This window comes from Gopherus evgoodei, chromosome 7 (genome assembly GCF_007399415.2).
Source record: "Gopherus evgoodei ecotype Sinaloan lineage chromosome 7, rGopEvg1_v1.p, whole genome shotgun sequence".
Classification (NCBI taxonomy): Eukaryota; Metazoa; Chordata; order Testudines; family Testudinidae; genus Gopherus; species Gopherus evgoodei.
Window position 1 is genome coordinate 77,027,672 of NC_044328.1, and position 261,847 is coordinate 77,289,518.

The 261,847-nt window shown below is 45.6% G+C and overlaps 5 protein-coding genes across 5 annotated transcripts; 1 reads left to right on the forward strand and 4 right to left on the reverse strand.

Moving 5' to 3' along the window:
* Positions 1-14,106: 14,106 nt before the first annotated feature.
* On the reverse strand, positions 14,107-16,316 carry LOC115655300 (probable protein BRICK1). Its single transcript, XM_030570592.1, has 3 exons — positions 16,158-16,316; positions 15,759-15,841; positions 14,107-15,204 (listed from the first exon to the last, which is right to left on the reverse strand). The coding sequence occupies exons 1-3, from the start codon at positions 16,273-16,275 to the stop codon at positions 15,178-15,180; spliced, it is 228 nt and encodes a 75-aa protein (XP_030426452.1). The 5' UTR covers positions 16,276-16,316; the 3' UTR covers positions 14,107-15,177.
* Positions 16,317-16,881: 565 nt separating this feature from the next.
* FANCD2 (FA complementation group D2) lies at positions 16,882-163,276 on the reverse strand. The gene is given in 43 exon segments (XM_030570879.1): positions 16,882-17,631; positions 21,802-21,885; positions 24,070-24,157; positions 24,159-24,214; positions 31,087-31,160; positions 33,212-33,287; positions 34,054-34,092; positions 48,520-48,591; positions 51,111-51,204; positions 66,369-66,491; positions 68,670-68,769; positions 71,466-71,593; positions 79,392-79,505; positions 81,714-81,832; positions 81,970-82,101; positions 92,358-92,474; positions 93,584-93,730; positions 94,838-94,959; positions 102,418-102,519; positions 105,091-105,199; positions 105,915-106,030; positions 106,405-106,505; positions 108,478-108,624; positions 108,729-108,802; positions 111,791-111,916; positions 112,446-112,506; positions 116,665-116,774; positions 123,461-123,568; positions 127,061-127,192; positions 130,566-130,700; positions 131,604-131,648; positions 131,650-131,748; positions 140,651-140,686; positions 142,296-142,338; positions 142,340-142,402; positions 143,020-143,119; positions 145,430-145,535; positions 148,276-148,363; positions 152,307-152,431; positions 156,950-157,028; positions 158,621-158,673; positions 160,701-160,767; positions 163,197-163,276. Coding segments are annotated over 39 exon segments (3,774 nt in total). The 5' UTR covers positions 152,423-152,431; positions 156,950-157,028; positions 158,621-158,673; positions 160,701-160,767; positions 163,197-163,276; the 3' UTR covers positions 16,882-17,559.
* Positions 163,135-166,354, reverse strand: LOC115655436 (Fanconi anemia group D2 protein-like). Its single transcript, XM_030570880.1, has 3 exons — positions 166,252-166,354; positions 164,833-164,900; positions 163,135-163,300 (listed from the first exon to the last, which is right to left on the reverse strand). The coding sequence occupies exons 1-3, from the start codon at positions 166,340-166,342 to the stop codon at positions 163,163-163,165; spliced, it is 297 nt and encodes a 98-aa protein (XP_030426740.1). The 5' UTR covers positions 166,343-166,354; the 3' UTR covers positions 163,135-163,162.
* Positions 166,355-179,112: 12,758 nt separating this feature from the next.
* EMC3 (ER membrane protein complex subunit 3) lies at positions 179,113-205,656 on the forward strand. Its single transcript, XM_030569490.1, is given in 13 exon segments — positions 179,113-179,186; positions 182,154-182,322; positions 183,926-183,938; positions 183,940-183,981; positions 185,902-185,998; positions 189,000-189,104; positions 195,035-195,116; positions 195,303-195,340; positions 195,343-195,381; positions 199,635-199,649; positions 199,652-199,685; positions 199,687-199,714; positions 205,403-205,656. Coding segments are annotated over 12 exon segments (777 nt in total). The 5' UTR covers positions 179,113-179,186; positions 182,154-182,167; the 3' UTR covers positions 205,532-205,656.
* A 33,234-nt stretch (positions 205,657-238,890) lies between these two features.
* On the reverse strand, positions 238,891-247,308 carry C7H3orf62 (chromosome 7 C3orf62 homolog). The gene is given in 5 exon segments (XM_030570147.1): positions 238,891-239,157; positions 239,159-239,279; positions 239,282-239,338; positions 244,026-244,117; positions 246,875-247,308. Coding segments are annotated over 5 exon segments (765 nt in total). The 5' UTR covers positions 247,300-247,308; the 3' UTR covers positions 238,891-239,087.
* Positions 247,309-261,847: the final 14,539 nt, after the last annotated feature.

The following is a 261,847-nucleotide window of genomic DNA, read 5'->3' on the forward strand; positions in this document are numbered from 1 at the left end:
GAGCCCCGCACAGACTACGGACTGGTCCAGCCACCACCGAAGGGAGTCCAGTACCCTTTGGGGAACGGTGACAACTGTGTCCAACGAATGTCTGGCCGGCCAGTACTGCGCGATGAGCCAAGATTGAAGAGGCCTCATGCGGAGTCGGGCATACGCTGTCACGAACGTACAGGCCGCCATATGTCCCAGGAGGGCCAGACATGTTCTTAGAGAGGTCAACGGGGCCGCCTGCAAGCGCAGAATGATGGCCGACAGCGACTGGAACCTGGGCAAGGGTAGCAAGGCCCTGGCTAGGGTAGAGTCCAGAACGGCCCCGATGAACTCTATCCTCTGCCTGGGGAGCAGAGTAGACTTGTCCATGTTGATCACGAGGCCTAGGGCAGCAAAGAGGCTGCTGATCCTGCGGACGTGGTCGCGGACCTGCAGCTCCGATGTGCTCCGGATCAGCCAGTCGTCGAGGTAGGGGAACACGTGAATGCGGCCGCGCCAAAGGTATGCGACAATGACTGCCATGCATTTCGTGAACACCCTCGGGGCCGTAGAGAGGCCAAACGGGAGGACCGCAAATTGATAATGTTGGCGGTTGACCACAAAGCGGAGGAAACACCTGTGCTGGGGGGATAGGGTGATATGGAAGTAAGCGTCCTGCATGTCGAGGGCGGCATACCAGTCTCCGGGATCCAGGGATGGGATGATGGTTCCAAGGGATACCATACGGAACTTCAACTTTACCATATACTTGTTGAGTTCCCGCAGGTCGAGGATAGGCCTGAGGCCCCCCTTGGACTTGGGGATTAGAAAGTAGCGGGAATAAAACCCCTTGCCCTTCTCGCTCTCTGGAACCTCCTCTATGGCTCCCTTGACGAGAAGCGTCTGCACCTCCTGACGGAGGAATTGCTCGTGAGAGGGGTCCCTGAAGAGGGATGAGGGTGGTGGGTGGGGGGACGATGAAAACTGCAGGCGATAACCGGCCTGCACAGTGCGCAAGACCCAGCGGTCCAATGTTATTTGGGTCCACGCTGGGAGGAAAAATGAAAGACGGTTGGAAAACCGCGGGGAAGGATCCGGAGGGGAAACTGATACTGCGCCCTCGGGCACACCTTCAAAATGAAGGCTTGGGTCCAGGAGGGGCCTTGGCAGAGCCTTGGTTTTGCCCCGTTTGGCCACCCGACTGTCTGCGTCGGTTGTTCCTGCCGCGGACGGAACTGAGGATACGGCCGACGCTGCTGTTGTTGGTTCTGCTGCCAGAATGGCCTGCGCTGTGTCGCAGGCGTATGCATCCCCAGAGACCGTATTATGACCCTATTGTCTTTAAGGTCCTTTAGTCTGGGGTCTGTCTTAGCAGAAAACAGGCCCTGGCCTTCGAAGGGGAGGTCCTGGATAGTATGCTGGAGCTCTGGTGAAAGGCCAGAGACCTGAAGCCAGGAAATGTGGCGCATCGTAAGCCCCGAGGCAAGGGTCTGAGCGGCCGAGTCCGCAGCATCTAAGGAGGCTTGTAGCAAGGTCCTCGCTACCTTTTTGCCCTCATCCAGAATGGTGGTAAACTCCTGATGGGCATCCTGCGGTAACAGCTCTGCAAATTTTCCCGCCACTACCCAAGAGTTAAAGGAGTAGCGGCTAAGGAGGGCCTGCTGGTTCGAGACCCTGAGCTGTAGCGCCCCCGCTGAATAGACCTTGTGGCCCAGGAGGTCCATCCGCCTCACCTCCTTAGACTTGGGCGCCGGGGCCTCTTGACCATGGCGGTCCCTGTCGTTCACCGACTGGACCACAAGGGAGCACGGTGTCGGGTGAACGTGCAGGTATTCATAGCCCTTCGAGGGGGCCATGTACTTCCTTTCCACTCCGTGAGCGGTCGGAGGGATGGAGGCCGGTGACTGCCAGATAGTAGCGGCGTTGGCCTGAATAGTCTTGATGAAAGTCAGGGCCACTCTGGTGGGCGCATCGGCAGAAAGGATGCTCACCACAGGGTCCTCGATTTCAGAGACCTCCTCTGCTTGAATGTCCAGGTTTTGTGCCACGCATCGGAGGAGGTCCTGGTGTGCCCTAAGATCTAGAGGGGGAGGGCTGGAGGACGAGGTACCTGCCACTGCCTCATCAGGGGAAGACGACGAGGAAACCCCTGGCAACAGAGCGTCCACGGGGGGTTCTGTCTGGGGCTGCACCTCCGTCACTGGAGGGAGCTCTGGGTCCTGGTGGCTGGACCTGTCTTCTGCTTCCGGGGAGGGAGGGGGTCTAGACACCGTTGCCTCTGGTGGCCTGCGTTCCGCCACAGGGCGGGGAGTGATATGTTGCGGACCCTGGGCTTGGCGGTACGCCCATGGGGTCCAAAACCCTCACTGTTGAGGCCCTCGTTCCTGAGGTGGAGGTTCCTGAAACAGGGCCGAGTGTCTGTCCTGGCCCAGCGTATAGGCGCTCGCTGCCTGAGAGGACACGGATGGTTCCCTTGAAGGCCACGGAGGCGCTGAGCCAGTTTGATAGACTTCTCTATATGCCGACGCCGACGATCTCCTCGGTGCCGAGGATCGGTACCGCGGGCCGTACCGGTGCCGGGATCGGGACCGGGAACGGCGTTGTAGTCGATGCCGGGATCCGGATCCGGATCTGCCTTGAGGTCGGTGCCGAGAGCGGGACCGCGATCTTCGTTCAGCGTGGTGCCGGGATGGCAGTGGGGACCGGGACCTGCCACCGACGCGGTGCCGGGAGGTCGACCAGGATCGGGACCTACCACCGGCTCGGTGCCGGGAGGTCGACCAAGGAGCTGAACGCCGAGGTGAACGGCTCCTAGAGTCTCGGTGCCGGTGGTAAGAGGAGCCAGACCGGGACCGTGCAGATGCTGATCGGCGCCGCGAGTGCGACCGGTACCGCCGAGGAGAACGGTGCCGGGACTGCGAGCGGCGCCCCTAGCGCGAGCGTTCACGTCTCCGGGGCGATCGGTGCCTGGACTCCGGAGACAGCGCTCTCAGCATCGGTTTGCCTCTGGAGGTTACCCATCCCGGGGGTGCCGTGGTTTGAGGCTGCGATGGCTCCGTGAGTGCTATCAAGTCCCGTGCCGAGGCAAAGGTCTCCGGCGTAGATGGGACTAACAGCTCGACCCCTGATCTCAAGGGGGAGCTAGGAGGGGCTGGACTCGACGGACCTTCCGGACCCGGAGTCAACAGCAGCCCTGCAGGCGGTGCCGCAGCCAAGGTAGGTGCCGGGCGTTCCACTTGAGCCTGCCTAGATGGTGTTGCAGACGTCGAGGGTCTTGGATCTGCTCCCGGTGCCAGGGATGGACGGTGCCGGGGAGTCTTGCCGGTGCCGGCGCGGTCCGGTGCTGGAGTAGAAGTGGCCAGTTGCACCGCCGGTACCGGAGTCAGTGCCGCTTCCATTAGGAGAGCGCGGAGTCTTTGATCCCTCTCCTTCTTTGTGCGAGGCTTAAAGGCCTTGCATATACGACACTTCTCAATGATGTGCGATTCCCCCATGCACTTGAGGCACGCGTCGTGGGGCTCGCTAGTCGGCATCGGCTTCTTGCATGCCGAGCACTGCTTGAAGGCCGGCGAACCAGGTATGAGCCCGGTGCCGGGCGCCGGGAAGGGCAATGGCCCACCCGCGAACAAGTTATACAACTATATACAATAAACAACTAACTAATATACTACTTTAAACTGTCTGTAGAACTATTTACAACTACGACTACGAACAGTGTACAAGAGAGCTAGGTACGTGGAGGACAGGAAGCCGCACTCCACAGTTCCAGCAACCGACACGGCGGTAAGAAGGAACTGAGGAGCGGGCGGGCCGGCAGGGGTATATATCAAGTGCCATAGTGGCGCCACTCTAGGGGGCGACCTGCCGGCCCACTGGAGTTGCTAGGGTAAAAAAGTTTCCGGCAAACGTGCACGCACGGCGCGCACACCTACCTGGAATGGATATGAGCAATCACTCGAAGAAGAAGTGATGGCTCCATGTTCAGGCTGCAGGATACCCAAATGCTGAGTCCTAATTCTCTGTTTTTGTCTCAGTTTTGCACTGGACTTACAGCACTAGTTTGCATCACGTCTCCTTCACCTCCTACTTTGAAAGACTAAAAAGTCTAAAAATAGACTACAGTGACTTTTTCTTGTGATGCAAACCTTCCCACTGAGTATGAGATCCCCTTCCACCAATACTTATGGCTGAAGAGCCAGAGACCAATAAACTCACAGTAGTGGAAGGCACCTATGTTGTTGTACACCAGGGCTCATTTGGTGGAAATAGGGATTAAAAGAAAACTAACATGTATGATAAGATTTTGTGATTTTTGTAAATGTTATTGTTACCAGTGAAAATGAAATTAAACAGGAATTTAATTATTGGTTAAAGACTACGACTAATTATGTAATTACCCAAATTATATTGGTAAACTGAAGGTTATATTGTTTTTCTTTTTGTTAGTATTATCGAAAATGGTGGCTAATCGTGAATTTATTTGATGTAATTTACCCCTTCAGACCAAGGAGTTCTGAAATAACGCCTTGCTCCAAAAGCTGGAGTGGGGGAATCTGTGATAGGAACAATGTATACAAGACTACAGCTCCAGTACAGGATTAAGTTAGTTCCAATTCAAATGGAAATTATTTCGCTACACTTAGCAGTAAATTTTCTGTTCAGAGGAAAACTACATAAGGAGATAAGTGATGTAACGTTTTACCCAGTGAGGCTGTAAGGGTCACTGAGAGCTCCGCTTCTCTTGTTTGCAAGGGAAAGAGCTGACATCTATCATGAGATGTACACAATTGTTTTAAGAAGGGTAATTGGTGCATGATGCTCTCAGTAGTTTTTCTGTTAAGAACATTTCCCACCAGTTATTTTATGGGTACTTTTCCTTCTGAGGAGGCCAGATGTTAGAGCAACACCCATTGAACCCTCAAGCCAGGCTCTGGAAACTGCCACCGAAATGGCCTCATCTTCCTTTCATTTTCGATATCGTTGGTGTTTGAATATTTACACTGTGTATAGTTTGCAACAACAGATAAAGAACATTGTGGGGTTAAGGGAGATTTTTGTAGATTGGCATGAGCCCAAAGTCTGCTTTACTCCAGTTGGATCTGGTCATGTCTATCCAAGCGCTATTCCACACCTGATTTTCCCAGAGACCTCTGAGGGATCCTGTAATGTGGGATGAGCTGGAATCATAAACCATAAAGAAAAAGGAAAAGGATGAAGTCCTTTGCCTTTCAAGTCAACAAGCTCTCTCAGAAAGACTGACATTCCAGGCCCCCAAGATTGATACCCACTAGGGAAGAAAGTTTTTACATCAACATCAGGTGCCAGCAAGCTTGGTGAGTTTCCCTGTATCTAAAAAGGCCTCTAACTCGAAGGACTTGGCAACTACACCATTGCTTGATTCCTAAGCTCCTACTGTGTGCGAGTCCAAAGCCTGAGATAGCTGCAGAATCTGTTATGGGGGTAACATTTAAAATATGTTATTTTCCCCTTTTCTATTTTTAGTTTTGTGTTTATTAACTGAGACACAACTGGCCTTTTTATTATATTAGGGTGTGAAAGGGTGGCTCACTGCATGAAAATCTACACAGGGAAGGCATCAGAATAGGTCACCAAATCTAAATAGCTCTAAAACTCTGCCCTATGAAATCATTGGATATGTGCTGCTTTTTCTGTGACATGGTCGAAGAGACTAAGATGTCAGCTATAAATGGCTAAGCCAGAACTGTTAAACTTCTGCTTGTGAAAGTCTCTGTAAGGTATGTATCTGCGCTGAGGGGCGTGGAAGGATTAGCGGAGGCAATAATGAAATCTGAGGAAACTTTAAGGTTATAAATTTAAACATGAACAGTTAGTTGGTTTCTATATTGAATAATTCAACTAGTTCAGTGTGGATTGCACTGCTTGGGTGAAATTCTCTGGGGTTCAGAACTAAATGGTCAGCCAGCTCCTTGGATTCCAGTTTCAGGACTTTAAGAGCTGATTATCTGCTGTCTTAATCTGATGATTTAACTAATTGATTACTTGAGTCTAATGCAGTATCCTTAACTCCTTGATTTTGTGATTTGATCTTAACTTGATAACTGTGTTGTTTAACTCTTAGTTTAGTACTGTTTATAGTAGCTCAGCCTTAATGATATTTTGTTTGTTTGCCAACCCTATAGATGCCTATTCAAGCATCTGCTTTGGTTAATTGTTAGCAATCCCGGCTTAATTGGTCTAGAAAGAGCTACTTGGTAAAGGGCATCAAATCACCAAGTGAATTAGAACAGAAAATAGCTCTGTATGCTGAAGATATCTTGTTATATTTGCAAGCAGCCTCATTAAAAATTCTAGAACAATTGATTTGGGGGATTTAGACAAGTATCAGGCTTCAAAATAAACTGTGATAAGTCTGAAATATTAAGAATGACTATTCCCCAAAGGTCCAAACAAACTTGTCAGCTACATACATTTAAATGAGTAATGGAATCTTTTAAATGTTTAGGAATAGTGTGGCAAAATCTTTTTAAGGTAAATTACTCGGCAGGGTGGAATCAAATAATAGAAGACATGGAGAATAAAATTAATGCAAATTTTCTCGGCTAGGGTAGGATAGCTTTGGGAAAGATGAATGTCCTCCCAAAGCTATTGGTTTTGTTTAAAAAACAACAAGGAGTCCAGTGGCTCCTTAAAGACTAACAGATTTATTTGGGCATAAGCTTTTGTGGGTAAAAAACCCACTTCTTCAGATGCAGGGAGACACCTTTGTTAGTATCCCTGACATTAAAAACATGGCAATATGTACTATTAAAATTCATATGGAAACATAAAAGACAAATATTGATTTTTAAAGTTCTGCATAAACCTACAAACTGGAATGGACTACATTTCTCTAATTGGGCCTACTAATATTATGCATCATAATTAACAGATGTGATCAAGTGGGCTAAACTCAAACAAGACTGGAGACCAGATATAGCAATTCATATAATTGTGTTAAAAAGAAATGTAGGTCACCAAAAAAAAAGTTTTTGTCCAGTCAGCTAGACCACCTGTATAGCTTTGGAGAATCTGTTTAAACTCCTGTTGCCCAGGCAGCGGAGGTGCCAGGCACCAGTTCACCAAGTGCTTCCCTGGGGTGGCAAGGGGTGGGAGGGTGCCCTACTGGTCGCTGTGAGGGCAGCAGTCAGGGTGCCTTTGGCGGCATGCCTGTGGGAGGTCTGCCATTCCTGTGGCTTCAGCAGCCCTCCCACAGGCATGCTGCCAAAGGCAGCCTGACTGCCGTGCTTGGGGTGGCAAAAAAGCTAGAGTCGCCCCTGTGCCCAGGCCCTCTCCCTTAGCTACTTTCATTAATAATCAGGAATGTATCCCTAGAAAATAGCAAAGTGACTATTAGTTGTAAGAGCTGACGTTAATCAATTCCAAGAGCTGTTCCTGGGCCCTGGTCTGAAATCATAGCCAAATCTATGTAAAAATATAAAGCTCCAATATTTTCAGTATTTACAAGTCCAACATTTTATTGTGAAATCTGGATACAAGATGCTTCTGTTTAGACCGTTTAACCATGTTTGAAGAGTTGACTAAAGAGCAAGTTGGAAGAAAAGGCTTAATTTCTAAGATGGAGACAATTTTGATGGAAAAAGAGGGTTTGGGACAAAAATTTATCTGGCTGAGTGGTTCTCTGTAGCAAAGGCCAGGGATTGTGCATCTTCAGTTTATGTAGTTCATAAATACATTTTTTATAAATGACTGTGTAGCTGGCATTTAGATCTAAACGCAGTTAAGATACATCATATTTCTGTTACATGGAGGTGCTGTCTTGGAGGAGTTGTGGGGAAAAAGTTAAAAAGAACTGTAGTTATGTCCAAATGTGAGATGGTTTTGGGTGGAAATTATTAAACCCATACAGCCGTGGGTAGGAGAATGGACATAAGGAGGAAGGGTAGTGTAGATACCAGTCTAATTGGTGATTCTGGTGGTAGAATATCCGTGCCTAATCGGGTAAAGAATGTCAGTGAAGCAAAATGACAAAAATTAAGATGTTTGTACACTAATGCAAGGAGCCTAGGTAACAAAATGGAGGAACTAGAGCTACTGGTGCAGGAAGTGAAACCAGATATTATAGGGATAACAGAAACATGGTAGAATAGTAATCATGACTGGAGTACAAGTATTGAAGGCTATGTGCTGTTTAGGAAAGACAGAAATAAAGGCAAAGGTGGTGGAGTAGCCTTGTATATCAATGATGTGGTAGACTGTAAAGAAATAAGAAGGGATGGAATGGATAAGACAGAGTCTGTCTGGGCAAAATCACATTGGGAAAGAATTCAGAGTAGCAGCCTTGTTAGTCTGTATCCACAAAAAAAACAGAAGTACTTGTGTCTTTAAACCATGATTTGAGGACTTCAGTGGCTCAGACACAGGTTTGATACAGGAGTAGGTGGGTAAGATTCTGTAGCCTGCATTGTACAGGAGGTCAGACTAGATGATCATAATGGCTCCATATTGAACAGAATTAGAAAAAATGTGATTCCCTCCTTCTGTGGAAATGGGTATATAAAAATATGGATTATTCTTGTCATGGAAAACATTCACATCAACTAAAGCAGTGCCAAAAATGGATAGGTATGTAGAAATCTGGTCACAGATTTTATCAGCCTCTGAGCAGGACAACTCCCGCCGCCAGAAGCCAGAATCTCTAGCCGTGGTCTTGGAATATTAGCCTGACCTTGACTACATGATGTACAATGTAGAATGTTAACATTTTACTGTAACTTTGCCAGAATAAAAAATTTTTGAAAAACAAATAAAAGGGCTATCGAGTCATGTCATTTTCAATATAGAACATGGGTCAGAACTATTGTGACACTGAGTGGCGATTGGCCAGTTCACCTCAAGAGCCTAGTCAACTCTAACTTAACCTTTTGGTTCTCACAAGGGAGCAGCTATGGGGGACACTGATCTCGGCTCCTGTTGCATGCAGGGGGGGCTCAGAGCATTTTAAGGGAAAATGAGCTTCCTGCACCCAGGCTTTCAGGAGTAGGGACTGGTGGGGCAGTGTGGCTGAGTAAGGAGGGGGTGGTGCCTCTGAGTAGAAGTGTGTGGGAGGGCGGGAGATTTCACTGCAGTCACTGGCGTGGCCGAGCCCAGCCTAGGCCCCCATCTTGTATGCCCTGGGAGTTGTGCCTGGTGAGGCCCAGCTGACCCTGGGGGGCTGGTTCAAAGGCTTTTAAATGGAGATGAAGAGCTTGAGTACTTCAGTCACTGTGCTGTTGACAGAGCAAACTTGGGGTATGTAGTAGGACCAGTACTGGGACCAGTAATGGCACCAGTATGAGGGGAGGTCTTAATGAGACCAGTACTAGGGTATGTGCTGGGACCAATATGCAGGTGTGCCTGTGACCCGTGCTAGAGTTTGCACTTGTGATTATATCTGCAGTCACTAGTCTTGGGCTGCCTCTGTTCTTAGAGGCTCCACGTTTGAGAAAAGCACCAGAGGTAATTATCACGCTGTTGAGCTTGAACCTGCAGCAACAGGAGCTGAACCCATTAAATACAAACCTACCAAATTCAATTTAAACAGCAAAAAAGGCTACAAAACAGCCCTGGAAGGAGGCATCAACCCCTATAACTGAAGACACTGTTGCAACTGTCACCATTTTGCAGTGGAACAAAGGACAGATCCCCCCAGTGCACATAAGAGGCTGTGTGCTAGAACAGAGGCAGGGTCTCATCCTGTTTCTTCCTTAGGCTCCTCTAATATACTAGAAACCCTCCAGGGCCTAGTAAGGTGGGGGGGCCTCAGGACACCTGGCTTCAACCTCCCCAGGGTGGGGAGGGCTCAAGGCTCCCTGCAGTTCTGCTCCCAGTTTCAGCCCCTAGCCCCTCTGAAACCAGCTTACCTTCCCCCAGGGGGGCAGCAGACCTCTGGTTGAGAACTGCTGTCCTAGGGGGGGCCCCAGGAAGGGAAAATGAGGAGTTTTTTTTTGTTTAAGACAATGGGCGATTGTATAGGGAGGCTCCTATGGGAAAAACCAAAAGCCCTGGGCAGCCCTATAAGCAGTTGGATGTACCCACCCAGCAGCATGGGGAATTAACAGTGTTAGCACATGATTGTCCTTTTGCTTGTCACTTGTGCCAATCTGACATCTCTGGAAAGCATTGATATCTGCAGTGCATTAATAACAGGTGAAAGGGCAGAGGTGTTCTGCAAAAATACAATCTGTTTTCTAACAAACCAGGGAAGACACACTTGCTGACTCATAAAATCATTACAGAAGAACCACGGCCACTGCCCAGCAGACCCTACAGGGCCACTGGCAAGGTGCAGGAATGAATTTGTATAGAAATACAAAGCATGTTCGACCTAAGAGTAATTAAAGTGTCTGACAGCTCTTGGGCATCACATGGCCCTAAGATAACACGGTGAGCTTCCGTGTTGATTACAGAAAACTCAGTGCTATCACTGTCACATGTGTAGCCCATGCCTAGAACTGATGATATGCTGGGCTTTTAAATCATAGGGCTGGAAGGGACCTCGAGAGGACTCCAGAAGCAAGCATGGGTCCTGCCGGAAGAGAAGTCCTAATCCATTACAGAGAGATTTTACTGTTGAAACAGCACCATTTTAACTAGAATTTTATTTATATGGTTATTAGTCAACAAATATATGCAGCCATATGCTCAGTATTACATCACAGGCAACGGAAGAGCAAGTGAGGGCTGGGAGATCAAGCTCACAATTTATACTGGCTACTGACCTTCTCCAGAAAGATCAGTAGTAAATAGCTCATGGAGCACATTTTGATAGGAAAATTTTTCAGTCCAAAACTTTAGACCAGTTCTAATCACTTAACACACCTTAAACATCCATAAGGCCATACTGTCATTTGCAATAAAGCTCTTTTACACCACTCTGCAATGCTCCTGGAAGAATTCACAAAGAACAGTGGAAACAATTCACTATGCAGGCAGGCAGCTAAAGTCTACTCTGCTTGAGCGGACAGAGCCTGCCCCACACCTACCTCCTCAGAAATATCCCGAAGCCCTGCCCTTCCACACCAGGCATCCCACAACAGCAAGTGAGAGGGACAGAGTCTCTCTTGTTTGTGCACACCCTGAGCAGTGATTGATGTCTCCCCACACACATCTAGACCCGGGGCCAGCTCTAGGCACTTTCCAAGGGGCAGCACGCGAGCTCCCCCGTTCCTTTTTTTTTTTTGCTTGGGGCACAAAAAGCTGGGATCCCGCCCTGTCAGCTGAGGTTTTCAGGCTGAGCTGGAACTGACACTGCAGTTCTGGCTTCAGTCGCGAGATGGCGTTCACAGCAGCCTGAGTTGCACAGGCTGGACTGCAGTTCAGGCTGCCCTGCCGCTGGAGAGCCACAGCACCATCCCCTGGAGCTGAGCCCCAGCTGTGGCGGCTGAGAGGGTCTCAGCTCCAGAGAATGATGCTCTGGCTCGCCAGAGGCAGGGCAGCCTGAACTGCAGTCCAGCCTGTGTGTGAGGAGCTGTGGAGGGAGGGAAGTGGGGCTGGGATGCAGGGAGGGGGAGGGGTTCTGCTGCTGCTGCTGCCTCCCCCCAGAGCAGCACGGCATTTCCCCACCTAAGTGGGCTGTGCAGGGGGCACAGATCCCAGCTCATGCGCTGATGGGGCAAGTGGCTGGGCAGCCCAAGCTGCCAGAGAACTGCCACCCCCTCCTGCCCCCAGATCCAGCGTCCCGCACACCTCCCCCGCCTCAGTCCCGCGCTGCCTGCTGTAGGCAGCGAGAGGCAGAGCCTGGCTCCGAGCGGAGCAGCAGATACTGCCCCGCCAGGGGATCCCCGCGCCTCAGGCACCTGGGGGTCAGTGTCTATCCTCTCGGCTCTGCCTGCACAGGGCTGGGGAAGCAGCTGTCAGTGCCTGCCCCTCTCAGCCCTTGCACCCCCATCCCACTCGCAGCCCCTCCACTTGTACCTCCCCCCATCGCTCCTTCGCTGCACCCTTTCCCCTTGTACTCTCCCTTCACCCGCATCTCTCCTCTTGTACCCTCCTCCAGCCCTCTTCTCCCACACTTCCCCCTTCCCCTGCACCCCTCCTGATACCCTCTCCTCCTCCACCCTCCTCCATGAGTACATCACACTCTGCTTCTCTGCCAGTGTAGAGCCCCCAAGCATCCCCACACCCACTCCTCTGCCTGAACCCTCTTTACTAGAGCCCCATCCCTTTCCAGGTACAAGGTTTGAGGGTTAGTCCCTATGCCTTCCATGTGCATTTGGAGCACTAAGATGAGTGAGTGCATTTGGAGCACTAAGATGAGGTTGCGAGGGACGGGTGAGATTTATACTAAAGTGAAATAAAAATAGGAGAAACAGTTTGATCCCCACTGCAAGCGTAAACAGGGATTGCTGTGGTGAACGAGGTCCTGTATTTTTTTTTTGGGGGGGGGGGAGGAAGCCCAGGGCTGGGGTGGTAAGGGAGGGCATTGGTGGCGGTGGGAGAGACCAGGGCTGGGGTGGGAGGCAGCCAAAAAATTTTTTTGCCTGGGGCAAAAAACCTAGAGCTGGCCCTGCCTAGACCTGTGATATACTTCGCTGCTGGCTGCTCTGGGCACCTGAAACAACAAGCCTGCATTGCTGGGGAGTGGCTTGTGACAGCTCTTGCAGCTTCCCTTTACTTCCCTGTCAGAAATAATTTTTCTGACAGGGAAGCAAAGAAATCTGCGGGAAACGTGAATTCTGTGCCTGTGCAGTGGCACAGAATCCCCCCAGGAGGACAAGGACAAGGGCCTGGAGTTTTTATGAAGCATTTTAAAAGTTTCCAATAGTTCTGGGGCCTTTGGCAGTCTTAGGGCATCTGGCCAAATTGATGTTAGCAGCTGCCTTAGCTGAAAATACTGCCACTCTGCTGAGGCTGGCAGGTCATAGCATTTCCTTAGCATTAGAAAATGAACAAAGCCCTCATAGTCTAACTGGGAAAATCCATATGATGCCCCACGTTTGCCCCCACAACTTCTATTGGGAGGCTGTTCAGAATCTCATCCCTCTGACATTTAGAAACATTGTTCTAATTTCCAACCTGAATTTGTACAATACCAGATCATATCTCTTTGTTCTTGTGTCAACATTTAGCTTAAAGAGCCTTTCCTCACTTAGTGTTTGCTGCTATAAATATAGTAAGGGGTAATCCCCTTCTCAACTTTCTTTGTTAGACTAAAGAAGAGAACAGCATATTAGAAACACTTTTCTGAAGGCTGCCAAGACAGTAGGATAGCAAGAAAGACTTGGGCCTACCAGAGCAGCTAGACTCTTCCTTCCACTCCCCCTTATGAGCACTCATTCCTCTCCTTCCACCGCTATGGCTCAAGGCCCACGTCCAGACTAACCCACAGCATCGGCGAGTTAAAATCAATTGCTCGGGGATCGATATATCACGTCTAGTCTGGACGCGATGTATCGATCCCCGAGAGCGCTTACATCGATTCCGGAACTCCATCAACCCGAACGGAGTTCCGGAATCGACACGGAGAGCAGCGGACATCGATGCCGCGCCGTCCAGACGGGTGAGTACCTCGATTTTAGAAATTCGACTTCAGCTACGTTATTTACGTAGCTGAAGTTGCGTATCTAAAATCGATTTTAATACCCTAGTCTGGATGTGGCCAAGGTGACAGACACAACCATCAACCCTGAATGGCCCAGCTCCTGGAGTTTTGGGATTAGGGGATAATTCAGCTTTCATTTAAAACCCATCAGTTTCTAGCTGTTTGTTGATGTGACCAGTCAGCCCCAAGAAACCAGGAGGCCAAAGATACCCATGAGCTCACCAAAAATCTCATGACTTTCAGCTAGGACCCACAGCACCACTGCAGTGCTGGCTACTTCTGTCTGCAGAGAGCCCAACAGTGACTCAGTGGGGTGAGCATCCCTGTTAACAGGACTGGAGTGTTAGCACTCCAACTTAGTGCACTGGCACCATTAACTATTCCATCACTAAACATTTTAGGGGGTAGGAGCGAAGCCCACTGGGGCAGGAATTGGTGGAGGAGGGAAGGAAGAGAAAAATAGCAAAAGGCAACTACAGCTGTTACAGTAACAGGCCATTGTCACTTCTCTTGGCCAGCTGCACTCCATGGCCATGCTCCTGCCCCGGCATCCCAGACAGACAACGCACTCCAGCTATAGATCAGCTCAGACCCCATCAGTAGAGGCAGTTTATTGTTGAAACACAAAGGGAAGACACCCCCACGTGACACTACTGAATACAAAAGACACAGAAAACTCCGAAACCCACCCAGCCCAGAGAGTTTAATCTTGGCACATAACCAATTCCCCTGACTCCTCTCCCCTGCCCAAACACACACTGCACATCTACTGCTCTGTTTGCAGACTGGAACGATGGATATACTTGACATTTTTGCTAAGAGATTTAAGTTGCAGTGTTTGCTAAAGCAGGGGTTCTTAACTTTTTTTTCTAAGCCCCCCTCCACCCCCCCACACACAATAAAAACTCCACAGCCCACTTGTGGCACAACTTGTTTTCTGCATATAAAAGCCAGGGCCAGTGTTACGGGGTAGAAACAGCACATTTGCCTGGGGCCCCATGCCACAGACATTCCACTGAAGCTACATGGCTCAGGCTTTGGCTTCAGCCCCTGGTGGCAGGGTTCAGGGCCCCAAGCTTCAGCCCCATGCAGTGTGGCTTTGGCTTTCTGCCCTGGGCCCAAGTGAGTCTAACTGGCTCTGTTGGAGGACCCCCTGAAACCTGCTTGCAGCCCCCATGGGGTCCCCAGACCCCTGGTTGAGAACCACTTTGCTAAAGGAATGGAAACCACCAGTGCAGTGGCCCACTAACAGCACGGACACTCACTTCGTCAGCTGGTCAGCTCCCAAGAGAAGTTTTCTTCCCACAAAGTGACCTTTGGCCAGAGAGATTCTGTAGCTACAAAGTGTTGTGAGTTCTACATGCTCAGCTGGGAATTACAGAGAGATTAAGGGGTGCAGGAGTATTTGATAGCTGCATGAATCTGTCTGTACAAAAATCACTGAATTCAACATGCTCATTTGCATTTTATCAATTTCCTCTGGATTCACTCTGGAGCCATGCACTGAAGGCAGGGATACTGCATCGCAGAAACAAGCTGAAGTCCTGTCACCAATAAGAAGTAATGAAGAAATCAGATGCCTGACAGTCAACTCTGGCACAGCCACACAATCTTCTCCAGGTCAGCTCCCCACCAGCCTTCTGCAGTTAGGTCAGAGTTTCGCCCTTTGTTACCTGCCACAAGAGAGCATAGCCTGCAGTCACCAAGGGCTAGCCAGTCCGCCCACTCAGGTAACGTTAATGAGCAACCTACACTGGGAACTGGGTAAAAGTCATCCCTCACAACGAGGCTGGGAAGGGCAGGAGTCCTCTCCAGGCTAGTGTCATCAATTCACCAAGATCTCAGTTCTCCCTCCACGCCCTTTTAGCCAAAACCAATGCCCCAATGTAAGTACTGCTCAGATGCCCACCAGCATGCAGAGGGCAAGAGCTCCAGGACTATTGTTCAGGAGAAAGGCCTGCAACACCACCCCTCGGTAACAACTAGCACAGTAGGGCTCTCTGTAGGAGTCCCACCCATCCCCCCCTGTGTAAAGAGAAAATTAGCTGGAGGTTGGTGCTGGGCACAGTGTTACTGCCTAGCTGGGCGGTTTGGGCGGGAGAGCAGGGCAATACTGTCCCTGAGCTGCTAAGCATGGGCTGAGCCCGCACCCAGCTACTCGCAAGGCAACCCCTCCTCCCACTCCAGGCCTATCCCCTAGTGTTACCTCCCCTGCTCTACCCCTCACCCTGGCCTCGATGTACTCGATCCGTCGCTCCAGCGCGGTCAGCTTCTCGTTGAGGGTGGCGAGCCGGGAGCGGCAGGACATGTCTGCGGGAGAAGGGTCGGATCAGGGGCTGCACCGGCCTCAGGCTCCGCAGTACCCGGCCACTAGGACAGGTGCGCCCCCCGCTCCGCCTACCGGGGAGCCCCGACCCCAGAACCCGCCCGAAGAGAGCGCGGCGGCCGGCGGGGCCCGGGTGGGGTGGAGCCAGGCCTGGGAGGATAGAGTCGAACTGGGGTGGGGGCGAAGGTCGAGCCGGCCCAGACCTCACTAGGAGGGATGGGGGCTGGAGTCGAGGGGTGAAGGCGGAGCCGGCCGGGGGAACCGGCGGGAGGAGCCCGACCGAGCCGAGCGCGCACGCACCGAAGGAGTTGAGGAAATCCGCGATCTTCTTGATGGAGCTGGTGATCACTTCGATGTACTCGCGGTTGGCCCAGTCCTGGTGGATCTCGCGCTGCACCGGGTCCTCTTGCAGCGACATGGCCGCCGCCACCCCACACCCAGCCCCGCCCCCTGCGGCGCCGCCTAGCCCCCTGCCGCATTGCGCATGTGCGGGACACGGATCGCCAAGGGACATAGCTGGAGCCCCGCTCTTCGCGAGCGCGAGACGGGAGGAGCCTGCCGGAAACCCGAATCCGCCCGCCCCAGCGGAGACCCGCCTAGTTCCTGCCCCGAGCCGGGGGTGGACAGCCCGCCTCGGGCACCCCGCCCTGGGAAGAGCCCAGGAGGGCGAGGTTAGCTACGGTCTCTACCACCCTGCGGCCACGCCCTCTGGCCCCAGTCCCCCTGACTCCGAGGCAACCCCGTCTACAGCCACCTCTAGCCACCCCCAACACCCGCTACTCTTCTTATAGCCACTGCTACCCCACCCCATATAGGCACCCCTCTGACCCTCCTTATAGCCAGGACCCCCCCCATAGCCACGCCCCTCTGTAACCATCACAGCCATGGCTGCCCCACCCGCCCATCCAGGCCAAGCTCTGTAAAAGGCATGTTAGGCGGAGCTGTTACACAGCCAGGGAGCTTTTCCCACAAGGAGAGCTTTATGCTGTGCCCATACATGTCCAGGGCAGGGACTTCAGTTTATTCAATGAGTTAGTAAACAAGGCTTTGGAATTAGTTGTAAATTACAAAAAACAGCCTATGACAAGCCTTTCTCTCACCATTAATGAGCACTTTATTGGGACAGAAAAATCAATGGGAGAGCAATCCAAATGCCTTCGTTAGTGGGAACATAAAGGGCCAATGCAAGAAGGTAATTCTTACAAGGGCTCAAGGGCTGGACTGTTGAGGAAGGTGGGTTCTGTGCAAATATTTCATTGATACTGTACAAGAACAGGATAAGTTCTTTCAGTAAATATCACTTCTCTCACTTTGGCAACTAATCCAAACTTTCAGTGCATTTCTAGACAGAAAGCCACAGAGTTTCCCCTTGAAATCCATTCCCTAGAGCAGCAGAGAAGGAAAGGAATTTATATGGAAAAGAGTTTGTTAGGGAGCATCTGGAGGCAAGAACAAATAAAAATGGTTCTAGGTTTTCCTTTTTTCAATATGTCTGGGTGCAAAACTCCCAACCAATGTAGACTGCACAGCGAACACTAAGTGGGGACTAAATCCCATCTATAAAGACCTGACTACAAGTGGAACCTTCTTTACTGTTGCACAGTATTAAATTCTCCAAGCCTATTCAGCTGTGACAGGTGTGGATTGTTTTGGATAATACCAAGCTTCTATGCCATGGTGAGCTAACAGAAGGCTGCAAGGTCTACTCAGAGCTCTCTTCATCATCATCATTGTGCTCGGATCCACCCTCGCTCCCTGAAATGTCACCTTCCTCCTGGAAAAGAGAAAAAATGTTTATAGAACCAAGGACTGCATACAAGTCCTCATAAGTGATCGTTGGCAGGCCAGAAATGTCAGTATTCAAACAAAAAAGGGCCCAATATTTCTCTCGTGTAGGTGTTGTCTGCACTAGAGCTGCATGATTTGTACTTCATCAGCCATCTTGTACATTTGTTCCACCAACCACTCAGTGCATCTATGCTGCATAGCTTTAAGAAGCCCTGAAATTTCACCCCATATCCAGTCTGCTAGCATTCCATTAGTACTCTGCTGCACTGATCTGAGCCACAAGGTCCTCTGGGACTGTATCTCTTTACTGCACCCCATCAGTCCATTCTCAAACATTTTTTGCCAGGCATTATAGGATTCCTCTGGTTTTGGAGAATTGTGAGAGCAGAGGTCAAACTCTCATGATTCCTTGTATCTTATAACTCACCAGCTTGCACAGCATTTCCAAGCTGTTTTAGCAACACAGTTATCATAACTTTAGTCCCAGATCTGGACCTTAGTGTCCAAAATATGGGGGTTAGCATGAAAACCTCCAAGCTTAGTTACCAGCTTGGACCTGGTACTTGCTGCCACCACCCAAAAAATTAGAGTGTTTTGGGGCACTCTGGTCCCCCTGAAAACCTTCCCTGGGGACCCCCCAAGACCCAAATCCCTTGAGTCTCACAACAAAGGGAAATAATCCTTTTTCCCTTCCCCCCTCCAGGTGCTCCTGGAGAGATACACAGACACAAGCTCTGTGAAACTACACAGAGTGACTCCCCCTCTCTGTTCCCAATCCTGGAAACAAAAAGAACTTTCCTATTCCCCAGAGGGAATGCAAAATCAGGCTAGCAAATCCAACGCACACAGATTTCCCCTGATTTCTTCCTCCCACCAATTCCCTGGTGAGTACAGACTCAATTTCCCTGAAGTAAAGAAAAACTCCAACAGGTCTTAAAAGAAAGCTTTATATTAAAAAAAAAGAAAGAAAAAATACATACAAATGTTCTCTCTGTATTAAGGTGACACAATACAGGGCAATTGCTTAAAAGAATATTGAATAAACAGCCTTATTCAAAAAGAATACAAATCAAAGCACTCCAGCACTATATTCATGCAAATACCAAAGAAAGAAACCATATAACTTACTATCTGATCTCTTTGTCCTTACACTTAGAAACAGAAGACTAGAAAGTAGAAACTACTCCTCAAAGCTCAGAGAAAGCAGGCAGCCAGAAAACAAAGACCTCGGCCACAAATTCCCTCCACCCAAAGTTGAAAAAATCCGGTTTTCTGATTGGTCCTCTGGTCAGGTGCTTCAGGTGAAAGAGACATTAACCCTTAGCTATCTGTTTATGACAACAGTGGATACCAACGAGTGCTGAAGTGGCTGCATAGGGCTGAGAGGTGTGTGAGTGGGTGGTGTACTGACCCAAGGAGGAGAACTGGATGTGGAAGGGAGAGTGCAGAGAATCCTGAGGGAAGTGTCTTGAGGGGAAAGAGAGCAGAATCTCCTGCCTGATCCTCTAAACCTGCCTATTGTGTAGCTCTATACTGCTGTCTCTGATCCTGGAGGACTAGGCACTGCCACACCGACTGGAATAGGGAAGTTAGCTGGCAGAGGAAGAGGTGCTGGGTGGCAACAAGAATCATTAAAGGATTAGAAACATGCCTTATAGTGACAGACTCAAGGAAACTCATTTGAGTTAGCTTAATGAAGAGAAAGTTAAGGGTGACTTGATCACAATCTATTAGTACCTACATGGGGAACAAATATTAATAATGGGCTCTTCAATCTAGGAGAGAAAAGCATAACACGCTCCAATGGCTGGAAGTTGAAGCTAGGCAATTCAGACTAGAAATAAGGTGTACATTTTTAACAGCACAGTATTCTTGCCGGCAAGTTAAGAAGTATGGGCTGGATGAATGGACAGAAGCTTGCTAGATCATCGGACTCAACAGGTAGTGATCAATGGCGCCATGTCTAGTGGGCAGCCAGTTTCAAGCGGAGTGCCCCAAGGGTCAGTCCTGGGACCGGTTTTGTTCAATATCTTCATTAATGATCTGGAGGATGGCATGGACTGCACCCTCAGCAAGTTTGCAAATGACACTAAATTGGGAGGAGTGGTAGATACACTGGAGGATAGGGATAGGATACAGAGGGACCTAGACAAATTAGAGGATTGGGCCAAAAGAAACCTGATGAGGTTCAACAAGGACAAGTGCAGAGTCCTGCACTTAGGACGCAAGAATCCCATTCAGTGTTACAGACTAGGGACCGAATGGCTAAGAAGCAGTTCTGCAGAAAAGGACGTAGGGGTTACAGTGGATGAGCAGCTGGATATGAGTCAACAGTATGCCTGTTGCAAAGAAGGCTAATGGCATTTTGGGCTGTATAAGTAGGGGCACTGCCAGGAGATTGAGGGATGTGATCATTCCCCTCCATTTGACATTGGTGAGGCCTCATCTGGAGTACTGTGTCCAGTTTGGGGCCCCACACTACAAGAAGGATGTGGAAAAATTGGAAAGAGTCCGCGGAGGGCAACAAAAATGATTAGGGGGCTGGAGCACATGACTTATGAGGAGAGGCTTGAGAGAACTGGGTTTGTTTAGTCTGGAGAAGAGAAGAATGAGGGGGGATTTGATAGCTGCTTTCAACTACTGAAGGGGGTTCAAAAGACGAATGGATCTAGACTGTTTCAGTGGTAGCAGATGACAGAACAAGGAGTAATGGTCTCAAGTTGCAGCGGGGGAGGTTTAGGTTGGATATTAGGAAAAACTTTTTCACTAAGAGGGATGATGAAGCACTGGAATGGGTTACCTAGGGAGGTGGTGGAATCTCCTTCCTTAGAGGTTTTTAAAGGTCAGGCTGACAAAGCCCTGGCTGCGATAATTAGTGGGGATGGTCCTGCTTTGAGCAGGTGCTTGGACTAGATGACCTCCTGAGGTTCCTTTCAATCCTGATATTCCATGAATAGTGAGTAATTCATTGTAATTGGAGTCATTCTCCATCAGTGACAATTTAACTCAAGATTGGCTGTTTTTTTCTAAATATCTGCTGTAGGAATTATTGTGGGCAGTTTACCTCTATTTTTCAGGAAGTCAGAAAGATGATCACACTGGCCATGGAATCTATGTTTGTCAACAAGGTTGTTGGAGCTCATGCTTGCAGCTTGAGGGACTGCTTGAGAGCCGCTGCTGGGGAGAGCCACTACGCAGGACACCAGCAAAGGCGCAGGCCTCTCTCTTCCAGGAGTGGGAAAGAGACAGAGAAACCACTGTCCTAAGCAGCAGGTTCACTCAGGCCGAAGGTGGGGAACAGGCAGAGAAAAAAAGAGTGTGTATGTGTAAGAAAATAGCCACAAGCAGCTGGTGACTGGGAAAGGGCCTTAAGAGGGGCTGGTGGGAGTCTGCACCTGCCTACAGAAGCACGTGGGTGGAGCTACCCATTAAGCTGCTCGGGAATAGTGTGCTGTAGGGAAACAATCCTGCCCTTACCCAGCGCAGTAGGAAGAGGGATAAAATGGGGCCTAATAAGGCGTTTTCAGCTTTCACTTCAATGACTGCCAGCGGGACACCAGTATTCCTCCCATTCCAACAGACACAAGAGGGAGCTGGAGTGTCTTTGCTTCCTAGTAGCCAGAAAAGGAAATAGGCTGGTTGATTTGGGGTCCCAGTTTTGGTTCATCTGGACTTTCTTTAGCTTAACTTAAGTCCAGGATGTACCCCCAGCCTCTGTCCAGCTCATCTGAAGAAAAGCAAAGCACTCCCTATTGATTTACCTACTGTGGCACAGGGCCTTCTAACCATACCAAGGGGCCATGCCTCATCTTGAAATCAATGCAGCAAATGTTTAAGAAAAAACTGCATTTGGTGAGAATAGCAACAAGACTGATTGTGCTTGCAGCGTTCAGGTTATTAATTCAGTCAAGAAAACCCAAGGGCTTTGCTGTCTGCATTTTTTTAAGATAGATTTTTTTCAGTAGGCAGCAGGACTCTAATATGGTGAGGAGAACATGCTGTCATGGAGCTGAACAAGTGAGAGAGATGGTCTCTGCTCCTGCCCTGCAGAGAGAGCAGACACAAAGATCACCACAAGTGTAACTCAACTGAAATACCACCAGGAATGCTCAGGAACCATAAAAGCAATAGGCACTGCTGCCGTGTACAGAAATACCTCAGCAGGATCTTCTCTGGGGAGTTTGGAAACTCCCTCCCCTGGGTCATTCTCTTCAGAATCCTGAGACAGGATCTCTTCTCCCTAAAGTAAATGTGGTAAATACTTTATGAGGCAAATTCATGCCTGGAGCAGCAATAGCAACCCCTACTGGAACAGAAATGCACTGCATTTGATTGCAAATAAGATTTCTCTACAGAGATGAGCTGCCACCCCCCCCGTCCTGCTTCACTGCAGTGGGGGTGGGGAAAGAAAATGGTCAGGCTTGACCTATTTTTTTTTTTTTTTTAAATATGAAATGAGGTTTGGCAGTTTTGGGGCCCCCAACTGGCCCTTGTCCTTTTTGCAAGTCGAAGTGCCAGCCATCAGAAAGAAGGGAAAAGGTAAGGGCAGTCAGGGCCCCCTAAATGTCAAATATTGCAAAAATAAAAACTGTCCATTTGTTCTTGTCTCTGGATAGCATTTCTCGGTGCATACGGCCCCAAACAAGCCTATGTACCAGTTATTCCCCATCCCAGCCTGCAGAGCAGCAGTGAAGTGGTGCACAAGGACCTCTGAATTTCATCCAAGTGAGGATCAGTAAAAAACGTATGCTCTCTTAACTTAAAGAACTCGTGCAAAAATATACAGCATCAATTCACTAAAAATGCAGACACCCACTGATATTTCTCTGAACAAGCATGCTTGTAGTGCAGGCAGTTAAACCAAAAGTAACTCTTCTTAGTTTTTAAAATGAATAGGGCCTTACGTGACTCTGGGTTCTTTCTAGTTACGCTACTGTTGGTGAAGACCAGTTGCAAGGGGAAAGGCTTGTGAGAGCAGTGTCTTTCTGTCACTGACTTCAATACAAAAAACTGGCAGGAGAATATTAATGTTATAGTGAAGCACTCAGAAGTCAGTAAATACCAAAAAGTTAAGACTTTCTGTACAATCTTAACTCAAAAACACGAGGGGCATCACAGTGTCTGAATGACTTGGTCATATACTACAGTTCTGCAAGACCGCTGTCTCATTCAGTGCACAGCCAAGAGGGCAGGAGTAAATAGTGAATGATACAGGGGTCTACAGAACTCCTGCTTCATTCGGGGTCAAATTCTATATGCTGACATTATTGGAATTACTCTGGATTTACCCTGGTGAAACTCAGATCAGAATCTGGCCCTGACTACATAAGCTAGTTGGTGTTCAGTGAACGAAGCGGAGGCATGCTTACTGAACGATGAGAATAAACCGATTAATATAATACACTTACAAATAATTCATTTTATTGATTGAAAACATTTACACTTCGAATTTATATTTTAGTTTTTAAGTGTATTTAAGGTGCAGTTTTACTCTGAAAAGCGACCATGCAAGAATGATTCCTTCCTATCTGCAAACTATATGAAAGGCCGATCTGCTGACTTTGATGACTAGAGTAAATGTATACTTCATCTTACTGATGATTATGATGATGTACAAGATGTAACTTGAGTCACAGTTTCCAGGCTGAATTGCAGGGCTGGACATTAGGAAACAAAACATTGTTTTCTTTGTAATCTGAGCATACGGTATTCGATCTGGAGTCAAGAGACACTCAATAAATACCTAATCATACCATTAGGTTTTTTAGAGTCACTTTTCCAAGCAAAGTAATGCTTTTGTTTAATTTAATACTAACAATTATTTTTAGATGGCCAATAGCAATTTTATTGTGGGCACATCTACTCTGTTTCTGTCCTGGTAGGTCATTATTTATCAGTAAATGTCAGACTCTTACCAGAAATCATCCCAACCTCAACAAGGATTTGGCATCAAAGTCAGCAGATCGGCCTCTCGTACGGTTTGCAGATACGAAGGAATGTTTCCTAATGCATGTAGGTTCTTTTATTGTTTTTAATGTTTTCTCTGTAACGCTTTCTCCTTAGGAATAAACATGTTTGCTTGGAAAGAGCTGTATGGTAACTTCACTGTGGGAAATTACACTGTTTATAACCTCTGAGGAGAAGGCAACGCAGGCATATTTAGCCAGTCTGCCTTGCTGGGGAACTCACAGTGTAGGCACAGGAGTGTGTGGCCTGGAAATATCTTGGTCAAGTGGGAGAGAGATGTGAATCTTCAGCCAAGAGAGGCGATGGCTGGGGAGCTGGAAGCCTGAGAGTGGGTGCCCATGCTGGACCATGGAGAGGGAATACAGGTGCAATTTCCCTGAGCTGTGACAGAATCTAAAGCAAAAAAAATAAAGGGGGGGAAATCACTTCACAGGACTGGCAGTGCTGTGATCCTTACCTGCAGGTCCCTATTTTTGAGGATGCCCACCCAGAATGCTTCCTGACAGTGGTTGAAGGCCAACATGGCTTTTACTCGGTATACAAATGCTCCAGGACTTTTTCAATAAAGGCACGTGGTTGGTCAATCCTAAGTCTTGGTGAATCTAAATATGGGACACAAACACAGTGAAATTACACCTAATTCTTGCTTAGCTTCTCCTGTTATTTAAAATCTATGCAGTGAGGCATCTTGGTGTAAAGAAGAGATGCAAAAGCAACCAGGGATCTTGTGTGGCTAGAATAATCCGAGGAGAATGCTGCCATCTCTAGCCCCAAACACGTTTAAGCCTGATTTATATAAAAAAAGATTAAAAATCTTTGCAACCTTATTTTAGCCTTTTGCGCAAGAGGAGACAAAATTACTCCCCTGAGCAACCCAAAATTCCTATCCAATATGGAGAAAGGCCAAGTGAGCCCAAATGTCCCTGTCCAGCCGATAACTCCACACACAAATCCAACTCATTCCCCTTAATCTGTTCAGTTCTATGGAGGGCCCAGTTTCTCCTGGAACCCATCTACTCAGCCAGGGGCCTGTAGCAGTGATATAAAACTCTTCTGAGTAGATCACATCCTATTGTCTTTGCTCAAGGCTAGTCCTTGTTTTGCCAGTCTCCTCTCAGAAGGCATCAGAGTCAGCCAGTGTCTACCATACACACATTTCCCCTCACTAAAATGTACCAGCCACCAGGTGGAGTGATGGAAGCTGCATACTCTGCACATAGTGCTTTAGAAAGAGGGAGCACAAGATCCTAGAATTTATCTAAAAGGCTATAAATTCCTGCTCGTTGGCAGTGCCCTTCCTCCCTGTCTCAATGGCCTCTCCCGTCAGACTTCCAAAGAGTCCCTACACAGCACACAGGCTCCCCTGGGATTCCTGGCTCCAAGCATTCTCACATGGGTTAAAAACCTAAGGAAATTTCCTGGTAAACATTTCACTAGGCTGGAGTTAAGTTTGTAACGGTCAGGTATCGAAGAGGAAAAAACTGAAGAGAGAATGCTGATGCTGTATTAGTTTCCTCAAAAGAGATGCAAACATGGTCTTTAAGGTACAGTTAGGGCCATCCACTCTGCTGTTACTCTTCTTACTCTGCTAAAATAGACCTCTCCAGGCACCAGGCCTTCAAGCAGAATCTGCCAGGGGCCATGGGACAGCCAGAGGAATGGGCAATGGGATTTTTCTGGGACAGGAACATCAGTGTACCAGATCCTGGGCAGTCAGTCAGTCTGAGGCAACGGAACCTTCTCTGCTCCTCTGCCAGCACTGGGATAGGCAGAGGAGCTCTGCGTGGGGTAGAAGTCAAGACATGGATTCTTTGAAGAGATAGAAGTCTCTTTGATGTGTAATGAGGTGGAGCGGCCTCCCTCCCCACTCGAGAGCAATGGACCACTATGGATGGGAAAATTGTCCTCTGCCCTACCTTCACCTCTCTGTGATGGCTGCAGAACTGATTCAGCTGAAAGCCAAGCTCTACAATGAACAGAGGGCTGGGACACCTCCCACTGAACAAATCAGGTGAATTACTTGCTTGAAGTGGAAGCATTCCCTGCAGGAGATCCTGCTGGTTGAGCTAATCCGTCTCCTAAGCAAGATGCCAAGCAGGTGAGATTCTGCCCAGAGGAAGAGGTTTTTTTTGTCTCCTTGGCTGGAGATCTGCTTCTTGTGTCTCATCTTGTTAATGTAGGCTAGAGCTGACATCGTGATTTCTGTTCGCAATCCCTGGCCCAAATGAGACAGGAAGGCTGCTCCTCATACTTTTCCACTAGTATCTACAGAGATAACCATGTGCTGGGATCTCTTGGGTCGCTCCTCTCCATCGGGGAAGGAGTGGGGGGCATGCCACCATCTCAGGGAAACATGAGGCGGCATCCAAACCAATTCTGTTCCTGTAGTCACCTTCCTGCAGGCTCCGTTGAGAGAACAGATATATCAGAAGAATAAATACCAGGGAGAGAGAGGAATTATTTAAACTCAGTACCAATGTGGACACAAGAACAAATGGATATAAACTGGCTATCAGGAAGTTTAGACTTGAAATTAGAAGAAGGTTTCTAACCATCAGAGGAGTGAAGTTCTGGAACAGCCTTCCAAGGGGAGTAGTGGGGGCAAAAGACATACCTGGCTTCAAGACTAAGCTTGATAAGTTTATGGGGGGGGGGGGGTGGTATAATGAGATTGGTCTTTGACTATTAGCGGTAAATATGGCCAATGGCTTGTGATGGATGTAGATGGGGTGGGATCTGAGTTACTACAGAGAATCATTCCTGGGTGTCTGGCTGGTGAGTTTTGCCCACATGCTCAGGGGTTTAGCTGATGCCATATTTGGGGTTGGGAAGGAATTTTCCTCCAGGACAGATTGGCAGAGGCCCTGGGGGGGTTTCACCTTCTCTGGCAGCATGGGGCACGGAGTCACTTGCAGAAATATTCTCTGCATCTTGACAACTTTAAACCATGATTTGAGGACTTCAATGGCTCAGACACAGGTTTGATACAGAAGTGGGTGGGTGAGATTCTGTAGCCTGCGTTGTGCATGAGGTCAGACCAGATGATCATAATGGTCCCTTCTGACTTTAAAGTCTATGATTCTATGAACAGGGAGAGCATAGAGGTCAAGCATGCTCCTATGCCCAGGGTCCTATAATGGAAACCATAATTCCCAGTGGCTGCAGGACCTCTGAGCTTAGTCCTCCTCACGTCCTCAGCCTTTGACAGATGATGCTTTTGCAGGAGAGCACAATCACTTCCGCCCTACTAAAGGAAACCAGATGTGCCAGTTGCTGCGATGGGTCCAGCAACTCTGCTCTCTCACTGGTGACAAAGCCTGAGGAGGGAAGGCATTTGTGCTACAGCATGGAGTCTTTTGTGCTGCTGATGTGCAGCTGATCAATAGCTGAGTTAGGGAGTGATCTGGATCTTTCAATGCTTGAGGGTGGCTGCTGTTCACAATCAGCAACTTGGAGGATACCTAGGAGGCTGTGCATAATGAATAAGCCTACAGTGGGAAGGAGTGGGAGAAGTGGCTAGCCTAGGTCCTGGAGTCCCAGTGCAAAGCCTCATGGTGGTAGGTAATATAGTCTGCAAGCTTAATATAATAAAATCTCTGTCTAAGGGAAGTTAGTGATAGAAAGGTAAGGGAAGTGTCACCTGATTCATAAAGATCTACAGAATCATAATTTCAATAGTGACATCCTCTGTGGCGTGGCATGGCATGGGGAACTTACTGCCCCATCCACCTGGCTCCCAGCTCCAGGTCCTCCAGTTGGTTGAAATTTTGATAATACAACGTTGTTGGAAATGGGTCGAGTTGGGTATCATTGAAAGCTCCTTCTCCCATGAACATGAAAGCTCCTTCTCCCATAATACTAAACATGACAAACCTAGAACAATGCTGTAGATAGATATTGGAAAAAATGTTTAAAAATCAACATTTTATGAAAGCATAGTTGAACAGGCATGCCAAACATGCAGCCCTCGCAAGTTAAGCTGTGTTCCTTGGCTGTTAGTCTGTTTTATCAGTTAATGCTCAGAACAGGACACCTGATTAGTTTTTTAATGTTACAGATTTCTATAAATGGAAGGAGTGCTTCAAGCTGATTTGCTATCATCGGCAAAAAAGCGGTCCAGTGATATTGATTATCAGCTTTGTTTATTATGCCAAAAGTGGTGATGAGGCACTGGTTAAGACATCAGTACTGGGCCAAAAATTACTGGAATCCATCCCCAAACAGTAGGCACACAGCTACATAACATACATTACATAACATAATTAATTACATTCCCAGACTAATTTATTACAAAATCCTTGTTTTTACTTTGGTCTTAATCATTTTTAGGCATCATTGGGGAGACAAAGAATACTGACTAGCAGTTGAATCTTTGGAGAATACCACTGCAGTGGACCTGGCTAAACACAACATTTGGTGGCACCTTATGTGCTATAAGAAGTGGGCCCATAACATGAATTTGGAAGGCTGGTGAGGAAGCACATTGAGCATCAGAAAAAAGTTGAAGGTGCTGGGACAAGTGCCAGCTCTGGTATGCATTTCAAGAAGAACGAGCATCAGAAAAAAGTTGAAGGTGCTGGGACAAGTGCCAGCTCTGGTATGCATTTCAAGAAGAAATCTGCTTCTCTTCAGTAAGCCAGAAGCCTCCCCTTAAGCACAGTTTCAACACTTGAGAGAGGTGTGAAACTCTATGAAGCAGTCACTCTTAGAGAGAACATTAAATACTGGATATCATCACACTGAGTGCTACACAAGAATGCATGTAATATATTGTGTCAAAAGATAAACACAACATAACCAAATATTGATTGTACTTCTACAAACTGAAGACTCAGCTGGAGTTCATTGCTTCACAGAGCTCTAGTGCAGTGATTCTCAAAGGCGTTCCGTTGCTTTTTGAGGGAAAATTCCAGGTGGGCTGGGCTGGTTTGTTTACCTGCCGTGTCCGCAGGTTCGGCCGATCGCAACTCCCACTGGCCACAGTTCGCCGCTCCAGGCCAATGGGGGCTGCGGGAAGCGGTGTGGGCTGAGGGATGTGCTGGCCGCCCTTCCTGCAGCCCCCATTGGCTTGGAGCGGTGAACCACAGCCAGTGAGAGCCGCGATCGGTCGAACCTGCGGACGCGGCAGGTAAATAAACTGGCCCTGCCTGCTGGGGGCTTTCCCTGAACAAGCAGCGGAATGGTTTTGAGAACCACTGCTCCAGTGGATGGGAAAGTGGTGATGATATCCAAAACAGAGGCTATGAGCAGAGAAATATGTGCTTTGAATGGGATTGAAGAGGAGCAAATGCTTAGCAGAAAGGCTCTTAAAGCACTTACTGAAGATGAAACACAGGATATGGATGTCGTTCTTGGCAATCCTATCCACTGAAATGAATCACAGAGCATATTCTTAAAAGCTGCAAAAGAAGTGGCACTATCAAAAGTGGAAGAAAGCACTAATCTCAACAGTAATATGAAGAGACTGTTTGCAGCTGCTAAATTTTTACAGAAAAGCATTTTGTTCTGCAGTATCTGAGCATTTCAGGGATCCATAGCTGATGCCAAACCTGAAAAAAATAACAGTGTGTGACCTATAGTACTACTACTTTAAGTGGTGCTTTGGTGGTTGTAGTGACTTCAGCAGCAGCAAGTATGACAGTAAGAAAGCAGAGCACAAGGCTGCTATTTTACTACAAAGCCTCATGTATGAGTGCTTGAATGAAACAGGTCTCCAACACATACACAACAATCATGAGGCATATGTATAATCTACCACTACAAGCGGTTGTTGGTTTAACAATTCATTCCAAAACATTCAGCAAATTCCTCCAGCAGCTTTTGCACAGCAGCTTCGATGGCTCCACTTACAACTAGAGTCCTTTGCCTTGACACTGCCGCTGCAAACAGTGTTCTTTGCCTCTTGGAGCTGAATGAACATTCCCCCAAACCTCATCAAGCGTAGGTGTATATTTTGTGCTGTGGATAACTTAAACTTCCCTGAAGATACAGGAGATAGCAAAGGTACCCTTCATGCTGCTGTGATGGTCTGCTATCAGGGCTGTATTAATAGGGAGGCAGTCCCAGCCGTCAGGTCAGAAATGTTTTCCTATCACTCAGATCATTAATGCCACTGCACTGCCAAGTTTCCAAGCCCTTTCAGATGTGACCCACTGGTAAGGTTGGCTGGAAAGGCCAAATCATCATATTGGAAGGCACTGGATTCAGCCTCCATAGACTCTCTCCTCACTCTGAAGGTGCTCAGAATGGCTGAGGCAGTCACTGATTTGGTCATAAATGCACTGGAGGCATTGATATGCCAAGTTTACCAACATTACAAACACTTGCAGAGGCTACGTTAGTGCTATGTTTGCCAAGAAGCAGACACAGGAGAAAAATTGCCACCAAAAAGGGGTGCATTTATACCTGCTATTAGAGGGTAAATTACAAGCAATGAAATGCTCTAGGATAATCGAGGTGCATCCAAAACTACCCTTCCTTGTCAGGAATGGGTTAGTCTTGGAGAATGGACTGATCACACTTTGTGTGTGAAATACTATGTGCTCCCGAATCAATCCTTCAGCTAATCAAATGCTTGTGTGCAAAGACCAGATGCTCACCTTCTGCAAATGTTTGGTCAGCAGCCTGCCATGTACTGAGATGTGCGAATGTGGCACTGACAAGGTCAGTGTGACCTGTGTCTAGCAGTGGTGCTCTAGATGGAGGACAACGCTGATGAAGACTTTGGTGAATAAATGTTTTCAGCTCCTAAATGCCAAGTCTAACTTCCCTAGCATACCAAAGAGCAGTGTCTTTTTTATGTACAGCATGCATCCCTGTGTTACAGTATAATTAACAACCGCTGATTTTAAAACCTTTTCTGAATATGTATCTATAGAATGTTCTAGTTTCTCATGTTTGGTACTATTGTGTTTGTGGGAGAAAGTGGTTTTTGAGTGATACCCACTCAGCCCATTTCTGACGACATTGTATAACATTTCTACCAACTGGAGGACCGGAGCTGGGGAGGGCTGTTGGGGAGAATGAGTCCCATTTGCCAGGCCACAGAGGATGAGACCACTGAATTTATGATTCTGTAGATTTTTATAAATCAAATGACTCTCCCCTACCTTTATATCATTAACTTGTCCATGGAACTGCATACTTTCCCGGACTAATGGGCCTTGACAACAGAGGAGACCGAGCAGATAAGTAAACCTGGGAAGCATATTCTCTGGGACAGCTATAAGGGAGTGCAGAACAATTTGTAGGCGTCCACCTGTGCTTATTGAACTCAGAGCAGTACTGATGTTGGGACACTTCAACCATGACAGGACCTTTATCTTGGTCACATTCCTGTGAAGAGGAGTCCTGTGTGGGACCCCTGGAGACACCATGTGAGGAGACAGTGGTGACAGACACACACAGAAATCAACACAGATTAGTAAGGCCTTGCAAATACAAGAACTAGTGTAGACTCTAGAGTTTCCCTTACCTTTGAATGGCCACACATGTGATGAAGTTGTCTGGTGCTCAGCTGTATAAGTTTTCAGCAACTCTGCACGTCTTTCCTGTAATGAGAGGACCCTGAGTCTCTGGTACTGAATTTTCAAATCTATAAGAATTTACTACCCATCACAAAGGATAACTTGGAAGCAAGAATATCAGCTCTCCTATTCATCCTACCAGTGCTGCAGAGATAATAAAGACATACACTCTGTCCACTCCATAGAAAATACCCAACAAGTTAAGACAGGGCAGCCATAAGGGAGCTGAATTCTGTGCATAGTCTCATCAGATGTATCATGGGCACCACTCTGTTCCACAGCTCTGCAAAACAGCCAAGTAAAGCCAGAAATTTTGAGCTGAATCTGTTCTCTATTCTCTAGCAGAGAACCCAGCACCTATAGGATCAGTGTGCCTTGGGGGCGGAGAAATCACTTTTCACAAGCAGCTTTGCCCACTGGCTGAAATGCCATTGCAGTCACAGAGCAGCCAGCCCCACATTGCATCCCAGGCAGCAATAACATGTAGTCTGTAATGCCCCCACCAAGCTCAGAGACTGAGACCAACATCTTCAAAAGTTTGGGTAGCCACAAGTAGCAATTTGGGGCCTGTCTAGAGATTCTAGTGGGGACTGTGCACCCTAAAGATCTTCAAAGCTGGCATCTGAGCACACTCACACTGTCCAAGTGCTCTGGGGCTTGAGCTCTTCAAAGGAGTGGGGTGGTCTCAGATATGGCTGCCTAGGAGAGAGCAAAGAGAGAGCACACTCCTGCCTCCAGAAGCAAGGGAGCAGAGCTTCTTAGTTCTCTGCAGCCTGGGGAGGACACTCCAGGAGAAGCGTTTAATCAGGCACAGACCAGCTGATATCAGATGAGTCTGGTTCATTAGCACTTACCACAAACCTGCTCCCTCCAGAGACTGCTCAGAGACTGGCAACTGAGACACCACATCCAGCATGGCCACAGAAGCCCCTGGAAATGTCAATTTTTTGGTGCCCAAATGATTTTTTTATATGCATCTGGGTTTCATCTCAGCCCTAGTCATGATATCTTGAAAGCCTCAAATTCTAGGCAACTATGGAACTGTCAACATACTTTCTCCAGTGGGCCAGACAGTCATGGTGCAGACCGCAGCATGTGAACGAGTCATTTTCAGCCAAACTTTCAACTACTCTGAGGCACTCTCCTAGTTCAGCAAGAATTTCCAGCAAGGGGTGGCCAACCCTCTGTCATGCTGGGTACGACTCAATGGTCTTAGGGCATCAGCACACCACTAAACCCCAGTGTCATAGTCTGGGGATGGAGGCAAGAGAGAGGAGCAGCAGCAGGCAGGAGGTCTGCTGCCAGCACCCTAAGGCCGGTGGCCTAATGATCTTCCCCAGCAGAGCTGCTTAGTGATGCTGCTTGATGTGGTACAGAAGGAGCCAACCAGAACTGACTGAGGAAGTGCTGGTTGTGGCTTTGCTGTTAGGTTGCTTTGGTGCCAAAACACTGCAAGCTCCAGCTCTTCCTGTGCTCTGCGCATGTGGTGTCCCAGCAATCAGTTTCCAGGCCAGAGGATTCTGTGTGTGTGAAAAAAGGTCTGGCGTGGAGATTACTTTCCACACTAGCAGACATAGGCCAAGCGACAGAGGTCCATGCCATGAAATTTGTGACCTCCAGCTTCTAATAACTCCACCTGGCACAGACCAAAAAAAGCCACCTATTGACCTACCAACAGCACTCTGCTACCGTATCAGCCTGCATGCATGTCTCCTAGCCCATCGTTTGATTTAATGGGCTGGAGGACATGACATAGGTCACCTCAAAACTGCCTATTGAGTGTGTAAATCCATCACTTGTAACCAAATTTCACAAATGAGGGGCTTGCTTTAACCCCAGTTGTATTTAGATGACTACACAGCTGAAGTGATGAAGATGGCTCTTCTCAAGTCTGCACTGGCCAGGAGGCTGCAAACATTATTTTCAGATGTAGACTATGTAAGTATGATCCATGCTTTTGTCCTCTCAAGACTGGACTACTGCAATGCACTCAAGAAGCTGGCTGCTGCATTCTGCTCTTACTTCAGCTTCCAAATGGATTTCAGGCAAGTCTCTGTGCCTCTGAAATTCTTACCCTGTGCTTTTTAAAGCTATAATCCAAGAGAGGCATGGCAAGCTTCAGGAAGGCTTCCACAAAGAGGCGGCCGTACTGTGAATGCAGAAAGATGATAAATAAATACATCACACACTTTTTCTTACTGAATTTGGCTATTCCACCAACCAAACTTTAAATTCCTCTTGGAATGAGCCAAGGGCAATTCCACATTAGCAAGGAGTTCAGGTAAACAGGAAATGGTTCCTCTCTTTTAGGGCAATCTCTTCTAAAGGTCCATTACAGCTCTCTCCTACTTAAGGACTAGATTTGGATCTCCATTTCCTGTGAGTAGTCGCACTGAAATCCAACTGCAAACAAATCTGGTAGCTTTAGAGGCAGGGACATTTCCTTTTGCTAGCGATTAAAGTTCCTGTCATGCACAGGGCTATATCATATTATTAGGAATACAAAATGAAACAATAAGTAGTACACAGCAATGAAGCAGCCAGTCTATGAGGTCCCAGCTGGAAAGAGGAGGGCAATGGAGGGACACATACTGCTGCCTTCCGGGCTCGGTGTGAAAACTGCCTGCGGCTGCTCTATGAGCCTCTGGTTTAGTTGTTATCTGTGTGGGATTCTACAGGCAGCAGAGGCCGGGGAAGTACTAGCAGTGGAGCTCCAATGGAGTCATGCTGTTAGGCAGTCTGGACACGAATGAGGGCAGAGAGCCAGTGGATTTGGGCATGAGATACAGGCAGATCTGCTGCCTGACCTAATAGAGAAGAGGAGCTCTGTAACTGCTCCCCACCCCACCGAGGGAACAATTCCTGAAGGACCACAATCAGGCTGCCATTCTCTGCAAACTTGAGTTCTCACTTACCTTCAGGCAAACGCTGAGCACGGGCCTGCTGTCAAACACCTGCTCGGAGAGAATGAGAGAGCCAGGTTAGCCCCCACCAGGATGGGGGAAGGAACAGTGGGAACAAGAGCCAGCAGATAAGAACTAGCACTTAGATGATGGTACCCCCAGTGTTAGGGGTAGCAGTGGGAAGCCAGGCTCAGCTGGAACCATTCCCCAATCTAAGTGGTGGGGGAGGGGAGATCTTGTGTGAATGGTGCGGGGAGCTGGATGCATATCCAGGTGGATAGGAAAGAGTGGGGTGTATAAGGTACTGTGGATGTGTAGGGGGTACATCAGTGTGGCAGAAAAGAGGAAGAGAGTATGATATTGTAACCGAACCTAAATAAACTAAATCATCATTGGATGAAAAGTGCTGTCCAAGGATCAGAAACTGGCTTGGAAATGAAGAGTTTCAGTGGTCAGTTTTCATCATGGTGAAAAGGTTAACGTCAGGAGTCCCAAGGTATGGTGCTGAGAAGGACATTTAATAATCTACAAAGGTAGGGGAGTAGGGAGGTGGTGACCTTGGCAGATGCCTAAATAATTATGTCAAGTCTGCAGTTCCTCACAGTTTTCTCCAGTCCTGAGACACCTAACCCAGCTAGGGGACTGGGAAACAGAACATACAAAATTCAGTATCGACAAGTGCGAAGAAATGCACTTTGGAAGGAATAATTTTAAACTACTCATATACCTTGCAGGATTCTAAATTAACCGCATCCATTCTGCTCAATGTGCAACTGCAATCAAAAATCAAACAAAATGTTGGGGTGCATAAGGAATGGGCCAGAGAATGACTGGTAAGCTTGCAAAGGTTGTAAACTCAACAGCATTTCTGTGTCTGTCTATAACACAATAACTTCTGAATGATGCATTGGCTCAAAATTCCAGGGAACGTTTTAGGAGTCAATGACCAGAACCCTACTGATTTGGGGGAAAACTATAAGGGGAAAAATGGAGGAACACACCACACCCCTGGCAACTGTTTAGTACAGCCACAGCTTCAATTCTCCATCAAACAACTAGTTGATGGTACGCACTAACACCAATACCTTTACTCACCCTCCCAATACAGTTCAACATGTTGATACACTGACAATTTTATCTCCCAGGCAAGTAACAGTATTGGTGAGGAAGGGGACATGAGGGGACTGGGAGCGTGCACACACAGCGCCTGGCATGCGGGAGAGAATAGAGGATCCTCATATGGGGGAGACAGAATAGGAGCAGACAGAATCTCTGGCAGAGAGGGAGACTGGGGAACCCTGGTATGGGATAATGGGGGAACACAGAATGCCTGCCATGGGCGGGCAAGGAGGAAATGGAGGACATGGAGGGAATGGGGGAATGCGCGTGCACATAGGGCATCTGGCATGAGGAAGAATGGGGGACTGTTGAAGAAGGGAATGGGGAGCAACAAACCTCTGGCATGGGATGAGTGGGAAATATGGGATGCACAGAACTCTTGGCAGGAGGGAAATTAGGGGGAGTTGCAGATAATGTCTGTAATAGAAGGGATGGGATGGGAGGTTGGCACACTGGAGCCTGTGGAGGGGAATGGAGGAAAACAAGGAGGCCCTGGGGTGTGCAATGCGCTCGGCTCACACTACAAAGTGAGCGAACACTCACACAGAAAATATAACACCACAATTCTATAAACCAATGGTATATCCTCCTCTAGGATGCTAGTTCTGGTCACCCCATCTCAGAACAGTGATAGCAGAATGGGGTTCACAGATAGGCAACAAGAATGATTGTGCAGTATGGAAAGAATTCTCATATGCAGAGAGACTAAAAAGGTATATTGACTGAGTACATGTCACCTCAGGACAGGATACAGAGGTAAAGTTTCTAGACACCATGAATCACATGACATCTGCTAAGTACATCAGAAGCAGGAAGCCGTCCAAACAGTCAGTGAGGCGATCGAGGTGGTAAAGGAGCACTCAAGGAAGATAAGGCCATTGCAGTAAAGCTACCTGAATTCTTTGCATCAGTCTTCACTGCAGAGGATGAGAGGGAGGTTCCTATACCAGAGCCATTCTTTTTTAGGTGACAAATCTGAGGAATTGCAGAACTAATAAGTATGCTATGTAACCTATCACTTAAATCAGCTTCTGTACCAGATGACTGAAGGGTAGCTAATGAGACACCAATTTTTTGAAAAGGCTCTGGAGGTCATCCTGGCAATTACAGGCCCGTAAGACTAATTTAAGTACCAGGCAAATTCGTTGAAAATATAGTAAAGAACAGAATTATGAGACATAGATTGGTGAGGCATGATTTCCCTTTACAAAAGCTGTGTTGACTCTTCCCCAACAAATTGTGTTAATCTATCAGAACACTTTGGGGGGGGAGGGGGTCAACAAAGAAGTAGACAAGGGTGATCCAGTGGATACAGTTGTACTTGGACTTTCAGAAATCCTTTGACAAGGTCTTCCACCAAAGTCTCTTAAGCAAAGTAAATAGTCATGGAATAAGACAGAAAGTGTCTCATGGATCAGTAACTGGTTAAAAGACAGGAAACAAAGGATAGGATTAAATTATCAGTTTTCAGAATGGAAAGAGGTAAATAATCGTGTCCCCCAAAGATCTGTACTGGGGCCAGTGGTGTTCAGTATATTCATAAATGATCTGGAAAATGGGTAAATAATGACATGCCAAAATTTGAAGACAATACAAAATTGCTCAAGATAGTTAAGTCCAAAGCAGACTGTAAAGAGTTACAAAGGGATCTCCAAAAACCTAGGTGACTGGGAAACAAAATGGCAGATGAAATTCAATGCTGATAAATGCAAAGCAATACACTTTGGAAAACATAATTCCAACTATACATGGAATCATAAAAGATTAGGATTGGAAGAGACTTCAGGAGGTCATCTAGTCCAGTGATTCTCAAACTTTTGTACTGGTGACCCCTTTCACAGAGCAAGTCTCTGAGTGCGACCACTCCATATAAATTAAAAACACTTTTAAATATATTTAACACCATTATTAATGCTGGAGGCAAAGCAGGGTTTGGTGTGAAGGATGACAGCTCGTGACCCCCCACATAATAACCTCACGACCCCCTGGGGGGTCCCCACTCCCAGTTTGAGAACCCCTGATCTAGTCCAACCCTCTGCTCAAAGCATCTAAATCATCCCCAACTAAATCACCCCAGACAGGGCTTTGTCAAGCCAGGCTTTAAAAAACCTCTAAAAATGCCGATTCCACCACCTCCCCAGGTAACCTATTCCAGTACTTCATCACCCTCCTAATGAAATAATTTTTCCTAATATCCAACCTAAACCTCCTCGACTGCAATTGAGACCATTGCTCCTTGTTCTATTATCTGCCACCACTTAGAACAGCCTGGCTCCATCCTCCTTGGAACCCGCCTTCACATAGTTAAAAGGCTGCTATCAAATCCCCCCATACTCTTTTCTGCAGACTAAATAAGCCCAGCTCCCTCAGCCTCATCTCATAAGTCATGTGCCTCAGCCCCCTAATCATTTTTGTTGCCCTCCACTGTACTCCCTCCAATTTGTCCACGTCCTTTCTGTACCGAGGGGCCCAAAACTGGACGCAGTACTCCAGATGTGGCCTCACCAGTGCCAAATAGAGGTGAATAATCACTTCCCTAGATTTCCTGGCAATGCTCCTACTAATGCAGCACAATATGCCGTTAACCTTCTTGGCAACAAGGGCACACTGTTGACTCATATCCAGCTTCTCATCCACTGTAATCCTAAAGTCCTTTTCTGCAGAACTGTTGCTTAGCCAGTCAGCCCCCAGCCTGCAGCAGTTCATGGGATTCTCCTGTCCTAATTGCAGGATTCTGCACTTGTCCTTGTTGAACCTCATCAGATTTCTTTCAGCTCAATCCTCCAATTTGTCTACCCTCCAGCGTACCTACCTCTCCCCCCAGCTTAGTGTGATCCATGAACTTGCTGAGGGTGCAAACCATCCCATCATCCAGATCATGAATTAAGATGTTGAACAGAACTGACCCCAGGACAGACCCCTGAGACATTTCACTGGATACCAGCTGCCAACTAGACATCGAGCGGTTGATTACTACCCATTGAGCCTGATGATCTAGCCAACTTTCTATCCACTTTATAGTTCAATATATCCAATCCATGCTTTTTTAACTTGCTGGCAACAATACTGTGGGAGACTGTATCAAAAGCTTTGCTAAAGTCAAGATATATCACATCCACCACTTTCCCCATATCCACAGAGCCAGTTATCTCATCACAGAAGGCAATCAGGGTTGGTCAGACATGACTTGCCCTTGGTGAATCCATGTTGATTGTTCCTGATCACCTTCCTCTCCTACAAGTGCTTCAGAATGGATTCCTTGAGGACCTGCTCCATGATTTTTCCAGGGACTGAGGTGAGTTCCCCAGATTCTTTCTTCCCTTTTTTAAAGATGGGCATCATTTGCTTTTTTCCAATTGTCTGGGACCTCCCCCGACCAACATGAGTTTTCAAAGATAATGGCCAATGGCTCTACAATCACATCAGCCAATTCCCTCAGCACCCTCGGATGCATTAGATCTGGCCCCATGGACATATGCACGTCCAGCTTTTCTACATAGTCCTTAACTTGCTCTTTCTTCACCGAGGGCTGCTCACCTCCTCCCCATACTGTGTTGCCCAGTGCAGCAGTCTGGGTGCTGACTGTGTCTGTGAAGACCAAGGCAAAAAAATAATTGAGTACTTCAACTTTTTCCACATCATCTGTCACTAGGTTGTCTCCCTCATTCAGTAAGGATCTGACACTTTCCCTGATCATCTTCTTGTTGCTAACATACCTGTAGAAATCCTTCTTGTTACCCTTCACATCACTTGCTAGCTGCAACTCCAATTGTGCTTTGGCCTTCCCGATTACAACCCTGCATGCTCGAGCAGTATTTTTATACTCCTCCCTAGTCATCTGTTCAAGTTTCCACTTTTTGTAAACTTCCTTTTAGTGTTTAAGCTCAAAGATTTCTCTGTTAAGCCAAACTGGTTGCCTGACATATTTGCTATTCTTTCTGCACATGGTTTGTTCCTGCAACCTCAATCAGGCTTCTTTAAAATACAGCCAACTCTCCTGGACTCCTTTCCCCCTCATATTAGCTTCCCAGGGGATCCCATTCATCAGTTCCCTAGGGGAGTCAAAGTCTGCTTTTCTGAAGTTCAGAGTCCGTATTCTGCTGCTCTCCTTTCTTCCTTTTGTCAGGATCTTGAACTCAACCATCTCATGGTCACTGCTGCCCAGGTTGCCACCCACATCTACTTCCCCTAACAATTCTTCTCTGTTTGTGAGCAGCAGATCAAGAGGAGCAGGGGCCCTAGTTGGTTCCTCCAGCATTTGCACCAGGAAGTTGTCCCCAGCACTCTCCAAAAACTTCCTGGATTGTCTGTGCACTGCTGTATTGCTCTCCCAGCAGATGTCAGGGTGATTGAGGTCCCCCCATGAGAATCAGGGTCTGTGATCTGGAAACGTCCGTTAGTTGTCCAAAGAAAGCCTCATCTACCTCATCCTCCTGGTCTGGTGGTCTAAAGTAGTTGCCCCCCACAACATCGCCTTTGTTGCTCTCACCTCAAAACTTAACCCAAAGACTCTCAACAGGCATTTCTCCAGTTTCATACTGGAGCTCTGAGTAATCATACTGCTCTCTTACATACAGTGCAACTCCTCCATCTTTTCTCCCCCGCTTGTCCTTCCTGAACAGTTTATAGCCATCCATCGCAGTGTTCCAGTCATGTGAGTTACCCCACCAAGTCTCTTTTATTCCAATCACATTATAGTTTCTTGTATGTGCCAGGACTTACAGTTCTTCCGGTTTGTTTCCCAGGCTTCTTGCGTTCGTGTACAGGCACTGAAGATAACCAGCTGATTGTCTTACTTTCTCAGTATGAATCAGGATGCCTCCCCGGTTGCACCATCCTCCTTGTGTTTCCTCCCGGTATCCCACTTCCCCACGTACCTCAGGGCTTAGATTTCCATTCCCTGGTGAACCTAGTTTAAAGCTCTCCTCACTAGGTTAGCAAGTCTGTCTGCAAAGATGCTCTTCCCTCTCTTTGTTAGGTGGATCCCATCTCTCTCTAGCAATCCTTTTTCCTGGGACAACTTCCCATAGTCGAAGAATCCAAAGCCCTCTCTCTGACACCACCTGTTACACCTGTAACACTTTTGACTGACATTTAGCTCTAACATACAAAATGATTGGATCTAAATTAGCTGTTACTGCTCAGTGGAATCATTGAATAGTTCTTTGAAAACACACGCTCAATGTGCAGTTGCAAGCAAAAGACCTAACAGAATGTTAGGAACCATCAGGAAAGGATAGATAGTAAGAAAGAAAATATTATAATTCTATTATATATCCATGGTAACCCCACATGGTACGCCCAAATCTTGAATACTGTGCACTGTTCTGGTCACCCTATCTCAAAGAAGATATATTAGAATTGGAAAAGGTACAGAGAAGGCAACAAAAATTATTAGGGGGCTAGAACATACCTTCTGTATGAGGAGAGATTAAAAAGACTGGGACTTTTCAGCTTGGAAAAGTGTTGACTAAGAGGATATGATAGAAGTCTATAAAATCATGAATGGTGTGGAGAAAGTGAATAAGGAAGTGTTATTTACTCTTTCACATAACCTAAGAATCAAAGGTCACCCCACAAAATTAATAAGCAGTAGGTTTAAAATAAACAAAAGGAAGTACTTCTTTGCACAATGCACAGTCAATCTATGGAACCTTCTGCCAGAGGAGGTTGTGAAGATCAAAACTATAACAGATTCAAAAAGAATTTGATAAGTTCCTGCAGGATAGGTCCATCAAAGGCTATTAACCAAGATAGTATGGGATGCAACCACCTGCTCTGGGTGTTCCTAGCTCTGACTGTCAGAAGTTGGGAGTGGACGACAGAGGATGGATCACTCAAAAATTGCCTGTTCTATTCATTCTCTCTGAAGCACCTGGCATTGGCCACTGTTAAAAGACAGGATAGTAGGTAGATGAACCATTGGTATGACCCAATAAAGCAGTTCTTATGTTACTCAAGCCAAGAGCTCATAGGGTTTAAAGAAGGATTGAACATTTCTGTGGATAACAAAAACAGAGTTAAAGTAGGAAGTACTAAAAAACAAGAGTTTTGGAAGGAACTAAACCACTTGTTTCATGCACCAGCCTCTATCTAAGAAGGTTAGTGTGACAGCTATGGCAATTTCCTGCACTATCTTTGGGAGATCTTACTGTATTAAGTTTGTGTGTCATTGTGGGCCACAGATTGTATGTAATTCCTTGGGGGAGAGTTAGCACAGTCCTTCAGGAATTAAGAACAGTGGTGTGCGATAAGGCAAATTCACTCAGGTTGTACCACCACCAGAGAGGTATGACCACATGTAGACGCTCACATATACTGGTTCAAACTGGATTCCCCAGAGACCCACAGACAAGGAAAGGACTTTTGGATAAATAGCGTTAGTTTAAACTGATTCAGGATCTTCCTTCTGATCTAACAAACAGACAAGACCGTCTGTCCCAGTGGGCCCCAATCCCTTCTGGAAAGATGTGACCCTAAGAATCCCTCAAATCCAACTGTCAAAGAGTTCACTCTTCTGTCAGCAACTCCTAGCAAGCCTGACAAACTCACTACCCATTACACACTACTGTCATAGTATTTATCTATAAAGGATGTCATGTGACGTATCAAATGAAAATCAGTGACGCACTGGTCAATAATACCATTGCTAAGTATACGCACTAATACTATATTTGGCATTATGTATATCTACTGATGTTGTGCTTTGAAGTCTGTAATCAAAGAAGTGGAAAAACAGATTTCTTCCAGACACAAGAGAAGGTAATTATCTCTCTGTCATATGTAAATTAAGTAGGGCTGTCAAGCAATCATAAAAATTAATTGTGATTAATCGCACTATTAAACAATATTAGAATATCATTTATTTAAATATTTTTGGATATTTTCTACATTTTCAAATATATTGATTTCAATTACAACACAGAATACAAAGTGTACAGTGCTCACTTTATATTTACATTTGATTACAAGTATTTGCACTGTAAAAAAACCCCAAAAGAAATAGTATTTTTCAATTCACCTCATACAAGTACTGTAATGCAATCTCTTTATCATGAAAGTTGAACTCACAAATGTAGAATTATGTACAATAAAAACTGCATTAAAAATAAAACTGCAAAATTTTAGACCCTGAAAGCCCACTCAGTCCTACTTCTTGCTCAGCCAATTGCTCAGACAAACAAGTTTGTTTACATTTGCAGGAGACAATGCTGCCTGCTTCTTGTTTACAATGTCACCTGAAAGAGAGAACAGGCATTCTCATGGCACTGCTGTAGCTGGTGTCGCAAGATATTTATGTGCCAGATGTGCTAAAGATTCATATGTCCCTTCATGCTTCAACCACCGTTCCAGAGGACATGTGTCCATGCTGATGATGGGTTCTGCTCGATAACAATCTAAAGCAGTGTGGACCGACGCATGTTCATTTTCATTATCTGAGTCAGATGCCAGCAGCAGAAGGCTGATTTTCTTTTTTGGTGGTTTGGATTCTGTAGTTTCCACATCGGAGTGTTGTTCTTTTAAGACTTCTGAAAGCATGCTCCACATCTCGTCCCTCTCAGATTTTGGAAGGCACTTCAGATTCTTAAACCTTGAGGAGTCGAGTGCAGTAGCTATCTTCAGAAATCTCACATTGGAACCTTCTTTGCATTTTGTCAACTCTGTTGTGAAAGTGTTCTTAAAATGAATAACATGTGCTAGGTCATCATCCGAGACTGTTATGACATGAAATACATGGCAGAATGAGGGTAAAACAGAGCAGGGGACATACAATTCTCCCCCCAAGGAATTCAATCACAAATTTAATTAACATTTTTTTTTAAACGAGCATCATCAGCATGGAAGCATGTCCTCTGGAATGGTGGCCGAACTATAAAGGGGCATACAAATGTTTAGCATAACTGGTAGGTATGTAATGCCAGCTGTAGGGCCATGTGAACCCTGTTCTTCACTTCCAAGTGACAATGTAAATAAGAAGCAGGCAGCATTATTGCCTATAAATGTAAACAATTGTATTTGTCTTAGCAATTGGCTGAACAAGAAGTAGGTCTGAGTGGACTTGTAGACTCTGAAGTTTTACATTGGGTTTTTTTGAGTGCTGCAAAATCCTACCTCAGCGCCTCAAAGTGGCACAGCAGTGATCCTGGCTTGTCTGACAGCGAGGACAGTGGAGTGTATTCTTAAGTATGTTCAACCATGCTATTAAGGTATCAGACTACCAATTCAGGGAGAGGACAAATCTCCTCCTTCTTGAGGTTGGGTGCTAGCTAAGTTGAGGAGGTAAACGTGCCACTGACAGCATAGCCAGCAGGTGGATGAAGAAATAGACTCATAGGTCAGAAGGGACCAATCTGATCATCTAGTCTGACCTCCTGCACAAGGCAGGCCACAGAACCCCACCCATCCAATTTTATAACAGCCCCTAACCCAGGACCGAGTTATTGAAATCCTCAAAATTGATTTGAAGACCTCAAGCTGCAGAGAAACCACCAGCAAGCGACCCGTGCCCCACGCTGCGTTAAACAACAGGAATAAATGGGCCCCAACTCCTTGTGCGCTCCTCGATCTGTTCTACAACCGTGGTGGGGAATTCAGTCGATGAGAGGCTATTAAGAATCTCAGGAGCCAGAAAAAGGACTTCCGTCTCAGTGTGCACCTATAACTGCAGGACACTGATGAGAGACGATTCGATCAACCATCTAATGGAAGAGAAGGCAAGCACAGCCTGCAACATCCTTGGTCTCTGCGAAACACGACGAAGAAAGGAGATGGAAGTGAAGTGGAGACATGAAAGTACCATAATGTCGGGAAAAGGAGAAGGTTTGAGAACTGCTGGAGGAATTGGCTTCATCGTCAACAAGAAATGGTCTTCAAAAATCATCTCCTGCAAGTTCAAATCATCATGTATTGGAATGATGCACCTCCAACTGAACAAGAACAGCACCCTCAAGATTATTCAGATCTATGCTCACACAAGCACAAGCAAAGATGACGATATGGAAGAATTCTATCAGGAGCTCAAGGATACCGTGGCTCAAAAATCCAGATATACAATCACTATGGGAGATTTCAATGCCAAAAGTTGGAAGAGGGAAAGAAGGTGAAAAGTTCATTGGAAGGTATGGCTTGGTGAATGGAATCTACAAGAAGAACAACTAACAACTCTGGCGGAAACGAAAGAAATGTTCATTGGTAACACCTGGTTTAAGAAGGCAGCCAAGAGAAGGTGGACATGGATCGCACCCAATCTGAAGAACAAGAGCAAGATTTGCTATATTCTGATCGATAAGTGGTGCATTGTACAAGACTTCTCAGTAGTACCATCATTTAACACCGGTAGTGACCATCGCTTGCTCAGAGCACGGCTCAACTTAAATTAAACGATGGAGAAGATGGCAAATCAGAGACAGCAGCCAAAAATATTCGATGACGCAATCTTGAAAGTGAACATTTCCAAGGAAGATTGGAGTCTTACAGATAACTGCAATGAGGATTATAAAAACTTCACTGATAAATTGAGGCAATGGATGAAATTAGCCAAGAAAGAAAGACCGAAAAGGGCGAAGAGAAGAATCTCAGAGGAAACGCAGAACTTGCTAGAGAAGCAGAGGAATATGAAGCGAAATGATGGTGACAAACTTGAGTACTCCCTGCTCTGCAAGTTGATAAGAGGAAGACTAAAGGAGGACTTCGAGAAGTACCAAAATGAAAGGCTCTTAAAGACGGCTGAAGATCACAGAAGCCTCAAAAAATGCAAAAGGAAATTGACACTGTGCAGGTCGACAATAATGGCACTGAAGAACTGGAAGGAAAACTAGTAATTGACAGAACAGGGATGGAAGCACTCTGCAAAGATTTCTACACCGAACTGTTCTCAGATAAATGTCCCAGTACCAACACTGCAACAGACAAAGAGCATTTACTACCAGTCCTTTGTCAGCGAAGTTCAATATGCAGTTCACCAAATAAAGGAAGGAAAAGCCCCACTGTAAAGATGGAGTGACAATTGAAATGATAAGAGCTGGAGGCCAAGATCTCTGGGAAACCTTTGCTCAGATGTTTAGCCGTTACTTGGGAATGCAGAAGATACCATCTGGCTGGGAGGAGTCCATTCTGCTGTACAAGAAGGGCAACTGTGAAGATCTAAAGAACTATTGTCCAATATGCCAGCTCTCACATGTCTACAAGCAGTTCACCAAAATAATAACGAACTGACTCTCACAGAGTTTGAATGAGCAGCAGCCGAGAGAGCTATTGGACTATAAACCAGCTATCAGAACGCTCAAGGGAATACAAATTCCCTTTATGTATTGCCTTCATTGACTATGAAAAAACTTTAGACAGTGTAGAGATCAATGCAGTGTTTAAAGCTCTTGCAGAACAGGGCAACGACACACACTATTAAAGGAAGCAAATTAGACTGCACTACAGATATAACTTTATTTGATACTCCCCTTCGCATCCCAGTTAAGAAATGTGTGAAACAAAGAGACAGTTTCACCAAAACTCTTCACAGCCTGCCTCAAAATGGTAATGAGGTGGATTAATTGGAAGGGTGGAATCAGCATCAATGGAGAGAAGTTAAACCATGTCAGCTTTGCAGACGATATTGTGTTGATTGCCGAAAATACTGTCAAACTACAGAAAATGCTGTGAGAACTCAACACAAAAAGCAGCCAAGTCAGACTGAAAATTAACCGCTCCAAAAATTTAAGCAGTCTGATAGCTTGCCAAAAGCCCAAATAACAATCAAGGGAGAACAAATAGAAGAAGTTGAGCAATATATCTATTTGGGCCAAGAAATTAATATGCGCCACTATCAGGAAGGTGAACTCTCGCAAAGAAAGAAAGTAGGTTGGTGTACATTCAGTTCTATCAAGGATGTCCTCCAAGGAAAAATCAACAAGGCAACACATGCCAGCCAGCCTCTTCAAGTCAACAGTACTGCCAGCAATGTTGTATGGCAGCAAAACATGGGCACTGATGAAGACAGAGGAGCAGCTACTGTCTGTCACAGAGAGGGCAATGGAAAGAATTCTGGGAATTTCAATCCATGACTTCATCCCCAATGAAGTGATCAGACAGCAGAGTGGAGTGCAGGATATTGTTGTTGAGAGCAGGCATAGTAAAATGCGATGGGCCGAGTATATAGCGAGGCTCACTGACAATCGATGGACAGCAGCTGTCACCAAGTGGCACCCATGAGAACGGAAATGACTACTAGGGTGACCAGACAGCAAGTGTGAAAAATCGGGATGGGGGTGGGGGTAATAGGAGCCTATATAAGAAAAAGATCCCAAAATCAGGACTGTCCCTATAAAATCGGGACATCTGGTCACCCTAACGACTATTCAGCCGACCTCCAAAGAGATGGAAGATTTTATCATGAAAAGACATGGCCACATATGGAAAAGGAAGGCCAGGATACGAGAAGAATGGAAGATGTGTTGTCATTGGCGCAATCTATATGAGGGCTAAAGGACCAATCAATCAAGGTGTGATCAAGGTGATGTAACAACAAAAAAAATCTACAATTGTAAGTTGCACTTTCATGACGAAGAGATTGCACTACAGTACTTGTATGAAAAATACTATTTCTTTTATTATTTTTACAGTGCAAATATGTGTAATTAAAAATAATATACACTTTGATTTCAATTACAACACAGAATACAATCTACCTAAAAATGTAGAAAAACATCCAAAATATTTAATAAATTTCAATTGGTATTCTATTATTTAACAGTGTGATTCATTGCAATTAATTTTTTTTTATTTTTTTTTAGTTAACTGTGATTAATCAACAGCCCTAAAATTAAGCACTGTGTGCAAAAACAATGGGAGCTACATTTTCATGTAAAGTCAACAGGAAAAACAGGTTGTGGAGGGATATGAACTCAAGATGGCTTCACACTGAAGAACAAACTACACAGGAATGCCTTTCAAAAGTCTACTGAACTATAATAGGGGGTGCAAAGACAAGATCCTGTTATCCATTTCACTGCGGACCATCCTTAGAGGAGTGGGGTGATTCATGAAGGAATGGATACTGGATTGACTGAAAACCAGCAAGCTCTGTAGAAAGACTTAGTGGGTGATAAAATGCTTTAGTCAAGGTTGTAACTTGATAAGTTTTAGTCTCCAGAAAGCATGTCATTCTCTTATTTTATTTATAACCATTTCTGTTTCCATTATTCTTAATACTTATTTGAATCTGTTCTTTGTAAATAAATTTATATTTGTTTTCACTATAAATTGATTACAGTGCTCTGTTGCTGTAAAGGACTTGATCCTGAACTGTAACCTTCTAGCTATGTGTTCACTGTCTGTTTGGGGACAAGTTACCTGGTCATTACTGTGAGTGTCCAGTGACTGAGGTTGGATACTACAGAGGGATGCTTCTCAGGAGTTTGGGGACTGGGGTACACTAAGTGTTAGTATAAGGCAAAGTGAGAGCTGGCAAAGTCCTGAGGAATTATCTGGGTGGTGAATTTGCACATCAGCAAGTCTCTCTCTCGCTGAAATAGGGGGGTAGCACAGTGATCTTCACAGTGGACAATCTAAGAAAGTGTCACAGGATTGGAAGGCTTTTGTTTTCTCTCTAATGCTTTTACTTTAAGAATAAATTTGCTTGTTTAGAAAGAACTGGGTAGTAATTTATATCTGCGGGCAATTACACTGTTTATAGCCTCTGAGGAGAAAGCAAAGTGCAGATCTGTCCAGTTTAGGCAGTCTGGTTTGCTGACAAATTCACAGTGTAGGCAGGGATCTACGCAACCTGAAAAGCCCCAGTCAGGATGGAGAGAGATGTGGGTCTCAGCCCAAGAAAGGTGACAGTTGAGGAGCCAGGAGCCTAAAAATGATTGCCCTTGCTGGACCACGGAGGAAGAACACAGGTGCAATTCTCCTGAACTGTGACAATTAGCAGGAAGTGTCCCTGGGGTCAGATTATCCTAGAATTGCCTACTGCAGGTTTCTGGATCTGCCTCTGAAGCAGCTGGCACTGGCCTCTGTTCGAGATAGGAGACTGCACTGACTGGACAAAGAGTCTGATACAGTTGGATAATTCCTGTGTTCCTGTCCTCCAGGGCCTCTCTGCTTCCTCCTGCCTTTGTCTGTATTATTTGTCCATATAAAAAACTATGCTACTAGAATGCTAAGGCTACAAGAGTGAGGATGTGCCAAAGTGAAGGTTGAATGTGCCATCCCTTAAGTACACATTGCAGTTGGCTCTGATTACATGATCACAGACCACTTCTCCAACATAGTGTAAGTTACATTGTTTTCCCTGCATGCTCAGGCATGGATGGGTGGGACTCTGCTGGGAAGGTGAAAGGAAGGAAAGATAAATGTGCTTACCTTGACCAAGTTAACAAGAATATGGAAATCCCGCACAGCCATGTTCCAGTGCAGCAGCTTCTCTAGCTGTACCTGGGGAGTGACAACACAGTAATCCAGTCCCGTTATCCACACAGCCATTGCATTTCCCTTCATATTACTGGTTGCTACTAGAGTACCCACTGTGCCTGCAGAGAGATGGTAAAGAGCCCAGATCCTGCCAGAGCCCAAGGCATCACTGCTGTGCAAAGGGGAAAGGGGAAAGAGGAAAGAAACACAGTGTTTGAGATCCTACATCTTAAAAGACTCCACAAACATTTACCCATGAAAGTCAAAATCATTCAGTAGCAATTCCACCTTTCCTCACCTGCCAGATTTATACTCTCTCCATATGATAAATGTATCTTTCCATTCACCCTAGAAACAGCTGGAGAGAAATCACTTTCCCGCTCACGAATAGTGTCCACAGTCACACATTCAGCCACATGGCCATTCAGACACAAACCACAACCCTCCCTCACGCCATTTGCTAGAACTGCTAGATAAGTTTGTTGCCCATGAAAACACAGAAAACAATGTCTGCAAAGAAGCAAGCTTTGCCCATAAAATCGCTGGGAATTAATCATGTACAATCCACCTACCGGTGCTTGATCATGTCACAAACAGATAGTTAAGGGTTAATGTCTCTTTTACCTGTGAAGGGTTAACAAGCTCAGTGAACCTGGCTGACACCTGACCAGAGGACCAATCGGGGGACAAGATACTTTCAAATCTTGGTGGAGGGAAGTCTTTGTTTGTGCTTTTTGGGTTGTTCTTTGTTTTCTCTTGGGATTCAGAGGAGCCAGACATGCAACCAGGTTTCTCCAATCTTTCTGAAACAGTCTATCATGTTCTAACTAGTAAGTACTAGATAGAAGGTGAATTAGTCTTTATATTTGTTTTCTTGATTTGCAAATGTGTATTTTGCTGGAAGGATATTTTACCTCTGTTTACTGTACTTATACTTGGGCTACGGGGGAGGGAGTCCCTCTGGTCTATGTAAAGCTGAGACCCTGTAAACATTTTCCATCTTGATTTTACAGAGATAATTTTTACTTTTTTCTTCCTTTAATTAAAAGCTTTTCTGTTTAAGAACCTGATTGATTTTGTCCTTGTGTAAGACCCAAGGGGACTGGGTCTGAACTCACCAGGGATTGGTGGGGGGAAAGGAGAAGGGGAGAAGGTGAATTTCTCTCTGTTTTAAGATTCAAGGAGTTTGAATCACAGTAATCTCTCAGGGTAACCCAGGGAGGGGAAAGTCTGGGAGGGGAAAGGTAGGGGAATGATTTATTTCCCCTTGTTTTAAGACCCAAGGGGTTTGGGCCTTGCTCTCCCCAGGGAAGGTTTTGGGGGGACAAGGAGTGCACCAGACACTGAAATCTCTGGTCGGTGGCAGCGCTATAAGATCTAAGATAGGAATTAAGCTTAGAAGGATACAGGCAGGTTCCCACTTTCTGGATGCTAAAGTTCAAAGTGGGAAAGAGACCTTGACATCTGCCCATAAAATCATTGGGAATTAATCATGTACAATCCACCTACTGGTGCTTGATCAGATCAGATGCTCCCTATTCAATAATTCCTTCTTACCCCTAGGTGGGTGCAGGATCTACCTATTCCACTTAATTTTACTAAGTTTAGTCCTGTTTTCTGGCAATACATGTTTTCAAAGATTTCGAGGCCAGAAGGGACACTGTGATTATCCAGTCTGACCTCCTGTATAATACAGGCCAGAGAACTCCCCCAAAATAATTCGTAGAGCAGATATTTCAGAAAAACAGTCAATCTAGATTTAAAAATTATTATATAAGTTCCATGGTTAATTACTCTCACTTAAAAATTTATGCCTTATTTCAAGTCTGAATTTGTCTAGTTTCAACTTCAAGCCATTGAATTGTGTTATATCTTTCTCTGAATGATTGCAGAGCCCATTATTAAATATTTGTTTCCCCATGTACATACTTATGGATTGTAATGCAGATACCCCTTAGCCTTCTCTTTGTTATGCTAAATATATTGAGCTCCTTGAGTCTACCACTATAAGGCAGATTTTCTAACCCTTTAATCATTCTTGTGACTCTTCTCTGAATCCTCTCCAATTTATCAACAACATTATTCAACTGTGGGTAGCAGAACTGGATACTGTATTCCAGCAATGGTTTGCACCAATACCAAAAAGAAAGGTAAAATAACCTCTCTACTCCTACTCACAATTCCCCTATTTCTGCATCCTAGGATTACATTAGCTCACAGTGGATCTCATGTTCAACTGCTTATCTACCACGGCCCCTAAATTCTTTTCAGAGTCACTGCTTCCCAGTATATAGTCCCCTACCCTGTAAGTATGGCCTACATTCTTTGTTGCAGGATTAATGGGGAATTTGGCCAGGGTGCCAGCTAGCTAATGGGCAGTTTGGTAGACTGCCATATTCAAAAGGTTATTTTGGGTGTGAGCGTTTTGGCTGCCTGCCAGCACATTATTATTAAGCTACTACTACTCTAGCATTTTCCTGCAGTTTCCTGGCTTGGGTTTTGTAAATCCCTGTTGGAGATCTCAGATGCATTTGCTGGCATACCTCACTTGAGTCTGATGGTTTCCCAGCAGAAATGCTTCTCACTGAATTCTCCAGATGAGCCATCATCACTTGGAAGAAAACTGGAAATGTCTGCCTGGAGAGAAAAAAAACAAGAACCCATTAAAGACTGATGGGCAGATGTTTGTGCTCTGGTTGGGGTGCTTATCTCCTGAGTAGTCTGAAAACTCAAGAGGCCAGCAGGATTGGACAAACTATTTGTTATGCAACAGCAGTGGGGTAGTCACTTAAGTGCACTGCAAGTGAACCACTGCAATTCATCCAGAGCAGGTCTGAGTCCTGAGTATTGCTAAAAGTTCTTAACAACTTTACTCAACTGAAAGTTGGCAGTGTTTATAATCTGTTTAGCATCTAAACAACTAAATAAGATGGGAGCAAGACCTGGCATAAGACTCACCAGAATAAATATCTACATTCAATGGCAAAATACATTAATGCAGAGTTATGGCTGCTTGGAACGTCGTCCCCCTGCAGAATGGTGAGCTGAGCAAAACAAACTTCTGAAAACCAAGAAATGCAGAGCTAAAGTTGTCCATTCAACCTTAACTCTGCCCTCGTTCAGCTGCATCCCAATATACCTCATTTATGTTCATTTTCAATAAGAACACTGGAAGACTGGAAGAAAGCTAATATTGTGCAATGTTTGAAAAGGGTAAATGAGATGACCCAGGCCAGTAAGTCTCACATTGATCCCAGGACCAATAATGAAGCAGCTGGTATGGGATTTGATTAATAAAGAATTAAAAGAGGGTAATATAATTAATGCTATTCAGTATGGGTTTATGGAAAATGCATTCCTTCAAACTAATTTGAAATTTTTTTTGGTAATTTTAAGTTTAAGGTAATAGTGTTGATGTAATATCCTTAGACTTCTGTAAGGCACTGAGTTGGTACCATATGATATTTTGATTAAAAACCTAAAAATATATAAAATTAACATGGCACACATTAAATGGATTAAAAGCTGCCAAACTGATGTGTCTCAAAATCTAATTGTAAGTGGAGAATAATCACGAAACAGGTGTTTTTCTAGCTGGGTCCTGCAGAGATTGGTTCTTGGCCCTTCTCTATTTAACATTTTTATTTATAACTTTGAAGAAAATGTAAAATCATTACTGACCAAGTTGCAGATGACACAAAAATTGGGGGAGTGGTAAATAATGAAGAGTACAGGCCACTGATACCGAGTGATTTGGATCACTTGGTAAGCTGAGCAAAAGAAAACAATATGTGTTTTAATATAGCAAAATGTAAATGTATACATCTAGGAACAAAGAATGTAGGCTGTACTTACAGAACAGGGAACTGTACTCTGGGAAACAGTGGCTCTGAAAAAGATTTGGGGGGCATGGTGGATAATCAGCTGAGCATGACCTCTCAGTGTGATGCTATTGCCAAAAGGTTATTTGGCACTGGTACTAACGATGATGGAATAATGTATTAAGTTCTGTTGCCCACCATTCAAGAAGAATGTTGATAAATTGGAGAGGAGTCTGAGAAGAACCACAGGAAGCATTAAAAGATTAGAAAACATCGTTATACTGAGAGACTCAAGGAGATCAATCTATTTAGCTTAATGAAGAGAAGGTTAAGGGGTGACTTCACAATTTTTAAATCTAGATTGGCTGTTTTGTCTAGAAGATTTGCTCTAGGAATTATTTTGGGAAGTTCTCTGGTCTGTGTTATACAGGTCAAACTAGATGATCACCATGGTACCTTCTGGCCTTGGAATCTATGAACACACATACCTTTATTCTTCCAAGCTCACAGTTCACCTCCTTTTACAACCCATTCACGCTTACCCACTGGATTCCATCTTACACTATTAAAGGACAAAAAAGCATAGACTCGAACTTACCATAGTCCCCAGAAAGAATATAACATGTACAGATTTAAGAACCACTTCACAACTTCTTAAAATTCCCTTACATTTGCTCACAAGATACCATCTCTACATACATCATCACTAAACTATCATTAAACTGTTGGAATCCTGTCATATTCCACCTTACTGCAGACTGTACCTGTTTTATTGAAAGCCTCATGCCCAGCTATGGACATAGTGTACACAAATTCTCCATAGATATGTGGCATACCACATGTACCTTTTCCCTTTCCTCACATGCATTAAAGGGTGAAAAACATACATCTGATCATATCACAAAGACAGCTCCATCACACACCTCAAACTAATCCACAGATCTCCCAAACACACCTCTACCAAGCAGAGCTAACTACTGCTTCCACCATTCAGAGAGACAAGGTGGGTGAGGTAATATCTTTTATTGGACCAACTTCTGTGAAATAAAAGGTATTACCTTATCCACCTTGTCTCTCTAACATCCTGGGATCAACACAGCTACAAAAACACTGCATCTACCATTTAAGTACAGCTACACTTGACACTGACCACACTCACTTTACCTGGAGTACTTGCAGATAATAAATGCAGACTGCTCTGGTACCTCAGCTTATTACTGACAACAGTCTTTGTAATGAAACCCTGTGCCCTGCTAATTATATCATGTACACAATTCTATAATGCAATGCTGCATAGTAGTACTCCTGGGGGAATTCTGTGTCAAAAATTTAAAAATTTTGCAACAAAAATAACAAATTTTGCACACATTTTAAAATTCTGCAAAATTCTGCATATTTTGTTTGTCAAAATAACACAATATAATCACACCAGTTTCAATTATTTTTGGTCATTTATTTCAAAATACTTGTCAGCACGTATGTCTGTAATAATACAGACAAAAAAGTTTCAGGAAATATTTTTTGACAAATAGATTCCTTAGTAGGCATATGATAGTGGTACATGTAGGTACCAATGACATAAGGAAGGATAGGAGAGAGATCCTGGAGGCCAAATTTAGGCTGTTAGGTAAGAGATTGAAGTCCAGGACCTCCATGGTAGCATTCTCTGAAATGCTCCCAGTTCCACGCGCAGGGCCAGTTAGACAGGCAGAACTGCGGGGTCTCAATGCCTGAATGAGACAATGGTGTAAGGAGGAGAGGTTTAGATTTAATACGAACTGGGGAAACTTTTAGGAAACAGGGAGCCTATACAGGAAGGATGGGCTCCACCTAAACCAAAATGGAACCAGATTGCTGGTACTTAACATTAAAAAGGTCGTAGAGCAGTTTTTAAACTAAGGGCTGAGGGAAAGCCGACAGGTGCAGAGGAGCACATGGTTCAGACATCCCTTAGGGGAAGATCTATTAATAGAGAATCTCTATGTCCTAGTGAGAACCAGAGGATGGAAAATGATAAAATACAGGCAGGGTCTGATCAGAAACAGTCAAATAAAAAAAAAGAGTCCCATTCAATTACATTGTGCAATGGCAGACAGCTAAAAAGAGACAAGTTTTTAAAGTGCTTATATACGAATGCTAGAAGTCTAAATAATAAAATGCATAAACTAGAGTGCCTTGTATTAAATGAGGAAATTAATATAATAGGCATCACAAAAACTTGGTGGAATGAGGATAATCAATGGGATAGGGTACAAAATATATCAGAAGGAAAGAACAGGTTGTGCTGGTGAGGGAGTGGCATTATATGTGAAAGAGTGCAGAATCAAATGAAGTAAAAATCATAAATGAATCAAACTGTACCACAGACTCTCTATGGATAGAAATTCAATGCTCTAATAATAAGAATATAGCAGTAGGGATATATTACCAACCACCTGACCAGGATGGTGATAATGACTGTGAAATGATTAGGGAGATTAGAAAGGCTATTAAAATAAAAAACTTAATAATAATAATGGGTGATTTCAATTATCCCCATATTGACTGGGTGTGACGATATCTCCCATAAGGCTCTATGGAAATATGCTTAGAATGTGTTTTATGCTACATATGCCATGTAACGTATCTCCGTAAAGGTTATGATCTACTGCAGGGGTAGGCAACCTTTCAGAAGCGGTGTGCCGAGTTTTCATTTATTCACTCTAATTTACAGTTTCGTGTGCCAGTAATACATTTTAACATTTTTAGAAGGTCTCTTTCTAGAAGTCTATAATATATAACTAAACTATTGTTGTATGTAAAGTAAATAAGGTTCTTAAAATGTTTAAGAAGCTTCATTTAAATTAACCCTAAATTAAAATGCAGAGCCCTCCGGACCGGTGGCCAGGACCCGGGCAGTGTGAGTGCCACTGAAAATCAGCTCGCATGCCGCTTTCGGCACGCATGCCATAGGTTGCCTACCCCTTATCTACTGAATGTATTAATCCTATTTGCATGCATGTATCATTTTTGTATTCGACGTTATGAATGTTATGAATGTTGGCTGTGTACTGGCTTGATTTCTAAATAACCTCAGTAGAGCATTTGGTCAGTTCCTGGAGAAAGGAATATTGAAATTAAGTACCTAATCAAGAAACACTTAAAGGACAATGGATCTTGGAATGCTCCAATCCACATAAGCAGTCTACTTGAGGACATTCAAGGTAGCATGTTTACAATGGATGCTACCTGTAAAAACTGAGTCATGCATGGGCATGGGACTTGCCCAGGTGACTCAAACTCCATCTTGGAGCTGGACTTTGCATAGGAGTGAGGAGGGGGTCTCCACTCACAAGAGAAAGTCTATTTAAACCCCTGGGAGACCCCTCCATTTTGTCTTCAGCTGGCTAAAGAAAGAGCCTCTCCATCCCCCCAGGATACCTGAAAGAAATTGGAACAAAGGACAATGACTGCAAGGGGTGTGAGTGATTGCTGGACCCAGGCTAAAAGGAGATTAGCCTGTAAAAGGGAGCATTCTGGAACTGGTGAGGATTTTATCTTTATTCAGTTTGATAAGGCCTAGATTTGCGCATTTTATTTTATTTTGCTTGGTGACTTACTTTGTTCTGTCTGTTACTACTTGGAACCACTTAAATCCTACTTTCTGTATTTAATAAAATCACTTTTTACTTATTAGTTAATTCAGAGAATGTATTAACACCTGGCGGAGCAAACAACTGTGCATACCTCTCTATCAGTGTTACAGAGGGTGAACAGTTTATGAGTTTACTCTGTATAAGTTTTATACAGGGTAAAACAGATTTATTTGGATTTAGACCCCATTGGGATTTGGACATCTGAGTGATAAAGACAAGAACGCTTCTGTTAGCTGCTTTCAGGTAAACCTCCAGCTTTGGGGTAAGTAATTCAGACCCTGGATCTCTGTTGGAACAGACGGGTGGGTCTGGCTCAGCAAGATAGGGTGCTAGAGTCTTGAGCTGGCAGGGAAAGCAGGGGTAGTAGTAGTCTTGGCACATCAGGTGGCAGCTCCCAAGAGGGTTTCTGTGATCCAACCCGTCAGACTGGGTACATGTCACCTCAGGATGGAATGCAGAGAGAAAATTTCTTGACACTTTAAATGACTGCTTCTTGGAGAAGCTGGTCCTGCAACCCACCAGAGGAGAGGCAATTCTTGATTTAGTCCTAAGTGGAGCACAGGATCTGGTCCAAGAGGTGACCATAGCTGGACTGCTTGGTAATAGTGACCATAATATAATTAAATTTAATATTCCTGTGGCAGGAAAAACACCACAGGGGCCCAACACTATATCATTTAATTTCAGAAAGGGGAACTACACAAAAATGAGGTTAATTAAACAGAAATGAAAGGGTACAATGCCAAAAGTGAAATCTCTCCAAGTTGCGTGGAAACTTTTTAAAGACACTATAATAGAGGCTCAACTTTTGTGTGTACCTCAAATTAAAAAACATAGTAAGAGAACCAAAAAAGAGCCACAGTGGCTAAACAACAAAGTAAAAGAATCAAAGTAAAAGATGTGAGGGAGATTCCCAAACCTGAGCCATTCTTTTTAGGGGACAGATCTGAGGAACTGTCTCAGATTGAGGTATCATTAGAGGAGGTTTTGGCACAAACTGATAAATTAAACAGCAATAAGTCACCAGGACTAGATGGTATTCACCCAAGAGTTCTGAAGGAACTCAAATGTGAAATTGCAGAACTACTAACTGTAGTCTGTCCTCCACTTTTAAGAACACTTTCACTGTATATTTAACAAAACGCAAAGAAGGTACCTGTCATAAACAGATAGTTAAGGGTTAATGTCTCTTTTACCTGTAAAGGGTTAACAGGGAACCAAACACATGACCAGGGGACCAATCAGGGGACAAGATACTTTCAAATCTTGGTGGAGGGAAGCCCTTGACTGTGTTTTTTGGGTTTTGCTTTGTTCTCTCTGGGCTCTGAGAGTGACCACACGTACCTACAGGCTCTTTAATCTTCTGTTCCAATTTTGTGAGTACAAAAGTAGAAAGGCAGTATAGTCTTTTTATTTGTTTTCCTTTATTTACAAATGTGTAGTTTGCTGGAAGTATTTTAAATTGTATTTTGCTGGGGGGAGGTTTCTTTCTAGTGTCTATAAGCTGACAGACCCTGTAATATTCCATCTTGAATTTACAGTGATTTTCTTTATTCTTTTTTCTTTTATTAAAAGTTTTGCTTTTAAGACCTGTCTGATTTTTCCCCTTGTTGCGGCTCAAGGAAATAGAGTCTGTACTTAACAGGGAAGGAGAAGGGAGGGGGAGAGAAGGGGGGGGAACCCACCTGATTTCTCTGTGTTGTGATTCAAGGAGTTTGAATCATGGTGATCTCCTAGTGTACCCAGGGTGGGAAAGATCTGGGAGGAAGAAAGGAGAAGGGGGAATCCCTTTGTTTAGATTCACGGAGCTTGAATCTGTATCTCTCTCCAGGAGCCCAGGGAGGGAACACCTGGAAGGGAGGAGGGGGAAGGAAAATGGTTTATTCCCCTTTGTTGTGAGACTCAAGGAATTTGGGTCTTGGGGTTCCCCAGGGAAGGTTTTTGGGGAGACCAGAGTTTATCAGGCACTCTACTCTAAGTCCTGATTGGTGGTAGCACTACAGGCTCTAAGCTGGTAATTAAGCTTAGGGGAATTCATGCTAGTACCCATATTTTGGACGCTAAGGTTCAGAATTGGGAATTATACTATGACAGTACCAACGTGAGATTTCTAAAGATAGCTACAGCATTCGACTCAAGGTTTAAGAATCTGAAGTGCCTTCCAAAATCCGAGAGGGACGAGATGTGAAGCATGCTTTCAGAAGTCTTAAAAGAGCAACACTCCGACGTGGAAACTACAGAACCCAAACCACCAAAAAAGAAAATCAACCTTCTGCTGGTGGCAGATGATGAAAATGAGCATGCATCGGTCCGCTCCACTTTTGATCGTTATCAAGCAGAACCTGTCATCATCATGGAAAGTCCCCTGGAATGGTGGTTGAAGATGAAGGGACATATGAATCATTAGCACATCTGGCTCATAAGTATCTTGTGACCCCAGCTACAACATTGCCATGCGAACGCCTGTTCTCGCTTTCAGGTGACACTGTACACAAGAAGCAGGCACCATTATATCTCCTGCAAATTGTAACCAAATTTGTTTGTGGCTGCAGTAGGAGTAATTGGCTGCAGTAGGACTGAGTGGACCTGTAGGATCTAAAGTTTTACATTGTTTTATTTTTTAATGCATTTTTTTTTGTACATAATTATACAGGACTTGTATGAGGTACATTGAAAAATACTATTTGTTTTTTACAGTGCAAATATGTGTAAAATAAACAAATATTAAGTGAGCATGGGATACTGTGTTCTGTGTTGTAACTAAAATCAATATAGTTGAAAATGTAGAAATCAAAACATATTTAAAATAAATGGTATTCTATTATTGTTTAATAGTGCGATTGTGTAGTTAATTGCGATTAATTTTTTTAATCGCTTGACAGCTCTAGTGCAAGCATATTGAAATCCTTCCAGATCGGCAAGGGAAGAAGTGAACATGGTCTTAAATGCCATTCACAATTCGGGTCCCCCAAAGATTTAGTGGATGCCATGCGCTACCCTGGATAAACACCGACAGACTGAGACCATTTTCACTCATAACACAGCAATAGTTTGATCTCTAGCTCTGCAGGGGGAAAAACAGGCTAGGAACTTTTTGAAAAATAGTTATTTTTTTCAGGACTAAGAATTCCAGAAACCCCAGCTCAGATTAAACTAAATATGGTTCAATGTAGCTAGGGGGCATGGCCTCGCTCCTTGACGGATGGATAGAGAGCTATGACTGCCTTACACGTGGTGGAGAATTCGGGCATCACCCGCCCCCTGTGTGCAGCCATGGAGCTCAAGCAATTGATGAAATGGGGGCCAAAATCCAACAGCAATAGCAGCAACTATTTCAGAAGCTGGGGACCCAGCAGCAGCAGCTGCTCCGGGAGTTGGGGGCCCAGCAGCAGGACCAGCAGAGGCAATGTTTTCAACAAGTGTCTGCCCTGCCACCCCACGCTCCCGGCCCTGGACGAGGAGGAGCAGCAGCCCTGGTGGCCCCCACGCTGCCACTACATCTCACAAAAATGGGTCCGGAAGATGACTCTGAAGAGTTTTTGATTACTTTTGAGAGAGTTGCCTTGGCAGCTGGGTGGGCCCTGGAACAATGGGACATGCTCTTGGCCCCATATCTGACAGAAGCTGCCCAGGCTTCCTATCAGAGTCTTCCTTATGAGGAGGTCCGTGACTATAGAGCAGTCAAGATCACTATCTTGGATACTCTGGACATCACCCTCCAAAAACTGTCAGCATAGATTTTGGGGAAAGACATATCTGCCAGGGGCGCAACCTGGCATCGTAGCCCAGGAGCTTATGGATGTCTGCTGGCGATGGGTCCAACCGAATCGGCACACGGACACCGAATTCGCCAAGCAGGTGGCGTTCAAACAATTCATACACATCCTCTCACCCTGAGGGAGGGCATGGGTCCTGTGGCACCGGCTCCTCACCCTGAAGGTGGCCGTCGGCCTCATGGAGGACTCCTTAGCCACCGAGGCCCTCCTGACCGTGAGAAAAACCGACTGCAATCCACAACCCTCCCAGCACTGGGCCAGAAGATGGCCCCCATCGCAATGGTTTATCTGGTTCTACCCTGAAGCCCCATGGTACACTTACTGTGACGGACTCAGACCAGAAGGATATAAGAGGGTAGTGGAAGGCAGGTATATCAGCCTCAGAATGAGCGGGTCCCTGTTCCCTGGATAGCCAAACAAGAGCTTCTCCAGGCCAATCAAGACACCTGATGCCAATTTAACCAGTTAAGGTCATTAGGCTAATGTTGGCACCTGACCTCAATTAACTAATAAAGGATCAGTTAAGGCTGTTAGGCTAATGGAGACAGCTGGAACCAATTAAGGTCCCATTTACACTGCTTTAAAAACTCTCCTTTCCAGTTCTCTCAAGAGGAGCCCAGATGAATGGAGCCAGAGGAGAGGAAGCATTACTGAACTCTGAAGGGTGAAGCTTGGAAAAGGGGACCACGGGGAAGTGGCCCAGGGAATCAAAGCAGCGTCAGTGGAGGAGGGAAGCTGCTCACAGCTGCCATCATTAGGGTCTCTGGGCTGGAACCCGGAGTAGAGGGTGGGCCCGGGTTCCTCCCTTCCCCCCACATGATCTACAGAGATCCCTTTGAAAGGGAAAAACAGACTTTGGTCCAGGCAGGAGACCAAATGGTGCCTACGGAACTCTAAGGAGCAATAGAGACTGTGGGTATTCTACCTTCCCACCTCCCATATCAGCCTGTGATGAAAATAGCTCAATAAGCTGTAACCTTTGCCGCCATACTGGGAAAGGGAGGTCATATTGAGGGCCTTAGCGAGCTTCTGAGGCCACTGTATCTGGCAGGAAGCACAGGACCCACCAATACAGACTCAGAGCTTTGTCACACTACCAACTGTGATGGAGAATGAAGGACCTCATCGAGAACCCCCTGAGCGCCCTCAGAAGAGATGAGACTTTGTGCAGTAACTGAGGTTCTTTGAAATGTAAATCCTTGTGGGTGCGCTCTCCCAGTCTCGCACCTGCTGCAGTGATTAACTAGCACTGTGGGCCCACGCTCCCCAGTTCCTTCTCTACCACAAAGGACTAAATTAGAACTCTGAAGTAGAGGGGAGGAGGATGGGTAGTGGAGCACCTACAGGGTAAGTAAGAGAAAGTTACTCGCCTTGTAGTAACTGAGGTTCTTAGAGACGAGTGTCCCTGTGGGTGCCCCACTCCAGATGATGGTGCGTCCTGGCGCTGTTGATTGGAGATCTTCGGTAGCACTGCCTGGTTGGGACACATGCCCTCAGCTGCTGTCTCGCAGCATAGTTAGGGTCTGCCTGAATGCACACGTCCCACATCCCCCTCAGTTCCTTCTCTACCATGGAGTTATCTGATTAGTACTCCAAAGTAGTTACTATCACATGGGATACCACGGCAGCGTTACACAGTGTGATCATCAGCATCTGGGAGGACGAAAACATACCACAGGACCTCCATGACGCTACTATTGTCTCTCTTTTCAAGAACAAAGGCAGCAAAGCAGAATGTGGAAATTATAGAGGCATATCCCTCCTTTCCGTTGGAGGGGAAATCATCACCCGCATCATCTTGAACTGCCTAATAGCCAATATTTCCAAGGCAAATATACCTGAAAGTCAATGTGGTTTTCGACCTGGCCGGAGCACAGTCGACATGTTGTTTGCTGTCAGACAAATACAAGAGAAGTGCATTGAACAGAACATGCACCTGTATGCTGTCTTCATAGATCTGACAAAGGCGTTTGATACCATCAACAGGGAAGCCCTTTGGACTATTCTAACACGACTTGGCTGCCCAAGAAAATTTGTCCAGATTATATGCCTTTTTCATGACAGCATGATAGGCAAAGTATTGTCTGATGGAGCCACATCTGCCCCCTTCAACATCACCAATGGTGTGAAACAAGGATGTGTTCTCGCTCTTGTCTTATTTAACCTGTTCCTTGCATGCGTCCTCAACCATGCAATGAAAGATCTGGATCGAGGTATATATTTGAAATACCAGCATGATGGTTCATTTTTTGACCTCTGTCACCTGAATGCAAAGACTAAGACAGTGCAGAAACTCTTTCTTGAGGCACTCTTTGCCGACGACTGTGCCCTCATGGCTCACACTGAAAATGATCTTCAGCACATTGTCAATAAGTTTGCCAAGGCCTCACAACTCTTCGGACTAACTATTAGCCTCGGAAAGACAGAAGTTCTCCATCAACCTGTACCTGGATCAAATGCTTCTGTCCCAAGTATCTCCATTGATGGCACTCAGCTTAAAGTAGTGGAGAACTTTAAATACCTGGGCAGTGTCATATCCAGTGATGGATCACTGGATAATGAGATCAACGCATGAATATCCAAAGCAAGCCAGGCACGTGGCTATCTGCATGTCGAAGTTTTAAACCACCACAACATCCAGATGCCAACAAAACTGCTTATGTACAGAGCGGCTATTCTTTCATCTCTTTTGTACTGGTGTGAAACATGGACATTATATAGGAGTCACATTAAGCAGTCGAAGCATTCCATATGCGTTGCCTCTGCAACATCATGAAGATCCGCTGGCAAGACAAAGTGCCCAATCTTGAGGTCCTCGAGAGAGCCCAGATGACAAGCATCGAAAGGATGATCATGAAGTCACAGCTACGTTGGACCGGTCATGTTAGCAGCATGGATGCCAACAGAATCCCCTGCCAGCTTCTCTATGGTGAGCTCTCCCAGGGCATCCGGCATATAGGTCGTCCACGAAAACATTACAAGGACACCATCAAAGCCAATCTGCAGTAAAGCGGTATCAAACCCAGGGACCTTGAGGACGCCGCCAGCGACAGAACACAGTGGCGTGCAACAGTCAGAAATACCTGCATCGCCTTTGAGGAAGTCCGCTGCCGGCGTCTACAAGAGGCATGCGAACAACGTCACAAAGCACCAGCAGCGCACAACCCACTGACTGCGAACTTCCCATACACCATCTGCAGCCAAATATGCACCTCTAGAATTGGCTTGTATAGCCATCAGAGGGCACTCCATGAGACCAACAATAGATGATTTGCTCAGATTTGTCACCATCAGATCGATGGACTACCAAGGAAGGAACTCCAAAGTAGAGGGGAGGAGGGTGGGTAGTGGAGCACCCACAGGGACACACATCTCAAATAACCTCAGTTACTGCAAGGTGAGTAACTTTCTCTTCTTCTTCGAGTGTTGTCCCTGTGGGTGCTCCACTCCAGGTGAATGTGAAGCAGTACCTACTATGATTGGTGGGATTTTGGAGTTGCGGCAGTAATAACGGTAGACAGTACTGTATGGCCCATTATGGCGTCTGCCGTGGTATCCCATGTGATGGCATGTTTGGCGAATGTGTGGTCAGATGTCCACGTGGCCACCTTGCATATGTTTGTAATAGGTATGTTGTGGAGGAAGGCAATTGATGTTGACATTGCTTGAGTAGAATGAGTTCTGACGCTCTCTGGTCGTTGAACATACTGGGTCTGGTAGCAGGATCTGATGCAGTCTGAGATCCACTTGGAGAGTCATTGCTTAGAGATAGCATCATCCTTTGATCTCTCGGTAGTAGAAACAAATAGCCTAGAGGATTTACGAAATGGCTTAGTTCTGTCAAGATAGAATGCAAGAGCCCATTGGACATCGAGCGTATGTAATGCCCGCTTCCCTCTGGGTTGTATGAGGCTTGGGATAGAATACTGGTAAGTGTATTGGCTGGTTAAGGTGGAAGGTAGACACCACTTTGGGGAGGAATTTGGGGTGGGGTCGGATAATAACCTTTGGAGAAAATGTTGTAGGGAGGGTAGGCCATCAGGGCACTTATTTCACCAACCCTTTTCGTTGATGCTGGCTAGATCATAGGGCTCAATGGGTAGTGATCAATGGCTCCATGTCTAGTTGGCAGCCAGTTTCAAGCGGAGTGCCCCAAGGGTCAGTCCTGGGGCCAGTTTTGTTCAATATCTTCATTAATTTGATCTGGAGGATGGTGCGGACTGCACCCTCAGCAAGTTTGCAGATGACACTAAACTGGGAATGGTAGATACTCTGGAGGGTAGGGATAGGATGCAGAGGGACCTAGACAAATTAGAGGATTGGGCCAAAAGAAACCTGATGAGGTTCAACAAGGACAAGTGCAGAGTCCTGCACTTAGGACAGAAGAATCCCATGCACTGCTACAGACTAGGGACCGAGTGGCTAAGCAGCAGTTCTGCAGAAAAGGACCTAAGGGCTACATTGGACGAGAAGCTGGATATGAGTCGACAGTGTGCCCTTGTTGCCAAGAATGCTAACGGCATTTTGGGCTGTATAAGTAGGGGCATTGCCAGCAGATTGAGGGACGTGATCACTCATAAGAACATAAGAATGGCCGTACCGGGTCAGACCAAAGATCCATCTAGCCCAGTATCTGTCTACCGACAGTGGCCAATGCCAGGTGCCCCAGAGGGAGTGAACCTAACAGGCAATGATCAAATGATCTCTCTCTTGCCATCCATCTCCATCCTCTGACAAACAGAGGCTAGGGACACCATTCCTTACTCATTGTGGCTAATAGCCATTTATGGACTTAACCACCATGAGTTTATCCAGTTCTCTTTTAAATGCTATTATAGTCCTAGCCTTCACAACCTCCTCAGGCAAGGAGTTCCACAAGTTCACTGTGCGCTGCGTGACTAACTTCTTCCTTTTGTTTGTTTTAAAACTGCTGCCTATTCATTTCATTTGGTGACCCCTAGTTCTTGTATTATGGGAATAAGTAAATAACTTTTCCTTATCCACTTTCTCCACATCATTCATTATTTTATATATCTCTATCATATCCCCCCTTAGTCTCCTCTTTTCCAAGCTGAAGAGTCCTAGCCTCTTTAATCTTTCCTCATATGATCCAAGGTCACTCATGGCATGCAATCTCTTCATGGAAAGATAGGCTCTTGCTGTAGTGGAATGAAGGATTGCTCCTATTAAGTCTATGGACCTTGTGGGGATCAAAGTGGACTTCTCGTTGTTGACACAGATTCCCGGGGAAGATAGACAGAATAGGAATAGGGTCACTGACTGGACTTCTCTGCTGGATCTGCCTGTCAGGAGCCAGTCGTCATATGGAAAGATAGTACGCCATTTCTTTTCATCCAAGCCACCACCACTGAAAGGACTTTTGTAAAGAGCCTGGGTGCTGTAGCTAGTCCTAATGGGACTGTAGTTGTCAGTGGTCTTGCCCAATGAGGAACTGTCTGCGAGATAGATAAATGTCCATGTGACCATAAGCATCTTACATGTCAAGGGCCAAAAACTATATGCCTTATTCCAGAGAGGGGATTATTGATGCCAGTGTGATGATGCAGAATTCTGATTTTCAGATGAATACATTTAGTTGGTGTAGATCAAGAATTGGTCTCCATCCCCCATTCTTTTGGGGACCAGGAAATACGTGGAGTAGAATCCCTTCCTTTGATGTTGGGATGGCACTGGTTACAAGTATATCCTGATTCTGGTATGTATATCCTGGTTCATCAAAAAATGTCATGTAAGGTATCAAAGGAAAGCCAGTTTCACACAGTTGTGAGTAGCATTGTAAAATTATATACCACTACTATCTCGTGTCTTATGTATCTATATTGGAAGTATGCTCTTGGATAATAAACTTATGATTGTTTTCACTATAAATATACCTCAGTGCTGAGGTTTTGTATAAGGAGCTAATCCTGAGTTGAACCGTTCAAACTGGTGTGTACACAGTTTCCTTGGGGACAGCAGACCTGATATTTCTGTGAATGTTCAGTAGATAAAGGGCTGATCATAACAGGGAAACTCATCAAAGAGGCTCGGGGACTGGGGGTGCATCTATTGTTACCTGCAAGGCAAAGCAGGGGCTGGCATAACCCAGAGGCGATTGTCTAGGTGGCTAACAGACTGGAGACATCAGGGAGCTGACTCCCGGTGAAGCACAAGTCTCCCTCTCACTGGAGGCAGAAGGTAACAAGGTGACTCAGCCTTAGGCACCCTGAGAACCATCACAACCGTACACCACCACAACCTTCCAGACTGGCCATCAGCACCCAAGGATTGACTGCTGTATGTTCATCTATTAGCATTGGTTCAGGGATAATAAACTTAAACCTGCTCCGAAGCCTGGTGGAATTTTGTCATTGGCTAAAGCTGACTTTGTACAGATTTAATGTGCACTGCTAAGAAAATGCCTAGCAGTTCCCAGATGTATCAACATTACTAGCATGAAACCTTAACATAAAACAAGACAGATCAAACAATAAGATATTTGAATGTCGGAAGCCAGTGATTGCTATTGTGCAGCACATGAGATTCAAGGTCTTTGTTGACATTATTACCTGGTCAGCGTGGGGTAAGTAGAAGAATATCCGTCATTAGCAGAATTAATCAGCTCTGGGACCCCAACACTGGAGATGTCTTCCACAGCTTTCAAGATGTTGTCTGTGTGCTCCATATATACACTGAACCCAAACATCAGGATAGCAAGTCAGTACATGTTATGCAGGGGCAGGACAGTAGCTTCCATTACAAAGCCCATTCCTGACATCCCTCTATCTTGTAACTTTGGCATGAAAACTGGTTAGGCCTGAAGATTGCAAGATTTAGTCTGATTGCAGAGAATGTTCCTGTAAAGTCTGAGGAAAATTCATCAAACTGTCCCTGAGTTACATTTCATTGAAAATCATTGACTTGAACTGTACCTTTCTCCCTAGCTCATCAATGGCTAGTTATAGTCTCCCCTGCCACCACCTTCCAGAGAGTTAGAATTCCTTAAACTGACATGGCAGCTACACCTGAAGAAATAGGTTGCAATTAAGCAAAAATATTAACAACTATTTGCTGTGGTTAGTTTTGGGTCAGTCCTGCTCCCGCTGATCTCAATTAGAGCTTTTTACCATTGTCTTTAATAGAAGCAGAATCAGACACTACGCTACAGCCCATTTACACTGCAGAATGCATATATACACATGCATACACATGCACATGCATTTGTGTGTTGGACTGTACTGACAAATTCAGTGTAGAAAAAACAAAAGGCTTGAGGGTCTTTCTATAGCTGAGGTCTAACAGAGTTCTTCCTTTAACTCAAGTGGTAGAGGCCTGTGTTTCTGAAACTATAGGTACAGAGTTCTAGGCCTGGCTCTGCAGATGTATGGTTTAATGCAGAGAGCTGGATGCCTCTCCATAGTTAAGGCTGCAACCGTGGTATCAATATAAGGCTGCTTTTGATCCCCTACTAATTAAAAATAAAATTCTTCATAGTTTCATATTTGTAGGTCCAGTTTCACAGACACCTTGAGAAAGCTTTGATGATATTAACATCCTTTTGAAAGTAAAATATTTTAAAATGGCTGCTTTTGAAACTCCATTTTCCAATAAGCAGTTGCACAAACATCAGTCTCCAGACACAGTTTGCACATGCTGTAGGATTACTGTTTGCTTCCTACCTTATTTGTCTTGGAGGGGGTGGGGGGAGGAAATGTTATGAAAACTGTTCCAATCTGTTTTTCAAGAACTGTTTATATTCTTTACTGTCCCCTCAGGCCTGACAAGGCTTCCTGGAAAAGCATTTCAGCATGTTTCACACTGGATACTCTAAAACAATGGTGGGCAAACTTTGCACCTGAGGGCCACATCTGGGTGAGGAAATTGCATGCAGGGCCATGAACGTATGGCTGGAGCAGGTTGGGGTGTGGGACGAAGCGGGGTATGGGAGGGAGTGCGATGTGCAGGAAGGGGCTCAGAGCAAGGGGTTGGGGCAGAGGAGGGCTGAAGGGTGTATGAAAGGGCTCAGGGAGGAGGTTGGGGTGCAGAAGGGGGTGCAGAGTGCAGGGGGGGCTCAGAGCAGGAGGCTGGGATACAGGAGGGGAGTGAGGTGCAGGAGGGGGCTCCGGGCAGGGGATTGGGGTGCAGGAAGGGTGCAGCAGGGGGTTGGGGTGCAGGTGCAGGAGGGGGCTCAGGGCAGGGGGTTGGGGTGCAGGAAGGGTGCGGGTGCAGCAGAGGATTGTGGTGCAGGCAGCATGCAGCAGGGGGCTCAGAGCAGGGGGTTGAGGTGCCAGGTGCAGGAGGGGGTTGGGGTGCGGGCTCCAGCCCAGCTCCACTTACCTGGAGCGGGTCCAAGGTGGCAGTGGAGCATACCAGGGCCAGGGCAGGCTCTCTGCCTGTCCTGGCCCCGCATCGTTCCCAGAAGCCCCCGGCACCACTTCCTTGCAGGAGGGGGAGGAAAGAGGGCTCCACGTGCTGCCCTCGCCTACGGGTACCTCCCTCGAAGTTCACATTGGCCATGGTTCCCCGTTCCCGGCCAATGGGAGCTGCGGGAGGTGTTGCCTGCAGGCAAGGGCAGCACGTGGAGCCCTCTGCTCACTTTCCGCCCCAGGGGCCGCAGGGACCTGGTGTCAGCCGCTTCCAGGAGTGATGCGGAGCCTGCAGCGCCACAGGAGTGGCGATCCCGTGGGCCGGATCCAAAGCCCTGATGGGCTGGATCCTGCCCACAGGCTGTAGTTTGCCTACCCTGCTCTAAAAGAACACCTTGGTTTGATCTAGCCAGAATATCTGAACAGACATTGAGAGAAAAACTGTTTATGAAGAGAGTTTGCTCTCAGAAACCAAGTTACTGCACAGAAGCAAAGAATGCTTACCAGAGCAGAGTGTGCAGCGCATCACTGAACTGGCTACCCTTCTCTCGCATGCCACTGGGCTGCATCCATGACTGGCAGAGGAACTGTTTAGCAAGTGAAGCTGTCAAAAGATAAGTAATAAGTTGAAGAGGGACCTGGATGTGTTTTGTCTCACTGAGAATACAAGCATCCAAGACAATTTTTTTTTCCCTCATACAAATGCAGGATAGCCAAATGCTTCTGGCTAATTACAATGTAATTCCACTTCAAGCAGATCCTATGTTCTCCATACAGGTGCCTCCCAAAGTGCTAAAGCTGAGGGAGTTGGGAAAGGCATATTCCTTAGAGATCATTACCACACTAATGAGTTTTATACACGTCTAGTGAGCTCTTGGCCTGGCACAGCGATTCTTCTAATTTCTTGAGTTCCTCCTGCTTCCTGTGATAATACAGCATCATCTGTTTTTGCTCTTCATTACTTATCACAGGTTCAAGTGATGGGGCACCTTGTCCTTTTTTCTGTACCTTGACAATGATTTTGTTTTTTTCATTTTTGCCCACAAATCTGAAAGTTTGTTTGTTCTTTTTAACTCCTTTGCTGCCCACCACAATTGTGCTTCAGACAATTTTGGGGGGAGAGATAGTTCAGTGGTTTGAGCATTGGCCTGCTAAACTCAGGGTTGTGAGTTCAATCCTCGAGGGAGCCATTTAGGGATCGGGGCAAAAATCTGTCTGGGGATTGGTCCTGCTTTGAGCAGGGGGTTGGACTAGATGACCTCCTGAGGTCCCTTCCAACCCTGATATTCTATGATGTTATTCTTATCAGAGTCACTCTCTCTTTGTCCATTCATGTCTGACAATGCTACAACAGGTTTCCTTTCCTCCCTCTGGTTTGTGGAGCTAGAGACCAGTTTTTCCCTGCTGCTGGGGCTAAGTGCCACCCCCCTGCGAAACCAAAAATGAAGTTTTCCAATCTGACATACAAGTATTAACTCAAATGTTAGTTTACCAGTGACAGGTGAACTTTCCCTTTGGACACAACCTTTTAATGTTAATTTGAACTGGCAAATTTACAGTTTAGAGTTTTGTAATCAGAAATAATTGTCTTTCTCCAAAGGCTGCATCTGCTTCTCTGACATAAGGAAAGGAAATGATCAGGTAAGAGTAAATTTTTCATTAGGGGACTAGAGCCCAGACACAGGCCACACCCTGAGATGCTCTCGTGTCTCCGGCATGAGCCACCTTTACCCTTTCTGTTTTTAATATTTATCTTTTAGTATGTGTTCACGTTTTCCAGTAGTAAGGGGAGCCATGGTTAGGGCATGTCTGGACATTCTGGGTATGTGCCTGTCACAGGGCGCATGCTTAGCCCTTAATGTATATGAGTGTGTTAAGAGCTTCTCTGTGGTGTGTAATGCACTAGTGACATACTCTAGACCAGGGGTCGGCAACCTTTCAGAAGTGGTGTGCCAAGTCTTCATTTATTAACTCTAATTTAAGGTTTTGTATGTCAGTAATACATTTTAACGTTATTAGAAGGTATCTTTCTATAAATCTATAATATATAACTAAACTATTGTTGCATGTAAAGTAAATAAGGTTTAAAAATGTTTAAGAAGCTTCATTTTAAATTTAATTAAATTAAAATGCAGAGCCCCCGAGACCGGTGACCAGTGTGAGTGCCACTGAAAATCCCATAGGTTGCCTACCCCTGCTCTAGACAGAGAAACAGATTCATCTGACTGCAGCTAGTACGCCTGGCTGGACCACCCAGCAGGGAGTGAGATTTTACTTACTTGCAGCATTGTAGCCTAGGATCATATAGTTAGGTCCTATTGTTATTTTCAATAACTTGTTAAAACCCGTTGGGTCTCTCTCAAACTTGACTGAATTGCTCTAGGGGCAGGGCAGTTTGTAACACTACCCAGGGCAGACAGTTCACCCCTACTTCATCCCAGGGAAAGGATGTAAGTAGGTACAATTCTGAATAGTTTTGTGGATCTGAGACATTGCTAGAATGCAACACTTTACAGCTGAGAGAGGAGCCTGCAAACTTGCACTTTTAACTTTAGCAATATCTGGTGAACATGGAAAATAAGGCCAGCAAGCTTCCTTTCATATTCCTTGGAAGAAGATCTCTCAGCCCATGTGGCTGCTGTCCCCATTAGCAAGTGAACTCTAATCAGCTTGCAAGAGCTGCTCCTCTTGCTTTGTTAGGGCTTGTCTATAGTTTTTCTATCACTTTACTGTATAGTGTCAAGAACAGAAATAGTTAAAGTGGAATAGTTCCAATTGGAATGCAGTTATACCACTATAGTTTATTTTCATTAATTTATGTGAATAAGCTATACTGTTACAAGCACCTTTATAGTGGTACAATTGTGCCAACGCTAGTGATTGTACCAATTTACTTTTATCAGCAAAATTACCCCCCTAACCAAAATAGTTCAGTCAGGACTAAAACGGTATGTAGAACAGGCTTAAGTTAAACTTGTTAAATGCTTCTTCTCAGCCATCTTGCCTTTGAGCCTTCATTTCTCCTGACTGAAGAATGATTAAAAAAAAACAAAAAACAAAAAACCTAATGGAGCTGTAGTCTGTTTTTTTTTTTACATGACTGACATATAACAAAGCAGGTGGTAAAGAGCTTCCAATACATTTAGCATTATTCATGTTAGTGAGTTTTCTAGACGGCCTGGTGACAAGCCAAAGCATTACAGATAAAGGACGGCATGAGAACCTGTCCAGGAAAAGAAGCATTACAGATAAAGGACGGCATGAGAACCTGTCCAGGAAAAGAGGTTCTGCATACATTACCTATTTTATCTTTTTTCCAGCTGGCCACAGGTTTTTCAGCAATGACATTCAGGAGCTGAGTGAGGGTGAGTGCACACTGGAAATTGGGAATGCTGTGCTGGAAATTCAGCAAGTAGTGAAAACTCTCGCTGTGGGTGACAGGAAAGAAAAGGGATGAAGACATTGCAGATATGTCACATATATAGACAGAAAGAGAGGAAGTGCCAGCCCAGATCAGACCCTGAGATCCTGCTAGCCTGGCATCCCATCTTCATTGATGATCAGCACCAGATGCCTCATTACAGTAACTCCTCGCTTAACGTTGTAGTTATATTCCTGAAAAATGCTACTTTAAGCAAACCACTGTTAAGCAAATCCAATTTCACCATAAGAATTAATGTACATGGGGGGGGCTGTCCAGGGAATTTTTTTTGCCAGACGAAAGACTAGATAGATAGATAGATAGATAGAGATAGATATCACTCACACACACACACACACACACACACACACACACACACACACACACACACACACACAGTATAAGTTTTAAACAAACAATTTAATACTGTACACAGCAATGATGATTGTGAAGCTTGGTTTAAGTGTTGAAGTTAGAGAGTGGAAGAGGGTGGGATATTTCCCAGGGAATGCCTTACTGCTAAATGATGATCTACCACTCAGCTGAGCCCTCAAACTCTACAAGGCAGCATGAATGGAAGGAGGGGAGACAGCATGGCAGAGAGAGACAGACACACACACACACCATGTATGTGTGAGAGACACACATTGCCCCTTTAAGTATGCTGATCCCACTCTAAGTACACTGCTTTTTAAGTAGATCAGCAAGCTGAGACAGCAGCTGCTGCCAGCAAGCTATCCTCTGTCCTGAGCCCTGTCGTGTGTCCCCCCGCTCTGTGGAGATATGGTAAAGGAGCAGAAGGCAGGAGCTGTGGGGAGGGAGACCCCCTGACATTAGCACCACTCTTCCGCTCATTGCACAGCAAGCAGGAGGCTCCCAGGAGCAGCTCCAAGGCAGACGACAGGAGCAGCACACGGTGGAGGGGGAGGGACAGCTGAACTGCCTGGCAATTGATAGCCTGCTGGGCAGCTGCTGCACAGGGAACTTAGGGGAGATGATGGGGGGCTGCCAGTCCATTCTGGTTCCAAGCCCCCACAAGCTAGCTCCCTTCTTTGGCAAGAAAGGGAGCAGGGACAAAAATCTACATCTTAGCAAAGAAACAACATGAAGTTTCTTTTCTTCACCAGATTGCCTGTCACCTTGCTCCCAGTTGGAAATGACACCCCCAAGAGACCCTTCTCTCTCTCCTTGTCTCTGGCATTGTCCCTAAGACGACAAAGGAAAACATCTATTGGACTCTGGGAGTGGGTCCTGACAGTTTGGTCAGTATCTGCTAGTGTGTGTGGTAAAAAACTTTGCTTGGATCTAATACGGTTTGTTAAGTTAAGCATTAGTAAATATTTTCTTGGGGGGAGGGGGGGTGGAGGTAACCATTTCTGACTCATTACTTATACTCACTTAAAATCTCTCTCTCTGTATTTAATAAACTTGTTTTACTGTTTTCTCCAATCCAGTGTGTTTCATTTGGAGCGTCTGGGCACCATAAACTTCTGGGGAAAGAGCTGGGTCTGGGGGTGTATTGGGGTCACCCTGCAGCATAACTCGGGCTGGTAAGGGCCCAGTTGTGGCTGGCTGGCTGCAGCACACAGACATGGCTGGGAATGACTTACATGGGGGAGGCTGTTTGTGAGCAGTACAGATTGGAGGCTAAAGCAGTAAGGCACTGCAAAGGGCATCCCATGTTACAGGGCAGTGGTGACACAACTACTCATTAGTCTGGACTGTGCCCTGGTATGTCATGGATGCTAATGAGGATGCTAAGGATCTCATGGAGTGCACCTTGATCCCTTATGGAACAGGAACCTTTGATGATTTGTAGGCTTCCATAATACATAGTCTAATCTACCTAGCAATGGAGGCATTTTAGATGGAAAGACATGAAGAGAGAGCCTGATGTTCTCGAGGATTCTGTAAGCTTTAGATAGATTTTAACGTTCTTCTGACATGTAAGATTGGCCACATCTTTTTTGTTGGATGTTGTGGTTTTGGACAGAACGAAGGAAACATAGCCTCTTGGGAAACATGAAGGGAGAAATTTTTCTTAAGAAGAAGGGATTTTGGTGTCTGAGCACCACCCTAACCACGTGAAATGGACAGTAGGGCTCATGTATGGATAAGGCTGCCAGCTCCAACACTAGCCTAGAAGACATGGCAGCTACTAAGACACAAAGCATAAATAAAAGGCCAACACTGAAGTCAGAGGATCGAAGGGAGTCCTTGGTCCCTGGACCAGATAGAGGAATACAATTTTAGTGTCAGTGCTCTCCTAGATGAGAGCAATTACTTAATGACTCTGGAGGACAGACAGAGACCTTCTAGACCACACCAGGGCCCCCTACTAAACAGGCTGATAATCAATCCCACTCGGGCGTGGTCAATGGGATTCAATTCTGGGCATAGCAGAAACAGGAGCTGATCCTGATTTAGGAATCCATGACATTTTCTGCTAACACCATTGAACTTGCCAGGCAGAGGGAGCTTGGGCTCGCGAGAAGCAGAGAGTGGAGCACAGGGGGTGGCAGCTTGAGCTTGCGGGACTGCATTCTGTGCCGCTAGGATGACAGCCTGGGCCTGCAAGGTCTGTAGGATTCCCACTATCTCCGTCAGAGAGATATTGACCTTTCTAGAATCCATACTCACCATATCAGTTCTCATTGTTTGTGTATTGCTGCTCAAACTGTCACATGGCTGGGATGTGGGCAGTCATGCCTAGTGGTCGGAACAGGAGTTAGTAGACTGGAATCTGAGAGCAGGGTCAGAACCAGAGTCAGAGGCCAGATGTCAGAGCCAAGGGTCAGAACTCAGGAATTGGAGCAGAGAGTCAGAACTGGGTTACCCAGATGAAGCAAGGCGGGGCAAGACTGGGTCCAATGCAGGAAAAAGGCAGGGGCAGGACCGGAACAAGGAGGAGCAAGACTGGGAACAGCTGGCGAAGAAGCTATTGCAGCCATGAGCAAATGCTTTGAGGTGATGCCTGGCAGCTTAGCCGGAAGCCATGGCTCATTCTTGGGGGACTTTCTTCTGGCAACTAGCAGAAGTTACTAGATCGCAGGCTCTGGTTCTCATGGGAGACTTTAATCATCCTGATATCTGCTGGGAGAGCAATACAGCGGTGCACAGACATTCCAGGAAGATTTTGGAGAGTGTTGGGGACAACTTCCTGGTACAAGTGCTAGAGCAACCAACTAGGGGCCGTGCTCCTCTTGACCTGCTGCTTACAAACAGAGAAGAATTGTTAGGGGAAGTAGAAGTGGGTGGTAACCTAGGCAGCAGTGACCACAAGATGGTCAAGTTCAGGATCCTCACAAAGGAAGAAAGGAGAGTAGCAAAATACAGACCCTGGAATTCAGAAAAGCAGACTTTTACTCCCTTAGGGAACTGATGGGCAGGATCCCCTGGGAAGCTAATATGAAGGGGTAAGGAGTCCAGAAGAGCTGGCTGTGTTTTAAAGAAGCCTTACTGACGGCGCAAGAACAAACCATCCTGAAGCGCAGAAAGAATAGCAAATATGGCAAGTGACCAGCCTGGCTTAACAGTGAAGCTCACCAAAGATTTAAACTCAAAAAGGAAGCTTACAAGAAGTGGAAATTTGGACAGATGACTAGGGAGGAGTATAAAAATACACCCCTGCCTGCTCTAGCAATAATTGGGAAGGCCAAAGCACAATTGCAGTTGCAGCTAGCAAGGGATGTGAAGGGTAACAAGAAGCGCTTCTACAGGTATGTTAGCAACAAGAAGGTGGTCAGGGAAAACGTGGGACCCTTACTGAATGGGGGAGGCAACAGAGGGACAGATGATGTGGAAAAAGCTGAAGTACTCACTGCTTTTTTTGCTTCAGTCTTCACAGACAAGGTCAGCTCCCACACTGCTGCACTGGGCAACACAGTATGGGGAGGAGGTGAGCAGCCCTCGGTGAAGAAAGAACAAGTTAAGGACTATTTAGAAAAGCTGGACATGCACATGTCCATGGGGCCAGATCTAATGCATCCAAGGGTGCTGAGGGAGTTGGCTGATGTGATTGCAGAGCCACTGGCCATTATCTTTGAAAATTTGTGGCGATTAGGGGAGGTCCCGGACGATTGGGAAAAGGAAAATATAGTACCCATTTTTTAAAAAGGGAAGAAAGAGAACCTGGGGAACTATAGACCGGTCAGCCTCACTTCAGTCCCCAGCAAAATCATGGAGCAGGTCCTCAAGGAATCCATTTTGAAGGTGATCAAGAACAGTCAACATGGATTCACAAATGGCAAGTCAGGCCTGACCAACCTGATTGCCTTCTGTGATGAGATAACTGGCTCTGTGGATATGGGGAAAGCGGTGGATGTGATATAGCTTGACTTTAGCAAAGCTTTTGATACAGTCTCCCACAGTATTCTTGCCAGCATTTAAAAACATATGGATTGGATGAATGGACTATAAGGTGGATAGAAAGCCGGTTGGATTGTCAGGCTCAACGGGTAGTGATCAACGGCTTGATGTCAATTTGGCAGCCGGAATCAAGTAGAGTACCCCAGGAGTTGGTCCTGGGGCCAGTTTTGTTCAACATCTTGATCAATGATCTGGATGATGGGATGAACTGCACACTCTGCAAATTCGCAAATGACACTAAGCTGGTGGGAGAGATAGATATGCCGGAGGGTAGGGATAGGGTCCAGAGTGACCTAGACAAACTGGAGAATTGACAGAACAAGGAGCAATGGTCTCAAGTTGCAGTGGGGGAGGTCTAGGCTGGATATTAGGAAACACTATTTCATTAGAAGGGTGGTGAAGCACTGGAATGGGTTACCTAGGGAGGTGGCAGACTCTCCATCCTTAGAGATTTTTAAGGCTCTGCTTGACAAAGCCCTGGCTGGGATGATTTAGTTGGCATTGGTGCTCCTTTGAGCAGGGGGTTGGACTAGATGACCTCCTGAGGTCTCTTCCAACCCTAATCTTCTATGATTCTGAGAATCTCATTGTATCTATTGAGGTGTCAGTTACAATCACTGTTGCTAAGGAGATATTCATTAAAATGGAGCCAAAGTCAGGGTGATCTCTCTCCTTACGGGCTTTGTGATCTCCCAATCAGGAGCGATGCTCTTGCAAAGCAGGCAGCTGCTCCCAAGGATGCTCGGAAGGTGGCAAAGGAGGCTTCAAAGTTCTGTTTGAGAATGGTCTTGTCAAGATTCCTCCCCCACTCTGAACTTTAGGGTACAGATGTGGGGACCAGCATGGACACTTCTAAGCTTAATTACTAGCTTAGATCTGGTAACACTGCCACCATCCAGAAGTTAGTGTCTGGAGCACTCCCTGTCCCCCCAAAACTTTCCCCTCCCTGGGTTGCTTTGAGGGACTTCACCAGTTCTCTGGTGAACACAGATCCAAACCCTTTGGATCTTAAAACAAGGGGAAATTAAGCATCCCTCTTCCTTTCCCCCCACCAATCCCTGGTGAGTCCAGATCCAATCCCCTTGGATTTTAAAACAAGGAAAAATCAATCAGGTTCTTAAAAAAGAAAGCTTTTAATTAAAGAAAGAAAAGTAAAAAAATTATCTCTGTAAAATCAGGATGGAAAATATTTTACAGGGTAATCAGATTCACGTAGCCCAGAGGAACCCCCTCTAGCCTTAGGTTCAAAGTTACAGCAAGCATAGGTAAAATCCTCTCAGCAAAAAAGGAACATTTACAAGTTGAGAAAACAAAAATAAAACTAATCCGCCTAGCCTGGCTGTTACTTACAATTTTGAAACATGAGAGACTGATTCAGAAAGATTTGGAGAGCCTGGATTGATGTCTGGTCCCTCTTAGTCCCAAGAACGAACAACACCCAAAACAAAGAGCACAAACAAAGACTTCCCTCCACCAAAATTTGAAAGTATCTTGTCCCCTTATTGGTCCTCTGGTCAGGTGTCAGCCAGGTTTACTGAGCTTCTTAACCCTTTACAGGTAAAAGAGGCATTAACCCTTAACTATCTGTTTATGACAGGCCTCCATCTTCCTATATGTGGGGTCCGTAGGGTAGAAATCCCCTTCTGAGGGGCTAACCATATCCCTGGGTAGAGATGCTAAAGCAGCATCAGCCTTTGGTATTTCAGCAATGGAGCCCTTTGGATCTGGAATGTTATGGAGCCTGAAGTCGCACTTGTTAATGTGCTGGCCCTTACCTAGCTTACCCCGCTCACCCTACTCACCTCCTGGAAGGAAAATGAAGGGGTATTATCGCCACTGGGGAGGTATTTGAGGGAAGAAATTGATTCTGATACTCACTCTCAGGAGCCTGCTGAGGTTGGGTTTGAATTGTGCAGATAACCTTGCTGCACCATGGCTTGACATTTCTCCAGGAGAAAAAGCTTTTGCAGAGTTTTTTCCCCAGCCTGTTTGGACTCAGAGCCAGACAGCTCGCCTTCTGCAGGGGAGCAGAGGGAGGAGTCAGAAGATTTGGATCTCCTGGATTTTTTGTGCCTTTTCTTTCCCCTTTCAGATTTTTTAAATTTATTTTATTTTATTTTTATGCGCACTTTGGGAGCATATAAGCTCTGCTGCGGCTTTGGGGAGGCCGCCTACAGCTTGTCTTCCTTCGGGCCTGGAGCCCTCGAGAAGTCTGGCTCTGAATCCTCCCCCACTGGGTCCCACTCATACTGAGAGGGGAGGGTGAACCCATCAGACCCACCTGGACAGCTTGGAAAGGGCTGATTAGAAGTCCTTCTTCTTTCCCCAGGGCACTCAGGACCCACTTTATGACTTGCTTTGCAAGAGGCACCTGGGACTTATCCCCTTAGTCAAGTGGTCAGGGTTCTCCTCGTTTTTGGAACCTCTCCCTGTTCTGCACTGGGGTTCCTGGTCCATTTCCCCCCCATTTGAGTCATAGCTGTCTTGATGGGTAGGGACCCCACTTGCCTGCCCGACGCATAGTCCCAGGACCTAACAGAATTAGGAATGGAGGGCTGGGTGCAGGCTGAGCACAAGTCATGGTCTGCCAAGCTTGGGAGGCCTGCCTCACAAATCAAGCATTGCTTGGATTTGATCCAGTGCTCTTTTGGCTGCTCAGCCATGCCTGTAAGGGGCAGAGGAGCCAGCAGGGAAACACTGCAGTGGAGGGTCAGGGAGGGTTAAAACTCCAAAGGGTTAATCAACCAGAGACGACGAGGAGAAACATCAAGGAAGGAGAACCCTGCTCTCCACTGCCCAAAAACTGGGCAGAAAAAGTTAAAAAAACAGAAAAGAGTAAGCGCAGGGGCAACAGAAATCACCATTGTCTGCTGCCACAGAGGCAGAGAATCCAGCAGCAAGCGGCAGCAGAGGTGGGGTGGCCAGATCATGTGGCACCAAAACAGCTCCACCTCCACGAAGCTGCAGAGGGAAGAGCAGCCCAGACATCCAGAATTGAGAGAGACCTTGAACTGCACAATTATAATAACTGTCAAAATCATTTTCCAATCCATTCCTTGTACTCCCTCAATTTGTTTTTGACCAACAGTACACACTCAGAAGAGATTCTCTCTCTCTCTCACACACACACACACGCTCGTGTGCTCTAACCAGGGCACCCCTCACTGTCCCTCTCAGAATATTTTACACATACTAGTACCCCCTGCTCTATTTCCAAGTATTTCATAGACCTCAGGTGCCTCCACTTTCCAAGAGCTGCATATATATTTATACTGTTCCTGAGCATCAAGCCCTGTGTTCTAAAAAATCTCAGGAACCCTTAATCGATTTTATCTGTTACATTTGTGCAGAACACCCACAGGAAATATATAATTTTTTAAAATATTATTTCTGTTAAAGTTCTGGGGATGCAGCACTGTTGCCTTCATTTATCCTACCGGATTAGGTCCTCAAGAAGAAGAAACTCTGTCTCTCCAGGCTTTAGTCTGTCTGCAAGGACCTTGAGGGCTGACCTCAGCAAGTCACTATTTTCACGTTGAGAAAATCCATTCCTGGGGAAAAAGAGAAGAGCTGCAGATCATCATCAATATGACAAATTGGAGGATGGGAAGAAATTGATGCCAGCTACACAATGGCTAAGAGTCTTTTAAATCTGTCTTCAAGAAGAAAAATAAAAGAAGTTTGGACAATTAGAACAGCTTTGTCCTCGCTACAGGAAAAGAGGAGATGAGAGAATTCTTGAAAAAAATGAGAATTTGGGTCACATGAAATTGCTTTAGCTTTTCCAGGCCATTAAAAGCATTATGCACACAGAACACAAAACAGATCAGTGAAAGTTCATACCCTTCCTTCAGTGTGTGTGGTAAGTATTCAGTAAGCACTCGTATACTCCTTGCATGACAAAGGGTATTCCCACTGGAGCTTAGCCAAAGAGCTTCAGAGGATGAAATTTCTTAAAAATAAACAACCCCCCCTTGGAAATTTCATTCAAATATTTTAGGGGAATGTTAAGGTTCATCATTAAGCACTTAAACTTTAGTGGATGCCAAAGCTAGGGTTAGCTGTATGCCCTTAATTCTGCCCCCTTCTGTGTACGTATTTAATGACACATACTATTTTTGAAATAATACAATATAACATCACACTTTTCCCCCAACTACCTACGATACATATGTATCATCTTACACCACTGCATATTGCTCTATGTATGCCTGACGAACATAGCCCGTGAAAAATTTACATACAGGATGATCAGCAGAGCCATGTCTTATTCACTGTATTCATTAAAAGATACTAGGCTGCAGAAGAACAGTTTTTATGGTATTATATTGTATTATTTGAGCAACTGTAGAGGCCAAGTTTGGGCTGCGTGTGCAACCATAACTTTGGCATCTACACCTCTGACTTGAGTGCTTAACCATGCAACTGAGTTTTTGTTGTTATCTTAAGGAATATGTATTTCTAATATAGCCATCATTGTAGTATCTGTGGATGAATTTTTCTCTCTCGTTGCCTGAATCCTGAGTTGTGGAGAGAAGGACTTACTGTTTTAGCTAGTCCCTGATGTCTAGACAGACTGGAAAGCACAAAGATAGGTGTCTTACCATATATACTCTTTCATAAGCTGAATTTTTTTAGTAAAAAAGGGAAGCACCAGAAAAGGAGGTGGGCTTATGAACGGGTATAGAGAGGGAGAGGTGGGACACAGCCTCCCCCCTCAACAGAGGAAGCAAGGAGAGCAGCACAGCCAGCACAGCCAGAAGGGAAGGGGCAGGGCCAGAGTCTCTCCGTTTCTGGCCAAGCTGCTCTCCCCCCAGCCTCCAAAACAACTGCAGCCCCAGGGCTGGCAGGCTGCAGTTGTACACTAGGCCCCGACCCCCAGAGCAGGCTATACCCACGCCGCCCGGCCCACTGGAGCACACTGCAGCCGTGCCACCTCGCCCAGCCTGCTGGAACATGGTGCGGCTACGCTGCCTGGTCTGGCTACTGGAGCAGGCTGCGGCCAAGACGGAGACATCCTCCCCTGGCCCTCCCCAGATAAGATGGTAAGAGATGGGATGGGGAGAGTGTGGGGGTCTCGGGCTAGGGGTGGGGTCATGTGGAGGGTGGTCACAGGAGTTACTCCCCTGTCCCCCAGCTTCTCCACCCGAAAAAATTTCCCCACCAGTTGCTGTCCTGGCCCATCAGGGTAAGCAGCTGGCACGCCAGAACACTTTCTTTACTTAGGTTTACCTCCATGCCTGCGGACGCTCGAGGTAAACAAACCATCTCAGCCCATCAGCGGCTTATCCTGATAGCCCAGGAGCCAAAGTTCGCTAATCCCTGAATTATAAAACTGTCTTATGAAAGGGTCATAAAATTTTTCCATTTTTACTTATCCATCGGGGGGAGGGGGGGTGATTGGCTTATAAAGGAACTGGTTTATGGTCGAGTATATACAGTAATTCTGCTGGCTTCAATCCAAGATCACATGATCTATTAAAACCAGGTAATTGCCTTGGACCCCATTTGCAGCATGGAATCTTAAATTACTGTAACCAGGGTTAATATTTAGTTTCAATTCTTTATAGTTTGACTGAATTTACAGCAATTGTAATATAATATATAACATTTTCTTAAAAGCCTGTATCACTACAATTTGATGTTCTGCATGTGCTATTTGCTACATATGAGCCCTTCAGTGAAGAGGAACCCATACAAAAAGCAATAAACAGGCTTTGTTTACATACCCCTATGAACATGCCACTCCTTACACTCACCAAGCAAACAGGAGGTGAAAGGCCTGCAGCAGCTGCTGGTAACAAGACGACATAAGCTGGTGCTCCTGAATGTTCACTCTTGGTCCATCCACCATTCCCTGGTTTTCTGTAATTAGTGCCTTAAACACAGAACAAACTTAATTAAATATTATTTCAAGAATTATCGTATGTCATTGCCCCTCCATTTCCATAAATGAAATGATATAAAACAAAAAACCCTTGGCAATTATTAAGAATCAAGTTGCTGCCTTCTGACCTGGAAGTAATTGTGCATGTTCTCCATGTGATTACACAGCGGTTTCAGCAACTCAACTGCACACTGGGCAACTTCTTGAGAAGATCTCTGACACAGATGGGAGAATCCAATCTTCCTACAGGCTTTCCCCTGCTGTGAACCCAAACATTTAAAATCACTTCTTCATTCTTAATTTATAGGAGCTCAAAGATACAAGCACACCACCTGATGGAAAGAATAAAACTAACTCAGCTTGTGCAGTCCTGTTCAGTTTCACTCATTGGCAGGTACCAAGGATATAAAGCTGGAAGTCCACAAAGTTTAAGATGGCCACAGCCACTGGGAGCCAGAACACTGAGTAGGAAGGAGCCAAAATGGTTGTAACGTTTCTAATGCTTGAAAACTACTGAGCAAGTGAGAATGGGAAACAGATGGAGGTCTTTTGTCAATACACAACATGTATGAGGTTAGAGATCCTGACAAACATGCTAAGCAACAATGAAATGAGGAATTAGTCTGCAGGAGGACAGAGGGTATACATTAGTTATATTAACTATGTACAATGAGATTGCCTAGTTTCTATTAGGAAACAGGGTGGATTTGATTTAAATCATTAGTCAGGAAGACTCAAATTAATCATGGATTTCTACATGGAAGTGCATTCTTGTTGGTTGTTATAACCTTAATACATATTCTTCACAACTCAGAGATAGATGTAGGTTTCATTTTTAGATGGTGCATACTATACATTTTTAAAGTGATTTATTTTGAAAACTTTTCAGATTTGTTTTAACATCTATATCAGAAAATGAATGATTGTTTGGTTATTTCATTTACCAAAGGTAATTGAAGCAGATATTTATGAAGTCACTGGGAGGTGAACTATCTCCAATTCAACAGGTTAATCATTAAAGTTTGGTGGATTTTCTTGCCATGCTGTATTAGAAGGAGAAAATCACAAGACAGATATTTAAATTGTTTTATTTAACTAAAACAAAAATGTTATGTATTCTGGATTTTTTTCTTCAATAGCATAAATATAATATTTTAACAAAACAAGCATATGAATTTTTGAATTTTGTTAAGCATTCAAGTTTTTTAAAATCAGGGTTGTTTTGTTAAAATTGATCTTAACTAAAATAGATAAATGAAATTTTTTTAAAAAAAAAAATTAAATCCATTGTGTCAGCCAGGTCAAAATGAGAAACTTAAAATATTGGCTTCTGCAGCTAACTCAGTCATCTTCACCTTCATTTTCCTGTTTGTTCATAATGTAGAAAAGAAAAACAAGCTTTCCAGCTTTTTCAGGTGCCAAACAATTTCGCAATTTGGAATGAATCAGTCAACATGAAGAAAATATTCTTTCTACACCAGCAGAAGAAGCTACTGCTGTTAAAAGTAAGATTATCACTTCAATAGTCTCTGAATCCAAGCGCTTAAGTGACTTCCACCAGTTCATTGCTGTGACTTTCTTTAAATCATCATCAGCAAACATATTTCTTGAATGGTTCTCCCTTAGCTCTGAAGTTTATTATAGTTGGCATTGTGGAGGGTTGATTGCTGGATGTCCATGTCATAGCCAACTCCTCTTCTTCAGCAGTTAAGGTTTGACTCTGGTACTGAGTATTGAGAATATTTGCAAAAAAATGAGCTGGCGATAGTGCTTGTCCCATTCGTTTTTTTAAATGCTTGTAATTTAACTCTGTCACTGCATATTTCTCTTTTTAAAATCTCATTCAGATCCTTCCAAATTTCAACAGCGTCAGCAATAAAACAGCTATTTCCCTGCATTTTGTTCAAGGCTACAGAAGTAGACTTCAGGGTACTCAGCACGTGTTCAACATTTCTCTTAAGACCAATGTTGAGAACTTTGTCTGTGACAGTGCCATCTATTTTTTCAATATTTTGTTAACAAACTGTCATCAGATTAGGTCAGTTCTTGATATAGTGCTCAAAACAGTCCACTACTGAGTTCCACTGCACATCTTGTCGGAGAGTTAGCTTGGTTCCTCCCACTTTTTTCAGAGCAGCTACTGCAAAGTGGTTGTTATGGAAGTATTTTGCAATTTCAACAACATTAGCCTTTATTTCTGGAGCAATGAAGTCTCTGGCTAGGAGATGCATCAAATGAGCACTGCAACCATATGTTGTTAGCTTGGGACTCTCTTCATGCTCTTCTAAATTTCTTCTCATCTTGGATACATTTGCAGCATTGTCTGTGACCAAGCTGTGTACTAGACATTTGAATTTTTTTTCATAGCTTTTACTGCTACTTCTTGTAAGTATTCTGCAGAGTGTGCATTTCCTGATGTATCAATTGTTTCTGTAAGGAAGACATTCCGTTTTTCTGTTGTCACACAAGCACATACAACAGGATCATTCTGGACACTGCTCCACCCATCAAGACTCAGGTTAAAAATTTCACTCTCTAGACATTTTTCAAACTGCTCAACTTCTCTTTCATACACTTTATCCAGCCATATACCTGTGACATCTGCTCTGTTGGGTGGACTGTATCCTGGTCTTAATGACTGAACCATGTTAATGAAGTGTGAGTTCTCAATCATACGCAAAGGAGAGTTTGTTGCATAAACAAACCAGGCAATTTTTTAATCAATTACCTCTTTTTGTTATCTGCTGGTTCTTATCACAAAAACTTATCTATGGTTGTTTCTGGATGATGGAGATTTTTTTTTTCTTTTTGCTACAGGTGATACTGTGGCTCTGTGACATACATGATGTAACTGAAACACTATCATTGGCAGATAACTCTGAAACTATAGAAAATAATGGTGATCTTGAAGGTACGTAGTCTTTAGAATCCTGTATGTTGAGGATGGAGTCTCCTAAACAAAATAAGTCAATGCAGTTATTTAATTATTATTACCAAACTGCTCATTTAGTATTACTCACTGATACTCAGTACTACTTTCAAGGTGAAATTGTAAAAGGAAGATCTGCCTATTTCAGCTATTTATTTTTTATCACAACTGCATCTAAAATGATAGTACCATAGAGTAACAACTATATATTTTTTGCTCAAACATAAAAATTCAAGGATAGTCCAGAAGGAAGACAGGCAGTCCTTAAGAAAGAAGTATGAAATAAAAAAGTTTACCAACCTGAAGATCCTGCATGTTCAGACATATTCCTTTAATCTTCAACGCAGCTTCCTCCTGAGAAGGAACACTTCTCATGATGTTGTTTCATTCGGGCAAGCAGGCCTTGCATTTCTTTGTTGCACTATTTGCACTACGCATGCATGCCTGTCTTACTCACAGGTAGAGGAACTTCATTAAAATATTCCCAAACTGGGTCTCTTTCACGGCCTGCTGCCATTATAGGTTTTCCCTTCTAGTGAGAGAATGGTGTGGTAGATCTCAAATGAATGAAGGCTAAATTCAGAAAGACCTCAAGACTTCTGGAATATGCTGCTCAAACAGTTTCATTTTTGTTTCTACTGCCTATCCCTCCCTTCTCACATTTATCTCGAGACGTCATCTCCTTTTCCAGATCTATTCTGCCCCCCACAATCTTCTATTCATGGAACTTTTTGAAACTTTGCATTTTTAGAGAGAGGTAAGGGATTGACTCTGTGTACACAAATTTGTCTGCGTACAAAACTTTTCTTAAACATTACATTAATATATCATCTCATACTATAGAATTAGAATTTGTAATCCCTCTTCCATGATGAGATATACTTGAGCTATAATGTATCTTAACTAAAATGATCTTTAGATAGGTTTTTTCCTCAAAAAGCATTTTATAAAAAAAATCCACCAAACAACAACAAATCCAAATCCTTGGATGCTAATTTCCATCTCTATTCTGGGTGATCCATTTGTTTCCAGAAGGGACTGGGTCTATGGACCTTATTACTCAAAGAAAGGAAATTTTCATGTAAGCATGGATAAATTTTCTTCTTCTCCTTTGTTCTAAGATCCACAGATCCATTACAATGGGATTTTAATAGCAGCGTGCTTCCAGACTGAGAAGCAGGATCATCCTTTAAATGAGGCCACGCAAACAATGCAGATTATATATCATAGAAGATTAGGGTTGGAAGAGACCTCAGGAGGTCATCTAGTCCAATCCCCTGCTCAAAGCAGGACCAACCCCAACTAAATCATCCCAGCCAGAGCTTTGTCAAACCGGGCCTTAAATCCTCTAAGGATAAAGATTCCACCACTTCCCTAGGTAACCCAATTCCAGCGCTTCACCACCCTCCTAGTGAAACAGTTTTTCCTAATATCCAACCTAGATCTCCTCCACTGCAACTTGAGACCATTGCTCCTTGTTCTGTTATAGACTCATAGACTTTAAGGTCCGAAGGGACCATTATGATCATCTAGTCTGACCTCCTGCACAATGCAGGCCACACAATCTTACCCATCCACTTCTGTAACAAACCCCTAACCTATGTCTGAGTTATTGAAGTCTTCAAATTGTGGTCTGAAGACCTCAAGTGCAGAGAATCCTCCAGCAAGTGACCCATGCCCCACGCTGCAAAGGAAGACGAAAAACCTCCAGAGCCTCTGCCAATCTGCCCTGGAGGAAAATTCCTTCCCGACCCCAAATATGGCGATCAGTTAAACCCTGAGCATGTGGGCAAGACTCACCAGCCAGCACCCAGGGAAGAATTCTCTGCAGTAACTCAGATCCCATCCCATCCAACATCCCATCACAGATCACTGGGCATACTCACCTGCTGATAATCAAAGATCAATTGCCAAAATTAATTGCCAAAAATTGGGCTATTCCATCATACCATCCCTTCCATAAACTTATCAAGCTAAGCCTTAAAGCCAGATATGTCTTTTGCCCCCACTACTCCCCTTGGAAGGCTGTTCCAGAACTTCACTCCTCTAATGGTTAGAAACCTTCGCCTAATTTCAAGTCTAAACTTCCTAGTGTCCAGTTTATACCCATTTGTTCTTGAGTCCACATTGGTACTAAGCTTAAATAATTCCTCTCCCTCCCTAATATTAATCCCTCTGACATATTTATAAAGAGCAGTCATATCCTCTCTCAACCTTCTTTTGGTTAGGCTAAACAAGCCAAGCTCTTTGAGTCTCCTTTCATAAGACAGGTTTTCCATTCCTCAGATCATCCTAGTAGCCCGTCTCTGAACCTGTTCCAGTTTGAATTCATCCTTCTTAAACATGGGACACCAGAACTGCACACAGTATTCCAGATGAGGTCTCACCAGTGCCTTATATAACGGTACTAACACCTCCTTATCTTTGCTGGAAATACCTCGCCTGATGCCTCTGAAAACTGCATTAGCTTTTTTAACGGCCATATCACATTGGCGGCTCATAGTTATCCTGTGATCAACCAATACTCCGAGGTCCTTCTTCTACTCTGTTACTTCCAACTGATGTGTCCCCAATTTATAACTAAAATTCTTATTAATCCCTAAATGCATGACCTTGCACTTTTCACTATTAAATTTCATCCTATTACTATTACTCCAGTTTACAAGGTAATTCAGATCTTCCTGTATATCCCAGTCCTTCTCTGTGTTAGTAATACCTCCCAGCTTTGTGTCATCCGCAAACTTTATTAGCACATTCCCGCTTTTTGTGCCAAGGCCAGTAAGTTATCTGACACCACTGAGAACAGCCAAGCTCCATCCTCTTTGCAGCTCCCCTTCAGGTAGTTGAAAGCTGCTATCAAATCCCGCTTCACTCTTCTCTTCTGCAGACTAAATAAGCCCAGTTCCCTCAGCCTCTCCTCATAAGTCACATGCCCCAGCCCCCTAAATAACAAGGCCCATCACTAGCAGAGGATGGTTTCAATCCATCGACCTCTGGGTTATGGGCCCAGCACACTTCTGCTGCACCACTCTGCTGGCTCTATAGAAATATCTCCTCCATCTGCCCCAGGCAATAGGTCTGAGAGAAAACTTTTGCTGAGGCATTGGATAAGACTGGATGACAAATATGCAGAACTTGGTGAACTTATATATTAACAGCCATGTGGGCACTCAGCAGCTCTCAATACAGGAGACATCACTACTCTGCCCTGGGATTTTCAGTGCTCCTAAGGCCTGGATTTTGGCACTTAACCAAAGGAGAACTATTTCTTGAATTTACTTGGGGAATGTTATGGCAGGTATGAGAACTATATGTCGGAATTGGGTATGAACAGGGGTATGGAAGGGCTTCCATATGAGGGGAGATTAAGACTGGGACTTTTCACCTTGGAAAAGACGCAACTAAAGGGTGATATGATAGAGGTCTATAAAATCAGGACTGGTGTGAAGAAAGTACATAGCACTTATTTATTCCTTCACGTAACACAAGAATTAGGGGGCATCGCATGAAATTAATAGGCAGTAGGTTTAAAACAAAAAGAGGAAGTATTTTTTCACACAATGCATAGTCAGTCTGTGGAACTCTTTGCCAGAGGATGTTGTGAAGACCAAGACTATAACAGGGTTAAAAAAAAAAAATTAGCTCCATCAATGGTTTTTAGCCAAGATGGGCAGCGATGGTGTCCCTTGCCTGTTTGCCAGAGGCTGGGAATGGGCGACTGGGGATGGATCACTTGATGTTTACCTGTTCTGTTCATTCCCTCTGGGGCACCTGGCACTGGCCACTGTCGGAAGACAGGCTACTGGACTAGATGGACCTTTGGTTTGACCCAGTATGGCCACTCTTATGTACTTATGTTCTTAAATCAGACCTGCGGATGTGATCACTGTTGAGACACAAGGGCCTGTCACCCAGCACCCAATCTGAGAATGGGAGAATTGAGTGATTCCACTGTGACATCCTGTACCCCATGTTCACCCTTTTTATAAGGTTATGATATATTTTGTACAAAGTATGCCTTGTGAGGTATCATTTAAAAACTCAATCTGCTGATTATTATTGTCCTGTTGAAATGTGTGTTGCAGCACCATGTGTAAAATTATACAGCCTGACTGTATGATTGTTACTGAAATATGTTGTAATTCTGGTAATACACACAAACCAATTTCTGAGACACAAAGACACATTAGCATACAGCAACGTGCTAAAGGACCATTACCTGCTTAATCAGCCATTTATCAGCAGGGAAGAGAGGTAAACAAGTAATTTACATTTCATCTCAAAGAGGGTTCAAATCTCACATACACAGGGGACTGTTTGTCTATACCCAGGGGGAGGGGACGGTAATCCTCAAAGAAGGGAGAAGCGTATAAGAATAGGAGACACTGACCTCCACATCGCTCTTCTCTCCATCTCCCTTCTTATGACTAAGGCTATGATTTAGTTACAGAGGTCATGGAAGTCACAGATTCTGTGACTTCCAGAGATGCCTGTGACTTCAGCCTGCAGTGATCAGGAGCTGTGGGTGGCAGGGGACCCTGGAGCTCTGACACTCAATCCGCAGTGGGGGCCCCCAGAGCTCTCATTCGCCACACAACTGGCCCACTGCAGGTGATGTAGGGACCAGCAGATCCCCATTTTGTCACAGATATTTTTAGTAAAAGTCAGGGACAGGCCACGACTCCAGTGAATTTTCCTTTATTGCTCTTGACCTGTCCTTGACTTTTACTAAAAATACCTGTGACAAAATCTTAGCCTTACTCATTTCATCAATGAATACCTGAAGAACACAGAACTAAGGGGTGTGTGTGTGAGAAAGATTCCAGACTAGAAAGAAACATAGCCTGTAAAATGTATTGCAGCGTATGGTGAAACAGATCTTCTTCTGCTTTTAAACCTTCTAGCCTTGATAAGTTTAGGAATTAGTTAGCATTTTTATTTCCTTTGCAACCAATTCTGACTTTTATGCCTTATCACTTGTAATCACTTAAAATCCATCATTCTCTAGTTAATAAACTTGGTTTATTGTTTTATCAAAACCAGTATATGCTTGGATTGAAATGTTGGGGAATCTCTACGTAGGACAACAAGGCTGGTGCATAATCATTAGTCAGTGTTGGAATAACAGGTTACTAAGAGCTTGCACTGTTAAGGAGGATACTGAGCAGTGCAAGACACACATTTCTGGGAAGCAAGGCTGGGACTGGGGAAACAGAGCAAGTGTTGCTCTGTATATAATTCATGAACGGCTGGGCACAGCATTCATGTATTCAGCTGGAGTGATTTTACATGCTAGTGGTTGTGTGTGCACAGCCCCTGGAGAAGTTGCTGTTCACCAGCAAAGCAGTGTAAAAGGCATCCCAGGCTGAAGAGCTAAGGGAGCCAGATTGCACCCTGGGGAATATCACATTCACCCCGGAGAAGTGGTAGCCCAAGACCCTGGAAGGGTTCACTTGGACAGACCAGGCGAGGTCAAAGGTGCAGTCCATTTGGCAACTATGACACCACCAGTTATGAAAACCTTGGCATTATGCCAACAGCTGAGATTGGACTCGCTAAATAAATGGTTGAGAGGAAAAAAAGTCCTCTTCATCCAGATGTCCAGAGTCATGTGCAAATGATGCAGCTTCAGAAGATTGCAACTGGGACTTGTTCAAACTGAGAGGACCCCAGGACAGATCTGGCTCAGTCAGATGGTCATGCAGGAAAGGATAGATATGTACTTCCTACAATGAAGCCTGGCAACATCAGTGCCAGAACCTTTGTGAAGATCTTTAAAGAAGAAGGGCTAGCTGGATTTAGATAAGTAAACACATGCCCTTTAGACAGAGTGAACAGAATAAATTTGCCCTTGCAGAGGGCCTGAAGGACTGGTCAGAGTGGTTTCCATAAGCAAGTACATCCTCCAATTAGTGCTGCTGATTAACTGGAGTTCTAAGATAAGGTTGAATTCCCTACTCCCACTTGCTTCCACTTTATAATGTATCATGAATAGAAATCTTGCCTTGGCTCCAACCAAGAGAATGGGACAATGGTCTGTCTGGCCAGAGCTCTGGGATCTTTGATTCAAGGGCCTATCTTTGTGACAGGGTGGAGGAAAGGGGACAAGTCTACAACCTGGAAGGCCAAGGAGTGGGACCAAAGAATTAATTCAAAAGTGTAAAGTTTTCTTATTATTTCTAGATAATACAAGCCTCTGTGAAGCAGAGATTTCTAGATAATACAAGCCTCTGTGAAGCAGAGATTCCTTCTGCCAAACAGTTCTGAAATAGGAAGGATGGAGGCTGGTCTGGCACTCCTCCAGAAACCATTTACTGGAGAAGAGACTCCAGGAGAGACCTAGGGGAGGACTCACTGCTTGAATCTTCCTTGCTTCCTTACAAAAGGAAATTCTCCTCCAAACAGAAGCTGCTGCTCCAGCAAACAACTTATTATTATTACTTGTTCTATGGTAGCGTCTAGAGGCCCCATCTGAGATGATGGCCCATTGTGCTAGGTGCTATACAAAATTTAGAACCTCTGACCATGTCCCAAAGAGCTGACAAACAGACAAAGGTTGGGAGAAAGGAAGGATTATTATCCCCATGTGACAGATGGAGAGGCGAGTCACAGAGGAATGATGTCCCATGCTGGAGCTAGGAACTGAACCCAGCTCTCCTAAGTCTCAAGCCAGTGCCTGAGTCTCAGCACAAGGCCAGTTTGCCTCTCTAAAGACGGTGCTACAGCTGGTAAACAGAAGAAAGGCACATTGGAGAAGGAGTGTAGTTTTCATTCTAGTCATACTCCAAAACAACTGGACTCAAAACTTCCGATAACAAAATATTCACCCTCAGGCAGACCTGAAAAATATCAGTCCTAAAAGATGCAAGTTTGAGACAGCTATGAGCAAGTGAAAGGGCGGGACTGTAGTGGAAATGCTCAGGCTGACTCGACTCAGTGTCACGAACCCTTCAAGTAACACAGCTCAGCACATCCTGATGGATGGGACCCCCAGGCAGGTGGGCTTGAGCAGCAGGCACCTTCCAGGGAAAAGCCAGCTCCCCACACCAGAGCAACTTTGTAGCCAGCAGAGCAGACACAGAAGCAGCCTCAGCAGGTTTTGCAGCAGGGACCTAGAGACACTGACACTAATGATGCTCCAAGTCCTTTTCACCCCATCCCTCAGTCTCTTCACCTGAGGCTCACTCCAGCTGCCCTTCATCCTTTCCTCCCCTTCCTCTTCTCCTGCACCCCTTCCCATCTATGTCCTCTCTCCATTCTTGCGACTTTCTGTTTAGCAAATCCTGTGCTAAAAAACTTAAATCGTAACATTAAAAACAAAAAACAATTAAAAATGGCAGCACTGCCATGCCCTTTGCTGCCCAGCCCTCAGCTTACACTGCTGGCATGTTCTATCCCTTTGCCCTGCCATGTGTCAGTCTTGCTATTTAGATTGTAAGCTTTTGGGGCAGGGACTGTGCACCACTGGTATCCCCAGCCTCAATCTAGCACAGAAGCCTCCTGCAGGCTCTCTACCTGAGGGTGAATTTCACTCTCCGTGCCTCTAGCTTGTAAACACTTTGCCCCACCTCTCCCTTTTGTACTTACCTTTAAGAAAGGGGCTCTTTTTGCAGCGGGTGGTATCAGAATGTGCTCCAGCTTTTGGCAAAGATCATCCAGAAGGAACGCAAGCTCTGCTGGCCCTAACTGTACAATTTCTCTGGCCTACAATTTCAAGGAAGAAAATAATTCAGTATGTTCATCTCCATTAACCATCCTCAAAAGTAGGCACATAGGATCTTGGGTTATACACAGGATGGATTATGTAAACTTGGCGATTTAGTGTAACGATGATCCCCAAAATTCCCCATTACACATTCAGCTAAGATGGTTTGCATTAGAAGAGTTAATGGAAAACTGTGGAAGGATGGCTGTGAACAGCCTCAGACTTTTCCATGGACTGAGCAATATAAATCCCAGTGACCCAAAATCAACTCTGTATGTCTTTGGTCAGTTTTGTTTGTGTATGTCCTTTTCTATGCCTTCTATTATTTTTCAATCCAAGTTATGGGTGTTGAGCCTATCGAACCTCAAGGTCCTGGTTTCACAGATATTACCATAACACCCTAACTAGTTCAGGACTTGGTTCTGCCTACCCATCTGATGCTGGTTAGTGCACTGTGGCTGAGGGGCAAAACTCCATGCAGCAGTGGGAATGCACCTCCAGTCCAGTCTTTCCCATCTGCCCTCTCATGGACATGAGACATTGCTTGTCCAAGGAAAGAGCCTTCTCTCTTTTTCTTTTCACGTGCCCTGTCTGTGTGTGTCCTGTCTGGTTGGAAAAGTGAATGGAGTGAACATGGTGTTCTGATAGTAACTGAGAACGGTTTGATTGTGACATCAGTAATGTGCCATCACTAAAACATATGTGGTTTGTGACTTGCAATCCCCATTAGCACCAAAGGGTTTAACACGTCCCATGTGGTTAGTAAGAGAGATCAAAGCCTGAGACTGATCAAAGCTGAAAGAGCCCCAAGATGGAGCACCAGCTGGACGTGCATAAGTAACATCTATTTGCCACAGCTATAGTGTTACTATCTGTCCTAGGACCTTCTAAGGCATCTATTTTCTCCTGTGTGTACATGGATAACTTCCCCTGAAGCAGCATACTGAGTTTCTGCAGGTGGGCATGGGCCATGATGAGATTGGATTTCCTCAATTTTAGTTAAGCAGAGGAGGCTAAGTCTTTCAAATCCTCGGTGAGAATGAACCAGTTATAGCTCTGCAGCAACCTTCTAGCCCCTCTTGGTACAACTTTACTCTGTTACACTTACTTCTGTGTGCATCTCCGAGTCCAAAATAGATTTGGTCAGCAGCCCACAGTGCAGGATGGTGAACACCTCAAGGTCTAGCTCTCGGAAGAATGCATGGTAACTCTGTAGCTGTACCAAACGGATCCCTGACTTTTTTTCAGTGGTGTCCTGAAATGAAAATGGCAATGTTAATAGCAGAATAAAGCCAATGGTCACATATGCACTCTGGTAAAGAATACTGCATGTAAAAAATTTTGATCCTACAATAGAGGCCCCTACATTATTTGGTACAGCATGTGAAAAGAGTCAAGGAGCACCAGCTCCCTTGAGTGCACGATTTTCTCCAGCACAAACCCCAATTCCCTTCTGATCCCCCTAAACTATCCCAGCTCAATAAAGACCCTTCTCCCATTTTCCATCTTCCACATTTTTTCCCAGGTTGAGCAACAGGAAAGTCTTCTTGGTAGTCAAGGTGTGGAATTGTCTCCTAAGAAAGTGGTGAAATCATCACCACTTTGGACTGAATAAAGCACTAGAAAATGTGCTCAAGAGACCAATCCTACCTTCACCCCAGGAAGGTTGACAAGATGATCTAAGATAGCTTTGACATCTCCAGCTTCTATGAATCTATGGTCAGAGCAAAACTCACAGTGGACTCGATGAAAGATGACATTGTGTGACAAGTGATGTGAAAGAGGAGGAAGACTGTTTAGGAAATGATTAGGTCTTAGATACAAGTGTCAGATCTGGTCTTCCTCCTCGAATGAACACTACTGGACATCCTATGTATCAAACAAGAAAATTTCACTCTCCAGTGCTGGAATATCTTCCACCAGAACCTGTAGATCTGAGGCAAGACACTCTCTTTGATTAATCAAAGAGATCTGATCTTAACAATAACTAGTCTAAAAGGTAAAAAGACATTTATTTAGGTACGGATCTGAGAGATCCGCAGAGGTTCATGTTCTTTTGCTGCTGTGGTTAGAAGGAATTGAGGTGGCCACAGCCATGCACCCTTCTATAGCCACACCTTTAGAAACTGCTCAAACATTACCAAAAGGTTCCAGTGGTTCAACTGCACTGGTCAGTGCATCGTAAGAGCAGAACTATGCAGAGGACGCTCAAAGAAGAACCAACTTTCCAAGCTCAGATGTGAGGATCACGTCAGAAAGCAACACTGAGCTCTTGAACTGAGATTTCTGTCACTGTTAAGAGTCCCTCTCTTAGCTTTCTGTTTTACACACCCCTTTCTTATCCTGCACAAGCCCCTTTTACCAGTAGCACCTTCTCTAGCTGGGTGGTCTCAGCTTCGAGCTGATTTCCTTCAGGATTCTCTTCCATTTGTGAATGGTCTGCAGAGGAGTCTTTGCTGCTTTCAGAATTTTGGTTTTTTCCTCCTGGAAGAGAGACAGTTTTACAAATATAGGCCATGCCAGAACCCGAGCCTCTGCGAGGGGTCAGCCAGGCTACTGATAGGGGAATGCTCATGCTGTAATCTAGTCAGATATAGGAAAGCATCTGACAAAGCACTACACAAAGGCTATATTGGAGATAGCCAGGGTCACAGCCTGAAATTGCAGGACCCAGGACATTTGGGGTCCCTTCCCTAACCACTCTTTTTTTTTCTTAAACTAGTTTGCTTAATTGGGGCCCCATGTTTTTACTATTATCTATATATAAGTATGTTATAATGTAGTCCTATAAATCAATAGAAATGTCCTCACCTAGAATACTGGGTTCAAAACTAGTCACCCTATCTTAGAAACAATACTGCAGAAGGAAAAAGGGTTTAGAGAAAGTTAATGAGAATAATTAGGAGCTTGGTAAAATTCTCATCTGCACAGAAACAGAAAAGATTGGAAAGGTCACCTTAGAGAGCCCAAGATAAAAGTCTTTTATGTTTGTACAGCACCTAGCACAATGGAGTCCTGGTTCATGAATAGGGCTCCTAGGTGCAATGGTAATACAAATAATAATAATAGTAAGTCCATACAATAATGCATGGTTGTGACATGTTATACCTCAAAGTAGCATCCTGTAACCCCCATATTCATGACTGGTATACGGTTGTGATATTTCAAACAAAGCATGCCTTGCAAGTTATCATATGAAAGCTCATGATCTGCTGAAAACCACTGTTCTGTCAAAATATGTATATTGTTAGTGTGTATGAGATTTGCTATACAGTTATTAAACTACATTGTGAGTTTGGGAGATGCCCACTGCTAGCTCTCCAGTGACTAAAGGGTAGCGACGCATACCCAGGTGGGCGTTAAATGACCATTGATCAGTAGAGGAATTGTAAACAAGGGATTTACAATTCTGCAAGAGATTGTTGTGTAAGCATCACACAATAAGAATTGCTCAACTTTATAACTCAGTTGCACAAGCAGCACACAATGGGAGATTGCTCAACTCTGTGACTCAGCAAGGCCAACCAGGACATGTCTGGGACATGACTTGAGAATATAAAATAAAGGACAGTGGTGTGGCATCATGATTCCACCTCCTGCCCTATCTATAATGAAGGCAACAAGAAAACTAGGAAGACAAAAACTTTGAACTGAGAAGATTGTCCCAAGCAGAGAAGGAAATTCAGCCTGTGTATTAAGAACTATAACCTGCCTCCAACATCCAGTCGGGTTAGAAAAGCTGTTTGATTCAAATCTTACTTAGTCTATAAGTTTAGGATTTAGAATGCGTGTTTACTTTTTGTTTTCATAGGTAACTATCTCTGACCTTTATACCTATCACTTAAAATCTCTCTTTCTGTAGTTGTTAAACTTTTTAATGTTTTATCCTTACCAGTGAGTTTGTCTAAAGTGCATGGGGAATCAGCTCAGGTTACAAAGGCTGGTGCATGTCCACTATCCTTTGATGAAGTAATGAACTAATTAATGAGCTTGCACTGTTCTAGAAAAGGTCTTGAGCAGCGTAAGATGGTATATTCCTGGGGTGTAAGGCTGGGGATATTTGCTGGTGTTTCCCTGTGTATAGTTCATGAGTGCCTTGAAGAGCATTCATGCAAGGTAACAGTGCCTGGAAGGATTTGCTGCTTGTCACTGGCAAAGCACTGAGAGAGAAAATTCAGGCTGCAGAGTAAGGGGAGCACAGCAGCCCCACAATTCTAGGTTGTACCCCAGGGTTCCCATCACAATGGTCTAGAGAGGTTAGATGGGAAGCTTCTATTCTTCGTCTCTTACCACAAAAAGAAGGGGACATTCAATGAAATAAAAAAAGGGGCAAATTCAAAACTAACAAAAGAAAATACTTTTTCACACAATGTTTGATGTGGACTCTGTGATGCTGTATGGAATATGGGAGACACTTTATGATATTGTTGATACCAATATTATAAAATTACAAGGAATCTGACAGATATGCCATGTAAGGTATCTGTGAAAATGTTATGATTTGCCAAATATAATAATCCTGTTTATATATTTGTATCACCTTTGTATTGTGAGTTATAGATATGCATGATATATCTGTGTTTCAAAACTTATTGCTGTGTTTCTGGGTAGCACCCCCAGACAGATTGGCATCACTGCTTAGCCTGTTTGATGGCCCACCAAGGGTCATAAGCTATATAATGAACCCATTGAAAAAGCCAGAGTCTACACTTTATGAGTCAGCAAGCCATGTAGAGGCATACCTATGGACAGAACTCTAAGGCTTTTCAATGCCATGTGCTGTGAAGCTTTTGTTTGCCATGTGGCTTGTACTTCTTGTGTTCCAAAGGATACAAAAAGGCAGCTGCATCATCTTTTTGTTTTCATTCCTGCTTTTAACCTTTGGAGTAACTTTTCTACAAACTGAAGCTCTCAACAAAGGACTGAATGACCCATCCAAGCTGTGGATGTGTTCCAGAGGGATTTTCAAGCCAGCAAACTCACCAATACAGCTAAGAACCTGATACATGGACTTTGAAGTCTCGGTATGTATCTGACTCCTTCACCATTTAACAACTCTCTTCTTATTCTTTCTTTTTTCTTTCTAATAATCCTTAGTTTTAGACTCTATAGGACTGGTTGGCAGTGTGGTATTTTGGGTAGTATCGGAACTAATATTGACTTGGTAATGTGGCTGGCCCTTTGGTGTTAGAAGAACATTTTGTATATGTGAGCACAGTTTTTAAATAACTTCTCCTTTTACTGGACCTAGGTGCTGACTGAGGGCCAAAGAACTGGAATGCAATAAAGGCAGCTATGTGATTTCTTTTTTTTGTTTCTTGATAAACTCTGCTTCTGATCCCCTACACTGGTTGTGACTGTTGGTGAGTTTAACTTCAGTATTAGCCACCACTTTGGGAGAGTCTGCTCTCCCTTTTGCAGTTTGCCCTCACCATGGCATTTTCAGTTTGGGCTACACTAGGCACACAGAGGCACAGATTCCTTGCCCTAGAATGTCACTGTGGATAAGATGAAACATTTCTCTGGGTAATAAGAAGATCCAGAATTATAAAGAGAGGCTATCTAGCAGTAACTTCTTCAAGAGTTGCACTTGTGGGATATGGCACCCCTAATGTCGAGCTACAGAAATTCATTAAAAAGCTTGTCCATCTGGGAGTGCATGAGTGTTCTTGCATGAAGATGATGTCTTCACCCTAATCTGTATCAGGGAGCAGACCTCTCCAATGGCTTTATTTCCTTCTCCTTAGACCACAGAGTCCTGATGCAGAGGGGCAGCTGGATAGGTATTGTGAATGCACAGAGGTGACTTCAAAGGCCTCTGTGCATTCCCATTTATGGAAGATTGGCAAGCAGTGCTCCATCAGGAGGAAGGCGGGTGAGGAGTTCTAGTTAAATACAGACTGCAGCACCACTCTCACAAACTGGATGTGAAAAGATAAAGGTGTGCATGGAACTCCAAGTTGCTGCTTTACAAATCTCCCATAGGGGAATCTGCCTAAGGCGTGCTACTGAAGCCACTGCTGTGGCTCTGGTGAGTTGTGTCTTCAAGCCAAGAGGTACTGGCTTTCTGGCTAAGGTGTAACAATGCCCTATACAGCTCTTAATCCACTGAGAGAGTTTATTAATAGGTTTCCCCTTTAAATCTCTCCCCATTAGCAATGACCAAATCCATGAGAAAACCACCAAACCCATGAGAAAATAAAAAAGAGCATCTTTGCAAACAAGCTGGCTAATCTAGTGAGAAGGGCTTTAAACTAGGTTCACTGGAGGAAGGAGACCAAAGCCCTGAGGTAAGTGGGGAAATGGGATACTGGGAGGAAACACGAGCAGGAGAGTGCAACAGGGGAGGACTCTTGTCTCAGGTTGAGAAAGCGGGACAAATAAGCAAGTTATCTTAAGTGCCTATATACAAATGCAAGAAGCCTGGAAAACAAGCAGGGAGAAATGGAAGTCCTGGCACAGTCAAGGAACTATGATGTGATTGGAACAACAGAGATTTGGTGGGATAACTCACATGACTGGAGTACTGTCATGGATGGATATAAACTGTTCAGGAAGGACAGGCAGGGCAGAAAAGGTGGGGGAGTTGCATTGTATATAAGAGAGGAGTATGACTGCTCAGAACTCCGGTATGAAACTGCAGAAAAACCTGAGTCTCTCTGGATTAAGTTTAGAAGAGTGAGCAACAAGGGTGATGTCGTGGTGGGAGTCTACTATAGAACATCAGAAGAGGAGGATGAGGTGGACGAGGCTTTCTTCTGGCAACTAGCAGAAGTTACTAGATCGTAGGCCCTGGTTCTCATGGGAGACTTTAATCACCCTGATATCTGCTGGGAGAGCAATACAGCGGTGCACAGACAATCCAGGAAATTTTTGGGAAGTGTAGGGGACACTTTCCTGGTGCAAGTGCTGGAGGAACCAACTAGGGGCAGAGCTCTTCTTGACCTACTACTCATAAACAGGGAAGAATTAGTAGAGGAAGCAAAAGTGGATCGGAACCTGGGAGGCAGTGACCATGAGATGGTCGAGTTCAGGATCCTGACACAAGGAAGAAAGGAGAGCAGCAGAATGCGGAACCTGAACTTCAGAAAAGCAGACTTAGACTCTCTCAGGGAACTGATGGGCAGGATCCCCTGGAAGAATAACATAAGGGGGAAAGGAGTCCAGGAGAGCTGGCTGTATTTCAAAGAATCCTTGTTGAGGTTGCAGGAAAAAAACATCCCAATGTGTAGAAAGAATAGTAAATATGGCAAGAGACCAGCTTGGCTTAACAGTGAAATCCTTGCTGATCTTAAACGCAAAAAAGAAGCTTACAAGAAGTGGGAGATTGGACAAATGACCAGGGAAGAGTATAAAAATATTGTTGAGGAATGCAGGAGTGAAATCAGGAAGGCCAAATCACACCTGGAGTTCCAGCTAGCAAGAGATGTTAGAGTAACAAGAAGGGTTTCTTCAAGTATTTTAGCAACAAGAAGAAAGTCAAGGAAAGTGTGGGCCCCTTACTGAATGAGGGAGGCAAGTAACAGAGGATGTGGAAAAAGCTAATGTACTCAATGATTTTTTTGCCTCTGTCTTCACAAACAAGCTCCCAGACTGCTGCACTGGGCAGTACAGTATGGGGAGGAGGTGACCAGTCCTCTGTGGAGAAATAAGTGGTTCGGGACTATTTAGAAAAACTGGACAAGCACAAGTCGATGGAGCCGGATGTGCTGCATCCGAGGGTGCTAAAGGAGTTGGCGGATGTGATTGCAGAGCCATTGGCCATTATCTTTGAAAACTCATAGCAATCGGGGGAGGATCTAGATGACTGGAAAAAGACTACTGTAGTGCCCACCTTTAAAAAAGGGAAGGAGGAAGATCCGGGGAACTACAGGCCAGTCAGCCTCACCTCAGTCCCTGGAAAAATCATGGAGCAGGTCCTCAAGGAATCAATTCTGAAGCACTTAGAGGAGAGGAAAGTGATCAGGAACAGTCAGCATGGATTCACCAAGGGCAAGTCATGCCTGACTAATCTAATTGACTTCTATGAGAAGATAACTGGGTCTGTGGATGTGGGGAAAGCAAAGCTTCTGATATGGTCTCCCACAGTAATCTTGCCAGCAAGTTAAAGTAGTATGGGCTGGATGATTGGACTATAAGGTGGATAGAAAGTTGGCAAGAGAGTTGGGCTCAACAGGTAGTGATCAATGGCTTCATGTCTAGTTAGCAGCCAGTTTCAAGCGGAGTGCCCCAAGGATCGGTCCTGGGGCCAGTTTTGTTCAATATCCTCAGTAATGATCTGGAGGATGGCGTGGACTGCACCCTCAGCAAGTTTGCAGATGACACTAAACTGGGAGGAGTGGTAGATACGCTGGAGGGTAGGGACAGGATACAGAGGGACCTAGAGAAATTAGAGGATTGGGCCAAAAGAAACCTGATGAGGTTCAACAAGGACAAGTGCAGAGTCCTGCACTTAGGACGCAAGAATCCCATTCACTGTTACAGACTAGGAACCGAATAGCTAGGAAGCAGTTCCGCAGAAAAGGACCTAGGGGTTACAGTGGATGAGAAGCTGGATATGAGTCAACAGTGTGCCCTTGTTGCAAAGAAGGTTAATGGCATTTTGGGCTGTGTAAGTAGGGGCATTGCCAGCAGATCGAGGGACGTGATCATTCCCCTCTATTCGGCGTTGGTGAGGCCTCATCTGGAGTACTTTGTCCAGTTTTGGGCCCCACACTACAAGAAGGATGTGGAATTGGAAAAAGTCCAGTGGAGGGCAGCAAAAATGATTAGGGGGCTGAAGCACATGACTTATAAGGAGAGGCTGAGGGAACTGGGATTGTTTAATCTGCGGAAGAGAAGAATGAGGGGGGATTTGATAGCTGCTTTCAACTACCTGAAAAGGGGTTCCAAAGAGGATGGATCTAGACTGTTCTCAGTGGTACCAGACGACAGAACAAGGAGTAATGTTCTCAAGTTGCAGTGGGGGAGGTTTAGGTTGGATATTAGGAAAAACTTTTTCACTAGGAGGGTGGTGAAGCACTGGAATGGGTTACCTAGGGAGGTGGGTGGAATCTTCTTCCTTAGAGGTTTTTAAGGTCAGGCTTGACAAAGACCTGGCTGGGATTATTTAGTTGGGGATTGGTCCTGCTTTGAGCAGGTGGCTGGACTAGATGACCTCCTGATGTCCCTTCTAACCCTGATATTCTATGATTATTTCTCACTTTCAGCTGACATTGTAAATAAGAAACCAGCAGCATTATCTCCCGTAAATGTAAACAAACTTGTTTTTCTTAGTGATTGGCTGAATAAGAAGTAGTCTCTGAAGTTTTACATTGTTTTGTTTTTGAGTGTAGTTATGTAACAAAAAAAAGTCTACATTTATAAATTGCACTTTCACAATAAAGAGATTGCATTACGGTATTTGTATGAGGTGAACTGAAAAATATAATCTTTTGTTTATCATTTTTACAGTGCAAATATATGTAATAAGAGTAATAATATAAAGGGAGCACTGCACATTTTGTATTCTGTATAGTAATTGAAATCACTATATTTGAAAATGTAGAAAACATCCAAAAATAGGTAATACATTTCAATTGGTATTCTATTTTTTAACAGTGTCATTAAAACTGTGATTAAATCACAAATAAATTTTTTAATTTTTTTTAAGTTTCGGAAAGATATAAACTGCAAGGCTTAAACAGACCTCTAACTACTGGGAATTAAGAGGAAACTTCCCCTGGAGGCAGGTTATCCAATAACCACCTACTGCAGCATTTCCTGCACCTTCTCCTGAAGCATCTTGTGCTAGCCACTGTCAGAGACCAGATACTGGGCTGTGCAGACCCTGGGTCTGATCCCTGTTTCTAAGGTAGCACTGATGTGGCTACAGCTGTGCTATTCTGCTGAATCCTTGACTGCTAACTGTTTGCATAAGTATTCTGGGGGAATTTTCTCTACCTGTTTTCTTCTTTTTAACTAGACCAACAGCATTGATAGTTGGTGCTGCTTCCAGGGCTTCACAGTCGAAGATAGCGCGAGGAGGTACATAACCAGGGCTTGCTAAAAGAGCCAGAGGATAGCAAGTCAGTGAGTTCAGTTCTTCACACAATCAATAAAATATGAGCAAGCTAGACTTTCACGGGAGATGCCCCCACTGATCCTGATCACCACCTCCTCTACTCCTATGCTTAGTGCCTTAAGTTGCCTTTGATCCCTCCACAGCATAGTGTGTGGAAGGTAGAGCACCATCAAGGTTGCTCTAACTCAGGGGTTGGCAACCTTTCAGAAGCGGTGTGCCGAGTCTTCATTTATTCACTTTAATTTAAGGTTTTGCGTGCTGGTAATACATTTTAATGTTTTTTAGAAGGTCTCTCTCTATAAGTCTATATATTATATAACTATACTAGTGTTGTATCGTAAAATAAACAAGGTTTTCAAAATGTTTAAGAAGCTTCATTTAAAATTAGATTAAAATGTTGATTTTACGCCGCTGGCCGACTCAGCCAGCTGCTGGTCTGGGGTTCTGTTCACGTAGGCCAGCAGCGGGCTGAGCAGGGCCTGCGGCCGGGAACCCAGCTGGCAAGGGTCCAGTAGCCAGAACCCCAGACCGACAGCGGGCTGTGCGGGGCCGGCAGCCAGGACCCCAGACCGGCAGTGGGCTGAGCCGGCATGGGTCCAGCGGAGAGGGGAAGGTGGGGGAGGGGCCGGCCGCTTGCTACGCTCGACCTGGCAGCGCAGACCTTGCAGCTTGCTGTGCTGGGAGAGTGGGGCCATTTGCCCACTCCTGCATTAGGGTGTTCCTGGGCACAAGCCATGCGCATGCCTATGCTTCTGCCCCTTGCTCCCGCGGGGGGGAGGGAGAGGGAAGCGGAGGGTGGAGAAGAGCGGGCCGGACTGGGCTTTTAATGGCACGCTACTGCCTGCCGGGACTCCGGCAGGCAGCAGCACATGCCGTTTTTAGCACGTGCCATAGGTTGCCGACCCCTGCTCTAACTTATGTTCTGGCGGAAATGGCTCTCTTTCTGCTATGTGCCAAACAAGAATGACCAGGACACAGCGCTCTCTAGCTTCACCTCCTGTATGCCCCTTTACACTGGGAGGACTGATAGCTCAGTGGTTTTAACATTGCCCTGCTAAACCCAGGATTGCGAGTTCAATCCTTGAGGGGGCCATTTAGGGATTGGGGCAAAAAATCTGTCTGGGGATTGGTCTGGCTATGAACAGGGGCTTGGACCTTCTGAGGTCCCTTCCAACTCTGATATTCTATGATTCTATGACTGGGGGCTGGTAGGGAGGCCAGCACAGAGCCATTCCAGCAACTCTAGGCCAGCCAGGGAACAAACATTCTTACTTTAGGGTATTCCCCTGGGGCCGTTGCTGCAGCAGTTTAAAGGGCTAGGGCTTGCTTACTACTCCCCGACCACAGTTTGTCCAAAGATTTAAAAATGGGGCTTATAAGTAGGGCCCTACCAAATTCATGGTCATTAAAAATGCATCACAGACTGTGAAATATGGTCTCCCCCTGTGAAATCTGGTCTTTTGTGTGCTTTTACCCTCTTCTATTCAGATTTCACAGGGGAGACTAGCATTTCTCAAATCGGGGGTCCTGACCCAAAAGAGTTGCAAGGTTAATTTGGGGGGGAGAGGGTGGGGAGAGGTCACGGTTGTGACATTGCACTCCATATGATTTTATAAAAATATGCTAATGACTGTGAATATAATATAACTGAAATATGCTTCATGCAAAAGGTCTCTTATAAGGTATTATTACAAAGTTTATAACCTACTGAGTGTGGTCATCCTATTTGTATAAATATATCATTTCTGAAACTAGAAATATGAAGTATAACTCTGAGGTCCTATTGTAATTCTGCAAAGTGTGGGCTGCATGCAGAGCTGGACGGCCAGAGAGTGGTGACTGCGGACTGAGGGCCCAATTCTGCATGCAGCAGCCTAGAATTAAGGGTGGCAATACCATACCATGCCATCCTTACTTCTGTGCTGCTGCTGGAGGCCGCTCAGCCTTCAGAGCTGGTATGGTACAGTATTGCCACCCTTAGTTCTGTGCTGCCGCTGGCAGGGCGCTGTTCTGTGCAGCCTTCAGAGCTAGGCTCCAGGTCAGCAGCCGCCACTCTCCGGCTGCCCAGCTCTGAAGGCAACACCGCCGCCAGCAGCAGTACCACAACTCCCACTACAATAACCTTGTTACTCACCCCAACGTCTTTTTTGGGTTAGGACCCCTACAATTACAACACTGTGAAATTTCAGATTTAAATAGCTGAAATCATGACATTTACAATTTTTAAAATCCTGTGACTGTAAAATTGACCAAAATGGACTGTGAATTTGGCAGAGTCCTACTTATAATACACAGTTTGTTACAACCTGATCTACTCTGGTGAGACATTGTCTCTTCATGATGCAGCTATTAACGCGCTTAGTGGAGTGTCTGTCACCCTCTACCAGACTCTGTCAATATTTGCTGATGGCTGGTGGAAACAGTGCAGGAGAAGTTCAAAGGAAGACATTATTCAGAGAATAACTATACAAGGCACTTAGCCATGCAGAGTGGTCCCCTCCCAGGAGCGAATGCTCACTTGGACTCTGGATCCTGTATTCTGCACAGCTCACCTGCTAAGCACTTTCCAAGCATGTTCTGTAGCTCAGTGATGTTCTGTAATCTAGTCAAAACTTTCCCTTTCATCTCAAGGTCCTGTTGCTGACAGAAGGCATTCACAACCTATAGATACAAATCATACTCATTAGCAACAAAAGGGGCACTATTCAGTAATTAATTTCTCCTGCCTGAGTAACATCTACTAGTTCTGAACATCTGGGTGACACCATTCACACAGGCAGTTTGTATCTCTGAATCCAGGCTGCACAGAAAAACCCATCTCTTCAGAATCCCATCAGAAAAAAACTACCAAAACAGCAATGCCCATGTCACAGAAGCAACTACTGGACAGCCTTTTAGACATGTTTACAAAGAGGGACTGGTGGACATGTTAATTAGGAGAGAGAAATTAACACAGGATGTATTTGTCTATCCCAAACGACTGGGACAAGTGACAACCAGGAAGCTATCCACCAGGAGGGGAGATCAGTTGTAAACAGCGCTCCCTCTGAAGCCACTTACAGCTTGTCTTCATTACAGAATCCCTGAAATCTGAAAGAGTGCCTAGGGACATGGGGGGTCTGTGCCCACCAACTCCCTTCTGTCCTGGGCGGCGAACAGGTAGGAGATGCAGGGATCTGTGCCCACCCAACTGGCCCCCTTTGCATTGGAGGGGCAAGACAGGCCCATGGGGACCTGGGCCTGCCAACAACCCCACTGTACAGGTGGCATATTATTACAAGCCTGTTAGAAGGTAATTACAATACAAAATTCTGTAGCATAGCGAGGTATGAAGTGAGCACTGGAAGGCCCAGCCGCTTTCTGCAGCTCCACTCACCTCACGGAACCAATTGAGCGCATGGAACAAGAGCGAGCACAGGAATTCCCTTTCCTGCTTGGCTAAGGAGTCCAACTTCCCTTCTACCTCCAAGTCAGTCAGGTGTAGGGGACAGCCTGTCACAGAGCAGGAATAGGGTTTCTTGAACTCTGCTTGCCGGGCTCAGTTAGCATGACACTCAGCTCTGGCACTTGCACTCAGTTGGCTTCCCTGCATGTGGAGAATGCTTTATTCTCATTGCATGCACTGTACCAACCACCACACTGAGCACTGCTGAACTCAGCCTCCCACCTGAGGAAACCAAGCCCAGCCAGCCACCTCCCTCAGTCACAGAACAGCCCACCATATCCGGGGGGGGGGTGTAACACAACACCTCAATCTCTTCTGCACCAGTCCTGGGGGGGCCCTGCCAAGACTGCAGAGATTGTAGGCGGAACTAGGGCAGGGAGATTGTCTCAGACACGTAGAGCTCAATAGCTATTCCCTATACCTAGCAAGGCATCGATCTCCTCCATGCTCCCATTGTGTTGCTCCGTTGTGTAAAGTCTCAGCAATCTGAAAGAGGGAGACAGACACTCTGGAGCCACTATCCTGGGGAAAGAAGAGAGAAGTTGTTTTCTGCATTCTACTACTCACTAGTGAACCTCAAGAAAGAAAAACATTTCCTGTCCCACTGAAGCCACTTTGCCCATTTGTAATATTCTGCCCTTGCGAGTTTGCAGGGCAGAAAAGCACCAATGTCAGTCACAATAAAATGGGGTTCCCCAGGATAAGCAGTTTAGCATTGAAAGTTGCTAGCGCTTGTATATGTAGTGGAGTATATTGTGGGAAGAGTTGAAGGTGTGAGTGTGGAGACAAAGATTTCTTTGCAAGTTGTGAGAGGCTGAAGGGGGAGGAAGGGAGAAGGGAACGGGTAACCTGAAGCTCCAGCTAGGTCCAAAGATAGGATGTTAACTCCAGCCCTAGGCCACAGCACACAACCGACTTTAGGCTGCTTGCCAAGAAAGACGGGAGCCTGGATTCCAACCCCAACCAGTCATAAAAAAGAAACATTCAGCTCAACAGAACTGCAGGGGCTGCAAAAACTAGCAAGGGGAAAAACAACAGTTTCCCATCCCTAAAGCCAGCGTGTTTTAAAAAAGCTAAGAAAGCGACAAAAGGCCAGTTTAAACTGGTACAAAAAAGCACAGGAAACAAAGGTCCCTAAACAAAACGCCCCCAAAAAACTCCAAAACTTAAAACCTTCCTAAAAGCTGACGCAAATAGGAGATCAACAGCAGACCCTGAACAGCCTGTGAATAGGACAGAACTCTCTTCCACTCTTCCCCTTCTTCTTCTAATGTTACACCCAGGTTTGGTTTGGCCAGCCGTGGGTTGTGTGCGTGTGAGTATGAAAGTGGTTTAGGGCACAGGCACTAACGCTTTTTTCCTTCCTCTAAGTAACATGGAAAGCACCAAGCACTCACCACTGTTATTTAATTAATAAAGCCTTAAAATTAGTCACTTGGTGTGCCCCTTCATCTCCTCCCCTAACAATCTTGCAGCCTCAGTCTAATCACCTGACGCCCCAGGCAGATTAGTAACAAAAATCTGTCATACCATGGTTAACTTTTCTCCCTCAGCTTCATTCCCAAATAAAGTCCTTGATCTCAAATCTTTAGGATAAAGTTCCACAGGTAGAAAAGACGCTGTACTTGAACAGATCAGATCAGACCAGGGTCCATCTAATCCAGCATCTGGGCAATACCAAATGAGTCAGAGGAAGGTACGAGAAGCTGTGAAGTGAGCAACTGTAGAGGAGAAATTTCTTCCCAACTTCCTCAGTCATTGATTGCTTTTGCCTTGAGGGAGGAGGGCTCATGGACCTCCTAAATGTGTTTTTCACACTAAAGTAACTCTGGATTTTCTGGTTATTCATGTCAAAATGTCAAATTATCTTTTGAATCCAAAAAAGTTCCTGGCCTCAACGATCTCTTGTGGCAATAAGCTCCCATGCTGAATATATGTCGGTAAAAATTAATTCCTTTTATCAGTATTAACTTTGCTGCCCTTCTGTTTCAGTGGATGTCTTGTTCTTGCATTAGGAGAAGGAATAAAAAAGGAACACTCAATTATATACCTCTATCACACTTCCTCCAGCTCCTCTCTAAACTAAATCTATCTACGGTACTTAATATCAACCCCACTTCTACAGTATCACAATCTTTGATATATTTATTATTACAACATTTCCAGGAGGCAGGAAGTGCTTTCTACCCCATTGTGCAAATGGGAAACTGAGGCAAAGGGAGACTAAGCAACTTGCCAAAGGTAGCACAGGGAGTCTGTGGCAGAGCAGAGAATGGCACCCAGGTTTCCTGAGTCCCAGGCTAGCACTCAAACCATTGTATCATCCTGCCTTTCCCACATCACACAGCCCGAGACATCTTCGACAACAAGAAATGGATAAGAATACAGGCTCCTGCCTAACTTTTCTGTATATTTGATAGGCATTTAGGGAGACAGAGTTGTGACTGCAATTTATTGGACAGTGAAATGATTTTAAAAGGAAGGCATCACTTACTTTTTACCCTGGTTCCTAGTTGCCATTTCATCAACTCTCTTGCCAAGCCAGTTCTGTGACAGCAGTGGCAATAGGTTGATAACAATTGTTCCCTGACTTTCATCTTCATCCAGATTATACAAGGACTTCACTGGGAACAGGTGAACACTGCAGAGAAGCCAGTTATCAGTCGCGGTCAGCACCCTGTTAGTAAATTCAACTATTGACAATAAATACTATTAGCATTAACACTTAGCACTTCTCTAGCATACCCATCAACTGCAGGAGTGAGATCTACCACAAAGTCATTGGAAAAGTCCTCCACCACACTCTTCCCAATCCGCTCCTGGAAGAAAGAGAACCACAGCTTAGCACAGGGGGCTAGTGAAAGGAGCTGCGCTGAGAGTACAGAAAGGAGCAGTGTGATAAATAAAGTGGTGGGTAACTCCCTTTGATGGACAGCCAGCCAGCCAACTGTAAAAATCCTCTTGGTCTGTTCTCTGCTTGCTTTACCTGTAAAGGGTTAAAAGTCCCCCAGGTAAAGAAAAGGAAGTGGGAACCTTATGAAAAGAGCCAATGGGAAGGTAGAACTTTTTAAAATTGGGGAAAAAAACTTTCCCTTTGTCTGTTTTCTGGGCTTCAGGGCACAGAGCAGCAATGCTATAAGCAGAAATGCTGTGTAATGTTTGAACCAGGTATGAAAAAGTATTTTCCATACCTAGAAGAAATAATTTAGATAAGGAATGTTTAGTTAGATGCTATCAGGTTTATTTCTTATTTTGGCTTATGGATTTCCTCTGTGTTAACTCCAGATGCTTTTGTTTCCTTGTAACCTTTAAGCTGAACCCCCCAAAAAGCTATTTTCAGTGCTTAATTTTTGTAATTGTTTCTTTTAAGATATAGCAAAAAGCCTAAGTTCCAGATGTATTTTTTCCCTTTTTGTTTTTAACAAAATTTACCCTATTTAAGAACAGGATTGGATTTTTGGTGTCCTAAGAGGTTTGTGCATGTTGTCTGATTAGCTGATAGCCACAGCTAATTTCCTTTGTTTTCTTTCTCAGCTCTTCCCCAGAGGGGGGGTGAAAGGGCTCGAGGGTACCCAACAGGGAGGAATTCCCAAGTGCTCCTTCCCGGGCTCGAAGAGTTTTTTTTGCATTTGGGTGGTGGCAACGTTTACCAAGCCAAGGTCAGAGAGAAACTGTAACCTTGGGAGTTTAATACAAGCCTGGGGTGGCAAGTATTAATTTTTAAAATCCTTGAGGGCCCTCACTTCCTGCACTCGAGGGACCAGAGTGGTGATTCTGCCTTGACAAGCAGTTACCCATCTTTAGTGTAACTGGAGTTCTTTGAGGTGTGCCCCCCCCCATGGGTGTTCCACTTCAGCTGCACCTGAATCCTATGCCTTGGATGAATGTGATTGGATGAGGGGTAGAGAGCTAATCCAACAGTCTGCAGGGAGTAGGAAAGCTCCAAGAAATTACACATAGGAAACAGCTGAACAAATGCCTAAGGTAGGGGTGGGGATCTTAATTGGTTTCCAGTATCTCTTTCTCCCTGAAAAGGGAAGAACATGCTCTTCCCCCTGCATTTCATACACTTATATGGCCCAGTGGCCAGAGCACTGGACCGGGACTGAAGAGACCTGGGTCCTCTTCCCAGATACACCATGTGACCTTGGACCAATCACTACCCAATCTGTGGCTCAACTTCCCTACCCCTAAAATGCTACTCACTGCCTTTGAAATGAAAAGTGCTATGAAACCACCAGATATTATTGTGATTATTCTCCCATGTCCTTGATTCAGTTTGACTCAGCTACTGTGGAGGGGAAGGTCTCTGCCACATCCAAATACTTTAAGAAGATTATTGCACTATCCAGCTTCCCTGCCTGCTTCTGCCTGTTCCCCACCCCTTTACACAGGCTCATGTGCACCCAGCACCCACAGGTGATTCTAGAGCAAGGATTCTCAACCTTTTTCTTTCTGAGGCTAATCAAACATGCTATAAAAAGCCCTGGGCTCTCTAGCAGTGGGGTTTATCAGGCTGTGGCCACTCAAAGACAGACAGACAGACAGACACCTCCATTCAAGGGGTCCCCATTGACAGATTCTGTGCAGGATGATCATTCCTTTCTCCACGGCAAGCTGTGTTTGATGCACAATTCTGGGTTACTTGGGGCCCCCAGCTCTGAGGCAGCCACTCTGCTGTCACTGCTCACAACATTGGTTTGTTCTTCTTCCATCTCCCAACTACACAGGCCTTGTCTTCAATTGGGTAGGGGATAAAGGGGGAGAGTGGGCTGGGTAAGATAAAATCCCAGTGAAGACAAGGCAATGTGTAGACTTCACATGAACTGGCAGGTTGAATTATAGACTAGGCTCCCCATAGTTTTACCCTGACCTGCTAACATGTGAGAACTCCAAACCATCTCATCTGGGCTAGGATTTTACCTAATATTAGCTGACTCAAGGTAAGAACACAACTTTTTCCTAATGAAGACACAGCCATAGAGGCTTCAAAGCAGAACGCAAGGTCATCTCTGCAACCCTCAGCCAATGGCACTAAATACTCTGGACTTTCAGCACTGGCTAATGAACTATGGTTGCTGTGGTCTTGGTACAGCCAAGTTCCACCCTCCTCCCAATACCAGTCCTGCCTCCTGTGCCCCGACAGCTTAAGACTACCCCTACAATAGCTTCCCCCATGGTCTCATATTCCCCACCAGCCACCCTCCCAACCCTCAATCTGACCTGCTACCTTCCCCAGTAGGTACAGTAGAAGGGAAAGCAGGGTTTGAAAGAGCTCTCAAGTAAGGGGAAAGGCAGGGTCAATCAAGACTCTCTGCAGGCAGAAGTCCCAACTTGCTCCCCCACTAAGCAGCCCAAACAGCCCCATGGTGTCTCCTCCAAACCCTTGGACATTAGAGAGCCCTGCATGTTTAAAAAGGATGACAACTTAAAAAAAAAAAAGTTTAAAGTAGTTTCAGGTTCTATCCCTGCCCCTGATCCCCCCCACTATGTCTGGTACATTTAGAATCACACTTGCTATTTTAAAAAAGGTTTCTCTCTCCACCATGGCTGTGTGAAAGGCGTACACCAACAACAGACCACTCCGGGTATGCAAACAAAAAAGGAAACAAGCTGAAAGACTGGATTTTCCATCTAATCTCAGTCAGTTACAGGACTCCTAGGCGTCACCTGCAGCAATAAACAGGAATAACTTTTTCAGACAGGAATGTGATTCTTACACAGATGCTGTCCCATGATGCATGTTAACCTGCATGTCATCAAAGCGTTAATATCATTGACTGAATACAAACCACTCTATAACATACCAAGATTTGTGAATCCAAATTCCCTTTCTGTTTCTCAATCAAGTTGGCCAGTTCATCATAATACAGAGCCAAAGCCTCAGGACTTCGCTCACAGCAGTAGCTCACCAGATCAAGCAAGATGGAGAGCTGCAAAGAAGGACCAATGACAGGGGAATAATGCATACCCTAACCCCCAGCTTGATCAGACACAGGCAGGATCCACAGCTCCCCCTTCTCCACCTCCCTAACTCTCCCACTGAGAGACAACCCCCACAAACCCCTGCCTAGCCCCTCTCACTGACATACAAACCCCAAAAGCTGCTGCCTTTCCACCTGACCCCTCATATTACGTATTTGTGTTACGGCACTGACTAGCAGCCCCAGTCATGGGCCAGGACTCCATTCTGTTAGGCACTGTTGAACTCCTCAGAGGAAAGTGGTTACAGAACAAGCACAGATCCTATCTTCCCCCAAAGGGCCACTCATTCTCCTCTCTGCAGACACACAAACCTGCCTTACTCCATTCCCGGGCCCTGTACTGACACAAATAGCCCATTCACCCAGTGTGACCCTGACCTCTCCACAGACACACTCCTCTGCCTTTCACTCCCCTTCCCAGCACAACCCCTTGACAGCTGCAGTCTCCCTTCAGCACACACACTGTCCTGGTACTCACCTGTCTGCAGTGCTCTTCACTTTGCTGCATTCTCTCCAATGAACACTGGTCTTCTTTACTTCTGAAATCAACAAACTCTTTTCAGTGCACAGTACACTACAGAGCAAGATGCTCAAACCTGTTTACACTAAGATACAAGGCTCTCTGCCCTGGAGGAATTACTCATGGGAAAGATGGGCCTATCACAAAGGCACATGCCTAACTGCCGTTGCCTGGGTCCAAGCACTTCTTCAGCCCAGTTTTAAGTGCCAGCACAGATAGGAAATGGCAGAGAGTAATAGGGAGATTCTTGGAGCATCATTAAAAAGTGCTCGTTTCCATTGTCAGGATTGTAGGCATAAGACTGTTGATTAACCTAAAGGATGGCTAGGGCTGCACTGTCTATGGAAAGTTCACATGAATCACTGGAGCACATAAGAACGGCCATGCTGGGTCAGACCAAAGGTCAGTCTAGCTCAGTATCCTGTTTTCCGACTGGCCAATCAGGTGCCCCAGAGGGAATGAACAGAACAGGTAATCACCAAGTGATCCATCCCATTGCCCATTCCCAGCTTCTGGCAAACAGAGGCTAGGGACACCATCCCTGCCCATCCTGCCTAATAGCCATTGCACACACAATGCAGTACTTCACAGGGGGTAAGAACTTTCAGCAGCAAAGAAAAACTTTACAGGAAGACATCAGAACCATTGTAAAGTAGCAGTGTATTAATCTGCTCCGCAGATCCCCCAATATACAGTCCCCAACAACATGCCCTGCTAGACTTTCAAGTCTACTTCACAGTGTCATTTTCATTAGGTGCTCTAGAGACAGTGGGTATGTCTACACTACGGGTTTATTCCAATTTTACATAAACTGGTTTTTTAAAACAGATTGTATAAACTCGAGTGCACGCAGCCACATTAAGCACATTAATTCGGCAGTGTGCGTCCATGTACCGAGACTAGTGTCAATTTCCGGAGTGTTGCACTGTGGATAGCTATCCCATAGTTCCCGCAGTCTGCCCCCCCATTGGAATTCTGGGTTGAGATCCGAATGCATGATGGGGCCAAAACAGTGCCGTGGGTTATTCTGGGTAAATGTTGTCACTCAATCCTTCCTCTGTGAAAGCAACAGCAGATAATCATTTCGCATCCTTTTTCCCTGGATTGCCCTGGCAGACGCCATAGCACAGCAACCATGGAACCCGTTTAGCCTTTTGTCACTGTCACCGTATGTGTACTGGATGCTGCTGGCAGACGCGGTACTGCAGTGCTACACAGCAGCATTCATTTGCCTTTGCAAGGTAGAAGAGACGGTTATCAGCTATAGCACTGTCTGCAATTGGAAATTGGCAATAAGATGACGGTTATCAGTCCTTTTCTACCATCTGCAATTGGAAATTGGCGATGACGGTTATCAGTCCTTTTGTACTGTCTGCTGCTCTCATGGGTGCTCCTGGCTGGCCTCACTGAGGTCGGCCGGAGGCGCATGGACAACAATGGGAATGACTCTCCAGGTCATTCCCTTCTTTATGTTTTGTCTAAAAATAGAGTCAGTCCTGCCTAGAATATGGGGCAAGTGTACTAGAGAACCAGAGAGCACAGCCGCTTCAGGTCAGAGCCCCAGAGATCCCGCAGAAATGATGAGCTGCATGCCATTCTTGGGGGGGCGCCCCTGCAACAATCCCACCTGTTGATTCCCTCCTCCCCCACCCCTTCCAGGCTACAGTGGCAGTGTCCCCCCATTTGTGTGATGAAGTAATAAAGAATGCAGGAATAAGAAACACTAACTTTCTAGGGAGAGAAAATGAGGGGGAGGCAGCCTCCTGCTGCTATGATAGTCCAGGCAGTACAGAATCTTCATTAGACATGAAAGGGTGGGGGGGGGGCATTAATGGAGTTCAGTCTCCAGCTGCTATGAGACGGTTTTCAATCCTTTTGCACCGTCTGCCAGGAATGACCAGGAGTCATTCCCATTTTTGCCCAGGCGCCCCCGGCCGACCTCACAAAGGCCAGCCAGGAGCACTCACAGGATGATGAGGACGGTTTTCAATCCTTTTGTACGGTCTGCCATCAGGAAAGGAAGGGGAGGGGAGGGGATGCTGCTGTTCAGCGCTGCAGCACCCCATCTACCAGCAGCATGCAGTAGACATAGGGTGACACTGAAAAAAAGACAAGAAAAAATGTTTTTCCCTTTTCTTTCAGGGGTAGGGGAAAGGGGGTAAATTGACGACATATACCCTGAACCACGTGGGACAATGTTTTTGACCCTTCAGGCATTGGGAGCTCAGCCAAGAATGCACATGCTTTTCGGAGACTGCAGGGACTGTGGGATAGCTGGAGTCCTCAGTCCCTCCTCTCTCCCTCCATGAGCGTCCATTTGATTCTTTGGCTTTCCGTTACGTTTGTCACGCAGCACTGTGCTGAGTCCCTGCTGTAGCCTCTGTCTATCATAGCCTGGAGATTTTTTCCAATGCTTTGGCATTTCGTCTTCTGTAACGGAGCTCTGATAGAACAGATTTGTCTCCCCATACAGCGATAAGAACCCCAGTATCTCCCGTACGGTCCATGCTGGAGCTCTTTTTGGATTTGGGACTGCATCACTACCTGTGCTGATCAGAGCTCCACGCTGGGAAAACAGGAAATTAAATTCAAAAGTTCACGGGGCTTTTCCTGTCTACCTGGCCAGTGCATCTGAGTTCAGATTGCTTTCCAGAACGGTCACAATGGTGCACTGTGGGATACCGCCCGGAGGCCAATACCGTCAAATTGCGGCCACACTAACCCTAATCTGACATAGCAATATCGATTTCAGCGCTACTCCCCTCGTTGGGAAGGAGTACAGAAATCGGTATTAAGAGCCCTTTATATCGATATAAAGGGCTTCGTTGTGTGGACGGGTGCAGGGTTAATTCGGTTTAACACTGCTAAATTCAGTATAAACACATACTGTAGACCAGGCCAGAGTTATGCAGAAGAGCACCTTTGGGAAGTGTGTTGGCTCATGGGCCTGGAGAGACAGCTAGACTGGGCTTTTCTCTCCATGCAATATAACAGAGAGAGCATTTTTTGAAGACAACCAAGTCAGTGAATTGTGTGATCCTTCACTTTATGCTGTGACATCTGAGACCCTCTAGTGAGCCCTGGGGCTTTCAGCAGCTCTGAAAAGTTACATAAGAAGTGTGCTAGATCATCTTAAATGGAACTCAAATAAAAAGCCATTTAAACTAATCCTGAAGCCTCTTGTTCCAGGTATGATCCCTTAACAGCCCCCTGGCTGTGCTCACTGTCCTGCACACTTAGCATATAGTGCTCACATCCCTGCACAAGAAATTCATAGATTATAAAGACTGAAGGAACTATTGTGAACTGTCTAACCTTCCTGAATTAATTCTTGTCTGAATTAATTTTTATTTGAACTAGAACAAAACTTTTAGAAAAACATCCAATTTTGATTTAAAAATTCCAAATGATTGAGAATCCACCACAAACCTTGGTAAATGGGTCATCGTTAGAAAGTAGCACCTTATTTCCAGTCTGAATTTGTCTAACTTCAACTTTCAGCCACTGGCACTTCTTACACGTTTGTCTGTTAGACTTAAGAGCACTCTATTCTCAAACTTCAGTTCCGCACGTAGATATTATAAACTGTGATCAAGTCACCCATTAACCTTTTATTTGATAAACTAAATAGACTGAGTTCCTTGAGTCTCTCATTATAAGGCATGTGTCCCTGTAATCATTCTTGTTCTCTGAACCCTCTCCATTTTATCAAAATCCATTTTGAACTGTGGACACCAGAACAGGACACAGCATTCCTGCAGCAGTAACTCCAGTGACAAATAGAGGTCATATAACCTCTCTACTCCTACTCAAGAATTCATTGTTTTTACATCCAATGACTGTATTAGCCACAGAAGCTCATGTTGCACTGACTGTCTACAACAATCTCAAATCTTTTCCTGACACAACTCCTTCTGATGCTGATCCAGGCATCTCAGAATCAGCATTATCAGGAAAGCAGTAGCAGGACCAGCAGCAGGAGAGCACTTTTTCAAGGGATACACAGGACAATAGTCTGCAAAAAATGTTTTTCAGTGGCTTTGTTCCAGTGAGCCTTAAAGTAACCATCACAAATGATGTGATTGTCCCATTTCTCCTCCCCTCTTACTAGCTCTGGTTATATCAGTCTGGCTAGAGCAGGTTAAATGACAGTTGACAGGTTCTATTCCTTTCCCACCTCTTTGCTGCCATGCTGCCTGCCACGGTAATAGCACCAATAATCCCCATTTGTTTATACTTTGGAACAGTGCTAGACAGCCACTTTCTGATCACCATATGCATATCGTCCTGCAGAGAGAGAGAGAGAGAATGAGGCATTACAAGTAGTCACCATGTATGCATTTGTGTGTGTTAATGGCACTGCTGTGAATATCTCACTTTTCAACGTCTGTCCTCAAAGTTTGCAATAGAGCTCATTTACTTCCCTATTAATTTCCTTCACACAACAGGGCAGCCAGACCGTGGGAAGTACATCCTTGTAAGGGAAAACAGATGTTGCGACTGACTCTAACAGCAACCCAATGCAACAGGGCAGTGAGTTTCAGCTGGCCTGTCCAGTTGAGTGCACCCCAACTCCCGAACGTCATAAATTGCGTCTAAAAGGTGTCAAATAAGATATCAGCAGAAAGCTAATATCCTACTGATCATCAATATCATTGGGTGGTACGTATGGATGACAAATATATATTTGGAATTATGTTATCAAACTGTGCCTGCCAGGCAGGACTGAAGTTACCCCACACTAGACATAGCAATGTGGTTCTGTCACCCTGAAGTTATTTTCCAAGTTACATTAAGAAACAATGGGAATGCAATTTACATAGAAGGTAAACAGGACCAGCAAGCCAATAAGGGGAGGAGATAACCACTCAGCATCATGGCAGGGAGAGGGGCGTGTAGGAACAGATCAATTTGCATTTTAGCAAACACCAGTGAGTGAAAAAAACAGCATGGAACGTCCTTTACCAGGAGACTCCATGTCGCCTACCTCACAGCTTGAATAAACTTTTCTTTGGGGGAAACCCTTCAGAAGAATCCATTTCAAAGGTTCACTGGACTATAAAAGAAGGGCAAGGAATCCCAAGTGGCCTAAGACGACAAAGAAACCGAGCACTTTGGACCTTCTGGGAGATCCTGGTCAGACAGGTGCTCAGCCATCGGCTGGAGGGTAGATTGGCAAGCAAACTATCTTGAACAAAGACTGCAGCTTGCCGAGTTGAGTCTTAGCCACTAGAAAGTATTTTTCACTTTTATTCGCTTGCAACCATTTCTAACACTATACTTGATATCTGAACTCACTTAAAATCCTCTCTCCTTTTATTAATAAACTTGTTTTACTTTTAATCTAAACTGACCCAGTGCTGTGTTTGAGCTGAAGTGATAGTATACTCCAGTTAAAGTGATAAGCTGAGCACGTTTTGTCACTTTAGAGGAGCAAACAAACATTATTTCTCTGAGCATTCCAGGAGAGGACTGGATACTTCAGAGAAGATGTTTTTGGGGAAATTTGGGACAGAGAGTGTGTTGGGGTCACCCCTGCATAAGGTAACTGAGTGACAAAGCATAGAGTGGGGCTGTTGTGTTGTAGATAGGCTACTGGAGTCAGAACTGCTTAACACAGAGACACTCAGAGCGGGCTTCTCTGTAGGTTATCAGTGTCCTGGTGGTGAATCACAGCAGCAGAGCATTGAAAGCACTCAGAATACAGAGCAGGTAGTGACACAGTCCTTCACTGTCTGGGTTGCACTCTGGAATGTGACAGTGACATCCTTTACTATGGGGACACTGGCCACACATCCACAGTTAAAGATGCAACTAATGTTCCAAAATTAGGCTTGTTTTGACCTTTGTTCTAGTTATTTAGTTGAAGGAGCTATTAGTCCAGATTTTTTCTGTTTTTAATGAAAGTGTTGAGAAGGATATTTTTATTTGCAGGCTCTACACTGTTTCTAGGGTCAGGTCTCTCAACTTCCAATTTTAACAATGAAATAAACATACTCAAGATTTTTCAGCTACTTTTGCCTGACCACTGGCTCATTGACGGATATGAAAATTCAGACCTACATATTTGAACATGCTGTTGTTACAGTGTAATTAACTTGTTCCCTGGGATGCTGTATAAGCAGCTGGAAGTCAGTTCAGACATAAAATGGATTTGGTAACACACATTTGTCCTTGAGTTTCAGACATAGACTCATAGACTCTTAGGTCAGAAGGGACCAATCTGATCATCTAGTCTGACCTCCTGCACAAGGCAGGCCACAGAACCCCACCCATCCAATTTTATAACAACCCCTATCCCAGGACCGAGTTATTGAAATCCTCAAAATTGGTTTGAAGACCTCAAGCTGCAGAGAAACCACCAGCAAGCAACCCGTGCCCCACGCTGCAGGGGAAGGCGAAAAACCTCCAGGGCCCCTGCCAATCCGCCCTGGAGGAAAATTCCTTCCCGACCCCAAATATGGCGATCAGCTAAACCCTGAGCATGTGGGCAAGACTCACCAGCCAGCACCCAAGAAGGAATTCTCTGCAGTAACTCAGTTCCCATTCCATCCAACATCTCCCCGCAGACCATTGAGCAGACCTATCTGGTGGTAATCCAAGATCAATTGCCCAAATTAACAATCCTATCATAACATCCCCTCCATATACTTATCAAGCTTCGTCTTAAAGCCAGGAAAGTCTTTTGCCCCCACTACTTCCCTCGGAAGGCTGTTCCAGAACTTCACTCCCCTAATGGTTAGAAACCTTCGTCTAATTTCAAGTCTAAACTTCCTAATATCCAGTTTATACCCATTCGTCCTCGTGCCTACATTAGTACTAAACTTAAATAATTCCTCTCCCTCCCTAACGTTAACCTACCTGATATATTTATATAGAGCAAGCATATCCCCCCGCAGCCTTCTTTTGGCCAGGCTAAACAAGCCAAGCTCTTTGAGTCTCCTTTCATAAGGCAAGTATCAGAGGGTAGCCGTGTTAGTCTGGATCTGTAAAAGCAGCAAAGAATCCTGTGGCACCTTATAGACTAACAGACGTTTTGGAGCATGAGCTTTCGTGGGTGAATACCCGCTTCCTCAGATGCATGTAATGGAAATATCCAGGGGCAGGTATATATATGTGTGCTAGCAAGCAAGCTAGAGATAACGAGGTCAGTTCAATCAGGGAGGATGAGGCCCTGTTCTAGCAGTTGAGGTGTGAAAACCAAGAGAGGAGAAACTGGTTCTGTAATTGGCAAGCCATTCACAGTCTTTGTTCAATCCTGAGCTGATGGTGTCAAATTTGCAGATGAACTGAAGCTCAGCAGTTTCTCTTTGAAGTCTGGTCCTGAAGTTTTTTTGCTGCAGGATGGCCACCTTAAGGTCTGCTATAGTGTGGCCAGGGAGGTTGAAGTGCTCTCCTACAGGTTTTTGTATATTGCCATTCCTAATGTCTGATTTGTGTCCATTTATCCTTTTCCGTAGAGACTGTCCAGTTTGGCCGATGTACATAGCAGAGGGGCATTGCTGGCATATGATGGCGTATATAACATTGGTGGATGTGCAGGTGAAGGAACCAGTGATGGTGTGGCTGATCTGGTTAGGTCCTGTGATGGTGTCGCTGGTGTAGATATGTGGGCAGAGTTGGCATCGAGGTTTGTTGCATGGATTGGTTCCTGAGCTAGAGTTATTATGGTGCGGTGTGCAGTTACTGGTGAGAATATGTTTCAGGTTGGCAGGTTGTCTGTGGGCAAGGATTGGCCTGCCACCCAAGGCCTGTGAAAGTGTGGGATCATTGTCCAGGATGGGTTGTAGATCCTTGATGATGCGTTGGAGGGGTTTTAGCTGGGGGCTGTAAGTGATGGTCACATTAACACCACCCTATATCGAAAACCCACCGACCGCTATGCCTACCTTCATGCCTCCAGCTTCCATCCCGGGCACATCACACGATCCATTGTCTACAGCCAAGCACTGAGGTACAACCGCATCTGCTCTAACCCCTCCGACAGAGACCAACACCTACAAAATCTCCACCAAGCATTCTCAAAACTACAATACCCGCATGAGGAAATAAGGAAACAGATCAACAGAGCCAGACGTGTACCCAGAAGCCTCCTACTGCAAGACAAACCCAAGAGAGAAACCAACAGGACTCCACTGGCCATCACATACAGCCCCCAGCTAAAACCCCTCCAACGCATCATCAAGGATCTACAACCCATCCTGGACAATGATCCCACACTTTCACAGGCCTTGGGTGGCAGGCCAATCCTTGCCCACAGACAACCTGCCAACCTGAAACATATTCTCACCAGTAACTGCACACCGCACCATAATAACTCTAGCTCAGGAACCAATCCATGCAACAAACCTCGATGCCAACTCTGCCCACATATCTACACCAGCGACACCATCACAGGACCTAACCAGATCAGCCACACCATCACTGGTTCCTTCACCTGCACATCCACCAATGTTATATACGCCATCATATGCCAGCAATGCCCCTCTGCTATGTACATCGGCCAAACTGGACAGTCTCTACGGAAAAGGATAAATGGACACAAATCAGACATTAGGAATGGCAATATACAAAAACCTGTAGGAGAGCACTTCAACCTCCCTGGCCACACTATAGCAGACCTTAAGGTGGCCATCCTGCAGCAAAAAAACTTCAGGACCAGACTTCAAAGAGAAACTGCTGAGCTTCAGTTCATCTGCAAATTTGACACCATCAGCTCAGGATTGAACAAAGACTGTGAATGGCTTGCCAATTACAGAACCAGTTTCTCCTCTCTTGGTTTTCACACCTCAACTGCTAGAACAGGGCCTCATCCTCCCTGATTGAACGGACCTCGTTATCTCTAGCTTGCTTGCTAGCACACATATATATACCTGCCCCTGGATATTTCCATTACATGCATCTGAGGAAGTGGGTATTCACCCACGAAAGCTCATGCTCCAAAACGTCTGTTAGTCTATAAGGTGCCACAGGATTCTTTGCTGCTTTCATAAGGCAGTTTTTCCATTCCTCGGATCATCCTTGTAGCCCGTCTCTGAACCTGTTCCAGTTTGAATTCATCCTTCTTGAACATGGGACACCAGAACTGCACACAGTATTCCAGATGGGGTCTCACCAACGCCTTGTATAACGGTACTAACACCTCCTTATCCTTGCAGGAAATACCCCGCCTGATGCATCCCAAAATCGCATTTGCTTTTTTAACAGCCGTATCACATTGGCGACTCATAGTCATCTTGCTATCAACCAGTACCCCAAGGTCCTTCTCCTCCTCCGTCGCTTCCAACTGATGCGCCCCCAACGTATATCCAAAATTCTTATTATTAATTCCTAAATGCATAATCTTGCACTTTTCACTATTGTATTTCATCCTATTTCTATTACTCCAGTTTACAAGGTGGTTCAGATCTTCCTGAATAGTATCCCTGTCTTTCTCCGTGTTAGCAATACCCCCCAGCTTCGTGTCATCCGCAAACTTTATTAGCACATTCCCGCTCTTTGCGCCAAGGTCAGTAATAAAAAGGTTAAATAAGATCGGTCCCAAAACCGATCCTTGAGGGACTCCACTAGTGACCTCCTTCCAGCCTGACAATTCACCTTTCAATACGACCCTCTGAAGTCTCCCCTTTAACCAGTTCCTTATCCACCTTACAACTTTCATATTCATTCCCATCTTTTCCAATTTGACTACCAGTTCCCCGTGCGGAACCGTGTCGAACGCCTTACTGAAATCTAGGTAAATTATATCTACCGCATTTCCTTTATCTAAGTAATCCATCATCTTCTCAAAGAAGGAGATCAGATTGGTTTGACATGATCTACCTTTACTAAATCCGTGTTGCAATTCGTCCCAATTACCATTGACCTCTATGTCCTTAACTACTTTCTCCCTTAAAATTTTTTCCAAGACCTTGCATACTACAGACGTCAAGCTAACAGGCCTATAATTACCCGGATCACTTTTATTCCCTTTCTTAAAAATAGGAACTACATTAGCAATCCTCCAGTCATACGGCACAACCCCCAAGTTTATCGATTGCTTAAAAATTCTCGCTAACGGGCTCGCAATTTCACGCGCCAGTTCCTTTAATATCCTCGGATGGAGATTGTCCGGGCCCTCCGACTTCGTCCCATCGAGCTGTTCAAGTACGGCCTCTACCTCAGTTGCGGTAATATCCACTTCCATATCCACATTCCCGTTTATCATCCCTCCATCATCGCAAGGTTCCTCACTAGTCTTATTAAAAACTGAAGCAAAGTACTTGTTTAGATGTTGGGCCATGCCTAAGTTATCCTTAACCTCCATTCCATCCTCAGTGTATAGCGGCCCCACTTCTTCTTTCTTTGTTTTCTTCTTATTTATGTGGCTGTAGAACCTACTGATAACAAAGCTCTGAAATCTAACACTTCACCACAGCGATGCAGCAGAGAAAATACTCCTTTGAGGAGAGTAACTCTTTAGGGGCAGAGTCTCTTTTGTTTCTGTCTTACAAACCTTAAGTAGCCTTTTGGAGAGAAGCTTCCCACAGCAGACCTACTGAGGATGCAGTAGCTGAGCTATGCTTCCTGAAGGATGCCTAGGGTGTGCAGAAGCCAAGTTCTGCTACTGTGCCCCTCAGAATGTGTGCAGGAAGGGAGTGTCTCTCCAGTGGAGCTAATCAGGTATGCGGTAGCAGCAGGGAGTTCCTTCTGTGTGGAAGACGAATGAGCTCCACAAGAGAAAAGTCTGGAGCAGGAAAGGAGCTCACAACCATCAAACTTGGGGGAGTGGGAGGAGGAAATTTTAAAATTAAAAAAAGGTACTGTGCACCAGAAATCCCTACATGCAAAAGGGCTGTATGGGCTGCACCATCCTGGGCCTGGCTGCTGCTGTCTCCATAACACACAAGCTCTGCAAACTAGCACAGCAAGGGGAGAAAGACCAGGGACTTGCTTCCTTCCTGTCCCCATTGTCTCTCTTCCCCTCGACTCACCTGAATATAGTTGTCTTCCTGCCTCTGGCTGAATGCCAACTCGCCAAGAATGTAGAAGAGTTTCCGAATTTGCTGTGGATTCAGTTTCTCCGTATAGTCTAAAATGTTCTGTAATAGAGAAGTGTTAAAGCAGCCACAATACTCTGACAGGTCCTTCTCACACTCCAAATAGCACACCTGATTGTCAGTAACAAGAATTGCTACCACTGTGAATTCAAATTAAAGAAGCATCCATGCATATGTCACCTTTGGGCTACATTACTGCAAGTCCCCATGACTGAGGCTGAAAGGGATGACATGCAAAATGTAGCTGCCTGCTTCCTCCATGGCTTTGGTCACTAGGAGCTTGTTAAATCTGTGCTCCAATTCTTCTATTGACACCCATTCTGCTTCCCTTGCCACTTTAAGGCTTTGATCCTAGTTTTCAAAGCCAGGTCCCAAGTTCATTAATGATTATGGTGTGATGGAGAATAATACGGAAAATGACATAATGCCATTCTATAAATCAGTGGTGTGGCTTCATCTGAATACTGTGTGCAGCACTTGACACCCCATCTCTGAATGGATATTGTAGAACTAACGGGGGTTCAGAGAAGGGTGACAAGAATGAGCGAGAGCCTGGAGAAATTCTCTTAGGAAGAGAAATTGAAAAGACTCGGGTTGTCACCCTACAGAGTGGACAGACAAAAAGGGACATGACAAAAGTCTATAAAATAGTGAATGATCTAGAGAAGGAAGATTAGGAGGGCTGTTTGCTCCTTGTTCTTGTGATGAGAGGGGGAGTTCAATGACACTGAAAGGTGCCAAACTCAAAACAGATAAAAGGTGATTCAACCATTGGATTTTGACAAAAACTAATATTCTGGTAGTGATGCCTACAGCGAAGGTGGCCTAGCACTTTCCATTACAAGCCTCTGTTTTCAACTGCTCATAACTTTATCAAATTTTAACTGTTTAGATTGGAATTTTCTACACATGGTCTCTGCCTCAGGCTACTTTTTTTCCTTTTATGAAAATGGTTGTTTCCCAGAACAAGGCTAGTTTTTCCACTACTTGGTAATTTTGCTCATGTTAATATTTTTATCCAGCTATTTCTCTGAAAAGCACTAGCAAGTCCATGATTTGGAGCAGGAATTTGGAATTTGCAAGGGATGATCTTGGGGTCAAGGAGGTGCCGTTTGCTGTCGCCATGAAATGTATCAAATTATAAGCCTCTCAAAAGTGAAAATTGCACACACTCAGTAGAGCTTTATGGAGGATTCTTGCTAAAATCTCTGAACATTCTGTGTGTGTTGAGTATGCTCTATCCCCATAGAGATCCCTATGTGCCAAATACACTAAGCATCCTTGACCTCTACAGAAAATTGTTATTTCCCAGAACAAGGCTAGTTTTTCCACTACTTGCACAAAATATGCTCCCCAGACTCCACTGAGCCTCATACAGATGAGGCATAAAGCTAAAGCTCTGGGTCGGTTGCGATGCACTACTGCTGCTATCCCACAGTTTGGCTTAGGGGAGGATATACTGGGTTGGCATTAGGAGGAGACTATGAATTTTAGTTTCAGCTTTTCCACTGACTAGTGTTATGTCTGTGCTCTTCGGGACCCTTATTATTGAGCAAATCCTACCAGCCCTACCTCTAAAGGCAGGAATATATAATTTCCCTCCATTTAATGAGGGGGTAAGCAAGAGGTTGCACAAGGCCACTTGTGGCAGAGCTGAGAATAGAACACAGGTCTCTAATATGGCAGAGCCAAGCCTCACCCATTCAGCCACGCGTGAGGCACAGTGTGCCAAATCTAAGGGCTTTGCTGGCCTGTCTATAACCACTAGACCATACTCCCCTCCAGAGCCAAGAATAGACTGCAGAATTACCAACATTCCCCTGCTGTCTAGTAAATAATTATGTAAGTTACTTGGAAAGGTGCACTGCATTCCCCCTAATGATTGGTCCACAGAGTGTATTAGGCTGTTATCCTCCGACTCTAACAGTTGTTCCTTAGCTGGAATGGTAGAGGTCTCTGCTGTGGATACAAAGGTCCAGCACATGGAAGGGTCAATATGGTTCCTCATGAAGGAATTTCTAACTTTTTTTCCATTTTCCTTTTTAAAAATCCTAGCAAGTTACATAAAAAACCCCTATATTAAAAATAAAGCCAAGTCATTCTCAGTTAGGAAATGCTTGATTTAAGACTCCCTACACAACTTTAATTTGGTCGCCTGTGTGTAGGCCCCATTCAGGGTACAGGATGGGCAGTGGTTCTGTCCCTGTTAGCCAAGCCCATTATAATGCATATGCACAAGGAAAGCGAATTAAGGTCGCATGGGCAACCTTTTTTCTGACACTTTCTAACTTTTGAGGGCTGGACTTTATGACCTTAATGTTCTTTTACCAACTTCTTAAAAAATGCAATTTGTTTTTTGTATTTTTAAACAAACACAAAAAACAGAAAATCCTTCACAAGGAATCATATTGATTCCCCCAACTTGGGTCATCACAGGATTTGGATCTTGAGATCCACAGCACAGACCTCTATCACTTGTGCTAACGAAGTAACTGTTAGCATCAGTAGGTTGTTATCCTCAGTGTGGGTCAGGCACTAGAGAAAGATGAGAGACACACACATGCCAGTGGGTTTCAGAGCTATCTGCCAAAAAGCAGAGGAATCTAGAGACTCAGGACTCTTGGGTTTAATTCCAAGTTGTACTCTAGATCTTTCTGGCCTTGTACTCCCCATGCCACAAGTTTGTCATTGTCTCCCCCACCTACCTCCATTTCCTGCAACCTCTCCATATTGCCTCTCAGGCTCCTACCTCATCCCCACCCCTATTCTTATCCTCCCATTCCCCTATAGTCCCAAGCTCTTATCCCCAACATGAAACAGCAGTAGGTCAAATCATACTAGAGAACTTTTAGTGTGCAGCAGCAGGTCCACACAGTTACTGCATGACACATTGGAGTGCTGTAGATTTACACTTGTAACAGGACGGCTGGGCCCTGTGATTAAAACAGGTCAGTTCCCCTGTGCTAGAGCAGATGCTCCCAGTTGAGCTAATTAGAGGTGCGAAGGCTGCACCTGGCCTATAAAGGGTCAGAGTGTATTCCAGTGAGGGCAGAGCTGGAAGGGGAACCGCAGAGAAAAGCTGCAGGGAGAGAGGGTATCTGCAGTGGTCCCCGAGGACAGGAGTTGGGGCTGGGTAACGAGACCCAGCCGAAAGTTTTGATATTCTTTTTGGGAGAAGGCAAGTCAGGCCTTCCATTTCTTCAAGCTACTCTGAGACAAGGAAGGGATAGTACCTCAGGAAGGAGGGGCTTTGCTCAGCTTAAGGCTGGGTGGAAGATTTTTTTTTTGTGTTTGTTTTTAGTACTTTGTGTTAATAAAAACAGATCCCACAAGGAGGCTGTAATTGGATGAGAATGACAGTGTGGCATTTTGAGGGACCCTGAAAAAGAGAAGAAAACAAAGGGCACTGTAGAGCAACCTCTGGCATGATGGGGTGCCAGGAGGCAGCCTGCCTGTTACAACACCCGCTTCCCACACCTAACTCGTCCTATAGACAAGCCCTAAGTGTGGACCATTCACAAGCAGATACACTACCTTCACAAAGGTGGCATAGCGTATCAGTGAGGAGGTATGCAGAGTCACCAGGTCAGTGAGCACATCCAGAGAAATGTCCACTTCTACATCATTTCCACCGCAAATGTGAGTCACCAATGCACTCACAACCTCCTGAAGGAAAAACCCACAAGAAACCAAGAGTGAAAAGCAAATAGAAAAATATCTGTTCTGTACCAGAAGACCCTTGGGACAACAACAAGTATATGCTACACCATATAGGATGACAACCAAATAACAAGTCATCATAAATTAAAGGAAAGGGCTGGGATCCATAAGCTTAGATGAGAAGTAGTCTCTTTTGCCTAGGGCTCAGTACAGCTTTAATATTGTGATTACTCCATCCTTTGAGACTGCTTCCATAGCTATGCAGTGTATATGGCGTGACACTGCACCCATATTCTTCGCAGTGATACTATTATGATATGATTATGACATAATTATAATGTATTTATGCAAGATAAGTCATGTGAGGTGTCACTAGAAGGTTATGATTTGCCGAACCAGATTATCTTATTGTATGCAGTATCATTTTTGTATCTGAAGTTATGAATATTGACTATATCTGTATTTCAATGCAGTTACACCTGGGTAACACCCAGTAGACAAAATGCTTTCAGTCTAGATAGTGGGTGGGGAAGAACCTATTCAGAGCAATGGCCATTAGGAAAAAACAATGGCCTTAGGAGAAGCTTATCTCCCACCTGGTGAGCCTTCTTGTGAAAGCTCCAAAATACCTGTGTGTGACATGTGATGAGACCTCTCTCTAGACTCCATCTTGGGATATCAGTATTTTTCCGCAGACTGGTCTGGGAACCAAACTTTGAGAACAAAGGGTTCCCACTATATGCAAAAGCTATATAAGACAGGGAGCGACATCATCTAATTTGTTTCGCTCCCCACACAAGAAGCCTCCTGAAAACACCTGAGAAACAAGGACTTAATTGCGGAAAGTGCTGGACCCAGGCTAAAGGGATTTTTAGCCTGTGAATGAAAACTGGGGATTCCAAGCTGTAAAGCAAGTGCAGTTTGCCCCTTAAGAATCTGCAGCCTCCTTGTATCATCTCTTAGGGTGAGATCTGCTATTCATATTGAATCTATTTAGTGTATTAAGCTTAGTTTGTGTTTTTTGTTTATTTCTAGGTAATCTGCTTTGACTCGGTTTTGCGATCACTTATAATCACTTAAAATCTATCTTTTGTAGTTAATAGACTTGGTTTTGCTTATCTATACCAGTGAGTTGGAGTGAAGTGTGGGGAATCATAACTAGGGGAAAAGTCTGTTGCATATTTCTCTCCACATTGAGGGAGGGGGTGAATTTCAAGAGCTTACACTGTACAGTTCCCTTTGCAGCGTAAAACGGTATAATTTTGGGTTTATACTCCAGAGGGGGTGTGTGCCTGAGGAGCTGAGAGTAGCCTTCCTATGCACAGGCTGGTCCAGAAAGCCTGCTTGTAACTGCAGCTGGGTGTGCCCTACCTTATGGCTACTGCCGAAAGTGCAGCTGGAGGGCTTTGCTGCTTGCCATAACAGTACAGCGTGAGAGCTGATTAGTCAGCAGGCTCAGTGGTACCCCAGTTCCAGGTGGCATCCCAGGGGGAACCCATCATATATGATTTCCGTCTGCCATGGTCCCTACTCCATCCCCATCCAGATGCTCTGTCTCTCAAGTGGCCCCATCCACAAGCATACTTGGTTGGCAGTCCTGTATAGAACATTTTTATCTTCAAAGTACTATACAAATGGTAACTAATTCATCCTCCTCAAGTACTACCCACAGAGTTCAGTTCTTAGCCTCTGATTTCATACTAGGCTTTCTCTTTCAATCATCTTAACAAAGCAGCAAAAGAATCCTGTGGCACCTTATAGACTAACAGACGTTTTGGAGCATGAGCTTTCGTGGGTGAATACCCACTCTCAGATGCATGTCATCTTAATCATCTTAACCTGTCCTTTGCAGTACTCCACTGCACATTTCTTTTGACACCTGTATTTCTGCAGTCTTGAACAAGAAATCTGTGGCTTTGTCTCAGATTTGTTCACATAAAGAAATGTTCAAAACCAGAAAGTCATACTGAAATTCAACTGCATCTCTTAACTCCCTCTCAGTTCAGAGCACATCTAATGTCCCCAATCTTGGCCTTATCCTTAGCCTGATACCCAGTCCTTCAAAGCCTTTGGCTCCATAGGTAACTGCCTGTTTCCCTTCTGCGCTCATGCTTGCAGTGCTGGGGCTTCCTGATCACTCTTCCAGGTCTCATCTTTCCAGATTCCAGTACATAACAGAATGCTGCTCCCTGCCTCAAGTGAAGTAGATCACCTCCAATCTCACACACCTTACTGGACTTCTCCATCATTTCCATAAGTAGAGTAGAAGAAGAAGAGAGCGTGAGCCTGGAGCACTGGGCCTGGTGCAACATCTAAGGCCTGAACCAGAGGCTGTGAACCAAAGCCAGGCCATGGCTTAAAGCAGATGTTTACAAGTTCACTGCCCAGTACATGAACTTGACAAAGTTGTTGCTAGTGTACTAGGCACTAGATATGCACATAAATATATTTCAGATAGTACAGATACATCCCAATCTAGTACAAGATAAGATGGTTTGACAAAATAATGAATAGGGAAGTTTTGTCTGAGATATCAGGAATAAGGGGAGGTAATAACAGATGTCATAAAACACGTAAGGTGGTGTTTAAGTTGTTTATCCCAGTTGTTTGTCTCAGTCTATAAATGTCAGGGTATCTCGTCTTAACTCTGTGTGTGGCCTAGTGGACAGATTCCTGCTGCTGACTGACCTACTCCTTGCCCCTGGGGACTCATCTGTTAATGTACCTGTAAAGCCAGTCTCTAGGACTGTGCCTTGAGGGCAATAAACCTGGCCAAGGGCCTTTGTCACTACACGGGGCCTGTGGTCTCTCTTTATGAGTAAAGGTCTGCTGAACTAGCAGGCTGCCTTATCTGCTGCTAGTGCTGATAATATTGGCGCTACAAGGACAGAAGCAGTGGGCAGCCCGAACAGCATTACTGAAGCAATGACATTCCTTCCTTCAGCACTCTTCTCTGTATCAGCTTCTCTGTTTGTTCACTCTACTTAATTTAGCACGGGTCTCCTCTATGTCATTCCTTAAAGCCTGGCACTAGCGCTGACAGTCATTTTCTTTGCAGCTCCTGCCATTGCAAACAGCTCCCTGACTCGCCATCCCAGTTCATGCAAACTGAAAGTCTGGGTGTTCTCCCCTACTCACACTTCAACTTGTTCCTCCATTTATTATTTAACTTTGTATCTGCATTATTGAGTTTATATAGCATTTTCAGAAGCCATTTCAGTGAAAGATATTGTACAAAACAAGGTGGAAATATCTGTAACTCCTATGCAGAGAATTCATTAATTTCCAGGTTTTTTGATGTCCCTGATTTGATCTGCAGCCTGTCAGAACTCATGTTTAACAGAGAAAAAGTATATGCTATTATATATTTCAAATATACCTGCTGACAGTAAGAGTCAAAGGCTGCAAATGCTTGCTTGTACATGCAGCTGCCAAAGGAGACGACACATGGATCAGCAGAGTGCAGAAAGGTCTGAGCCAGTGACAGGATTGATGGGAAGAAGTCTTTGATAACCTGAAAGACAGACAATATGACAGAGACATGAGATTCCCATCATTACTATTTGCTTTCAAAGCTTCCATCCCTCATTTTATGAGTCCCAACTTGAGGAATACTGCTCTTCAATCTCAAGATCCCTAGTTAGTTTAGTAGGTGATTCCCTGGCCCCTAACTCTTCCACCTCACTAGATACAGGCTGACCCATAAACAGATTCCATTTAGATTTGTGATCTCTAGAGGCCTGCTTTGCTTTCAAAACAATGAAGAACTGTCCACACAAGAGCTTTTTTGAGCAACAGAATACAGCTGCACTGGTGCAAAACTATCATGCAGACTGCTGCACCAGTTGTAAAATGGGACTTGAACTGGGTGACTCATGAATGTCAGTTTACAACATTCTACATGCAGGTTTCACTGGTGCAGCTAAACTAGTAACTAAAACCCCTAGGGCAGACAAATGCTCAGTCTTCATGTCCTGCTTTAAGTTGTAGGTAGGCACTGTTTGTCCATATTCATGGTCCCTTCTCCTTGTAACTATAGGCACTCAGGTCAGACACATGTACACATCTAAATGCAGACCATTTATACTTGCAAGAAGGTATGGGTTTAAAAATGTAAAGTCTAAGAAAAATGTGAGCAGAGGCAGCAGTGTCAGGCCTTGGAGGAGAGGGTCACTTGTGTAGGGAGACAGAGAGCAAGAGGGCTTCCTAAGATCTGCAGAAGAACCAGAAGCGTATCCTATGCTGCAGGCAAGGGATGGGCAGTTCTTCTCCAGCAAATCTTGGGAGGTCCACAGAAGGTCAGCAAGGTCCACAAGACAAGCTCTGGAAGTGAGTCTTTGTTTCTAATCCGTAAAGAGCTAAATCACAATCTGCCACATCCCAGTGTGCAGAATCTCAGAGTAGTAGCAGTACTCACCAATGAGTGATTTTGGAAGGCGCTCTGTAGCAGCTGCTCTGGCACACAGGCCCAGTGGAATCTTGTTCCTCAGCACTCTCTCAATTTGCTTCCTGCTCTTGGTGTTTGTAGTATGGATTAGCAACAGAACTATCAGGTCCAGAACCTTTCAGAGGAAATAATCACTAATCATATATTCATTACGCAGTGGAACATAAAATTTCTTGCCAATATTTCCTTTCTGCTAGCAGTGTTTCCCACAGTTCTCAGCTGCTCTCCTCTCTCTGCAGCTCATGAAGGCAGATCAGCATTTGGTGCCACACAATCTGGCCCTGCTCCTTCTGCAACCACTTGGTGCCAAATGAGTTAGTCTCGAACTATAACTGTTGCATAATATCATTAACAAATATTCCAGAGATAACAAAATAAGATTAGATCAAGGAATGCTTTTACGGTAGACAGTCACTGTCCCATTGTAACAAGTCCACTTAACATCTGACCTTTGATTCATGAACCATCTAGAGTGGGTAGAATTGTGGGAATCCCTGCTAGCAGAAAGGAAATTATCATTAAGAAAACTTCCATTCTGCAGTCCTCCATCTCCCACAATTCTGGATGTTTGGGAAGTAACAGATGAACAGATGTAGGGAGTGTTATGAAACAAAACTTCAAGAGGAAAAAAGTACCTGCCTGTAGCGGGGTGGTTACCCGCTCCAGCTCTGACAGGGTTAAAGCCAGTCCTGGGAGAGGACTGGAGGGCTGGGAGAACAGCCCAGGCTGAGTGGGAAGCAGGCTCAGCTGGGGCAAGCCCCAGTTAGAGCACAGCTGGCCCTGTAAAGGCTTGAACCAGGAGCTCAAGCAAACAGTCTCTCTTTGGCTGTAGAGGGAGATGGGTCTGGCTGCAGGGAGCTAGAGACAGGATACCTGAGTGCAGCAGGGCTGGGGAAAGGCAGAGGAGCTGGGGAGCTAGCCTAGCATTGGGCTAATAGGCACTAAGGGTTGCAGAGGGCAGCCCAGGAGTAGGCAAAGGCAGCAGGTCCAAACCCAACCTTCCCAGTGATGAGCAGGCTAATACTGCAGTCTGCCCCAGGGTGCGGGGGCTAGACAATGACTGGCAGTAGCCGTATACTGAGGCGAGGTGGGAATAGTGGGTGGGGGTTCCCCGGGAAGGGGAGACCCTAAGACTGAGGGGTTACTGCCAGGGGACAGCGCCCCAGATAACAGGACACCGGGTCCAGGAGGGACACAGGGGCCAGCAGTAAGGCAGATCACCAGCCTGCAGGGGGCGCTCCAGGATGCTGAAAGAGCTAATTCTCTGAGACAACCAGCAGGGGGCATCGCAGGGGTGACTCCACACGCTTACACTGCCTTTTTGTTAGCTTACTCGAAAGCCTGCAGCACCATCCTGCCAAAAGAGGTGCCTGCAGAAGACAGAAGGTCCACACCATAGTGCTTAAAGAAGAAGATGTTAGCTGTAGACCACTTTGCAAATTTCTGAACTGAACCCACTTGCTTGTTCCACCCATGAGGTTGCTAAGGATCTCATGGAGCGTACCTTAATACCTTCTGGGACAGGAACCACTGATGATTTATAGGCTTCCACAATACATAGTCTAATCCATCTATCAATAAAGGAACTGGAAGCTCTGAGTCCCTGGCATTTTGGGTGGAAGGACACAGATAGAAAGCCCGATTTTGTGGATTCTGTATGTTTGAGAGATTTTCAAAGCTCTTCCAATATCTAAGGTGCGCCATGTCTTCCCAGCTGGATTATAACAGAGCAGCTTGCCCATTAAATGAAACCAAACTCAGATCTCCTGTTCCAGTCCAGGAGCCCCCAATGGGGCCAAGTAAGAGGGCAGCACCTGGAGGCTATAAGAGGCCTGGCGAGAAAGAAACCTGGGGAAGCAAGGCAGACTGGTTCAGTCAGGAAGAGAAGAAGATTAGAGCTGCCAGAGAGGGAAGGTGGTTCCTGAGGAAAGGGCTGAAGGCTGGAAACAGCAAGAGGGGGTTGCTGGCTGGTGTCCCCAAGCCAAAAGAGAGAGGGACACAGGGCAGAAGGAGCAGAGGGAGATGCCTGCTGGCTCTAAGCCAGAGAGCTGGAGTCAAGGGCCGGAGGAAGTGAAGGCAGGGAAAGAAGGGGAGTGCTGACATCTCCTCACCAAAGAGCTGGTCCTCGGAGGAGTCATAAGAGGGCCAGGGAGAGTGAGGGATGCTCCCAGCAGAAAGGCTGGGAAGAGCAGGGTTCAACCCCAGAAGTAAGAGCTAGGGTGACTGTCCAGGCAGAGGAGGACTGACAGGAGTCCAGTGAGAGCAAAGCTTGGTTTTAAAATCTACATGGACTGGAGCGATATGGACTGTGTTTCAGGACTTTTGCCTTCTGGACTTTTGCAATTCGTTGTGTTAATAAACTATGGTTAGGGACTACATGATAAGCTTATATGGTGAGGTGAAGGGTCAATTGCTAAGCTGCCCTTAGGGAAAGAGGAGGCCTCCTGGAGGAGGCTACTCATTCACACGGATGTTGTGGTTTTAGACAGAACAAAGGAAGCACAGCCTCTGGGAAGTGTGGAAGAAAGAATTACCTTAGCAAGAAAGGATGCTGGTGTCCCAAGCCCCACCTGACCTCACAGAACACTCAGTAAGGCTCACATATGGATAAGGCTTACAGCTCCGACATTCCCTCCTGGCAGACATGACAGCTACTACGAACAAGGTCTTAACGAAATAAAGGAAAAGGCCGACACTGGAGTCAGAAGCTCAAGGGATGGCTTGCAGGGCCCTCAAACTAGCATTAGGTCCCATGCAGGGAAGACTGGCCTGAGACTACTAGTCTGGCTAATCAGACTGCTAGAAGGAATCTGGCTACCTGTGGATGGTCTGCAAGGGGGCCAACGATCCTACAAATAGCACAATACTAAGAGCAGACACCTGACATGAAATGATACTCAGCTGAAGGTCTCTGTTTATGTCTTCTTAGAGAAAGTCCAGAACGGCTGGAATTCCAGGATTTCTGGGATTTACATTGTGCTCTTGGTACCAGTTCGGTTCAGCAGAGCTGTGTTGCAATCTACATGTCCATGAATTCCTACCCACCTCTGTTGGTATTGCTTTGGAGTCACCTAATATGAAATGGACATGAGCAAGAAATTCAAAGAAGAAGAAAGAACAGTTAACTTTCCGTAAGCGGTGTTCTTTCGAGATGTGTTGCTCATGTCCATTCCACAACCCACCCTCCTTCCTCCCTTTGTTGGAGTTTTCTGGCAAGGGTGGGGGGAGCTGGCGGTGCTCCTTATACCACACCATGGCGGGCGCCACCCCAGAGAGCGCCAGAGCCGGTCCCCTACAGATACTGCTGAGGGAAAAACTTTTTGGCACCGGTGCATGTTGCAGCACACACACCTAATTATGGAATGGACATGAGCAAGCACTCAAAGAAGAACAAGACCTTTAGTGCTCCCTTCTCAATGGTTAGGCCGTTAGTTGAAGCTGTTTTGGGTCTGGTTGAAGAACAGGACCTTTGAAAGGCTGTCCAGTATCCACAGAACCTGGAGCGGGAGTTCCAGTTTCAGCTCTATCAGGCTGAAAAACCAAGGTTTCCCTGTCCCATGAGGAGTTATAAGAATTACCGTCATCTGCTCCTCATTTTATTTTCTGAACCACCTTTCTCAGTAGCAGAAAAGGTAGAAAAACATCAAGTAGGCCCTCTGTCCAACTGTGTCGCTCAGGCATCTGTGCCCATGGCTCTGGGGTTTGCCTCACTTGTGAAGTATTTGGCTTCTTTGCATTTGTGCGATTCACAAATGTCAGTTGAAGGGACATAGAACGTCTGAATGCTGAGTCCCGATTCAGGCATCACTTGGAGTGTTCACCCTGAGCCTGGTGAGACCATCTGAAGTGGTTCAGGGCCACTTTGATGTGGATCATCCTGAGGAAAAGGCAGAACTGTTACATCTACCTCACTATTTCCATTGCTTCCACATGTAGTGCTGGACGCCTATGTTCTCCACTGGTTGTTTAAATATGCAAAAGTAGTCATATTGTCTGATTGAAGCAGGACATGGTTTCCCCTCTAGAGTGAACTGGAACCTTTGCCAGAGCTAGCTGGACAGCTCTCAGCTCTAGGAGGTTATGTGGTTTTGCCTTTTCCTCCTAGCTCCAGAGGGCCCTGGCTCTTTGGGTCTCCAAGTGAGCTCACCAGACCTCCAGGCTGGCCTTGGTTGCGAGGATTAAAGGATCTTGAAAGGCAGATGGACATGCCCTTGCAGGCATTATCATGGGCTGACCACCAGTGTAAGGAGTTAAATACCTGTGTTGGAACCCATACTTGATCTTTCATATGTTCCCAGGGAATGGTCCACACCTTTCGTATGAAGGCTTGAAGACATCTGATGAGTGATTGTGCCCATGGAGTGACCCATATGCACAGGATCACGAATCCTAGCACAGCACAGTGCTCTGGTAGGCCTGCTGCATCTCTGAAGCAAGATAATACATTTCTGGATTTCCTGAAACCTTTCTAATGATGGGTAGACCTCTGCTATCAAGGTGTCTATTTCTGCTCCCAGGTGGTTATGCTGTTGGATGGAACAGAGAACTTTTCTTGGCATTGATGATGAAGCCATGCACCTGGAGGAGAATCAACATCCAAGATGTGATCCTTTGCATTGCTGGAGTTCTAACTGGGATGTGGTCAAGAATATGGTACAGGTGAGTTCTCTGAAACCTGAGTCTGACTATTACCACCATCTCTGTAAACCCTGGTGGCCAAAGACAGGCCAACCAGGAGCATTCAGTACTCATAATGTTTCCTGCTGTAGGCGAACCTCAGAAGTCTGCGGTGGCACAATCGGATGGGGCTATGGAGATGTGTGTCTGCAAGAGGTACTGAAGTCAAGAAGTCCCTCTGGACAGGGAAGACACCGTACAGGCCAGGGTCTCCATCAGAAACATGTTTTCTTCATCCACTTGTTCAGCCTTTTGAGGTTGAGAATGGCGCTGATACCCACCATATGCTTCTCTACGATGAAGAAGATGGAGTACAACCGGCAAACCTTTTTTCTGAGGGAACAGTCTATCACGCCAATATTCAGAAAATTAGATATTTCAATTGATCCAGAGCATGTTTTACAGAGTCATTGAAACCTGGTGACTGGAATGAAGAATGGATGGAGTGGAGCCCACAGTTCGAGAGAATATACCTGGCTCACTATTGCCCTGATTAACTTCTCTGTGGTTGAAGAAAACCATTTCTCTAGAAAAATGGGAAATTCTGCCTCCTCGCTTCTCTCCTGGGCAGATGCCTACATGATCTTAGTCATAAATTAGATTTTAGGGGAGCTGAGGTCCCTCTGGACTTTCCCCTGGACTTTGACCCTACTGTCTTCCCTTGGGGAACCGATTGTCCCTTCGCAGGTACCTCTGTGAGGACAAGTAGCGAAAGGAGCATCTCTGTCTGAAGATCAGACTACATTCTATAGAGAGAATTTAGTGGGGAAGGAGAGACTGTTTGGATTTTGTTGCATTGACTGAGACCACTTTAGCTGGCTTTTCTCCAAAAAGGACGGAGCCCCAAAACTTGGAGACATAAGACCTGCTTAGAGTAAGTACCCACCTTCCAGGGTCAGAGTTCATAGGTGGTGTCTGGCAGCTTAGCTGGAAGCCATGGCTCAGGCTGAGAATCTCATTGCATCCACTGCAGTGCAGCTACAATCACTATTCATAGAATCATAGACTATCAGGGTGGAAGGGACCTCAGGAGGTCATCTAGTCCAACCCCCTGCTCAAAGCAGGACCAATCCCCAGACAGATTTTTGCCCCAAATTGCCCCCATCACGGATTGAACTTACAACCCTGGGTTTAGCACACCAATGCTCAAACCACTGAGCTATCTCATCCCCTAACGATCAGTCACTCGATCTGCTGGCAATGCTCCTACTTATACAGCCCAAATGCTGTTAGCCTTCTTGGCAACAAGGGCACACTGTTGACGTCATATCCAGCTTACCGTCCATTGTAACCCCTAGGGTCCTTTTCTGCAGAACTGCTGCCCTAGCCACTCGGTCTCTAGTCTGTAGTAGTGCATAGGATTCTTCCCTCCTCAGTGCAGGACTTTGCACTTGTCCTTGCTGAACCCTTATCAGATTTCTTTTGGCCCAATCTTTGGCCCCCCTGCTATCCTATCCCTACCCTCCAATGTATCTATCATTCCTCCCAGTTTAGTGTCATCTGAAAACTTGCTGAGGGGGCAATCCACGCCATACTCCAGATCATTAATTTAGACACTGGACAAAACCCGCCCCACTAGCAAAAACTGTGTTAGACAGTCATTTTAACATGGAGCCAAAGTCAGGGTGATCTCTCTCCTTAAGGGCTTTGTGATCTCGCCAACCAGGAGAGATGCTCTTGCAAAGCAGGCAGCTGCTCCCAGGGACACTTGGTAGGTGACAGAGGAGGCTTCAAAGTCTTGTTTGAGAATGGCCTCCATCTTCCTATCTGTGAAGTGCAGAGGATAGAACTCCCCTTCTGAGGGGCTAATCGTATCCCTGGGGAGGGATGCAACAGCAGTGTCAGCCTTTGGTATCTCAGCAATGGAGCCTTGGTTCTGGAGGTTATGGAGCTGACATCGCTCTAGTTAACCATGCTTGCCATTAATTGAGTTACTCCACTCACCTCCTGGAAGGAGGAATGAAGGAGTATCACCCGCCACTGGGGAGGGTTTTGATGGAAAGAAATTGACTCTGAGGCTCACTCTCAGGAGCCTACTGAGGTTGTGTTGAATCTTGCAGATAATCTTACTGCACATCGCTGACATTCTCCAGGGGAAAAGCTCTTAGCTAACCTTTTCCCCTGGCCTGTTTGGCGTCAGAGCCAGACCAGCTCGCCTTCTGCAGGGGGAGGAGTCAGAGGGACTCAGACCTTCTGGATTTTGTGTGCATTTCTTTCCCCTTCAGATTTTTTTTTTTTTTTTTTTTTTTTTTTAAACTTGGGAGTATAGAAGCTCTACTGTTTGCTTGGGGAGGCCACCTATGACTTGGCTCTCCTAGGGCCTGGAACCCTCTTGAGAGGTCATGGCGTGAACATAGGAGGGGGAACTAGTCAGGGCCCACCCGGACAGATGGGAGGGAGGGGGCTGAGTAGAGGCCCTGCTTCTTTTCCAGGGCTTGCTCAGGACCCTACTTACAACTTTCAGGGAGGCAGAGGACAATTGTGGCCCTTGCAATCCTCCCCTCTTAGTTCTGCAAGAGGCCCCGGGACTTATCCTCTTAGTCAAGTGGTCAGGGTTCTCCTGCTTCTGGAGCCTCTCCCTATTCTGCACTGGGTTCCTGGTCCATTTTCCCCCATTGAAGTCACAGCTGCATTAGTGATAGGGACCTAAGTTCCCTCTAAGCTGTGCGGCCACCCAGCCGTCTATCAAGGGATGCATACTTCAGGTGCCCCTCTCGCCACTGACGCGCTGCTCCCTGCCTGCCACTCTGCCTTGGAGCTGATCCCAGGAGCCTCTTGCTGCTATGCACGTGCAGGGGGAGGGGGAGAGGGGGAGGGCTGATGTCAGGGTGTTCCCCCCCCCGCCCCTCTACCCCCTCTCTGCGAGGATGTGGGGGTGACAGAGTTCATGATGTGGGATGAAGGGAGCTTGCTGGTGGCTGCTGCTCTGTCAAAGGGCAATGTTCTTAAAGGGGCAATGCATGTCTCTCTCACACACAGACACTGTGTGCCTCTCTGTCTGTCTGTCTGTCTCACACACACACACACACACACACACACACACACACACACACACACACACACACACACACAGAGTCTTTCACAGTCGCCTGCCAACACATATTTGTATTATCGTTGCTGTTACTTCTTGATACTTCCTGCAATGCACATATATTCTCTAATTTTATTTTTTCAAAGGGCTGTTATTTGTGTTTCTTGACTGGTCTATGCATTTTATAATTTTTATTTCTCTCTTACACTTACATTTAATTCTTTGAGTAAATGAGTTCTAAAATCCCTAACCTTTCCTGGCTGAAGTAATTATTCCTATGGTAATTTTAAAAAAATATTTATTTATATCTGGTTTTTTTGTTTCTACTTACTGGTGGCGCACATCCACACATTACCTCGAGCATTTGGTGCACGTAACAAAATTCATTCTGCATATGGATGGAAAAAATTAGAGGGAACATTGATAGGGACCCCACTTGCCTCTCCGACTCATAGCCCCAGGACCTAACGAAATCAGGGACAGAAGGCTGTGTGCAATTCATCGTCTGCCAGGCCTGGGAAGACTGCTTCACAAATTGAGCACTGCTTGGATTTGACTCAGTGCTCTCTGGCTGCTTGGCCGTGCCTGTAAGGAGCAGAGGAGCCAGCAGGGTGGGTTTTGCAGCGGAGGCTCAGGGACGGAGAACCTTGCTCCCCACTGCCCAATCAACAAGGCAAAAAAGTTTAAATAGAAGAAGCAAGGCCAGGATGCACAAACGAACAGCCACTGTCTGCTGCCACAGAGGCAGAGAACCGGCAGCAAATCGAAACATGGAGGTGGGGGGGGGGGGGAGTGACCAGAGTGTGTGGTGCCAAAATGCTCATCACATCTGTGCACTGCAGAGAGACGAGAGCAACTGAGATGTCCAGAATTGGGGGAGATTGCTGGCTGCAGAACACTAAAGAAAATAAAGACTAAAAAGAACCATCCATTTTTCATCAGCTCTACAGAGAAAGTTTGGGGTTCAATAAGTCACTTAACTGACTGGTCAAACTCTAGTACCACAGGTGGAGGAGAGAGGTGGATTAAGAGGAACCCGTCTCTCACATGACTTTCAGACTGGCTGGATGCATGTTATTAAGAATGTTCAGGTGTAAATAAAATTCCAGAGTAAACCCAGTAAAACCATGGAGAGAACAAATGCATAGAGACCCACAAGATCTCTTGATCACTGGCAGTCTGATCTCCACAGCAAAACCTCCAATCCTGTGGCTGTGAACAAAGCAAGTGCCCTTGCTAGTGTGTGTCCAAGACAGAAGCTCATAACACATAACAGCTACAGCACAGGAAGAGTCAAAAGAGGCATTACCTTATGGTCAGACACAGAGACAGTGTTCTCAATAGCCTAAGGAGAAAAGAAATAAACAAACAGTTACAATATTGTTCTTAACCTCTGAAGATAGGACAAGAAGCATTGGGCTTAAACTGCAGCAAGGGAGGTTTAGGTTGGACATTAGGAAAGTCTTCCTAACTATCAAAGTGGTTAAGCACTGGAATAAACTGCCTAGGAAGGTTGTGGAATCTCCATCATTGGAGATTTTTAAGAGTAGGTTAGACAAACACCTGTTGGGGGTGGTCTAGATAATACCTAGTCCTGCCATGAGTGCAGGGGACTGAACTAGATGACCTCGAGGTGCCTTTCAGTCCTAGGATTCTATGACTAGTGTAAAGTAATAACGGACTTCAAAACGCACACATCCTACACAATGGAATATGACCAGACTGGCCAGGCAGATAGCAAAAGAAATATTGCACCTGTCAGTTTCTCTTATCTGCAAACCCATTAATCCAGGATACTGGATTGCATTAAATACTGCAGAGTCTGGAGGCAGTTCCTAGAGCTCTCATTAAAAGCTAGCTCCTCCTCCTCCACCTTCCCATATGAAATTTTTCCCGAGTAAGAATAATGTCTTCATTGAGGAACAGAACATTTCCCTTAAAAAAAATACAAAAAAATTCTAGCCACCACACCATGTAAAATTTGATCCAGTGCGGGTGGCTCAGATGGGTGGGCACACTATTTTGGGGAAAAAAACTGCCAGATAAACAGAAAATTCAAACTGCAAGATAGAATGAACGTTTCTCACTTTCTCAAAGCGTGTCTAACACTCTGGTATGGCTGGATGCAGCTGGCAGGAAGTATTCTAGGCACAGGGAAGGGAAAGAAGGCATGCCTGAACTCGCAGCACAGTATATTTTCCTCAAATTTCTTCTCTGATTCCTCAGTTTTTCCCTCATTCTTGCACAGATCCTGAGTAACATCTCCACTTGCATATGAACACCTTACATCACAGGATGTCTGACTTCATCCAGTTATTCTTTTAAGATCTGCTCTCTCTCTCCACTCCTACATCCTCCCACATGAATAAATGTGCAAATTTACAGTTTGACTGAGGATACTCTTAAACAACTTCAACCTTTGAAAAAGGAATTGAAATCCTAAATCAACAAAGAATTGGGAACAAGAAACCAATTCCAGCCTCACGGTTTATACCCCAGCTCATCATTACAAATGGAATTTTGTCCCCTCTGCAGGATCAGTCCCTGCTGGACATTTCAATAGTGCATTACAAACATCAATTACCAAGCTAATCCTTATGAAGAATAGCAATATCATTACCCCCACTTCACAGATGACATGACTGAGGCCCAGATAAGCTAAAGCACAAATTTACCAAAAAGTGCTCATTTTAAAACACGCTCTTGGGCTTCACCAGTGCCTCAGGTCCTCACATTGTAGAACAAGGCTTGTACTGCTTACCCACAGTCTTGGGAGCACTTTGAGATTTACAGCTGAAAAGTGCAAAGCATCAATACCACAGAAAAAGGTTAGTATCAGTACTTTCAGGGATAAAAGTGTAAACACTAGATAGTTTGTGACACTACAATTGCAAGTGGGGAAATCTACAGTTAATGTTCTAAACCAGAGAAAACCCTGGAGAGCACAATCTGACCTTAATCCAAGCTTCAGAAATGCCTTTCTGAAATCTCACAGCCACTTATCACATCAAAAAGGAGCTTGACACAGTTCTGGCTGCTGCTCACTTGGCTTGTGGAGGAACTGCAAACAACCAGAGAGGAACAGAATTGCTCATCTGTTATGTGAATCTTGTCATAAAAGGTACCAGTCAACTCAGCGCTAAGAGGAGCAGCTGCAGCAGCACCTGCTAGAAGGGAGACGACAGTAGGATGGAGTGAAAGCAATGCTGGCTGGAATCACAATAAAGGCAGTGGCAGGTAGGAAGAGATTGTGTGCCGCAGCAGCACCAGCCAGGATCATGTGGTGGCAGAGGGACAGGGATGAGGTGGGCAGTGGTGCTATTCCTGGGTGCAAATGCCAGTCAGGGTGATGAAATCACAGTAGCACAAGCCAGAATGGATGTGCCAGCACAGCTGCCAGGGTGTGGTGCTGGCTGGAAGAGACACTGCAGTGGGACAGTGGAGGGTGCCATCTAGACAGGATATGGCAGCAGACACAGGGATGTGGCTGCAGTGATGCTGGCTGGAAGGGACACTGTCTGAAGCACTGAGGATGCCAGCAGAGACAGCACAATGGGCAAATGATGCTAGTGTATGTAACTAAACCAACTGAGAAGTCTCAGAAATTAGAATTAAAGTCCTTTTGTCCCATCTTTCCCATGCAGAAACCAAGTAGAATCATGCATACAATGCAAATACCTCGTTTGTGGCTGGCTTTTGAGCTTGCTCTGAGAAGACAGCATCTGCAGAGGTAAAATACATGACGACAGATCCAAGTTCTTGCGAAGGGCAGAAATCACCTGCAGAACACAGTCATTTATAACAGATAAGCAAATTTGTTAGAGCATTTTTACAATCAATAGATAGATTTGAGGGATAGAGAAAGGTGGAAGAAAAATAAAGACAATTCTGTAGAATCCCCAGAGAAAATATTACAGACCATAACGAGGTAAACTGATTGTGACACTGCACCCCATATTCATCATAGTGATATGATTATGATATAATTATATGATGCATTTTCTACAAGATGTGTCATGTGAGGTGTTCTTTGGAAAAGCTATAATTTGTTGAATATGATTATCCTATTGTATCCATGTATAATTTTTGTATCTGGAGTTATGAATATTGACTATGTATCTGTATTTCACATGTGGTTACACTGGGTGACACCCACTAGGCAAGATGCTTCCAGTCTAGGGCCTATTCAAGGTAATGGGCCATTAAGAGAAATAATAGGCCTTAGAAGAAGCTTATCCCCACCTGGTGAGCCTTCCTAGGAATGCTACAGACAGCCTATGAATTAATGGCTGCTATGGCTCAGCAAGGCATGCACGGTCATGTGACTAGATCACATGACCTAAATTCCTGTATTTTTCCCAAACTGGTCTGGGAATTTAGCTTGAAATAAAGGGTTCCTGCCATATGGAGAGAATATCTAAAGGTGGGGAGTGACATCATGATTTGTTCTTCACTCCCGCACAACTCAATTCTGAAAGAAGCTCTGGAAGACAAAAGATTGGAACAGGGAAGGGAACCAAGCTGCAAGGCAGATGCAGCTTGTTGCCCTAAGAATATGCTGTATCATCAGTCAGGGTGAAAAGTTGCTCATTCAAACCCCATCTATCTAATATATTAGGTTTAGCTTGCATTTTTGTTTATTGCTAGGTAGTCTGCTTTTGGTCTGTTTGCTATCACTTATAATCACTTAAACTCTATCTTTCTATAGTTAATACCTTTGTTTTATGTTTTATCTTAACCAGTGCAATTTCAGTGAGTATATGGGAAAATCTCCACTTGGTAAACAAAAGCTGTTGAATATCTTTCCCACACTGTGAGAAGAGCGAGTTAATTAATGAGCTTGCATGGTACAGATCCTGTGCAGAGCAAGACGGTATAATTCTGGGTTTATACTCCGGTAGGGGTGCAAGGCTGGGGAACTGGAAGAAGTTGGCTGTTTGCCCCATGTTGGTCCATGAGTGGGCTTAGGTAAAGCACCAGGTAACTCAGTTGGGTGTGTGGTGCCATCTGCTGTTGTGTTGGGTGTAACAGGGCCTGGAGAGGCTAGCTGAGTCACCAGCAGAGCAGTTGTGAGATAGGCCATCCCAATTGAATGTCAGGGGGCACAGCAGTTCCAGCAGCTCCCAGACTGCACCCTGGGAGTGACAACCTCCCCACACTGGTCCTTGAGGAAAAGAGAATTGGGGGAGTGAAAGGGAATAGGGTTTCAAGTTACCCCTTCTAACAGTCTCAGCCAAATGATGATCCTGGGGACAGCAGGGGCAGACATGGGGAAATGGCCCAAGGGAGAAGAGATGACTGTTTCTTTAAGGGCCAAGAGCCAACAGCCTTTCAGCGTAGGGTGGGGCAAGGCTCCACTCCCGATCAATCATCTAAACCAATCGAGACAAACACATTGGGGATGGGGGGGGGAGAGGGGGAGATAGCACTAAAAGTTCCTGTTCTCACAGTGAAAGGGGAAAATAAAGAGGAACTGTTTGCCAGGGACCATCAGCCCCAGGAGGGAAAGGGGTGATTCACAGTCCCTTCCCAAGGCTGTGGAAGAGGGATGGAAAAACAAAAACACACTGGGAGGAAGGACTATTGCTATCAAGGTTTGTGTTGAGATAATTTTATTTTGAAAAGACTTTTGCAGTCAGCCTAGCTGGAGCTGGACCAGGGAAATTTCAAGGACCTGCAGCAAGAGAGACACAAAGAGGGGCGCAGGATGATAAGTCCACCACCACAAGAATTTCATGGAAGGCCCTTTAAGAAGATTCCTGTCACTTTCTGTAAAACATATTTTAAAAAACAAATGATGATAACAAAGGGGCTGAAAAATACCAGAGCACCGGAGGAGCTCTTAATCCTCATGCTTCAGGGCATAAGTGAATCAACAATGGGGGTCAGGAATAATTTCTTATGGTGTTTAGTAACGTGGAGTATTATTAGAGTATTTCACCTTCTCCTGAAAAATCAGGCATTGATTCTCTGCCAGGCTAGACACTGGACTACGTTGCCCATAGGTTTATACCAGCATGCCATTCCTGGGGTTCCCAAAGAATATTCATTTGTACATTTCCTCTCTGTAACAGAGTAAATACAGTACCCTCTACTGCATCCACAGCTTTGATGTTATGTAGAATGATTTGATTACTACAGGCAAATCTTCCAATTTTACAGCAGGCACAATGATCAATAGCAGACTGCCGCACCTAAAGGGAAAGAGCAATAATGTGTCATGGGTAAGACTGGGGTTGCCAGGGAGATGTAAAATTTATTCTAGAGCACTAGCACCCCTTTGGGGACACGTAAATAATTAAAATAGTCTTTAATACACTCAAACAACTAACCTGCATTGTGCTCAGAAGCAACCTGAACATGAGATTTGTACCATTCAGCACGAACATAGGCTCTGGCTGGAAGAAGCCATTGTACCTCACCTCCATTCGACATTTTCACCCTGCTGTACAGTTTATCTTGCAGGTGTTGCCTTGACAATGAGGTGACACTCATAAAATGACTGCCCAGTCAGCAGAGGACATGTACTGATGCTGTATCAGCAGGGATTCATTCTGAGAGGGGGGTTGCAGAATGGTGCCACTTGTGCCTTCTTCAGCAGCAGTTCAGTATTAATAAAAGACAAAATAAAAATACAGATACTAAGCCAGTGCCAAGTCACTGAATCTCCCTCAGCTAATATACAGGAAGAAAGGCTTGCTCTTCATTTCAAGCTCTTCCTCCCAGCCACTTTTCCAAGAAATCATGATCCACAGGGGGTCCCTTTAAACAGCCCAATAGTCAGACAAGCAGCAGATGTCATCAATATAAACTCTCCTCTCTGCTCCTTTGCCTCCATGTGCAGCAGCATCTCTGACAGGCAGCCACACAAGCCTGTTTACAGACTGTAAGCTGGTGCCCATGCCGTAGTGCCACACTTGGTTAGACAGGGAATGGCAGTCGTCTCAGATCGAACGGTTCAATTAGTCTGCCCTTCTTGGTCTGGGTCTCCATAGTTTCTTCTGGAGGCAAGGACATTAATTTCTGTCCCACTGGGGTGTACAGGCTTCCCCTTATGGTTGGCAGGGGTTATCTGGTCCTTTCCTAAAGGGGCCTGGAACCTCCTTTGGCTTTTAAGTCTCTGTTAAGGGGTTGGTAGGGGAACTCAGGCACACCCACTCCACTAGATTCCAGCTCAGGACCCTTAACCCAGGCAAGCCGGCAGAATCAGTCCTTAACAATTTTCCTGCAATACTCTGAGCTCCTTCCTACTTCCATTGGCTCTGTAGGCTTCTGCGGCCCGTGGCGCTGGTCATCCATTCTTTGGGCTGTTGTCACTCTGGGGAGGCTTCTCACCAGCTTGTTGGCAGGACCCTCTTTCTCTGGCCTGCTTTCTCCTCTGGCAGCCACCCCACCCTTCTGCTTCTAAGCTCTTTTTCTCCCCCAGCTGCTGTGAGGCTGCCAATCAGCACTGACAGGCAGTTCTTGCTTTAATTTCTTGGTTATCAGGCCAGCATGGGTTCTATACACCCCCATGACACAGACCTTTCTCTCTTTTTAACTTGAGATGCACAGTGAAATTTCCATAATGGGGAAAGGTGACCAGTGGTTCTGAACAGAGACTGGTGATATTTAATAAAGATCCTCAGAAAAAAGTGGTGAGCTATGAAGTGGCATCATTTGCAAATGAGGAAAAATCATTCCCAATGGCTGGGGAGAATTTACCATCACTGACAATTTTTAAATCAAAATTGGATGATTTGCTAGAAGATCTACTCTAGGAAATATTTTGGAGAAGTTCTCTGGCCTTTGTTATACAGGAGGCCAGATTAGATGATCACTATAGTCCCTTCTGGCCTTGGAATCTATGAATCTATAAAAAAAAATTATTTAGAATAGGCAAGGCTGGAAAAGATAGCGAGGAACTTCTCAGGAAGTAGGGTAACACCATCATGGCAAGGTAAGGGAATGGGCAACATGATTGTCAATGATATTTAGTGCTGACAAGTGCAAAGCAATACACATTGGAAGGGATATTCTGAATACTCATATGTTGCTGGATTCTAATTGACTGAAGCCACTCAAGAAAAGACACCTGAGAATTCTTGTAAACAGCTCAATGAAAACTGCTGATCAATGTCAGTGATGGTCAATAAAACAAACAAGATGTTTGGATGCAAAGCAAGGGGCTAGAGAAGAATATGGAATGTTATATAAATCAGTGGGATGCTCTCACCTAGAATACTAGATTATATTCTGGTCACCACATGTCAAAAACTAAACAGCAGAGATAACAAGGTTTTGGAAATGGGCAACAGAAATGATCAGAAGCTGAAGTGAATTCCATATGAAAACAGCCTGAAAAGACGGAGTGTTTAGTTCAGAAGGGACATCGTAGAGTGACACAAAATAATGAAGATGGTAAGTTGCGTGCTCCTGTTCACCATTTCTCATAATACAAGATCAAGGGGACAGTCAGTCAATTGAATTGAAGGGCAACAAATTTAAGATGGATAATTCTTATTTTTTTTAAATAATCTGTGGAACTAGGTGTCACAATAATATCACTGAGGTCAAGAGTTTAACAGGATTCAAAGGGTTAGGAAATTTACATGTATAATGAGAACATCCATTTACAATAGACAGGGTAAAAACAATAAGGGAAAAAAGCCCTTATGTTTCAGGGCATAAACAGTTGCTAACTGAGAATGGTACATCCTCTGAGAACACTCCGTTGCATTATAGCCAGAAAATCTCATATAAGTCATCCTCAATTCATTGCTTTCTCTCAAGAACAATTTTATATAATAGGCTTATAGATTCAAATGACTTTCCTGCCACCTTTCCCACTTTGGCTGGCACAGAAAGACTCAAAGGAGCTGGTTTTAACACAACACTTGGAATGATCAGAGCAGTTCTAATATTTACACTTCAGTTTAGTAGAGAATCTCTTACCTCAGCCAAAAGTCCTGCGTCAAGATCCAAACTGGAAAGGGCATCCAAGATCGGAACAGTTAGGCGACTGTCCCGTTTTAACAGCTGGCTGATACACAAGAAAAATATTGCAGACAAATAATTAAAAGTTTTTTATTAAGTGGAATTATGCAATTATAAAATGCTAGCAGTTTCTCCACTCACTCTAGAATCTCTGCAACAGTGACAAATATACGCCAGGGGCATTATAGAAAATGATTACACTGGAAAAGATTGCTTCTCTCTGAACACAATCAATTTGGGACCACTATAATTGAAGTGGACATGAAGACGAGTAAAGTTTACTATTTCTCATCGTTAGTTTGGGCAGGACTGGGAGCAATGCCTAGCACTTTCCAGTATAAGCCTCAGTTTTAAGGTGGAGCAAGGACTTGAAATTTGACAAGGACTGGTCCTGGGGTCAGTGAGATGCCTTTTACCACCCCATAAAAATCCACCCAGATTTGGCTAAATTATAAAGCTCTGAAAATCACCCATTTGCCCATGCTCAGTAGAGATTTGTTAGAGGCTTCGTTCTTTACATTTCTGAATGTTCCATGTTACTGAGCATGCTCTGGTCCCACTGACCTTCCACATGGCCCAGTCATGTTCTCAGGCCCAGCCTCCTACATCGCGGACCCAGAGTTAGAGCATCAGGCCTGGCCGACACTTAAAATCAAGGTTGACATAGCTATATCGCTCACAGTTGTGAAAAATCCACACTCCTAAGCAAAATAGGAGTTGACCTAACCCCCACTGTAAACGCTGCTAGGTTGAGCGAACACTTTGAGGAAGTGGTGTTCCTATAGAGACAGAAAAGCCCCTTCTGTCAGTGCAGGCTGCAACTACATTGTGAGGTTATGCATAGCTATGCCAGTATAGGCCCCATAGTGCAGACATGGTCCCAGACAGGACATAAGCACAACAACAGCATCTTTCCCTTTGGCTTGTGGGGAAAGTGCACTGAGCAGGGAGCCACCTTCCACTGACTGGTGTTAATAACGTATTGAATTTCATAGTCTGTTACAGGGGCATGAGGACTTGCCCAATAAACACAGTAAGAGACAGGCAAGTATTATAACCCATATTTCACTGAGTGGTGGCACAAGGTCATTACCAGTGCTGTCTGTAACCAATAAACTCGCTACCCTCCAAAGCCAGGAAAAGACTTCACAAATCTTGATCCCAACATTACTCTGCTGTCTTGTAGACAATTACGTAAGATACTATGCAACTTGCAAAGTGTATGTTGTGTTCCCGCAGGTGGTTGGTGCACATAAGTGTTAACAGTATTAGGCCGTTACCATCTATTCCTTTAGCTCAAGCAGAAAAAATCTGTGCCGTGGCGCTAAAGGTGCTTGGTTCAAAATACGCTGATGACCCAAGCAGGGGTCAGTATGAATCCATATGATGGAATTTCTGTTTTTTCAGTTTCTTTTTAAAAACACATATGAAGTTGCATACAAAAAAACACCCAGCACTAAAAGAATGTTAAGGTTACTCAGCCAAGCAGTCAAAAGCTGCCTGTGCAAACTTAATTCTGCCATCTTGTACATACACATTATTACGTATTTATTATTATGAATTATTTTTATTGCAGTAGCACCTAGAGGCCCCAGGTGTCCATTGTGCTAGACATTATATGGAGGTACAAGACAGTCACTGCCCACAAAAATTTAGTCTAAGGCCATGTTTTTACTAGGAAAAAAGGTGTATGTTTAACATGTTTTAGCTAACACATTAACTACCATGTGCTGGTACAACCTGTCACAGTGCTCTCTTCTGGACAGTCACCAGTCTGCAGTAAGAGACCCATGCATGAGCCCCATGTGCTTCTAAGCCCCGTGTCTAGTCACTGTTTCTGGCACTGAGTTTCTAGGACACACTCCCAGGCACAGACCTCTTGTCTGAGCCCTTCCTTAGATCATGGGATGATAGTCCAACCACACTCATCCCCAAAACCAATGTCTCAGATCACCCAAGCCCTGCAATTGCTTTGACATGCACTCCCTGAATTCCACCTGATTGCTGGCACACTGGCTTCTAATTCAGCCCTTTCAAGAAGATGGCAGGAAAGATAGATTTAGCAAAGGACGTTTTTAACCATAGTCCCTTTACTCTTAGAATGCAATAGTGTTATAGATCTTTAAAAACAATGTTCTAAACGCACTCTCCCCTTAGTCTGATCTCACGCCTTTTGTGAGTCCAGAGTCTTGCCAGTGTTTCAGTCTAGGCAGAGCCCCTCCTGCCTTCTCTCTTTCCAGCCCATTCTGCTTACATGTTGCGGTGACCAGCCCACCTTCGTAGAGAGCCCCCATCTTAATATAGGGCTGATCTACACTACACAGTTAGGTTGACCTAAGGCAGCTTACGTCAACCTAATTATGTCAGTGTGTACACTATAGCCATGCTCCTGCCGAAGAAAGTATCTCACTCCACCGACATAACAACTTCACCTCCACGAGAGGCTTATGCTGGTGTAGTTAGGGCAACACAATATCTGTGTAGACGCTGCATTACTTACATCAGTTGTTGGTTGTCTTGCAGGAGCCATGAAATTGACAAGAAGACCGGGCTGCTAAAGTCCAGCTGCCTCCATCTCCCCTTGAGAGCTGGGTGGCTGGACCCCTCTCCCGCCTGAGAGCTGGGGCAAGAATGGACCCTGCTCCCATTTGGGAGCTGGGGAGGTGGGAAACCTCAGGTGACTTCCCCCACTCCCAGTGGGGAATGAGGGGGTGGGAGGAGAGAGAGACAGCCCACTGTGAGCCCGGGAGTCTGTGGAGCAGCCAAGGTCCCAACAGGGAGCTGCCTGCGGAGCTGAGAGACCGGGCTCTACTGCCCCTCTTAAGTCAGTGGAAGCACTCCTGGTGAGGATGTGCACCACTGACCCAAGGAGGGTAGTGTGGACATGTACCTACATTTCTTGTGTAGACTTACCCATAGTCTCTAACTGCTTCTGCAATGTGCTCAGTCTGAGAAATTCCAACTCCTTTCCCCACCACAATTAGGTGTTGATGTAGACAATCCATTGTTCCATGTGGATGATCCAGTATTTAACACACATTAAAGTTGATGGCCCTAAATTGCTCTGATTGTTTCTCAGTCATAGTTCTGTGCCTGGATAGAACCCCATCCCCATTCTCCTTCCTTTCTCCCCCTTCCCATCGCTATCCCCACCCCTCCACCCTCAAACCCTCCTGCTATTCTGCAGAAACTGACTGGCTGAGGGAGTGGGGAAGTGCCACTCCAGAACTAACTATGGACCGCCTGGGGCAGGGAGACACCAGAGCACATGGGTACAGACTCTGAACTTGGAGTTGCTTGGAGGAGAGCCAGCTACTGCACTGGTGCTTGCGAAACGGGGACTCTTACAGACACACAGCCTGGGGACAACAGGACTGCTGAGATAGCACAGCAAGACCCAGCAGTTTGAGCTCACAGCACAATACCAGCATCAGAGTGCACGGACAAGTTGGACTGACCCAAGCAGGGCTTGCATTGGCGGGGGGAAGGGAGTCTGGGCATGTGTCTAGCTAGGCTCAGGGGTGCTTGCATAGGGATAAGGGATTCTGTGTAACTTGTGCCAGACAGCCTGACCTGGATTACTCCTGGCTTTGCCTGAGTTAGAAAACATGTTCTTCTATGTTGACCATGGTGCCTGATCTAGGAGTTAACTCTGACCCCACAGGATGAGAGGATTAATGTTGTGCAGAGACATGTGACTGGGACCTGGGAATGCCCCCCATCTGACAAAGTCACTCAGATAGGTGTCTCACACCCTTCTTGAGCAAGGCAGTGTCTGGGATACAGCATAATAACCTGCCCCAGGGCAAGATTAGACATATGCTCAGCCCCTACAACAAAATGGATGTCCTACACCAAAATGGAAGATACAAAACAAAGTGGAGTTCACAATTTGATAAAGACATATCTCACTTCTGGAGCACTCCGTAGCTGGGAGTAAAGCATACACAGTGAAGAGGATAAGAGACCAGCATGAGTGTCAGCCTTACCTAACCTCTCTGGCAACTTCACTTTGCTGGGAATCCTCCAGGATCTCTGGCAAGCTGGTAATAATGTCATGCTGGATTGTTGCTGGAGAAACACTAACCATCTGCATTAATTTCATGACGAGATCCTGCAGAAGAGGGAAACATTGGGATATGACAATTTCATCACCACCACTACAGCAAATTGAAAAGGAACATGGCCTTCTCACTAACCATCAGCAAAAACCCAGCACATTTTCACAGCAATGACATTATAAACACAATGTCCTATGCTTATACTGGACACAGCCATAACATTGGTCTACAATTTTGAGAAGTCATCTGCTTCAGAGATAAATGTGAGTATTTATTATGTATTTGATGTGCTGAATTCAAATATGACAATTTAAAACAACTGATTGGCTACTGTTTCTAAGAATATTTAAGTTTTTACATTTTATGTCTATGTATATTGTGTAGATAGTAGAGTTTTAATCATAATTGTAAACCTAGGTCTTTTCATTGTGTTTATGGTTATGGTTGCTTTACATGATAATATTTCACCTGTCCTGTTTATATAACACTTTAAAAATCAGCAAAAGGGTTATATAAATAAAATTGATTATGAAACAAAAGGCAAAAAAACTATTATGTACATAGTTTAGTTCTATTCAGTGTCTACTCGGCGCTTCGTTGGCTTGTCTCTTGTATTCATAAATGGAGCATCTCTTGTCACTGTCAGCAATAGCCTGCAAGCATTGATGGGCTCCATTTGCCCTGATAGCCTGCCAGGAGATTCCACTGCTATAGTCTGGAGCCAACAGCTCTGCCTTACTCTTGGTAGTTCCAAATCCCTGACAAGGTCATTCAGTTCACCTTGTGTTATGAGGTGTGGTTCAGAGGAGGAGGATGTGAGAAAATGTGGGTCCTGTGACATTGATGGTTCGGACCAGAAGTTTCATCCTCTTCCTCTTCCTCGTTTGACTCAAGTGAGAATGATACTGATGCATCAGGAACCGGCAGTCCTTCTCCGTGGGGTACTGGGCGTATAGCTGATGGAATGTTTGGATAATGTACAGTCCACTTTTTCTTCTTTGACACACCTTTCCCAACTGGAGGCACCATGCAGAAGTAACAATTGCTGGTATGATCTGTTGGCTCTCCCCAAATCATTGGCACTGCAAAAAGGCATAGATTGCCTTTTCCTGTTCAACCACTGGCAAAGATTTGTTGCACAAGTGTTGCAGCATATGTGTGGGCCCACCTCTTGTCCTGATCTCCAATTTTGCAGCCAAAATAAAGGTGATAGGCTTTCTTTACCATAGTGGTTATACTGCGCTTTTGTGATGCAAAAGTCACTTCACCACAAACATAGCAGAAGTTATCTGCACTGTTCACACAAGTATGAGGCATCTCTGCTCACTTTGGCTAAACAGAAATGTGTCCCTTTGCAAAATCAAACACTGACAAATAAGAGTACGACACTGTATGATTTCTAGAGCTGATATAGGGCAATTTGTTCAGCAGAGTGATGTAAGCTTCGTTATGATTGCATCATCCATGACTTCTAGGAATAACATGATGCAATTCATATCATGTATGATGCAATACCAGCTTCAGCTTGCATCATTCATTGTTTTGCCTAAAAAGCAAGTACTGTCCAAACCCAGTCATAGATTTATTCATAGATCCAGTCAAAGATGTATTTTAGTCATTTCTGGTTTAAATTGAGATCTCTTCCCTTTATAACTCACATATCCTCCGCCATTCGCAAGTCAAGGGTCGTATATACTGACCCAATAACATATCTAGAGCCAATCAACAATTTTAAGCATCATTTTCGTTCTCAGTGACCCAGAATTAGTAAAGTTGGACTACATTTATTTCAGAAGCATTTTGGCTGTAGAGCAGTGTAATCATTGTCCTCTTGATTGACCACATTTAAATAATGATGATACCTAGCACTTTTCATCAGTAGATCTCAAAGCACTTTACAAAGGAGGTCATTATCCCCTTTTTCAGATGGGGAAAACTGAGGCCCGGGGAGGTGAAGTGACTTGCCCATAATAACCCTGCAGGCCAATGGCAGAACTGGGAACATAACCCAGATCTCCTAAGTCCCAGTCCAGTGCCTTCTCCACTAAGCCAGATGACCATTTAAATCACACTGTGATTTTTAAAGCATTGCATATTTTGCTGTTAAAACTCCAATTATTTTGCTGGGAAAAGGAGACTGGAAGATAAAAATAACCAAGCCTTTACAATTGACAGCAACTCTCTTTCATTCAAACCACTATGGGACAGTTGCTCTCATTTATTAGTAATGATAGTTGGGTACTGAGTAATCAATAGACTGTTCTAAAAAAAGAAACAGAAGGAAGCACAGAACACAGAAAGCAAGAACAATTATACGGAATCCTTCTCTAATTCTCTACCAGACTCCTTCATCCTCATTTACCTCTTGCCCATCTAAGCAGCAGTTCTCAAATGTGCTGATGGAACTGTCAAATCAAGTTAGCTCTTCAGGTTCACTGACATCCATTCTTTTCAGTAACAAGGCCAGGCAGTTACACAACAATGAAGTTCTTCAGTTCAAAACAACTTAGGCCATGTCTACACTATAGGCACTTGGCGGCATAGATACGGCACCATAGCTATGCTGCTGTAAGCCTGTAGTGCAAACACAGACCACAGCAATGGAAGGGGTTTTTCCACTGCTGCAAGAAGTCCACCTTCCTAAGTGACAGTAGCTAGGTTAATAGAAGCATTCTTCCATCAGGCTAGCTGCGTCTATACTGGGGGTTAGGTCAATATGGAATTTTCATACCTCTGAGCACCTTGGCTACATCAACCCAAGTTTTAAGAGCAGACTAGGCCTCAGATCAAGGCTCTTTAAATGAAACAAGTCAATATGCCCCTGACTCCCATTGAAGTCAATGGGAGGTCTGTCACTTATTTCATTAGGAGTTATGTCAGGCGCTAACTCCAGTACGGACTCCTGAGTGGGTGTTTCAAATGCACAGCTAACATTCGAAGTCCTCAGGCTACAATCTGAATGGTCTGCCAGGAGGAAATAAGGAAAATAAAAAACAGTCCTAATTTTGAGTTGTCAGGGGACTGTCCCTGCAAATCTAAAGGGCCTCTTGCCAGCAGGTGATCTTGTCTTTGCTGTGGGGTAGCAGGGAGTGGAACATGTTCCTTCCTGACATCCGTTATTGTACATTTTCTCCTACATTCAAGAAACACTGCAAGACATTTAATGGTCAAAGATATCTTTAGTATGATCATAGTTGCTCCATACTTATACCTTCCCCCACTATTTACCTCACTGACCCACAACAACAACTCTAGTAATTTGATGCCTGAGCCTGTATCCTTACTTACCTTGGGTGAAATCCTGGCCCCACTGAAGTCATGAGGAGTGTTGCCACTGACTTCAATGGGGCCAGCACTTCACCCCGGACTTAAATTAGACTAATTCACAAGGACTACAGGATTAGACCCTTAGTCTGTACATATTAAGGTTTGGCCTGCATTAGAACAGTTGCACTGGTTCAACTAAACCAGGGGTCAGCAACCTTTCAGAAGCGGTGTGCCGAGTCTTCATTTATTCACTCTAATTTAAGGTTTCACGTGCCAGTAATACATTTTAACATTTTTAGAAGATCTCTTTCTATATGTCTATAAATAAATAACTAAACTATTGTTGTATGTAAAGTAAATAAAGGTTTTAAAAATGTTTAAGAAGCTTCATTTAAAATTAAATTAAAATGCAGAGACCCCCAGACCAGTGGTCAGGACCCAGGCAGTGTGAGTGCCACTGAAAAATCAGCTTGCATGCCATCTTTGGCATGTGCGCCATAGGTTACCTACCCCTGAACTAAACTGTCTTTAATCTGGTTAAATCAGGGCAAACACCTAATATAGATGCAGACACATTGAAATCACTTTAATCCTCACTTAAATCCTCATCTCTTCTATATCTAGTGTTCTCAGCCATTCAAATGTTTACGATTTGTATTAGATGGGGCTGTTCTGCATTCCACAACTTACACATGCGAGGTATTAAAAATTTCCCCAATATCTGTGGGGTTAACACATCTTCATATTGGGACAGTGCATCATGACATTATGCTTTACAAGAACAAGCTGTCAAGCACTTGGATAAAATAAATTAGTACTGGAGAACAAACTTTAATAGATTGGAACTTCATATATGGTACACCTGAAACTTCATAAAGATTCAGCTAAGAAACCAAATATAATTTACAGGGCATTTCCCTTCACCTAACTGTCCTAACTTTGTGGACTAGACTTTTTGTCCAGTCCTCTTTATTCCCTAGATTCTCCTTTGGCCCTCTGCTTTGGGAGGGACACATGCTATTCCACATGCTATCATTATCATCAAAATTTCTATCAGCCCACATATTAAGATCTGCAGGTCAAATCCTAAGATTCATAATGGCTATTGTCATAAACCGTTTGAATATAGTATTAAAAGAGAAAGCCCTAGGTTTTCAACATGTTTTGGTTGTTTGACCTCTCCCATACTTTTTCAGTATGTGCTTGTTATCACCGACAAGCAAAATAGTTCTCTTATCCCATCTGAGGATGCTCAAAGAACTAAATGAAGAAAAGATACTGCTGACTGCACCATTAGTACTTACCTTGCTGTCAAGTATTTTGTCAAGCCATTTAAACTGATTGACAATAAGCCGAGGGAAATTGGTTCCAAAGGTGCCAACACTGAAACATCAGAACAAATGAAATACAAGTCAGTTGAAGTTATCCTACCGACAGAGCCAACACCAGTCTCACTGTTAAGGAAGACTGTTAGAGAAGCCAAAGCTGGAAACAATGTAGAATGACTGTCCATTTTTCTCCAGATTCATTATTTTCCTGATACATGGTTACCCACCATGGTGCTAGACTTTGAAACAATAGCATTCAGCTAGAGGAATTGGTTTTTGTTTTAAATATTAAACTAGTTATGATGTGGTGCCCGTGGACAGAATGAAAGTATGCAAGGCAAATTCAGCTAGACAGAGAAAGATCATGTATTTACCAAAATAAAGGGCATGGGGAGAGAAAAGTGCAACTGTACAAAATGCAAAACTGCAGCAGAGGCTCTCACTGCTAGCTCTCAGTTAGTAAAGGAATTTCTGCTAAATATTTTTCAAAACTATGGAGATTAGCAGGCTTTCATGGATTAGCTACCTGCAAAATTTCATTTACAACCACTGCAGATTACAGTACAAAGTAGGGCGAACTATTCACAGTTCTCACTTCCTAAGCATCCAGAAACCAACGGTTATGAGTGTGTCACCCGAGATCGAGCCTCAACACCACAAGCATTCTGGCATGCAAATGAGCACTCAGTGTGACTTAGCTTCAGGCCTCCTCTATCCACAAATAGCTTCAAAACTGGATTAGTGAAGAGAGTTCTAAAGCTCTGCCCACACTACAGCAGAATCCAGGCTAGCCATAAATATGTTTAGCCCATGTAAACATTAACAGAGTTTGTAAGTATGATATTGTAAACATGTGTAAGAAACAATTTTTACATTAATATTTTCATAAATAAATGTTAGTGGAATATTAATATAATTTAGTTTAACTGATCATTTGCATATTTTCAAAAACTTTTTCTCTACCTTGTTTTGTAGCTTGTATGAGAGCAACTTTAAATATAAAGTTTAATTACATTTTTGAAGGGGAATTTTCTAGTTGTGGTTGGTGGTGGGCTATTTGTAGTTTTGTTTTTGTTTTTCCAGGAGTGTGAAATAAGAAAAAACGGAAATCTGAAAATTAAAATCACACTGTTGTAAAAAGTTACATGCTGATAAGCATACTCCTGAACTATGTAAGAGTGGGGAGTCTTTGCTGTAGAGTTCCCGAGTCTCACAGTACAGGGGAATTTGGAGTTTTTGAGGTGAATTGCTGAAAGGGATCTCAGTTCTTTCAGATCTAAAAGTCACTGTTGTGTCCCAGCAGAGTCCAGAGTACCTTTTAATTCCACTCCCATAATGCCTCTGCCTTTAGTCTTGTACTGGGCAATATACCCAATGTAAGCACCAATAGCCAGTGAATGCACACCACATCAGGGGGAATTCCCCATCTTTAGGCTTGTCCTCTGCTATGTGCTGCCCAATTATGTTGAGCGCTGAGTACTATATAGTACATTGCACTCTCCCTTCCTCAGATTCAGTGTTTTCCCAAATATGTAAATAAGGTCATTTTGGTCAAACTTTAGTCATTGATTAAAAGCAAACACCTGGGATCACGCTCAACAGACAAGGTTTCAGTTCAGGTCAGAGAGAAGATATTAAGACACTCACGTATCAAAAAAGAACTCAGGAAGCTTCTCCAATAACAATGTTATAACAGCAGGCTAAAACAGAAAAGGGAAAAGGCAGTATTATGCTGCTGATTTTTTTTTTTTTAGACTGTGCTCGTGCTCAGAGGCCCCATTCAGCACTGAGCCCAGTGCCTTAGGCACTGCATGTACACAGAGTATAAGGGACCCAAAAGCATGAACAAGAAACTTTGCTCATTGGAATGTTCCTCTCATGAGCACAGACAGAACACACACAGCGTGCAAACCAGAGGAAGATTCCTGCAAAGTGGAAAACCTTAGTAGTTAGGTGCACCCCTAGACCAGAGTCACAGAGACTGTGGAGCCTATTCACCTCTCACCTACAGGAACAAAGACACATAAACAAGGCCGCTTGCTTGCTAGGTTTAAAGTATCAAGCAAAATAACTCAGGAGTGGCAATGAAAATTAGTTAAAAAAACTGTATGTGAAGCCACACTCCCTTCCCCAGACTCCATTATGTAACCTCTCCTGGAGGCATCAGAAACAACCACTACAGTAAGGCTGAAAAAAGTTTCTATTTTAACTCCCTATTTTCACACACACTTTCTATACAAAACACTCCCCTTCGTCGCTCTAATTTCTCTACTTAGCCTCCGCCCAAACAGGATTTTTCAAAATTTATTTAAAAACAACCATCATTAAAATGTTTTTGAATTACAAGAGGATTCAAAAACGAGAAACATTTTCCCTCCTGGCTCCTGATAAGCCCTGCTCACAGTGTGCAGCAGCCTGTAGCAAGGCAGTTACTGCCCTCTGCCTCAGAGACTGTTGTGTGCACATACGATTAACAAAGTGTCTTGCAAGGAAAGGCTCTGTTAACATGAAGCATTGTCACAATACACTGTGCTTCATAAGCTTTGTTCGTGGGACCATGTGCTAGGAAAGTAAATCAGAACAACTGAATGGTAATGACTAGGTAATGACTTCTAGAGGAAGAGTATAAGCATGCAGTATGCTGCAAATGAGACTGGCATTGCTCTTGCAAGGTAGTGGAGGAGGACTCACAGAGCCTTCCAATCCAATAAGCTTTTGCACAAGGACTAGGCATAATCATAGTCCTGTGCTCCCCAACATAGTAATTGCTTCCTCCTAGTGCCTTCAGGGAACTAGCTACAGTAGAGGGAGCAGAAAAGAGACAGGGACATGGTCCTGCCCCCCTTCCACACCAGCCAATACAGCTAGCAACTGTGGAGGAGGGAGCAAACTGCCCCAAGGCAGTGGCACAAACATGAGCACTCTCCTGAAGTTAAATACATTTTGCTAGAACCAAAGTAATTAAGGGATTAACAGATGTAAATGGGTATGGATTCTTTGCTCTTAATGTACATGTTATTACTAAATAAAGATGAAGGGTACATTTGTACGCACCTGGCTTGGTTTGGGCATTGTACATATAATATTCCTAGGGATTCCAGAAGCTTTGGTCAGGGGCAGCTCATTTACAGCTCTCACAAAGATAATCCCTTGTGAGGCTTTCAAAACTGTGACAATGGGGGCCGTAGAGATACCTGATAAAGAGAAGAGAATTTTTTATAGAAACCTTTCCTGCTTTCTCCAATGGGGGAGCGGACCCTCCTCACAAAACCCGGTAAGTTCCATCTGGGCGACTGCATGGTAGGATTCTCACCAGCCCCACGTTCCCCAGCATGGAGTGACAGGGCCCATGGCCTAGAGCAGCAATTGATCAGCAGGTCTCAAGATTAGAGAGTAAAGGCTGAAGCCTGGAATACGGATGTTGGGGCAGTCCTTCATGTCCTTATCAATCCTCTTCTCTTGCCTTCCTGCCAACCCTCCATTGATTCTTTCCTAGTCACATCCCTCTTTTCTGACCTTTCCCTTTAAACCGGTAGAGCTGTGTTGTAAAGCTCAGGACTGGAAAAGCAGGGGAGCTAGTCTGCACTGAGGAGCATCAACAGATTTGTGCATATTAGTACTTGTCTGCAGTGTGACCAGCTCTATCAGTCATCTACTTTCGTAAGCATTAGATGTCCCCAAATACATTGTCACAACTGAAAAGAAGAATATGTTAAAGTGTCCTTACCTGTAAAGTCTCAATTCCAAGCAGTAGTAGTTAATAAGGCTTTCACCAGTATGAATGAACCAAATTTCTGCCCCAAAAAAAATGTTATTGTTAGGAAAATGCATGATGTGAGCACGTTGCTTTTGTCCAGCAGAGATTAAAACGAACATTTACTTAAAATTACAGCAGTATCCTTTTCCTATCAAAAACAAACCCTCAGTCAAAGGAGGGAACCTGGTCAGGGTGCTGGTGGTGCTTGTGGATTTAACTCCTGAATCTTGCTGTATATGGCAGTGGGGAAATAGCTGTATATCAAATATAACCCTGCATTTCCAGACCCTCCCAAAGCTTAGGGCTCTTTAGAAGTGTCTATAAAAATTTGTGGTTAGGCACTAGATGCAGTCAGTTTTAATACTCTTCCAATTTTACTATTTTTAACTATTGTTATTTAGACCCTGTGAGACAGGCAGGTCTCAGAGCCAGGCTCCTGGCCAAGGTCAAGTGTCTAGACTGCAATTTTTTAGCCCTGCAGCCTGAGCCCCATGAACCTGCATCAGCTGACCCAGTTTCAGAGACTCAGTGCCGTGGGTTTTTTAATCACAATGTAGATTTACCCCGAGAGTCCTCTTTGCACTGAGATCACCCTCTGTATGGGAAGAACTGGCTTTGTTCGAGGTATCATGCTATGCCCTGGCACCAGCAACTCTGCCAAGCCTCCACTGTCTATCATACTAGCACGGTCCATGTGGAAGCAAGTGGACAAACTAGAGAATGAGAAGAGAGGTGAAATGAATTTCTACTAACAAATCTGGGGACTCAGAAACTGACTAGATACATTTGAGAGAGGAAGATGATACAAGCTACACATTTCTTCAGTCCTAGCAGAGCTATGGGAAAATCTGAGTTGGAGCCATAGCAACAGCTGAAAACTCAACTGCAAAGCTCCAAAGGGAACTCTTTGCCTGACTGCAGTCAAAAGAACTTACTAGAAGGGTCCCTCAGAAAGACCAAAACCTGTCTTACACTGGAAGCTGGAACTTGAGAGGGATTCCCGAGTAGTGGTACCATAAAGAGTTTCTCTCGACTAGGCCCAGTTGTTCTTGGGAATAGCCAGGGGAAATTTTAGAGGCATGAACAATAGTTCATTTAAATTATAAATCAGCCTTGCTCATTTCCAGCTCAAGCTCTAGAAGGAGCTTTGGCTGGGAGAGCTGAGCCTTTGGGGTTTTCCTAGATTTTCTGAAGACACTATTTAAGCAGATGATCTCCACCAAGTCTTGTGGATTTTCTGTCAGACCTGAACTCGCTGTCCTAGTGTACCCCTACTCCTAACTCCCCAGTGTCTGCTCTTACCACGGTTCCTGGAGTATAATCAGGGAGGGCCAAGAAAAGGTATTGTACCACTCCAAAAGTAATTGCTTGTGGCCCAAGTCACCACCTAGACAACTAGTATGCCCAAGATGCTGCACCTTTAACTTACTGTTATTTAAGTGCCATTCCCCTGTCTAGCCATTCCTTTGCCTGAGGGATGGATCCTGTCATTGAGCATAAATTCATAAATTGGAAAGATTCAGAAAAAAGCCATAAGAACGATTAAAGGATTAGAAAACGTGCCTGATAGTGGTAGACTCAAGGAGCTCAATCTATTTAGCTTAACAAAGAGAAGGTTAAGGGATGACGTGATCTCAATCTATAAGTACATACATGGAGAACAAATATTTGATAACAGGCTCTTCAATCTAGCAGAGAGAAAGTATAACAAATCCAATGGCTGGAAGTTGAAGCTAGACCATTAAGACTGGAAATGAAGAATAAACAGTGCTAATTAATTACCATTAGAACAATTTACCAAGGGTCATGGTGGATTCTCCATCACTGTCAATTTTTAAATCAAGGTTGGATGTTCTTCTAAAATATCTGCTCTAGGAGCTATTTTGGGGCAGGTCTCTGGCCATGGGTTTATACAGGATGCAGATTAGATGATCACAGTGGTCTCTTCTGGCCTTGGAATCTCTGGCTGTCTATATTAAGTGCTAATGATTCCCTGCTCATGCGCACATACTTTGTGCTAGCTCTCATCAAGCTAATGGAAGTATAAATAGCAGTACAGCAGTGGTAGCTAGGGCAGTGGCAGCAGAGGCATGGCTTAGCCATTCTGAATACAAACCTGCCTGGAACTGGTGGATACATACTTGGCATGGCTAAGCTGTGCCTCCACTGCCATTACCCTTGCTACCAGGCTACACTACTATTATGCTCAGGCTAGCTCAATGAGAGCTAGCATAAGTCTGCACATGCGAGCAGGGGAATCAAACCCCTACCCTGTAATGTAGGCATCGCTAAAGAATCTATGAAAGTACCCGTGGCTTAACAGAATGGCTGCTAACAGAATAACCCTTCTATCTATGAAAGTACATCTGGTTTAAAAGAATAAACCCTTCTCCCCACAATCAATTTTGCATTGTTCAAGCAGAGCCTAACTCCTAGGGGCAGGGAGAAAAATGCATTTTCTCTGACCTCGTACCCTCGCCTCGCACTGGAGCACAAGGCAGAAGGCAGTTCCTGAACTGGTCTCTGTCCTTAATGTGAGTTTCCAAGCCACTGACAAACTCCTGCACAACCTGCAGAGAAAAAGGGAAAAGTCAGCCACTGACTGAGTAGGAACCCTGATCACCCACTTTCCTTTAGGATGGGCTATGTGTGCAAAGGATGAGGGGGAAGAGGAGCTCTGTGCTAAGATAGCCAAGGAGCACTCAGATGGACAGGAAGCTGCAGGCAGAGATAAACTAGAGGGGAAGCAATACAATGGGCATCTTAGAGATACAGCATAAAACCTACATTACAAACTAATTGGGAATTGAGGAGTTCATAAAATCAAAAAGTTGTTAAAACTGAAAATCTCAAAATTGCTGTATCTCTGGTGCAGTATGGTGCACCGCATCACTTTCTGCTTGTCCTTTAAGCTGCTGAAAAGCTCTTTCAAAAGCACTAAAGGCCTCAGAATATGAAGAGATGTTACCTGTTCTTCCTCAGCATCACTTTTGTTATATGATTTTTTTCCTGTCTCGAAAAATGGATCATATAACTGGTCATTTGTGAGACTGGTGTTGGTAAAATCGAGGTTCTAATGTACTCTGATATAAACAGCCTGCAAATAAAATGCTGGTCACTCTACAAACTCACTCTAAGGTGAAAGGTTCAAACCCCCTTCATCTGCTTGAAAAGGGCTGAGTCCCAGCTGTGACTTCTCCCACTGCAACTGAGAGCATGGTGTCCAATACAGCAAACAACAATGTCCAAAAATAATTGTGATATTGAAACAAGTAGCCTCAGGAGTTTCATATTTGGTCTGGCTGTTTGAGGTGGGGACAAGGAAGAGAGGAAAGAGAAGGGAAAACTCTGGCAATATGAACACACTTAAACAAGAGTGACCATTCTATACTGGCAGCTAACAGGCCAATTACTTACAGAACATTGAACTGACAATTTTCCATTCAAAAGGTAAGCTTCCCTCCTCCCTTTGCATGTGTCTTTGTCTCTTGCATCCTTTGGATTTCAGTTATCTCCCAAGTCATATTTTCTGGCAGTGTATGCCTGAGGAGGAGGCCAAGATGGGCAGAATAGGGGTCATGGCCATGGACACAGATGTGCAATGCTTTGTCCTGGAATTGTTCAAGGCGACTTTAGCAGCATGGAAGCCAGATGAGCTTTGACAGGTGCAAGTGCAGATTGCCTCCAATCAACCTATTAGTGGCTGGTGAGTCAGACATGATAGCTCAAAAAAGATGGAACCAGAGCAGAAGGGTGATGGGAGCCAAGGGGAGAGGGGAAAGGTTGAGCACAATTTGGGGATTGGTGAGAGGGGGACAGACAGGCATCTGAGAAGAATGGGCCCAAGAACAAGCAGCAATATTGCACCTATTTGTACTCAGGAAGGTGGCAGAAGAGGATTGGGGCCATTAGGATACTACTTGAATTGGGCTATATTTGCCTACCTCTTTTACTTGACACATTCCGCACTGCCAATTTGGGTGTGCAAGCAGCAATTAGCCTATGTTAATAGCCTATTAGCATAGGGAGCGGCCATACAGCCAAGTAGCGCACAGATTTTAAACACTGGCTTCTGATGAAATTTGTGGTATCAGCTACATACACGTGGATAGAAAGGATGCTTCCTCAAGATCTGGCAGAGTTTCTTCTGGAAGGTTGCTTGATCCACAGCTAAGGAGAAAGTCAAGAGTAAATCATTTTAGTCATGCAACATACATGTTAGGTCATACATTTTAGTCATGCAAACTTCACAGTATTTCAGCACCAAATACAGTTGCTTTGCAGATTACAAGCAGCTACCCCGCTGGAGTTTACAAGTTCACTTCATCTAGAGTGCCCAGTTAACAAAAGCCTGACAGTATTACTCACATTCCCTCCATCATGGCAAAATTGAAGCAGCTCTGATGAAATTTAAAGAAAAACCAATGTGCAGCCTTCCCAGTCTTGCAGTCGGTTGTATAGCTCACTCCTAGTATGGAGACCCTGCCAGCCTATTCAAGAACACAAACTGGGGAACCAAGCAGCAGGGAAGGGATCCCCTTGGTTTTCCTTGTGTCCTAATGAATACAGCATGATTAAGATCTTTCCCCTCCAGCTCAAATCCCTAACTCCTGTACTACTAAAGAAAAACCATTCAGCCCAACAAGATACGACAGCAGCTCTTCAGCAATATCAGACTGCTCTGTCCCCACAAGCACACCCTATATTTCTACTGTTCCAGCCACTCTAAAGAGAAGCAGCAAGTCTCTGCCAGAACCACTTTAGTTCGTCCAGCAGCCAGTAAAAGGGAGCCACTGTGAGAATATTAAAATATGCATCATGAGGATGTTAAGCTTGCAATGCGCCAGACACAAAGTACTGAATGAGAAACTTGACTTGGGATCCCCATGTGGCAATGAAGCTTCTGCCAAGTCCAAAAAAACAACAAAGTGGCTAATTCAAAATAATGCAACCACTTCTTCAGAACTGCTGACAGCTGTGCTTGAGCTGGGAGAGGAAGGGGAATGGTGGTTTCCATTTGAAGCTCTCTCACTTTAGTGCTCCTGCCTTCGCAGCTAAACCCCATAATATTTAAAAATAAAATCCCTGCTTTCACCCATTTATGTAATGGGTTAATAAGGAAATAGGAGAAAACATTAAAGCAACTCCCAGAGCCTTATCTCATTTAATCCTTATCTGTACACTTACCATCTTCCAGCATTCTCCCAGCGCGGCCCATGTATGTATACCTCAGAAAAGTGGAAGCAGTGTGCAGCAAATAAGGCAAGTAAGGATTTACTCACTGAACAACAGAGATCAAAATAAAGTTTAACAGCTGCCTCATTCACTGCACATGTCCACCCTGCATATTGAATATGGCAGAAATCATGTAATTCAATAACGCGCATGAGGCTGACTTTAACTTTGGCGCTTCCTGAGTTGAGTGCTTTATTCTGACACCCTAAACTCCTTTTAATCTTGCTTTTTGGATAGATATATACATCCACAGCCACAAACACAGCACAGAGTGCTAAATCCATACCTATGTCATTCTGTCTCTCCCCAGCATTCAAAGAAAATTCCTGCTGTTTTGATGAGCTGTACAAAGACGTTATCATTCTCCACCACTCCATCTTCGGCAGAGGTCTTCTCCCTTGCAAGAGATCCGAGATTCTTTGTTTTCTGAAAAAGCAAGGCTTATTATTGTAGGTTAAACAGATGCAGTAAGGAGTAGGGTTCCTTAGGAGAATTCACTAACTCAAAATAAGCCATACCTTCAGATATTCTGTGAAGAGAGGCATTACCTTTGAGGGTCAGACGAGTGGTCTATCCACTCCGCTGCTGTCTCTGACAGTGATCAATAGCAGACATTTAGGAGGAAGATATAAAACACCTAGGTGTGCATTACCATAGCATAAGGGGAAATCTCTTACTAGCCCCAGCTGGTGGACTGTTCATGACCTAAAGCATCTGGTTTAATACCAAGATTTTCTTTAAAGTCACTGTCACCATTAACAAATTACTGACTGAGCTTGGAAGACGTTGCACTCAACTTGATGGCATTTCTCTGTCTGTCTGGTGAGGCAACAGCTGTGCATCTCTCTCTATCAGTGTTACAGAGGGTGGACAATTTATGAGTTTACCCTGTATAAGCTTTATACAGAGTAAAATGGATTTATTTGGGGTTTGAATCCAATTGGGAGCTGGGTATCTGGGTGCTTGAAAGAGGTGACCTGCTAAGCTGTTTTCGATTAAGTCTGTAGCTTTGGCGGCGTGGTTCAGACCCCTGGGTCTGTGTTGCAGCTGGCTTGCATGTCTGGCTCAACAAAACAGGGTTCTGAAGTCCCAAGTTGGCAGGGAAAACAGGTTCAGAGATAGTTTCAGCACACCAGGTGACAGTCCCAAGGGAGTCACTGTGATCCCTCTGAAACCTGTCTATAAGGCAATCACTTTTGAATACACATTCAATCAATTCTAACTCATCAATGCTAAATTGGGAGGAATGGGGAACATATGAAGCACCTGCTAGCTCTTAGCACAGACATAAACAATTGCAGAGGTGCTTGAGGCTATCAAACAACAAGCTGATGGCACTCATTAATGCCCTTCCAGCAAAATAATACCCCATCTCAGCTCTGCCCATTCTCCCAACAGAGTGTAACATGTCGGCACCCTGCATGACGTGTGTAAGCTAGAAAGTCTTGTCTCTCTCACCTACAGAAGTTTGTCCAATAAAAGATATTACCTCACCCACCTGGCTCCCAGACAGAAAAAGAGTAATTGGTGGGAAGGGGGAATGGCAAAGGGACATGAAACACATCCATTGGGGGGGGTGAGAGAATGGGGGATGCGGGAGAGGAGGGGAGAAAGGGGACACCGAAAGCCCCTAGCATGAGGGAAAAGGGGAAAATTGGAGTAATAAGGGTTCACCCAGAGGCCCTGCCATGGAGGGAAGGAGGAAGGGGGAGGGGCATAGAACTCCTGCCACAGAGGAATGGGACATGGTGACACTGGAATGGGAGGAGGTGGAAAGGGAGAGTACACACTCCTGGTGTGAGAGAAAATGGGGATCCTGGTATGGGGGGAAGACAGACCTGGGGAGTAATGGGCAAAGGTGGGAATAGGAGTGCACACAGAGACTGGCATGCGGGGGAGAATGGGAGACTCTGGAATAAGGGACGTGGGGGCCACACAGGCATGAGAGAGAAGGTGGAAATGGGGTGAGGGGAATGGGGCACACAGAACTCCTGGTGGGGGAGGGAGATTGGGGGGACCCTTGTAAGGTGGGAGGGGGACTAGAAGCACATTCTCCCCACCCGGCCGTGGTGGGGAGAATGGAGGACCCAGGAATAGGGGCACAGAGAACCCCAGTGGGGAGGAAGACTGGGGAAACCTGGTATGGGGAGGCACACAGAGTCCCTAGAATGGGGGGTGGGGAGAGGAGGCATGGTGAGGGGAGTGGAAATGGGAGGGAACCGAGCCACTGGCATGTGGGACAATGGGGAACTCTGATATGGAAGAGATGGAACCATGCAGCACACAGAACCCCTAGCGGGAGGGAGATAGAGGGAGTTGAAGAGAGTCCCAGTGTAATAGAAGGGATGGGAGGGTGTCACACAGGGAAACTGGCGGGGTGGGGGGAATAGAGGAAAGCAAGGCGCCCCTAAGCTGTGCAACAAGCTTGGCTGGACACAAGCTATGAATCATGCAATGCCTTAGTTATTATGCTAGGTCCTTTATTACAGGCATCTACAGGAGGCACATCCCTGCCCTGAAGAGCTTACTCTCTCTCTCTCGGTTCTTCTACCATGTCTATCACTGGGATATCTGAGCACCTTGGCATATTTACTAGAGTGGAAATGAAGTTGCTTTCTCCTTTCCGCATTCAGCAGAGAGGTGGCTGTTTTTTTTTAAATCTGTGATTTTAGTAGAATGGGCTTATTTTGGGGGTGAGGAGGGACTTACTACTCCCTCTAATGGCATTGAGGCTGCTTCCCCTCAGTCCAAAGAGAGATAAAATGCAGAGACGGAGGAAAGGAGGCAATTAGATTTTTCAGACCTGTAATATCCGTGATTTTGTTATTTTTGCATTGTACTGTGGCTCAGCAAACGTTACCATTTATATTTCTGCAGGGCCTTTCTGCACACATGTAACTTACTGGAAAACTGGTAGCACTCTGCCTGTGAGCTGTTGCCCTCTACCAAAGGAATTTCACTTCAAATAAGAGAGTTTGGCTACACATACGTGGTAATTCTGCAATCGGACTGTCCGCATGAGCATCAGATTTGGACAACTATTCGTTTTGACAACCATGGCAACAAAATTTTGTTGTATTCTAGAATATTAAAAAAAAAACAATTAGCAATTAGGCAGAGATCAGTTTTTACTTTAAAATTTGTAAACAAATCTAAAGTGAATAGAGGAGAGGATATAGTGAAGGAAAAGTGCTTCCAGGAATGCAGACTGCCCATTCAAAGGAAATGAGAGAGATCTGTTTTAACAAGCATTATTCTTTGCACAAAGCCCTCTTCGATGCAGACTGAGATCAAGGCGTTCCAGTTACAATTTAAATAGCTTGGTGCGTCACTTTTTCTAAAATGCAGTTTATCAGAACACCAGGCTCTGAGTTTTCTGCATTTCTTCAGCTGCCAGTTGAATTAAATGGTGAGTTAACTGGAGTATCCAAAAAAACCTCAAACTGCATACACTTGTAATGTTTGAACAGTCAAATGCAAGGAAATCCCAAAGCCAAAGCTGAATATGCAACCATTACTGTGTTCCCCTAGGTGCACACCCATCATGATACAATCTTCAATTACATCATCACATTAGATTTCTCAAATAATATAGTCTACCATCACTTACTAGGATTATGGGCACATTGTAAGTACCTAGGAGAGAGAGAGATACTTTGTTTCTATAGCTTTCAGACACATGTCTAGCAGTACTCTCTATTATATGTAATTTTTTTTTATTTTGTGTAAAGGTAAGTATATAACAAAGGGACATAGGTAAAAAAAAAATACTTTTGAATTAGGCATGTAAAATGGTTAACCGGTTAACAGATAAGCATCAGTCTTACCAGTAATATATTCAGTAAATGGTAAGGGGGCTGAGGCTGGGTCCGGCAGCCGGACCCTGGACCACAGGGCCAACAGTGGAGCCTGGCATAGCATGTGGGGGTAATGCAGCACCTGTAGTTGCAGCACTTAGTTGTGAACTCCTTAACAGTTAAACATTTAACCATACAATTTAATAGTTTAAATGGTTACTTTTTCTAAACACTATTTACATCCCTATTTTGCATGCATTTTACCTATCATTGTCAGAAATACACTAATTTTAGGTATTGATGTAGCTATCAGAGAAATGTGTGGATGTTTTTTCTAAACAATTTGCTGTAGCAATTATTCTGGGGAAGTTCTATGGCCTATGTTATGCAGGTCAGACTAGATCAGAGGTTACAACTTTCTTTGTTCTCCAAATCAAGAGAGCTAATTTAACTCAGACTTGGCTCAAAATATCACCCTGAATCAGAGACTAGGTCTGGAAATTTCAGCCCCAAAAGCAAGGCTTGGATTGGCCCACTGTACATGCATGTGTCACACTGGCACCTCCTTTGAGCTGCCCACTATCTGCCCCTCTCATCAGTTCCACAGGCCAGAGACAGTGATACTAAAATTCAGAAGTGCTACTTACCCGACACTATGGAATAGAAACCTCAGCTCAGACAGCTACTTTGCCATCAGAGGGAGGACTAACAACCAAAGGGAAGTCAGAGTTGTCACTGAGGGATCAGCAGGAGCCACCAATGCCACACATCATTTCCTGTAGGCAAGCAACAGGAGGAGCAAGTCTGAGGAGCTCCTGTTGCCTGCCTACTGCCGCTCAGGAGTATCACTGTGCTCCCTGCATACAAAGAGAAGGAGCATCTGCACAGTATCAACACAGCACCCAAAGAGCTGTGAGTTCACCCAAGCACACTTGGGTCCAGAGACCTGACCCTCTACTCCCCACCACTCTGTCACAGCAGAGGATGTGAGACCTCCAGCACTAATCCTAGAGACCGTCAATGCACCCAGCAAAAGATCAGAGCCCTCCACTGAACTGAGAGCTGGAACCTAAGACTTTCAGTGCTTGGAACATCAGACTTCCTACTGGAGCCATTCACCCTAGGTAGGGGGCAAGTCAGTGCTTTTACCTTCCCATCCAGTACAGATTGCCACCAGAAAGGCTCCTTAATATACTATCTAATCTCTAACAGGTGAAATTCACTTCTATTCTATTCTTCCTATGCGCTAAGGTTGTGCCCATCACCATATTACCTGAGGATGTTAGCGGATGGAGCTTAGGTTGTGGGGTAGTTGGTAGAGTACCAGCTCCTATTTTCCCCCAGTTTGACCCCAGCTAAAAGGTAAGAGTTTTCAACAATACAAGAGGAGATAGTCCTAGGCTGCTTAAGTGTTTCCAGCCTATCACCAGATTCATAGAGTTTAAAGCCAGAAGAGACCATTAGATCATTTAGTCTGACCTGTATAACACCGGGTGTGACACTGAACCAGCAGAGGTTGGAACTAGCAGGCTAATTAACCCAGATTCAACCTTCAGAGAGATATTAATATATAATGATTGTATTTGTGTGTGTGTTTACATATACACCTCTACCCTGATATAATAGGCCCTGGTCCTGTTATCTCAGATCTGCTTAAGCTTCGACAGGGGAAGTTTGAGTTGTAAGACTGAGGTCTCCAGCTCCAGTCTGAATCACCCCGATATAAACTGTCTTTGGGAGCCAAAAATCTTACCATGTTATAGGTGGAAACCATGTATATTGAACTTGCTTGATCCCCGGAGCGCTGCTTTACCACATTATATCCGAATCTGTGTTATGTCGGGGTCGCCTTATATTGGGGTAGAGGTGTGTATTGTTAGAGGTTGACCATGTAACCAAACTGGTTCCTGTCTGTCACTGTATTGTGTACTTCAGAGATCAAAAGGAGATGTTAAACATTTAGATGAACTGCAAATGTAGTAATATCCTTGTCTTTTTTTCCTCTTTGAAGTATGTATAAACTACCTGTAAATGGTGGAAGATGGGCAGTTGCCTTATGCTAATCCATGCAGCTAATTACCAGTGGTGCTTAGGAAATAGAAGATCTTACTTCAAAGCCACGATGATCATCTATTGTTCACCCAAGGAATACCTGCTGTCAAGAGGAAAGAAACCTGATGAGGTTCAACAAGGACAAGTGCAGAGTCCTGCACTTAGGACGGAAGAATCCCATTCACTGTTCAGAATGGGGACCGAATGGCTAGGAAGCAGTTCTGCAGAAAAGGGTGTTACAGTGGACGAGAAAGCTGGATATGAGTCAACAGTGTGCCCTTGTTGCCAAGAAGGCTAATGGCATATTGGGCTGTATAGTAGAGGATTGCCAGCAAATCGAGCGATGTGATTCAGTTCCCCTCTATTTGACATTGATTGAGGCCCATCTGGAGTACTGTGTCCAGTTTTTGGGCTCCACACTACAAGAAGGATGTGGTAAAAATTGGAAAGAGTCCAGTGGAGGGGCAACAAAATGATTAGGGGGCTGGAGCACACTGACTTAGTGAGGAGAGGCTGAGGGAACTGGGATTGTTTAGTCTGCAGAAGAGAAGAATGAGGGGGGATTTGATAGCTGCTTTCAACTACCTGAAAGGGGGTTCCAAAGAGGATGGATCTAGACTGTTCTCAGTGGTAAGCAATGACAGAACAAGGAGTAATGTTCTCAAGTTGCAGTGGGGGAGGTTTAGGTTGGATATTAGGAAAAACTTTTTAACTCAGAGAGTGGTGAAGCAGTGGAATGGGTTACCTAGGAAGGTGGTGGAATCTCCTTCCTTAGGAGTTTGTAAAGTCATGCTTGACAAAACCCTGGCTGGGATGATTTAGTTGTAGATTGATCCTGCTTTGAGCAGGGGGTTGGACTAGATGACTTCCTGAGGTTCCTTCCAACCCTGATATTCTGTGATGCTATGATTCTAAGAGGATGTCAATAGCCTGCCAGAGATCTATAAAAGAACTCTAGGGCCCTGGTCCTGTTATATCAGATCTGCTTAAGCTTCGACAGGAGAAGTTTGAGTTGTAAGACTGAGGTCTCCAGCTCCAGTCTGAATCACCCTGATATATGGAACTAATTCTGAAAGAACTCTTTGCAATTCTAAAGTGCACCATCTCTACTATGAAACTGACCTAAGAATTTTATTCAAGTCTGTATGTATAATGATCTTTTATCCAATACTTTGTCTCTTTTCTTTTTTAATAAAATTTTAGTTTAGTTAATAAAAATTGGCTGTAAGCATGTATTTGGGTAAGATCTGAAATATTCATTGACTTGGTGAGTAATGTGTCCAATTCTTTGGGATTGGTAGAACTTTTTATGTGATGAACAAGATTTTCAATAATCCTCATCATATTTGACTTGGCTGTCTGGGTGGGAGCCAAAGGCTGGATTGTTTTAAGGGACCTGTATTTTTGGCTTCTGGGTAACCAGTAAGGTATGTAGAAGCGGTTTTGTTGTTGGCTTGGTGAATCCAAGGCTATGTCTATGCTACTGCAGTAAGTCGACCTAAGTTATGCTACTTCAGCTACATGAATAACGTAGCTGTGTATGGGGAGATTTTGGCAAACCAGTAAAGTGCCTGAAACCACTATGTCTTATTGCTAAAAGCAGCCTAGTCAGCAGACTTTAGCTTAACCAAGGCAGGAGAGGAGGAGGTTTTGGGTGCCACAGAAAGGGCAGCTTGACCCCGTGTCCTTCCTGATAAGAATTGTGTTGAAGTTGCTGATACATGCATTTTAGAAGAGCAGGATGTGCCCCAGAAATGTCTATTGGGGCCTTGACGCTGCAAACTATGGAAAAAACCCCACACCTGGTTAATCAATAATCAGAAGGAACTTCTAGCTTGACCATTGAAACTGCTTACTTAACAAGTTTCTTTAAGGGACATGTCATTCTATTACTAACGTATAAATAGGGAGAAAAGTTTGAGGTAGTTGGACTCGTCTGGACTCTCTCTCCAGATACATCTTGCGGTCTCCACCAGCAGACGGAAGATTTGGCCACCAGAAGCCTGCCGCTGTGTCACTCAAGAGCCACACTCAGCTTTGGTAATTATCAAGGGTTGGGGATATTTTACTAACCTGTTGTGGACGTATGTAAGTGCTTGAGACTAAGTAAAGTTTAGCTTTAAGTGAAAGCACTCTTGTGTTGTCCTGTTTGTGCCAGCCATCTATTGGTCAGACAGCCATGTCTCCCCTGATTTATTTCATGATGCTACCTTGTACAGAGTAAAAGTTACCAAGAACTTTGGGTTGAAAGAACCCTGGGACACAGCTGGAGTCAATGTAGCTTAGGTCGACTTACTGTGGTGTCTACACCGCGCTGGGTCGATGGCAGACACTCTCCCATCAACTTACCTTACTCTTCTCATTTGGAGTGGAGTACTGGGTGTCCGACGGGAGTGCGATCTGCAATCGATTTGGCAGGTCTTCACTGGACCTACTAAATCAATCCCCAGTGCAGAGATCGCCAGAGCGCCGATCCAGTTGTAGTGTAGACATATCCTAATACTTAGGATATCCACCAGTTTGGGATCGTCTGTGAAGGGTTCAAAATGCATGTGCATTTTATATAACAATCTGGTATATGGATTGTGCCAGCTTTTTTCCAGACCCAAAGTCCAGATTTGGTCAAGAGAGACCAGAGGCCTAGCAAATAGTGATCAGCTAAGAGAAAGCTGGGGTAAGCAAGATAACATTGCCTTTGCTAAGCTATGCTTGGTCAGTAGAATATGCCAGATGTTTGAAGCAATAACTGAATAATTATGGGTTCATCCAATGTTTCAAACTGAACAAAGGATCCCTGTTCCCATTGTGTTCTCCCTGTAGGGAAACAGTCTTCCCACAGATCCAACCTTGAGTTTATGAAAAGTTGGCACATGTCAGTATAAAAATATGGCATCCTTTCCACCCTCCCTTCCAGGGACCAATGCCCTGCCTTAAGACTCATAGGACATTAGGGTCAGACATAAAGGGGACAATCTTTATTGCCCATATACTTTCACTGTTTCTTTGCTTTAACCCTTAGGAATGTACTGTTGGCCAATCAAAGGAGTTGCTCCATTCCTATGGACCCCAAATCAGAATTCATATATATATTTTATACTAATAACAATTTTATCAAAGTATTAATTAAATGTTAACTTGCTAACTTGGACCATGGGCGGAGGACATTAGCTAATCGTTTAACCATTGGCTAATGTTCTATCTTGTCTTGCTGCAAAACCTAGTCCCGGGATGTGGAACTGCCTCCCCGTCATTTTCCCCCGCCCATGGAAAATCTATATATTCTATTGTAATCAATTGATTGACAGTGTCTCTGAGCCTAATAAGCAAGTGACACTCCACCAGCACTGTGTGTATGAACTCCTATGCTTGATCCCTTACACGGTGGGATGTATGTCCTTCAATCTGCCCCATTCTTTGGCAGTTTGCCTGATTGAGCAATCTCAGTGTCAGCCCCCCTAGAATCCCAATCACACAGGCCATTACATTCACCCAGTTTCCACTGTACTGATCCCAAAAACTTGTGTGTTGGCTAAATCGTATCTTCCAGAAAGGCATCCTGTCTCAATGTGATGACATCAAGAGAGCCATTTCCTTTGGCAGTTTGTTCAAATGGTTCATCACCCTCACTGTTAAAAATTTGTGCCTAATTTCCAGTTTGAACTTGTCTGGCTTCAAGCTTCCAGACATTGGTTCTTGTTATGTCTCTTCTTCATTAGATGAAAGAATCCTTTAATACCCAGTTTTTTCTTCCTGTGAAGCTACTTACACACTGTTGTCAAGGTATTAGTCCCACTTTGAACTTTAGCGTCCAGAAAGTGGGGACCTGCTGTCATGGTATAATTCCCCAATCTGAACTTAGAGTCCAAAAGTTGGGTACCAGCATGAATTCCTCTAAGCTTAATTACCTGCTTAGATCTGATACGCTGCCACCACCCAAAGTATAGTGGTTTTGGGGCACTCTGGTCCCCCCAAAAGCCTTCCCTGGGGACCCCAAGACCCAAATTCCTTGAGTCTTACAACAAAGGGGAATAAACCATTTCCCCTCCTTCTCCTTTCTTCCTCCCAGATCTTCCCCGCCCTGGGTACACTAGGAGATCACTGTGATTCAAACGCCTTGAATCACAACACAGAGAAATCAGGTCCCTTCCCCGCCCCCTCCCAGGGCTATCCTGGAGAGCTAGACAGATTCAAGCTCCATGAATCTAAACAAAGAGATTCCCCGTTTCCCCCTCCCTTCTTTCTCCCTGTCTCCCACCTCTTTCCCGGTAAGTACAGACTCAATTTCCTTGAGCCTCAACAAGGGGAAAAAAATCAAACAGGTCTTAAAAAGCAAAACTTTTAATAAAAGAAAGAAAAAAAAAGTAAAAAGTTGTCTCTGTACTTTAGATGGTAAAAGTTACAGGGTCTTTCAGTTATAGACACTAGAGAGAAGCCTCCCCCCCAGCAAAATACAAGTTAAAATACTTCCAGCAAAGTACACATTTGCAAATACAGAAAACAATCAAAAGACTATAACCGCCTTTCTACTTAATACTCACTATTCTGAATATATAAGAGACTGTAGCAGGGTGATTGGCAAGAAACCTGGTTGCACATCTAGTCCCTTTCAGGACCCAGAGAGAACAAGCAAAACCCAAAAAAACACAAACAAGGCTTCCCTCCACCGAGATTTGAAAGTATCTTGTTTCCTGATTGGTCCTCTGGTCAAGCGTTTTTGGTTCCCTCTTTGTTAACCCTTTACAGGTAAAGAGACATTAACCCTTAACTATCTGTTTATGACACCTGCATGTACCCCTCTAAACTTAATTCCTAACTTAGATTTGATAGCGCTGCCACCAACCAAAAATATAGTGTTTTGGTACACTTCCTGTCCCCCAAAAACCTTCCCTGGGGGACCCAAGACCCAAATCCCTTGGGTCTTAAAACAGAGAGAAATAAACCATTCCCTCTCCTAGACTTTCCCTGAGAGGTATACTGATCCAAACTCCTTGGATCCTAAAACAGAGAGGAATTAACCTTTCCCCTCCCCCCACCACCACTCTCTCCCCGGTGAGTCCAGACCCAATCCCCTTGAGTCTTACGCAAGGAAAAAAAAAATCAATCAGGTTCTGAAAAAAGAAAGCTTTTAATTAAAGAAAGAAAAAATAAAAATTCTCTCTGTAAAATCAAGATGGAAAATGTTTACAGGGTCTTCAGCTTATAAAGACTAGAGGGATTCCCTCCCCACTAGCCTAAGATACAAGTTACAGCAATCAGAGGTAAAATATCCTTCCAGCAAAATACACATTTGCAAATAAAGAAAACAACCATAAAGACTAATCCGCCTTCTATCTAGTACTTACTATTTTGAACATGAGAGACTATTTCAGAAAGATTGGAGAAAGATCTGGTTGCACGTCTGGCCCCTCTTAGCTCCAAGAGAGAACAAAGAACAAAACAAACAGCACAAACAAAGACTTCCCTCCACCAAGATTTGAAAGTATCTTGTCCCCCGATTGGTCCTTTGGTCAGGTGTCAGCCAGGTTCACTGAGCTTGTTAACCCTTTACAGGTAAAAGAGACATTAACCCTTAACTATCTGTTTATGACAACTGTAATCAATTCACCTCTCAATCTTCTTTTTGATAAGATAAACAAATCTCTTTAAGTCTCTCATTGAAAGCAATTTCTCCCACCCTTAAATAACTTTTGTGTACGTTTTCTGACTCTCCCCAGTTTTTCAAGATTCTTTTTAAAATGTGGAGACCAGAACTGGACTCATTATTCCAGTATTAGTCTAACCAATGTAGTATACACAAGTGAAATCACCTCCCTGCTCCTACCCCCATTTATATATCCAAGGATTTCCACAGCATCACACAAAGAGCTCACAGTCAGTTGCTTGTCCACTATGATCTGTATATTAGACCTATAAATAAATTACCCTTCACAGGCATATTTGTGTCCAAAGAGGACAGGGAAATCCTACTCATGACAAATTAAGATACATTGTTTTTAGACTTGAACTGTATAGGTTCTGGTACTGGCACTAGCTCCACACAGATGGAGCTGTGCACCTATTTGGAGCCCCAAAGGGTTGTCCTACACAGCAGTACTGGGGGCCTAAGTCACTAACAATATACACTGTAATGAAATGAAAGAATGCAACAGGAACAGAATCTATTGTTTCTGGTGCTGCCTTTGGGTAGCACCTTACAAACTTATTACAAATGATGACATGATGGAAGATGGTATCACAATAACACACACGCCTCCAAGACAGAGTTAAGATGACACACAGTATGGACAGTGGGATCATCAGACCCAGAGCACTTCCTCTGCAGCCCTCTCCTCCCATCAAGGCAGCCTGGACACTCCACAAGCAGGGCTGCCAAAATTTAATCTCCAACAGGCTCTTACAATAAGGGTGGAGAGCACCACGGTACCCAGGGTTATCATAGAGATATGGGGGGTTGCCCCTCCACACACACCCCATTACCATGGAGATAGGAGTCACCATCCATACACACACCCTGCTACCATGAAGACAGAGGGCAGTATCCCCACATACACCCCGCTATCACAGAGACAAAGAGCACCATCCCCATACACACCCTGCTATCACAAAGACATGGGAGGGCACCATCCCCTCATACACTCCGCTGCCACAGAAATGTGGGGGGCACCATACCCCCACACACCCCGCTAACACAGAAATGTGGGGGGCATCTTCCTACACACACACACACACCTTGTTACCATGGAGATGTGGGGGCACCATCCCCACATACATCCTGCTGCAATAGAGACATGGGGGACACTATTCCCACACTCACCTCACTACCATAGAGACATGGGAGGGCACTATACCCCACACACCCCACTACCACAGAGACATGAAAGAACACCACCCCCCACAAACCCCATGACCAGGGAGATGCGGTGGGGGTGGGGAAAGCACCATCCCTGCACACAACCCGCTACCACGGAGACATGGGAGGGCACCATCCCCCTCACATACCGTTACCACAGAGATGTGGGAGGGCACCATCCCCCCACACCCCATTACCACAGAGACGGGGGAGCATCATACCCCCACACACCCCGTTACCACAGAGACGGGGGGGCATCATATCCCCACACATCCCGCTACCACGGAGACTGGGCCGGAAAGGGGAGGAGGAAAGGGAGCGCGAGGCCCCGCTGCCAGTAGGAGACAGCCCCACGGCCACAAAACCGCGATTACCGTTCGCGCCGACAGGTCCAGACGCTACTCAAGTTTCCCGCCAGGCAGTGGAGTCCTGTCTCGCCATGATGACCTCACAAATATGTATTCCGGGACCCAGCGGAAGGGCTGCGGTTCAATCAATCCCGGAGCGAAGTGAAGGCGAAGGGTGAGGAGGGGCTAAAGCCCGGGCAAGGGGGCAGCGGGCGGCTGTGGGGTTCCCTGTGCCGGGCAGGGGGCAGTAGGCGGCTGTGGGGTCCCTGTGCCGGGCAGGGGGCAGTAGGCGGCTGTGGGTCCCTGTGCCGGGCAGGGGGCAGCAGGCGGCTGTGGGGCCGGGGAGGCGCTGTGGTCCCTGTGCCGGCAGGGAGTAGAAGGCAGCTGTGGGGCCGGGAGGGGGCGCTGGGGTCTGTGACGTTCCCCTCCGGTATTACTCTGGACTGGTGATCTGCTAGGCACCCCAATCCTTGGCTCTGGGAGCCAGCCCTTACCCTGCTCTGCTGTGAGAACCCCCACTCCTGGGCTGTTCACGCAGCAGCCTCTGGCATGTAAGCTGCTCCTAGCTACTTGCAACCAAATGACACTAGCCAATGTCTGCAGTCCCAGACACAACCCTAGGAACCTCCGTCCTGTAGTATTCAATTATGCCTGCTGGACATGCAGGATTATATGAATTTGTCAATTTATGTACCAGGCTTTGTTATCCCAAGGGGAGTCTCAGACATGCTTCAACCAAACACACTGCTTTAAATAAAAAACAAATTTATTTACTATGAAAAACAGATTTTAAGTGATTTTAAATCAAAGCACAAGAAGTCAGATTTCGTCAAATGAATAAAAGCAAAATGCATTCTAAGCTGAGCTTAACACTTTCAGTCGCCTTACAATTTAGATGCTTCTCACCACAGGCTGGCTGGTTGCCCTTCAGCCAGGCTCTCCCCTTTGATCAGTGCTTCAGTCCTTGGTGATAGGTCTGTAGATGGAGGTGGAAGAGAGAGGAAGGCATGGCAAACATCTCTCCCTTTTAGCATGTACATTCTTCCTCCTGGCTTTGCCCCCCCACCTGCTTTCAGAGTCCAAGTGGGCATTATCTCATCACATTCCGAACTGACCAAAGGAAGAGGTGACTCACTCAAGAGTCCAACAGATCCTTTGTTGTTGCCTAGGCCAATGTCCTTCTTCCTGTGAGGCTGGGCTGGGTTTGTCCCATAGTGCCCTGATGAGGTGTGAGCTCCCCTCTGCTTCTGAGAGCTTTTGCCTAGGCTTGCTTTAAGCCTGAGGGCACATTTTCAACTTCATAACTATATACATAAAATTACAACCTATAACATTATAACAATTACTACATTATTACCATACAACAATGCTCAGTACATCATGAGCCTTCCAAAGACACCCGACATGACAAACTTAGCATTAGATACCACACTCATATGTATAAGGATGAACATGGGGTGCTGGGTGTTCCCCCGAGGTGCAAAATGTCACAGGGTCTCTGTGCCGGGATTGGGGGCACTAGGTGACTGTCGGGCAAGGGAGGGGGCTGGGGTCTCTGAACTGGCCACAGGGCATTAAGTGGCTGTCGGGCTGGGGTCTCTGTGCTGGACTGGGGGGCAGCTGTCAGGCCTGGGGTTCTCTGTGCCTGGCGGGGGCAGTCGGTGGTTATCACACAGAGCAGGCTGGGATCTCTGTGCCAGGCACAGGGTAGAATGGGGTCTCTGTGCTAGGGAGGGGACAGAAGAAGTGATGAGCACTGGCATGTTGGCAAATGGGACATGATGCCCACATACGCCAACCCTGAGGATCAAGCAGTTCCCCACTGCTACTGTTGCTTAACTTCCATTCTTGCATATAATGATGGGTAATTTGTGATGCTCTTCGTCCTTGTCATCACTAGGAAAACTGTTGTATTCATAACTCCGACTTATTGATCACAGGTTGACTAACAGCAGGGAAAATCTCAGTTAAGACAAGTCAGTCTGTAGTTCTAATTGGGTGTTAGCAGTCGTCAACAATCCAAGGAAGGCAGTGATCCTTGCTGGAGACTCAGTCCTTGCAAGAATCAAAAGAACATCAGCAGAAGTCAGGCGGTGTGGTGGACACACTTCTGAAGTTAGTGGGCTAGGAGCTATGGTGATTGTTCATATTGGCACTAATGACACTGTATCAATGAATAGCTCACAGATATGATTTCAGGGAACTCAGAAGCATGCTGAAAAAGAATGTTCAAGTGACCTTTTCCAAGCTCCTTCAAAAGATTCTAGCTGTGAACCCACTGTCTACATAAATGGTGTACAGTGGAGGTTTGGGTTGTGTGGAACATTGCTCCTCCTTTTTATGGGAAGAGGAGCTGTGTAGTTTGGATGGCCTCCACCTCAGTAGAGGTGGCCCAATCTCTTCAGGGACAGGCTGACCAGAGTAATCCGTCAGGGGGGTTAAACTAATAGCAGGAGAGGGTAAAATGAGGGAAGATATGAACACTCCAGCACAAAGTTGAGATGTTGAAACAAAATTAATCAAGGAACCAATGGATTGAAGAGAAGAAATGATTGAATTGCATATACACTAGTGGTAAAAGCCTGGATAACAAACAGAGGAATTGGAATTACTATAATATATTAGGGGGAAAACACTTGTGATCATGGGGGAGCTTGAGTAACATATACTGGTGGTCTCATGCTGCCAGTACTAAAACCATCACTGGAATTTGTAAACACTGTACATAGCAATTTCCTAACTCAAAAAGTATTGCAGCTACACAGGGGAATTCCTTTATTAGACAGTGCAGTAGGTGGCTTTTGGGCTGGGAGGGGGTTGGATCTCTGTTCTAATAGATGAAGAGCGAGTGGATCACAGAACTAAAAATTAATGGTAGCTTGGTACAAGTCGTCAATGACTTGATCACATTACAATGTGCAAACAGAATGAAGTCCAGACCAGAATATATCACTTGGTGCCTTAAAGGAGCCAATTTCACAGCATTGAAAACAGTTATGAGGTATCTGCTGTTAATCACCACATGCTAGCAAATACAAGTGCAGAACACACCATTTTTCTGAAAGAAAATACACCCTTCATGCGTGGAAAGTGCTACAGCATTCTGGGTGTAACACATAATCAATCCATTTTGTCTAACCAGAATCTACTCTAAAGATGAGCGAACCAGAGCTTCTGCTGGACTCCAATATCCGGTTATGGGTGGTTCTTCCAATTGTTTTCATAACATTCTTTGTTGGGATGATTCGTCACTACGTGTCCACTTGCTCCAAAGTGACAAAAAAGCTCACAGAGAAACAAGTGTCTGACAGGTAAGTATAACAAGTGCATCAAAGTTTTCCTAAGGTCTTTCTAATAAAACTAGGATAAAAGAACATTAAGGTTTGCAAAGTCAAGCAATCAGAAGTAAGGAAATACCAAATTAAAGTTGCGTGTGCAAGCTTAATTTGGACTCCTTGTCTGTTAGCAATATGATACCGTTTCTTAATTACATGATCACATTTTTCCACTGAACCCTTATCTCAGGTCAATGAACTTGATGGATAGAGATTACTGAATGAACAGCTATTCAATATTTCTTTTCTTATTCACTGTGTGGTCCTAGGCCATATTTACTGTACTATTCAAAGCCTATTATGTATTAGATTCCTCATGAACTTTTCTATGGTGCTTATCGTATAGCATTGAGGATTTCATGAACTTCTGGACAAAATTCCATTGGTTCCCAAGTTTCTCTCCCTGGCCACAATGGAAACAGGTATTGAACTAAATGAACTGAAGACCTGATCCATGTGAATAATTTCTCTGTCAGCTCAATTATCCTGCTCTAAAAGGGTGGAAAGATGCCTTTGTTGGAAGGAGTTCTTAAAACAGGCTGGAGAACTCTCCCTTATGAGACAGGGAGTATTCATTCATTATGTTCATTTATCTTCTTTTTTTTTTTTTAATCTGGCTGTCCCTAGTCATGTTTGGATCTCATCTTGAGCTGCAGCTATTTTTTTCATTGAGTACGAATTTTGCAGTTAATTTACCCGCAGTATCACTGCTTCCTCTTAAGGAAGGACTGAGGATAACTGAGGAATCTATTCTTATGTAAAAAAATTAACACTGATTCTCCTGCTGCTTTGCAAATGCATTTCCTCTTAAATCTCATTTAAGTTGGGACAACAAAGATTTGGTGAATCAAGTCTATTTAATGCAAGACCAGGGGTAGGCAACCTATGGCACGCGTGCCGAAGGCGGCACGCAAGCTGATTTTCAGTGGCATTCACACTGTCTAGGTCCTGGCCACAGTCCGGGGGCTCTGCATTTTAATTTAATTTTAAATGAAGCTTCTTAAACATTTTTAAAACCTTATTTACTTTACATACAACAATAGTTTAGTTAGATATTATAGACTCATAAAAAGAGATCTTCTAAAAATGTTAAAATGTATTACTGGCATGCGAAACCTTAAATTAGAGTGATAAGTGAAGACTCGGCACACCACTTCTGAAAGGTTGCCACTCCTGTGCTAGACATATTTTGGTTTTCCTATAAAAATTGCCTTTAGACCTAGAAGAAGCTGCTGTTATTCCAAAGGGTACATATACAGCATGTGATAGAACTTAGTCATCCTCTGAGGAAATCTTTTCCCAATCTGGATGGAGGAAGAGGAGGTGACCTTCTTATTCCTCACCTATCCTGATTTATGAGTGAGATGCTCCAAACTATGAAAATTACTACTCTGGAAATGAGTTTCTAGTAATAGGAAGGTGTCTTTATATTTGTGTGGTAGATGTTGCTGAGTCAGCCTCTCTCAGCTCAATTACTGTCCAGCATGTTGTTTGCATACAGCTCACTTGCTGCCCTCATTTCTATTCTTCTCTAATATTGATCTTTGATATTCCTGCAATAATGGGTTTCTTTTTTTAGCCAAGTCCTAATTCCGAAGCAGAGTCCTCAGAGAAAATGGAAAATACATTCCAAAACAGTATGTGCATGTGCATGTGTGAAGCTGCATATTTGAATTGCATTAGTCTTTTTATGAAAGCTGTATAGAGAAATGATAACATAAATGAACATAGATTTATAAATTCCTAAGCCAGAAGGGACCAATGTGGTCATGTAGTCTTGCCTTCTGTATAACACAAGCCACGCTGCCCTCCCCTGAAAATAATTCCTAGAGCACATCTAGAAAAACATCCAATCATTATTTAAAATGATCAGTGATGGAGAATCCACCATGACCACTGGTAGAGTTGTTCCAGTGGTTAATTACTTTCAACCATTAACATTTTACCCCTTATTTCCAGCATCAATTTGACTTGCTTCAACTTCCTGTCATTGGGCAGTGTGTTATCTTTTTCTCATAGAGAAAAAAATTATTGAAGACCTGGTATCAAATATTTGTTCCTATGTAAGTACTAATAGACTAATCAATCACTCCTTAATCTCACTTTGTTGGCTAAATATATTGATCTCCTTGAGTCTACCACTATATTCTAATCCTTTAATCATTTTCATGCTCTTTTCTGAACTCTCTCCATTTATCAGCATTCTTGCTGAATTGTGGGCACTAGCACTGGACACAGGATTCCACCAGTGCCAAATACAGAAGTAAAATAATCTCTCTGTTCCTACTCAAGATTTCGCTGTTGATGCAGCCAAGGATTGCATTAGCCTTTTCGGCCACAGCATCGCACTGGGATCTCATGTTCAGCTGAATTATCCACCATGACCTCCAAATCTTTTCAAATATTAAGTGCAGAAAGTAGTATTAATTCATTGTTAAAACTGAGACTCAAATGTCAGACAGTTCCTAAAGTAGTTAAGCTTCTTGTAGTAAGATTCATGTGGTCATTTGTACATAGTGTTACATGTTAAAAAGAAAAGCAGTAATGTGGAACCTGCAGGAGGGCACGGGACATAGGCTGATTGATCCCAACTAGGACCAAACATTCACCATCAGAATTGATTAATTGCTTTCAAAATATAAATAGTTTGTTTCAGCCTCCGAGAATGTTGGGAAGCCATCTTGGAGAAAAAAGAAATGTAGAAAGGTATAAGTCTCCTTGGGAGCAAATGGGTTCTGTGCATGAAGCAGTCAATAATGTTTGAGATGTGGATGCCTCAGAATTCAGAGATAGACCCAACCTCGGGGACATTGAAGACAGAAGCTCTGCCCAAATACAAATCAGTTATTGGAATTACTGGGATCCAGGGAAAAAACCCAACTGACTTCAAGGCTGAACTTGATAAATTTACAGAGGGGATGTCTGATGAAACTTCCTACAGTGACATGTAGCCATTCTGTAACTGCTTGTAGCAAATATCCCCACTAGCCAGTGATGGGACACTAGTTGGGGAGGCCTCTGAGTTACTACAGGAGAATTTTTTCCCAGGTGTCTGGCTGTTGGGTCTTGCTGAAATGCTCAAGATCCAACTGATTACCATATCCGGGGTAGGAAGGTTTGGCAGAGGTCCTGACAGATTTTTGTCTTCCTCTGCAGCATGGGCCACAGGCACTTCCAGGTTTAAAATATTGTAAATGGTGGATTCTCTGTAATTTGAAGTCTTTAAATCATGATTTGGAAACTTCTGTAGCTCAGCCAGAAGCTCAGGATCTATTACAGAGGGGTGTGATGAGGTTCTGTGGCCTGCAGTGTACAGGAAGTCATATCTAGATGAGTAGGATGGTCCCTTCCAGCTTTAAAGTCTATAAACCCTGGCAGGCAGAGCAAGACTGTACATGAGTTTAGTGCATCTCTGCAGGAGAGGAAGGAGGAGATATGGAAAAGGTAAAAATGGCAAGCATGCGTCCTGAACACTGGAGAGGAGTTCTGCTGTTTGTACACTCAGTTGCATTGTCTGGTTCCCAGCCCGGTTAGAATTTGTGTTCCTTTTGTTTTCAGTCTTTCCTGACACGGAAGTATTTCTTCAATAACCCAGAGGATGGATTTTTTAAAAAAACAAAAAGGAAGGTAGTGCCCCCTTCTCCAATGACAGGTATGTTAAGAGATCATTGCAAAAGACATTCTAAGTAAGCTGGTCACTTTCTTGACAAGGCTCTAGCGCTCTTATAACTGCTGTTTTCATTTTCCACCCTTAAAATATAAACAAAGTAATAGAATAGTAATAAGATGTTGGTTTGGCTAGGATTTACAAGCAATTGCATTGGGCTCACAAGTGTTGGTATTTTTTGTTGCCTTGTCACTTGCTGACCTCTGATCCCCTCACTGATATCCTCCACCGCTGCTGAAGTGAGGCCAAGAAGCTCGGGTAGAGTCTTTTGGGGGTTACCATCTTCAAAGGGTAAACTGCAAAAAAATTGAAAAAACTGGCCTTATGCTCTTTTTCATTGCTTTAAATGAATAAGGAGTAAGCATTTGGGGGGTTTTCCTCCTGCATGTTTTTAACCTTAGAATAATCAGGAATGTCAAGTCTTGTCTGCCCTGGCAGACCTGCTGAATGTCTCTGAAAATGTGTATTGTTGTAGCCATGTTGATCCCAGGATATGAGAGAGAAAAGGTAGGTGAGGTAATAGCTTTCATTGGACCAACTTCTACTGGTGAGAGACCCAAGCTTCCAAGCTACAGCAAAGCGTTTCAAGGTTAAAACTATCCTAGCTGGCTGAGAGTGTCTACACTACGAAACCTCTGCCAGCATAGCAGTTTTGGTGTAGGCCCTAGTGTAGATGTAGTCTACACCAGCAGGAGTTTTTCTGTTGGTGTAGGAACACTACGTTCCTGTACAATGTTAACTATCTCAACAGAAGCACTCTGCCATCAACATGTCTGTGTCTAAGCTGAGGGTTTTGGCAGCATAGCTACGTTAGTTGGGAGGTGGATTTTCACATCCCAGACTGATTTCGTTCTGCTGACATAACATAAGTGTAAACCAAGCTTAAGTCAGATTTCTAATAAGAAGAAAGGAAAAGAGAGGCAGAAGGAATGAGAGGGAGGGAGGAAATTGACAGAGTGAGTGGGTGTAAGCAGCAGGGCCGGCTCCAGGCACCAGCTGCCCAAGCACATACTTGGGGTGACACCTTATAAGGGGCAGCCAATCTTGGTTCGGCGGGGCAGCACTCAGGTTTCTGGTTTTGGTTCAGCGGGGGGGTGCTTGGGGGGTGGGTTGTTTTGGTTCAGTGGGGCGGCGCTGGGGTTGTTTTGTTGTTGTTTTTGGTTCGGCGGGGCAGCACTCTGTGGGGGGGTAACTTTCTTTTTGGTTCGACGGAGTGGATTTTTTTTTTCTTTTTTGCTTGGGGCAGCAAAAACATTAGAGCAAGCCCTGGTGAGCAGGAGCCATGTGTTTGCTGCTCGTGACACAGGAGTGGAAATAGTGGCACTGCCTACTTTCCTTCCCTCATCTCGTTCAGTCACAGCATCTTTCAGGATTAGGAAAAGGCCCAGTTATGTGATGACAAGTTCGTCAAGCCCCCAGTTGGTTGTGACAGCTCTTATATGCTTCCTGCTGCCCTACACTCAAACTATATTGTCAAATGCTCTTCAGAAAGCCAGTGGTCCAAAGGGAGGGCAGCCTTGTCACATCAAAAATGGCCAGTAAAAACAAGTTTTCACTGATCCATGTATTGTCACCTTTGTTATTTTAAAATGGTGCTGGTCTCTTACCATAACACTTCTGTACCCTCAACAGAAGCCAGGTAGTCCTTAATCACCTGTCCTTTTAGGCCTTGGCTACAGACAAACTTGCTTCAGCTGCATCCCTGTGTGGCCACCAGGGCCAGCTCTACGGTTTTCGCCGCCCCAAGCAGCATGCTGAATTGCTGCCGGATGGCAGGGGCAGTCTGTGCGCCCTTAGGGTGCAGGCGCGTTTCCGCGGCGGCGGCAATTCGGCGCAGCTTGTATGTTTAGCTGAAGCCGCTGCGGACAGCTAAACATAGAAAGCTGCCGCCGAATTGCTGCTATTGTGGAAATGCGCCTGCCGCCCTAACAGTGCACGGACTGCCCCCACTGTCTGCAGCGGCAATTCGGCGTGCTGCTGGGAGGCGGCGAAAACACAGGGACTGCCGCCCCTTGCAGATTGCCACCCCAACCACCAGCTTGGAATGCTGGTGCCTGGAGCCAGCCCTGGTGGCCACTCTTATTTCAGTTTAGCATAAAACCTGTTCCTAACTGACTTAAGCTAAATTTAAATCCGTGCCACCTACAGGTTTGCACCAGTTCAACTAAATTGGTTTAACTGACACCTTTTGTTATACTCCATGTGTAGACAAGGCCTTAGTCCTGACAGCCCTAGCTCTCACCATCTCTTTGTCTCTATTCTCTGCTTTCTTTTAACAATAATTTTATATAACATGCTTATCGGTTGTGGCCTTTTTTGCCATCTTTCCCCTTTTGGGACATTTGTGACTTCAGCCCAGGCTAGAGTTCAACACCCAACGTCCTCAAGGCTTGGGAGGTAGGTGCAACAGAAGGAAAAGCTAAATTCGGTTCTGCCACTCATAAAGCCTTCCTGAAGTCAACTGGGGTTAGGGTCAACTAGAAGTTGGCTCCAGCACCCAGCAGGGAAACAATTGGCCTTTCTAACTTCCTAGCCGAGCTGAAATTTTTCAGAGGAAACCTCTGAGCTCTGCTGAGATGCAGGTAGAGTTCTCTCCTAAGAAGCTTGCAGGAGACAGCATTCTTGTCAGTACTATGAATTCAGAACCCTAGACTCTGTCTTGCTGTGTGCCCCCATTTCAGGTCAATGTAATGGATTGCATAGATGAAGTGACACCACTTTATAACACTGTGTGCTATTGCCCTCCTTTGTAAAGTGCTTTGAGATCTACTTATGGAAAGCACTATATAAGACCTATGTGGGGATATTGTCATCGTGATTAACTTCTCCTTCATTCATTGATACAACCCACTTTTTCAGTCAAGCAATGTGACCTCTTACATTGTTTTCCTTTAACTACTGTCAGAAAGGTAGGCTGTGGAGAAACATCTGGGAAGGCAGCTTGTAATCAGTGCTTAATGTTCTGTGTTCAATCTGTACCTGATAGATCCTACTATGCTGACAGATATGATGAAAGGGAATGTAACCAATGTTCTACCCATGATCCTCATTGGCGGTTGGATCAACATGACGTTCTCGGGATTTGTAACAAGTAAGTGTCATCGAGCAATATGCAATGGTTGCCTGTAGGCATTAGGCCCCATCAGAGCCTTGCTTCCTCTGCCTAAGCATGGGCTGAGCTAGAGGAGTGAAATGTGTGTGATCCTGGCTCGAAAGAGGCACAGCAAATTTCTTCCCTCTTGACCAAATAGAAAGGGAATGCAGAATCTCCACACCTACCATCAACAACAATAACTACATATATAAAATGATGCTAAATTAGCTGTTACCACTCAAGAAAGAAATCTTGAAGTCATCCTGGATAGTTCTCTGAAAATATCCACTCAATGTGCAGCATCAGTCAAAAAGCTAAGAGAATATTGGGAATCATTAAGAAAAGGATAGATAAGACAGAATGTATTGCCTCTATAAAAATCCCTGGTACACCCACATCTTGAATACTGTGTGCAGATGCGGTTGCCCCATCTCAAAAAAAAATATATTGGACTTGGAAAAGGTACAGGAGAAGGGCATCAAAATTATTAGGGGCATGGAACAGCTTCCATATGAGGAAAGAATAAGAAGACTGTGACTTTTCAACTTGGAAAAGAGATGACTAGGTGGGGGGGGGGGGGGAATATGATAGACATCTGTGAAATCATGATTGATGTGGAGAAAGTAAGGAAGTGTTATTTACTCCTTCTCATAACACAAGTACAGGGGTCCCAAATGAAATTAATAGGCAGCAGCTTTAAAACAAACAAAAAGGAAATTTTCTTCATACAACTCTCAGTCAACCTGTGGAAATCTTTGCCAGAGGATGTTGAGAGGGCCAAGACTATAATAGGATTCAAAAAGAACTAGATAAATTCATGGAGGAAGGTCCATCAATGGGTATTGGCCAAGATAGGCAGGGATGGTGTCCCTAGCCTCTATTTTGCCAGAAGCTGGGAATGGGCAACAGGAGATGGATCACATGATGATTACCGGCTCTGTTCATTCCCTCTGAAGCCCCTGGCATTGGCCATTGTCAGAAGACAGGATACTGGGCTAGGTGGACTTTGGTCTGACCTAGTATGGCCGTTCTTATTTTATCTCCTTCCAACTGAGAAACCCCTCCAGAGCCCCTCTTCTAAGGGCTAAGTATTTCCGTCTCCAAATACAGATGATATAAAGCAGAGTCATCAGAACTGGAAAGCATTTCTTCATTTACAAATTGGAGAGAGGCATAAAGAAGAAGTGTTGGTGCAATGTGCTGAGGTACTTTTGCCATGCTTGTTTTTATAATGTTGCATCACTCTGTCCTACTGGCAGAGTGGATAAAAAAACAAAATGGGATTTTTATTTAAAATCAGATTTTTTTTATTTGAATAAGTTTTTCCTCAAAAAAAATGCATCTAAAGATAGTTTTAATTAAGATACATTATAGTTCAAAGATATCATCATGGAATAGGGATTATAAAGTCTAATTCTATAGTATGAGACAATATATTCTTGTAATATTTAAGAAAAGTTTTGTAAATGAGTTCCAATAATTCATGGGTTAGGGACCCAGTCTTACGGAGTTCCAGGGGCTTCTGTATAGATTATTTATGTTAATCTTTCTACCCACCAGTGGGACTCAGTGCTTAATCTAGAAGATACTATCAGAGATGCTTAGTTTTGCAGTTCTCAAACTGTGCATTTGCGTCTCCAGAGATAATGCTTAACAGCAAAAATGTTTTTAAATATATAGAGGTGAGAAATAAGACCTCAACCCTGTTGTCCCTCTGCAAATTTGTGCACACAGAGTCAATCCCTTACCTCTCTCTAAAAGTGCAACATTTCAAAAGTTCAATAAATAGAAGATTGTTGGGGGTGGAATAGATCTGGACAAGGAGAAGATGTCTCGAGATAAATGTGAGAGGGAGGAACAAGCCGTAGAAACAAAAGTGAACTGTTTGAGCAGCATATTTCAGAAGTCCTTGAGGTCTTTCTGGGTTGTAGCCTTCATTGATTGAGATCTACCACACCATTCTCTCACTAGAAAGGAAAACCTATAATGGCAGCAGCCGTGAAAGAGACCTAGTTTGGGAATATTTTAATGAAGTTCCTCTACCTGTGAGTTAAGACAGGCATTGCGTGCAAAATGCAAACAGTGCAACAAAAATGCAGGGCCTGCTTGCCCGAATGAACATCATGAGAAGGTTCCTTCTCAGGAGGAAGCTGCGTTGAAGATTAAAGGAACATGTCTAAACATGCAGGATCTTCAGGTTGGTAAACTTTATTTCATAGTCTTTAAGGGCTGCCTGTCTTCCTTCTGGACTATTCTTGAATTCTCATGTTGAGCAAAAAATATATAGTTGTTACTCTATGATACCGTCATTTCAGATGCAGTTGTGAAAAAATAAATAGCTGAAATAGGCAGATCTTCCTTTTACAATTTCACCTCGAAAGTAGTACTGAATGTCAGTGAATGCATTAGTAATACTAAATAAGCAGTATGATGATGATGATAATTAAATAACTGCATTGACTTATTTTGTTTAGGAGAATCCATCCTCAACTTACAGGATACTGAAGGACTATCCACCTTCAAGATCACCGTCATTTTCTATAGTTTCAGAGTTATCTGCCAATGATAGTGTTTCAAGTCACATCATATGTCACAATATATCACCTGTAGCAAAACGAAAAAAAAATCTCCATCATCCAGAAAACAACCATAGATAAGTTTGTGACAAGAACAACAGATTACAAAAAAAAAAAAAAAAGAGGTAATTGATGAAAAATTGCCTGGTTTGTTTATGCAACAAACTCTCCTTTCCATATAATTGAGAACCCACGATTCATTAACATGGTCTAGGTATTAAGACCAGGATACGGTCCACCCAACAAGCAGATGTTGAAGGCAAATTGCTGGATAAAGTGTGTGACAGAGAAATTGAGCAGTGTGCAAAAGGTCTAGAGTGTAAAATTGTTAACCTGAGTCTTGATGGGTGGAGCAATGTCCAGAATGATCCTGTTGTATGTGCTTGTGTGACAACAGAAAAACGGAATGTCCGTCCTTACAGAAACAATTGATACGTCAGGAGATGCACACACCGCAGAATACTTACAAGAAGTAGCAGTAAAAGCTGTAACAAACGGTTGAAAAAAAAATTTCAATGTCTATTATGCAACTTGGCACAGACAATGCTGCAAATGTATTCAAGATGAGAAGAAATTTAGAAGAGCATGAAGAGAGTCCCAAGCTGATAATATATGGTTGCAGTGCTTGTTTGATGCACCTCCTAGCCAAAGATTTCAGTGTTCCAGAAATAAAGGCTAACGTTGCTGAAATTCCAAAATTCCTTCAGTAAGAACCATTTTGCATCAGTGCTCCGAAAAAAGTGGGAGAGGAACAAGCCAACTGTCCCAACAAGGCATGCGATGGAACTCAGGTAGCGGACTGTTTTTAGCACTATATCAAGAACTGGGCCTAATCTGTTGACAGTTTGGTGAACAGAATCGTGAAAAATAGATGGCACTGTCACAGCCAAAGTTCTCAACATTGGTCTTAAAGAACGTTGAAACACATGCTGAGTACCCTGAGGGCCTATTTCTGTAGCCTGAACAAATGCAGAGAATAGCTATCTATTGCTGACCGCCTGTTGAAATTTGGAAGGATCTGAATGAGATTAAAAAGAGAAATATGCAATGACAGTAAATTACAAGCATTTAAAAAAAGCACGAATGGGACAAGCACTATTGCCTAGCTCGTTTTTCTTGCAAATATTCGTACAGAGTCAAACCTTAACTGCTGAAGAAGAGGAGTTGGCTATGACATGGACATCCAGCAATCGTCCCTCCTTAATGCCAATTATAATACGCTTCAGAGCTAAGGGAGAACCATTCAATGAAATATATGTTTGATGCTGATGTTTTTAAAGAAAGTCACAGCAGTGAACTGGTGGAAGTCATTTCAACACCTGGATTCAGAGATTGTTGAAGTGATAATCTCACATTTTAACAGCAGTAGCGTCTTCTGCTGGTTGTAGAAAGAATATTTCTTCCCTTTGGACTAATTCATTCCAATTTGGGACCTGGAAAAAGCAGGGAAGTTTGCTTTTCTTTTCCAGATTTTGAACAAACAGGGAAAATGAAGGAGAAGAAGATGACCGAGTAGCTGAAGAAGCCAATATTTTAAATTTCTCATGTTGAGCTGGCTGACAAAGTCGATGTAATTTTTGGGTTTTTTTTAATATTCATTTAACAAAATGAAACCTGATTTTAAAAAACTTGAATGTTTTGTAAAATATTATGTTGGCTGTTGAAGAAAAAAATCCAGAATACATAACATGTTTTAGTTAGATAAAAAAAAATTTAAAGGTCTGTCTCGTGATGTTCTCCTCCTAATACAGCATGGCAAGGAAATCCTTCAATATTAATGATTAACTTGTTGAATTGGCGATAGTTCACCTCTGTAAAGGTGCACGACTCGCCCCTGCAGCGCCTCCTGCTGGTCGTCTCAGAGAATTAGCTCTTTTCCAGCGTCGAAGCACCCTCTGTAGGGCTGGTGTCCTGCTTGTAGCTGGCCCTGTGTCCCTCCCGGCCCCCAGTGGCCCTTTACCCTGGAACTGCCCCCTAGCAATACCCGTAACTGTCTCTCTGAGTCTTCCCACCCTGGGGAACCTGCACCCTCTATCCCCACCTTGCCCTCAGTCATGGGCTACTGCCAGTCACCATCTAGTCCCGCTCACTGGGACAGACCGCAGTATAAAAGCCACTCATCATAGGCAAGGGGATTTGGACCAGCTGCCTTCCTCTACCACCTAGTACCTCTGTGGGCCTAGGACCAGGCCCTGCAGCCTGGGGAGTTGCCAGCCTGGAGCTCCCCTGGCCTTTCCCCAGCCCTGCTTCACTCCCAGTACCCTTTCTGCAGGCAGCCAGGCCCTGCTCTCTCCCAGCCGGGAGAGAGACTACTCATGGGCCTCTGACTCACAGCCTTTTTATACAGGCCAGCTGTGGCCTGATTGAGGCTTGGCCCAGCTGCAGCTGCTTCCCCAGTCAGCCCAGCTTAGCAGCTCTCAGCCACAACCTTCTCCCAGGGCTGACTTTAACCCTTTTTTCGCTGGAGTGGGGAAGCATCTCCACTACAACATCGCAGGACTTCATAAATATCTGCTTCACTTACCTTTGGTAAATGAAATAACCAAACAATCATTCATTTTCTGTTATAGCTGTAAAACTATAGTGTATAGTGTGTACCTTCTAAAATGAAACCTCCATCTATCTCTGAGTTGTGAGATATATATTAAGGTTATAACAACCAACAAGAATGCACTTTTATGTAGAAATCCATGATTAAATTGAGTCTTCCTGACTAGTGATTTAAATCATGATTTAAATCAAATCCACCCTGCCTGCTGGCACAATTGTGATTAAGTAAAAGCAGCAAAGAATCCTGTGGCAGGGACATTGGAGATACTGAGTAGTTATGGCAGAGTTGCACTCCATTTGATGCAATGGCTCATTCACTGAGTGACAGTGGAAGTGAGAAACACTTTTTAAAAAAAGCAAAATATGACTGTGAAATATAGACATTGGTAGGTGCAGTTGAGAGCAGGCGTAGCACCAGAAACTGCTTGAAATTTTTATTATTGCCTAGATTTGAAGTTGGCAGAGTATGTTTCCTTCCAGACATGTACGGGAGTCAAGTCACACTAATAACTAGTGCAGTGGGTTCTAAACATATATACTTCCTTCAGTTCAGGGTTCGTTTTACTCCTGCCATTTGTGAGATGACTCTTGTCCATCATGGATGTGTTAATAGCAGTGATGATTTGGTTTATTTTCAAAAACTCTTAAAATTTGACTTTTACTGGGAGTTAAAAAAAAAGTGAGTTTTGTTGTACATCTTCTTGTATGTATTAACATTTTTCAGTTGAACAGCTGGTTGTGGAACAGCTCTGCAGTTGCTTACCATTGTTTGTGAGATGATCTTGTTTACCTTCCTTACAGCAAAGGTACCATTTCCTCTGACGCTGCGCTTTAAACCAATGCTGCAGCAGGGAATTGAGCTGCTCACTTTGGATGCATCCTGGTAAGAGCTTTGTTTTTTAATCAATACATCACAGGCTGGGGATGGTGGAACTTTTTTATGAAAAGCTTAGAATGAATGAGTGCCTCTGCCTGTGCAAGCATGCCTGAAGTGAAATCAGAAAATAGGCCTCCTGCATTCAGGCACTCATTGAGCTGAAATCTAATCTTTTTGTTTTTGGTTTGTCAGGGTGAGTTCTGCTTCATGGTACTTCCTGAATGTGTTTGGACTAGAAGCATTTACACGCTCATCCTGGGTCAAGATAATGGTAAGACCCTATTGTTTCTATTTAATTAACTGGTTTTCTGCTTGTGTGGGGAGTTCATTTGACTATTAATAACCTTCCATAGTTCCAGGCTTCAGAGGAGTAGTTGTGTTAGTCTGTATCAGTAAAAACAACAAGGAATCCTTGTGGCACCTTATTGACTAAAAAATTTATTGGGGCATAAGCTTTCTTGGGATATAACCCACTTCATCAGATGCATGGAGTGGAAAATACAGTAGGCAGCAGGGCCGGCTTTAGGAAGTGCGGGGCCCAATTCGAACATTTTCGGCGGGGCCCTGGCAGGGATGACTTAAAAAAAAAAGTGGAAAAAAAAGCCTTTCATTTCTTTCATGTATTATTTACTTTCCATAACTATATGAATAATAAAATTATATATTATATACATTGCATCATATATGCTGTTGATTGGCTATTAATGACCACCATTTCACATGTGTGGGTCCCCACCACTCCCTGGGGGTGTGCACATGTGTTGGTCCTAGCTGCTCCCTTCCCCCCTCATTGAAGCAGGTGTGCAGGGTTACTGCCCTGGAAACTGCAGGGCAGCAGTGGACATGGGGCTGACTAGAGGCAGGGAAGGGGCTGACTGGAGGTAGGGGCTGGTTGGAGACAGGGGGTGTGGAGTGGGCTGGCTTCAGGCAGGGCCACAGGGGGTGCAGCAGGGGTTTGCAGGGCTGGAGACAGGAGTGTGGGACTGCCTGGCTTCAGGCAGCGAGGTGCAGCAGGGGTTGACTGGAGACAGGGCAGGGTGTGCAGGGCTGGCGCGGGCAGCAGTGTGTGTGGGGCTGGCTGGCTTTGGGCAGGCTGCAGGAGTGTGTGGTAGGGGTTGGCTGGAGACAGGATGGGGTTTGGCAGAGGCTGGCTATGGGCACGGGGTGCAGAGCTGGCTGCAGGCAGGGGGGCCGGACTGGTGTGGGCAGGTCAGGGGGTGCAGCAGAGGCAGCTGGAACCCCAGCCCTTTAAGTAGCCCCCAACCCCCTTCTACCCTGCCCCGGACCTTTTAAATAGCTGCAGGAGCGCTGGGGAATGCATGGGGGAGGCGGGGCTCCGGCGGCTATTTAAAGGGCTGGGGTGCCAGAGGCAGCTGGGAGCCCCAGGCCCTTTAAATAGCCCCTGGAGCCCCTCACTGCCCCAGGGCTCTGGGGCTATTTAAAGTGCCCAGAGCTCTAGCCGGGGTCGCGGGGCTTGCCGCGCTCTGGCCAGAGCTCCAGATGGGAGAGCGGGGCTTGCCGCGGCCGCCGCCCTGCTCTACCGGCCGGAGCGCAGCAAAGCCCCGCCGCCCCGGCTGGAGCTCTAGCTGGGAGAGCGGGGCCGTGCCGCGCTCCCGCCGGTGCTTCGCTCAAAGGAGCGGGACCATGGAAGACCCCGGAGCAGACCGCAGCCGGGGACCGGGGTAAGTTTAAAAAAAAAAAAGATGCCTAAGGCGCGGGGCCCGATTCCCCAGAATTGGCCTAAAGCCAGCCCTGGTAGGCAGGTATAAATACACAGCACATGAAAAGATGGGAGTTGCCTTACCAAGTGGGGTAGTCAGTGCTAACAAGGCCAATTCAGTTAGGGTGGATGTAGCCCATTCCCTTTTCCTTCATTAGCCTCAAACAGGTGGGGAGAAATTGCTCTAAATCTGCTTGGATTTTTAGCTTTAAAGAAAAGTGCAAAGATTTAGACTAGTCTTCGGTACTAGATGCAGGGCAGAGGGACATCTGGTTGCTGTCAAAAGTTTCTTGGCTGGGAAACTAGGAGTTCACCTCTTGCTTCTCCCTGCACACCTCATATTAAAAGTTCTTTCGGCCCCTGCTTACAGGGGAGAGAAACACAGGAGTTGCAGCCCCTGCCCACTTCAGTAAGCCTCAGCCATCTCAGAGAAAGGGCTGGAAGCAGCTGTTGGGTTTGAAACTCATGTCAGTTCACTCTTGTGCCTCCAATCAGAATCTCTGATCCACTTGAAGGGTGGGAACAGCAGAAAATAAACTCAAGTTAACATCAGAGCATCAGGGGCTGCTGTACTGACTGCAATAATGTCTGCAAATGTCAGGATGATAGGTGCTACTAAAGAAGAATATGGAGCCAAGGTCCTGATAGTTCATTGTTTCAGGCCTCAGTCTGGGACAAAGGGGAGGGCCATAAATTGGCTCAGCCTCGCCTTCTGCAGTCATTAGTCTGAGTCTCCATGGCTCTGCCCTTTTAGGGATTGTCATGTCCATCTTACTGATGGTTCTGAGAAAAGACTCTTCCCCATTCCCTGTTTAAAAATCATTGACTCATGTTGAGAAACCCTGATGTGAAATCCCCACCAAGGACTATGAACAAGCATTACAAGCTGACTCAGGCAGCATGGTTCAGTGGTCGCAACATGGCTTAGTGGCCACAGGTTGGAATCGTTTGTTGCTGTGTTCAGTTTTTCCCTCCATTGCATTAGAAGTTACATCCCTAGGAGGATTAGATAGCTAGAGAACCCCCCCCACAAAACTCAGTTTTTCTTCTCTAAAGATCCCCTGTTAAAATAAACAGAACTAAACTGCCTTTCCAATCATCCCTTTCACAAAAGAGATCAATTCTTGAGATCCCCAGAGATCTGTCATCAGCAGGTCCGAAGAGTCACCAGAGGGCTGTTTTTCCAGTACAGATCTCTACCATTCTGTCTGATAACTGCCCCAAACCCTTCACAAAGAAGATGGTGGATGCTGCAGCTCTAAGAGAGAAAAGCTAGTGGTGTTCTGCCATATCTGGGTGAATGGAGCTGGCCTTCCTCAGTCTGTACAGTAGCCTCTACTTTTAATCAAATATGCAAATCTTTTTTTCCAGAACCTGAGTCTGATAATAGGTGAGAAGAGCTGTTCCATCCCAACTCAACAGCAGACTCTCACCTGGTAGTCCTTCAGCACAAGGAGAGCTCTTGCTTAACTCTCCATGGACAGAATTCTAAAATTAGATCACTGGGTTCTTCTAGTATAAGACCAGGAGTTTCCAGCCAAGGATCTTCCAAGTCTGCCAGTTCTAGTGCCATATTTGCAGCTGCACACTGAATCCATAGCTATTGCCCAGAAGTCAGAAATTCATTTCACTGAGCTGGACATGCTGTTTCCTCCACTACTAGTGACAAACTGCAACAGTTGGCATCTTGAGCACAATGCTCAAAGGAATGATGCTCCGAGTAGTCATAAAATACCAGGCTCTCCAGCCCATCAGATTGGTATCATGTAGCCTAGAAAATGTTTCCATTCGTGTAATTGAGCTTCTAAAGGAAGTTTGATTACAGCCTCCTGGAATTAAGAGAAGTACAAATGGCCTTCAAGTTGCTGGTCAATGGTCACCCAAAAACACCAAACCACAGCTGGTAACCTCATCACTACCAAGGAGGTAGTAAGAGCAGAGTTCTTTCCAAAATGAAACTACTGCTATTCCACTGGGCCAAGCACAAACCGGCTTTTTATTATTTGAGTGACACATATAGGGCCATGCTGGATCTGGTTTATAAACTTCTACAGCTGCAGGCTAGCAGAGATTCCCTACCTTGCATTCATCAAGGTTCACTTCACTTAAGTCACTGCCAGTTTTTACACCAAGAAAAGTGATGCTTTAGTGGGAAAGCTGGGCAGAACCCACCACCAAAAGGGGTAATAGCATTCTTCCCACAGCTTCTCTGGACATTGCAGGCTCAGTAGGAGCATCCTCTGGGCAGAAGGGTTACTGAAACCTTTTGCTACAGGCAGTTAGTTTACCTGTTCAAGCTGAATTTTGTTTTTCCTTCATGGTTTCTGACCATTACTCATTTTAGCATAAGTTTCCATAGAATGTTTTCAGTTTAGAGATCTGTGTAGCTTTGCCTTTTGCCTAGTTAAATAGTCAGTGGGAATGCTAAAAAGATCCTGCACTGGTGGAGAGTCTGAGGTTGGGTGTTTTGTATCTGGGAAGCCATTAAGTTGGAGAAGGCAGGGTCTGTCAGCAAGGGCACAAAATGTAACTTGCACAGGAGGAAAGTTTACCCACGCACCTGCACTGGTGCTCAGCATGGCTCAGAGGAATTAACAGATTAAAAATGTTCCTTTCCATGCCGCCTCATGAGCATACGTTACTTTCATCCTGCAGGGTCAGCATAGCATGATCATGGTGGGTAGGTGCCTGCAACTCTTTAGTTTACAGTTCAGATCCGGAACTTCTTCTCTGGTGGTACAGTGCTTTCAAGAACTCTGTCTGTGTTGAGTAAGTAAATATCCATTCGTTTTTCTCTGTTGCAGCTGCAGACCAATCTAGGGTATGCAGGAACAGATGACAGGAGCAGCAATGGCCTGCCGCAGATACCAACAAAGCCTTTAAGGTACAGTATTGCTTAAATTTCCAACTTCACTTTTGTGTGCTGTACTCTTACAAACCTGTGTACTGCATGCAGCCCCTCTTCCCTTAATCAGGCCTGGAAAACACAGGTCCTCTGAAGGAGCGAGGAAAGAGGATGATGGAGATCTGTGAAGGTAATATTCTGCTAACTCCTGTTAATAGATAAGTAGCCTAGCTATCTCATGAAATAGCCTCCACAGTTTCACTATCTTGGAAATTAACCAGAGCAGAAAATCCCACCCTCAGTGGAGGGATGTTCCTCTTCATTATACCCAAAGCTATGGAACAGCATTTCAAAGTGGCCCATTATGCCTTGGCATTGAGAGAGTAGTTCTTCATAATGATAGCCAAACACTTTTTCCACAAATCTGAGCTGGCATATGACTAATACAGAAAGCAGAAGCTTCCGTAGTGTTAGTGGAATGGGCTTTCTGGTCATCTGAAGCAAACCTAGTTATTTACAGGCCTGTCTGAATACAAGAAAGGATCCATTTGGATAAGCTCTTCATTTATTTTCCTCTTTGGACTTTCCTCCAAGTGCAGCAAATAACCTGGATGACTTCACAAAAGAGGTGGTTGGGTCATTGTGAAGCTGAACATAAGGTCAACTCATGGAGCAGGTCTGTGATGGAGCTTGGGGGAGGGGGGAGAAATCAGCAGAGGGGTCTAGCTCAGATGAAAATCTGTTCCCCTTTTGGCAAAAATTTTGAGTGAAGTAAAAGCACAACCTCATCTTTATGAAAAGCCACCAAAGTGGTCAGGGGAATGAGTTATCAAGGGTTGGAGTATCCTCACCTGCCTGGCACAGGAGAGCACAGTCAGGAATGTAGCTCAAGGACAGAAAGCATAAAGAGCACTCAGAAGTTCTGAGTTTAGTGATGCTCAAATTTAAATCCAGCAAAGCTAGTGAAGCCAGCACTGGAGAGTTGAAGTGCCCGAGACTCTTCTTGAATTGAAAAACTTACCTGCTGATGAGCAAAGATAAAAGTCAGAAACAGCCAGGTGAACTTCCAGGGAAGATCAGGGTTAGCTGGACTCCTAGATCCATCATTCCAAAATCTCTCTGTAAAAGTCTTGTAGGATTTCATCAGCACCTGACGGCGTCATCTGGAAATCCAGAGAGCTGGGAGTCCTGTGATGCCGATGGTTAAAGGTAGGGAAGCTGTGTCCATGTGTGAGGCTTATCTGTCACTCAAGAAGAAAAGATTAGGCATGACTGACAGGAACAGAAAATTCTGAAGCCTGAGCATTAGATTAATAGAATTTGAGCCTAAGTGAATTATAGAATATGAGAGTTGAAAGGGACCTCAGGAGGTCATCTAGTCCAACCCCCTGCTCAAAGCAGGACCAATCCACAACTAAATCAACCCAGCCAGGGCTTCGTCAAGCCTGACCTTAAAAACCTCTAAGGAAGGAGATTCCACCACCTCCCTAGGTAACCCATTCCAGTGTTTCACCACCCTCCTAGTGAAAAAGTTTTTCCTAATATCCAACCGAAACCTCCCCTACTGCAACCATTACTTCTTGTTCTGTCATCTGGTACTACTGAGAACAGTCTAGATCTATCCTCTTTGGAACCCCCTTTCAGGTAGTTGAAAGCAGCTATCAAATCCCCCCCTCATTCTTCTTTTCTGCAGACTAAACAATCCCAGTTCCCTCAGCCTCTCTTCATAAATCATGTGCTCCATCCCCCTAATCATTTTTGTTGCCCTCCACTGGACTCTTTCCAATTTTTCCACATCCTTCTTATAGTGTGGGGCCCAAAACTGGACACAGTACTCCAGATAAGACCTCACAAATGCCGAATAGAAGGGGAATGATCACAGTCCCCTCGATCTACGGCATACCCCTACTTATACAGCCCAAAATGCCATTAGCCTTGTTGGCAACAAGGGCACACTGACTCATATCCAGCTTCTCATCCACTGTAACTCCTAGATCCTTTTCTGCAGAACTGCTGCCTAGCCATTCGGTCCCTGGTCTATATCAGTGCATGGGATTCTTCCATCCTAAGTGCAGGACTCTGCACTTGTCCTTGTTGAACCTCATCAGATTTCTTTTGGCCTAATCCTCTAATTTGTCTAGGTCCCTTTGTAGCCTATCCCTACCCTCCAGCGTATCTACCACTCCTCTCAGTTTAGAGTCATCTGTAAACTTGCTGAGGGTGCAGTCCATGCCATCCTCCAGATCATTAGTGAGGTATTTATGTGTCGTGTGGTTCCTCTTGCCTTGTGAAAGACCAAGGCAGAGAAGGAAAGCATAAATACTGGAAGCCTGAACCCAGGGAATCAGAGAGGTCCCTGGAAAAGCTACTCAACCTCTGCCTGCGTGATGACACAATTACTGGTACTTGGGGCATTGGCCTACAATGTCAAGAACTATCTTGTCTGCCTGCACCTTACAGAACTATGACTGTCTCGATTCTCCCAAACAGTCTCTATACCCACTCGCACACCAGGACACTCCTATGATTTCCCTTCCTGATTAATGGAAATGTAATGGGTGTAGTAACTGCCTCCTTCCTCCTCCCCCCCCACACTAGCCTGGTCCCACCACTTTCCACAAACCATGGCCAGAGCATTCTCATGATGCTGTGTATGAAGGGAGTCAGGCTGATGGTCTGCCCCTGAAAGTACTTTGATTCAGTGAGCTTCCTGAGCTCCTTGGTGAAAGACACCATTCAGCCTCAGGCCCAACCTGTGGAGGGATCAGCCAAACCCAACCAATGTCTAGCCACTGCTTATTGATGAGCAATCCCCAGAACACCCCTGCTCCACACTGCGTGGTAATCCCATACTTCATAGACAACTTGTCTCAAATTGAGCATAATCTAGGAGTCAGAACAAGAAACTCAAAGCTTATTCCCAGACCAGCTATGGGTGACATTGTGACAAATTTTTGTTACCAGTCTGCCTGAGGCAGTTGATTAGGCTGAGGCCGCAGGATTGTTTGGGGCGGAGATGACGAAACACACCAAGAATCTAAGCTTTACAGCTGTATTAGTAAAATAATAAAACACCACCAGAGAGTGCTGGGGTGTTTCCCACATCACTTAGAGGAGGGAAGAAAGCGTTAGTGCCCCAAGCCCTAACCCACTTTCATACTTACACATGCATGACCCGAGGCTGGCCAAGCCTAGGTGTAATGTAAGAAGAGGGAGAGGGGTGGACGGGAGTTCTTGTTCTGAGCCGAAGTTGTCTGGGGTCCGCTGTGATCTCCGAATTGCTCCAGCTCTCAGGAGGGTTTTTAAGTCCACGGGGTTTTGGGGGGGGTGTTTTGTTCCACAACTTTTGGTTTTCGTGCTTTTTGTACCAGTCTAAACTGGCTTTGTGGTCTCCTTAATTTTTCCAAAACATACTAGCTTCAGGGATGCGCAGCTCTGCTTCCCACCCACCCTTATTGTTTTGCCTGTGTTTTTTATTTTTGCAGCCCTGGTTTAGTGTACTTTTTTTTTTTTAATGGCTGCTTGTGGCTGAGGGGAGATAAACGCAGCTGCAGATTTCTTGTCTAGTGCCATGACCTTGAACTAGGGCCAGCATAGCATCTTGTTGTTGGACTGAGCTAGATAACTCAACACTGTAGCTAACCCATTCTCTGCTTTCTTCCTCCTTCCCCCTCTTGTACTCTGCAAAGGAATCTTCCACATTCACACTTTTGACCCTCCCCAAAATGCCCTGTGATGCTTGCAACATACAATGCTGATCTGCCTCCCCCAGGGGGATGCCTTGAGGGAGGGGGCCATTGGAGTGTGACAACATAAGGAGTTTGTAACTGGTGGGGTGACTCAGCAGAAAAAGGACCGTGATCATCCACAGGGATTTCTCTCAGGTGGAAAAATCTTTTCCCGTTTAAATCAAGGCATGTTAGCCTTCGCACAACAAACATAAGCTTCACTAGCCTGGGGTTCATCTATTCCCCTGAACCTAGAGCTCTTCCTTTCCACATCCATTGTTCTAGGCCTCAGCACCTGTTCAAGAAAAGAGGGGAAGTCAGTTTAATCCCTTGCTTACTGAGGTGAGCATCCTCTGTCACAATCCTTGAGACTCTATGCCACAGACAGGAAGGTAATCAAAAGATCTTTCTCAGCTTTGATAGAAGCCACCAAATCCTGCCTCGCTATCTCAGCCTAGACTGTCTTTGCCCAACCTCAGACCCAGGTGCCTCTTGCTGCTAGGAGCTCTCACTTTAATTCAATAAGGAAACTCAGTGGCCTCATTGGTTCCAAAGATGCAGAATGAAGCGGTGATGCCATCCTCCTGATCAGAATTTTGACCATTCATCAGCACATTCTCATACAAGAGAGAGCCTTTCCTCTTAAGACTGATGAAAGCAAGAGCACTCTTGGGAGCACTGCTCAGCGATCATCAGTGTCTTCCTCAGAGAAGACAAATTACCACGTCCATGAAGTATGCTGGACTCCAGCCACTTCTTAACAAGAGTGCTGGCCAACTTCTTACCTACATCAATAAGAACATAAGAGCGGCCACACTGGGTCAGACCAAAGGGTCATCTAGCCCAGTATCCTGTCTTCCAACAGTGGCCAATGCCAGGTGCCCCAGAGGGAATGAACAGAACAGGTAATCTTCAAGTGATCCATCTCCTGTCACCGATTCCCAGCTTCTAGCAAACAGAGGCTAGGGACACCATCCCTGCCTATCCTGGCTAACAGCCATTGATGGACCTATCCTCCAATGACTTTTTAGAATCTAGAATCTGTCTGTTTTTAATAAAAGGCAAATAAGACTTCTGGCCTGTTTGTTTCTTCCCTTTGATATTTTAAGTCATCCTATGTTTATTTTTCTGAGAACAGAGAATTTTCATTGCCATGCAGACCTGTGTATAAGCTCAGTCACAAACAAATCAACCATGTTAGTTTGTCTTTAAAAATAGAATTCTCATGTGTTTGCTTAGTATGGTTACACTGTAACTGATTTACACTGCTAATGACTCAAATAGTAACAGGGACTTCTGCTCCAATGTCAGTGAGGTGAAAATGGTACCTGTATGGAAGGTTGGGCAGAAATTGTGCTAGACTGATGTTCCAGCTGCAGCCCTGGAACTGCTCACCTTAGCGGGTCTTCAGGAGACTCAGCCTTAGCAGCCTACTCCAGTCTTACAGTGTGTATAAGCTCCACAGCCTCCTGGAACTAGCAGAGGTGATAGCCTCAATCCCTGTGGATGTCATCAATTCTGACATGAGGCCTGCAGCATTCTCAGAGGTACAGCTAATTCTAGCAATGTCTCCCAAGTGAATTACCCAATTGCCAAGAGGCACTGCTCCCCTGGGGACAAACAAATCCAGCCAATGTGGCATTTGTAGTCTCAGGTGTTTTAGAGGGAGAACAGCACTCCAAAAGTTAGAGGCCTTTTCAGAAAGAAAAAAAACTCATTTTTCAAATTCTTTGTAAGCATGAAAGGCCTTACATCACTGAAATGCTTTAATTAACCAACTTTTCAGATATGTTCTTCTATAAGAGTAAACTACTTGTGAGTAATTTCATGCAGAAAGTATTTGTTTTGAGAGAAGAGTGTGAAATTGGGCATAGTCCTGTTTATTTAAACAAGACATTGCACCATCCTTGAAGAGAATATGCACAGGAAGTGACAAGAGAACTGTTTTAATACTCAGGCCTCTCTTTCTTCCCCTCCCTTCTATTTACTCTCCTTGTAGACAGAATGGGAAGCTTTGGAATTGACTGATCATCAGTGGGCATTAGAGAATGTGGAAGAAGAGCTCATGGCAAAAGATCTACACTTTGAAGGCATGTTTAAGGAAGAGTTACGGATGTCTATCTTCTGAAAGCAGAGCTGAGTCTGAACATATGCTTTGCATTTTCATGCAAAAGGCGTTTAAAAAAAAATCGCTTACTTACTAAAATACAATGTACTTTTGGATGCTCAGAATAAAAGAGACCATGTTCAGAACTGCCGTTATCTAACTTCCACTACTGTGAGACTCAAAAGAGTTTTTGTTCCCATCTGTCTTCAAGGTATATTTGATCCAAAGGGGATCAGTATAGGTTTCCAGTTACTAGGAGAGGTTTTTATTTATCTTTTTTGATGAAGACATGCATCTTTCTGTAATGGCAGCTAAAACAAGAGGCTTATTGACAAACAGTAACTTCTAGTCCTATCATAAATAAATTAAAAATAGGGTTTTGGAGATAAAGACCTCAAAACTTTACTACAACAGCACATCAGACATCAAACAGATCAAGTAATGCACTAGTCACCTGTATTTTCTCCTTTAAAATGTCATCCAGACAGCTGGAAATCCAATTGCTCTTTGATGTTAAAACAATCAAACGAAGTAGAAAATATAACCATATCAGAATAAGAAATGCAGACCTGAAGTATAAAAAATTATATCACTCATCTTTCAGAATTAGTGTCAGGATTGTTTCCTCAGGTTTTGATTTTTCCTCCTTGTGTTTATAGTCTTTTCCTGTTTTATCAGATTTTGTTTTCCTCTGAGAAAACCATACAAAGAAACAAACCTTGAAATACCACTGAACAAATACCACACAAGCAACTGTTGTCAGAATTATTGTTCCTCTGAAAAACCAAGGTATAAAGTGCAGTTTACATATGTACGTGGCCTGACTTGCTATGTAATATATATTCCACTGGTTTTGACCTAAGATGTGTAACAGAGAGTACAAGAAGTACAGTCCACATTCCCCAAATTCACACTGTCTGTGGAAAAAGACAGTTACTCACCTTTGTAACTGTTGTTCTTCGAGATGTGCTGCTCATATCCATTCCAATTAGGTACGCGCGCACCACTTGCACGTCAGTCGGAAAACTTTTATCCTAGCAACACCTGGTGGGTCAGCTATGGAGCCCCCTAGAGTGGCGCCTTCATGGCGCTGGATATATACCCCAGCCGACCCAGCGCCCCCTCAGTTCGTTCTTGCCAGCTTCTCTGACAGAGGGGAAGGAGGGCAGGTTTGGAATGGATATGAGCAACACATCTCGAAGAACAACAGTTACAAAGGTGAGTAACTGTCTTTTCTTCTTAGAGTGCTTGCTTATATTGATTCCAGTTAGGTGACTCCCAAGCCTTACCTAGGTGGTGGGGTCGGAGTGAAATACCGTGGATTGTAGGATCGCCCTTGTCACGGAGTGTGAGTGAGTCAGGGCCCTGCACCCCCGGCTTCCTGCGATTCACCATGACTCTCAGCCAGCCTGTAAAGCAGAAGGTTTAGACGACAGGAACACAGTCCAAAACAGGTTTTGCAGGCACAGACAACAGGATCCTCCCCAATTAGGTCCATCTTGGGGTCCCAGGAGCACCACAGCCCCCTTGGGGGCTCAAAGCCCTGTCTGTCCTTCCCTCCATTCCCCAGCCAGCTCCTGAAACTCTCCCCCCAGCGTCTCCTCCCCCCTAGCCTTTGTTCAGCTTCCCAGGCAGAGGTGTCACCTGGCCTCTGACCCCCTCCTGGATTCTCATGTTACATGTTCAGGCATCTTCTCTCAAGGCCAGTCTCCCATCCCTCAATGCAGATCGTCCTCCCGGGCCAACACTCCCCCCTCCTCAGCATTCACAGACCACAGTAAGAACAGTCCCAGTTTGTCTCATCTCTTCTGCCTTCGAGACCGAACTGAGCGGGGGGGGTCACTTCAGCCAGTGACCTGGGGAAGTTCCAACCTACGCACGTTCCCAGGGATGCCCCAACATCCCGCCCATTCCTTGGTGAGAATTACACCAGGCCCTTCCTGTTTCACGCCCCCCTTTAGGTCGGGGGTGCTCGATGGCACTCGTAGTTCGCATGTGGGAAGGCTTATGCAGTCCGTGTCCTTTTCCCACCACAATACCCCTGGGGTTCATGCTGGACTGGGGTCTTCTCCCAGTGTTCCAGTCTGGGGGGCTGTAATTCGGGCTCTCTTAGTTCAGAGTCCCTCTTTTGACCTGGGCCCTCCTCTGGAAAGGCTCCTCTATGATGGGCAAGGGTCCTACAGCCATTTTCCCCTTGTCCTGGGCCTTTCTTACCCTCTGGCAGGGGTCACAGACTTGGCAGTACTGCCAGACATTAGTAAAAACCCCAGGCCAGTAAAAGTTCCATAGCAGCCTCTACTAGGTACGCCAGGTTTCCTGAGAGGGGGATGTCATGGGCCTGGCACAGCAGCTGGCAGCGACACTTGCGGGGTACCACCAGCTGCCTCTTGATCCCCCTGACTCCATTTTCCCTGGGGAAGCCCATTCCTGGTACATGAACCCCTTCTCCCACAGGAACCTTTTCCAGCAACTCCCCCCCCATGGTCTACCACACCGAGGTTGGCCGGGTCCCTTATCTTCTGCAAGGAGGGATCTTTCTGCAACTCGGCCTGGAACTCAGCAGCTGGGACAGGGATGGAGACCTGCTCTCTCTCTCACTGGCTTGGTTTGAAGCCACAGCCTCCCTGAGCCGTGTCCCTGGGCGTTCCCTCCCCACCGGGTTAGGGTCCTGCATCTTGGGCATGGTACCCTCCCCGTTGTCAGGGAGTCGTGCCCCTTGCTGGTTCTGGCTCTGGGTCCCGACTAGGGCACCCTGGGAGCTGCTGGGCCAGTCCTCCAGGTCGCCCCCCCCCCCGCAATCAACGCCTCAGTGGGCAAATGCGGGTGTACCCCCATGTCCTTGGGACCCTCCACTCCAGGTGTACCCTCACCACAGGCACCTTGAATGGGGTCCTGCCTACCCCCATCAGGGTCACGTAGGTGGCGGGCACCACCCAATCTGAGGCCACCACCTCAGGCTGGGCCAGCGTCACCTCTGCGCCCGTATCCCAGTATCCATTGACTTTCCTCCCATCCACTTCCAGGGGAACAAGACACTCGCTCCACAGGGACAGCCCTGTGCCTACCCTGTAAACCAAAAACCCTGAGTCTCAAGCATCCAGCCCCCCAGAGGAGCTGGCCTGGGTCCCTCCTCAGCAGGTGGTACACTGCGAGCCCCCTTGCCTGGCAATGCTGCCCCTCATCCGGCTGGGTCTTTACCCAGTCAACCCTCTGTGGGTTGGGTCTGCTCAGTCTGTCCCTGAGCCTGAGGCACTGGGCCCGTATGTGGCCTCTTTGGCCACAGCAATAGCAGCTCATGTCCCATGGGTCCCCTCAAACAGGGTTCTCCATGCTTCCACTTTGGGAGGTCTCCAGGTCACACTCTTTCCACATTGTGGTGGGTCTGCTCCTTTGGGACTCCTCCCTGTCAGTCATCCCCTGCCTGACTGTCCACAAACTTGCTGGCCAGCTGGCCTGCGTGCTACGGGTTCTCTGGCTTTTGGTCCATCAACCATTGCCTCAGCTCAGGTGGGCACTGCTCATTCAGGTGCTCCAGTAGAAATAGGTCAAGCAGGTCCTCTTTAGTTTGGGCCCTAGCTGTCCACTTTCGGGCATACCCCTTTGTCCGGTTGGCCAGTTGTAGGTATGTGACCTTACGGGTTTTACGCTGACGCCAGAACCTTTTCTGGTACATCTCAGGAGTGAGCTCAAACTCACGGAGTGGGGCCTTTTTGAACAGTTCATAGTCCCCTGTCTCCGCTCCTTTCATTCAGCTGTACACCTCCCCAGCTGTGGAGTCCAGTAAGAGGGTGAGAATCTGGAACCTGTCTGCAGGGTCAACCCTGTGCAGCTCGCAGGCATTCTCAAAGGCCATTAGGAAGGTATCTATGTCCTCCCCTCCTTACGCTGGGCCAGAAAGCACTTATCAAAGCTCTTTGTAGTCTTGGGTCCCCCATCACTCAGCGCAGCCGGGACCCTGCTGCTCCTCAGCCGGGCCAGTTCCAGCTCACGCTGACGCTGGTTTTCCTTCTCCTCCCGCTCACGCTGACGCTGGTTCTCCTCATGCTGACGCTGTTTTTCCCATTCCTCCTGCTCCTGCTTCAGTTCTTGCCTCCTTAACTCGAGCTCCTCCCTGTCATTTTCCAGCCGCATCCGTTCCAGGGACGGAGATCTCCACGAGGACAATCCCCTGCTGGCTGCCTGGGTCAGGGTGCCCTCGGTATTTGCTGGGCTTCTCCCAACCCCTCCCCTAGGTGTAGGTAGGCAGGCAGGGTCTCAGAATGTCCTCGGCAGCAGTCTGGCCCCTCCCAGCCATGTCAGGCCCCAGAGCCCATGCTGCATCTACTGGGCAGCTTCCCTCAGGGACAAGGCTCAGTTCATTCAAGCGATCCTTCTCCAGCTGGGCAATTAGCTTCCCTTGGTGGACCTCCCAATGCACAGCCCCCTCTGCCTGCACAGCTCCAACAGGTCGCTCTTAAGGCGTTTAGCATACATCTTCCTGCTGGCCACTTGCCGACCTGTGCTCTCAGCTTTCCACCGGTTCCAGGGAGACCCTAGTGCACCAGCCCTTCTTCATGTCACCCGCCTTCTCTGCCAGGATCGAGGTGCAGACTCCTCTGCCCCTAGGACCGCTTGCTGCTATCCCCCGGGGGACCCTGTTACTGCAAAAGTCCTTCTGTCTGGTCACACACTCCCAGGGGTTAATTGCCCCCTGAAACCATCTCTCTCTCTGAATCTTCAGCATGCCTGGTCCCCGTCAATCCCCCTTCGTTTTACTGCTCCCCAGTCACCTACTGCAGGAAGCACTATCCAAGGGGTGTAGTACATCCCACCGCTACCACCAGTTGTCACGGAGTGTGGGTGAGTCAGGGCCCTGCATCCCCGACTTCCTGCGATTCACCATGACTCTCAGCCAGCCTGTAAAGCAGAAGGTTTAGACGACAGGAACACAGTCCAAAACAGGTTTTGCAGGCACAGACAACAGGATCCTCCCCAATTAGGTCCATCTTGGGGTCCCAGGAGCACCACAGCCCCCTTGGGGGCTCAGAGCCCTGTCTGTCCTTCCCTCCTTTCCCCAGCCAGCTCCTGAAACACTCTCACTGCAGCATCTCCTCCCCCTAGCCTTTGTTCAGCTTCCCGGGTAGAGGTGTCACCTGGCCTCTAACCCCCTCCTGGGTTCTCACGTTACATGCTCAGGCATCTTCCCTAAAGGCCAGTCTCCCATCCCCCAATGCAGATCGTCCTCCCAGGCCAACACCCCCCACTCAGCATTCATAGACCACAGTAAGAACAGTCCCAGTTCGTCACAGCCCTATCAAAAGCCTGTCTAACGATGGCATAGTGTGAGGCAAATGTATGCACTGAAGACCTAAGTAGCAGCTCTGCAGATCTCCTGGATTGGCATCTGGGCCAGGAAAACTGCCGACAAGGCCTGAGCCCTTGTGGAGTGAGTGGTGAGATGGGGGGGCGGGGGCGGGGGTAGGACCCCAGCCAGATCATAGCAAGCACGAATACATGACATGATCCAAGAAGAGATCCGCTAGAAGGAGACCAGAAGACCCTTCATCTGGTCTGCTACGCAATGAAGAGCTGAGTCATTTTCCATAACAGCTTCGTACACTCAGTGTAGAAGACAAGAGCCCTACGAACATCGAGAGAGTGAAGCCGCTGTTCCTGACTATTGGCATGAGGTTTTGGGAGGAATGAGCCCCCTCCACCCTTGCTTGTTGATGTAGAACATGGCCGTGGTGTTATCTGTGAGGACCGCCACACCAACGACCATGCAACCACTCCTGAAAGGCTTGGCATGCAAGACGCACCGCAATCAGCTCCCATACATTGATATGGAGAGAGAGATCGGACGGGGCCCATAGACCTTGCATCTGGATGTCCCCAAGGTGGGCACCCCATCCCAGGGCTGACACATCTGTGAGGAGGGACAAGGAGGGCTGAAGGGTGTGGAAGGGGACTCCTTCGCATACCACCGTTGGGTCTAGCTGCCGTTGGAGGGAGGCCAGGACCCTTTCCGGGACAGTGACCACCAGGTTCAGGCTGTCTCAATGTGGGCAGTAGACAGATGCCGGCCAGGCTTGAAGTGGTCGGAGCCGAAGTCTGGCATGTTTGGTCATGTCATAAACAGATAAGTAAGAGTTAATAGAACAGAAGTACTTCATATCTCTCTTCCCTGTAAAGGGTTAACAAAATCAGTGAGCCTGGCTGTCACCTGACCAGAGGACCAATCAGGGGACAGGATACTTTCAAATCTTGAGGGAGGGAAGTTTGTGTGTGCTGTTAGTGTTTGGTTATTGTTCACTCTGGGGGCTCAGAGGGACCAGACGTGCAACCAGGTTTCTCTCCAATCTCTTTGATACAGTCTCTTATATGTCCAGAATAGTGAGTACTAGGTAGATAAGGCGAGTTAGGCTTATATTTGTTTTCTTTATTTGCAAATGTGTATTTGGTTGGAAGGAGTTCAAATTTGTATTTTGCTGAAAGGATTTTACTTTGGTACTTGTATACTTAGGCTGGGAGGGTATTCCCAGTGTCTATAGCTGAAAGACCCTGTAACATATTCCATCTTAAATTTACAAAGATAATTTTTACTGTTTCTTTAATTAAAAGCTTTTCTTGTTTAAGAACCTGATTGTTTTTTTTTTATTCTGGTGAGACCCCAGGGGACTGGTTCTGGATCAACCAGGGAATTGGTGGGGAGAAAGGAGGGAAGGGGGGAGAGAAAGGTTAATTTTCTGTCTGTGTTAGGATTACTCTCTCTCTCAGGGAGAGTCGGGAGGCGGAGCGAGAAGGAGGGGGGAAGGTGAATTTTCCTCTCTGTTTTAAGATTCAAGGAGTTTGAATCACAGTGATCTTCCAGGGGAACCCAGGGAGGGGAAGCCTGGGTGAGGAAACGGTGAGGGAAAGGGTTTACTTTCCTTGTGTTAAGATCCAGAGGGACTGGGTCTTGGGGGGTCCCCGGGCAAGGTTTTTGGGGGACCAGAGTGTACCAGGCACTGGAATTCCTGGTTGGTGGCAGCGCTACAAGTACTAAGCTGGTAATTGAGCTTAGAGGAATTCACGCTGGTACCCCATCTTTTGGACGCTAAGGTTCCGAGTGAGGAATTATACCATGACAGGTCACATATGTGCAGGAAGCCATATGACCAGGAGACTCAGGCACGTTCTTGCCGTCAAGATTGGGAAGCTTTGAAGGCTCCAGATGAGGCCTGTCAGAGCGTGGAAATGAGCATCCGGCAGGAGGGCTTGGGCACGCATGGATTCTAGGACTGCCCTGATGAATTATATTCTCTGGGTTGATTCTAGACTTGGACTTGCCACATTGATAAGAAGACCTAATCAAGAAAATGTGTGCGTGACCACTTGAATGTGGAACTGCACCTGTTCTATACCTGTATCCATGGCCGATGAAGGGAGGCTGCCACGACAGCCATACATTTGGTGAACAGTCAGGGAGCCGTGGAAAGGCTGAACGGAAGGACTGCGAACTGGTAGTGTTCACGGTTGACCACAAAGCGGAGGAAGCGTCTGTGCAATGGATGGATTGCTATGTAGAAATACGTGTCCTTCATGTCGAGGGCGGCGTACCAGTCTCCAGGATCCAGGAAAGGTATAATGTTGCCCAAGGAGACCATGCGGAACTTCAACTTTATCATGAATTTGTTGAGTATAGGCCCAGGATAGGCTGAAGCCTACCCTTTGCCTTGGGGATTAGGAAGTAACGGGAGTAAAACCCCTTGCCCCTTAGCTCCCTTGGAACCTCCTCGATCGCCCCCATAGATAGGAGCATTTGAACCTCCTGAGTGAGGAGTTGCTCACGAGAAGGGTCCCTGAAGAGGGACGGGTAGGGAGGATGGGGAGAAAGAAAATTGGAGAGAGTATCCCCTTTCCACCGTGCGAAGAACCCAACAGTCCGTGGTTATAAGGGACCAAACACAGTGGAAATGGGATAAATGATTCAGGAAGGGTAGGGTAGGGTAGGATCCTGAGCAGTCCGATCGTCCCTTCAAAAGTTTTGCTTAGGGCCCGCTGAGGGCTTGGAAGGGTTGGTGGTTGGAAGGTTTTCTCCTGGTATTGCATCCCCGCCTCCTATAGAAGTCCTGCCTCAGCCGAGGAGGATAGGAGCATTGGGGCTGACACTTAAATGGCTTCCACTGGGTAGCTGGTGTGTGCATCCCCAGTGATCGCATTACGGCCCTCGAGTCCTTGAGGCTCTGATGCCTCAAGTCAGTTTTGTCTGAAAAACAGGCCCTCTCCATCAAAAGGGAGATCATATAATATTTGCTGAAGCTCCTGTTGTAAGCCGGAAGCTTGCAGCCAAGATATACGTCTCATTGCAATGCCTGAAGAGAGGGAGTTGGCAGTGTCTAGCAAGGCCTGTAATGAGGTCCTCGCCACCATCTTGCCCTCTTCCATCAGGGCCCCAAACTCTTCTCTGGATTCCAAAGGAACCAGCTCCTTAAACTTTAACATGGAGTTCCAAGAGTTACAGTTGTATCGGCTCAGGAGCGGCTGCTGGTTTGCGATCCAGAGCTGAAGGAGTAAACTTTGTGCCCAAATAAATCGAGGCGTTTGGCCTCTTTTGATTTGGGTGCCAGGGCTTGCTGACCATGGCACTCCTTCTCATTCACCAAAGCCACCACTAGTCAACAGGGCTGTGGTTGTGTATACAAATTGTCATATCCCTTGGAGGAGATGAAGTACTTCGGCTCCACCCCTTTGGCAAATGCCCGCATCCATTCCTCCGACTGCTAGATTGTCCTGGCCATGGTCTGAATGAGTGGTAGGGCCACTCTAGATGGAGTCTCTGCGGACAAAATGTCAACCACAGGGTCCTCCACCTCTATAACCTCCTCTGCTTGGAGGTTCATATTCTGCACCACCCTGCGTAAGAGATTCTGGTGGGCACGGAGGTCTATTGGGTGCAAACCCAAAATAGCAATGCCTGCCACCGCCTCATCAGATGAGGAGGAGGAGGAGGAGGCAGCCACAGGAGGAAGAGGACAGGTGAGAAAAGCCCACAGGTAAGTGCGGAACATGAAGACCTGGGAGATGGGTCGGAAACAAGAGGGAACGTGGGCTATAATGGCAGAGAGAAAGGAGGGTCAGGGCAAAACTGGGAGGAAAGATCAAACCAGTATCTTAGATGCCTATATACAAATGCAAGAAGTATGGGTAATAAGCAGGAAGAATTGGAAGTGCTAATAAATAAGTACAACTATGACATTGTTGGCATCACTGAAACTTGGTGGGATAATACACATGATTGGAATGTTGGTGTGGAGGGGTATAGTTTGCTCAGGAAGGATAGACAGGGAAAAAAGGGAGGAGGTGTTGCCTTATATATTAAAAATGTACACACTTGGATTGAGGTGGAGATGGACATAGGAGACAGAAGTGTTGAGAGACTCTGGGTTAGGATAAAAGGGGTAAAAAACAAGGGTGATATCGTGCTAGGAGTCTACTACAGGCCACCTAACCAGGTGGATGAGGCTTTTTTTAAACAACTAACAAAATCATCCAAAGCCCAAGATTTGGTGGTGATGGGGGACTTCAACTATCCAGATATATGTTGGGAAAATAACACCGCGGGGCACAGACTATCCAATAAGTTCCTGGACTGCATTGCAGACAACTTTTTATTTCAGAAGGTTGAGAAAGCTACTAGGGGGAAGCTGTTCTAGACTTGATTTTAACAAATAGGAAGGAACTCGCTGAGAATTTGAAAGTAGAAGGAAGCTTGGGTGAAAGTGATCATGAAATCATAGAGTTTGCAATTCCTAGGAAGGGTAGAAGGGAGTACAGCAAAATAGAGACAATGGATTTCAGGAAGGCGGATTTTGGTAAGCTCAGAGAGCTGATAGGTAAGGTCCCATGGGAATCAAGACTGAGGGGAAAAACAACTGAGGAGAATTGGCAGTTTTTCAAAGGGACGCTATTAAGGGCCCAAAAGCAAGCTATTCCGATGGGTAGGAAAGATAGAAAATATGGCAAAAGACCACCTTGGCTTTACCACGAGATCTTGCATGAGCTACAAAATAAAAAGGAGAAATATAAAAAATGGAAACTAGGTCAGATTACAAAGGATGAATATAGGCAAACAACACAGGAATGCAGGGGCAAGATTAGAAAGGCAAAGGCACAAAAATGAGCTCAAACTAGCTATGGGAATAAAGGGAAACAAAGACTTTTTATCAATACATTAGAAGCAAGAGGAAGACCAAGGACAGGGTAGGCCCACTGCTCAGTGAGGAGAGAGAAACAGTAACAGGAAACTTGGAAATGGCAGAGATGCTTAATCACTTCTTTGTTTCGGTCTTCACTGAGAAGTCTGAAGGAGTGTCTAACATAGTGAATGCTTATGGGAAGAGGGTAGGTTTAGAAGAGAAAATAAAAAAAGAGCAAGTTAAAAATCACTTAGAAAAGTTAGATGCCTGCAAGTCACCAGGGCCTGATGAAATGCATCCAAGAATACTCAAGGAGTTAATAGAGGAGGTAGTCCTCTAGCTATTATCTTTGGAAAGTCATGGGAGACAGGAGAGATTCCAGAAGACTGGAAAAGGGCAAATATAGTGCCCATCTATAAAAAGGGAAATAAAAACAACCCAGGAAACTACAGACCAGTTAGTTTAACTTCTGTGCCAGGGAAGATAATGGAGCAAGTAATTAAAGAAATCATCTGCAAACACTTGGAAGGTGGTAAGGTGATAGGGAATAACCAGCATGGATTTGTAAAGAACAAATCATGTCAAACCAATCTGATAGCTTTCTTTGATAGGATAACGAGTCTTGTGGATAAGGGAGAAGCGGTGGATGTGGTATACCTAGACTTTAGTAAGGCATTTGATACGGTCTCGCATGATATCCTTATCGATAAACTAAGCAAATACAATTTAGATGGGGCTACTATAAAGTGGGTGCATAACTGGCTGGATAACCGTACTCAGAGTAGTTATTAGTGGCTCCCAATCCTGCTGGAAAGGTATAACAAGTGAGGTTCCGCAGAGGTCTGTTTTGGGACCGGCTCTGTTCAATATCTTCATCAATGACTTAGATGTTGGCAGACGATACCAAACTGGGAGGGATTGCAACTGCTTTGGAGGACAGGGTCAAAATTCAAAATGATCTGGACAAATTGGAGAAATGGTCTGAGGTAAACAGATGAAGTTCAATAAATACAAATGCAAAGTGCTCCACTTAGGAAGGAACAATCAGTTTCACACATACAGAATGGGAAGAGACTGTCTAGGAAGGAGTATGGCAGAAAGATCTAGGAGTCATAGTGGACCACAAGCTAAATATGAGTCAACAGTGTGATACTGTTGCAAAAAAAGCAAACGTGATTCTGGGATGCATTAACAGGTGTGTTGTGAGCAAGACACGAGAAGTCATTCTTCCGCTCTACTCTGCGCTGGTTAGGCCTCAACTGGAGTATTGTGTCCAGTTCTGGGCACCGCATTTCAAGAAAGATGTGGAGAAATTGAAGAGGGTCCAGAGAAGAGCAACAAGAATGATTAAAGGTCTTGAGAACGTGACCTATGAAGGAAGGCTGAAAGAATTGGGTTTGTTTAGTTTGGAATAGAGAAGACTGAGAGGGGACATGATAGCAGTTTTCAGGTATCTAAAAAAGGTGTCATCAGGAGGAGGGAGACAACTTGTTCACCTTAGCCTCTAATGATAGAACAAGAAGCAATGGGCTTAAACTGCAACAAGGGAAATTTAGGTTGGACATTAGGAAAAAGTTCCTAACTGCCAGGGTAGTTAAACACTGGAATAAATTGCCTAGGGAAGTTGTGGAATCTCCATCTCTGGAGATATTTAAGAGCAGGTTAGATAAATGTCTATCAGGGATGGTCTAGACAGTATTTAGTCCTGCCATGAGGGCAGGGAACTGGACTCGATGACCTCTCAAGGTCCCTTCCAGTCCTAGAGTCTATGAATCTATGAATCTGGGCCCTCTTGGTGAGCTGTGTCTCGGAGTCCTGAGCCCGCAATCTGAGCGTCCGGTCCCGGAAGTTAAGTTGGAGGAAGGTTTGGCACCTGGATGAATGACGCCCCAGTTTTCATGCCTCCAGGAGCAGGACGGCTGACAGTGGCCTTTGGCACTCGCGGTTCGGAGGGGGCTGAATGCGAAGCCTCTGATGGAGCACCCTGGGCCTGGTGGTACCCCAGTGCATCCAAAAGGGCTATTGAGTAGACCCTTGGACTGGACCTTGTCTCTACACCTGCCAATGAGCAGCCCCTGAGTTTGGATGGCTGTGATTCAAGTGGCGGTGGCGGGATAGATGCGATCCTGCATCTGACTCCATTGAACGATAGGCAGACTGCAATGGCTACAGTGGTGCCGAGCAGGTCTGCGCCAAGTCACATCGTTGTGATGGAGATCGGTACCACGAAAATGGAAAGCGGTGCCGCAATGGGGAGCGGTGCTGGGGTCTGGACCAGTGCCAAGATTTGGACCTAGTCTGCAGTGGTGATCATGGTTGGGAGTGGCGTCTGGACTGAGATCTGCTCCTGGATGGTGACCAGTGTACAGAGCGGTGCCACAAGTACAACCGGTGCCACGAGTACAATTGGCGCCACAAAGGAGAGCAGTGGCAGGACTGCGAGCAACGTCGGAAGAGGGAACGGTGCCGAGACTGGGATTGGTCCCGTGGCTCAACCGACAGTGCCGGTGGGTGGATAAGGGCCAGCTTGCCCCAGGGTGGGACTACATAAGCAGGAACTGGTGCCTTTGTCTGCTGAGTGGATGCCGACGCTGTCATAGCTATCAGATCCTTTGCAGCCAAAAATGTATCCAGAGTCGATGGCAACTGGACTTCAATCACACTACGTGTTGGGAAGTCCAGACTCAACGGCTCCCACTCTCGGTGCCGGAGTCAACGGTACCAAAGTCAGAACTTGTGCCCCTGGTTGCTCCTCTAAGGGATGTGGCGCTGAGGGCAGATCCTGGGAGGCTGGCTGAGGTGGGCCAGCCTTTTCCGGTCTATGATGCCGCTTCTGACCAGGTGAGTGGGAGCATTGCTGGACTGATGATGTCAACTGCAGTGCCAGGGAACGCCAGTGCCACAGGTCTCTATCAGAGTCCCACCACAGTGCAGTTCCTAATGTTGCCGCTGGGGCGCTGCGCACCAAAGCGTTCAGTGCCGGGTCTTGGTGTGGTGCTGGAAGTTAAGGGCTAAGAGCCGCCTCCATGAGGAGCTGTCACAAACTAAAGTCCCGCTCCTTTTTAGTGTGGGGATGAAAACCTTTGCAGATCCTGCACTTCTCGGTCTGATGAGTTTCCCCAGACACTTGAGGCAAGAGTCATGAGGGTCGCCCGACTGATGGTACTGCAGCTAGTGCTAAACCGCTATGTGATAGTGGACACTCACATGAGTGCCTCCTATCATTTGGATGTGTGCTGCAATCTTTTTTTTCCCCTCTACCTGGTGCCCCCCTGTAAGTTATCAACCTTGCTTGACAGGTCTTCAGTGGCTCAGCCCTGCAGCCAAGTAACAGTCAAATAATGAATGAACCTCTTGCAGGGTAGCAAAGAGTTTAACAAACTCCTCAGGGTCTTCAGACCTACCCATGAGCCCCTTTAACTCCCACCCATCACTCAAGCTTGTCCCCTTCTCAGGCCTTAGCCCACTTCCCCAGTGCGGGAACCCAGGCCCACCCACCACTCCTAGTGAGCCTATCTACAGCAGCCACTTACTGCCTCCTTTAATTGGTTGCTGCTTTTTTCCCTGGGCCTCTTCCCACCTGGTGCCTTTCCTTTTACCCATTACCTGAGTGTTAAAGCTCTCAGGTCCTCTTTCTCCAACGTCCAGTAAATGCAGCCAGTCAGGCTCCTGTGGCCACCATGAAGTACCCTTACTCACCCCACTGATCCAGGGTCCTGCAGTCCTCTTATCTGAGCCTGCTGGGCTCTGATTGGCTGCTTACATGCAGGACTAGAGGACCCACTGCTCCTTCTTGTGGTGGGGGTGGCAGGACCACAGGGCCTCCAGCAGGGAATTAAAAATGATCAGGAACATCCTGTCACTAGCTAACACTACAATACAAAGGGAGAGCTGATGCATTAAGCACTCTTCAAAGCTGAATTGTTTGGGGCCTAGTACACATCTGATGTGTTTTCTAGGACCTATGCATAGCAAAAGGGTCATCAGGGAAGAACAGAAATAAGTAACAGGGCACTTAGCTGCCCCAATCTGTCATACAGATTAATTTAAAATTTGTGAATGAAATAGTCACATTTTATTTTCAGATAAGTTAAGTAGGGAACAGAGGGATGGATGGACTTGGTTGGAAGGAACCATGGTGCAGGCTATTGCTGCAAAGCAAGAGCCATAGGCTTAGATCAACAAAGGGACTTAAAAAGCAACAAAGAGTCCTGTGGCACCTTATAGACTAACAAATGTATTGGACCATGAGCTTTCATGGGTGAATACCCACTTCGTCAGATGCATGCACCCACTTCGGCCAATACATTTGTTAGTCTATAAGGTGCCCCAGGACTCTTTATTGCTTGTTACAGATCCAGACTAACAGCTACCCCTCTCATAAAGGGACTTAGGTGCCTAACTGCCACTTTAGGTACTGAAGTGCATCATTTAGCTCAGTGGTTCTCAACCAGGGATACACATAGCCCTGGGAGTACGCAGAGGTCTTCCAAGGAGTGCATCAACTCATCTAGATATTTGCCTAGTTTTACAACAGGCTACATAAAAAGCAAGCAAAGTCAGTACAAACTAAAATTTCATACAGACGATGACTTGTTTATATTTGCTCTATATGCTATACACTGAAATGGAAGTACAATATTTATATTCCACTTGATTTATTTTGTAATTACAAAATGACAAAGTCAGCAATGTTTCAGTAATAGTGTGCTGACACACTTGTATTTTGATGTCTGATTTTGTCAGCCTGTAGTTTAAGCTTTTAAGACCAATCAAACTCCTAAAAAGGGTACAGTAGTCTGGAAAGCTTGGGAGCCACAGATTTAGCTCCTCAGAATGCCTGCTGAGCTGCCATTAACCCTGCAGGTGCCTACAGTCCCGAGATAAGGCATTTACCTGGAGAAACTTAGGTGTCCACATGCTGGAGTTGTCCAAGCACTGACATTGCTGAGCAGCTCAGGATTCACAAACTAGGCATCCCCCCACCTGTCTCATCTGTGGGACCTGCTGCAGTAGGCATATTCATGGCATGCCCAGCCTGGACAAAAGACAACCAAGGAAGGGATGCCCCTCCTCCCGATCAGACAGCCTGATTTGGAGCAAGGACTTACACCCAGGTCCCCTCCTCCCAGGTGTGTGCCCTAACCACTGGGCCATTGGACATAAGGGATCGCCACCTCCTTCTCTTCCCTGGCATTTCCTGTGGGCTAGTTTAGGTGGCTCCTCACTCATTTTGCTGACTTTTGTGAATCCAATTCCTAGGCACCTAATACATGGTATAGAAAGCCTGAGCACCTAACTCAGGGCTGAGGATTCCACCGGGAAGCATGGTACCTAAAAGTTACATGCAGCAGAAGTGAGCCTATGTCCTTTTTGTGAATCTTGCCTGTAGATTCTAGGCTTGGATCTGAAATTGTGTGCTGTTTTTGTTGGCACTTTTTGCCAACACCGAGTGAAGATACACTGTGCTGTGCATGCATGCTGTTAGTGTACATTTTCACTGCATACCTACACATAGCCTCAGTCACTGCACAGTTAAACATCTACTCACTGGTGAGGAAAATATTTTGCTGCTGTCTAGCCATATAGTGCAAAAGAATAATTTTTTAAAATGAAAAAAAATCCATACAAATACTATATTATTGTATCTGAAGGTTGCACAGTTAGATATTAAGTCAGGCAATATGACAATTAAAGTTGCATGAATGACCATATAAGATACTGTAATGGGGTCTTGTAACACAGCGCAGACTCACTCTTGTGGCGCCTCCTGCTGGGGACTTCTGGGAATTAGTTCGGTTCCAGCTCCAGAGCCCCCTCTGCAGGCCAATGATCCGTGTCCCCTCTGGCCCCATGTCCCTCCCTGGACCCGGTGCCCTTTTACCTGGGGTGCTGCTCCCAAGCAGTAACCCCTTTCTCTCTGGGTCTCCTCGTCCCAGGGGAACCCTCCACCCACTAGCCCCACCTCGCCTCAGTGTATTGCTATTGCTAGTCATCATTTAGCCCTCACGCCCTGGGGCAGAGTGCAGTGTCAGCCTACTCATCACTGGCAAAGGTGGGTTTGGACCTGCTGCCTTGGCCTACCCCTGGGCTGCCCTCTGCAACCCCCAGTACCCCTTGGCCTTCTGCCTGGCTGCAGCCTGGGGCTTTCCAGGCTGGAACTCCCTGGCTCCTCAGCCCTGCTCCACTCAGGTACTTTGTCTCTAGCTCCCTGCAGCCAAACCCTTCTCCCTCTACAGGCAGAGGAAAACTGCTTGCTCCTGGCTTCCCTGGCCTTCTTATAAGGCCCTGTTGCTCAGTTTGGGGTGTGGCCCCAGCTGCAGCCACTTCCCCCAATCAGCCAGCTACAAAGGAGAGAGTAGGGGGAGGCAGAAAGACCTGTGACAGTGGAGGGGCCTGCTGCAGGCTGCCTCCCTGAGCACAGCCTTAGGCCATGTCTACATCTAAAACTTTGCAGCGCTGGTTGTTATAGCTGTATTAGTACAGCTGTATAGGGCCAGCGCTGCAGAGTGTCCACACTTACTGCTAGCAGCGCTGCAAGTGCTGTTAGATGTGGCCACACTGCAGCGCTGTTGGGAGTGATGCATTGTGGGCGGCTATCCCACAGGGCACCTCGTCCCACAGCGGCGCTGGGGCTTGTGGGAAGGGGAAGGAGGTGTGATTGTCCTTCTGCTTCCTGTTCCTGTTCCAACGGCCAGCGTTGCTTTGGTACACATGCGGAGCACTGTGGCAGCATTGTGAATCTAAAGCGGTTTTTCTGCATTATCTTTCAAGAATGGATCCTCAGGTACTGAATACCTTACTAATGACTATTGCCAGCACATCTCGCCTTGCTGTGGATCTATTCCTTAGGCTGCTAAATGTGCGTGTGACTGACATTGAGGAGTCGGACGATGGTACTGAATCGCATCAATATGCAGACAGTACAATGCTAGTGGCAATAACAGACGTGCTCTGTTCCGTGGACCGGCGCGTTTGGGCTCGGGAAACCAGCACTGAGTGGTGGGATCACATCGTCCTGCAATCATGGGATGACGAGCAGTGGCTGCAGAACTTTCGTATGAGGAAAGCCACTTTCATGGGACTTTGTGATGATCTCGCCCCCAACCTGCGGCGCATGAACACGAGATTTAGAGATGCCCTTTCTGTGGAGAAGCGGGTGGCTATTGCAATCTGGAAGCTGGCAACTTCAGACTGTTTCCGATCGGTGGCGAACCAGTTCAGAGTGGGAAAGTCCACCGTTGGAATGGTGCTGATGCAAGTTTGCAGGGCCATTAATCGAACACTGACAAGAAGAACCGTGACTCTTGGGAACGTGCAGGACATTTTAGATGGCTTTGCAGAAATGGGCTTCCCTAACTGTGGAGGGGCAGTAGATGGGACGCATATTCCTATTATCTCTCCACTCCACCTGGCATTGGAGTATATTAATCGCAAGGGGTACTTCTCTGTGGTTCTGCAAGCGCTTGTGGATCACCATGGGCATTTCACTGACATTTACTCTGGATGGCCTGGAAAGGTGCACGATGCACGCATATTTAGGAACAGTGCCCTGTTCAGGAGGCTTAGGGCTGGGACCTTTTTCCCAGATGACAAGATAACAGTAGGGGACGTGGAAATGCCCATCGTGATTCTGGGAGACCCCGCTTATCCATTAATGCCATGGCTCATGAAACCATATACAGGGAAGCTTGACAGGAGCAAGGAACGGTTCAACTACAGATTGAGCCGCTGTTGAATGACTGTGGAGCGTGCTTTTGGCCGTTTGAAAGCTCGCTGGCGCAGTCTGTTCGGGAAGCTGGATTTGATGGAAAGCAGCATTACCGCTGTTATATCCGCGTGCTGCACCCTCCATAATATTTGTGAAGGGAAGGGTGAAAGGTTCAGTGAGGAATGGACCTCCGAGGTTAGACGTTTGGAGAATGAGTTTGCTCAGCCAGAGAGCAGGGCTAATAGGGAGGCCCAGGAAAGGGCTTCAAGGATTAGGGATGCTATAAGGGAGCAATTTGATGCTGAGAGCCTGCAGTAATGTTTGGTGCATGTGTTGTGCTTTGCTTTACCTTGCTGTGTATAATTTACCATTTCTATCACCAATAAAACATATGGAAAGAAATACAAACCAAAACCTTTATTTGTCATACAGTAAAAAACAGGTAAGGGGATATGGGTGGTTCACAGTACATTCAGAGGTTTTACTATTTCCTATTTTACTCAATTGTAACCGTCTGATGCAACTCACCAGTACTTTGCTGCAGAATGATGGGGGTGGAGTGCACAGGGTAAGAATTAAACATATCTTGGTTACTAGGTGATGTTATAGGTGTTGGGGGCAGCTGATGATAATAAGGAACTGGGTGCTGCATAAAGCTATTTTGAGGATACACGGGGGGACAAGGAACAGTGCTTTGGGAAGCCTGTGGGTTATCACGGTATATATTTGCCTGCATGGCTACAAGAGACTCAAAAGACTTGGTTTGGCGAGACAGGAGTCTCATCATCTGCCTGGCTATTCTTTTGGCAGACAATTCCTGTCTCCTGCTTTCAGTCAGCCTCCATTCCTGTACAGTTTTTCTCCACTCCTCAGTCTTCCTACTTTCCCTGTTGTAGTGGTTCAGAACGGTCTTGATCAGCTCCTCTTTTGATTTCCTAGGATTGCGCCTCAAATTCTGCAATCTACGTGAGGCCGGTGACACAGCTGCATTACTCGAGTTGCCTAGAAAAAATAGAGATAGAGACATGTAATACACAGGGGCATCATTGTTTATTATCAACTTTTGAAGGACATTGGAAACTGTAGGTAGCATCCCTCTCACATACCTCACATAACACTGTAGAGTTCAAGAAAGCTAAGACATGTCTAGCAATGGGGTGAGTACTTTTGCTTAAAATTCTCCCATGTTAGTGGGATGCCTTGGTTCCTGCTTGGAAGGGGGGCCGGGTGAGGAAAAAGCACCCCGCAGGACAGGGTTCCCGCTTGGAAGGGGGGGGTGGGGGACGGACAGAGAGCACACCGCAGGGCACGTTTCACGCTTGGAAGGGGGGATCGGTGAGGAAAAAGCACCCTGCAGGACACGGTTCCCGCTTGGAAGGGGGGGTGGGGGACGGACAGAGCACACCGCAGGGCACGTTTCACGCTTGGAAGGGGGGATCGGTGAGGAAAAAGCACCCCGCAGGACACGGTTCCCGCTTGGAAGGGGGGGGGGGGGAAGGACAGAGCACACCGCAGGGCACGTTTCACGCTTGGAAGGGGGGATCGGTGAGGAAAAAGCACCCCGCAGGACACGGTTCCCGCTTGGAAGGGGGGGTGGGGGACGGACAGAGCACACCACAGGGCAAAAATCACGCTTGGAAGGGGGGATCGGTGAGGAAAAAGCACCCCGCAGGACACGGTTCCCGCTTGGAAGGGGGGGTGGGGGACGGACAGAGCACACCGCAGGGCACGTTTCACGCTTGGAAGGGGGGATCGGTGAGGAAAAAGCACCCCGCAGGACACGGTTCCCGCTTGGACGGGGGGGTGGGGGACGGACAGAGCACACCGCAGGGCACGTTTCACGCTTGGAAGGGGGGATCGGTGAGGAAAAAGCACCCCGCCTTGTTGCCTACGTGCTGGGAAGGGCGGGGGGGGTGGATTGGGGCAGAGGAAACAGACCGCCTTGCGCTGGGGAGCCGTGATTCTAGCTACCTGCCCTCAATTATCCCTAAACTATCCACAGGCTTTCATAATGCCAGACATATCACTGCTGCGTGTTACCAAGGAAGAGCGGGAGGGTCTTCTACAGGAATGCGGATACCGCCCTGGCCCCTATGCAGCTCGCCTGTGTGCGGCCATGGTCCCCCCACCCCTCGCTGCACAGTGGATCGGACGAGTTAGCCTGACCGAGACAGGGACCACGGTGGCTCTCCCTATAAACTTGCTAAAGCACATTGCCCAAGATCTAGCTGCAACTTTTCAAGAGATTACTCAGGCAGATTACACAGATGTCATAGATCACATCAATGGGCTATTCCACGTTTAGGCATGCATGCAGTCAGCCATTACGAAAATCCTGCTATCACAAAGCATTGCAATCTACTTACCACGAGCACGATCCTCAGCTTTCTCATCAACGTCCGCTTCCAGCTGCTGCGACTGGCTAGTCTCCTCAGGGCTGGAGAAGAGCTCCTGGCTGCCTGTGTCCTGAGACTCCGGGGTGTCCCCCTCAACGCCAGTAGCATCACTGTATTCATCCTCTACACCATCCCCCACTTCTCCCAGCTCTGAACTCTCCATCGTGCTCCTAGGATTCACGGTGGGGTCACACCCAAGAATGGCATCCAGCTCCTTGTAAAACCTGCAGGTTGTGGGGGCTGCTCCTGAGCGTCGGTTTCCCTCACGGGCTTTGCAGTATGCACTCCTCATCTCCTTAATTTTTACTCTGCATTGCAAGGCGTCCCGTTCGTGGCCCCTTCTCATCATGGACTGCGATATCTGACCATAGGTATCGTAGTTTCTCCTTCTGGAGCGCAGCTGTGTTTGAACAGCCTCATCTCCCCACACACTAATTAGATCCTGCAGCTCTGCATTGGCCCATGCTGGGGCTCGTTTGTTGCGTGGAGGCATGGTCGCTGAATGATTGATTGATTAATTGCACTCCACGCCTGACTGAGCAAACAGGAAGGTGATTTTTGAAATTTCCCGGGGCATTTAAAGGAGGGGTCAGGTGAGCACAGGGCAGAGGAGTTTTCTTGATTACCAGAGAGGTATCCTCAGGTATGCTGGGATACCTGCTTATTCCACGGAGGTCAAGAAAAGCGCTGGTAAGTGTCTACATTGCATTACCAGCGCTGGATCACCAGCGCTGGATCCTCTACACCCGAGACAAAACGGGAGTACGGCCAGCGCTGCAAACAGGGAGTTGCAGCGCTGGTGATGCCCTGCAGATGTGTACACCTTCAAAGTTGCAGCGCTGTAACTCCCTCACCAGCGCTGCAACTTTCTGATGTAGACAAGCCCTAAGGCACGCTTCCAGACTCAAGCAAAGGTCGGAGTCAAAGAACTGCCCTGACCGGGGCAAACTAAGTGGGTCTATCACAGAACTACATGGTGTTCCCAAACTAGCGCAGGAACTCCTCAGCTTCTCTGATTCTCTGTAGCATCTGTACTAGCCCTGCCAATCCAAAAATCTGTGTTCCTCTAGCACAGCCAACAACATGCACTTCATACACAGGAAATCTCTTGTGGCAGGAAAGAAAAAATGGGGTATAGCCGCTGCAGGTCACCACCACCGTTCCATTGTTGGTCACCATGGAATCGCACTTAAAGCTGAACCTGCACTTAAAGAGAGTCTCCCACAACTCCCTCTCTGAATGCTCTCCTGAACTCCCCTGTGAGCTGCCTCTGTTCACAGCTCTTGAGTTTGCATAGCAAGTGACTTTTTATATGAAGTCTCCCTGCTTAGCTTAGGTCAGCACCACCCTTTTACACCAGGGAGTGATGAACCACTCAGAGACTTCAGGCAGCTGAGCTGATCAGCACTCCCAGGGTCAGAGCCCTGTGGTCCTTATCAAGAAACCAGCAAACAGAACTGTCTTCTTTGCTTAATCAGCTGCGGCACAGCCTTGGAGTCCATACACAGAGACCAAATAAACAAACAACACACAGATGGGCCAAACACACCACTTACCAAGTCCAGCTACTTCCAAGCGCAGAGTCCATAGCTACATCCTCTGAAATTCTCCTGTTGGCTGCCTTTGTTCATGACAGAGAGTCACAGACTTTAAGGCCCAAAGGGTCACCAGGTCATCCATCTGACCTATCACAGACCACCGAATACTCATACCCTAAACAACAGAGACTAGACCCACTGCAGCTTCCGAGGAAAGTCGGGGAGGAGAGGGAGAAGGATACCCTTTTTCTTATTTGTATATGATGAAAGACATCATAATAAGCACTGCTTCATTGTGCTTTTTTGATTCACTATCTAAAAACCTAAGATGGTTAAAAAGGATGTTAACATATCAGGCTTCCATAGGCATTAATGTTACTGTGAATCCAGAAATACTCAAGTTATGTCTATTAATGTCTTAAAAAATGTGCACAAAAAGGAGACATTTGTATGCTGTACTTCAAACATCAATTTTTTTTAGAAGGTGATACTTGAGCCAATAAATTTTCTGAACCACTGGATGATCCAAAATGATCCCTTCTGACCTTGAAATGTATGTATATCAGAATACAAATGTTTAGATTTACTTTAAGCTAAGATTAAACTCTGAATTTCCTACATATCTGAGGTTCAGACATGCAAGATGCTAAACCCTCTGGCCCATATTCAGTAAAGCATTTAAGCACGTGCTTAACTTCAATCATGTGAATGGTCACATTGACGTTAATGGACTACTGCTACTTAATGTTAAGCATGAACTTAATCGGCTCCTTTAAACCTCTTGGATGTAAGCTATCTGGACCTGCTGGTTTAAAAATGTCTGACATTGGTGGCTGCTCTTTAATATCCTCCAGAGATACAAGTGGAGTGAAAAGAGTGTTATCATCACCATATCATGAGAATATATCCTCTGTTTTTTCCCCAAATGCAGAAGAGAAATATTTATTGAACACTTGTCTTTTTTACAGAATGAATGATAGAATCATAGAAATGTAGGGCTGGAAGGGTCCTCAACAGGTCATCTAGTCCAGCCCCTTGAATTGAGGCAGGACTAAGTAAACTAGACAATCCCTGTCTGGTGTTTGTCTAACTTGCTCTTAAAAACCTTCAGTCCCACAACTTCCTTCAGCTAACCTGTTCTACTGCTTAATTATCCTTATAGTTAGAAACTTTTTCTCTAATATATAACCTGAATCGCCTTTGATGAAAATTAAGCCCATTACTTCTTGTCCTACCTGCAGTGGACATAGTAAACAATTGATCACCACCCTCTTAATAGCAGCTCTTAAAGCACTTGAAGACTGTGATCAGCCCTCCACCCTCACCCCCATCCTCTTTTCCCTAGACTAAACATGCCCAGTTTGTTCAACCTTTACTTGTTGGTCATGTTTTTCAAACAGTTTTCATTTTTGTTGCGCTCAGAGGGACTCTCTTCAATTTATTCACATCAAGTGTGTTGCGCAAAATTGGACACAGTATTCCAGCTGAGACTTCTCCAGTCCTGAATGGAGAGAGAGACTTGCCATCTGCAATTAGTACATGCCAGAATGATACTTGCCTTTTTCAGAACAATAGCATATTGCTAAGTCCTGTTCAATTTGTGGTCCACTGTAACCCCCTAGATCTTTTCTGCAGTTCTGCTGCCTAACCGCATATGCCCCATTATGGATTTGTGCATTTGATTTTTCCTTCCTAACTCTTACACCTTGCACTTGCCTTTATTGAATTTCATCTATTTCAGACTAATTAGCGATTTATCAAGATCATTTTGAATTCTAATCCTATCCTCCACAGTGCTTGCAACCCTTCCCATTTTGCTGTTATGCACAAATTTTATAAGTGTACATTTTATTCCAGCATCCAAGTCATTACTTAAAATATTGATTAATACTGGATCCATGACAGACACCCAGGGGGAGGGGGGGCTCACTAGATATGTCCTCTCAGTTTAACAGTGAACCATTGATAACTACTCGTTTAAGTATGTTTTTTTCAACCAACTGTGCACCCACCTTATAGACAGACAAGGTGGGGGAGGTAATATCTTTTACTGGACTAACTTCTGTTGGTGAGAGAGAGAGAGAGAAGTTTTTGAGCCACACAGCACTCTTCTTTAGCTCTGTTGTTGGTCCAATAAAAGATATTACTTCAACCACCTTATCCCGGGACCAACATGGCTACACCTACACTGCATACACCCAGGAATGGCTTTAGGGGCAGGTGACCCAGGCGATTGCTGGGCTTGGAGGGTGCCATTTTTGTTGTTAGCAACAAAAGGGAAAATAGAATGAAGTAAAACATTTAGGTATTCTTTATGTGGATTCATTTTTTACTAACTTCCTAGAATGTTCTGGACCTTTGTAGAATCTCATGGAACTTTCCAGGCTTTCTGAGAACTACATTTTCCTTGAATCTCCTAGAATATTGTCAACCAGCCTTTTAACAAATGGGGGGACGCACTGAAGATGCCCTTTGCTTGACATGCCATTTAGTCTAGGGCTGGCCCTGAATACACCCCTCTTATAGTAATTTCATCTAGACCATAGTTCCCTAGTTTGCTAATGAGAATGTCCTATCGGATTGTGTCAAAAGCCTTACTAAAGTCAAAATATTCATGTCTACTGTTTCCCTCTGTGACACCCTGCCACTGCAATATTCACCACTGTCATATAATTAGGATATGTTTTGTACAAAGTATGCCTTATGAGGTATCATGCTAAAAGTCTTGATCTGCTAGACATTAATATCTCATTCGATTGTATGTGCTATCATTGTATGTGAAGTTATGAAGTTTGGCTTTGTATGTCTTACTGAAACATAGCCTGAGGTTGAAAACACCCACAAGCAGCCTTTGAGGTACACCAGGCTGTAACAATGTTAATGACTTACTGAAGAAATGCACACAAGCACAAGGATTACCGTGGGAACTGTATACAATAGAAACCTCTCAGAGATAGCACTACACACTGGGAAATGTTTGACCCAGGTCACAGCAAAAGAGCTTTCCAGCAAGTGGAGAGAAGCTATAAAAGGGGGAAATTACATCATGATGGTACCTCACTCTCCTTACAACAACACACCTAGAAACACCTGAGGCATAAGAATGAATTAGGGGAAGTGATGGTTCCAGGCTAAAGGGATTTTTAGTCTGTGAATGGAACACCTGGGGAATTCTAAGCTGTAAGCAAGTGCAGCTTGCCCCTTAAGAATCTGCAGCTTACTTATATCCAAAGAGATGATACAAACTCAGGGGCAAAAGGCTGATGCATATTCCTCTCCACATTGAGGGAGGGCTACAATTTATGAGCTTACGCTGTACAGTTCCCTGTTAAGTGAAAGATTGTATAATTTTGGGTTTATACTCCAGACGGGGTGTGTGTCTGAGGAGCTGGTAGTTGCCCTAGCTGTAGTTTGCCCATGCAGGGGCTGGTCAGAGAGCCTGCATATAACCGCAGCTAGGTGTGTCCCTACCTATATGTATGTTGGTGAAAGTGCAGGCTGGAGGGCTTTGCAGCTTGTCACAGCAGTACAGTGTAAAGGGGAGCCCAAGCTGGTGGGTCAGGGGGGCTCAGTGGTACCCCAGATCCAGGCAACACACAGGAGGGGGGGAAACCCGTCACACCCTCTATTCATGAAACTGGTTTCCCTATCAAAGAAGGAAATCAGATTGGTTTGGCATGATGTCTTCTTGACAAATTCATGTTGGCTATTAGTTATAATGCTATTATTCTCTAGGTGCTTACAGTTTGATTGTTTAATAGTTTGGCCAGTATCTTTCCAGGTATTGGAGTTTAGGTTTAAGGGGATATAATTTCCCCTTTTTAAAGATAGGTACTATGTTTGCCCTTCTCCTGTCCTCCATAAGTTCTTGAAGATAATCACCAACGGTTCAAAGTTTGCTTCACTATGATGGGGCAAGGCCAGATGGCTACAGGAAAGTAGTGAGGAACAGGTATGTTAGCCCCAGGCTAAACAAATCCCTAGTACCACGGTAACCAAATGGCAGTTGCTCCAGGTTAATCAAGACACCTGGGGCCAGTTAAGATCCTTCTAGAAGGCAGTGAAGATTGCTACATTGATTGGGACACCTGAAGCCAATCAATGGCTGGCTGGAACTAGTTAAAAGCCTCCCAGTTAGTCAGTGAGGGGCATGTGTGAGGAGCTGGGAGCAAGAGGCACAAGGAGCTGAGAGTGAGAGGCTGTGCTGCTGGAGGACTAAGGAGTACAAGTGTTATCAGACACCAGAACGAAGGTCCTGTGCTGAGGATAAAGAAGGTGTTTGGAGGAGGCCATGGGGAAGTAGCCCAGGGAGTTGTAGCTGTCATGCAGCTGCTACAGGAGGCACTATAGACAGCTGCAATCCACAGAGCCCTGGGCTGGAACCCAGAGTAAAGGGTGGGCCCGGGTTCCCCCCAAACCTCCCAACTCCTGATCAGACACAGGAGGAGTTGACCCAGACTGTGGGTTCCACCAGAGGGGAAGATCACTGAGGTGAGCAAATCTGCCAATAAGCACAGGGCCCACCAAGGTAGAGGAGGAACTTTGTCACAACTGGTGTCAGAGTGGGATTTTGGTGTGCACAGCATGGGAGAAGAAGGAGTGTGATTTAAAAAAAAAAGAAAAAAGAGGGTTTATTTTTTTTACCACAATGGATGACGTAGTGCGGGCACTGATACAAGCCATGGTGGCCCAGGAGGAGGCTACCCGTGTCCAGGCAGCCACCCAACAAGAAGCAGTGCGGCTGCAGCAAGAGACTAATCACCTGCTGATGGACCATGCTGCTCAAGACCGAGCTATGTTGCGGGAACTGGTAAACCAGGTAAAGACCCTTACAGAGCTGAACCGTGGCCATGGTGGGATGCAGCTCATACAGGTCAGCCATTGGCTGCAGAAAATGACTCGGGAGGATGATGTAGAGGCGTACCTTCTGGCCTTTGAGAGGACAGCCCTACGGGAAGCCTGGCCTTTAGATCAGTGGTCTGGCATCCTTGCCCCATTCCTGTGTGGGCAGGCCCAGAAGGCCTACTATGATCTGCCTGAAGAGGCTGCAGCAGACTACCCCCAGTTGAAAGCAGAGATCCTGGCCAGATCTGGGGTAATGACCGCAGTGTGGTCTCAGCAGTATCACGAGTGGAGGTACCAGGAAGACAAAACCCCGCGGTCCCAATTATATGACTTCATCCATCTCGCACAAAAGTGGTTGCAAACAGAATCCTGGAGTCCAGAAGAGATACTAGAGATTCCGGTTATGGACCGATACATGAAGGCGCTGCCACCAGATCTCCGCAAATGAGTAGGCCAGAACAATCTGTCCACCTATGATGAGATGATCACACTGGTAGAAAGACGCATGACAGCCAGGAAATTGACCTGACTACCCAAGGAAAGTCCCTTTCGTAGCAAACACCCAACCCCAACCGTGGAAGTTGGGACAGCCAAACCCCTGGGGCGTCCTAGGTGGAGGAAGGGCGGGGGCTGAAAACCAGTGGAGACCCCAGAAGGAAGGGATTGGCCTGAGTGAGGGGAACCCTGGGACTAAACCCCCTAACCCACATAACAGGGGAATGATTAGAAACAATTGTAGATGTTATGCATGTGGGGAGTGGGGACACATAGAAGCACAGTGTCCCAGCACTGAGGAGCCTATGCAATGCAACTTGGGGGATTGGGAGGTCCCGTGCTCCCTTATCCACCTTGCGGGCGTCACATTAGCCCTGCATAATTATACCAGGCTGGTGAAAATAAATGGAACAGAGACTACAGCGCTTGTGGACTCGGGGAGTGCTATCACCCTTATATCAGGTAAGCTGGTAAAAAGTAGCCAGCCGCAACAAGCCAAACGCGTAGCGTGATGTGCATGCATGGGGCCATGAGCCATTACCCCACCATCCTAGTGGAGATAGAGGTTCAGGGGAACCCCACTGAGGTGACGGTGTAGTTCCTAAACTCCCATATCTGTAGTCATTGGGAGGGACTATCCAGGGTTTGATAATTTACTCCCCCTGGAGAGGCTGAAGGGAGGTGGGGACTCTGTTGGCAGCGACTTATCATTGGGAAAATGTCAACGCCCAATGTTTTCTGAGATTTCTCAGGATCTATTCTCAGCCCCCCAAAAGGCCCAGAAGACAAGAGAGGAAGGCCGTGAAGGTCTTGGGAACCCGGATCCTGACCCAGGGCCAGAAGACCACCCTAATAGGCAGATGGACACAAGCAGCCATCAGAGAAACTACCAGCACAGAAGGTGAGCCGGAGGCTGGTCCAGCTGTGATGGCGACGAGCCATTGGAAGAAGCAGAAGCCAGCCCCTGGGAGCTCAGGCAGGTTAGTCCTGGGAGAGAGACTTTCAGGCGGGACCAGGCAGAGGACCCTAGATATGATAACATCAGGAAAAAGGTGGCTGAAATAGATGGAATACCAGTGGAGAGGAAGGTCTGGGGTCCAGGACCCTACTTTATAGTGAAGAAAGATCTCCTGTACCGCGTGGTGCAAATGCAGGAGCAGGAGATACATCAACTTCTGGTGCCATGAAAACATCAAAAAGCCATATTGAGTCTCACCCAGAATCACCTATTTGGAGGACACCTAGGGGTAGAGAAAACCCAGGCATGGATCCTGCGGAGGTTCTTCTGGCCAGGAGTACATGAAGATGTCCGGTGATGCTGTACCTGTTGTCCAGAGTGTCAGCTACATAGCCCTTGCCCACACTTGCAGGCCCCGTTGATATCTCTTCCAATAATAGCGATACCATTTGAATGCATGGCCATGGATCTGATTGGGCCCCTAGAGAAGACAGCTCGGGGCCACCAACATGTGCTGGTTGTACTAGACTATGCAACCCGATCCCGGAAGCCATCCCCCTATGCAACACAGCTTCCAAGACAATAGCTAAGGTACTAGTACATATCTTTTCCTGGTTTGGGCTACCCAAGGAGATACTGACTGATCAAGGGACACTTTTCATATCCAAGTTGATGAAAGATCTCTGTTCATTGCTCCATGTACAAGCCCTTCGGACCTCTATATACCACCCACAAACAGATGGCCTTGTGGAAAGATTCAGTAGGACCCTCAAGGCCATGATCAGGAAAGTGGTGAGCCGGGATGAGAAATATTGGGATACCCTATTGCCTTACCTCCTGTTCGCCATCCGGGAAGTCCCTCAAGCCTCCACAGGTTTCTCTCTGTTCGAACTACTATACGGGCGCCACCCTGGGGCATATTGGATATAGCCAGAGAAGCCTGGGAAGAGGAGCCAAATCCCGGAAGGAACATAATCGAGCATGTACTACGGATGAGGGATTGGACAGCCCGAGTTACACCCATTGTACGGGAACATTTGGAGAAAGCACTGGAGACCCAACGAACCCATTATAACCACCAAGCAAAGCTTTGACGGTTCCAACCAAGGGATCGAGTAACGGTCCAGGTGCCGACAGCAGAAAGCAAGCTGTTGGCCTAGTGGCAGAGATCCTATGAAGTGATTGAAGCCATGGGAGAGGTAAACTATAAGGTGCGGCAGCCAGGCCGCAGGAAACCGGAGCAAATTTACCACATCAATCTTCTAAAACCTTGGCCTGATTGAGAGGCATGCTTAGTCACCCAGGAGACCCTTCCCTGGGAGGATAACTTACACGAGCAAGTGAGGATATCACCCGACTTGACGCCAATCCAAAGATCGGGGCAGCCGACATGATTAATCAGAACCGAGGTGTGTTCTTTACAAATACGGGGTGGACGACTGAGACCTATCACCGTATCCACACAATCCCCGGAGCCAAGGTAACACCAAGACCCTACCGAATCCCAGCAGCCAAAAGAGAAGAAATCAAGGCAGAAGTAAAGAAAATGTTAGAATTAGGGGTTGTTGAAGAATCTTACAGTCAGTGGTGCAGTCCAATCGTTCTAGTGCCTAAACCTGATGGTACCACAAGATTCTGTAATGACTTTCACTGACTGAATGAAGTATCCCAATTTGATGCATACCCCATACCACGAATCGACGAACTGATTGACCGACTGGGTAGTGCCCGATTCTTGACTACACTGGATCTGACAAAAGGGTATTGGCAGATTCCCCTGACTGAAGAAGCTAAAGAAAAGACAGCATTCTCCACCCCAGATGGGCTATTCCAGGAAACCGTCTTTCCTTTTGAGCTACATGGGGCCCCAGTCACATTCCAGTGCCTCATGGATAAGCTGTTGCACCCCCATACTAGTTATGCAGCCACATACCTAGATGATGTCATCATCCATATGCCAGACTAGGGAATCCACTTGGAGAAAGTTGAAGCAGTACTATGCACCTTAAGGTGGACTGGCAGCATCATTAATCCCGCTAAATGCGCCATAGGGCTAGCAGAGGGTAGATACCTGGGATATATTATAGGAAGGGGTATAGTGAAACCACAAACTAATAAGCTAGAGGCGATTTAAAACTGACCCCGGCCAACCCGCAAGAAGCAGGCCGTGTGTTCCTAGGTGTGGCAGGCTACTACCGATGTTTTATTCCCCACTTTGCCAGTAGGGCAAGTCCTCTATCATACCTGGTGAAGGCCCGAGGTCCAGACATGGTGAAGTGGACCAATGCAGCAAAAGGGGCATTCATAGACCTTCGGACGGCCCTCTGTAATGACCCCATACTCATAGCCCTGGACTTTAACAAGGAATTTATTTTACAAAAAGAAGCTTCCGAGGTGGGGTTGGGGGCGGTTCTGTCGCAAATGAGTGGTGAAGAAGAACACTCGATCCTCTACCTAAGCAGAAAGCTGCTCCCAAGAGAACAGAAGTATGCAGTAGTCGAGAGAGAATGCCTTGCTGGCAAATAGGCCATGGAGATGCTGCATTATTATCTCTTAGGCTGGCGATTTACTCTTGTGACGGACCATGCATCCTTCCAGTGGATTCAGAGAACTAAGGAAAAGAATGCAAGGGTCACCAGGTGGTTCTTATCCCTCCAACCATTCCAGTTCCGCATATGGCACAGGGCTGGATGCCACCATGGCAACACTGATGGTCTATCACAAGCACAATGCCTGGCATCCCAAGTTGCCCAACTCTCTGGTGTTGAGCAGAGGGGCGGGGATATGTGATGGGGCAAGGCCAGATGGTTACAGGAAAGTAGTGAGGAACAGGTATGTTAGCCCCAGGCTAAACAAATACCTGGTACCATGGTAACCAAATGGCAGTTGCTCCAGGTTAATCACGACACCTGGGGTAATTAAGATCCTTCTAGAAGGCAGTGGAGATCGCTACATTGATTGGGACACCTGAAGCCAATCAATGGCTGGCTGGAACTAGTTAAAAGCCTCCCAGTTAGTCAGTGAGGGGTGTGTGTGAGGAGTTGGGAGCAAGAGGCACAAGGAGCTAAGCGTGAGAAGGTGTGCTGCTGGAGGACTGAGGAGTACAAGTGTTATCAGACACCAGAAGGAAGGTCCTGTGGTGAGGATAAAGAAGGTGTTTGGAGGAGGCCATGGGGAAGTAGCCCAGGGAGTTGTAGCTGTCATGCAGCTGTTGCAGGAGGCACTATAGACAGCTGCAATCCACAGGGCCCTGGGCTGGAACTCAGAGTAGAGGGTGGGCCCAGGTTCCCCCCAAACCTCCCAACTCCTGATCAGACACAGGAGTTGACCCAGATTGTGAGTTCCACCAGAAGGGAAGATCACGGAGGTGAGCAAATCCGCCAATAAGCACAGGACCCACCAAGATAGAGGAGGAACTTTGTCACATCACCTAGTTCCGTAAGGCCCCTAGGATGAATTTCATCAGGCCCTACTAACTTTAATACGTATAAATACTCTTTAACCTGTTCTTTCCCTATTCTGGTATGAGTTCCTTGCCCCTTGTTAATATTAATTGTGTTAAGCATCTGGTCACAGTCAGGGGCGGCTCCAGGCACCAGCATGCCAAGCGCATGCCTGGGGCGGCAAGCCATGGGGGGGCGCTCTGCTGGTCTCCACAAGGGCAGCAGGCAGGTTGCCTTCGGTGGCATGTCTGTGGAGGGTCTGCTGGTCCCACGGCTTTGGCGGACCTCCCGCAGGCTGCCACCAAATCTGCGGGCCCGGGGACCTCCTACAGGCAAGCCGCCAAAGGCAGCCTGCCTGCCGTGTTTGGGGCAGCAAAATACCTAGAGCCGTGAAGACTGAAGCCAAAAAGGCATTAAGTATTTCAGCCTTCTCTGTGTCGTCTGTTATTTGCTGTCCTTTCTCATTAGTTAATAGACAATAAAGGGGAAAGATCATGTAGGTCTAACATATTTCTAGAACCATTTCTTACTGTCTTTTATGTTCCTTGCTAGGTGTAACTCATTTTGTGTCTTAGCACAAACTGTGTATATTCTCAACTGACTCCAGTTTAATGTAGCTTTTGTCTAGGACTGGTGTGTTCCATTGTATTTGAGAGGAACAGTGTGTCAGTGAAGTATAAAAGAACTTATATATCTTTGGCTCCACAATAATGTCTATGTGTCTAGTGTGCCAGCCTCTTAACATTTTTCTTTTGTTCACAATGGTTCTGTAGCCCACGAGAGTTGAATCTGCAGATGCAATACTCCTCGCATAATGCTGTAGTTATGTTCCTGAAAAATGTGACTTTAAGCTAAACTATGTTAAGCTTATCCAATTTCCCTATAAGAATTAATGTAAATAGGGAGGGTTAGGGAAAAAATTTTCACTAGACAAAAAACTATATATTATATAGATATACACACAGTATACGTTTTAAACAATTTAATACTGTTCACAGCTATGATGATTGTGAAGCTTGGTTGAGGTGGTGAAGTTAGAGAGTGGAAGAGGGAGGGATATTTCCCAGGGAATGCCTTGCTGCTAAATGATGAACTAGCATTCAGCTGAACCCTCAAGGGTTAACACATTGTTAATGTAGCCTCTCACAAAAGGCAGCATAAAGACGAGGAAGAGGAGACAGCATAGCAGAGACAGATACGCACCTTATGTATGGGCGAGAGAGAGAGAGAAATGCACACTGTCCCTTTAAGTAAGCTGACCCACTCTTAAGTGCATTGTCTTTTGAAGTGGATCAGGAAGTTGAGACAGCAGCTGCTGCCCCAGGCTCTCTCTGTCTCTCTCCGTCCATGTCCCCTCCCTGCTCTATATGGAGAAGGGGTAAGCGGGTGTAGGAGCAGGGGGGAAGGGGGACACCCTGACATTAGAGCCCCCACCCCCCACAGCAAGCAGGAGGCTCAGGAAGCAGCTCCAAGGCAGAGGGCAGGAGCTGACATGGCAATGTGGTGGAGGGACAGCTGACCTGCCCAGCAATTGCTAGCCTGCGGGGTGGCTGCAGCACAGGGAACTTAAGGAGCGGAGAATTGATAGGGGGAGCTGATGTGGGGCTGCCGGTTCACCCTGGTTACAAGTCCCCACCAGCTAGCTGCAATAGGCTGCTCTTCCTGCAAGCAGTGGACAAAGCAGGGAGCATTGCAACAAATTTAAACAAGCATGTTCCCTAATTGTTCAGCAATGTAACAACGAAACAACATTAACGGGATGACTTTAAGGGAGGAGTTACTGTATTGCTGGAGAAAGTCAGTCGCAAATAATGAAAACCTCCCTTCTCACAAGAAAAGAAAAAGCAGCACTCAGAAGAAAACATGAATGGTACAAAACACTGGCATAAAGAAGGGAGAGTTTGCAAATTACTATTATTTTAATTGAACCTTTATATTACATGGAATCTGCCATTTTTTTTCCCTCAGAAGGCTCCATGTTTAAGAACGTTGTTTCTTAGGTTTTTGCCTATGTAAACCTTTGAGCCAGTTTCCCTAGTTCAGTTGGTGCAGAGCAGAGACGGCTGTGCTGTAATCCTCTTCCAAATCCAGAACTGTCTGGATATCTCTTCATCCTCAATGTTGGTCTTCGGTGCCTTGTCTCAGAGCTGCTGCTCGCATCCATAAAGATGGATAAAACATCATCTCTAAGTGGGGGCTCACCTGAGTGCCTGTGAACTCTGCTAATTCATTCACTAGGGCCAGCTGGCCTGCTAACTCCTCTATACCCCAACTGTTTGGGTTCCCTACAAAATAAAGGAAAATGCCATGAAAAACCAGTGCATCAGTGTAATCAGTAATTGGAGAAGAGTAAGAGAGGCTGTAAATATCTATAGATACATTATAACAACTCAGGGATCTTTACATGGGCACCAACACATGTCTCACCATATACTGGGCCGAGGTGTGGCTCAGGAGCACTGGAGACCTTTTGTACTCGAGGTATGCCTGTGAGCACTGGGCCCCCCACACTGTTTTGCTGTGGGAGTTGCACAGAAGCATGATGCTTTGTACATTTTAATCCCACCATCTCTATTTGTCTCCTCTCTAAGGTGAGCAATCCCAGTCACTTTAATCTTTCTGCAGATAGAGGGTTCTCCAAGCTCTGGATCATTCTTATCATCCTTCTCTGAACCCCCCATCTAGTTCTGCAGTTGTCTCTTTGATAACGGGTGACCACTCCTGCACACAGTATCTGGATGAAGCTTTATTGTTGATGGAGATAAAGGCATTATATTTTCTGCATCACTCTTCATCTCATTCCTTATGAATCCCAACACTTTCATTGAGCAGCGGTCTCCACTGAGCTGTCCAGTGAAGCTTAGATGCCTTTCCTGAAACAGCTTATTTGGAATCCTGCAAACGTATATGGGTAATTCATTTTTTCCCTCCAGTGTGCATTACCTGGCATTTATCAATACTGAATTTCATGTGCCAGCTTGTTGCTCATAGCATAGTTGTAGATATTGGCAAAAATGTGGCTTTTGCAGGCCAGAGTACCAAGGTTTGAGACACACGTAGGGATGTCATTGATACAGAGCTGTGAGAGTGTGAAAATGTCACTTTTCATTCACTCCTTCCCAGTCATAGAATTTCCCCTACAACAAAATCTGGGTTGCCCCTTAAAACTGCCACTGCATATAATATGGTGAGAAAGTGTAGGAGCCCAGTTAGGTCTGTGTCTCTTGTTTGGTGATATAGATGGCAGAGGCAAGGATTGGGAGTGACATGTTTTATAAACCCAGAATATATTGCAGTGAAAGAGATCTGTTAAGTTCCCATTATATACATACCCAGGCTCAGGTCTTTGTATTCTGCCCCAATACCAAGTGAAAGACCTGCCTTAGTAGCGAGCATTCTGGGAAGTCTGAATCTGGCCTTAGAAGCAAGTCAATATAGCTTCAAGTGGCACGTTTCTCAGAGGAAGCAGTGGCTGTTCTACTGATTTAGTGTAGGAAGCTTGGGGATGGTAGGCGTATAGTAACTGAGGCAGGATGTTTGTCTTGATAATATTCACCCAGTGCCATTATTTCAGGCCATTTGATGTTGCATTTGGGAGGATTGAGGGATTGCACATAGCAGCGCATCAACTGCAGAGGGAGAGGGGAATTAGTCATCATCTCCTCCCCCCTATGCTGTGCCCATGGCCAATGAACATGCCCGCACCACAGGCACTGCAGATCTGGGATGATGATCTGCTAGCAAGGCTAGCAGGAGAGAGAGGTTGGGATGTGGTGGATCTCAGTAGTGTACAAGCAGTGCTGCTGGAAGCATCAAAGATAGGGAAAGAGGCTGTTGGGACCAGGAGGTCATGGCAGAATCACTGTGGGGTCTCCATCCTGGCAGTGGGGGCATTGGGTATCTCAGGATGCCCCCTCTGGCTGAGGGGCGCACTGATTTGCTACTGGGGCAGCTCAACAGCACTGAAGGTGCTGAACTGATAGTACTTAAGATTTAAATCCTATGTAGAACAGGTATATCACGCAGAGCCAGCTTCCTATCTCCTTCATATGGAGCATCACCCTCGGGGTTGAGAGGGTAGTTTAGCCTCAGCATTGAAATCAGTGCTTGGTTTTTTTGCTGAGCATATTCATCATGCTGCCACTTGGGGTGCAGTGGCCATACACCCAGAGTGAACTGGACTGAGGACACAAAACACGTTTCATCTAGTTCACCAAGCACCTACTGGTTGTTAGTCTGTCAGCGATGAAAAAAATTAATTGCACTTAATTTCACTGTTTAAAGAATAATAGAATGCCATTTATTTAAATATTTGGATGTTTTCTACATTTTCAAAATATATTGATTTCCTTTACACACAGAATACGAAGTGTACAGTGCTCGCTTTTTTATTACTTTGATTACAAATATTTGCGCTGTAAAAAAATAGTATTTTTCAATTCACCTTATACAAGTTGAACTTGAACGTTGAACTACAAATATAGAATTATATACCAAAAAAACTGCATTCAAAAATGAAATGTAAAGTTTAGAGCCTACAAGTCCACTCAGTCCTACTTCTTGTTCAGCCAGTCACTCAGACAAACAAGTTTGTTTTCATTTGTAGGAATTAATGGTTCCCGTTTCTTGTTTACAATGTCATCTGAAATTGAGAACAGGCATGGCCAGGGCCGGCTCTGGCTTTTTTGCTGCCCCAACCCAAAAAAAAAGAAAAAGAAAGAAAACCTGCGCTGGGGCTGGAGCAGCAAAGGGGGTGGGAACAAACCTGCTGCTCAGCCGGAGCGGCAAAGGGGCGGGAGGAACAAACCTGCCAGCCAGCCCGAACAGCAAAAGGGTGAGGTGGGAAACCAACCTGCTGGCCATCCAGAGCAGCAAAGGTGGGGGGGAAACAAACCTGCTGCTCGGACGGAGTGGCGAAGGGGCAGGGGGGAATAAACCTGCCAGCCAGCCTGAACAGCAAAGGCGGTGGAGGGGCGGGAAACCAACCTGCCGGCTGGCCGGAGCAACGAAGGAGGGGGGCGTGAAACAAACCTGCCGGCCGGAACAGCAAAGGGGGGGGGCGTGAAACAAACTGCCTGGCCGGAGCAGCGAAGGGGGTGTATGTGTGAAACAAACTGCCCGGCCGGCCGGAGTGGCAAAGGGAAGAAGAAAACAAAAAGAAACAAAAAATACACGCGGGGTGGCGGGAGCCCAGTTGCAGGGGGACTCCCAGCCTGCAGACCCCGGGCAGCAGAGTGCACACTCCAGCTAGCAGGGGACGGGGGGGGGAGAAGAGAGAGAAGGAGGATGGCCAGGGCTTCCTTAAGCAGGGCGCTCGCCATGCGGCCCCTCCCACCGTGCCGCCTGCTGGGAGGGCTCCTTGCCATTCTGGTGGGGCAGGCAGGGAAGGACACGGGCTGCTGTGCCGGGCTTGCTGCAAGACCTTGGCACCACTCCCAGCAGCTCCCCTCACTCGCCACCACCGCCCCCTGCAGGGTGGCAGAAGCAGCAACCAAAAAAAAAAACCTGCAGGGGCGGCAGAAGCAGTGAAGCCGCCCCTTGGAATCTGCCGCCCCAAGCACGAGCTTGCTTGGCTGGTGCCTGGAGCCGGCCCTGCTCATGGCACTGTTGTAGCTGGAGTCACAAAATATTTGTGCCAGATGTGCTCAAGATTATATGTCCTTTCATGCTTCAACCACTCTTCCAGAGAACATGTGTTCATGTTGATGACGGGTTCTGCTAGATAACGATCCAAACCAATGCACGGACTGACGCATATTCAGTTCCATCATCTGAGTCAAATGCCACCAGTAGAAGGTTGATTTTCTTTTTTGGTGGTTCCAGTTTCCGTGTCAGAGTGTTGCTCTTTTAAGACTTCTGAAAGCATTCCCCAACCTCGTCCCTCTCAGATTTTGGAAGGCACTTCAGATTCTTAAACCTTGGGTCAAGTGTTGTATCTATCCTTAGAAATCTCACATTGGTACTTTCTTTGCATTTTGTCAAATCTGCAGTGAAAGTGTTCTTAAAATGAACGTGCGTTGGGTCATCAAGACAGCTGTAACATGAAATATATGGCAGAATGCGGGTAAAACAGAGCAGGAAACATACAATTCTCCACCAAGGAGTTCCGTCACAAATTTAATTATAGCATTATTTTTTAAATGATGTCATCAGCATGAAAGCATGTCCTCTGGAATGGTGGCCAAAGCATGAAGGGGCACACGAATGTTTAGCATATCTGGCACGTAAAAATCTTGCAATGTTGGCTACAAAAGTGCCATGCAAATACCTGTTCTGACTTTCAGGTGACATTGTAAATAAGAAGAGGGCAGCATTATCTCCTGTAAATGTAAACACTTGTTTGTCTTGGTGATTGGCTGAACAAGAAGTAGGACTGAATGGACTTGTAGGCTCTGAAGGTTTTACATTACTTTGGTTTTTAGTGCAGTTATGTAACACAAACCTACATTTGTAAAGTGAATTTGCAGGATAAAGAGATTGCACTACAGTACTTGTATGATGTGAATTGAAAAATACTGTCTCTTTTGTTTATAACTTTTACAGTGCAAATATTTGTAATAAAAATAATCATAAAAAGTAAGCACTGTATATTTTGTATTCTGTATTGTAAATGAAATCAATATATTTCAAAATGTGGAAAAACATCCAAAATATTTAATACATTTCAATTCATATTCTATTGTTTAACAGTGCGATTAATCATGATTAAATTTTTGAGTTAATCACGTGCATTAACTGTGATTAATCAACACCCTAGTTTTTAGTAACTTTAGTTATACCTGATCTGGCTGGATTTGAACAGGTGGCTTAGAGGCAAACAGCTCTATTGCCAGTTATCTGTTCCCTTACAATTTACAGATCCTCACAATCCCTTCTACAAAAGGGTGACGAGATGTTTTTAAAAGCTTTCACAGAGCTGGAAAAGCCAGCCTACCCTGAGTGTGAAGAAGAAAAGTGGAGCTCTGGACTCACCGGGTGTGTCAGGAAGATCCTGCTGAATGTCCTGGAAGACAGCATTGACAGCTATGTTTGCTTCTGACTTCATGCATCTTTCAGCATCTTTGCTAGACAAAACAATGGAACGGTTTTGGTTCTCTGGACAAGCTGCACTGCAGAAGTTTGTCAAATGGTTGACAGCAAAAATGAAGCTTTATAAACACAAGGACTAAATGTAGGGCACACATTCAAATGAAGATATGATGACAGTGGTTATATAGTTGTATAGAAGATGTCTCAACATCTTCTAATGTGCATGTGAAGGGCTCTACCAATTTCATGGCTGTGAAAAACGTGTCATGGACCATGAAATAAGCCCTTCCCTGTGAAATCTGATCTCCCCCCTGATGCTGGGATCACCCCAGGTGGGGGCTCCTAGCTGCTAGTTGTGGCCAGGTAGAGGAGGCATAGGACTTGTCCTTCCACTGCATGTCCTCTCTCGGTGGGGAGATCAGACCCACCTCCAAAGTCAGCGCAGAAGTGAGGGTGTATCACCCTCACTTCTGTGCTGCAGCAGCCCAGGAACTGGGTTCGGGGCTTCTGCCTGCAGCTTCTGCCACAACTCAGGGTGCCTAGCCTAGGGGCTTCCGTGTGTTGGCTCCTGTCACAGCTTGGGGCACCTGGGCTTGGCTTTCTGCCCCCGCAGCACCAACCAGGGCTCAGGGTGCCCAGGTTCAGGACACCCAGGCTTGGGGCTTCTGCCCCCATGGCTCTTGCCAGGGCTCGAGGTGCCCAGCCTCAGGGCTTCTGCCCCCCAGGGCTCCTGCTGGGGCTCAGGTCTTCTTCCCCTATGGCTCCAGCCGGGGCTCAGGACACCCAGGCTCGGGGCTTCTGCCTCCGCAGCTCCAACTGGTGCATCCACCTCACAGCTCCTGCTGGGGCTCAGGACTTCTGCCCCCCAATGTCTTCTGCCAGGGCTTGGGGTTTCTGCCTCCAAAGTTTGTGCCGGTGCTTGGGGTGCCCATTTCTCCAGGGGTCTTGTAGCAGGGCAGTCACCTCGCTGCTACCTGGAAGGGCTTAAAGCAGCCTGGGAGAGGGCTATGGCAGAGAAAAGCTGGGCTGATGGGGAAAACAGCCACAGGTGTTAGCCAGTGCCATCAGGGCCCAGCTAGCCCTTATAAGAGGGCAGTGGGCAAGAAGCACAGACTCTTTCTCTAGTCTGTTGAGAGGGAAGGCTGTGGCTGCTGGGAGCATACCAAGGTACCTGAGCTGGAGCAGGGCTGGGGGAGGCCCGGGGAGCTTCGGCCTGAAAACTCCCAGGCTGCAGCCTAGTGCAAGGCTGAATAGGTACTGGCGTTGCAGGGGGGCAGCCTAAAGGGATAGGTAGAAACAGCAGGTTCAAACCCTGCCCCTGCCTGTGATGAGTGGCATTTATACTGCAGTCTGCCCTAGTGAATGGGGGCTAGATGGAGACTGGGCAGTAGCCAAAGACTGAGGCAAGGTGGGGATAGTGGGTGGGGGTTCCCTGGGGAGGGGAAACCCAGAGACTGAAGGGTGTACTGCTGGGGGGCAGTACCCCAGTGTGCAAGGGGCACTGGGTCTGGGAGGGACACCAGCATGCAGAGGGCACTCTGATGACTAGAGAGCTAATTCCCAGAAGGTACCAGCAGGTGCCGCCACCGGGGTGAGTCCTGCACCATTATAGGCCCCAAATTGGGCAGGGCCTGTGCATTAATCCACCACTGGCTAGGACTAGCAGGTAGGAGCCCCCAGCTGTAGCACTTCAAGGAGCATATGGGAGGTCAGACCCACCTCCGCCTCTGGGAACATCCTCCAGCTGCATGAAGTTCTGGGGCTGCTGCCCAGCCATAGAGTTTCCTGCACCCAGGAGAGGTAGCTGGAATTGGGTCTGATCTCTCCCCTAAAGGGACCATGCAAGGAAAGAGTAAGTCCTGCCCTCCCCAACCAGCTGGGATTAGCAAGTAGGAGCCCCCTGGCTGGGGCACTCCCAGCAACACGGCGGAGATCACCTCCACGAGCCTCCTCCAGCTGCAGGACACTCCCGCAGCCCAGCTCTGAAGGCAGCGCAGAAGTGAAGGGGCGCAATCCTCCTGCAACAGCTTTGGGGGGGAACACCCTTTTTCGGGGAAGGGGATCACCCCCTATTAAACACGGTGAAATTTCAGATGTAAAAGTCAATTTTATGTTTTCAGACAAACTTTCAAATCCAATGGCTGTGACATTGACAGAATGGACCATTAATTTGGTAGGGTCCTCTGCATGTGAACGTTTTTTTCATGTGGTGACTCACCTGAGATTTGTCTCAGACATGAATATTACTATATTGCACTTCAGGCTGTTTGGAACAGGGACTGTCTTACTGTACAGCTTCTAGCACAGAGGAGCCCTGAGACTGAGGTGTCTACATGCTATTGTAGTGCAAATAATAAATACTAAACTAGTCACAGATTTTAAGGCCAGAAGACACCGTTATGATAGCGTAGCCTAAACTCCTGCATAACACAGGCTGGTGATACGCTACACAGCCCTGTGTAGCAAGGCATTAGGAGGGAGGCAAGCAGCATTCTCCACCTACAGACTGAAGGGTAGATGGGGGCAAAACAGCGTGCCCAAAATTGCAGAGAATACTTGACAGAGTTGGAAATAGCACCCTGAGGTTCTGATTCTCAGCCCCCTACTCTAAGCGTGAGAACTCATCCCCTCTCCGGAATAATATCTACTGTCTGAGCTTCTGGAGGAAACATTCTTGCACATATCTCCTCAGATGTTCCCTCTTCTTGGAAGTCTTGAAACTCGGCACCCTGACCATCTAAGCACATGTCCGAACAATATTAATGACAAAGAACTATGAATACAAACTGTACCTCGCATGTCCTTTCCTCCATCTCTCACTGTCCCCCAGAGTTCTTGGAAGATGTCTGTCAGACACAAAAATGGAAGAACGTAGCCAAGTATTTTCCTTACTTGTCAAAGGTTCTCTCTTTGGGCATAAGGGATTTTGGGCAATGCTTACTGGAATAAGGTTTGGTATGAAGACAGGAGTCTTTTTTTCTAGCACACAGGAGACTGCTGCAGACTGGTCGAGATAGGAAGTTAAGGTAGAAATAGGATCTCTTCTGTAACTAACTCTGTTCATTTGGGGCAAGGAGGAAGGTGTCTCTGTCTGCAAGTCTGAATTCTGTTTATTGAGGCAATCTTCTGAGAGACAGAAAGGAGCTGTGAAATCTTCAAATGCCCTGTCTATAGCTGCAGTCAGTTCCTTCCTGCATCTCCTTAGTTTTTCTGACATCGCACCTAGAAGGGATAAGGTTTCTAATTACACACCTTATTGTAACCATATGATGAAAGTAAAAGACAATTGCAGTAAGAATAATAAATAAATTATATTGGTACCCAGAAAGATAATGGAGCAAATAATTAAGCAATCAATTTGCAAGCACTTAAAAGATAAAGTGATAGTAACAGTCAGTATGGATTTGTCAAGAACAAATCATGTTAAACCAACCTAATAGCTTTCTTTGACAGGGTAACAAGCCTTGTGGATGGGGGAAGCAGTAAATATGGTATATTTGACTTTATTAAGGTATTTTATATGGTCTCCCATGACTGTCTCAAACAAGCTAAGGAAATACAACCTAGATGGAACTAGTATAAGGTGGGTGCATAACTGGTTGGAAAACCTTTCCCAGACCATAGTTATTTGTAGTTCACGGTCAAGCTGGAGGGGCATATCAAGTGAAGTCCCGCAGAGATAAGTTCCGGGTTTAGTTCTGTTCAATATCTTTATCAGTGATTTAGATAATAGCATAGAGAGTACACTTATAAAGTTTGCAGATGATATCAAGCAGGGAGGGTTGCAAGTGCTTTGGAGGATAGGATTAAAATTCAAAATGATCCAAACTGGAGAAATGGTCTGAAGAAAATAGAATGAAATTCAATAAGGACAAATGCAAAGTACTCCACTTAGGCAGAAACAAACAGTTGCACACATACAAAATAGGAAATGACTGTCTAGGAAGGAATACTGTGGAAAGGGATCTGGGGGTCATAGTAAATCACAAGGTAAATATGCATCAACAGTTATTCCTGGGGAAATTCTGCACGACCATGATTAATGAGCCATGCATATTATTTTTTTTTGGCACAGAAAAAAAATTCTGCCAAAAATGTTGCTGCAGTTCTGCCTTTTGCCCACAAGAGAGTGCTGTGGTGATAGACCATAGCAGCAGTTTCTGACTAGCTAGGGAAGAGAAGGAGCCTGCACTGCCTTCTTCACAGCATCTGTCAGGCCAGGTCTGGAGACAGGGGCTATGGGGAGACAGATAGCATGGAGCTTCTAGGTGGTCAGATAGGGGCTCACAAGGGCTAGTGGGGGAGGACAGATTGGGGCGCAGGGGCTCAATGGGAGTGGAGGCACAGGGCCACAGGGGTAGGGAGATGTGAGCTACAGAGGGTGACTGAGGGACAGAGACACATAGGGGCAGAGGGATGGGGTGGAGGAACACAGGGGGACAGGATCAGATGTGCTGACTGAATGGGAGAGGCTAGGGATTAGCCAATGTCTTCATGGGGGAAGCTCTCTAACAATCCCTTCCCACCCCCAAAAAACACTGTTCCATACTTTTCCCACCCATACCCAACAACCCTCCAAGTTCACACCCTAGGCTCCTTCCCAGCAATGACTTCCCTCTCCCTTAGCTCCTCCCTTACCCCTAACTCCCCTAAGCCTTTGCACTGCTTCTGAGGGGTGCAGGAAATATGCTTCTGTATTGTAGTTTAAACGAATTATTACTCCAAGTTCAGTGTCAATATGCCTAGTAAGGGATCTATTTGTCAAAAAAAATTCCTGAATATTTTTTGTTCTCTGTACTATTACATACATACTTGCTGACAGCTATTTTGAAATAAATGACCAAAAATAATTGAAACTGGTGTGATTATATTGTTATTTTGACAAATAAAATATGCAGAATTTGAAAATATTTTGCTGAGCATTTCTTTTTTTGTTGCAGAATTTAATTTTTTGGTGCAGAATTCCCCCAGGAGTAAACAGTGTAACACTGTTGCAAAAAAAGCAAACATAATTCTGGGATAAAGAGCCCTGTGGCACCTTATAGACTAACAGACATAGTGGAGCATAAACTTTAATGGGTGAATACTCATTTTGTCAGACGCATGTGTGGGTATTCACCGATGAAGCTTATGCTTCAATACTTCTGTTAGTCTATAAGGTGCCACAGGACACTTTGTCACTTTTTACAGATCCAGCCTAACACAGCTACCCCTCTGATACCTAATTCTGGGATGTATTAGTAGGAATGTTGTAAGCAAGACACAAGAAGTAATTCTTCCACTCTCCTCTGTGCTGATTAGGCCTCAGCTGGAGTATTATGTCCAATTCTGAGTGTCACATTTCAGGAAAGGTGTGGATAAATTGGAGAAAGTTGAGAGAGCACAACAAAAATGATTAAAGGGCCAGAAAACATGATCTATGAGGGAAGACTGGAAAACTTGGATGTGACGGGTTGAACCCCCTCCCATCCAGTGCCACCTGATGTGCTGGGGTCCCACTGGTTCCACCTGTTCCACCAGCCTGGGTTTCCTCACCCTGACCTAGCTGTGCCAGGCCCTCAAGCCTTCCCTAGCACACACACAGGTAAGGACACCCAGCTGCGGACAGACTGAAATCAGCTCTGTGGGGAAGATTCAGCTCAGAAATTTACTCAGCACTCATGTGTACACCTCCTTTGGAGTGTAAACCCAATATCATATTGTCTTGCACTCTATAAGGAGATCTGCACAGCGCAAACTCATAAAAATTGCCCCCTCTCGCAATGTGGAGAGAGAGATGCACAGCTTTTTGCACACACACACCCCATAAGAATTGTACAAACTGGGATTTCTTATAAATGAAAAATAAGTTTAACAACTACAAAAGGTAAATTTTAAGTGATTAAAGGGATAGCAAACAGAACAAAGCAGATTATTGAGCAAATAAAACAAAACATGCAAACTAAACTTAATACACTCAAGAAACCGGTTATAAAACATAATTTTTCACCCTAAATGTTGTTTTAGGCAAGTTGCAGAGTTTCTGTAGCTTAGAGTTCCAGTTATTTCTCTTTACAGACTGGACCCCTGTCTCAGCCTGGACTTAGCCCCTGCCTTTCCCGTCAGGTCTTTTTAGCACTCTTCCTTCTTGGATAGAGAGGCAATGGAGAAGAGTCTTGATTGCCATACTCATCAGCCTTAAGTAGAATTTATGTAAGGTGGGAATCTTTTGTTTCCCAGTCTAACCCCCCCACCCCCTCTTAATGGAAAAAACACCAAAAGCCCAAGATGAGAGGGGGGGTGTCTAGTACCAGGTGACCTGATCACCTGACCCTGTAGTGTCAAAACAGCAACCCTGGGGAACTTCTCAGGAAGGCAGGAGAATAGTATCTTTCAAGTCTTATTGTTCTTCCTAATAGTCCATTGAGGCTGATTGGGGGAACACCCACCAGACAGTAGGCAAATACACACATAGTTGTAATAGTTAAATAGTCAATATTCCTAACCTCAGATACAGAAGTGATACATACAAATTGGATAAACACATTCAGTAGATCATAACCTTTCCAATGATACCTCACATGACCCATGTTGCATAACATATTTAAGTATGCCATATTCATATCATAATATTTCTATGAAGAATATGGGTGCAGTGTCACACTGTGTTCATTTAGTCTGAAGAGATTATTGAGAGGGGACATGATAACAGTTTTCAAGTACATAAAAGGTTGTTACAAGGAGAAGGGAAAAAGGAAAAAAAAATTCTTGTTAATCTCTGAGGACGGGACAAGAAGTAATGGACTTAAATTGGAGGAAAGGTGGTTTAGGTTGGACAATATGAAAAACTTCCGGTTGGGATAGTTAAGCACTGGAATAAATTGCCTAGGGAGGTTGTGGAATCTGTGTCATTGGAGATTTAAGAGCAAGTTAGACAAAAACCTGTCAAGGATGTCTAGATAATACTTAGTCCTGCCAGGAGTGCAGGGGACTGGACTAGATGACTTTTTGAGGTCCCTTCCAGTCTTCTGATTCTATAACTAAGGGCTTGTTTTCACTGTTAGAAAAATCCAATATTTTACCTCAAGGTATCTAATTGAGTGAGCTATCTCAAGGTAAAAAACAGTGAAGAGCAGGACCGCAAGGTAAACTAGACCAGGTCACCTTCAGACAGGATTACAAGGCTAGTTTATCTTGTAAAAGTAAAGTGCCTGCTCTTCACTGTGTTTTTCACCTTGAGGTAAAAAATGCAGCTTTTCTCATGGTGAATACAAGCCCTAAGATAAGCAATGGTGTAAAATGAAGATATAATTCCAGTTGAGGGTGCTGGAGACCAGATCTCCAATACATCCAGATATTTCCTGACTGCAAGGCAGTTACTTTTGCATGAAAATGTTTCTATTACACATATAATAGAAATACTTTGTGATGGGTTCGGTCACAGAGACCCCCTTGGGACTGTCACCTGATGTGCTGAAACTACCTCTGAGCCTGTTTTCCCTGAAGGCTTGGGACTTCAGAACCCTCCCTTGTTGAGCCAGACACACATCAGTCTGCTGCAATACAGACCTAGCTCTGAACCATGCCCCCAAAGCTGCAGGTTTTAATTGAAAACCACTCAGGAAGTATTTCTGTCTCCAGCACCCAGTGCCCAATGGGATCCAAACCCCAAATAAATCCGTTTTACTCTGTATAAAGCTTATACAGGGTAAACTCATAAATTGTCTTCCCTCTATAACACTGATAGACAGAGATGCACAGCTGTTTGCTCCCCCAGGTATTAATCACTTACTCTGGGTTAATTAATAAACAAAAGTGATTTTATTAAGTATAAAAAGTAGGATTTAAGTGGTTCCAAGTAATAACAGACAGAACAAAGTAAGTTAACAAGCAAAATAAAACAAAACACGCAAGTCTAAGCCTAATACATTAAGAAACTGAATACAGGTAAAATCTCACCCTCAGAGAGGTTCCAAAAAGCTTCTTTCACAGACTAAACTCCTTCCTACTCTGTGCCCAATCCTTTCCCCAGTACAGTTCTTATTAGTTCAGCTCAGGCGGTACCAAAGGGGATTTCTCATGACTGGAGCTCCCTTTGTTCGGTTCCACCCCCTTTAATAGCTTTGGCACAAGGCAGGAACCTTTTGTCTCTCTCTGGGTTCCCACCGCTCCTTTTAAATGGAAAAGCACCAAGTAAAAGATGTGATCATGTCACCTGAACTGGAATCCATGTCCTGTGAGACTTCATTACTCACTCGCTGGCACACACATATACAGGAAGTCTTACAAGTAAACAGAGCTATTTACAACCAATTGTTCTGGTTAATGTGAGCCATCAAGATTCCAAACCACCATTAATGGCCCACACTTTGCATAATTACAATAGGACCTCAGAGTTGTAGGACTGGGATAGCTGCTTTCCACTACCTGAAAGGTGGTTCCAAAGAGGATGGATCTAGACTGTTCTTAGTGGTACCAGATGACAAAACAAGGAGTAATGGTCTCAAGTTGCAGTGAGGGAGGTTTAGGTTGGATATTAGGAAAAGCTTTTTCACTAGAAGGGTGGTGAAGCACTGGAATGGGTTACCTAGGGAGGTGGTGGAATCTCCTTTCTTAAATATTTTAAGGTCAGGCTTGATAAAGCCCTGGCTGCGATGATGTAGTTGGGGATTTGTCCTGCTTTGAGCAGGGGGTTGGACTAGATGACCTCCTGAGGTCCCTTCCAACCCTGATATTCTATGAACTGAACCCTAGGATGGCACTCAGATACATTGGGGATTAGTGCCATTTAAATGCTACAGCTAGATAGCAAGGTGGGTAGATGAACAGATAGGTATCTTAATTTGATGTTTTTGGAATATTTAATTTACATATTGTGATGTTGCACTCCATATTTTTATAAAAATGTTTATAAGTATAAATATGATGTAACTGGAATATGCGTTATGCAGAAGGTATCTTGCAAGGTATCATTACAAAGCTTATAATCTACTGATTGTGGTCATCCTATTTGTATGAATGTATCATTCTTGTTTTAAGAATGCTTGATAGAGAACACCTTCAAGATCCCTATCAAGCATTCTTAAAACTACAGTACCCACCTGCTGAAGTGAAAAAACAGATTGACAGAGCCAGAAGAGTACCCAGAAGTCACCTACTACAGGACAGGCACAACAAAGAAAACAACAGAATGCCACTAGCTGTCACCTTCAGCCCCAACTAAAACCTCTCTAGCTCATCATCAGAGATCTAGAACCTATCCTGAAAGATGATCCCTCACTCTCATAGATCTTGGGAGACAGGCCAGTCCTCGCTTACAGACAGCCCCCCAACCTGAAGCAAATACTCACCAGCAACCACACACCATACATACAACATAAACACAACCCAGGAACCTATCCTTGCAACAAAGTCTGATGCCAACTTTGTCCACATATCTACTCAAGTGACACCATCATAGGACCTAATCCTATGCCACACCATCAGGGGCTCGTTCACCTGCACATCTATCAATGAGATATATGCCATCATGTGCTAGCAATGCCCCTTTGCCATGTACATTGGCCAAACTGGACAGTCTCTACGCAAAAGAATAAATGGACACAAATCTGACATCAGGAATCATAACATTCAAAAACTAGTGGGAGAACACTTCAACCTCTCTAACCACTCAGTGACAGACCTGAAGGTGGCAATTTTGCAACAAAAAAAACTTCAAAAACAGACTCTGAAGAGAGACTGAACTTGAATTAATATGCAAATTAGATACAATTAACTTAGGTTTGAACAGAGACTAGGAGTGGTTGGGCCATTACATAATTGAAACTATTTCCCCATGGTAAGTATCCTCACACCTTCTATGGGTCATCTCTATTACCACTAAATTGATAGGCCTCTTACAGTTGATATGGCTACTTCCACCTTTTCATGTTCTCTGTATGTATAAATATCTTCTTGCTGTATGTTCCAGTCTATGCATCCGATGAAGTGTACCTGCCACAGGTACTCCTGTTCTTTTTGCGGATACAGACTAACATGGCTGCTACTCTGAAACCAGTGGTTATGTGCATGCCCACCAGCAAAACTTAGGCCTGTGATCTCTCTCCTGGAGCTAGCCACCTAAGCCAGTCCTCTCCTTCTCACAGAAAAAAAAAGACCCATGCACACCTTCCCCCTCCCCTTTTATAGCCAGTAACCCAGGATTAGGACACTCAAATCCAGGAGTTGCCTGATATGGAGAAGGGCCTTGAACCCAGGTCCCCTATATCCCTAGTGAGTGCCCAGACCACCAGGTTATTGTGAACACAAGCCACGCACACCTGATGATGTGCTCTGCGGCCCGAGTGGTGAGATAGGTAGGGGACCATATGTGAGAATCTTACTTCAGGGTCATAGGGGCTTTAGCTCATACAAGAGTACAGAGCTGCTCATTTGCTGTGGGGTAGTGTCAGGGTTTAGGAGGCTATGCACATGCCTACTTGCTGGGAATTTAGGCACCTACCAGGTTAGGCAGCAGCTGAGTGGTGATCTTGAGAATGTCAGTGGCACCTAAATGGTGGACTTAGGTGCCTAAAGAGACAGAGAGGCACTTAAGACCCTTTGTGAATCAAGCCTGTCCGTTACAGCTATTCCCCTATTCCATTTTGTTTCCCCAGACTCCATTTTGTTTTCTGTTCTCCTGTGGCCGCCCTTCCCTGGCTGTTAAGTTGTTTACCAGGGCCACTGCCCTTCTCTAAGGGATGGCCACTTGTGCTGCATGCTAAGTGGGACCACTGCCCTTTTCAAAGGGTTAGTCCTGTTATCACCTCGTTGAACCTGGGCTTGGTGTAGGGTAGGCAATGTCCAGAGCTGCAAGGCCTATTGTGGTTTTAAGATCCTGGGCATGAGTCATAGTCTCATGTGCTCTTGAGTCACCTATTGCACAGGACTATGTCCAGGCATGTCTCTGGGCTTACCTTCAGTTTTTCCCCTGTGCCCCCTCCCCTGTGACAGAGGGAGCCTATCAGGATTACTGGTGGGAAACTGCCCAAGTTTGCCTTTAAAACCAGACATTTTTGAAACACACCTCAGAAAGGTTCCTGCATTGCTGCCTGGTCTGATCAGCCAGGGGTTCTGGGGGGTCCTTTCTCCGCTCTCGTTTTATTTTTGAGCGTACCCCCGTTTTTGAACCCCCCCCCCACGAAGAACAAATTGCTACCTGAGAGATCTCCTGATTATTGAGACTGTACCGAACCCTCCTTGCCTCTTCTGATGTTGCTGCTGCTTCTGTCTTTGCTGCTGCCTTGGGGACTGGTAAGAATCCCTCTGTAAAACTTTCTATACTTTTATTTTATTATTTTAGCTGCTGGCTCTGTTTCCCCAGCACACAGACTCAAGCTAAACCTTGGTCTGTGTCTTAAAACCTCTCTTAAACTACAGGGCTCTTTGCCACTGCTAAGCTCTGCTCCTGTGGGCTTTGCCTTGGGGCTCTCTGCTTTCAGCTGTATCCACCGCTGTAGCCACCATCCCTTGGCTTCCTTGGGAGCTGGGTCCTGGATAAATACCACTCTGCCCTCTGTAACCTCCCCATAGCATAAGGTGCACCATAGGTCTTGTTTTTTTTTTTAATTTAATAAGTCATAGTTTGTTAAGATTGTAGAGCTTGTAAGTTTCTGTGATATTTGTTGTGTTGCCTAATTGTTGGTTAAGATAAGTTTAGAAAATCATTGCCTGGTTGTATTCTGTAGCTGCTTGTCATTTTATATAAGTTTGATTAAGTTAGGGGATAGATAAGGTTTTTACTATTTGAATTTGTCTTCCCACTACCACACCCCGAGCTCCCCAGTCACTCATTGCAGTCTCTCTGCTGTTTAAACTTGCAGCCTGTCTGCTCTCTGTGTCTCCCTGAGTTTAAATCTCCCTCTGTAGCGCCTCTATTTTTGGTTTCTGCTCCACCACGTGCTCCTCTTCCCCCATCCCCTAACCTCATTCCTCTACCACTGCCTTTCTCTCTCTCTCTCTCTCTCTCTTTTAATCCCTTCCCCCACGTGTTCACCCCGCTCCTACTGCTGCCAAACCTCAATTGTATTACTGAAGTCTAGCATAAAACCCCATTGGTTACCCTTTTTCTCTCTCACACACCTCACATTTTATATTTACACCACTGTGACACATTTTTACCTAGAGTTGTTGGTTATTTAACACATTTTACCCATAACTGTTAGTTGGTTATATGCTGCTGTGACACACCCTTTACCTAGAAATTGTTAGCTACCTGTTACATTTATACTTCAGTGTTAGTTGGTTACCAGCTGTATTGTACCCTACTGTATTGTACCCCACTATTGAAACCCCCTATACTATACTAAAAGAACTCCCTCCCCAATTGCCTACCTTAACAAACCCCATACCCCTCACTATTAAATTTTCCCTGTTTTTGCATTTTCTTAATAAAGTTTATTTTGCACCCCACCTGTGTGGTAATTGCTCCCCAAGATCCCATATACCTGCAGGCAGGGACAAAGCCCAGGTTTTTAAAATCATGCCAGTATCATTGTGAGCATGTTTTATTGTCGGGGAATTGTGCTCAGTTGTGATCATCGTTGAAAAGGTCACTTTCACTAAGTGACAGTGTTGTCCAGGTCTGTACTTAGAGCAGGCAGTAACTGGTGTCTCTACTGAAGTGGGTAAATGAGGCATTGTGAGGGTGATCACTGCTTCCTGTGAACTCTCTGGACTGCATTGTCCCTAATTTCTCTTAAGTGAAGCAGCACTTCCTCACTCTGCTGCCCCCAGTCAGTGTTTGCTCTTCTGGCAGAGAAGAACAACGTTATTAATTTTCCCTTTTTGTGGATGAGGTCATCATCCCCTCTCTCCACCATACTTACCATCGCCTGTAGGGTCGAGTTACTGAACTGGCAAGACTAGATGTGGCTGGGCCCTTCGGGGCAGGCCTGCCTGGTCTCGATCCTTCTGGGGAGTAACAGCAGCAGGACAAGCAAAATCCAAGGTGGTAGTTACACCAGCCTCCTTCCTCAGAGCTGATGGCCAGAGCTGCTGCCACATCAGTTTGTCCTGCGGGCTCCCACCCAACAGCCAGGTTGCTCCTGCTCCAACTGCCACGGAACCTTCCTGCCCCCTGCCCCTGGCCAGAGCTGCCCCTGCAGCCACACTTAGCATTTGCCTCTTCTGTGGGTGTCCTCATGACATTGACAGCCTCTGAAACTGTCAAGAGGGAAACTGCTACTAACCTCCTCTTCTGCCCCAGACCTCACCATAGTAACCTATGGTAATTGGACACCATCCACCAGAAATTCTCTGCTGGTGCCCCACCCTGTGCTACCTGGCCCTGTGATCCCCTGCTCCACCTCTCAGTTTTCTCCCCTGCACCTTTCCATACCCCACATCCTCATCCCACACACACACACTTGCTGCTGTCAATAGAGAACATCTGCTGGCTTTGACAGGAGTGACCCATTCATTCACATGCCCCATAGTCATAGATGTGAAGGCCAGAAAGAACTCTTCTGATAATCTAGGGCCAGAGTCACACAGGGACAGAGGTGCCCAATTGCCACTTAAAAGACTCAAATCCAACATCTGGGTGCCACTGACTCCCACTTAGCAGGCACCTGACCCTGGAGGGGCCAAAATCTTCAAGTGCCTAAATTTTTGCCAGTGGGCATGCGCCAAGTGGCCTAAATCCTGACGTCACGTCACCTCACCACAGCTCATGAGTTGCTCAGAGAGCTAGCTGCCACCTCTCAGTGGGATTCTCAGGCGAGATGCTGCACTGCCTTTCTCACTTGCCAGGCTCCATCCAGTAGGCATGCTCTGTGCATGCCTAATTCACAAAGAGGCAGGGCTGAGCATGTCAGCACTTCTGTGTGAATCGCTACTCTGACATATTTGGAGCAGGGATGGAACGTACATCTCCAGTGAGTGCCCTAGCCAGCAGGTTATAGGGAATTCCAGGGCAGGGGATGCTCAATCTCTCCTGTTGAAGCTGTTTTACTTTGCATAAATAGCTGAATAAATTATTACAAGAAGGGGAAAACCTCTGGAAGATCAAATATAACCTGTGGAATGTCCGGTATAACGCTGAGGTAGCACCACAAGATGAAGTGACTATGCACTGCAGACTATCAACTAACTCTTCTCAGCTGGTATTTGTGTTGTTAATGTCTAGCAGCCCTGAGCCCCTCTTGACACTCTGCAGGGAAAATAAAGCAGAATTAGTAGGTGAGATTCATGGAAGTTATTTTATAGCTATGGGCAAGATTTATTATAGCTGACTGGAAATGTGAGTTTATTTGATTAACAATAAGAATAAACATCCACATAATTTATATGATTAGATTGTAACTTTAGTGCCCTCATGGCCAAGACCGACTCTGCTCTTCAGGTGGCTGTGGCCAAGAGAAGGTGTGTGGAGGAACGCAGCAGAGAAACTCCCTTCCACCCCAGGGGAACCTATTCCAAACCTCCAGAGGTAAGCCCCCTCCTCCATCAATAATACAACTAATATAGAGAAGAGTAGGTTACTCACCTTGTGCAGTAACTGAAGTTCTTCAAGATGTGTCCCCCTGTGGGTTCTCCACTCCATGCGACAGCGTGTACTGGCGCTGTTGATTGGAGATCTTCAGTATCAGCGCCTGGTCGGGCCACATGTGCGCAGCTGCTGTCTCAGGGCATTGTTTGAGTCTGTTCAGTGCACACATGGCCCGACCCCCTCAGTTCCGTGAGACAGCAGCTGCGCATGCGCGGCCCAACCAGGCACTCTGCTACCGAAGATCTCCAATCAACAGCGCCGGGACGCACTTTCACGTGGAATGGAGCACCCACAGGGACAGCACTTGAAGAAATACTGATGCAGAGAGGGATGAAGAAAAAGCAACAGAGGGAAAAGATGAGAGAGTGGTAGAGCAGGCTTACATCCATCCAACATGAGGCCCCAGTGCTAGAACATAAAAGAATGGACGCTGAACACTGCATCTGCACTCAGAGGTCAGGAATCCTGGCAGAGTTCCAGTTCAGCGGCGAGTCTTGTGTGCTCCTGGACATCTCTGGCACCAGTGAACCTTCCCCAACAAACCCCTTGGGTGCCCTCTTCTGCCTGTCCTCATCATATTCACTGCTCCCCATCCTTGCCATGGCTCTGTCCTTTCTGTAATTCTCTGATCTCTCCAACTGCTTCTCCAGCATTCTTGGGGAATTCAACTGTTCCACCCTTCTCCTCACCGCAACCCCAGGGCTCATCCCCTGGCCTCTCTTCTTACACTATCTTTCCAAACCATCCTCCCTCATCCCCCTCACCCCACCATCCTTCCAGCACACAAGATTAGTGTCACAAGAGGCAGCAAAGTTCAGTGATCAGTGCACTGGACTGGAACACAGGAAACCTGGGTTCTGGCCCCAGCTCTGCCCTGCTGCATGACCTTGGCCCAGTCACTGCCTCTCTCTAAATAGAAAAAGGGTTTTAGGGCAGAGACTGTGTCTTGGCTGGGGCCTCTAGGTACTATGGCAACACATGTAACAGGGACACAGGCTTGGAAGGGAGCCCGTGGGTCATGTGTATCTCCTGCTATCACAGGCAAGCCCATCACATAATCAAACAGTGTCTCAGGCCTTGGCTACACTGGCGCTTTACAGCGCTGCAACTTTCTCACTCAGGGGTGTGAAAAAAAAAACACTCCTGAGCGCAAGTTACAGCACTGCAAAGCGCCAGTGTAAACAGTGCCCCAGCGCTGGGAGCACAGCTCCCAGCGCTGTAAGCCAGTCCCCACGGAGAGGTGGAGTACCTGCAGCGCTGGGAGAGCTCTCTCCCAGCACTGGCGCCGCGACCACACTTGCACTTCAAAGCGCTGCCGCAGGTTTAGCCATACCCTCAGTCCTTTGCCGTCACTCTGTCTGTGGCTTCCTGACCGGGCTCCTCACTCCTGTTTCACATTTAAGGCATTAATTATGAAGCTAGTTCACCTGCACACAAAAACCACAGCACTGCCTGCCTGAGGTTCTCTCAGAAGGGAGCTCTGCTTGCTGCTCTTCTGCAGTATCAGGCCATGACTGCTCCCCCACAGCCTCTCTCTATTTGCCATTGTTCTCCATCTACTGCAGGACATGAGCTCTGGCTCAAGGGTCTTTTGTGCCAAAGGATGCACTGGGAGCACTTCCTCCTGGTCTTGGTCCCCAAGGAACAGGGGCAAGCCTTTGGTGCCACTCCTCTTATAGGGGAGGTGGCCAGAGCAGAGAATATATGCCTAATGCAATCCTCCTCAAAGACTCTTGTGGCTGCTTCAGGCAGACAGCCCCTGCCTCTGACCAAGAGACTTCTTCCCCTGAAGGGGGTGTCTGGAGAGAGCAAGAGACGTTATTAGTGCATCTGGTCAAACCATTGATCCCTGCCACTTCAGTGGCAGCAGCAAGCAGGCCCTGGAGACTAGACAGGAGGAATGGAAGGATGCCCGTGACAGCCCCTACATGTGAGGCTTCTTGAGAATCTTCTGGGGCATGGGGCTGACCTGGCTCTAGGCTCCTAAACCAGGCTGATTAATCCAGGCCAGGACTGCTGCCTATTCAGAGTATTCTGCAGCTGGAGGTTGCTTCTTCCATCACAGACTCCATGCTGCCCCCTGGGAAACCCTGTGGATGGGCAGCACTCCCCCTGGCTGTGGGGAGTGGGCTGGAGCCTGTGCCAGACTCTCCCAGAGGGATGACAGAGTGCAACTCCCATGCTCAAAGCAGAGACAGGCTGGCAGCTGGTACCTCTCCCATCTCTGGGCTATGCAAGCAAGAATCAAACTGGGGAACCAAAGGCTTGTGTATACGCTAGGTCATGGCAGTTTACTGAAAGGCAGCATGCTATATTGTTGCAAACCAGTGTGCATGCTCCGAGTTCAATTTTAAAGCATGTTGAGTGTGACTTAGCTGAAGTTCATCAGGAACAGGTTTACGTTATGTCTACACTACATAGCTTACAGCCACGCCGCTAAAAATCGTAGTCACTGTTTGTCAGTTCTCCTGCTGACAAAAAGCTTCCACCCCCAATGAGCAGCGTTTGCATTCATACTGGTGCTTGTCGCAGCAAAACTTTTGTCTTGGTGGGGGGGTAGGTGGGTTAAACACCTCTTAAAGACAAAAGTTTTGTCATTCAATTGCCAGTGTAGACATAGCCTGGGTATAAACCAAAATAAGCCATTCTTAAACCAGGTTGGCTAATCCCTTGCAACCTCCTGTGTGGGTACTGATTTTGGTTTAAGTATAATCAGTGCAAGTCTGTGTGTAGAGAAGACCTTACGGAAGCCCTCATAGCTAAGTTCCCTCTAAGCTGCGCAGTCGCGTCGCAGCCTATTAAGCGCTGTGCGGGTGCTCGGTGCTGCGACAGGGAGAGACGCCTCTCCTCCAGCCTCGGACCTGCCACGACTAGGGAAGAGGCGCCTCTCCTGCAACCTCAGCCCCAGAGCTGCTGTGGCAGGGAGAGGCACCTATCCTCCTCTCCCAGCCCAGGTGCTGCTGCGGGGAGAGCTGGGAGGAGTCCTTTCATCCCCCCCTGTAGCCCCAGGGCAGCCTGCACCCCAAGCCCCTCATCCCCAGCCCCATCACAGAGCCGGCAGACCTCGCCACATACTTCAATCCTCTGCCCAGCCCTAAGCCCCCTCCTGCACCCTGAATCCCTTGTCCCTGGCTCCACCCCCGGCCGGAACCCTCACCCTCCTGCACCCAATCCTCTGCCCTAGCCCTGAGCCCCCTCTCACACTCTGAACTCCTCAGCCCCATCCCTGTCACATGAACTGTGTTATATGCACCAA

What these genes read in the sequence shown, in the direction of transcription:
- LOC115655300 (XM_030570592.1), bottom strand. Translation starts at nt 16,275, where the DNA reads ATGTCGCTGCAAGAGGACCCGGTGCAGCGCGAGATCCACCAGGACTGG. An exon ending in GGATTTCCTCAACTCCTTCG is followed by an intron (nt 15,842 to 16,157) that starts GTGCGTGCGCGC and finishes CTTCTCCCGCAG; the next exon opens with ACATGTCCTGCCGCTCCCGG. An exon ending in TCGAGTACATCGAGGCCAGG is followed by an intron (nt 15,205 to 15,758) that starts GTGAGGGGTAGA and finishes CTCTTGTGGCAG; the next exon opens with GTAACAAAGGGCGAAACTCT.
- LOC115655436 (XM_030570880.1), bottom strand. Translation starts at nt 166,342, where the DNA reads ATGGAGTGGTGGAGAATGATAACGTCTTTGTACAGCTCATCAAAACAG. An exon ending in GGAGAGACAGAATGACATAG is followed by an intron (nt 164,901 to 166,251) that starts GTATGGATTTAG and finishes CTTTCTCCTTAG; the next exon opens with CTGTGGATCAAGCAACCTTC. An exon ending in AGCATCCTTTCTATCCACGT is followed by an intron (nt 163,301 to 164,832) that starts GTATGTAGCTGA and finishes TTTTCTCTGCAG; the next exon opens with GTTGTGCAGGAGTTTGTCAG.